The sequence below is a fragment of the Aotus nancymaae genome, unplaced genomic scaffold, assembly GCF_030222135.1.
Source record: "Aotus nancymaae isolate 86718 unplaced genomic scaffold, 86718_ANA_hifiasm-v0.15.2.pri h1tg000011l, whole genome shotgun sequence".
NCBI classification, from domain to species: domain Eukaryota; kingdom Metazoa; phylum Chordata; class Mammalia; order Primates; family Aotidae; genus Aotus; species Aotus nancymaae.
The window spans coordinates 35,633,026-35,882,626 of NW_026988422.1; the positions used below are offsets into that span (position 1 = coordinate 35,633,026).

The 249,601-nt window shown below is 38.9% G+C and overlaps 5 protein-coding genes and 1 pseudogene across 6 annotated transcripts; all 6 read right to left on the bottom strand.

Moving 5' to 3' along the window:
• Window positions 1–1,489: 1,489 nt before the first annotated feature.
• GJD2 (gap junction protein delta 2) lies at window positions 1,490–5,409 on the bottom strand. Its single transcript, XM_012470452.2, has 2 exons — window positions 4,836–5,409; window positions 1,490–3,805 (listed from the first exon to the last, which is right to left on the bottom strand). Exons 1-2 carry the CDS (start codon window positions 4,904–4,906, stop codon window positions 2,911–2,913), a joined length of 966 nt encoding a protein of 321 aa, XP_012325875.1. The 5' UTR covers window positions 4,907–5,409; the 3' UTR covers window positions 1,490–2,910.
• Window positions 5,410–38,772: 33,363 nt separating this feature from the next.
• On the bottom strand, window positions 38,773–44,417 carry ACTC1 (actin alpha cardiac muscle 1). Its single transcript, XM_012465303.3, has 7 exons — window positions 44,369–44,417; window positions 43,570–43,720; window positions 42,147–42,471; window positions 41,310–41,471; window positions 41,006–41,197; window positions 40,050–40,231; window positions 38,773–39,484 (listed from the first exon to the last, which is right to left on the bottom strand). Exons 2-7 carry the CDS (start codon window positions 43,696–43,698, stop codon window positions 39,341–39,343), a joined length of 1,134 nt encoding a protein of 377 aa, XP_012320726.1. The 5' UTR covers window positions 43,699–43,720; window positions 44,369–44,417; the 3' UTR covers window positions 38,773–39,340.
• A 53,208-nt stretch (window positions 44,418–97,625) lies between these two features.
• Window positions 97,626–98,864, bottom strand: LOC105726023 (tubulin alpha chain-like; annotated as a pseudogene).
• A 5,955-nt stretch (window positions 98,865–104,819) lies between these two features.
• On the bottom strand, window positions 104,820–225,465 carry AQR (aquarius intron-binding spliceosomal factor). The gene is made up of 35 exons (XM_012465267.3): window positions 225,231–225,465; window positions 219,783–219,839; window positions 215,707–215,747; window positions 208,244–208,279; window positions 204,622–204,742; window positions 202,045–202,185; window positions 199,848–199,916; window positions 198,739–198,839; window positions 194,160–194,236; window positions 189,887–189,951; window positions 187,638–187,754; window positions 185,297–185,410; window positions 182,148–182,251; window positions 177,204–177,306; window positions 175,397–175,517; window positions 171,860–172,001; window positions 166,566–166,744; window positions 161,354–161,521; window positions 156,610–156,779; window positions 152,940–153,181; window positions 150,440–150,586; window positions 149,785–149,854; window positions 144,063–144,173; window positions 141,074–141,183; window positions 137,523–137,658; window positions 135,533–135,742; window positions 133,433–133,570; window positions 127,153–127,224; window positions 125,394–125,581; window positions 124,546–124,717; window positions 121,017–121,187; window positions 117,769–117,854; window positions 112,827–113,001; window positions 109,950–110,063; window positions 104,820–105,444 (listed from the first exon to the last, which is right to left on the bottom strand). The coding sequence occupies exons 1-35, from the start codon at window positions 225,303–225,305 to the stop codon at window positions 105,109–105,111; spliced, it is 4,479 nt and encodes a 1,492-aa protein (XP_012320690.1). The 5' UTR covers window positions 225,306–225,465; the 3' UTR covers window positions 104,820–105,108.
• LOC105726017 (calponin-3-like) lies at window positions 157,947–159,905 on the bottom strand. The gene has a single exon (XM_064374466.1). The coding sequence runs from the start codon at window positions 159,842–159,844 to the stop codon at window positions 158,855–158,857; it is 990 nt and encodes a 329-aa protein (XP_064230536.1). The 5' UTR covers window positions 159,845–159,905; the 3' UTR covers window positions 157,947–158,854.
• Window positions 225,466–236,959: 11,494 nt separating the features above from the next.
• Window positions 236,960–245,622, bottom strand: ZNF770 (zinc finger protein 770). Of its 2 annotated transcripts, XM_064374826.1 has the most exons (4): window positions 245,549–245,622; window positions 244,982–245,101; window positions 242,868–242,965; window positions 236,960–240,525 (listed from the first exon to the last, which is right to left on the bottom strand). In XM_064374826.1, the coding sequence occupies exon 4, from the start codon at window positions 240,467–240,469 to the stop codon at window positions 238,373–238,375; it is 2,097 nt and encodes a 698-aa protein (XP_064230896.1). In that variant the 5' UTR covers window positions 240,470–240,525; window positions 242,868–242,965; window positions 244,982–245,101; window positions 245,549–245,622; the 3' UTR covers window positions 236,960–238,372. The 2 variants fall into 2 exon arrangements, with proteins under 2 accessions (XP_064230896.1, XP_064230895.1); XM_064374825.1 differs by lacking the exon at window positions 242,868–242,965.
• Between the last annotated feature and the right edge of the window lie 3,979 nt (window positions 245,623–249,601).

The window sequence follows — 249,601 nt, forward strand, 5'->3', positions numbered from 1 at the left end:
TGCATAGCTATGTGAATCGTAAAATCATCTGTGTAATTCCTTCAATACATAGAAAGGAAAAGACTGACGTTGATGGTCATTCTGAGGGAAGACTCTATACTCTGAAAGAAAGTGTTTTCTTCACCATTGCTGACAAGTGAATTAATAATTTTACCATTTGTGGGTGTTGGGAAACATCACAGAACTGAAATAGATCAATCCCATCAATATGGGATGCATTTCTACCAGAAAACACTACGATTCTTTTAATCCTACATCAAGGCATAAATACAACAGATCTTGTTTTCCACACAGATTCCTATTTCTTTCACACCCAAGCATATGCTAAGAGCTCTCAAGCAACACTCTTCCTCCATCTCTGGGAGACGTCTTAAAACATTTTTAGCTTACCAAACACAAAACGGAGGAGGATCTGTTTCTTTACTCAAGGATAATCATCTTCAACTGCTTATTTATACTGTAGATAGAAACCTATAGATTGAAACGAACATATTTTCATTCTAAAGTTGGCATCTGTGCTGCCATAGTTGAGATGCAACAATCGTGTTTGAAAAGCAATCATCTAGGAAACGCCACGTTGCTTCGCAATGTTCAAGCCAAGTGCTCATTAGAATTAGAAGGTGAGTAGCACTAAAGAACTGAGAAAGAACACTAGCCTGCTGAAATAATGGGATTACATGTAGGCAGAAAATACCAAAAATGAGAATAAAATGCTGTGGCTAAAAAGTAATGTCTTATGACATATAAACAAAAGATCGATCTCCTTTGAAGAACCTAATAAAAAAAGATCGCTTAAAAGTTTAGAACTGTGCTGTGTGATAGAGAAGCAATTAACCATACATGGCTATTTAATAAAGTTAAATAAAATTAGAAATTCTCTTCTTGATTTGCCCTAGCCATGTTTTAAGAGCTCAGTAGTCACATGTGGCTAGTTGTCGTCACACTGGACAGCAGGAATAGAAGAAATCCCCATCATTACAGAACGTTCTACCGGCAGCACTGGTCTAGGGAGTTCTCCCTGAATACTGGGTTAGCACTGTGTTAAGCATCAGGCCCTGAAGAGATCACGGAGAGAACAGCATGCCTGCCAAGTTTAATGATTAATCTATGTCAGGAAAAAAAATGTGGTGGAAAGAAAAAAATATTCCACTCCTGGAATGGGCTAATATGATATAGTATTGACATCTGTGTTATAAGAAATATACTTAGACAAGCAGAGAAAGTTTTGAGCTGAAATGGAAAGGAATTAATAAATAATACTATTTGAATATCTCACCACTCTCTTATAAACAGTCATAAAACATTCATTTGGAAGAAAATATTCATGAAAACCTCTCTTCATCTGTTAGTGGCTGGTTGAATTTTATTGGTCATTCCTCAAATATTATTTAGCCATCACTTACTTCCTGCCCCAATGTTTTGCTGTTATAACATTTTTGATCAGGTGTTTAAATAAATACACCCCCAAAAAAAGTGCAGACTCTTCCCATTTTACAAAAAAAGGCAAGAACTTTATTTTAAACAAATCCTTAGTTGTGTGTTACACCATATCCATATCTAAATTAAAAATGATCATGATAATTCAAAGGGAACAAAAAGCTTCATAAAAGCACATTATCCAAATATTTCTCTTGGCCAATATTTTAACTAAATACACAGTGGATATGAAAGGTACGGTATGGCACTTAAATAAATAAGAGCAAAAAGAATGAAACATATTCACAGTCCAAAGCAATAGAGGTTTTTGAACCTTTGGTATATGTCTCAAATAAGTAACCGTAAACACATGTTAGCCAATAATGTTTAGTTCCAGGTCTTTTAAGCCAGCGATTTTGTGTATGTGTGCGTGTGTGTTTCAAAAATAACTGAAAAAATAATAAATCAGGATTGACGTGGGATGATTAAGGTCTCTGGTGTAAGCACACAGGTAAATTCAAATCATGGCAAAATGACGGTGCAGCTGTGTTGCACAACAAAACTATGTAAGAAAATGAGTGAGATACACCAGTTAGAAATTCTGTGGCTCAGGTAGACACCTTGATATTAACAAACAAAATCTCTTTAATGCTAACCAAAGTCCTAAACAAGCTGGAAGGCAGAAATATCCTGAAGCTCATAACCACGTGCCTAACAGTGCAACAACAATCTCACAGAAGTGTTATAGTTGCATATTGCCGTTCCCTCCCTCCCACCCATCCCCCATCCCTAATAAACAGCACCAGTGCAGTTTGAGTTAGAAAACTGGAATATTGAGACATTCCTAAGGTTTTCATCATGACTAAGGGCCAATCAGATGGGACTCTAATGAAAACCTCTGCCATGGCCATTCTCCAACAAGCACCCCATGTAATTCCCTCTAGTTTACAAATAAACCATATTAGGTCTAATGTAAGGCCAGATTCTGAAAAAAAAAGCTGGCATGCTATCCTGGAGTGAGGGAAAGGGGCATGCTGGTGGGGAAGATACATGAAGGATGCCTCAAGGATGTTTGTCCCATGGATCAGGATAAAGGGATGTGTTGAGATAGGTCACAAATTTTATATCAATGAAGTACTCGACTCACACCATTCACCAGGATGAAGAGCTCAGCAGGACTAAGTCCTACTTGGTAGCTGTGCAAGTTTACTGTTATCAGGATCAGGCTGGGCCATAAACAGAAAGGGCCCAAAGAAGTCTAATTCATCCATTTCATCACTCTACCCAATTGTCTCTGTGGAACCAATTAGGTGATACATGAAAATGGTTCCACTTTTTCTTCTCTCCCATTGATGCAAGATTTTCTTTTATCCAGTCTTTTCCTACATCTTAATGGTGAGAGTGACATAAATGAAGGTGGATTCAGCCACTTCTGAGCAGTCATCTGCTTTAGGGCTCCTTGTCATCCCCCAGACTTTCATGAAACCTGCCTTCTCACACATAGGCAGAGTCACTGGACTGAGTCCTGCCAAAATTGGGAACACTAACCCTGGGCAGGTCCTTATTACGAATCTCGTAGATTGACTTTCTCTTGGCCTGGGCCCCTCGCACAGCCAGCTTGATCTTGCGCCATCCCAGGTGGTTGAGTTCAGCCAGGTTGAGCACAACACAGATGCCACTTACAGCAAACATGAACACTAGAAAGACAGTCTTCTCAGTTGGCCGGGACACATAACATTCCACCTCCTTGATGCAGGGATAGCGGTTACACTCATACAACCCTGGGACACTAAAGCCATAGAGAAAATATTGGCCCACCAGAAACCCAATTTCCAGGGCATTTCGGAACACCACTTGGATAATGTAGAAGCGGGAGATGCCTTCCTGCCTTCTGAGCTTGGATTTTGATGCAGTGCGTAGCCCTGATGGGTGTGGAGTCAGCTCCTTAACCTCTAAACAATCTGGCTCTGTCTCCTTACTGGTGTTCTCTGTGTTCTGCAGCACCCCATTGACAATAGCATTTTGCAACTTCTTATCTTCTCGTTTGCCCCCACCGCTGCCCCCACCCCCAGTTCCTCCAGGACCTCCTATAGACTCAGGGGGGTCTCTGTCCAGAGCTAGGAAGACAGTAGAGTAGCGGCGTTCTCGCTGCTTGGCGGACTGGTGCACAGAGTAGGTGATGAAGCAAAGACTTGGGGTACACACCATTATGATCTGGAAGACCCAGTAACGTATGTGGGAGATGGGGAAGGCGCGGTCATAGCAGGCCTGGTTACAGCCGGGCTGCAGGGTGTTGCACACAAACATGGTCTGCTCATCATCGTACACCGTCTCCCCCACAATGGCCACAATGAGGATCCGGAAGATCACCACCACAGTCAACAGGATCCTGAGCAGAGGAAGAGGGAGAGAGGTTCTCACGGGCTGCGTCACTGACAGGAAACCCCAGCTCCTCCCTTCCCTTTGCTGATGATGTTTACCAGTCGTTTGACTGGGGAGCTGTCCAGCCTGGGCTGGTACTGAACTGGGAATCTGGGAAACCTTTCGGTCTCTTCCTTTTCTGCTGAGTGCTGGTAGGCTGGGAACATTTCATATTATAGAGATCCCAGGTACATACATCTCCATGCATTGGACATAGTCTACTTGCAACAGATAGGTTTCATCTCTCTATATAGAATGTATAGAAACACAAAACACACCTTCACTCTGGATACGGCAAATGCACACAGAATACCTTTACAGACAGTGCATGCTTCAAGGTCTCCACACAGGGTGTGTATATAACTACTCCACGTGTATATTTAGTTTATTCTCAGTATGAATATTAAATTTAATGCTTTATATAAGTATATGGCTATGAATATTTATTCATATATACTAAAAAATATATATATAGCTAGGTAGATATAGATACAGATACAGACACAAAAATGCCAATTGGGTATGTAGGCTCGGTAAGTTTACAAGGCCAAATAAGTTTAGTAATTATTTGTTGAGAAAAGAGTCATCTGCTCTGAAAAGTAAATCCATCTCCCCATTTGCCCTTCTCTGTCCAAATGCAATCCTGTCTTCTTTGTAGATTCTATTTAGGGAACCGGCTGGAGATTGGCTCTGACTCTGGAGAGTGGAGGGACCAAGACTGAGCCAGCGGCTCCTTTTCTGATGTGGGAAGAGTGAAGCCTCGGTAGTGCTTGATGGGGAAGGGATGGGCACCTGGTCAGGAGTAGCTAGAGGAGGGGGACACCGCGGGGCGTCGGGTAATCCCTCATTGCCGGGAACTCCAGAGCCTCGACCTAGGACGCTGGGGAGGAGGCAGAGGACAGGCTGGAGGTTGGAGCGAGGTATTCAGTCGGGAGGTGAGAAAGGACTCCCGGGGGCCGCCCGACGGGGCCCGATGACGGCCGGCTTGGCGTCCTTACCTCCCGATCATAGTGGAGTGCTGCTGCACCGCGGCTTCCAGCAGCCTCTCCAAGATGGTCCATTCCCCCATCGCTGTGCATCCGGAGGCAGCAAACAAAGACTGGGCAGCACCGGGCACGTTCCCGCTCCTGGCCCCTCCCCGGGCTGCACCTCCAGAATGGGAGAGAATTGTCTCCCAATTAAAGAAGCAATTTTAAAAATCCTCGAATCCCCCTTTCCTTTTATTGTACTTAAAAGAGAAATGGGGAAAGAAATCCAAGCGCGTCCCGACCGATGGGGCAGTTGGCGCGGTCCGGAGAGCGGGCACGAACCTCGGGCGCCGTCCAGGGGTCGGGTCTGGATTCCGCGGACCCCGGGACGAGGGGTGGGGCGGGGAGGCAGCCTGCAGGTCCTCGAGCGCTCGCCCGCCTGGGAGAGGTCTCGGCGCCGCTCCCCGCCGCAGGTAGGGGGTCGGGGGAGGGTCCGGGCACCCGCTCCGTTCCTGCTACTTCGGCGGGTACCTGGCGCTCCCGCGCGGCAGCCTGCAAGGCCGGGCGGAGCGCGCGGAGCCGAATGCGGGGCTCGGGGATCCGCGGCCGCCGCCTCTAATCCGCCCTTAAGTAGTCTCCGCCTGCGTCACGCCAGGTCGGCGGAGGGGAGCCGAGCGCGCTGTGCGGCTGTCGCTGCGCGTCGGAGCCCGAGGGGCCGGGGACGCGCGCAGGGGGAGAGGGGCAAGAGTCCTGGGGGCCCGGCGGGGAGCGGGGCGATTTCGAAAAGGAGGACTGCAGCGCCCCTCGGGGATAATCGGGGCGCCCAGGTAACCTCACCTGACCGCCAGACCCCAGCAGGCGGAGAGGGAGCCGGGAGCGGACGCGTGGGTGAGTGGGGAGGAAAGTGAGTAGATCTCTTCTCTCGGTGCATCCCTCACCTTTTCGCTTTTTACCTTCTGGGAGACAACTAAAATTCCTTCCCTAGATGGAGATGCTGGCTGAGGGAGGGCGAGTGGGGGCGACCACTGGGCGCCTTTAAATCTCCCTTAGGGGACAGAGTGGCTGAGAGTGCCTCTGCAGAGTGGCTGCGGTTCGGTGCCTCTGTGGATCCGATACTGAAGTGAGAAAGGCTTGATGGGAGTCCATTTAGGCTGAAGGGTAAATGCAGGTGTGGAGCTGCCTCTCGGGATGGGGGTCAAGGTACAAAAGCGTATCTAACAGGTGCCTCGCAATACGTGAGTAGGGTGGCCTTGGTTAAAGGTCTCGCTTCCCCTTGCACTAACCTAGAAGCTCTGCTATTTTTAAATTATTGTTATTATTTTACTAACGGGAAGGGGGGTACTTGTCAGGTAAACTGTGATTTAATCTGAATTTAAGACTCAGTATTCTGCTAGCAAAAACAGAGCCACTCACAGCCTCGCCCTGCCCCCATTTTCCTTATTGGACTTTGGCTTTCTCCCCTCAACCAGCACATCCCGGTTTTTAAATTCACATTGTGTTGTCAGTTCTGTCTAGAGCAACTACTTAATTGGTTGCTGGAAAATTGAAACAATCACACTAAGCTGCTAATTAGCCCAGGGGTCAGTATTAGGAGACACTGTAGTTGGGAGAGTTTGATGTAAATGTACCAAAAGTACAATGGGAAAGTAGTTGTCATCCTTTTGAAAACACAACAGCGAAAGGGTTGCTAACTTGTCCTGGGCATATAAAGTAGCCTTAATTATCCACAGGGAACATAGCACATACGTGTATTACATAAGCCACACCATGGTGAGCCTTTACTTCTGGAACAACCAAGGTGGTTGGGTAGCTGGTGTCCCAGGGACTGGGAAGAAGGGTGCAGGGCATAAGTCTGAGTCCACTCACAGTGTACTTCTTCATAAAATGATGTTTAAACACACGGTCTAAGCTTCACTGCCAGAAAGATCACTGAGATTTTCCGCTAGGGCTGACACCTTTGCCCCAAGAAAGCGGCCTTTCACTGCAAAAGAGTAAAAGAGTCCACTAACAATGGAGAAAGGGATGAAGTGTAAATGAAACATTAGGGCTAGGGCAGGCATTTTTTATTTTCCTTCTGAACATGGAGGAGATTCAAGGATAAGGATGGATGGATAGCCTTGTATTCAGTTAGCTTCCAAGTAGAATGGTGATCCCCCAGCCCAAACTTGGTGTGTTTCCCAGGTTTCTCTTCTGCTCCCTTTGGCCCTAGGTCCCTGTATTCCCTTCTTGTCTGGCAGACTCTTTTATAGTAAATGATCTTAGCCAAGGAATGAATAAGTCCAAAGGGAAATCTGTTTAACATCTTTAAATGTCCCAAAAGAGGCTGCACAACTTAAAATTGTCATTTTATACTTCGGCTTTTCCAAGCCGTTAAAGATTGTGGTCCTAAGAACATAGATTGCAGGAAATGCAATTTTCAAGCACTATGCTATGACTGAATTGTTGATCATTTGTCCATTATTTTGAAACATATTTTAATATGCCACATAGATTCCCCATATAAACGTGTATATAATATAGGTGTATAAATGCACAAAGACGCATATACCTAGAACCCATATTTTAATACTCACCTATTAGACTGTGTAGACCACTTTTAAATAAAAATCTTATTTTCACCCCCACACTTTGGAAACAATTAATCATTTTTATTTTTAATAACCACTCATAAATTTTACACTGACTACTTTGTGCTTCCTCCTTCAAGTCCAGTAAACTCCATTTTCAATTAATACTCTGTTCTGATAAAACAAATGTGCATTAAATGTGAAATGGTTCTCTGTCGATCCGGGCATCTCTCAATTTCCTCAGGGCACTATCTCATCTTGATAGAGTCCAATTATCTCAACTCCCCTCTGATTGAAGATCCCCACTCGAGGCAACTGGGAAGTTATTTTCATTACCTCTTATTTAAAAGCCATTCTGTTTATTAAAGTAATAGTTTGCATGAAAAACAATGAAATTCATAGTATGCTCATAGAATAAACTTTGGTGCACATCAGACCATCTGGGGATCTTCATTAAAAATACAGATGCTGGAATTCCATCCCAAATCTGCTAAACTGAAATATATGGAAATAAGATTGAGGTAGCTGTATTATTAACAGGTTCTCATCCATGGCTCCAATAACAATAAAAATCTGAGAATTTTTAGATCCATGAGTATTACGGCAGGAATGAATCCTAAGGATGAAGAAAGCTGTCATCCACTTGTTTCACAGATGTTAAAACTGACCCAAAGTTTGATAGCTTGCCTAAACTCATGGGTGGCAAAGGAAAATCTATGAAGACTGTGGTATTCAGAATCCTAGAGAAGAAGATGAAAATTATTTAAGAGGATGAAAAATGTGATATTTGAAGAAAAGGGGAATTAAAGTGGGGCCATGGTTACCTGCAAACATTTAGAAGAAAAAGATACCTGAGTTCTTGGCCTTGCAAATCTGTGTCTTATCAAAGAGTATTTCCCATTAACAGTGCAGGGAAATATTCTCCAAATCTAGTGGGAAAAACTGCAAAGGCACAGAGCAAAGGGTGTGGTTGAATGTTATAAAACAGGAGAGGATGCACAGTTACTAACAATGATTCCATTTACTACATGGGGTGTCTGGATTTGCTTTTATCTTTATATGAGCTCAAAACTTCATTCTCTTCTCAACCACAGACTTCCAGGTGAACCTTTTAGTTTTGCAGCTTCAAATGTTCAGTAAATGAAACTTCATAGGAGCTTTGTATATGTTGTAAGAATGAACATTAATCTACTGACCTCCATTCTACTGGACAGTAAATTCCTAGAGAGCATGCTCATATGTAATGGTTCTTTCTATAGTGTCTTTAAACTCAAGCATTTGTTGAAAGAGAAGGTCAGCTATTCTGGCTCCCTATACCCCTCAACCTGGCAGAACTGCATTTTTCCTAAGAAGTGGGTCCTGGATCTCCTCTACAATCACAAGTAATATTTAAGTCAGAGAGGAGAAAGGGGCTCCCTTTGCAAAGTGAAAGATCCTACACACTTAGGGTAGCCTGGACCCCTCAGTAGAAAGCCTTCTTACTAACCACAGCCCCCTGCCCTCACTTCCATTCTTCTCTCACTACTGCAGTCCAGACACCCACTGAACTAACCAGGGGAAAGCTGCTGAGCTGGCAAGGTTTAAGCTGCAGCATCAGAGAGGCAGCCCCAGCGAGCTGATCTCAGTTCTGGATACATCTGCCCTAGGAAGCACCAGCATCTGTAGCCTCCTGAGATTTGTGTGGCTTGGGAGGGACTGTATTCGATTTGGAATTGATCTCTGTGTTGAACTCTCCTACATTTCATTCACAAACAGCTAGGATTAACTGAACTTTATCCCCCGCAGTGGCCTACATAAATCTGTTTCCTAATGAAACCATCAAATTGTCTTCTTAAGGGGCAACCCCAACCTGTCATGGGAGACTCAAAACAACAGAAGTGGCATATGGAATCTATTTTTCTTTGCTGCAAAGTGGTTTTTCTCTTTTTTTTTTCTTTTGTGTGTCCTTTCCTATGTATAAGCCTCAGTTCAAATGTTTAGGGAAACACTTTTGTTTTTGCTGTTCAGACAAAATTTATAAAGTAATATTTCCAAAGAGAGTAAAGCTGTCCAACCAACCAAACTTAAGTAGCCCTAAATATAGTGGCTTACTTTGTGGTCTAAGATTCTCCGGAATCTGCTTCCTTCAAAATTATTTTGCCATCTCATGAACCCAAATGCCAAATAATGTCTTAGTCCCAAGAGATTATGTATGCAAATGGTACAGAAATCTAAAGTTTTCTGCCTGCTAGTTCTTTGAATAAAGGGGTATATAACATTTTTTTAAAAAAGTACATATAAAAATTCCGCCATTTCCTGCCTACCTTGTATATAGAGAATATACCTATGTGTAATAATATCTCAGGGATTAATGTAATATGGTATTGGGGCCAAAGCAGATGTGTGAAATCACAGCAAATAAATTAACACTGCATTAAGAATCAAATCATCCCTGCTGACACATAATCTTTCACTTTTATATCAAGTCGTGTTTCCCATTCACATCAGGAACTTCCCAGGGGGGCTCATTAAAGCTGCACAAAGAGATTTCTTTGAAGTCAGTGCTATTCAAGGGTCATTCAGCTATAGTGCAGAAGAGCCTGCCTCTCTGGGATCTAGGCACTCTTCTCTTCACTCTCATTGTTGCTGTTCGGCCAGAGGCCCAGCAAGGCAGGTTATAGCAGGGCTTCCTGATGAGTGCCTTTCTAGTCTGTATGAAAGAGATGAGGAAATTGCAGAGGAAATGCACATGGGTAGGATCTGCCCTTGACAGAATTGTTGAGCTGGGAGAATATATTTCTTTTCCCACATGTTCCCTTCCTGCTCTTCTTCTGCATCAGAGTATGCTGCTACAAGAGCTAAAAGTTGGATCCATCCTGGTGCCAAGATTACTATGAGGAATTGGCATTTATCCCAAAGGAATCTTCTCTAAGATCAGAAGCTTACACTCAAGGTTTCTTTTTGTGCTCATAATTGTACGTGGATTCCCCTGGTTGCCTGATACCTTGATTTCCTGAATTTCAGCTAATTTCTATTTTTGCTGGGACTCTGGGGGCTCAGGCATTACTCAGCACAGAAGGTTTTGTATTTTTTCAGTTCTTGTCAACTACCTAACTTCTGATCAACTCTCAGGCACCAACATTCGAATCTGTTATGGAGAGCTTCTTGTTTCTGCAGCTTAGGTGAAGCTGGAAAGGAGTTACCACTCACTCATCACTCACCTCATGCTCAGCCAAGGTTTTGTCAAGAACATGGACTCCAACTTGCCCATTTGATTGGTTCAGTCACCTCTGACCTTCAGATACTCACACTAATTCTCTCTTTTTGGTATATACTCATCAGTCCACCTTGACTATTGACTGCCTTGGTCAAGTCTCTCCTGGAACTCACCTTGATTTTGTATCCTATTGACCTCAGAGCCTCCCACCATCGTGCTTCACCCAGTCCCTGCATGTCACTCCACCACCATAAAGGAAAGTAATCCGATAAACAAGCGCCAGAGTGTTAATAACTGGTAACCACTTAATGTATTATCCTTCTCAGAAGAATTATCCTCATTTAAGTTTCAAAGCCTACATCCAAAGAAATGAAATTTCCTAGGTAGTTTTCCAAACACTATGCATAAAAAGAGAATAGCTATTTGGGGGCAAGGATGTAGTGTTGTGAGCCCTCCCAAATGACACCACACATGCACTTGATTCTTTTATTGATCAATAAAGTGCTCCTACTTGTGGAAATAAAGGAATTACACAAATGCAATGATTCTTCAGCTTTACTATACTATAGAATCACATGGGAGCTTTGAAAATTCCCAGTGCCTAAGCTGTCCCCCAGACCAATTAACTCAGCATTTCTGGAGGTGAGATCTATGCTTTAATATTTTTTAAAAAAAAACTCTCCAGGTGATTTCAATATGCAGTCAAGTTTGAGCACTAACACAATAATATATGCTACCCACTACTTAGGCATAACAGCCCTGCAGGGCTTTTTCCTCATACTGGGAATGGTGCTTCTGGACATAAAGTCAGAATTTCATTCTGAAAATGTGTTCATGTGGTTCTGTAAGTGCTTAATATAATCCATACAGGCTAAGTAGTTAGTTGCTATACTGCAAACACCCATCTCATTTCATCTCAGTCTACTCATGGCCATCTGGACCTCTGTATTCCCATTACAGGACCATGTGTGTATTAATGAAATGATTGCATCCGATTACATCTTTTATTCAGAGCACAAGAAGAACGGTCCATGGATTTTGTGCTCCAGCATCACTGTTTCTGTCATGATGGCAATAATTACATTTTTCTATTTTATGCAGAGGTGGGATGGTCTTCCATTAAGGTGAGAGTATAAATCAAATGTTTTATCGCTTACAGTAAAATTTCAGTATTGCTGTCTGGGGTCTATAAAATAGATATTTCAATCAAAAGCATAGAATTTCCTGAGCCAGATACTTGTTAGTGGCCTCCGTTTTAAAGTGTCTGTTGTATAGTTCATATTAATGACCAAGTTGTGACAACTGATATACAGGAGGAATCCACTAAGAGCTGAACTAGTCACTTTTTTCTCTAATTTCACTAAACTTTGTCTCTACAACAGGCCAGATGATCAGAAAGCTACATGTCTAGACTGGTATTAATCTGTCATTGCTTGGTGGTATAGCGGATGGTGTGGGGGGAGGGCACTCACTTCTTAACCCAAATACTTTCCACAGCCTTTTGTGTTACTGTTGTAACCAAGACAATTCTCTTCCTAGGGAAAATTATAGTGCCAAATAAAAACAAATTTTCCTTCTTGTGACCCTTGAATGAACAACTATGAATAAAAGATGGATGAATGAGTTAATAGCATGGTATTCACTCTTTATCAGCTAGTCACATTCTCTCTTACCCCGCTACCTTTCTGGAGTACACATTTAAAAAACTGATAGATGTGCATGGATATCTACTGTATGTACACATGCACTGCTACAACCAAATTCTTCCAGCCCATTAATATTTAATCTTTACACATATAGATTCTTAGCCCCCTCATTCATTCATTTGTTGAATGAAGATGTATTTATTGCTTACTATGGGCCAGGGAGATACAGCAGTGAACGAAACAACATGGTTCCTGACCTCATGGAGTTTAATGTCTAGCAAGAGAGGTGTAGACTGTTTAATCAAACATTAATTAACCAAGTAATCTAAAATACGAAAGTATAATTTTAAAAGTGTAGTAAGTAACTGCTAATAGATAGCTCTGAGATGTGCAGTCCTGAGTACGTAATGGGGCAGGGAGGGGCTGACCTACTTTGTGGGGAAGGGTTAGAGACTGAAAGGCAATCTTTAGCTGAGATCAAAAGGAAGAGGAAGCCAGATGAAGGAGGTGGAAAAGGAGGTTTCCGAGTGGGAGGAACAGCAGCAAACAGGCCCTGTGATAGGAAAGAGTCGCACGTTCAAAGAACTGCAAGGTCTCTATGGCTGGTTCACAGCAAAGGAGAAAGAAGTTTGAGACAAAGCTAGAAAGACAGGCAGGGCCACGTAGGTTAAGATAAAGATTTTCACATTTTTCCTAAGAGTAATGTGCAGCATTTGAAGGCATGTAAGAGGAAAGTGACATGATATTTGTTTCTTAAAGTTCAATCTATTTGCATTACAGTTAGAATAGATTGGAGGACGTTGGCAAGAGTGAATGCAAGAAAACTAGTGACAATACCAACACTGCTGATTGGTTCTAGTCAAGTTCAAGCATACCCCAGAGATAGTGTGTATCCAGGGCACAGCAATAAAGCAAATAATGCAATAAAGTGAGTCACACAAATTTCTGGTTTTCCTGTGCATATAAACGTTATATTTAGGCTGGGCACAGTGGCTCACTTCTGTAAATCCAAGTGCTTTAGGGAGCTGAAACAGGAGAATTGCTGAGCTCAGGAATTTGAGACCAGCTTGGGCAACACCAAGAGACCCTGTCTCTACAGAAAATTTAAAAATTAGCTGGGCATGGTGATGCGTGCCTATAGTCCCAGATACTCAGGAGGCTGAGGCAGGAGCATCGCTTGAGCCCCTGAGTTTGAGGCTGCAGTGTGCCATGATTGTACCACAGCACTCCATCCTGGACAACAGAGTGAGACCCTCTCTCAAAAAAAAAAAGTTATGTTTACACTATACTGTAATCTATTAAGCATGCAATAACATTATGTCTCAAAAACAATGATATCTCTTAATTTAAAAATTCTTTATTGCTAATAATGATAATAATCATCCAAGCCTTTGGCAAGTTGTAATTTTTCTGCTGGTAAAGAGTCTTGCTTCGATTTTGATGGCTACTTACTGATCAAGGTAGTAGCTGCCAAAGATTGGGATGGCTGTGGCAATTTTAAAAAATAAGACAAAAGGCCTAGGTGTGGTGGCTCATGCCTATAATCCCAGCACTTTGGGAGGCGGAGGTGGGAGAATCATCTGAGGTAAAGAGTTTGAAACCAGCCTGGTCAACATGATGAAACCCTGTCTCTACTAAAAATACACAAATTAGCCTGGCATGGTGGCTCATGCCTGTAATCCCAGCTACTCTGGAGGCTGAAGCAGGAGAATCACTTGAACTTGGGAGGTGGAGTTTGCAATGAGCCAAGATCACACCACTGCACTCCAGCCTGGGCAACAGAGCAAGATTCTGTCTAAAAAAAAAAAAAGCAACGTTTGCTGCATCTATTAACTTTCCATTTCACAGAAGATTTATCTATGACGTGCGATATTAATAGCATTTTACCCACAGTAGAATTCCTTCAAAATTGAAGTCAACCCTCTCAAGTTCTGCCACTACTTTACCAACTAGGCTTATGTCATAGTCTAAATTCTTTGTTGTCATTTCAACAGTGTTCACAGCATCTTCACCAGGAGTGGATTCCATCTCAAGAAATTATTTTCTTTGTTCATTCATAAGAAGAAACTCCACATCTTTTCAAGTTTTATCATGTAATTGCTTCAATTCAGTTGCATCTTCAGGCTCCACTTCTAATTCTAGTTCTCTTCTATTTCTACCACGTCTGCAGTTACTTTCTCCACTGAAGTCTTGAACTCCTTGAAGTCATTTCTGAGGGTTGAGGTCAACTTTTCCTAAACTCCTCTTCACGTTAAAATTTTGACCACCTCCCATGAATCACGAATGTTCTTAATGGCATCTAGAATGATGAATCCTTTGCAGAAAGGTTTTCAATTTACCTCACCCAGATCCATCAAAGGAATCACTGTCTATGACAGCTATTGTTTCATGGAATTTATTTTTTACATAATATGACTTGAAGGTCAAAATTATTCCTTGATTCGTGGAGTACAGAATGGATGTTATGTTAGCAGACATGAAAACAGTCTCCTTTTACATCTCTATTGGAGGTCTTGGGTGATACACACATGTCAATGAGCAGTAATATTTTGAAAGGAATCAGTTTTACTTGTTTTCTGTTTGTTTGTTTGTTTTTAGATCTACTGATCTCAACAGTGGGCTTGAAATTTTCAGTGCACCATGCTATAAACCAATGTTCGGTCATTCAGGCTTTGTTGTTCCATTTACAGAGCATAGGCAAAGTGAATTTATCTTAATTCTTAATGGGCCTATGATTGTCAGAATGATAAATAAGCATTGGTTTCAACTTAATGTCACCAGCTGCATTAGCCCTTAACAAGATAGCCTGTCCTTTGAAGTTTTGAAGCTAGGCATTGACTTCTCTCTAGCTATAAAAGTCCTACATGGCAACTTCTTGCAATAGAAGGCTGTTTTGTCTACATTTAAAATCTGTTGGCAGGGTGCCGTGGCTCATGCCTGTAATCCCAGCACTTTGGGAGGCCGAGGTGGGCAGATCACAAGGTCAGGAGTTCAAGACCGTCCTCGCCAATATGGTGAAACCCCATCTCTACTAAAAATGCAAAAATTAGCCGGGAGTGGTGGCAGACACCTGTAATCCCTGCTACTTGGGAGGCAGAGGCAGAAGCATTGCTTGAACCCGGGAGGCAGAGGTTGCAGTGAGCCAAGATCGCACCACTGCACTCCAGTCTAGGCGACAGAGTGAGACTCCATCTTAAAAAAAAAAAAAAAAAAAAAAAAAAAAAAAAAAAAAATCTGTTGTTTAGTGTAGGTACCTTCATGGATAATGTGCTGCAGCTTCTACATCAATACCAGCTGCTTCACCTCGCACTTTTATGTTATGGAAATAGTTTATTTTCTTAAATCTAACGAATCAACCTCTGCTGGTTTCCAACTTTTCTTCTGCAGCTTTCTCACCTCTCTTAGCCTTCATAGAATTGAAGAGTTACGGCCTTGCTCTATATTAGGTTTTGGCTTAAAAGAATGTTGTGGCTTGATCTTCTATCCGGACCACTAAAAGTTGTTTCATATTAGCAATAAGGCTGTTTTACATTCTTATCATTCTTGTCCTCACTGGACTAGCACTTATAATTTCCTTCAAGAATGTTTCCTTTGCATTGACAACATGGCTGTTTGGAGCAAGAGGACTAACCTTTGGCCTGTCTCAGCTTTCGACATGCCTTCCTCACTAAGCTTAATTATTTCTAGCTTTTGATTTAAAGTGAGAGATGTATGACTCTTCCTTTCACTTGAACACTTAAAGGCCATTGTAGGACTATTAACTGACCCAATTTTGATACTCATATTTCAGGGAATAGAAGGCCCAAAGAGAAGGAGAGAGATTAGGGAATGTTTGATTAGTGGAGCCATCAGAACACACACGTTTATAGATTATGTTCACATATAGGCACGTGTGGGCGTAGTTCATGGTGCCCCAAAACAATTGTAATAGTAACATTGAAGATGATTGATCACAGATCACCATAACATATGCTAATAATGAAAACATTTGAAATAATTATGCAAATTTCCAAAATGTGATATAGAGACGTGAAGTGAGCACATGCTGTTGGAAATATGACACCACTAGGCTTGCTTGATGCAGGGTTGCCACAAACCTTCAATTTATATTAAGCACAATGTCTGCAAAGTTTAATAAAATATGATATGCCTGTAAAACCCGTATGCACTTAGCTTTCTTCACTTGAGGATTAGAAACACCTCTACGATTTAGCCTTATTTGCTGCCAGGTAAATAAGAGAGATGACTCCTCAGAGCCATCATCAACCATTGTAATTATGTAGGAAATAAATAGGCCCTGATTATAATAGTCAACATAAATACCTTCATGATTAGTTGACACTTGAGTGCAATTACTAATTGCGATGCCTTTTTCAAACATGTTTTTCTCTGGGTACAGTAAACACATTATAGAAGGCAGTCCCATGGTGCCCAGCAATTTTAAAGAAGCGGTAAAGGTGGGTTCCCCAATTAGGGAGACCAGGCCTCTGTGCACCTTTTTTTTTTTTTTTGCCTTAGATACGCAGGTTTTGCCTGAGCTCTACAGTTCAGTCAAGGCCAGTGCCAAGTTTAGGCAGAAGGTGGGGTTTGTTGGAGGAGAAAGATCATGTTGAGACATTAATGTCTGGGAATTTCCTGAGATTTTGGTCATTCTTTTTGAATAAAATTATTCATAGATGATCATCAAATAGGACTAAGGAGATCAATACTGCTATTGATAAACAAATCGTGAACAGAACCAAATAAAACTGAATAAAAGCTGTCTCCTTAAGAATATATAGATTTTCTCCAAACTTGGCGCAATAACTCAATTTCTGAGACTCTTGTTTTGAAACTGTCTTCATAGCCCCTTGTTAGTATGTAAGAAAATCCTCATTACTTGGAAAATCACACCTAATTTTTTTACTGTAAATTGTATGTGCCAGCTTCATTATCCAGTTACTTTTATTATTGGATTCTGAAAATACATATTTTAATGAGTCTGTTTAAAAGAAAGAGACAAAATGATGTGCACCTGTATCATGAAGAGTTTCTTGCCAACTCTGACCTGGGACTCAGGTTCTCCAACTTACAAGTTGGGATGTTTCCTTGTGTTGACTACTAAATAGCCAGTGACTTTTGGTTATTTACAAAATCAAGTTTCCCTTCAAAGAATGAGTTTGCCTTTACGGAGGATATTTATAAACATGTTTGCCAGCTCTAGAACAAATCAGAACAAACAGCGGATGAGTTCCTAAAATGTTCTATGCAGAGGTAGCATGCTGTAATATGCACATGACCCTCCAAATGGTACCCAAGAGGGACCGCTATGAAGTATGTGGTTATGCACACCATCAAGCTTTATGTGTGTTGATGAGAAGGGGCGGGAATCCACACAGGTTTTTTCATGAATGGACAGGTCATACTGGATAGGTTTACCTCTCATTCAAAGTGTATTTCCTAAGAATATTATAACAATAGCAATATCACCACCTTATGTTTGCTTCATATTTTAGTATCTTAGCATTTCTGGAGCACTTTTTTCCCCTGGAAAAACTTATTTAATTGTTGATATGTTATTTCTTTAAGCATATATTATTTTATTAGGAAGATCTTGGAACTATGTTCTAAACTATTATACATAATTGATATTTATCATTTAGTACAGTCTTTAAAACTTTAAGAAACATGTATGAGAAAAATAAATTACCTAAAACAAAAAGTTTACATGTCTATGTGCTAAATATGACAGAGATATTTAATAGGTTTAATCTACGTGAAGAAGACAGGTTTTGTTTGTCCCTCTCTTCCATATAATTTTATACATCTTGCCAACTGCTGAAGAAATAAATACTCAAGCTACTACTAGTTAAATGTATAAACTGCAAGAACTACTGCAATCTCTCCAAGGGTCACTCAATGCCTATTAATCCAGAGCACTTTTTAAAGCACTAATATCATGTCTAATTCCCCTAACAATCCTTGAGTAGGAAGCATACATCATCATCAAACTGGACAATGATGCCCAAAGATCTACCTGCAGCCCAGAACTCTGCTTAGCTCCACGTGACTGCCCCACAGACACCTAGAAGCCAAAATATTGATAATAGGACTCAATATTTTCTTACACAATTCTCCCCTATTCTGTCATCCCCAGATCCATTATCTGCCATTCTCAGCCCTTTTGACTGCAACTTTGGGTTTGCATTTGAGTTTGGCCAAGCAGAAGCCCTAGCAGAAGATTGGCAGGTGGAAGAGGTACAAGGTCAGGCATTTACTCCTCCCTGTTTCGTGAAGATCTTGCCTCATCTCTTTGTGACTACCATTTCAGTTTCTTCCATAGGCCCCTGGTCTCACAGCATTCAGGTAATTCTGTTTCTTTCCCTTGTCCCTTTGAGTCTTTGGGTAACAAAAGCTTCCTACTGTTGCTGGACCTTGGGTATCTCAGTATTCTTTGTTGGTTCCCTTAAACCTGCCCACACATCTATAGAAAGTTCCTTGATTGAAAAGTTTCTTCAAAAATCACAGCTGAGTGAGTCATGTGTTCCCTGCTGGAACTCTGACTGATATACACCCATCCTTACTTAGTTTATTTTTATACCAGCCTGATTGCACAAAATATAACCTAATTGCTCAAGCTAGAAATCTGGAGGTCCACTCCTACTTCCTCACCCATATATGAAGTCTTTATGACCTGTTTATCCCCCAAATATCTCTAAAAGCATTCTCATTGCTCTCTTCTCTTCATAACTTATTTGGCCCAAGCCTTTCAAAATAGCCTCCCCATTTATCTTCTAAATATCTTTCATAGGGCTAATGGAATGGTCTTTCTATAATAAAATCTAGCCAACTTATTTGCATTTCTTCAGTGGTTCCTATAGTCCTCTGGAAAGGTCAGAGTCATTAGCAAGCCAATAAAGAAAACTGCTGAAGATGTGGCCTGTACCTATCTTTCTAGCCTAATTACCTGTTCTCTTCCCACACACTCCCTACATTCTAGCCTTAGGGATCTTTGTGCAAAACACATGCTATTCCTTCTGCAGTGAATGCCCCTTCCTCACCTTTCCCGCAGGCTTGCTCCAGCTCTTTGACCTCAAGCCTCCTTTCCTGCTGTCACCTCAGAGGGGACCTATGGCATGAATGAGGGCAACTGTGGACAAAACGGTGCCGCAGATAGGTTCTCCCTGCACTTACAAGTTCCAGACCAGTTCTTGTCAGAATTTGGGCAGAAATCTTAGCAGGAACTAAGCACCTCTGTGGGGCTCTCAAATCCATCTGCCTTTCTTCATCTCTATCACCGTATGTCCATGGGTAGGGGACATTTGTTTTTGAAGAGATAATTTTGTGGGATCATAAAATATCTCAGCCTAAATTCTGCTCTGCAGCTTGTTTCTAGCTGTACAACTGAAGTTAACTTACTTAACTTTTCTGAGCATCGACATCCTCCACCAAAAGGCCAATAGTATCACTGGGTTTCTGGGAACATTGCATGACCTATTTCCTGGCACGTTGTAAGTGCTAAATAATTGCTGGTCCCCGTTCCTCCTTCATGCTCCTTCAGCACCCTGTACTTATCCCATCAGCTCCCTGGTCTACCTCCCTCCTTGGACTTGAAATCAAGAATTGTATCTTCTAGCTGTCTATCCACAGGACCCATGGGAAATGCTCAATAACTGTTTGTGGACTGAATAAAATTTCTCTTTACTGGTTATGAACCTGAGACTTAGAGAGATTAAATGACCTGCTCAAATCATGCAGCAAGAAAATGGTTAAGAGAAGGACCATGACACAAGTCTAATGCTTAAGCCAATACTTGTTTCATACAGTGCTAAACCATGAGATGAATGTCTAGTGTAAACATATATCCATGCAATAGGATCTGTGCACATGTACACAGGCATGACCCCACAGGAGCTATCAAGTACTAGACATAGTCTCATTTGCCCAGATGGAAGAAGCAGATTCAGTGTTTATTTCTATCAGCACTAACCTGCCCCACCACATACCTCACCTTTCTGGTTCTACCACCTTCCTAAAATAACTACAGCATAACATAATATAATTTTATTGAACAGATAGAGTTTATGTTGTGGTAGCTATATAAACAGTATTCACAACTTAGTAGGGTTATATTCCATAATTTTTTTCTTTCCTGTGCAAAATTCCATTCTCCCTGGTATGAAAATTTCTGTTTGTGTGTATGCTTGGTTTTCTAAGGACTTATCACCACTTCAAACCCCAAATTTTCCTCTGTTGCCTCAATCACCTCTCAAAATATTTGAATACGTCATGTTCTATAAGTTACATGTTCATGGAAAAATATCTTTTGCAGCATTCTGACTTCTTCAATCTGGCCTGATTAAATTTCTATGTAATTTCTTTTTTCTTGATAATCTGTCTTGTTTTGGTGAAGCACTTCCTCTAGTAGCTTTTTGAGAAAGAGTTCATGAGAGGAACATTTTAAAGACCTCTCACATCTGCAAGTGACTTCAATCTACTGTTACATAATCATTTCCTTCACAATTTTAAGGCATTCCTCCATCGTCTTCCAATGTTACATCTGAAAACAGAGTCAACCTGATTTTTGAAATAGTGTGTGCAACTTTTTCTTTTAAAGCTTTTGAGATCTTTTCTTTGACCCCAGTATTCTAAAATGTCATGATAGTATGCCTGGTGTGAATCTTTGCTTCATCTACTGTGCTAGATACAAAGGGGTCCCTTTAATTAAAATAAATAAATAAATAAAACAAAACAAAACAAAAACCTCATGCCCTTCAGTTCCAGGAAAAGTTGTTGAATTATTTGTTGCTGATTTACTTCTAATCAACACCTTCATTTGCTCTGTTCTTTCCTTCTGGAAAGTATCACTTGAATCTTGGTCCTCCTGGTCTCATCCTCTAATATTGATCTTTCTTTAATCCTCCATCTCTTTGCTCTGCTTTCTGAGAGATTTCCTCAACTTTTCCGTGTGTTCTGTTTGTTGCATTTTTAAAATATCTATGGTCACGTTTTTAATTTCTAAGAGTTCTTTTGCATTATCTTCTCTTACTCTCAGGATAATAATTATAATATTTGAAGTTATCTTCTCCTTTTATAGTCTGTTTTTCCTCTAAACTTTTTAAAATGTTTATTTTGATCTCCATATTTCACATTAGAGGCTCTTCTCCTCAGAGATCTGCTGACTTTTGGTTGTCATCTCATGTTTAGGAATGAATGAAGCACTAAGAAACTGATGGGAAATCTGAGAGCACAAGACAGACCTACCAACTGTGGGCAATATAGGGCTATGGTTCTCAACAGCAGGCAAGACACTGGTGATTGTCACAACTCTGGAAGATAGTACTGGCATCTGGTGGGTGGAGGACACGGATGCTGCTAAATATGTTACAACGCACAGGTCAGCCTCCACAACAGAGTGATGCTGCCCAAAAGGTCACTAGATTTTGTTGAGAAACCCAAGTGTAGAATATTACAATGGGCCATTGAGTTAAGTAACCCCTGATGTTAATATCTTTTATTTTTCCCTTGGGCTGGTCAGTTTTGCAGGCAAGTACCTACCAGTCTCCTGCCTAGAGGATATAACCTTGGCTCCCACCATTCTAGAAGTCCGTAGGGAGAAATGGGCTGGTGGTTTCAATAGTCAGTATATAAAGTTTATTTAATCACTCTGTTAACAATACTGTCTTCCCACCATCAACTTTGGCCAGTGTTTTCCCAGTCCAGAAGCCCTCTCCAGAGGCTAAACATCTAGTTTTCTGACGTGGTAGAGGAAAGGCAGTTACTTGTCTACGTGGTGTGCTTAAGGGGACATAGAGCTTGAATTTCTCCCTCAACAGGCTTTCAAACAATCCTCCTGTTTGTAGTTACATCCTTAGGTTTTCTTCAGCCTCAGTTCCTGAGCCTTTAGGACTGGCAGATTTCTGTTGTATAAAACAGACTGTACCTCAGCTTTTCTACAGCTGCCTGCTAAGTCATTATCACTCATCTATCTGCCTTCCAGCTTTCTATTCTCTTTGCTCTTATAGATTTATGTCTTCCTAAAAAAATGTATTTGCTACCATAATAGTGAGGTTTTTGAAAGGAATGAGAACAAACACATGTGCTCTCTTCTCCATCTGTTATATGGAGGTCCCACAATTTTATTTTTCATGTTGAGCATTTACCGGTATTTTTCAAAAAGGAAATCCTAAATGCAATAAGCCCATCATCCAAAGAAAACTGCATTTCTACTGAACACCTGCCATATACAGGGTAAAATGTCTGCATCCTGTTGAATCTCTCATGGCCAGTTTGGAGGTGCATGTTGCCAAATGGATTTTGATGTCAGGAGTGATTTGGATGTCTTTTTCTCTTAAAGAAATCTACTGATTACAACTATCAGAGGTTAATTTGGAGCTCCTATCAGCTGCAGGATTCAGTGTAATAGGAGCAGAGAAAAAAATGTTTTAACCAAAACCCAAGAGAAAATAAGAATCCAAATACAATCTGCTAAAAATAAAATCGCAGTGTGGACTAATTGACTCATTGAAGTTCTGTGTGAAGAGAATTCAGATTTCTCCAGCTGACCAGCTCCCCGAGCAGCTGGAAAAATGACTTTAGCTCAATGTCACTGGCTGTGATCACTCCTTAGAAATTTTATTTTCACTATGGTCCTCTGAAAGCCGGGTGATTCTGGAGGAGACCTGGATTACACTCTGGATTTCCATCCCATGAACAGATGCTGCTTGCAATGCCAACTGAAGCATCACTCATGTAAAAACAAAAACAAAAACTGCTTTAAAAGCAGAGAGGGGATGTAGCCATACTTTTCAGATACAGTGGGTGCCAGCTATGATTCTTTCACACTCCAGCTTCAAGTCTTACATGAAGGCAGATACTACATTCCACCACTGGGAAGGAGAGGATTAAAAGCAGGATTAAAGGCACATTTGCATTGAAGTAGTGCAGATAAATGCAGCTCAGAACAGCTGAAACCTGAGCCCAGAACGATGTGACTCCTCCATTTTAACATCTAACGGGACTACTTTTATGGTGCCATGGCAACAGCATCACCTTCAATGGTTTTCTTGAAGAAAATTTTGCAGAAACATGATCAGAATACATGAGGATTTGGCACTGATTTGATAAGCCCATGATCAAGTATTTCATTTCTTATCACATCTTGTTGTGCAGTTTATTATCCGTATATTACGACCAAAGTTAAAAACTTTGAAGAAATTATCCAAATAATATTCAGCATAGAAACATTAGAATATGCACGCAAATAAGGAAAACTACCAGTAGTCTCTCTACTCAGATAGAAGCATTGCCTTGCAGTTATTTTCCTATGCCTATATATCCAACGATATGCAAGAGGGAGGGCAAAATAAAGATTCTTTTTTGAGACAAAGAATGAAAGAGTTTTCTACTCATAGACTCTCACTGAAATAATTACACAGAACTGTCAGTCAAGAAAAAAATTAAAGCCAGAGTGGGATGTGAGAAAAAAATTATGAGGAAAAAAAGTAACTTTCTTTCAAAAAGAATCTATTGTAAGTATCTAATGTGAGTGAAGTGAGAATAAATACGAGACTATCATAACAGAAAGAGCATAGAAGTTAACTTCAGATTGTGTTGAGTTAAACATATATTAAGTGCTTAAGAGAAAGCATTAGAAGAATTGAAATAGAATGTACAACTTCCATGCTAGTCGAGAACAAAAATGGGGGATGAGAAGAATGAAGAAAATAATTCCGTAGAAGTGAGTACATTAGTCTTCTGGAGCTGCCATCACAAGATACCAGGACTGATGGCTTACACACAGACATTTATTTCTCACAATTCTGGAGGCAGAGAAAAGAAGATCAGGGTGCCAGCCAATTCAATCCTTGATGGGGACACTCTTTCTGGCTTGCAGATGCCACCTTTTTGCTGTGTCCTCACATGGTTGGGAGAGAGAGCAAGATCTCTGGTGTCACTTATTAGAAGGATGCTAGTGCCATCATGAGGAACCCACCCTCATGACCTCATCTAACCCTAATTACTTCCCGGAGTTTACATTTCCAAATGTCATCACTCTGGGGTTTAGGGCTTCAACATATGAGCTGGGGTGCAGGACACATTAACATTCAGTTCATAATGGTCAGTAAAGGAGGAAAGGAAACAAAACAAAAAGCATAGTCAATAAGAAGCACAAAATTTAATGATAGAAGTATCTGTATATTATGATGCATTCATGTGATGGCATACTAGTTAGTAGTCAAAATGAATTGAAATTGATCTGTGCATCAATAACAGATTTCTGAAACTAAATGTTGAATGAAAAAAGCAAGATGCTAAATAATAAGTAGCACAAGACTCTATTTGTATACATGTTAAACACAAGAATAATAGACTATGTTTTGATTTGTTTTGTTCTTTTTGAGACAGAATCTTGCTCTGTCATCCAGGCTGGAGTGCAGCGGCATGATCTTGGCTCACTGTAACCTGTGCTTCCTGGATTCAAGGAATTCCAATGTGTCAGCCTCCCAAGAAGCTGGGACTACAGGCACCCACCACCATGCCTGGCTAATTTTTGTGTCTTTACTAGAAACTGGGTTTCACCATGTTGGCCAGACTGGTCTTGAACTCCTGATGTCAAGCAATCCACCAGCCTCGTCCTCCCAAACTGCTGGGATTACAGGTGTGAGCCACCACACCTGACCGTATATATTTTATATATGAATATTTAGTAGTAAATGAATTGATATTCACTAAGCATATTAAAAATACAGACTTATCTGAAGATGTGAAGAACAGACACCTATTTCTGGATAGTGGAAGAAAGGAGAAGGGGGTTGAAGAGGAGTACAAGGAAGCTTCTATTGTATCTGAATGTTTGCTTCACACCTATGGATTGGTAGGCACAGTGTTAGTGTTGAAGATGCCACAATGAGTAGGAACAGATAATGTTCCTGTCATGGAACTTATAGTTTAAAAGGAGTCAGATATTCTTCAAATAATCATTCCCCAAAAGTAAATTATAACTGATCTGTTCAAGAAGAGTGATGGGGGGAGTGCAGGAGTGGGGAGAATGGCAACACTCCAGATGGAGGGACCACCATGTGCAAACGCTGGCAGTGGGCATGGGCATAGAGAAGAAGGCAAGAGTGCTAAGACTGGGGGAAGAATGAGAAGGATGGGGCTGGAGCAGGAGACGGGACCAGACCATGTAAGTATTTTAGGTCACATGAAAGGGCTCAGACTTTATCTTTAAAGCAGAAAGTCATTGAAGAGTTTCAGTGGTAGAGGGAAATTAATCAGAGTTGCAATTTTAAAAGATCATTCTTAACACAGTGAAGAGAGAGAGGACTGGAGGGCTGGAGGGGCAAGAGGAGATACGTGAAAACTTTGTGAGAATCTGAGTGAGACCAGGACAGAGGAAATGAGGGAGAAAAAACAAGAGGAGAGGAAATTCATGTGCCGGAATCAAGAGATTTTTAGAATTACATTGCAAAGGACTTGGTGATAGATTGGCCAGGAGGAAGCGAGGGGGAAAAAGGGGGTAAAGATGAGTTCCTTGCATAATTGTATGGGCAGTTACTGTTTCAGAGACATGAGGAACGCTGGAAGAAGACTGGGTTTGGGGATAAGATCATGAATTTAGTTTTGGACAGTTTGAATTTAAAGTGCATTTGAGACATGCACGTGGAGATTCAAGGAGACAACTGAATATAAGTTTAAAGTATAAAGTGAGATTTAAAAACAGGGGCATTGGTAAATGAACATAGGGAGAAACTATGGTGTGGGAACACGGCCTATGTCGTAGGCTGGGAGGTGGAAGATGGAAATAAAGGATATAGAAAAGCTAGAGGTTGAAGAAACATCAGGAGAAAGTATCCAGAAGAGAGCTATGTTGATGGAGTAAAGCGGCAAAGCAGAGTGGGCTGAGAAGCAAGTGGGCAGTCCAAGAAAGGAAGCAGGCCTTTTGAGGGGTTGACTATGGAAAAGAGAGAGAGAGCAGTAGCTAGAACAAAATGTGGGGTTTAGGCCAGTGGTTTCTAACAGGAAGACTTGAACCTGTATAGTTGGGGTGAGAAACTGAAGGTGGTAGCTTCAACTTTCTTTTTAGAGTTGGAAGGGGCAAGTCATGAAGGACAAAAAGGAAGGGAGATGAGTGACAGGAATTGTTTAAAGGCTTAAGAGTGGTTTGAAATAACTATCAGCTGTTGACGGTTCCCTCTGTGTTTATAGACTACATTAATCTTTAGGCTCACATGCATTATCTCCTTACATAGGGGGACAAATGACTTCTCTAATGCCAAGAAGTTGTTATTTAATTCAATTTAGCTTTTTCTCTGTAGGAGTCCACTCTCTAGTTCAAATTCCACACTGCACATGAAAATGGCATTTGTGAAATGATGACCAACTCCTGTAACTTCTGAAACCACCTAGAGCCATTCTTGGGAATATGCTGGGCAGTGCTATGTAGCGGAGCAAGAAAAGAACTGAGCATACAGAAGTGGATGGGGCAATATCGATAAAGCTGCTGGGCCACTGCTGGTTGAAGTGGCCTTGGAGAAACAGGCAGGACCACAGGGAAACTGGTGACTCCCCACTCTGTTCCATCTCCCCCGACAACACACACACACTCTATCCAAATGATGACTCACTTGGTCCAACCCTAAAAAGCAAAGTACTGAGAGGGAATGAGGAGCCATCATGTTTATTCCTGATTCACTAATGATATCGTCAGAGGCTCTGGGTGATGTGCTTGGCTTCCTTGTATACTGGTTTTCTGTCTGTGAAAGAGTGATCCCCATGACACATATGGGAGCTGTTATAGACAACTTTAAATGAGAAGCTCCCTTTGAAAACTCAGTTTCCACCCCTAGAGTTCAGTTTCTTCATTTGTAAAACAGAAGGGTTAGGCTAGATGTTCTCAGGTTCCACCCAGCTGTACCTTTCCCTGTTGTCCAATTCCATCATTTCCAAATGGGATGAGGCAAAGGGGAATGGGAGGGGGAAATTTTGAACTAAACCACATAATCTCTCTCTTTCACAAAAGGCACAGAGCCTGTGGAAGCACCTTGTTTTTCTCAGTGGCTTCCTGAGGCCTTTAAGGAAGACTCCCAGTTAATCTTAAGTATTCACAACTCCATCAGGAAGGATTACATTGATTCTGCCGGAAATCTCCCTGCTCTTGGTAGGATGGAGCAAAGAAATAATAAAAATAAATTGCTGAAGGAAATGAATGGGATTATTAGAATCTACAAAAGACAATTTGGAAACTGGATGAGGATGCAACTGGGTCCATTTTTCTATTTCTACTACTTTGATGTGTGTTTGAACATTTTCCTAATAAAAAGTTTCTTAAAGAATATCTGGATTGGGCATGGTAGCTCACACCTGTAATTTCATCACTTTGGGAGGCCAAGATGGAAGGATTGCTTGAGGACAGAAGTTCAAGATCAGCCTGGTTCTAGCAAGACTCTGTCTCTACAGAAAAATTTAAAAATTAGCCAGACACGGTGATGTGCACCTGTAGTCCCAGTTACCTGGGAGGCTGATGCAGGAGGATCACTTGAGCCTAGGAGTTGGAGGCTGTAGTGAGTTACTGTACCACTGCAGTCCTGCTTGGGAGACAGAGAGAGTCTCTGTCTCAAAAAAGAAAAACAAAAAGGAATATCTCAAAAATGATTGTTGTAAACTCATGACTTTCAAACATTTTTTCACCATGATCCACAAACAGACATTTTATGTTGTGACTTCATATTATTCACATAAATAAAACAGAGTCCTACAAAATCTTTACCCTCACTAATTATAATGTACACTGATGTCTTCTACTCTCTTCCCTGCTTGGTTACTTTTTTTAAATGCTATTGGACCCTACTCAACTGATTTCCAGACTTATGTGACCTAAAGCTTTAAAAACATGGATCTTAATAGCATCAAATCATTCTAGTGGCCAATTGAATTGAATATTTCAATAAGTGCCTGTTGGCCTGGGTCAAAATAAGAGAACTGGCTGTTTGGGGAGAAATGAAAGAGAATGAACAGTCATGGGCCAGGCACGGTGGCTCATGCCTATAATCCCAGCACTTAGGAAGGCCAAGGCAGGTAGATCACTTGAGGTCAGACGTTCAAGACCAGCCTAGCCAATATGGTGAAACCCCATCTCTACCAAAAATACACAATCTAGCCAGGATAGTGGTACAGGCCTGTAGTCCCAGCTACTTGGGAGGCTGAAGCAGAATTGCTTGAACTTGGGAGGGAGGCAAAGGTTGCAATGAGCTGAGATCATGCCACTGCACTCCAGCCTGGGCACCATAGCAAGACTCTGTCTCAAAAATTTAAAAAAAAAAAAAAAAAAAAAAAAACAGAGAGAGAGACAGCGAGAGAATGAAGAGTCATGGAAATTTCACCAGCCTTCTTGGGAGGATCTGCTCCTTATCTTGGGGGGCAAGTGTCATTAGGGCTTAACAAAATGAGAGTGCTTCATAGGCTACCACTTATGTGTACAAGGCCCAGTTGCCCAACCTTTCTTACACAGACTCATTGCTTTCAGATACTATCCTGCAGCTTGAGTTTGTGGCCTGGCCTGCTTCTGAGCTTTTATTTTCCCTCCCTGCCCCTCCTCACTCCCAGTCACCCTTCCTGGTTTTGCCATCTCTGAGATTATTTCCTCCAACATGCCCAGGTTAAATTTATATCCTGTCCTCTCTTTTCCTTCCCCATCCCCCCATATGGTGGCTCTCCCCCTAAACCCAATGTCATTGACAAAAGCAACACCTACTAAACAGGAGGGATAAGGATGTGGCTGAGATTCACTCAGCACTTAAATCCCATTAAAGCAAAGATCAGACTAGAAAAGCAGGGCACAGACAGAGAGCCTGATCTCTGGAAAAGAAGAGGTCTAGAGTTCATTTGACTTCAGTGTTTAAGAATGAAAGGTCAGTTATTCAGTCCTACAACAAATAGCAATCCAGTACCAGCTAGGGAGGAAGATGAGAATTTCAGGACCAAATCATTAATTCAAAAGACATAAGGCAAATGCAGAATAGACAGCACTTTAATCTACTATAAAAGAACCTCAGGGATGTCATTTTTAAATGCTTTAAAAAGGGATCACACATATAAAGTCATTATATATGTGAAATTTTCACTGACTGGAAACAAAAGTTTGTGTTGGATGAACTGCTCCCTAAAAAGCCCGTCTCTTCAGCTCATGGGAATGTTGCTATTTGTACGGAGTGGAAGGGCATATCACTTCTCAGAAGCTGTATTTCTTTCAATATTAAGGTTAATGAGGGCTGGGCCCTGTAATCTGCATGAGTAGGTTAATTCTCATGTGTCCTAGATAGTGGAGAGAAAAAGAGATTTAGAACTTCAGCTGAAGGGGAATGCACACACCACCATGCCGGAAATGAAGATGTGCAAAGAAAGCGAGGAAAATCATTCTATACAGGGGTCCCTCCACCTCAGCGTCTCCACCTGTAGAGGAGGCATGCCCAACGGAGCCCTCCCTCCCCAAGGCGTGAATGGGACATGCCAGTTCACAGGCTTCGAACACTTCTGGAGAAAAACGGTTATAGATAACATCCAAGGTTTGATGATATAATCGTGAAAGAAATATTTTATCAAGAATTAACAGAGCTGCCATGACCCTGCTGGTAGAACACTCGCATCTTAAATGTGTTTTCAGAAGTGAGGATGTGGCTTGAGTGATCTCCTGTCCCGTTATCAAGGGTATGATATGCAAGATGCCTTTAGAAATGGCTGTATCCTAAGTCGAAAGGTCAAAGTTTTAAAACATTACAATTAAATGAGACTGTTTTAACGTGTTTGTTTAAAATAATAACACATTGTACCCAAAGGTAAAAGAGTATGACCCCTGTCACGACATTCTTCCTCATTCAAGGCCGTTTTTGACACCGTGATGATGACAAAGATGAAGGCAAAGAAGGCAGACATATGAGCTTCCTGTTTGTTAACCCTCACAATGAAGTCCTCACTGCTACCTTCAAATATGTAGATGCCTTTGTTTTTAAAATCAGAGCTGATAAACAGAATGATTTGGGATTCGTTCACTCTGGCACTGTCTGGCTCTGTGCTAGACACTCTGTGCTAGAAAACCATGGTGTGGATAAAAAAGGCCAGTAGTAGAGACAAAAACAAAATAGAGAAGCAAACAAATAGCTTAAATTATGGTTAATAGGAACTGCCAGAGCAGACGACTAATCTACAGTGACAGAGGATTGCCTGGGGTTAACGTACAGAAGACTGAATTTTGGAGGATCAGGAGGAAATATGGGGGTGACTTAGAATGTACTATATTTTGATGGGGATGGAAGTTATATATATTTGTCAAAACTCTTTGAATTGCATACCATAATGGACACATTTTATATAAGTTATGCCTCAATAAAGTTGAGTTACAACAGAAAATTGTGTGACACTTCCTATGACGGAGACAAACCTGGATAACATAGTGGGGTGGAGTTGAGGTATGAGTCCAATTTAGATAAGGTATCTCGAGAAGTCTTTTCTGTGCAAGTAAGATTCTCTGTTGTAAGAAGTATTAAATAAAATTTATGGGAAGCGTTGTTTGGGGCTGAATTTGTGCACTAGGCCCCAAGACACCAGTGCAAAACAGAATGGAGTGAGACACTTGTGCTGGGTGCTGCATAATCACTGAACTTATGAACAGGCAGGATTTTGGCATTAAAATGAGGTGAAATTTGGCTATTTACACCAAAAAGTGAACTATAGGACACAAAGACAGTTTGCACATAACCTTTATATGCTGGCTGAAGCTGGCTTATGGTCTGCAGTTGAAGAGAATGTTAATAAGGCTGGGCCTCTGCCCAATCAGAGTCATAGTAATCTGGGTTGTAAATCAGAGTTAGGAGGGGTCTGATAGCTCTTATTGTTAGGGAGTTTAGCAAGCTGTAGGAATTTAGGGAGTTGTTAGGCCAGCTGAGCCCTGAACCCTCCACCATAAGTAACTTTTGTTTCCTTGACCTTAGGGTTTGTCTTAGTGGATAAGAGGACATCTCAGATCACAGGGTGTAGACAGGATTTCTAAAATCTTATTCTACTTCTCAGTAAGTCTAACTTAATATTTTAACTCTATCATTTAGATATTTTCTTCATTTTTTATCCCAAGATTTGCTTCTGCATCTCTGAAATGTAGACCCCAAATTTCCCATATGCTCATGTATTCACTTTTGGAAACATCCTCAGTCATAGAGAAAGCATGGATGTTGGTCTGTCTTCTCATAGCACATATGCTGAGCACTCACCACTGCCCCAAAGTGAACATGGGATGTATGTTACATATATGTTTACCCATTGTGCATATCTTGGCTCCCTCACGAATATAGATAGCCTCCCCCTACACCTGCTAAATATGCATGACATGGTTGAGTAATATGGACTGTGTGAGTCATAAAACCCAAACTGCCCTTTACTTTCTCAAAGAAAAAGTATCTTTTATCCACACTGGAGACTATTTCTCCTGGTTTGCTAACTGATATCAACAGTAAAGCTCTCCTTTCTACTATGTAGCCATCCTGGTGGTCTTTTAGATGACAGCCCTTACCCACTGTACCCTAATCCTTCCCACTTGTTTAAAGACGTCTAAAATCCTACTGTAGTCATTTCATTCATTTGATGTGTAATGCAGACCCTCCAGTAGGTGTGATCACATAGGCTGTTCTCAATTCAAACTTTAGTTTGAATATGTTTCTAATACTTCCTAGAGTTAAAGGAAAACAAAGATATAATATATATGTGAGTGGTGTTCCACCAAAATGCCTGCATAACACAGGAACTACCTCATACACACACACACACACACACACACACACACACACACACGCAATCCTTACCTAAGAGGTGTGTTCAGGCACTCATGTTTTTTGCCCTGAACTGTAGCAGCTCCATGTTCTTATTTCTCTTGGCAACTATTGGCCTTCTCTGCTTTCTCAACCCATCTTGGCCACCATCTGCTATGTGTCAGTTCCAGAGACCACAAACAACTAACAGCACCACCTGTGCTTCTTCTTAGTTCCAGCTAAAGAGAGGAAAAAAAAATGTCTGATTGGTTGCTGGTCCTTAAATATACAAGTCCTTATGTCAGACATATTCCCCTCTGGTTCCATTAGTCCTGGGGCAATGCATGAAACAAACTTGTCTGCCTAGGGCCATGCCTTCAGAAGGGGTTAGATAAGTATATCTGTGTGGGAGAGATAGGTACAGTTCATTTATAAGGGGGAACTGAAGGGATGGAGAATGCAGAATGCCTGCTGTTCCTGATGGTTTTGCAGTTCTAAATTCCCATTTCCTATGAGGTCCAAGTCTACTCTACATCCTCAGATTTTAGGAGTTCCTCTATATCTCTTTAATAAACTCCCTTCCTGACTTAACTTCCTAGTTTGAGGAGAATTCTGTTCCTTGAGACTAAGAGCATTCACCAGAATCTAAAGCCAAAGAACATGAAACCCAAATTCCTAAAAACACAAAAGAAATCCCATGAGGCAGAAGCATGGCACAAAGCCAGGGAGTTGAGTGGGAGTGGAGTGGGGACAGTGTTTCCCACTAAGTGCTTGCTCCTGTACAGATCCAGCTGGCAGGAAAAGGAGTTAGTTGGAAGTCTCAGCTTGTGGAAGCAAATTCTCTCCTGTCAACTTGCTTAGACAGTAGTAAATCTACTTGTCCATCTATGCTGATTCCATAGATACAAAGGGAAGCGAAGAAAGGCCAGGCTCTTGAATGTGGATGAGAAGGGGATGGGGAGAATAGTGGGAGCTGAAGAGCACAGAAGAACAGAGGGCAACTCCTCTTCACAGGGCTATCAGCCCAACCCTCTGTTGATTGTTCTCACCTGTATTATGTGTGGGAACACACACTCACATGCACACACATAGCTGCTGCTCCTCCTGCCCACACCACAACTCTCTGTAATTTGTCTTCCAGGTCTCCAAGAAAGAGACTTTATATTTCTCTTTGCTTTCCTTCACATCCTGTTATAAATGCCCTTTAATGGTTTTCTCCCTGCTGAGATTTCTAGTCCTTCATTTTTCCTATTCTCAAGAGAAACTCAATATAGAGAAACTATAACAATGTGATTTGAAGGGACTTCTATAGCCCACCACTGCCCCTCTCCATCATCTCCCACCCCAGCCTCCAAAGTTCATGTCAAAAAGAAGAAAATGAGGAAGAAAGGAAGATAAACTTAGTTGAATAATTCAGCTCATACTGGTAATGGTGCTTAGTGTATTAAGCATATTTTGTTTCAGTCTCATGACAACTCTGAGAACACGATTTTAGTTAGGCCCTGCAATAGATTTTTAAACTCTTTGTATCATGCTTAATTCTCTTACAATTTGGATATATATTTTTTATTTTTTATATCTTTTCTATTAATATGTATATTTAGAGCAAATACTCATCAAGTTCCTTCTGATGAATACTCCATCCCTACGAACCTACTGTTTCCTTTTCAAAAACTAGGATCCTTATACTATATTTCAATGATAGAGCTCTCTTTTATATATTAAAATCAAAACAATTATAACACAATGGAATTGTGCTGTTAGTTGTTTGTGGTCTCTGGAACTGACACATAGCAGATGGTGGCCAAGATGGGTTGAGAAAGCAAAGAAGGCCAAAAGTTGCCAAGAGAAATAAGAACATGGAGCTGCTACAATTCAGATAAAAAAACATGAGTGCCTGAACACACCTCTTAGGAAAGAGCTTCTTCTTTCCTGAAGAAGTAATTTACTTAAAGACCACTCAACTCATCAGTGGCAGAACTAGGATTTAAGCTCAACTCTTTCTGACCCAAAGCCCATGCAACATCAAGCCTTTCGGTTAATCTAATAAGAAACTATATGCAGAAAACTTTTGCTAAATTATGCTAGTGTTTTCTGGCAGGGAGATCTGTTTGAACATTCTCTTGGGAACATAGTTTAGGTAACAGATTGCTTCATTGGCACAGTATGCTCTTTGAAGGATGCAGGTAAAAGACAGATGACATGGTTTGGATCTGTGTCCCCACCAAATCTTATGTTGAATTGTAACCCCTAATGTTGGAGGGCCTGGTGAGAGTGATTTGATCATGGAGGTGGATTTCTCATAAATAGTTTCACACCATCCCCTTGGTGCTGTCCTCATATTAGTGAGTGAGTTCTCATGAGATCTGGCCATTTAAAAGTGTGTGGCACCTCCCTGCCCCTTACTCCCACTCCCACCATGTGAGAGGCCTCACTCCCTCTTTGCCTTCTGCCATGACTGGAAGCTTCCTGAGGCCTCCTTAGCAGCAGAAGCTACTATGCTTCTTGTTCAACCTGCAGAACCATGAGCCAATCAAGCATCTTTTCTTTATAAACTACCCAGTCTCAGGTATTTCTTTATAGCAATACGAGAATGGACTAATACAACAGGGAAGTTTCCATTTATATGACTGGAGTGGTAGGGAGAATGTCCCAGATGGCCGGCATTTGGTGGAAGACACTGGAAAAAAGGTCCAAAGTGTACATCCTAGAGTTCAAGAGGTCTTGGAAAATTTTCACTATTTTGCCTAAGGCAGGTTTACTCTTAAATTGCTTACATGATGTTTGCTTTATCAGACCCTGACCTTCATGATGCCTCCAGGCCACTTGCAGTAATATTTCCAAAGTTCCCCAAGTCATCTTCCTGTGTTAACACTTACCCTGTTGACCCAATTCCTTGCTTGCAGTTGACTCTGGAGTTTATGTCTCATCTACTATTTAAACCCTTTTTATTTCCATTTTACTTCAGCTTTCCCTTGGGACCATTTTCTTTCTGTCTCCCCTCGATAGTCCTGACTTCCATGGAAGTTACAATGAAACAATGCAGGAAATAAGCAGACAATGATGCTGCAGGACACGCAGGCCATCCCTACTTAACTCTCGGCTGATACAGCACCCCTTCACCTCTAGCCTCAACCAGGGAGGGAAGGGGGCCCAGAACCACAAGAACTCAGAGAAATATAGTTGAACTGAAGCTCTTTATCCTCCTAGTCAGTCTTTCTTGCATCTATTGCAACCAGGGCGAATGAATGAACTTCACAGAACATCTTCTGGCATCAAGTTCATCAGTGACCAGAGGTGTACTTTTGCAACCTCCCCAGGAGCTTAGTTTTAGATGTCTTCCTACCATGAGTTTGGTTACCATAGCAACAGCCAGAGAAGCTCTGCCTGGAAGAGATATTTCTTATTTAATGAGACTGGAAGATCTTAAGGTGAACATAGACAACTTTTGCTGTTTTAGGCCTAAAAGACCTAACCTTTTTTCTCTCCCTGTTAGTTACTGGGATATATTTATAGCATTTATATCATGTTAACCATAAAATGAATATGACTTTATTTCCTTTTAAAAAGCAAGATAGTCGGATCAAATAGCTATCACTGGGTTCCTGGGTCCTTAGGCCACACTGGAATATATTATCCAAAGGTTCTCAGTCTTGCCTCCTAGTTTTATCTGCATGAAGTCATTGCTCTTCTCAAGTCCTTCTCAGGACCTGTCAAATCAAAAACTCGTAAGCTGGAAGTTTGGAGCCATTCAATATTCAGTCTCTCCCCTACAATCCTCCTCCTCTAGCTCATTGGGTGTAATGTTTGCACCATTTTGTCCTCTTCCTTTAGAGGAAGAGATATCATCCCTCCCTGCTAAAGAGTATTTTTGGTCAGTCCCTATGGTAAGAATGGTATGACTTGGTTCCTAAGCCTGACTAGGCTCAGACACTTTCCTGGGACTTCTGCCAGTACTATACGGGAAGGCATTGTTTGTCTCGGAGGCTGCTAAGTTGGTAGGTCAGGAGTCTTGGACCATCATGTCCAACATGTGGAGAAATCCTATATTAGTCTGCCAAGGCTGCCATAACAATACCATAGACTGTGTGGCTGTATTAGTCTGTTTTCATGCTGCTAATAAAGACATACCTGAGACTGGGCAATTTATAAAGGAAAGAGGTTTAATTGACTCACAGTTCAGCATAGCTGGGGAGGCCTCAGGTAACTTGCAATCATGGTGGAAGTGGAAGCAAGCACATCCTTCTCCACACGGTGGCAGGAAGGAGAAGCGCAGAGCAAAAGTGGAGAAATCTCCTTAAAAAAACCATCAGATCTCGTGAGAACTCACTTATCATGAGAACAGCATAAGGGTAACTGCCTCCATGATCCAATTACCTCCCACTGGGTCCCTCCACGACATGTGGGGATTATAGGAACTACAATTCAAGATGAGATTTGGGTGAGGACACAGCCAAACCATGTCAGTGGCTAAAACAACAGACATTTACTTCTCACAGTTCTGGAGGCTGGATGTCTTAAGATCAAGGTGTCAGCAGTCTTCTTTCCTCAGCTTACAAATGTGTCACCTTCTGGCTCTGCCCTCACATGGCTTTTCCTCTGCGCTTGCACTCCTGCTGTCTCTTCTCCCTCTTATAAGAACACTAGTCCTATTGGATTAGGGCCCCACCCTTATGACTTCATTTAACCTTAATTACTTACTGAAAGGTCTTGTCTGCAAATACAGCCACATTGGGAGTTAGGGCTTCATGTGAGTTTTGATGAAACACAATTCAGACTGTAATAAATTATATGGGAGAACTGGAAAAAAAGGTGAAGACCCAGTCACATTGTTCTAGGCTCTGGATACAGTGAGTCAGCCTTACCCCTCTAAAGATTTCATTTTCCTTTAGTAATTTTTCCTTTCTCTCCACTGTACTCTTAAATATTTAAACGCATCTACATAATGGCCATTGTTTAGTCAAAATAAAGGAAGAAATAGTGTTTGGGGGTATTAGAATCTACAAACAATACTTTATTATAAAGTAAGAAGAAATATACTCTATATAGTTCTTTGTACATTGCACTTTAACCAAAGACATAGGCACTATCAACACCTCAATTATTTTATACATATAAAGATTGCCTTAAGCAAACACTTTTGCCCCAATACCTTCCTTAAGCACAATTTTTAAGATTCAGTTGTTCTAATATTGTATACCCTATCATCAAGCAGAGATGAGAAGACCTCAGAATTCAACAAGAATATGCGTGCTTACCTCTTCTGATATAAATATCAGAAGCTGATTCTTAAAGCTTCTACTTTTACATAGAAATAAAAATATCCACTCCATTTCTAATCACAAATGGAAAGAACCCGAGGTGATACCCCAGCCAATCATCTACAAGTAAAGAATACTGTGCTCGGAGGATAAAATTCATAATATTTATGCACTCAATTGTACAGCTGAGAAGAAAGAGACACAAAAACTAGTGAAATCATACCTTACAATGCATGACTTTTAAACCAATTCATCTGTACTATAGGCTACAATGGGGTGGCAGGGGGAGGGGAGGATCTACAGTAATTTTTATACCTCTTTATCTGAAGAAAATGCCACCAAATTGATGTATTATTTAGCCTTTATTGCAAAGAAGGCCTTCCATTTGAATACGCTAGATACAGAACTCTAAACTCTGAGCTTTTTAATCACAGAAAATGTGCCCTCATCCATCTTTGTGTCCCCTGCCCTCAATACTATGCCCGACCCAGAGTCAGGGATCAAAAGATATTTTTGGTATGAATGGGCAGGAAGACACACATATGACCTTGAATGATAGTGGCAATTTATTACAACTTATTAAAGTTGTCTGATGTGTCCAGAGTATTCCAAATATTGAACCCAAATTCTCAAAAGGCATGTGATAGAATGGGGTTATCCTTAATAGACTATAACTAAAGTTAGAAAGATTATTTTAGAGATACCATCAGAGTAGATGTCAGAAAATCTGGGTTCCCATCTTGCATATTCCACAAATAAAGTTTATAGCATTGTACCAGTTGCTTAATCTCTGTGTCTTGAATCCTCATCAATAAAGTTCAATTAAGTGCATTCAAACACTTGTGTGAATACTAACAGTTCACTGGCAATTAATGTGAAAATAAAAATCTGTAAGGCTTCTGCAATCTAGTTGAAATCTACCTTTCCCATTGGATTTTCTAAAATTCATCAGCACCTCCCAGCCTGCCCCATGTTTTGTATCCTGGCTTCTGCCACACTTCCTTCTGCTGAGATGTTCTCTCTGCTCTCTTCACCTCCCTAATTCCCAACTATTCTTCAAGACCCAGACCCACATACATCTCCTTAAAGCCTCCAGGTGCACACGCACTGGGGGATTATGTGTAGGTGCGTGAACTCCTCGAGGATGGAACACATTCAATTCTTTTTGGTGCTGCCCCTAGCAGCCTTCCCACCATACTTTGCAAGAGTTCTGCATAGAGCAAAGCAAATACTGTGGTTCTGGCCTCCCATTCTTCCCTCAGGACCTCTTAGGTTCACTCAACTCAAGAACTCAAGATTTCAAAGAAATGAAGAGATTGGAGGCCTCTGTCTCACAAGTTAGTCACTGATCAGGCAGAGCGTTTGGCTCCTGCTTCCTCACATTTGTTTTGCACACACATGATGGTCTTGATATGTTTAGACGAGAGGGTATTTGCATTGGGGCATGGCTGGCCCAACTGTCAGCCAAAGTTCATGTTTCGTTCATAGCCCTGAGGAAGACAACTGAGAGTTCAAGGAATTGAGAAGTTAAGCCCATTTATTTAAAATCGTCTTTGACTTTCTCATTACCAACATGTGTATTTTCTGCAAGGTTACAAAAGCAACTGGAACATATGTTAAAACAACAAGTGTCATCTGCAGCAACTAATTCTAGAGAATTGTCTTATCCAATTTCACTTCTTACTTATATGGAACTAAACCTTAATCCACTTTTCAGGTATGAAATATATTCCTGATTCTGTCCCAAAATACAAAATCAAAAGTTAGCGTTATAACTCCCAGCTAACTGTCACATTAATTCATCTGGATGAACTTTGTGGTTCTGAACTCTGACAATGCTCAGGATGTCAAAGCTAACACCTGCCCCACCCCATGCCTACCCCAAAAACAGATGAGAGGCTTTTATAGGTTGCAAGTCCTGGTCTGGTTTATTTATAAAGCAATAAATATTAGAAGCACAAACAAATTGCACGTGTGTAAACAAACTGTACAATGATTGATGAGAGATGAGGGAAGGTGGTTTGGAAGACTTCAAGAAGCATAATACCATCATCCTGACTGGAAGGTAGATGAGGAAAGAAGGCACCTTAGAAGCATTTGCGGTGGACGATGGACGGGCCTGCCTCATCGTACTCTTGCTTGCTAATCCACATCTGCTGGAAGGTGGACAGAGAGGCCAGGATGGAGCCCCCGATCCAGACAGAGTATTTACGCTCAGGGGGAGCAATAATCTGCAGAAAGCAAACAAAAACTTCCTGTGAACTCTGAAGTTCCAAGCAAGGGAGAAATAACACGTTGGGAGGATTCACAGGAAAAAAATATTAGGTATTAATTAGCTATAATGTGGGATATGTCATACCACAAAATAATGTATCCAATCAAGTTATATGAACTCACCTCTATTTCATCATTTCTGTTATTAAAGATATATTTTATTATTAAATGGAATTTCTCCACTTATCTAGAGTATAATTTAGCAACAAGCTAAATGTATAGTGAAGGCTAGCCCAAAAGCTGGGGGCTTTTAAAATGTATTAGAAGATTTTGTTGCGTGTGTGTCTTTTTTTTTTTTTTTTTTTTGTAAAAGATTTATTTTTATTCACTGCCTAAAAGTATTTTGAAAGTTACCTATCTTGGGAAAAGTGCTAAGAAAATCAGACAAAGTGCTAGAAAAGCTAACAGGTAAAGTTGGTAGGAGACAGAAAACTGAATATGAAAGGAAAAGGAATTAGGAATGTAGTTCTGCTTAGAATAGCAAGATTTGCCTTGGATTTCCCACTCACGAAAGTTATTTACCTTAATCTTCATGGTGCTAGGAGCCAGGGCAGTGATTTCCTTCTGCATACGATCAGCAATGCCAGGGTACATAGTGGTGCCTCCAGATAAGACATTGTTGGCATACAGATCCTTGCGGATATCAATGTCACACTTCATAATGCTATTGTAAGTTGTTTCATGGATGCCAGCAGATTCCATACCTAGGAACAAGTCACGCACACACACACACGCAAAAAAAAAATCACGGTGTATTCAAGTCAAGGTAGAGGGGAAAGAACAGGATTTCTTAGTGTGAGTGAGCTGTCACCATTTGTCTCTGAAACATATGTTCCCCTATAGGACACACCGCAGGGTGGAAGGGGTGCCTGACAGTTGATCCACAATAGAATGCCAAGAAAGGAGCAACTGTGCTTAGCACCTGTTTCGAGTAAACACCTCCTGTAACTATCAGATGAACAAAGATGTACTGGAAAAGGACAAGATACACGTTTAAACTAAAATGAATGCAGTTTTTGTTTATGGACTAAAATCAGATGCTGACAAAGTTCCTCGTGGAAAGCATTGCTTAGGAAGGATATGTGTTGACATATAAGTGTCCAGTTATTAATATGAGTAGGAATGTTATTGCATTCAATGATGAGTAACTTGGAAAAGCCAGCTACTTGGTAACGAAACTTACTGGAAGCAGTCAGCACCTGTGAAATAGCTCTTTTTCTACAGATACGTGATACTCACTTACTACTCTGTGTCATCCTTTATTTTGAGATGAACTCAGTGTGTCATCCTTTATTATATCACTAGAGCAGAACATAGACTTTCCCTCTAATGAGCCATCAGGACTTGAGGTTGAGCTGTGTGGCAGTCCAAACTGACTTCTTTTAACTCAAGGGCTTCTTGAGCCTTCTAGATTTTACTCTGGGAAGCCTAAGATTTCCAGGGAAAATCGTGCCTCTGCACCAGACCCTACAACTCACCAATGAAGGAGGGCTGGAAGAGCGTCTCAGGACAGCGGAAGCGCTCGTTGCCAATAGTGATGACTTGGCCGTCAGGCAGTTCATAGCTCTTCTCCAGGGAGGAGGAAGAGGCAGCTGTGGCCATCTCATTCTCAAAATCCAGGGCAACGTAGCACAGCTTCTCTTTAATGTCACGGACAATTTCACGTTCAGCTGCAGAAATAAAGGGTATCACAGTCAAGCTCTGAAGCAAGAAGTCAATTATAGGGAGGTAGGCAGATTCAGCAGACCCACGCTGTGGCAGATGAGACACACACACACCCACCAGTGGTGACAAAGGAGTAGCCACGCTCAGTGAGGATCTTCATGAGGTAGTCAGTGAGGTCCCGACCAGCCAGATCCAGACGCATGATAGCATGGGGCAAAGCGTAGCCTTCATAGATGGGGACATTGTGAGTTACACCATCCCCAGAGTCCAGAACAATGCCTGTCAGGGGAAGTAGACAAGAACAAGGTAAAGTCCTGAGGACACCACTGCTTTAGCCATGGCAAAGCCTGCTTCCAATCTTGGTTGAGAGATGCTAGTAATGGGCATTGATCCGGATAAAATTAGATCCCTTACACACCAAGAATAAAAATGAGCATCATGCACACTAAATCTGAAGCAAACTGCAGTGCATCCTTTCAACTATTATAGTAGAAAAAAAATTTCCCGAGGACACTTTCATATGACCATCCTTCTTATCAGCCCTGAGTACATTATGTAAACACCCAAGTGTGTTTTTCTCTGCTTTTACTGGACTCACACGTTTCCCTCTCTTTGACTCAGACCCTGTAGGGAATGTACTCTCCTTGAGGATGCTTACCCAGGTGATATGATGGTTTAAACACATTCCAATGACTGCTGCACTCCAAGTTGCTACATTGTGCTGAGCTTTAAATAAGGGAAGGACCTAATTCCACAGTTTCTCAGCTCCAACAATAAGTGTGCTCGAAATTAACCTCAGGGCACTATTGTCACCCACTTTTAGCACGGAGACCTTGCTAGGGAATGGGAGGAAAGGGATTATCCTTGTTTCAATCTGGGGGATCTGATTTCACAGCAAGGTCGGTGACTTAGGAATATGATTCATCAGTAACTGTCCCCAGAGCCCAAGCATACCTGTGGTGCGGCCAGAAGCATACAGGGATAGCACTGCCTGGATGGCCACGTACATGGCAGGGACATTGAAGGTCTCAAACATGATCTGGGTCATCTTCTCCCGGTTGGCCTTGGGGTTCAGTGGGGCCTCTGTGAGCAGGGTGGGGTGCTCCTCAGGAGCCACACGGAGCTCGTTGTAGAAGGTGTGGTGCCAAATCTTCTCCATGTCATCCCAGTTGGTGATGATACCATGCTCGATGGGGTACTTCAGGGTCAGGATGCCTCGTTTGCTCTGGGCTTCATCACCTACATAGGAGTCCTTCTGACCCATACCAACCATAACTCCCTATGAGAAGAAAAAAAAATGAGAAAATCATACTCCCACCATGTCAGGAATATAATCAGTGCCTTGTCCATTTATACCTAACTGCCCAATTCAAGGAACATATTTAAATACCAGAAATAATAAGCAATAGGATTTTATCCCAATTTAGAAGAATTATTTAAAAATCAATCTTCGACCTTCCCACCACTCCCCCAAAGATGTATAATTCTATTGTTGAGAATATAACTCAGGAGAGAATGAAGCTATTTCACTGAAGAAGCAGAGCCTTAAAAATATCATATGCCTTCATTAAATTATTAAGCTCATCACCCATGTCAACTGGAATATAGATGACTGCATTTTGGAATGACTGAATTAATGACACATTGTATTTCTCCTAAGAAAAGATTTTGACATTCAAGTGAACACATAATGATGGGCTGATACGCCATCTTCACTCCAACAGTGAAATTGAACCTGTCCAGAGCTGTCCTGGAGTCATTCACCAGCTCTGAGGACTAAGGTCTCCTCCTTGGCAGCCTGCCTGGCCAGGCATGTGACAAATCCAGAGAGCATGGCATTTCTTTTAATAAACGAGGTGGCATGTCACTATCACCATGGCACTTGCTGCCTCTGTCACGCCTGGCTTCTAAAAATGCCACAGCCAGGAAGGAGATAGATTTCACCTTTGGGGAGCCCTGTAAACTGACTGTGAACACGAGAGAGGAATGTGATTGGTTGGGAGAGGTTATATTGTTAGAAATTTACACAGGACTGAAAAGGGAAAACAAGGAAGAAAGTGAAGTGTATAAGGCAGAAAAGACCCTAAGGACTAAAAGTCCAAAAGGCCATGAATGGAAAGAAGCTGGTGGCGTTCACACCAGCGAGTGGGACCCTTTGAGAGGCCTGCCACTCAGGTGTACATTTCTCAGTATGTTGGGGTTTGGTGGGGTATTGCTTGCCTTGGCTTGGATTTGAAGTGAATCAGCCTTTTCTTAATTTGACCTAAAGCGTTCACACCACAAGTGGGTCAAACGAGAGCCATTTCCTAGATGGCTGGACACAGGAGGTGGCAGGAAGGGGTGTCGAGTAGGACTAGGGGCTTGGCAGGAAGTTTACCTGGTGCCGCGGGCGGCCCACGATGGATGGGAAGACCGCGCGGGGAGCGTCATCGCCCGCAAAGCCGGCCTTCACCAGCCCTGAGCCGTTGTCGCACACCAGGGCGGTGGTCTCCTCGTCGTCACACATCTTGGCACAGCTTCAGGGGGTTCTGCAGGTTGAGGAGGGGAGGGCGGGCCACGCTCAGCTGCCTGTGCAGCTGACCTTCTCCGCACCCAGAGAAGGGGACAGAGCAGAGCGGGGATGCGGGGACTGGACAGGGGCATGGGTAGGGGAGATTCCTGCCACCTCCCTTCCCCTCAAGTCATAAAAGGGAGAGAAGCCACGGAGGAGACGGGAGCGGGGAATCCACCCAGGCTCTCTGGCCAGGAGTCTCACCTAGGGCACCGGGTGCAAGGAGGACCCAGCCCCTTAGTCCTCCCCAGCTCTTTTTCTTCCTTTTCACAAACTGGGAACTCGATCTCCAGCCCTGTCCATACTGCCCTGCCTGTGCCCCAGATGGAGGGGAAAGCACACGAGAGTAGGGACCTAAACGCCCCTTGGGGAGCCACAAAATTCCCCATCTTAGAGCCCCTGCTACGTCCTGCGAGGACCGACGCCCAGGAGAAACAAGTTAGAACCAAATCAAAAAGTGTAGGGGGAAAAAAAGCAGTTGCAGAGCGGCAGGAGCCGGGGCCTCGGCCGAGGGCGGGCCGGGCGGGCCAGGCAGGCCAGGTGGCGGCGCGGGGTTGGGGCTGATGTCTGGCAACGCCTGCGGACCGAGAGGGGAGGGAGCGCGCAGGGCCGGGCTCTGACTCACCGTCCGCGGGGCGGGTCGGCTCGGCTCTGCTCGGGCGGCGGCGGGCGCTGGGTGGCGGGCTCCCAGAGGGCCGCTTTATAGCACGCTGATGGACAGGGTCAGTTGGAGAAGCCGGGGGCAGGGGTGGGGGGCCCGGTCTGCCACCTTGCCTTATTTGGTCGCCTTCGCACCCGCTAGGACTACCGAGGCCATTCTTGGAGCCAAGGGCAGGGGAGAGGATCAGCCAGTGGGGCCCCCAGACCATGTAAGGAAGGGGAGGGGGCAGCCAGGGGGATGGCCAAATAGGGAGCTGGGGAGGGGCAGGCGGTGAAGGGTAGGGGGCAGGGGAAGACTAAGTGACGCCAGCCCACCCCTCCCCGTTTCTGGGGTGGGTGTGCTCCCTGGATGGGCTGTGAATTCGGTCCTCACAGCCCCGCCAACCTTGGGGACAATAAGCCACATGCAAGTGGGGAGGCTTGGCGCCCTGCCCTCAGCTGAGGGGTCCTGACAGCTGGGCCAGGGCAGCAGGGGAGCGACAGCGGCTTCTCGTCTTCCACGAGCACAAAGGACACCACAACAGCACATCTGAGTGGCTGGAAAAGGGGCAACCGGGACAGGGCACCCTTCTGGTCTAGTCCCCACCAGCCTGGATAGCTTTACTCAGAGAGCTGGGGCTGGGCTCATCTAGGTCAGAAAACAGATTAACCAAGGCCACCGAATTCCAAATCACACATGGATCAGGTCTGGCTGGGGAAGAGACAGAAAAGGGTTGCTGTGAGAGCTTGGCCAAGTCTTGCTGGAGAAAGGACCAGGTTTACTCCAGCCTAATTATTGGGTAGTCCTCATCCATGCTGCGGGGGTTTTGCTCAAACTCAGACTCTGGTCTTCAAGCCAGAAAAGAATCCCCTGCTGCTAAAGTGAATAAAGGAACAAAAGTGGAAAGCAGCTTGCCCACCTAATGGTGGGGAGATGAGCATCTTTAAACTGGGGGCAGACAACTTCATTCCAGATGGCGACAGGACTGAAAAGGCAAATACTTTGATGGAGAACATAGCAGCAACTTAAACTATAAGAATACACCAATCCTTGCAACTCAAAGTGCAGTCTGCGGACAAGCAGTATTGTCATAACCTGGGAATGAACTAGAATGCAAAGGCTCAAGCGCCATCCCAATCTGCTTTTCAGCAAGATCCTCATTTGCTTGGTATGTATGTTAAAGTGTGAGAAGCATCGATGTAAATGACAGATATCTCTTTTGTGGAAAACAGATTTTTTGCAAGATCTTGAACTTCTGAGAAGGAAAAAGAAAAATGACATGAAATGAAGAGTTGGGAAGGAAGAGGGAGACAGAAGGACACAGACCACTAGTTTGCCCTGGGGTGCCCTGCATTCTCAGTTCTTTACTGGCGCTTTGATTTTTAATGCTCGTGTTTTTCCTCCAGTTCACACCAGTTAAAAATAGAAAACTGGGCACTGACATCTCTCTCTAGAGTGGTCTTGGATTGATATGCTGAGGAGGCCTGCTGATTAGATACTTGTCCCGACTCTGGAATGCTGGGCCCTCCCCTCTGAACTCCCCAACCATGTTTGGGTTGGTCTGCAGAAGAAACGCGGGGGCAGCTGTGTGGTGGGGCCAGGGGAGAGGCCTGGCTGAAATCACTCCGTGCAGCACAGCAGGCATTTTACAGTGAAAATGTCTACTGACAGGATGCCAAGAGCAGAACTGGCTTGTCTTATGAAAGTATAGAAAAAACAAGGAAAAGGAGAAATAGGACTGGTGTCAGAGCCAGACAGACCTGAGCTCAAATGCTACCTCTATCACTTACTACTTACTGTTTGGTCTTGAGCAAGACACTTAACCTTCCCAGGCCCCAAGTTTTCCCTCTCAAAAGCGATTACCATAATACTTCTTACATAAGTTACAGTGTATTGTAATAATTAGAGACAAATGCTATAAGTAATGTGGAAGCTACAAAGCGAATTGTATGTGTAATAATGATACTTTTGGAGGCAGTGATAGCTCTGCCTTTTGAAGAATCAGGTTGATTTCATTCTTCATTGATTCAGCAAATCTTTGCAGGACAAGAACTGTGCTAGTTAAGGATTCTGTAATAAATAAAACAGAGCAGGACTCATTCTCTGTGGCAAATACAGAAAGTCAGACAGCTATGGCACAAGCTGGGAAAGAAAAAGAGGTAGCAGCAGGATAGTCACAAAAAGGGAAGGGCAGTCTGAAAGAGCTTCCGAGAAAACCTTCCCAAGGAAGTTGTTCGTTTTTAAAAGTAGAACAGAACTGAAGTTCATGGACATTTGTGTGAGAGGGACAGTTTCTATATGGGAGTGGCTGATGAGATGCCCACTTTCACTGCTATAGGTGCAAAGACTCTCAGGAACGGAAAGCCATGATTACTGACCTCAGTCCTTCACACAGGCTCCCAGGGCCTAGGAGGCCACTTCCAGCCCACTCATTGCAGGATCATTGGTTCTAGTGGGGGGTGGGTGAAACAGTGGAAGACTCACACCAATTTTGTGAAACAATATTCACCCTAAAAATGTTTTTAAAATGTGTTTCCTATTCTACTCAATTTCATTGCTCAAAACAATGTATTTTCATATGTGTGTATTTATACTCAAAACAGTGTATTTTCATATGTGTTATGTGTATAGCAAGAAAGAATGCTTATCTCTTAAAGATTTATGATTGTTTGATATTTACTATTATATTACTGCTTGATATCCACATTTTATTTTATATTTTATTTTTATTTATTTGTTTACTTCAGACAGGGTCTCCCTCTGTTACCCAGGTTAGAGTGCAATGGTATAATCAGGGCTCACTGCAGCCTGGACCTTCCAGCTAGGGTGATCTTCCCACCTCAGCCAATCCTCCCACCTCATCCTCCCAAGCTGTTGGGACTACAGGCACACACCACCACACCCAACTAATTTTTGTACTTTTTGTAGAGACGGGGTTTCACTATGTTGCCTGGGCTGGTCTGAAACTCCTGGGCTCAAGTGGTCTGCCAGCCTCAGCTTCCCATTGTGCTGGAATTACAGGCATGAGCCACCAAACCTGGCCTTGATGTCTACATTTTAAAAACTTTGAACTCTATTTTATATGTTTTAAAATGTAAACCAACGGGAAAGTAAGATTTCATGACTGAGTTTAAACAACTTCTTAGGGATCCACTTAATATGAAAATTGAGATTGGCTTTTAAGCATATAAAAATGACATCTCAAAACAAAAAAAAATTACAGAAGAAAGAAAAAAATGGCATCTCCTTATTGGTACCTTATAGATTTTTTTATTATGGTAAAATAGGCATATCAAATTTACTATCTTAACCCTCTAGAAATACACGGTTCAAAAGTGTTCAGTGCATTCACGTTATTGTGCAGTCTTCCAATGTTATTCTTTTAATGCTAATTGTGACTAAATTGTGCCTCCTGCAGTTTGAGAAAGACTGGTTTACAGCCTATGAGGTACGGAACCACTGAGCATTTTTGTCCGAGGTCACACAGCTGAGCAATGGTAGAGTGACAATTCAAACTCAAGCATCTGACTTTAAGCCTTGTTCCCAACCACCAAAAATGCCTTCAAGTCTGCTTGGTCTGCTGTTTCTCAGAATGTGATGCTAGAACCACCTCCAGCCAAATTACCTAGACTGCCTGATAGAAATTCAGATTCCTAGGTTCTACCCTGGAAGATTGAATCTGCATTTCAAATGAGCCCTCATCCTTTTCCCCTAGGTATGTTTCTCTGCAGAGTGAAAAACTTAGCCACACTGCTTGGCTGTTCTTTCTGAAGCCCACAGAGCTTTGCTGGATGCTGCCAGTGCTGGCTGGAGTCCAGGTTGGCTGACCTTGTAGATCCCAGTGGGATGGCAGAGCTGGAGCTGGTCCCCAGGGCTCTTGAGGGCCAGCGAGGCCCTTCTCAGTGTGGATGGGCCATGAGGGAGACGTGCAGGGCAAACTGAAGGAACAGAAGGTGGGACAGTTCCCACTGCCCTTGCCTCGGGGGAAGTCTGTTTCATCCACCATCTGCTAGGATCTGGAAGGGAGCGGCCCAGCCTCCTCCCCGGCACTGAGGGATTAGCAGTCACTTATCTCAGCTGTTCCTCCATTTGGAGGTGTCACAGTATTTACAGAGAAGCCAGAAACAGACAGAGCCACACTTAATTCCTCCCCATGAGCCCTCCCCATCCCCTCCTGTCCCTCCTGCATTCCATGTGCCAGGGGGAGGGAGAGCCTCATTTTAGATCAGACCAGGAGCAGAGGATCTAGCCTTCCTAAACATTCCTATTTTCTTTGCCTACACATTTGTTCACCCCCACTGCCCTCTGGCTGGAGCAGGGTTTCAGTTTTCATTAAAAGAAGAAGGTGACGTGATGGTGAGGGCTGCAGGCCCCCACACATCCTGGTGTTCAGAATCCAATATATGAGGCATGGCTAATCTTCACAGCATACTTCCCTGTGTTTTTTATGCAACCACCAAGGGATTAACACAGGCAGAGGGTATTTGGCCCCAGATGGATTCTGTTCTTGGCAGGTCCCAGCCGTCACTGTCTTCTAACATGATAGGACCAACTGTAATGAACCATTTAATAAGATTCAGAAAAGGAGGACAAGGAAAGAAGGAAGGGGATTGGGGGAGGGAGAATACAGAAGGGAGATGCTTTTCTGGATCCTAGTAGTGACCATATTCTTTTTTTTTTTTTGAGACAGTGTTGCTCTGTCACCCAGGCTGGAGGGCAGTGGTGTAATCTCAGCTCAATGCAAGGTTCAAGTGATTCTCCGGCCTCAGCCTCCCGAGTAGCTGGGAATACAGACGCACATCACCATGCCTGGCTGATTTTTGTATTTTTAGTAGAGACAGGGTTTCACCCTGTTGGCCAGGCTGGTCTCAAGCTCCTGGCCTCAAGTGATCTGCCTGCCCTGGCCTCCCAGGTGCTGGGGTTACAGGCATGAGTCACCACACTTGGCCTAAAGACCACATTTTTACCCTCCTCTATCCTGGTGAAGTCAGGGCGAAAGAATCAGAAAAGACTTCTAGATCGCCTTTTAAATTCCTTAAAAGGAATTTGTCCATTAAGAATGAAATGCTCACCCCCACGGGTTTCTGTTTGGAAGGTACTCCTGTTAGCTCAGATTTGACTTGCTCTGCACACTGGCAGTGACTTTATTTATGGAGTTTCAGTTTTTCAAGTATTACCTCCAGCAAACCCATCTTTCCAACCATGACAATGTCCAACCTAAGCCTAAACTGCAACCAGAAGGGCTCAGGGACCTGCATCAGAAGTGAGAGCTATGAGCTCAGAAAACCTCCTGAGGGTCACTTTCACTCACCTGCCTCATGTAGAGCTCAACTCTTCCCCAGCAAAGATTAGGCGCTCATCTGACACACAATAATGGTAATGGTGACACTAATTGTTGACATTTCCTGAGAATCTCCTAGAGGCTGGCACTATCCCGAGACTTTTCTATGTGTATATGGTCAACGTGGTCAGTTTCTATGTGAAGCTGGGCAGACTTCCAGCTATAGAATCCATTTTTACCCAACTGTTCTGTTTTTGTTTGGTTTGGTGTTTAAGTTCTTTGTACTTAGAGACAGTGTTTCCCCATGTTGCCCAGGCTGGTCTCAAATCCCTAAGCTCAGGTGATCTAGTTGCCTTGGCCTCCCAAAGTGCTGAGATTATAGGTATGAGCCACTGCACGTGGCCCCAACTGTTCTTTGGTATGACGTCACCAGCCTATGTTGAGGGGCTGTGTAAGAACAGGTCACCATATCTATTGTAAGGACATTGTAAGGATGTTTTCATGGATGATGGTCATGGACACAATCTTCTTTATGAGCCTCCTTTGAAGAATTTCCTGTCTGACCCCAATACCAAGGGCAGAAGCACATCTACCAACCAACTAGTTTGTTCTGATTTGTGGTCCCTGAATCTAGTGACCAGTTAAGGTTTCACTTTTGGTGTTGGCTAAGAAAAATTTTTAAAAACCATGTATGTGGCCCAATTGTTACAGCGATTACAGGTCATTTCGATCTGTTTTACACACCCATCTCTATTTTTTATTTTTATTTTTCTTCTACTTTTAATTTTCACTTTTATCTCTATCTCTGTAAGCTGGCACAAATCTTGTGTGGGACAAAAAAAGAATGAATGAATAGATAGATAAGAATGAATTTATGGGAACAATGGAGAGAATATTTGAAATTAGAATTGGGATGGCCATTTTACAAGTAGCTAAGAGTCCACCATAACTTACATATATATCTGTAGTTGTTTTTATTTTTTATCCCAGTGAAAGCAGAAGCCAGGTGTGGTGACTCACACCTGTAATCCTAGTACTTTGGGAGGCTGAGACAGGTGGATTGCTTGAATCCAGGAGTTCAAGCCCAGTCCAGGCAACCTGATGAAACCCTGTCTCTGCAAAAATATAATAATTAGCTGGGCATGGTGGCACATACCTGTGATTCTAGCTACTCCAGAGGCTAAGGGGAAAGGATTGCTTGCGCTTGGGATGTCAAGGCTGCAGTGAGCTGTGATCACACCACTACACTGCAGCCTGGGTGACAAAGCAAGACCCTAACTCAAAAATAAATAAATAAATAGCATATATTGCTTAATGAAAAAACCCATTGCCTGTAAACTATAATGTCATTTTGATTTTCCTCTTAAAATGGTAAGCATAACTGGCAATCTAAAGTAATATTTCCCTTGGTATAAAAATAATATGTGCTTATTGTGAAAAACTAGGAAAAACAGTGAACAGAAAAGTACAAAGAAAATGACTTGTGTGGGGGAGTTCGTAAAGCTCTACATTGTAACCTCCCTAAAATAAAACTAAATGTGACATAAAATTCATAAGGCCTTGACTTCCATATTTACTTATAGCTGCCAGGCTGAGAAAAGACAAACAGCCTCCTATTCTGGTAGTGTGTAAGAATGTCCACTTGTTCTTCAAAAAGAGACATGCAATGCAAGGAATTTACATTAAAAGCATTTATTCGTCCTACTATTATAATGTAAATTATTTCTAGTCAACAGCTGGAACTAAAGAATGTCAAACTTAAGAGCAGGCTCTGCCCTTGGGCTTATACCATCTGTATATATCCCATTTATATATTTCAGAGGGTGGGTTCTGGTTTCCAAGTCAGCTGTTGAACTGTTTTAAACTTGTAATTTAAAAACTGGTCTATTACAAACATAAAACTAAACCATATGAATATACTTCTGAAGGCTTTGCCTTCATATGTGGAGAGTGTGAAAGCACTTATTTTAGGAAAACATCTTTACAGCTATTTTATGATCAAAACTCTCCTTAAGACTACAAATAACCAATTCATCTTAACCACCTCTAATTTAATTTCATAAATAAAAAAAGCAAAGGCTTTATCTAAAGCTAGCACTGTGTACCTACAGAGCTTGTACCTATAAAATAAAAACAACTGAAAAGCCTTCTTCAGCTGTCACTTGTGTGTGATTGCGGGCACTCACCCACATAAGTAGGCCTAAGACTTATGATATTCCAGAGTTAAGAGCCAGCCTTTGAGGACTGAGAAGAGAAAATTATCAGCCATTAAACTATGATGTGGGCCTTGAAAAATGATCAGAACAACCTTGATCATGACCCGAAGGACAGAGCAGAGTAAAATACCACATCATCAAAGAAATACCTGCAATGGTTGGGTAACCCTAAAGTGAGAACATTCTTCAAGGATGAACGGGCAGAGTACTCTCTATTCATTTAACGCGTTGGCAAACTCTCTTTAAACATACAATTTTCCAGTGAGAGATTCTAGTGAATTTAACATTATAGCACACTATAGTTTTCACAAAAGATTCACAGTGGGCTCATTCCTTCACCAATGTACGTAGCCAGCTTCTTTCTGTGCTCCCTGTTCAATGATGATAAAGAGTCCAGAGCCCCCTCTTGAAGTTTCAGAGGGAAAACCCTGAAGCTTTAAATTAAGCCGATCTCTTAGATTGGCATAATTAGCCATTTCTGGTGTCCACCCAAGGATCGCATCACTAAGCTGCTGACTCAAGGTAGTGGGTGGGGCGGAGGAGAGAGGGATGAGGGTAGGGAGGTGGTGCTGGGGGAGTGACCTACAACTCCTCTTCCCTCTCATTTCTGTCTGAATAGAAAACTGAAAATGCTAAATCAGAAGCACAGACAAATGCGGGTCTAAGGGGCTCAAGGCTTTTCTTTCCTATCTGGCAGGGCAAAACATTACACCGAGTTTACTTTGTCCAACTCAGGGTTATGGGTCCCAAAAATGATAAAGGAAAAGGCAAAAGTGATCCCATGAGGCAGAAAGTCATATGTATTAGAACAGCTTCAGTGTTCTGGGTTCTTCTAGAAGGGTGAACATCTCAGGCCTAATTATTAAACCTTAAAATATTATTCCATAATTTATATCTCTATGTAGTCAGATCTTTCCTTGATCTATCTGGAAACTCACTCTTATTTTGACTAAATGTGAAAGGTTAAATGTTACATTTGCCTACTTTCTCACCTGGAATATGTTTGTGTGATTCTGAGAGAATCAGAGAAAATCAGTTATGAATGAAAGAATTATTTTTTCTGTTTCCTATGTTTATTTCATTGCGATGTCACAAGGATAGATTGAGTACATCTTTCCAAAGCATCTGATTCAGTCACAATCACATAAACAGGGTTTAAAAACCTTGAGGCTGGTATTAGGCAGCAGCTAAGAATGAACAGATGTTCTTTGTTTTCTCAGATACTTGTGAATGTAGAAGGTCCAGATAACATTTCACAATCACCACACTGAAAGTGTGAAATAAATATACCTTTACAAAGAAATGTGGCAAGATAGGAGAATATAATGCTCTATTCTTAGAGCATGTGTCGTTTCCAATGAAATTTCTTTCACCCTCCTGGTCTCCCTGAACACTATGTAAATTCTCAGCATTAACCAAGATCTCAGTAACTGATTTTGAACAAAGGGCTTCAAATAATTTCTATGAGAGATTCAAGGCTTGCTTTCGCCTATGTAGAAACTCAAATGTGTCCCAAGGCTCTCATTTTTCAAACAACTTAGCAAAATATTACAGATGAATAAACGCTTTGATTTGAAAAATCATACTTTCTAACTAAATATAATCAAAATAGTGATGCTTATCATACAAATGTAGATATCAACAAAAGGAAAAAGCCAATGTTGTGGCTAAATTAGTGTTTCCTTGCAGTCAAGATGTGGTTTATTCAATTTCTTCATTCAATCAATATTTATTGAATGCCTTCTCTGTGCAAGCCATTGTGCCAGGAACAGTGGGAAATACTAGAGTGCATGAGATGGTGTATACACACCAAGAGAATGTTTTCACTCTGATAGTACACAGACCCAACAATCCACCACAAAGATCTGTGCTAAGCAGCGTGAAAAGGTATTGAACAAAGGCTGAGGGGCTGGAAAGAGGGAGTGAGCCCTTCTCATGGAGTCTTTGGGTAAGACATCAAGTTTGTGGATTTTGAGCTGAGTCTATGAGGGCTAGTTTATTAATAGATTCTGTTTGGAAGCCTTAGCATTATTTTCTACCTGAATTATGTTTTCTTATGAGGAAGACAAGAACAAATATGTTGTTCCCTCTTAAAATAATTACAGTTTGTTCAACAGATACTCACTGAATGCCCACTGGGTACCACATGCTGTACTTCCAAGAAGACAACTTCCAGGTTCCAAGTAAAGTCAGAAATAAGCACACTGCTGAAGGTGCACTCAACTGGTCCTTTCAGATGAAAAGTATGTGAAATGTGTGTGTTTGTGTGTATATTTTAAAGGGTAACCTCATCTTATTCTTCATGAATTGAAAGCTGGAAAAGACCCAAGAAAAAGCTCTTCCCTACTTTCCCTAAGTCATTTGTCATGATTGGTTTTGAAAGTCTTTAGGGAGTGAATGATTTCAAGTTCATCTGTTTACATAAGTCTTTGACTACTGAAGGCTATTTCTAAAAATCTAATCAAACAAGACAAAACTCTTAACAGTGCGAAGAGTACTGAAGATTACAGGAGGAAGGAATCATCACATTTTCCATTTTTTACTTAGGTATTATTTGAACATTTTTTCAGAAGCATATATTAAAGAAAGAAAGGAGACAGTCTAATGTAACATCCTCTTGCTGAAAGTCAAGCATATTTTTGTCTCATTTGCCCAGGGGAGATGTCTACATAATAACATCCACATCTTTTAGGAAAGACATTGCATCTGAGTGTTTAGGCTTTTTTTTTCACCAGCCCTGCTATTTTTAATACTGTCTTCATATTTGGTCTATAATCTAACTCTGCTCCAAATTTTTTTAGATGCAATAAAATTTCTTTTAGCCAAAAGAAATGTGTTTCTAGTTAAGTTCAAAACTACCATTGTTCAGAGAATTAAGTTCATCTTGATATGCCCACACAAAACTACAGAGAAGATCATTTAATTTTCTTTGAGACTGTGAAGTTATTTCCAGAATATTCTCCTTTGGAAAACTAATTTTTGTCACATACTATAGCATATGTGACAGATGTAGACTATTAGGCCAGACAAAATTACAATATCCTGGAAGGCTGCTTAAATGATTTCATTGTTAGTATTGACATACCTGTATCTATTCCTCTTAAAAATCACGTATAGATCATACTTCTGGTTCCAATGAAGATGGAGCACCTCCATTTCTTGCAGATGCTCCCTTATACAACTGTGGCCATAATACAATGAACAGATCTAGGGAAACTCAAAGGAAAGAAGGTTGACTACCTAGGGATTTGGGGACTTAAACAACCTGCTGGTGAGTTCTGTAAGTTTCATCATTGCCTCATATATCCCAGACAGGGTGTTGCAGACGCCTCCAACCTAGAGCTGCCAACAGGCACAGACAAAATAAGCTCTAAGAAAAGTCTGTTCCTCCTAGTCAAAGGACCAAGAAACCAGTGCCCTTGGAATGGGAAGCCTTTTTGGTAATACCCACCCTACTCTTGCCAAATACTAATAGGAAAATTATACTCCCTCTCCACAGTTTCAGTGAGACAGACTGAGGAGCTGATCTTCCTCCCCATCCCCTGTCTCAATGGCATCAGATGGTGGTGCTCCGACTCCCTTGCCCCGTGGTATTGGTAGGACTGATCAGGGAGCTAGTCTTCCGTTTCCTGCAGGCAGAAGCAGGCAGGAAATGGAAGACTAGCTCCCTGATCAGTCTACCCTTCCATCACGGTAGAGTCAGTAGCTAGGTGCACCAGCAAACTGAACCTCCAACCCCCACCCAGCAGCAATGAAACTAAACAATGATGTGCAAAACAGAGCTCACAGGCACTCTGGTCCCTGCTTCCACCCTCACCCAGAATCGGCCAGGCAAAATGAGGGGGTAGGATGCGGATTCTCATTGCCCACCTACTTCCCTCCATGCCCTCCGCTGGTTTCAGCAGCACCAGGGAGAAGCTGACCTTCTGTGCCTACCCTGAAGCCACAAAACTGTGTGTGTTAGTCCCTTCCTTCCTCACTCTCTGAAAACAATGGAGTCCAGCAGAAAGCGTTTTCATTCCCATTTGGAGGCCAGGAGATGGTAGGAGTCAGTGCCTCACTTTCCCTGAGAAGGTGTCAGTGAGGCCAAATGGGAGCTGAGCTTCCTCCCACTCACCCCACTGCAGTGAGGCAGTGTGAGCCAGCCCTCCATTTTTGCCAGGATGGTGTCAGGAAGCTAAACATACACACCAACCTAGTCTTCAATATCTCAACAGGGGGGCTGCCTGCCAATAAAAGAAGATTAAATATGATCCAGAGTGTCATAATATAACATAAAAACTGTCAGAATACAATTGAAAATCACAACATGAATGAGAAAAGACAATTGACAGATACCAACATCAAGATGAATCAGATGCTGGAATTATCTGATAAGAATTTCAAAGCAGCCATCATAAAACTACTTCAACAAGCAATCACAAATTCTCTGGAAACAAATGCAAAAAATACTGAGAAAATCTCAGCAAAGAAATAGAAGTTATAAAAAAGAATCAAATGGAAATTATAGAAATGAAAAATACAATAAGCTAAATAAAATCTTAATGGATGGGCTCAATAGTAGAATGGAGAGGACAGAGGACAGACTCAGTGAACTTGAGGACATATCAACAGATTTTACTTAAGCTGAACAGAGAAAAGTGTAGACGGAAAAAAATAAAAACAGTCTCAGAGGCCAGGTGTGGTGACTCAAGCCTGCAGTTCCAGCACTTTGGGAGGTAGAGATGGATGGATTGTGTGAGCTCAGGAGTTCAAGACTAGCCTGGAAAACATGTGGAAATCCCATCTCTACAAAAAATACAATAAATTAGCCAGGCATGGCCATACATGCCTGTAGTTCCAGCTACTTGGGAGACTGAGGTTGGGAAGATTGCTTGAGCCTGGGAGGCAGAGGTTGCAGTAAGCCAAGATCATACCATTGCACTACAGCCTTGGTTACAGACCAAGACCCTGTCTCAGAAAACAAAAACAAACACACAAAAACCATAAACAGAGTCTCAGGGACCTGTGAGGCAATAACAAAAGAGCTAACATTTATACCACTGGATTCTCAGGAGAGAGAAAGTGAGACTGAAAAAAGTATTCAAAAAAATAATGGCTGAAAAATTCCTGCATTTGGTGAAAGAGAAATATAGAGACTTAAGAAGCTTAAAGAATCTCAAATAGATTAATTCCAAAGAAATCTACATTAAGACTTATTATGATTAAAAGTCTGAAAACGAAAGGCAAAGAAAAATCTTGAAAGCAGTCAGAAAGAAATGATACATTACTTATAGGAGAACACCAATGCAAATGAGAACAGATTTCTCATCTGAAACCATGGAGGCCAGAATAAACTAGCACATTTTTCAAGCATTGAAAGAACAGAACTGTAAACCTCAAATTCTGTTTCTGGCAAAAATGTCTGTCAGGAATTAGGGGAAAAATAAAGACATTCTTAGATGAACAAAAGCTAAGAAAACTTGTTGCTAGCAAACCTATTATATAGAAAAAATGGCTAAAGGAAATAGCAGGCTTAGAACTTCAAAAAGGAAAGAATATTGGAATTGGCAAAAATAAAGGTAAATATAATAAACTGTCTTTCTCATGAGTTTCTTAAATCACATTTGATGGTTGAGGCAAAAATTATAACATGCATCTGACGTGGTCCTAATCTTGGTAGAGTCAATACTTACAATGGTCTTTAAGAAACTGGGAAGGTAAATAGACGTAAATGGAAGACTGTTTCTGTTCTCTACTAGATGTGGCAAAATGTTGTTACCTGAAGACTGTAATAATAACTTTGTATATTATAAAACCTGGAACAAACACTAAGAAAACTGTACAAAGCAACATACATTTGTATCATATGCTCAAGTTGACAAAATTACAGATTAATGGTAGCCAGGGCTTCAGGAAATGGAAAGAAGGGAAGTAATTGTGGCTATAAACAGGTGGCGCAAAGACCCTTGTGTCAGAACCATACTGAATTGTAGTGACCATTTGCATCTATGCATGTGATGAAATTGCTCATTACTAGTCACACAAATACACACACAAATGAGTGCATGTAAAACTGGTGCTATCTGAATATACTTGATGCATTGTATCAATGTCAATTTCCTAGTTGTAATATGGTACTCAAGTTAGACCAGATGTTACCACTGGAGAAAACAAGATGAAGGGTATATGGGCTCTCTGGATTGTCTTATTATAACTGCATGTGAATCTACAATGATATCAACATATACAAGTTTTGAAGATTAAATATAAAGTATGTGAAAAATCTAGTAATTTCAGTTTTTCAATCAAGTCTATTCTGAATGAATTTATTCTTATGCTTAGATGATCATAGTTTATAAAATTTAAATAGTAGTGCTAAATGTATCCTATTCTCTATATTTAGAGAAAGCACATTGACTGGTCCAGTAATACGTCTGGCATCTGGTGTCAGGTGCCATTGAGGCTGAGGAGGTTCCAGTGTACATAAACATGTTATATGAATCAGCGGCTGATGACAATCGGAAAACTGTGGCATAATGCAAGAGCCCCAGAAGGAGAATTTACACCTACTTCAAGTGGAATCTGGCACAATGAACAGACTGGCCACAGGACCTGAAGACTGGAAGAGAGTGACACTTCGAATTAATAGCATCTAAAACATCCCAAATGAGCTACTCCAAGAGTGTTCGTGAACATCTTGAAACAAAGGCCTATCTTGTAAACAGAGCTGTCCCACTAAACTCTCCTGGCCTGGGGCCTCTTCTGGGAGCATTCAGAGAAAGCAGGACTTACAGGATAGGGAGTTAAGCTTCCTGCCCTGGTTCAGATCTGCAGCTGAGCAGCGAATGATTCAGCAACCTGGAGAAGGCATCTGTGGGCCTGGATGTTGGCAGCCAGGAACAAGTGCAAAGGCTGTGCCAGTCATGGCCAGAGTGAAGACAGCATGGCAGTGGAGGCTGGAGTAGTAGTCCACACTTTACCCTGAGCATCTGAGAGATGCCCCTTGGGACTCCTGGAGCTACAGAACAAGGTGAGAATATGTGAGAGATGGGAAAGGGACCAATGCCACTCAGGCTCATGGAAAGGGGTTATCAGGCAAAAAAATATACAGGGCAGTTCTTCTGAATCTTGCACACATTGGAATCACTTGGGAACCGATTCCTGGAACTGACTCCTGGATCCTCTATCAATTCTGATTTAATTGGTCTGGGTGCATCTAAGCATTTTGGGGACGTTTTTAGTTTCCCAGGAAATTCTAATGTTCAGTCCTTTGATCTAAGCTTAAGATCTCCAACTTAACCTTACATCAGAGTCACAAGGAGGGCTTGGTAAGCAGTAAATTGCTGAGTTCATCCCTAGAGTTTCTGATTCTGTACATCTGGAGTGAGACAGGAGAATCTGTATTTCTGTGACGCTCCCAGATGATGCTGATGCTGAAGGTCTGTGGAACACGTTCTGAATGGTACTGACCTAGGATAAGTATTTATTGAGGTGACATTATCATCCACCATGTGGGGTGGGTGCTGGGGACATCTGGATCATGGGAACAGTGCAGAGTAGAACCCAACACATAGGCTTATTAGCTTGAGCCTCATGCTGCTCTGCTGCATTCCAGTTACATGAACTTGAATAATTTACTCAAACTTTCTAGACCTCATTTCCCCAGGAGTAAAACAAGAAAATTATGGCAGCTACTCACCAGGTGGTTGCTTTTTTTTTTTTTTTTTTTTTTTGAGGCTGGAGTGCAGTGATGCCATATCCGCTCACTGCAACCTCCGCCTCCTGGGTTCAAGTGATACTCGTGCCTCAGACTCCCGAGTAGCTGGGATTACAGGCGTGCACCATCATGCCTTGCTAATTTTTATACTTTTAGTAGAGACAGGGTTTCACCATATTGGCCAGGCTGGTCTCGAACTCCTGGCCTCAAATGATCTGCTCACCTCAGCCTCCCAAAGTGCTGGGATTATAGGCGTGAGCCACCATGCCCAGCAAATACTTAAATTTTAAAAGTGCTTTTATCACTGATAAACACACTATATACATTATAATGATTTAATCCCCAACTAACCCTGGAAAGTATTATTTCTCCTGTTTCATAGATGAGGAAGCTGGGAAGTTGGGTTAAGTTACTTGCCCAGGTCACACAGGCAGTTAGGATGGGCTTAGAATCTGAACCGAGGCAACCTGAATCCAAAGCTCATCTACATCACTATTATACTATTCTAGTGCAGCAAATACGAGCTACTTTGGATAGTGATTATATTAAGAATTAAATGTAATAAAATTCATAAAACTTCAGTTTCTTGTTTTCATGAAACGTAAATAGAACACAGTAGATATCGGGAATTGCTATAATTAAATTTAACCTCAGTTCTCTAAACTAGTGTTTCTCCAAGCGCATCCTGTGTCTTGAGATTACCTACAAAGAGATCATTTGGAAACTCCCTACCTCAAATCTTCGGAACCACAATCTCTTGGGGGCAGGGCTACAGAATCTGACATTTTAAATAAGCTCCCAAGGAGAGCTGGCTTCCCAGCTGTAGTCTGAGTCACATGCCTATAAATTAAACATATTTAGTAATCATTCTTTTTCTATTTCTCAGACTGATCTAGTGTTGTTCTCAATGTTATTTTTTATGAATTTAGAATACACTATTTTGAGTAGTTCAAGTAAAATTGTCTATACTTTGAGAAAATAAAACCTACCATTCAAGCTTTCATAAGTAGGAAAATAAAATAATAATCTGGCTTGAAATCAAAATTATTATTATATGTGGTGGCTCAAGAATCCAACTTGACAAATAAAAAAGCAAATCATTTCATTTTAGAGAAAAACATTAAATTATAGCTGTATCTCTGACCTTCCTGTTATACTTCCTCAATTTAAACAGCTGAGTAATTAAGATTCTTTTAATGTAAAATTTACTGACACAGTAAAGTCAATTATATATATATTTATTTATTCTCAGACTCAACAGAAAGATAGGACACTGAAGTTTTACAGGAAACCATTCCTATTTGAGAAATTCCTCTGATTCAGTGTTGTCAATGAGCACCTAAATGTGAATGACAAAAGTTTCCACTCTGGGTATGATGGCCTGGCATGTTACCACCCAGCACAACTGGAAAAGTTGGGTAAAATATTTTTAAATAAGTTATTTGAAAACATAGACACATTATCAAAGCAGGGAGAACTTTAGGGGCTAACATGGCAGAGAGAGGGGAAGCAAAGAGTTGACCAATATTTGTTGCTGCTTTTTCCCTTGAGACATTTGCCAATTTGTAGAAAGAGAGAGAGAGAGAGAGGGAGAGAGAGAGAGACCCCCAGCTAGAGCAGGAGCAGAGAAAAAAGTGGCAGCCAAAAGCTCAGGAACTAAGCAGCAACGTAAGCAGTCTCACGGGGCTGCGGTGGGGAGAGAAAGGATTCAAGTCTAGGGCCTACCGAGGAAGAGTGTCCCTGGTAAAAGGCCAGGCCTTCAGCTGTGATTCACAAAGGGTTACATCTTAAGAGTAAAGACAGACTGACAACAAACAGACTTTGAGTCAGCTCAATCCCAGGCTACTTGTAAGTGATTGGCCATACTGTCTGTCAAAATCAAAAGTAAACATCCTCTGGAGGACGATAACATTGTACAGAGCCTCAAATCATTGCTAGAGTTTTTCATACATAGTATCTGGCAAGAAACAAAAAAAAAGTACTCAGCCAGATCAAATCATTGAAAAATCACAATAAAAGAAACAGACAATGGAAAGAGACAAGAAGGAGATCCGGATATGCAAGTTATAGCTTTTTAAAAAATGATTACTATGTTCAAGATAATAAATGGCAAATAGATAATTTCATCAAAGAATTAGAATCCATTAAGGAGACTCACATGAAATTCTAGAACTAAAAATATTATGCAAATTAACAACAGCAAGTGAATTTAAAAGCATGTTGACACAGTTGGAAAGAGGATTATTGAGCTTTAAGGTACTAGACTATAGCCAGACTAAAGCATAGAAAGCAAAAGAAAGAAACACAGTAAAGAGCTAAAAGGCAAATGAATACTGTGAAAAGGTTAGTACACATGCATTTGGAGCGCAAAAAGGAAAGTGGGATGAGAATATGGCAAAAGCAATATTTGAATAGATAATGGTCAAGAATTCTACTAAAGTGGCTAGGTGTGGTGGCTCATTCCTGTAATCCCAGCACTTTGGGAAGCCAAGACAGGTGGATCACTGGAGGTCAGGAGTTTGAGACCAGCCTGGCCAACATAATAAAACCTCATCTCTACTAAAAATGCAAAAATTAGCCAGGTGTGGTGGCATGCACCTGTAGTCCCAGCTACCCGGTAGGCCGAGGCAAAAGAGTCACTTGAACCTGGGAGATGGAGGTTGCAGCGAGCTGAGATCATGCCATTGCACTCCAGCCTGGGCAACACAGAAAGACTCCATCTCAAAAAAAAAAAAAAAAAAAAAAAAAAAGGATTCTACTAAAGTGAAGAAAGACATCAATTCACAGGTACGAAATTCTACAAACCTTAAACTGAGTAAATACAAAGAAAATCAGACTAGGCACATCATATGAAGGTGCTGAAAAGGAGAGAAAAAAATAAAATCTTGTAAGCAGCTAAAGAAAAAAATATATTTTTAACAAATAAGTAGTAATAACAATGAGAATGGCTTCTCAACAGGATGGAAGCCAAGGGCAACATAGTAAAATCTTCTGGCACAAAAGTCAGGCACAGTGATAAGAGGAGCTAAAGCTGCTGGCATTGTCTGGGAAGTAGTAAAAGGACCAATTGATATTAGACTATAATAAAGCAAGAATACAAATTGTGTTATCTAAGATAATATCAAAAGCTTAGCAAAATAATGTGTATCTAACAACTAACATAAGGGAAAGTGAAGTAGTAAAACTACTGAATCCCAAAGAAATGAAAGAATAATTCACAATAAGATAGTAGATATAAACCTAATATAGCAACTACATAAATATGAATGAACTAATATTCTGATGAAAAGAGACTGTTAGACTGGAGTTAAAAGCTCAATTATATAATGCACACCTAAAATATAAAGGTACAAAAAAGTTGAAACAACGAGAGATAGAAAGAGGCATATTACACAAATGTGAACCAAAGAAAGCTGGTGTGATTGTAACAATATCAGACAAAGTAAACTTTAAGACAGGAAGCATTACTGGAAACTAAGAGGAACATTTTGTAATGATAAAAGTGCCAATCTAACAGGAAGATATACAAGTATTAAATTTGTATGTATCTAATAAAATGCATCAAAAGTGTAAGGAAAATCTGACAGAAATTAAAGCAGCAATCTAAAATCTACAAACAAAACAAGCAGATTTTTTTAAACTGAGAATAGAGAAGAATTAAATCACAAGACAAGAAATATTCACAAGATTCCATCTAAATGACACACAGAATACGATGTATCCAACAAAATAAGGCTGCATTTCAAATGTCCAGAGAATACTACCAAAGCGTAACGATACAGTGGACAATAAAGCAAGTATCAACAAATGTCAAAAAAAACTGAAATTATATGGAGTATTTTTTCTAACAATAATGAACAGATAATTAGAACACTCCCAGATGTTTGGAATATAATCCATGGCATATGGGTGACATTACAGTAGAAATAAGAAAATGTTTCAAACCAAATGGTGAAAATATAACATCTCAAAACTTATGGTATGTCGCTAAGCCTTAAACTCATATATTACAAAAAAAAAAAAAAAAGATTGCAAATGAATAACCTAAAGCATCTTCCTCAGTAAATGAGGCAAAAAAACAAAAACAAAAAAACACACATCAAACTAAGGGCTAAGATAGCCAAATAAAAGAAACAATAGATGAGGGCAGAAATTAGTAAAATAGAAAAAAAATAAAAGCAACAAAGCCAAAAGATTGTTCTTTCAACAAAAGCTAATAACATTCTCTGTTGGAACAGAGGTTGTTGAAAAACAAAAAAAAGCTAATGAAGTTAATAAACTTAAAGTAAAACTGATTTTAAAAGATAAAGCATAAAATTTCAATAGCAGATATGAAAAAGGAGCATCATTTCCTTCAGATATTTAACAAATAAGATATTATAAATAATTTTGTAACTATCAGTAAAGAGGCAGATGAAAGGGAAAAATTCTACAAAAACGCCATTTACGGAAACCAACACAATAACAGAAGCTGAGTAATTTCCTATCTATTATATAAACTGAATATATAATCAAATATTTCCCACAAAAAGAAGTCTCCAGATCCATTAGCTTCCTTAGTAAATCTAATCAAACATTTAAGACATAAATAACACCAATATTACACAAACTCTTCTGGAGAAAAGAAAAAAGGGGGGAAATTTTGCAACTCTTTTCATGAGGACAACATAACATTTATATTAAAACCTAACAAGACTATTAAGACAGAAAAATGTAAGCAAATCTCCCTCGAACACAGATGCGTTCATCCTAAATATTGGTGACTGGAATATAGCAATATTTGGAGGATAATATAATGTGATGAGTTGATTTCATAAGTGGAGAAATACGTTATTTCTCTCCATTTTATGAACATATCTCTTGACTCTATTGAGATAAAAGATTCAACAATATAAAGATGTCAATGCAACTTAAATTTTTAAATGCAGTGCTATCAAATTGCCAGCTGTGTATGTGTTTGTTAATGGAAATGATTTTACAAAATTATATAGAAATATAAAGGTCCAAGAACAACTACAGTAACCTTAATGAGCAACAAAGCTGAAAAACTTAAACTACTGAATTTCAAAATTTATTAGAAAGCTGTAGTAATTAAGACAGTGTTGTACTGGTGCAAGGTAAGGCAAATAGAGAGTCCAGAAAATGACCTGCATATATATGTATACTTGAATTTGGTCAAATGTCACCCCAAATAATATTGAATTAGACGTGGCCTTTTCAATAAATTGTGCTGAATCAATTGGATAACCATATAAGAAAAATAAATAGACTCCATCTCGCACTATCTACAAAAATCAATTCTAAGTGAATCATAGATCTAAATGGGCAAGTTTAAAAAATCAAGTTCCTAGAATATAACATTGAATAATACATTGATTACTTTGAGATGAGCAAAGATTTCTTAAACAGAAAACACTAAGCCACAAGATGATGATAAATTGGACAACAACAACTTTGCTTCAACAAAGACTCTATTAAGAGGTTGAAAAGATAAGCAAACTTATGGAACAAAATTTTTGCAACACATTTATCCAATAAAGGGCTTAGATCCAGTTTAAATAGGGAATTTCTATAAATCAATGAGAAAAAGGCAGACAAGCCAATATAAAAATGGACAATAGACACAAATAGGCACTACACGAAAGAGGCTATCCATACAGCCAATAAATGTATGAAGAGACATTCAATCTCAACAGTAAGAGAGAAATGCAAACAAAATTACAATGAGACCTAGTAAAATGGCTAAAATTGTTATAGTTTTCTCTTTTTCCCCTCCCCAGTCATACAGTTTAGAACTCTTTCAAGAATATAATTTCTAATCTTTCTTGCCAAGTCATGTTTCTCTTTTTCTTCTAATCTCTTTAGGCATTCCCTTTAGAAACAAACAAACAAAAAAAACACCTTTCCAGCACACCACCACTTGACTCCCAGCACAAGAATAAATTCCTTCCTGGGCCAACACCCACTAGCCAGTCACTGCTTTCCCCAGTTCCCATCTTCTAAGCCTATGCAAGTTGCCCATTCTGTATATGCTGGAGCTCAGAAACACACGAGCTTCAGCCAGGTGTCTTTAATATCTTCTTCATGCTTATCTTCTCTCTCCTTTTGAAATTCAGACTTCCAAAGGCCAAGAATCACGACGTTTATCCACAGGCTACAAGTGAGTTACAATTTTGATGGATTGATGCTAAGAAAAATAAAATGGTTTTAAAGGATTTTCTTTTTATTTGTTCCAAAGGAAGGTTTATTCTCTATTTTGATTACTGAGAGTGTTTGGATGAGGGGGGAGAAAAAAAGAGTTTATTCATTTTTGCTATTGCTTATTTTCAACTTACTGCTTTCATGGCCTTAAGAAAACCACCAAAGAATTGTATAATGCATCTTCTGAGCAATAAACTGAGAAAAAATTCTTGTCATGTGACAAATCATTTCCAGATTTTGCCAAGTTACACTGAAAAAAAAAAATTAGGATATATGTGAGTAGCAGAAGAGGGAGGATATGCAGCTTCTACTATGGGCTTGAGGGGACTGACTACTTATCACATTGTGCCAACACAATGGAAAACAACTTAACTTTGGCCAAAAAAAGAAGGGAACAATCATGAGAGTATAAGACCTATGCTGAACTTGTCACTCTGCTCTGCCTGCATAGTCAGGGCCAGATTCCTATCCTGTGCTAATTTATGGATTTTCTCTGGTAGAAAGTAGGATGTGAATCTCACCTCCAACATGAGTTTGAGATGTTTGATTTAGGGAATTCACGGAAACAGAAATAAAAAGCAACCAACTCACAACCAAAGCTCTTTTCATTAAAGTGTCAGCAAGTCTTCAAAGCTGATGTCTCCTGTTTCATATAAATGAAAAGAAAATCTGACGACACAAGGCCAGGAAAATAAACACTATGTTTATAATTAGAAGTTCTTCCAGCGATCTGTTCACATCCCTGTGTGATAAGTCTGAGCACTGCCTGATGCACCTGGTGACAAAAAGCCCCCCGACATAAGAAAAATGTCCACATTACCTGGCCACCCTTCCACCCAATGGTGCTGCCGTGGGTAGCACAGAATTGCAGGAAGTGTCTCTGGGAATATTTGTTCTGCTGCCTTCTCTCCAGTTCTTGAAACTATCTCTTTCTGTTCAACTAATTAGAGACTTATTAAAAGTTATCAGGACACTAACTTTTTCCCTTACCCCAGTAAGGGTAAGCCTGTTCCTACTGTATTGTATATACAGATTACCATTGGTTACTTCAATTAGGTTTTGTGCAATTTGATTACCTAAAAGCAAAGATTCTGATTGGAACCAAAGAAGTTGCTGACTTGAGCTAGCTGCCACAATGACAGGAGGGCCACAGGTGCCACTGTAAATGTCACAATGTCTAGTTTTGGGACAACAAAGAGCAGAATGTTAACTGGTACAGAGGAGGCACACTTAGAAGACTGCCAGGGAACCTGAGAGTGGAGAGAAGATTTGTGAAGAAGTGTGTATTATTTTTATCAAGTGCCCTCCTTCAGGCAATTGTTAGCTGTTGTCATTCTTCATAGCTCGAATTCTGCAATGGATAGTCTACTCCTTAGTATTCATTTGAAAAAAGTATAGGGCACAATCCCCCAAAAACTTCGTCCAAAGTTTTGAGCGGAGAAAGAGGTTACCACAAGGCTAGAGAAATCAGGAAAGGCTTCTTAAAATAGGTAGTATTTGACCTTGAGGTCTGGGTAGAGTTGTCCAGTAGGACAGAAAAGGGTATGGCATCCCAAATAAGAGGTACAGAAAAAGCAAAGCCACAGAGATGGAAAAGTTCAACAGTTTTTCAGTGAAAACTAAGAAAAGTCCTAGCTCAAGAGGAGAACTTCAGGAATATAGTTTATTAAATGCATTTAACAGTAATTGAGACAAAGATGTTTTCCGATGACTTACTTCTTAATCCAAAACTTGCTTTTTAACTGGAAGTAATAATATCAGAAGCACAAGAGCAAACCTAAGACACCAGAAAAGCCTGGTTTGAGTGCAAACATAATAATAAACACAACACCCATGTGACTGACAACGAGTTCCAACCCTAGCTGAACCCACCATCCACCTTCTCCAGGCTGTCTGAGCAGATGAGGACTGATGAGGACATTTTATCCCATAGAACAACAGCTGCCCAGTCATCTTTCTATGTTTCTCTTGTCAGTCCATGATTAAATTTCCATATTAGCTCACATCTTTTCTATTCTCTTAAAATCTTCAATGAACTTCCACTCCCGAGACAGGCCTGCAAAAAGGAGTTTTAAAAATGAGGTTAGTGGATGACACCAAGTCACTCCTGGAAGTTTGGAACATACTATCTCTGGTAGCATTTTTCTTTTTTTTTTCCTGTAGACAAGGTGTCACCCAGTGTCACACAGGAGTGCAGTGGCATGATCTTGGCTTACTGCAGCCTCTGTCTCCCAGGCTCAAGCAATCCTCTCACCCCAACCTCCCAAGTGGCTGGGACCACAGGTGTGTGTTATCACGCTTGGCAAATTTATTTTTGATTTTTTTTGTGTGGCGACAAGGTTTCACTGTATTGCCCAAGCTGTCTAATAGCATCTTTTCTAAGACTTCCCTTGTCTCTTCCTTCCTTTCCTGAATTTCTCCTTCCACACTTTATATACACTAACTCCAAGACTTTCCTCCGTGTTGTCTAGTTTTCCACAGTTGCGTGCTGGTAAACTGGCTTTCTGAAAAAAATAAAGCCTTCATGTGTATTGTTGGCTGATTTCTGTGGTGTACATACTTCCACCATGGCCAATTTCAAGGCACTACGAGCTTGAAATTCGAAACAACCAATCCACGGGAGCAGGCTCTCTGGGTTACCTGTGCTGTATCATGCAATCTTCTCATTTCTCAGACAACTCTTTCTACAGACCTCCATTCCCTGGCCTTAGAAGGGATTCTGAGCTTGAAAACAGGGTCAGGACAACTAGGATCAGCTGGCTGAAGTATCCTTAAATCACTCACATTAGACCTGTAGGATGCTAACTACATGTTCTATGGTTCCACGTGTTAGGGCTCACCTTTTATTGCTTATGAAGTTCAATATTCTAGCAGGACCAGGTAATATTAGGGAAGTACACAAAGAAGCACTAAAGATCCTCTTCCCTCCTCAGCAAATGTTTGGTTCCTTAGCATTCTGGGATATTTCTTTTGCATGCTTGTCAAAAGGCAAGAACTCATCTCATTTGCATTCTCCATCAGTGCTTGATAAACTTCAATGTGTATACAATTACCTGGGGCCTTGATAAAATATAGATCTTAATTTAGGAGGGAATCAGGATGCTGAGAGTTAGCTTTTTTTTTTTTTTTTTTTTTTTTTTGAGATGGAGTCTTACTCTGTAACTCATGCTGAAATGCAATGGCATGGTCTCGGCTCATTGCAACCTCTGCCTCCCAGGTTCAAGCTATTCTGCCTCAGCCTCCCAAGTAGCTGGGGTCACAGGTGTGTGCCACCATGCCTGGCTAATTTTTGTATTTTTAGTAGAGACAGGGTTTCTCCTTGTTGGCCAGGATGGTCTTGAACTCCCGAACTCATGATCCACCCACCTCGACCTCCCAAAGTGCTGGGATTACAGGGGTGAGCCACTGCACCTGGCCAAGAGTTAGCATTTTTAACAAGCTCTGAGCTGATGTGTGTGCTGCTGGTCCAAGGTCTACATTAACAATATCTTTCAAACAGTCCTCCCACCTGCACCTTCTTTCCCAATAACCAATCTCAATTGCAAGCTCATACTCGCTTCCCTGGCTAACCCCCCGGCTCCAGGTTCTCAATCCAGTTTTAGCAATGCCCTTAGCACTGTGCATATTTAACTTGATCTATTTATATAGTGTCACTTTTCCATTTGTGTTCTCATGTACATGATAGCTATTTACATCCTCTCTTGAATCTTCAAGAACAGAGGCTATGACTTGTTTTCCCTTCTCCCCTCTACTGTGAGCCAGGTATGGAGCTCTACGTAGGTCACCTCAGGGAGACAAAATTCATAAGTGTCCATCAGGGACATCTGGTGTCTCACTGCCCCTGTTGCTTCCTAAGTCCTTCTCTGATTGACCCTCTTTTCTCTATCTTATATACTTCTCTTTCTCTCCAGTGTGAGTCATTAAAAAAGTCAGCAACTTTGGGTAGATCCAATCCATCCCGCTTCCGAATGTGAGGCAGAAGAGTGTTAAAAGCCCAGAATTTGGGTCCTTTGAGAAGATCCTGCGTGAGTTCAAATCCCACTCCCACCTCTTCTGTTTGGGTTACTTTGCCTCTCTAAGGCTCTTTTCTCATCAAAAGGGAATAATGTTGTCAAACTCAAGCAGTTATAGAGTTTGATAAATAGCTCATGGAAAGCACTTAATATAATGCCTAGCACGAGGAAAACTGCGTAAAGAAACTGTATGTAGGGCGGGATGCAATGGCTCATGCCTGTAATCCCAGCAGTTTGGGAGGCTGAGGCAGACAGATCACCTGAGGTTAGGAGGTTGAAACCAGCCTGGCCAACATGGCAAAACCCCATCTCTACTAAAAATACAAAAAATAAATTAGTGAGAGCCTGTAATCCCAACTACTTAGGAGGCTGAGGCAGACGTTGCAGTGAGCCAAGATGGTGCCACTGCACTCCAGCCTGGGCAAGAGAACCAGACTGTCTCCAAAAAAAAAAAAGAAAAAAAAAAACACTATGTAAACTCTCCGAGTCTTGATTCCCTCATGAGCAAAAGAGGAATAATGGTACACATCTTAGGATGAAATTAAACACTGCATGTTGGGGGCCTCAAGACTCAATCCACACCGTCTCTCCTTGATTCTCCCCGTCTGCCATGTGAGTCAAATTCCTAAGGTTATTGGCAAGTTTCTTGCTCTGAATACATTTTCTCTCCTCCACGGCCCACTGCTCCCATTCTCTTAGGCTTCCTTCCTTTTCTCCCTTCCCCTTATGATTTAAATAGATTGGTAAAGAAACCGGAGAGTCCAGCTTTATCCGAGGCCAAGTTCTCACTCTTTTTCTGTCCTCCAGCCAAGGTCTTCTTTCTATTCCCAAAACGCATCAAACCCTCCCACCCTTCACAAAGATCCTCTGCCTGGAAAGATATTCTTCCCTCTTCTTTTTATTCCATCCTATTCTAGACCATTTCTAAGACTGAGCTCAAAGAAAGCCTTTGCTAACCTAAATGGCTGTACCCCATGCTTCTCTGCATCTATTGTAAATAATGCAATTTCTATTATATGTAATGAGTTATGTTTCTTTTGTTTTTTTGAGATGGAATCTCGCTCTGTCACCCAGGCTGGAGTGCAGTGGCACTATCTTGGCTCACTGCAACTTCCACCTCCCAGGTTCAAGCAATTCTCCTGCCTCAGCCTCCTGAGCAGCAGGATTACAGGTGCCCGCCACCATGCCCTGCTTATTTTTTTGTTTTTAGTAGAGATGGGGTTTCACCATGTTGGTCAGGCTGGTCTCGAGCTCCTGACTTCGTAATCCACCAGCCTCGGCCTCTGAAAAGTGCTGGGATTACAGGCATAAGCCACCGCACCTGGCATGAGTTACGTTTTAGTTGGGTACCCTGCTAGAGCAAGAGTTCTCAAAGTATAGAACCTGGACCAACCGCATCAGCATTACTTGAGAAACAGGAATGTAACTTCTTCAGACCTACTGGATCCTGCACTCTGGATAGGAGGCCCAGCATTTTAAGCAGCCCTCATATCATTCTGATGCACCCTGTAGTTCGGGCACCACTTGGAGAGTCAACTTTTTGACGAGCAAGGAACACATCTGCTTGGCTTATTGCCACATCCTCATTTTCTACCTCAGCATCCTATGTACCCAGAACAGCTTGGCCGTAGAGACCCCCACCCAGGCAGCACTGAAGGAATTAAGAAGCAGACACCCAGATAGAACAGCAAAGTGAGACAGCCTCGAGAGACCGACAGCCTTCTGGGCTGAGGGCCTCGAGCAGACGCTGACCTACGTATTTATTCTCTCTGAACAGGTGATTATTATTAACAGCAGGTGTCCTGTGTTTTCTCATAGAACCAAGATAAACTAGGTAGGCAGCTGGTGCCTGCTCACCACTGATCAAGAACAAACCAGAAAGTATTCACGATGGAGCCACGAGGTCAGAATCACATATCCCGCGCTTAAATAATTGTTTTAACCTGTATGTGATATACATCTACTGTCTGCTACTTTAGAATGCCCCAAGCAGCTTTCCACCTGGGGGAGAGGGGAGCTAGGTTTTCCTTGCTATCTTTTTTCTTAGCAAACAATATAATTTTACCATACACTATGTATTTCTCAGCAATCATACACTCAGCATTTCTCAACACTATGAGAGTTATGCACCTGATAAATGTTTGTTGGCTAAATAAGTGTATGACTAAAGAACCTGAGGCAGAGCTCTCTGGACCCCAGAGGTAGGGAGCACATTCATTTAGGTTAAAAATAAATGCTCTGGCCAGGTGCAGTGGCTCATGCCTGTAATCCCAGAACTTTGGGAGGCCGAGGTGGGCAGATCATGAGGTCAAGAGATTGAGACCATCCTAGCCAACATGGTGAAACCCCATCTCTACTAAAAATACAAAAATTAGCTGGGCATGGTGGCATGCGCCTGAGTCCCAGCTACTAGGGAGGCTGAAGCAGGAGAATTGCTTGAACCTGGGAGGCGGAGGTTGCAGTGAGCCGAGATTGTGCCACTGCACTCCAGCCTGGCGCCTGGTGACAGAACAAGACTGTCTCTAAAATAAAATAAATGCTCTGTGATATAAAGCCATATGAATCCTGCCAATTTATCCTGAGTCAGTGCTGTTAGCCAGGGCCAACTCACTTAGGGCCTTACAAGACCTCGTTAAGAATGTTAGTCTTCATCTTTTTTCTTTTTTTTTTGAAACAGAGTCTCGCTCTGTCACCCAGGCTGGAGTGCAGTGGCACGATGCTGGCTCACTGCGACCTCCCCCTCCCGGGTTCAAGCAATTCTTTTGTCTTGGCCTTCCGAGTAGCTGGGACTACAGGTGCGTGCCACCACGCCCTGTTAGTTTTTGTATTGTTAGTAGAGACAGGGTTTCACCATATTCTTCAGGCTGGTCTCAAATTTCTGACCTGGTGATCCCCCTGCCTCTGCCTCCCAAAGTGTTGGGATTACAAGCATGAGCCACTGAGCCCAGCCATTAGTCTTTATCTTAAGAGAAATTGAAGATATCAAAAGATTTAAACATTGGAAGGCAGGTTTAAAGGCAGCACAAAAGGTGCTATAGCTAACAGACCTAAGCTTCAAAGGAGGAGCTTTGTTCCAAAAGGAAGGGGCAGCGATGGTGACAAGTGGAGAAAAAGGACTCTGGAGAGTGTGAGAGAAGGAACATGTGCCCCTCAGAAGGGCTGGTGAGAAAAGACCTTGGGGAGAGACCCGACCGAGCTAAGGCCCAGGGGAAGAGGAGGGAGAAGACATTGAAGAGGACGAGGGCAGAGGAAACTGGGGAGCTGGGGGATGCCCCTGGAAGTGCAGGAACACTCTGGAAAGAGGCAAGGGTGTATCTGCAGGGGTAAAGATGGAGTTCCAGGAGAAAGAAAAGCATGAACAATGCAATTCCAACAGGAAGGTGGGCACCAGGTCTAATGGCAGAGGTCAAATCTTGTGATATCTGCCAGGCAGCACAATCTCAGATAAAGTGGCTTACCACCTGTTAAATTTCTAATCACGAGGAGTTTAGAGTGGCTCAGCATCAAGTAGGTCCTTGTTCTATTAATAGTACTTAGATTCTGCCTTGATTCTTAGAACCTTATACCCAAGATCCAATACTGGTTCTTATCCTCAGAAGTTACTGGATTAGGTTGTGTTTTCTTCTGTGCACTCCTCCCATTCATTTATTTATCTACTATGTGCCTGCTAGTATTCTGAAAACTGGGGTTTAAATCCTCTTCCTGAATCATATTCTCATTGCCTGGGTCCCCTCTTTCTGAAGCCAGATTTCTTTGATGGCAACTGTCAAGCAAATGACACCCGTTATCATCTCCAGACCTCTAGGGGAGGAGTGCACTCCACCAGCAGCAATGGTCTCAGGATGTCAGCCCATTCCATGGTTTAAGGTCATCCAGAAACACCAGCCTCATCCAGGCACTAGATAGAACAATGCTTTACTCACACAAAGAGGCAGAGTAAGATCAGCTTCAACATCGGCGTTACTTTCCCATGGCCAGGAGCTGACACAGGGTGAGTATCTGCACACACTCCTCTCATGCTGCAAGCAAAGGGCTCAGTTCTGTCCATGTTGAAATTAGATATTGTAGTGTGGTCGGCCAGGTACCAAATGATACACAGGCTTAGGCAAACACAGGAGTCCATACTGAGTGAAAAAGGAGGTATTCCCACACAAGGTGATAAGCCCAGCAAAGCTGTGAGGGATCTTTAAACTCTCCATAAGGAAGAGTGCTAGGCCCAAAACTCATTCTTGAGTGGCCAGAGAGATGGCTCAGGACTGCAAGCACATGACAGCCTTTCCCAACAATTATCTCACAGAATCTTGCAGGGCTAACAGTTGAAGGAAGTCTTTAGGGTCATTCCATCTACTTCCCTATCCACGTCATTTTGTCCATTGTCTACTATGTAGATTTGGCTGCCAGACATCAGGATGCTTAATTAGCTGGCCCAACTCTTATGCTATGTGCCAATGAATTTACCCAGTTACCAGCCATCCCTGGGTCTGATCCAAACAGCTACTACATCAAATTTTGACATTTGAGAGATTGAATATACACATAAACAATGGTCAGGCCATATGTGACAATAGAGCTCTGATACTCAAGCTCTGCAGCAAACTCTAGGAAGCAAAACCTCAACCTCTAGCAATTATCCCAGAAAGGTCAGGACTTGGTCAATGACTGTCAAATTCCCTCCTTTTTTTTTTCTTATCTTTGCTTCTAACTCAGCACCAGCCAGAGAAAGCCAAATAATGCTTTTCAAACCAATTGCATAAGATGCCCTATTGCTAGTTAGCCTGCCTTCAGCTTCCTCATGCCAACAACCTCCAAGCACAGCACACCTGAAATGCCTTTTTTCACTATAAAACTTTCCTACTCCCCTGCCTGCCTGAGTCTCTGCCAAATGCCAATGATTGTGGCTGACTCCCTTGTTAGAGCCAGCTCTGAATAAATAGCCTCTGTTTGTTCTCAAGTGGTCTTCATTTACATCCAAACTCATGGACAATAAATTAAATGAATTTGGAATGATCTCCTGGACCTCATGGATATGGTGGGATGAAACTCATACCTAGAACATGTTGAAAGTAGTCTGAGGTGAACAGAAGTGCATTTTAAAAAGACATTCAAGTTGATATGGAAATCTGTGGTCAGGTGGATAGCCATACGACAGAGAACATTTGCTTAGGGATAAAAGGAAACAGAAAGACACATGCTGTTTTTGGAGAATATGCTATAAACCACCAAGCCAGGTTAACAATAAAGAAAATATATTCATAATATAGATGATAATGCTAGCAAAAAGACAAATTTTGATAAAACATGTGACTGTGAACTATCTGTTAGAAATCTATTTTTTTCCAAAATATTCAGATGTATTTCTGACTCTTTTTTAATAAGGTATAAAACCACAAAACCAAAATGATTATGGGGAAGTAGGGAAGAAATCAAAGCTAGTAGTTGCCTCCTATCAGAAAGTTTGAATACGTGGGAGGAACTGAGTGAACTGAATTGAACTGAATTTGAACTTGAGAATTCACATCTTTGCAAGCCACAGACTAGGAAAAGTGGCGGGATCTAGTCAGTTAGCTCACTTTTGGAATTTTAACATCCCATTTTTTCTTCTATTTGTCATTACAGTAAAAAAGCTCCCACATTTATGTATAAAGCAGTGAGGTCTCAAGTTATGTCATTTTAACATATGGTCTTATTTCTGATATGCTAATTTTGGTAGATATTTTGGGCAGTTGGTGCTAAAAATTGAAACAAGAAAAGCCACCACCTACATTCTACTAGTTATATTTTCAATTAGGAGTTAATGTTTTCAAATTGCCTATACTTTGTTTTAATCAATTTTTTTTTCTATCGTCCTATTGTCACTTAACTGAATCAACTTATGAAGTTGATATTTAAAAACGAGGTGTGATCACTTCTCGGCCTTTTGGCTAAAATCAAGTGTATAAACAATGTGTGGCCAGTTGTGGTGGCTCATGTCTATAATCCCAGTGCTCTGGGAGGTCGAGGCAGGACAATGACTTGAGCTCAGAAGTTCAGGGCTGCAGTGAGCTAGGATCGCACCACTACTCTAATCTGTGCTGTAGGATGAGATCCTGTCTCTAAAACAAAAACAATGTGTGGCATGGTACATGATTTCAGCAGCTTAGTTATTCGCCTCTTCTGACTAGAGAGAAATGAATCTTGAAATCATGGATCAAGTCAGGTTTCTCAAATATATCTGTCCACATGCATACATTTCCAAATTTTCAGCTATCTCCACTTTAGTGTAATGGCCAATAGCATGAAGGAAAATTTTTAGAAAGCACACCTCATCATATCTGCATCAGACAATCACGCTGATTTTTTTTTTAATGGAAAGACTGAAATTATTCTTTTCTATTGACAGGTAAATACACTTCACTAAATATTTGCAGGGGAGTAGGGGAAATGGGAGGGAGAGAATTAGGACAAATACCTAGTGCATGTGGAGCTTAAAACCTAGATGACAGGTTGATAGGTGCAGCAAACCACCACGGCACATGTATACCTATGTAACAAACCTGCACGTTCAGCACATGTATCCCAGAACTTAAAGTAATATTTTAAAAAATAATAAATATTTGCAACCATTAAGTATTTGGATATCAGCTTTGTGCAAGACACTGTATATATACTATAACAGGCTGAATAAAAGATGGAAGATTTATTCTTCAAGTTTCCAAAGTTTTAAAATCTATTTTCTTGTTTCTACCTTTCAATGTTTCTCTTAGAGACATTCAATTTAGGTATCTTGGAATGCCATAAAAATGGTTACATTTTTGTTTATTTAGCACATCTTTTTTTGACACTTTGCCCAAAGCAATTCAGCTGTATTTATGGTATTTTTTAATTAAATATTTCTCATATTTTTTTTCTGGTGTTGGATTATCTGACAAGCATGTTTAAAGTTGTCCCCAGAAAATACAACCTGACAAACAGAAAATGTTGATTTTGTGAATAATTCTCCACTTATTTACTAGGTAAAAACATATGGATCACTGATGACATGCACACCAGTATGCCACCCTTCCTCCAAAAGTCCCAATTCTCTATGTGACAACACAGCACTTTCATGATTTGGAGGTTATCATCTGTGAAGCATACTGTTGATTCAATAACAGGTATTTGGAGAAAAATAATCCATTCTATAAAGCATATATATAGTTGTAAATGTTAAAATAGAAAGGTACATCTTAAAATGTAGGAAATAAAATTTTCTTATAAAATACATGTACATATACACCATTTTTTCTCATAAGTATACCTATATATATTTCAATGTATGTCCCTCCCTCCCTCCCTTCCTTTCTCTTTTTCTCTGTCTCTCTCTCTCTCACTCTCTTCCTCCAACCAACACATATCATCATCATCATCATCTATGTGGGAAAACACAGTAAATATATTTCAATCTCACATCCTGATTAGCGCATGCCATTAGCAGAAGCACACTTCTCACATAAGTGATATAATTTTTATGGTTTGGGTGCCATTTTCCCTTCTTTAAATATTTCAGTGCAAATGAGAATTTCAGTGTGACGATATCATGAGAAGTTTAAATTTACTTTAGGAAATACCCAAAGTAGATAAAGAACTTCTAAACATCACATTCGCACAAGATAGCTACATTTAAATAGCAGTGGCAGTCCTAACTTTGATTTTCATCGTGCTTAGAGGCTTTGGAATCATATTACAAATGAAACTGGGTTCTTCTTCTGTCGATTCATCTAATTTTAATTATTTAGGACCAATCACTTTTAAAACTCAATAAAGTAAACAGGTTAGATGTGACATTTTGAGGAAAGTTAAACAGGGCTCCTAACCACAGGAGAAAAATATAAGGCCGAAGATAAAAGATAAACAAGAATAGAAGATGACATAGCCATCTGTCAGCCTCCCAAAGGATATGTTGTTTTTCATGACAGTGTTTTCTGCTTTCTTTTTCAATGTTATACTGGGCAGCCTGTTAGCAACATTCAGGTACAGGACTGAGAGAGACACAACTGATAATAGTTAACTATCTGTAGGTATCCCTGATATATAGCCTGGCTTGTCCACTAACAGATTTTGGATGACGGTTTTAAAGCACAGGTTTTAATCCACGACAGAAATCTTAAGCTACTGAAAAAAAGACAGACTTTTTACGTGTATGTGCGTAGTATAAGGCAAGAGATACCATGGACAAAATCATTAGAGAAGGTAAAGACTTCTGGTTCCAATGACAGTTTACTAGGATACTCTGCAACTACCCCATGATAAACAACTAAAAATGCCAGATCAAATAAAGCAGTACACATTTTTTATAAGTTTATGGAAGTCCCTGTAAGAAAAGGAAATTTGCAGACACTATGAACAAAGAGGGAACTGAAAACCTGAGAGGGAAGAATGTGTTCTGATGGAACACATTCTAGAGCTATTCTAGAGAATACTTATACAATAACCTAAGGGATTGAGTAATTTCTTTCCCTTTGTGTTGGCTTAAAATCCTGTAAATTTTACTGTAGAATTACAAATCTGATATGCACAATGTGAAATATATAATATCAATTATATATTTCAGTATTATGTATTATATATCAGTGAAATATATATCAATTTATATACTTAAATTGTCATGGAAAGACATATCAGATACACGTTAAAATTCTGTAAATTTTACCTTAGAATTACAAATCTGTATCAGATGATGATTTTTGAAAAATGTACACACCCATGTAACTAATATCCCCAATCATGACATGAAACATCTCCATCATCCCAGAAAGTTCTCTCAGATCCCCTTCCAGTCCATTCCTACACCCACAGGCAATTATTGTTCTGATTCCTACCACTACGTATTCTTATCATTGTCTTCCCAAATTTTATATAAATAGAATCACAATGTATGTATATTCTGTCAGGCACCGTAGTTTACACCTATAATCCCAGCTACTTGGTGAGGTTGAGGTGAGAGGAATGTTTGAGGCCAGGAGTTCAAGACCTGCATGGGCAACATACCTAGATTCTCATTTCTAAAAAAATTTTTAAATGTATTTTTGTATTCTTTAGTGTATGACTTCTTTCACTCACCATAATGTTTTTTGGAAATTCAAGCACAGTGTTGTGCTTCGGTAATTCATTCTTATTTACTGCTGAGTAATGGTGCCTTGTATATAAATGGAATATTTGGGCCAATGGATAGACATTTGGGTTATTTCTAATTTTTACTATTATGAATAAAAATGCTATAAGCATTCTTGCACAAGTCTTTTTTGCTTTCATTTCTCTTGGGTAAACACCTAAAAGTAGAATTGTTGGGTAACAGAGTAGTTATATGTTTAGCTTTTTAAAAAAATTATATTCTATGACTTTTTAAATGTTTAACTTTTTAAGAAACTATCAAAATCTTTTTCAAAGTTATTGAAGCAATCTACAATCTCATCAGCAATGCACGAGAGTTCTAGTTGATCCAGAAATTCACCAATATTTGATGTTATCTTAAATATGTAATTTTAGCTGTTCTATGGGTATAAAATTTTCTCATTTTTAATTGTATTTCCTTAATAACTAATAATTCTGAGTACCTTTTTATGTTCTCAGAATATGCTCAACTGACTATTGTATGTTTTCCTTTGTGATGTGTCTATTCAAGTCTTTTATCCACTTAAAAAATTGGATTGTCTTTTTGTTATTGATTTGTAAGAAATTTTTTTTAAGAGACAGGGTCTCACTCTGTTGCCCAGGCTGGAGTGCAGTGGCACAGTCAAAGTTCACTGCTGCCTCCAACTCCTGGGCTCACATGATCCTCCTGCCTCAGCCTCCTGAGTAACTGAGACTACAAGCACAAGCCACCATGCCTGGTTAATTTTTTGGTTAAGAGATGGGGTCTCACTATGTTGCCCAGGCTTGTCTTGAACTCCTGGCCTCAAGCTGTCCTCTTGTCATGGCCTCCCAAAATGCTGAGATTACAGGTGTGAGCCACCTTGCCCAGCCTGATTTGTAAGAATTCTTTGTATATTTCAGTTGTAAGTTCTTTGGCAAATATCAATATTTCAAATGTTTTCTCCTATTCTTGGTTTGGCTTTTTATTTTCTTAATGGTGTCTTTTAGTAAGTTTTTAATTTGATGTAAGATAATGTATCTTTTTTTCTACTTCTGCTTTTTGTGTCTTATCTAAGAAATCTGTAATTACCTCATGGGCATGAAAATATTCTTTCATTTTCTGCTAAAAGCGTCATACCTTTAGATTTTATGTTTAGATCTATGATCAATCTCAAATTAATTTTTGTGTTAGGTATAAGGTGAAGAATCAAGGTTTATAGATGCATCCAGTTATTCTGTTTGCTAAAAAGACTTATTCTTTTAATTGAATTGAATTGCCTTGAATTGCCTTAGTCCTATTGCCAAAAATCACTTTGCTATATATATCTGGGTCTATTCTGGACTCTAGTCTGTTATATTAACATATCTTGCTGTAATTTTGCCAATACTATAGTCTTGATTAGCATAGCTTTGCATAAAGTATTGAAATGGGTAATATGTTATCCAACTTTGTTTATTTCAAAATTATTTTGGCTATTTTAGGTTCTTTGGATCTCAAATAGCTTTTGGACCAGTTTTCCAATTTCTCACAAATAGATAAAAGACTCAAATAAATAAAATCAGAGATGAAAAAGGAGACATCACAACCAATATCACAGAAACTCAAAGGATGATTAGTGGCTACTATGAGCAATTACATGCCAATAAATTAGCAAATCTAGAAAAATGGATAAATTTCTAGACACACACAACCTACCAAGATTGAACCATAAAAAAAAAAAATCCAAAAGCTGAACAGACCAATAAAAAGCAATGAGATTAAAGCTGTAACAAAAAAACCTTCCAGTAAAGAAAAGCCTGGGACCCAATGACTTCACTGCTAAATCCTACCAAACATTTAAAGAACTAATACCAATATTCAAATTTTTCCAAAACATGGAGGAAGAGGGGATACTTCCAAACTCACTCTAGGAGACTAGTATTGTTCTGATGCCAAAACCAGACAAAGATACATCAAAAAAGAAAAAAACTACAGGCCAATCTCTCTGATGAACAGTAATGTAAAAATTCTCAACAAAATACTAGCAAACCAAATTCAACAATACATTAAAAAGATAATTCATCATCACCAAGTGAGATTTATCCCAGGGATGCAAGAATAGTTCAACAAATGCCAATCAATCAATGTGATATATCATTATCAACAGAATGAAGGGTGAAAACCATATGATAATTTCAATTAATGCCAAAAAAGCATTTGCTAAAGTTCAACATCCCTTCATGATAAAAATCCTCAAAAAAGGTATAAAAAGAACATACCTAAACATAATTAAGGCCATATATGACAGACCCACAGTATCATACCAAACAGAGAAAAATGGAAAGCCTCTCCTCTTAGATCTGGAACATGGTAAGGATGCCCACTTTCACCATTATTATTCAACATACTACTGAAGTCTTAGCTAGAGCAATCAGACAAGAGAATAAATAAAGGACATCCAAATTGGAAATAAAGAACTCAAATTATTCTTGTTTGCAGATGATATGATCTTATATTTGGAAAAACCTAAAAATCAACATACAAAAATCAGTAGCATTTATATATACCAACATAAAACAATCTGAAAAAAGAAATTTAAAAAGCAATCCCATTTACAATCACTACAAATAAAATTAAATACCCAGGAATTAACCAAAAAAGTGAAAGATCTCTACAATTAAAACTATAAAACACTGATGAAAGAAATTGAAGAGAGCACAAAGAAATGGAAAGATATTCCATGTTCATGGATTGGAAGGATCACTATTATTTAAATATCCATACTACCTAAAGCAATATACAGATTCAATGTAATCTCTATCAAAATACCAATGACATTCTGCATAGAAATAGAAAAAAAAAAATCCTAAAACTTATATGGAATCAAAAAAGACCCAGAATAGCCAAAGCTATCCTGAATAAAAGGAAGAAAACTGGAGGAATCATGTTACCTGACTTCAAAATATACTGCAGATTCTGGTAACCAAAACAGCATGGTACTGACGTAAAAACAGACACATAGATCAATGGAACAGAATAGAAAACCCAGAAACAAATCCACATACCTACAGTGAACTCATTTTTGACAAAGTTGCCAAGAATGTACACTGGGGAAAAGACAGTCTCTTCAATAACCAATGCTGGGAAAACTGGATATCCATATTAAGAAGAATAAAACTGGATCCCTATCTCTCACCTTACACAAAAATCAAATAAATTTGGATTAAAGACTTAAATCTAAGACCTGAAACTACGAAGCTACTACAAGAAAACAAACATTGGGGAAACTTTCCAGGATATCAGTCTGGGCAAAAATATCTTGAGTAATACCCAACAAGCACAGGCAACTCCTAGATAGGTTTCCTCTTACCTTTTCTGGAGATCATGGTGTTGAGTCTACCAACATTTTTGCATTTCTTTGGCTCTCCAGATACGGTAATGAATGAATGAATAATTTTAAATGTTCAGGGGAAGCAAAGATACCCAAGCATACATTTCCTATCTTTAAGATTTGGGGCTGGTGCAGTGGCTCATGCCTATAATCCCAGCACTATCGGAGGCCGAGGCGGGCAGATCACCTGAGGTCAGGAGTTCAAGACCAGCTTTGCTAATATGATGAAACCCCATCTCTACTAAAAATACAAATATTAGCTGGGCATTGTGGTACATGCCTGTAGTCCCAGCTACTCGGGAAGCTAAGGAAGGAGAATTGCTTGAACCTGGGAGGTAGAGGTTGCAGTAAGCGGAGATCGCTCTACTGCACTCCAGTCTGGGTGACAGAGTGAGACTCAGTTTCAAAAAAACTAAATAAAATGATCTGGCTGTGCACATTGCCACATTCAGGTGAGTGAGAGTTTGGAGCTCACTAGGTAATGATTCATGCGAACCCCAAGCAACATATACAGCTGCAGGACAGCCAGCATCCTTCAGATGCTCCACACAAATGTATATATGATTGGTAAACTTCCCCTGCTGAGTTGTTAAGTGGGGCTATGCTAGCTTCCCAGCCTTGAAAATAAATGAAAAGGACAATGTCCTAGGGCACTTAGGCCACCACACCAAGCAGGTGACCTTATCTCATAAGCTTTCTAGTGGCTTCCCTCCACATGTAAACATCTCTGTCAATATCTGCACCTCTTTCCTCCAAGTAGTCAGATTTTAGATGTCTTAATGAGCTCATGATGGCAAAGTTTTTCTTTGTTCAAAGCTCCAGGCAAGAATTAATCACAGCAGTTTGGGGCAGGTATGGCCCTTATAAATCTGGTCAAATCATGGCTGCTGGGATTCGGACTTTGTGCATTGTGGCTTCTATGTCTAAAATGCTATTGAATACCTTCTCTCTATAACAGCAGATGAAGAAAGAGGAAAACAGCTCATTTGGACTTCGGTGAACATGAAAAGGAAAAGAGAGGGGAGAACTGACTCCCTGCTCCATTGAGTAATGGTATGTGGAGGAGAAAACAGGCCAGTGAAGACAAGAGGTCTGGAATGGATTTGGGGAGGGGAGTGAGAAGCTTAAAACCTATGACTAGGGAAGGTTGCAGTGAACGTTGATAAGAAGCAGACAGGAACCCATGGAAGCGTCCAGGCAATGAGTCAGAAGCAGGAGTGGCTTTTGGGCAGTCACAATCCAGCAAGCACCACCTTAACGGTAGGCAGCTACTGTGCAGATGCCTCCCCAAGCCTCCCTCTTGGCCAGAGGCAGTCACAGTTGAGTGGTGAGTCATCCTTTTTTGAAGCCAAGTCTCCAGTCATTTCTGAAAAAATAATAAATACAAAAGGATCAAGGAGAAACTGTTTTCATTTTTCCTTCATAATAAATGTAAGTGGACCCATTATATGTTTTACTAATAAAAGTAGCCACGTCTTAAGAGCCCCATGGGTTTGGGGGATAAATGCCACATTGATAAATTTTGTCCATCATTGATGCTGCCAGTGGTGCCAAAGGATGGATGTCATTTGCCCAGCAGTGACATATGAGGATCTGTCAATGCACCACTGTCCACCAGAAAAACATTTCCAAAAGCCAAGTGAGGGCTTTCACTCATTTAAGAGGCCGTAGTGAGCCAGCTCACTATCATATGTATTTCAGTAACAGACAAAAATAACTTCTGTGCAACCAATTGTCTCAGCAGGTCCTTCTCCACATCCCCAGAGCCTCTATCTTATTTTCTGGTGGCAAATACCAGCCTCTCCCATTTCAATAAACCCAGAGTTCATCCTTCTGGGCAGCATTTCCATGCATAAGCCAGTCACAGTATAGGCCCTTTACTCAAATATCCCAGTTCAAATCCTGCTTCCACCACTTACCGGCTACGTAAAACTTGGGCATGTTTCTTAATTTCCTGAAGAAATTTAAGTTTCCATTTTCTCATTTGCATAACAGAAAATATTATAGTACCATGGAGTTTTGCATCAAATGTATAAAACACAACTCACAGTATCTGATGCATAACTGCTCAATAAATATCACCATCACTATCATCACCATCACCACCATCACCATCACCATCATCATCATTACAGCACTGTCACCACCATCATCACCACCATGATTACATCATAATCACAACTACCAACACCCTCACCATCATCACCACCCTCACCCTCATCACCACCAACCTCATCCTCATTATTATCACCACCCTCACCATCCCCTTCACCATCATCATCACCATTACCTTCAGCATCACTGTCAGCAGCAATAGCAACAGCAGCATCCCAGGTCTTTTTCCCACTCAGGTTATGCCTGTTCTGTATCTTCCTCCCTCAGCATGCTATTCTCCAGCACTGGTGTGCTAAACCAATGTGTGCCAAAAGCAGAGGACTGAGAAGGAACAATCCCAGGACTGAGAAGGAACATTTTTGACCAGATCTTTTAGAACATTTCAAACCACACAAAGCAGGTAAAAGGCTGGTCCCTATTTATTATACTGTTGTTCTATCAAATGGAAGGCTGTGATGCATAGAAAGGGCATCCTAAAAATATTTGGCCAAATAAATAATGTCTGAAACTTTTTGGACCAGCAAACCAAGCCATATGCCTCTTCTTCATATCAGGTGGTTTCTAACCTGCTGCAGACGGAAAGCTACTCTCAAATCTAGTCTTGTATGGGAGATAAGAACATCCACAAGCAACTAACTGTACCATCATGGGGTAATGCTACTGGCCAGATGATAATAGTAATAATAATCGTAGTGACAGTTACTATTTATTGAGTCCAACTATGTCTGGCATTATGCTGGTCAATTCCCATATCTCAACATATTTAGTCTTTATAACAACCCTTCACAGATGGTATCATTACCCCAATCATGCAGATGAGGGAACTACAGCAATGTGGTTAAAGATCACCCAGTTAGCAAGTGGCAGAGCTACTTTAGTTATTTTTGAGTTAGGTCTGTCTGACTCCGAAACTACTAATCCACACTTGATGGCTGGAAGGCTGAGAGAGGTGGGTGTGGGAGAGCACAGCTGAGGAGTGACTGATTTCATAAGAATGGGAGGTGGGAACATCTTTAGAGGAGATGAATTTGACCTTGTAGAAGGAGATTGCTAGGCCAGCAAGAAAGAGCTTTTGAGCAAAAGAAGCCATGTGAACAGCCATATGGAAACATGCCGTATTTGGGGACCAGGGAGGGATGTGCACAGTGTGATGGCAGCACAGAGCACATGAAATGGGGCCACCATCTTCCAGCCTGATCCCTCTGGGTTGACTATTGTGTCCCAGCACCGGCACAAATGCCTCGCTTCTTTCGCAGCCTGTGAGGCATATGATGTTGCCTTGCCCCACCTGGTACTACATTTTCCAATCTCTTCTTGCTCTCCTTGACTCCAGATGCTGTGCCACCTGACATGTAATTCTGCCCTGCTGAGACTGGCTCCTGGCTTCCTTTCCTGATCATCAATAATTCCCCCAAATAGTCTGCTTCCCATCACTCTGGATAATCAATCAGCTCATAGAATCTAGCTTAAGACAGAGGCCATTTTCCATGTACTGTCTTGAGTTACCTAGCCCCCAAAATGGGCTTAGACTTTACCTTCTAGGCCAGAGGTTCTTAATTGCAGATACATAGATGGGCTTCATAGAATCACAAACCATTAGAATACTAGCAAAATACTGTAGCTGAAGTTTTAAGGGAAAATAAAACTCGCATTAAATTCTCAAAAGGAAAGGAAACCTGGCTTTTCCAAAAGATTAAAAACAACAGCAGTGTTAGGCTATTTAATAGGGTATGTAGCCACTAGCTATGTGCAACCATTTAAATTATCTAAAATTAAATAAAATTTAAAATTCAATGTTTCACTCTCACTAGCCACATTTCAAATACACATGTGGACACTGGACAGCACAGATTCCAGAACATTTCTGTTTTTGCAGAAAGGTCAATTGGAAAGTGCTAGCAAGATTAATGGGGAGTCGTTGAGGATGCTGAAGAGGGGAATAACATGATCAGCTCCAGGACTGGAGAGGCTAACTGTAGCAGCAAAATGGAGGACAGCTTTGGGAGGGAAAAGCCATAGTCAGGGAAACCAGCTAGGAGGAACTGATGGTCTGTGGTAGCAGTGGAAATGGAAAGGAGGTCACAATTTTGAGGAATGGTTCAGAGCACTGGGGGAAAGACTGAGCCAGGGGATAGAGGCAGAGAAAGAAGTCAGACAACTCTTAGCTTTCTCATTTGAACAGTAGAAAACGCTGTTTTCTAGAGAGCTCCTGTCTCACCTCCACTCTTTCCACTGCTCCCTTCATTCTCCTTGGACACCCTGGGCCAGGTCCTGGGTCAGGGCCCTCATGCTCCCGTTCTCTCTGCCTGGAATACTCTTCCTCTAGGTCTCCAACAGTCTCCCTCCCTCACCTCCTACAAGTGTTTGTTCATTGGGGTCTTTCCTCTTAAGTGTGAGTATAAGGAGCTGAGGTGACACTGAGCATCACGAAGTAGGTGTGAGGGTGAGGAAGCTGATAAGTCATTCTGCATGTGCTGAGTTTGAGGGGGTCCAATAAAATGCTGCTTATAGGTCAGCTGATCAATATCAGTGACACATGTTCATCAAAGAAAGGCAAAATGTGTGCTGACAGGCCAGGCCCAGAGCAGCCTTGGGAAACAGGCAACGCAGCTCTCTTACCCCAGGTACCCAAGGCCCTCTAGTACCTTCTATCTTTTCAAATCTCTCAGGAAATGTCCTGATACTCTTATTAATACTAAGTCCTAAAAACTAATATGTGCAATGTTAGCCAACCCAAGTAATTTTCATTTTAATTTGGAACAGGGTCCTAAGCTGTAAGACTGAATCTCTCATGGTGAGTTTTCATGTATCAATGACAAGTCTGTTGAGAACACCCTTCCCTACTTCTCCCATCTGAAATACCTCATAGCTGGCTTTCTGATCTCCTTTGAGCTGACTAAAGCAATTTTTGAAAGGCATTCACTAGTGAGTGGACAGAAAAATTCTTTGTGACTAACTCCTCATTACTCAGAAAATTTAAGTGGATCAAACATCCCATCCCCTCACCCTTTGAGTATGTTGGTAATCACAATGTTACTGTATAATGTGAAATTTTCCAAATAGAACTAAACTCAGGTCTATAAATACACATGATTAAGGCTTCAAATATAGCACTGCTTTATTTTCATGGGGGCTATTTCTGTGTGGTGATTGCCTGGCTGATTTGCAATTTCAGAATACAAATGGCTTTTCTCCATAACTAATAGGAAACTTGGCAGGGTGCTGCACACCCAGGGCCTCTATGAAAAAGTCTGTTAAACAGTGGCAAGTGCTCTTCTTCTGAATTACATAAGCAGGGCTGACAAGAGGCAATGGTACAACTCCACATCCTGCTAAGACAAAATAGTGTCTGCTTGGTTTTTCTTCTGGTATGAAAGGAGTACTGACTCTTCTTGCAATAAATAATAACATGATCATGAGTGTATATCCTTATTATATTCTAAATTAAATACACTATAGTGCACATTAGGAATAAATGAAAATGAAGATTTCTCTGACCTTGGATTCACAGGGAACTAAAAAAATTTTAAATAAGAACAATATAAATAAATTCATAACCATGGTGACTAAACCAAAGAGGAACTGGATAAAACCACTTATGGCTTTACCAGCAAAACACTGACTAAAGAGTTTATCATCTCCATTTAATAGAGAGGAAAGTAGCTTTATGATCTTACTGTACTCTCAATATCATAAAGCAACTTTTCTAATATCATCATAGACAGTAAAACCCAACTCTGAGCCCTTCTAGGTAAACACAACAAAATGTCTATATTTTGAAGTAGTTTAGATAATGACAGACTTTGGAGTCAAAGTTCAAATCCCAGTTCTCTTACTTATTGATTTGTGACTTTGGATAAATGTGGCTTAGGGAAGTTTTCTCCTAAGTACAATGGTGATTTCAAAGTAATTCCTGGCTGTGTGCAATGGCTCACGCCTGTAATCTCAGCTCTTTGAGAGGCCGAGGCAGGCAGATCACTTGAGTCAGGAGTTCAAGACCATCTGCCCAACATTGTGAAACCCCATCTCTATTAAAAATATAAAAATTAGCCAGGCATAGTGGCAGGCACCTATAATCCCAGCTACTTGGGAGACTGAGGCAGGAGAATCACTTGAACCCAGGAGGCAGAGGTTGCAGTGAGCTGGGTTGTGCCCCTGCACTTCAGCCTGGGTGACAAGAGCAAAACTTTGTCTCAAAAGGAAGGAGGAGGAGGAGGAGAAAGAAGAGGAGGAGGAGGAGAAGGAGAAGAAAGAGGAGGAGGAGAAGGAGGAAGAGGAGGAAGAGGAGGAGGAGGAGGAGGAGAAGGAGGAGAGGGAGAAGGAGAAGAAAAATTTATATGCAAGAATAATTGCACAAACCAGGGACCAAGGTATTTATGTTATAAGATCTTGGCATCATCTGGGAAGTGAAATAAGTATATATTCTCAGTAGACTGTAATAAGACAAGAATGCCTGGTGTAATCTTTAGGCTCACTGGTGAAAGAATGAATTACTAACAAACTAATAGAATGGAGAAAATGGAATAATAAAAAATCCGTTGTATATCCAAAAGAAGGCAAGAAAGATGAGAAAACGGAACATAAAACATGGAGAAACAAAACAGTTAAAGTAAGTCCAAATATACCAGTAATTATATAAGAATTAAAAGACAAAGATAACTTGACTAATTATATATGTTGTTTACCCAAAAAAAAAAAAAATCCTTAAATATAAAGAAACAGAAAGACCAAGCAAGAGGATGAGAATACCTATGCCATGAAAAATATAACCAAAAGACAAATGGGGTAGTTACATTGTCATATAAGACAAAGTACACTTAAAGTCAAAAAGCATTACTAGAGTTAAGGACATCTGCTATTGATTAAAAGGCCCATCTATCAGGAATATAATTCTAAATTTGTGTATATACAATAACATAATCTTGAAACACATGAAGCATAGTATGACAGAATGTCAAAGTGAAGTAAATGAGCTCATAATCATAGAGTACCCCCCATACTCCTGCCAGGTGTGCCAATACAAGGCTGCTCTTTTCTCAGGCCATTTCTCTATAGGGTTGAGTTTGTAGCAAGTAACCTTGAGGGATGAGGTTATGTCTCCCTCTGGGGCAAAGAGTAGGCTTGTTTGATGCTTGCTACAAAAGTGGCTCATTGCCCATTATTCTTCTTCTATAACACAACCCACTGAGCACTCAGGCATTCAGCTGGACCTTCCACTTTACTTCTGAAGGGCTTGGGGAGAAAGAGGAACTGACACAGCAAACATGCTGACACTCATGCTACTTACTGTGCTGAGCGAGTCTTCTGCTTATCACCCAAGAGTCTTATGCCTTCTGCCAGCAACGCATAACTTATTAGTTTGTAAGTAAGTACAATCAAATCCCAAGCCTAACAATATGTTGCTTACAACAGAATAATCCTAAATACAAAGACACAGAAAGGTTATGTAAGAGTGGAAAAAATATGCCATTCAAAAAGCAACCAAAAGAAGGCTGGTGAAGCAATACTAATATAAGACAAAGTAGATTTTAAAATGAGAAGCATATTGAGAGTTAAAGACAGACAGTGGTAAATAATAATAATAATAAAGTCTGTCTAGCAGGAAGGTATAATTCTGTTTGTATGTTTTAATAACACAGACTCAAAATACACAAGACAAATTTGATGGAACTAAAAATAGAAATAAACCTGTAATTACACTGAGATTTTTTTTTTTAACACAAATCTCTCAGTAACTGGTAGAACAAGCAGACAAAAAAATAAAACCCCACAAAACATGAGGGGATAGAAAGGATTTGAACAAAATGATTAACAAACTTGACCTAATTTTTATATGTACCTAAGTACTATAGAATATACGGCACAATCTTTTCAAGTGTTCATGAAACATGTAGTGTAAAAGTCATGATAAATTTAAAAGGATTATCATAATACAGACTAGGTTCTCTGACCTCAGTAGAGAAGCTAGAATTGTTTTTTGTTGTTGTTGTTTGTTTATCTGTTTTGAGACAGTGTCTTCCTCTGTTGCCCAGGCTAGAGTGCAGTGGCACCATCAGGGCTCACGGCAGCCTCAACCTCCCTAGACTCAGGTGATCCTCCTACCTCAGCCTCCCAAGTAGCTGGGACTATAGGTGTGTGCCACCATGCCTGGCTAATTTTTTATATTTTTTGCAGAGACAAAGTTTTGCTATGTTGCCCAGGCTGGTTTCACACTCCTCGGCTCAAGCAGTCTGGCCACCTCAGCCTCCCAAAGTGCTAGGATATAAGCATGAGCCACGGCACCCAGCCAAAGCTAGAAATTAATAACAAAAAGAAGAAAAACACAAAAATGCTTAGAAATTAAATAATCTACTTCTTAAAAAGTATTTTTGTTGAGGTGAAACTCTTAACTAAAATTAACCAATTAAAAGTGAATAATAACATGAAATTTAAAATTTTTTATTTTAAGTGAACAATTTAGTGGCATTTAGTGCATTCCCGGTGTTATGCAACCATCAGCTCCATTATGTTCTAAAATATTTTCAGTGAAAATGAAAAAACATGTTAAAAACGAAATCACAATGGAAATTAGGAAACATTTTGAACAGAATGTTAATGAAAATGTGATACAGGATGTGTGGGATATAACTAACACTGTGCTATGAACATATTATACATTACTTTTGCCAATATACATCTGAAAATTCAGTTTTATAATGGAAAAGTTCCTAGGATAACCCAACTTACCAAAACCAACACAAGAAGAAATAATGTAGTCTTACATTATTAAATACATTGAATCTGAAATTGAAAATCTTCCCACAAAGAAATCTAGCCTTAGATTGCTTTAATGTTGAATTTTTCCAAGTGTTTAAAGAAGAAATATTATCAATTTTATAAAAAACACTTCCAGTGAATAAAAATAGAGTACTCAAAACAAACAAACAAACAAACAAACAAACAAACAAAAAACTTCCTGCCTATAATCCTAGCACTTTGGACTTTGGAAGGCCGAGGCAGGCAGACTGCTTGAGCCCAGGAGTTCGAGACCAGCCTGGGCAACATGGTGAGACCCTGTCTCTACAAAAGATACAAAAATAAACCAGGCATGTTGGTGTGCACCTGTAGTCCCAGCTACTTGGGAAGCTGATGTAGGAGGATCACCTGAGCCCATGAGGTAGAGGTTGCAGTAAGCCAAAATTGCACCACTGTTCTACAGCTTGGGCCATAGAATGAGACCCTGTCTCCAAAAAAAAAAGTACTTTCCAATTCAATTTGTGAAGTCACTCTAATGTTAATATCTAACCTGACAAGTATGGTAAAATAGACCAATCTTTCTCATAAACATAAATGCAAGAATTCTAAACAAAACACTAACAAATGTAATATAGTATTTATAAAAAAGATTAGGATTATAAGGTTAATTTAATATTTGCAAAAAACAGTGTCAACTTCTGCTTCTGTTCATCCCACTATAATCAATTAAAACTGGACAAAATATATGAAGCCACTATTTTCAGACATTGAACAAAAGAGAGCATAGTTCTGTGATCCTGGAGAGATAGAAAAGGAAAAAGGTTAGCCCTGTGATTGCCCTGGCTTTCGCCTAGAGGCAATTTTTGAAGAGCAGCACTGTTTGCCTTTACTTAGGGAGAACCTAAGTAGAAGTCCAGCAGTCTCACTGAATTTAAGAGACAGAAGCTTGGGAAGGCTGTGCTGGATAGAATTTGTAAGACAGAGTAACTAAAAGGAGGAAGTTACACAAATAAAGAGCTCCAGAAATCTAAAGAGGGGTCCCCTCAAGTCTTGGCTGAATACTAATCTGTACATGCATGGGGTGAAACCATGAGATCAAGGGACAACTGCCTGGAAGCTCTACTAAACAATTCCTAGAGCTCATACAATAGAAAATGTTTTCATTTCTATCAACCCAAGCAGAAACACTTCATTGAAAACTTGGGGCATCCAAGAGGGGCCAGAGAAGGTCATAGCTTGGTGACAGAGCTAAGTTAGCCCTAGAGTAAAGGTCCTCTACACCTGTGTAACAAAGCTTAAAAACAAACATCAAAAAGGTAGATCCAATCCACATGTAACTGCCTGCCAAAGCAAATCTCAACACTCTTTAAAGGAAGACAACAAAATCCAAACATCCAACAACTCAGTATTTGTAATGTCCAGCACCCAGTGAAAAATTATCAGGCATGTGAAGAGTAGCAACTTACAGCCCTAATTAGAAAAACTTAAATCGGCCGGGCGCGGTGGCTCACGCCTGTAATCCCAGCACTTTGGGAGGCTGAGGCGGGTGGATCACGAGGTCAAGAGATCGAGGCTATCCCGGTCAACATGGTGAAACCCCGTCTCTACTAAATAATACAAAAAATTAGCTGGGCACGGTGGCGCGTGCCTGTAATCCCAGCTACTCAGGAGGCTGAGGCAGGAGAATCGCCTGAACCCAGGAGGCGGAGGTTGCGGTGAGCCGAGATCGCGCCATCGCACTCCAGCTTGGGCAACAAGAGCGAAACTCCGTCTCAAAAAAAAAAAAAAAGAAAAAGAAAAAAAAGAAAAACTTAAATCAACAGAAAAATAAGTCAATGTAATCCACCACATTAACAAAATAAAGAAAAGCATATGACTGGGGAGAGAGAGCATTAAGACAAATAGCTAATACATGTGAAGCTTAAAACCTAGATGATGGGTTGATGGGTGCAGCAAACCACCATGGCACATGTATACCTAGGTAACAAACCTGCATTCTGCACATGTATACCAGAACTTAAAGTAAAATTAGAAAAAAAAGAAAAGCATATGATCATTTTGATAGATATAGAAAAAGCATTTGTTAGAATTCAGTATGCATTAATGATTAGCAATGAAACACCTAGCTAACTAGAAATAGAAAGAAATTCTTAAAATCTGATACAGAGTGTATGCAAAAATCTATAGCAAACACTGTACTTAGTGGTGAAATATTGAAAGTTTTGCCCCTAAAATTGAGAAGAAACAAAGATACTTGTTCTGATCATCTCTATTCAACATTATAATGGAGAACTTCAAAGGCCAAGAAGGGCAAAAAAGAAAACGAAAGGCATATAGGTAGAAAAGGAAATTAAAAATATAAAGACTGAAGAAAAAAAAACTTTTGTTATTCACAGATGACATAATTATGTATGCAGAGAACCCAAAATAAATTATAAATTATAAGAAATAGGTGAATTCATTGAGATTGTTACATACCAGTGCAACATACAAAGATGTATTTATATAATTAGTAACAATTAAATGTAATTTTAAAAAGTATTGCTTACACTTGTATAAATAAATACCTAGGAATAAATTCAACAAAAAAATGACCACAACCTTTATATAGAAAACTATATAACATTATTGAGTTTAAGAAGGCCTAAGTGAAAGGAAAGAGTTACCATATTCCTAGGTTGTAAAGATGCCAATTTTCCCCATATTGATCTATAGATTTAATGTGATCCCAATAAAAGCCCAGTAAGTTTTCTGTGGAATTGACAAGATAATTCTAAAATTGATACGAGGACTAAAAATGGTCAATAATCTTGAAGAAAATAGCTAAAGGATATACACAAGATAATCAAAATTTATTATAAAGTTACAGTAATTGTAACAGTGAAATGTTGGCACAAGAGGAGAAATATATGCCAATGAAACAAAAGGAATTACAGAAATAGACCCACACGTATATGATCACTTGATTTATGACAAAGATGTTACTACATTGTAGTGTAGTGCACTGTAGGATGGTCTTTTCTCTTTCCTTCTTCTATTTTTTTTGGTTTTGAGACGGAGTTTCTCTCTCATTGCCCAGGCTGGAGTGAAGTGGTGTGATCTCAGCTCACCGCAACCCCTGCCTCCTGGGTTCAACTGATTCTCCTGCCTCAGCCTCCCGAGTAACTGGGATTACAGGTGTGTGCCACCACACCCGGCTAATTTTATATTTTTAGTAGAGACAGGGTTTCTCCATGTTGGTCAGGCTGGTCTCAAACTCCGAACCTCAGGTGATCCACCCACCTCGGCCTCCCAAAATGCTGGGATTACAGGCATGAGCTACCGTGCCAGGCCAGATGGCCTTTTGAATAAATAGTACTTGGTTGATCAGCTGAACCCTACTTCACATCATTCAGAGAAATATATTGAAGAAGGCAAACACAGAAAGTACATTGTGTATGATTCAATTTATATAAAGATCAAAAACAGTCAAAACTAATTGTGATAGAAGACAGGACCTTAGAGATCAGCTAGGCTGACTTCTGGTTTCAAAGTGGCAGTGTAGCAGCAAGCTGTTTTTATTCCCTTTTGTAGAAAACCAAAAACAAATATACACTAAGATTATCACAGGAAATATTTTAGAACTCAAATATGAAGAGAGATAGTTTTTGGGGCCACAGAGGAGTGGAAAAACACTGAGAAGATTTTAAGAGAATAAGACTCCCCTTTCTGTTGGGCACCAAGTCCACAGAAAATTCCCCCCCACCCAACTCACTTGTTTCTATGGTGGAGAAAGTGAGATCGATGTGGACAACCAGTTTTCTCATGATGTTGGGTTTCCTGGCAAGGGACCTGTCCCTCTCTTAACTTGCAGGGAGCATCTTGAGTGCCTGAAGAGAGAAATATCCCTGAGAACAGGCAGAGACAAAGGGGGAAGATGGGATTACCATCCCCAGCCCTGGAAACTCTGCTCCCTAACTCTGCCAAATGAGATGCCAAATCAGAGTGGCTGCTCAGCAGCACTATGCTGTAGGAGATCCATCCCACAGATTCCCTGAGCAAAACCCCTAGCCAGCCTTCCTACACGGCCAGGACATTCCCTTTGGAATCTCCCCCATTCAGGAAGAGCTGTGCTCCAAGTGTTACTAGAGCCAAGGTGAAATCTGGGCTTAAGTCACTACCTAGAGCTGAAAAGTGGGCAGCGACCTGGCAGTAAAGAATCTCTACCCAAATACATCCAATAAAAACCAAAACAAGTTAGGCAGAGAAGGCTGGAATAGATAACTCATCTTTCAATGCAAAGACGTAGATGTACATGCACAAGAAACAGCAGCAAACAGGGAACTATGATCTTCCCAAACAAACAAAGCAAGGAATCAGTGACTGACCCTAACAAAAAGGCAATAAAATCAATGAACTTTTTGACCAAGAACTCAAAATAGTGGTTTAAGGAAATTCAGTGATTTCTAAGCTAACACAGAAAAGCAATTCAGAAATTTATCAGAAAAATTCAGTAAAGAGATTGAAGTAACACAAAAAATCAAATAGAAATTTTTCAAACTGAGAAATATTGCTAAACTGGACAGTTTGTTAGACGTTCTCAACAGCAAAATGGATCAAGTGGAGGAAAGAATCAGATGGAAGACAGGCTATTTGAAAACACACAGTCAGAGGAGACAAATGAAAAATGAATGAAATGTAATAAAGATCACCTATAAACTATGGAAAATTACCTCAAAAGGTCAAATCTAAGAATTTTGGTGTTCAAGAGGGAATTGAGCAAGAGAAAAGGGTAGAAAGCTTATTCAAATAAATAACAAAACTTGCAAAAACTTGAGAAAGATATAAATATCCAAGTACAGGAAGGCAGGAGAACATCAAACATATTTGAACAAATAAGAGTACCCCAAGGCATATAATAATCAAACTCTCAAAGGTCAAGGACAAAGAATCATAAAAGTAGCAAGAGAAGGGAAGCAAGTAACATATCAAGGAGCTCCAATGCATCTGGCAACAAACTTCTCAATGGAAAGCATACAGGCCAGAAGTTACAAAACAGTCAGAAAATAGACAACAGTAGTAAGTCCTTATATATCAATAATGATAACAAATGTTAATGGACAAAATTCTTCAATTAAAAGCTAAGGAGTATCTGAATGGACAAAGAAGCCCCAACCATATGCTGTTTACCAAGAAAACCACTTCACCTACAAAGACACGTTTAGATTGAAAGTGAAAGAGTGGAAAAAGATATTTCATGCAACTAGAAACAATAAAAAAGGGAGTAGCTATATTTATATCAGACAAAATAGACTACAAATCAAAGACTGTAAAAAAAGACACAGAAGGTCACTAATGATTAAGGGGTTAATTCAGCAACAGGATATAACAATTATAAATATCTATGTATCAAACACCAAAGCTCCCAAGCATATAAAGCAAACATTAATAGATCTGAAGGGAGAATGAAGGGAGAAACAGACTGCAATACAATAATGAAAGGGGACTTTAACATTCCACTCTCAGTAATGGACAGATTATGTAGACAGAAAATCAATAAAGCAACAACAGAGTAGAGTTAAACTATATATTATACCTAATCGGCCTAACTGACATTTACAGAACATTTCACCCAATTGCTGCAGGATATACATTCTTTTCATGGAACATTATTTAGAATAGACTACATCTTATGGCACAAAACAACTTTGAGCAAATTTTTAAAAAACAGAAATCATATTAAGTATCTTTCCTGACCACAATGGAATAAAACTAAACATCAATAACAAGAGGAACTTCAGAAACTTCACAAACACATGGAAACTAAACAACATGCCCTTGAATGACCCATGGGTCAATAAAGACTTGAAGAAGGAAATTTAAAATGTCTTGAAACAAATGGAAATGGAAATAAAACACACCAAAATCTATGGGATATAGCCGAAGTAGTACTAAGAGGGAAGCTTATAGCAATCAACACCTGTAACAAAAAAGTATAAAGACTTCAAATAAACAACCCAATTATGCACCTCAAGGAATTAGAAAAGCAAGAACAAGCCAAACCGAAAATTAGTAGAAGAAATAATAAAGGTTAGAGCAGAAATAAATGAAATTAAGACTAAAAAACAATATAGGCCAACAAAATGAAAAGTTGGTCTTTTTAGAAAGATAGATAAAATTGACAAACCTTTGGCTGGACTAGAAAAAAGACGCTCTCCTATTGTCATTGTTTTTTAAAAAAATAAATGTATATGTGTCACAAAATGTATCAAATGTATCCTTCAGAATCCTAAAATGCCTACTGATACATAGCACGTCCTGCTTCATGCCAGATCGTGCTAATTAAGGAACTCTTCATAGCTGATACCTTTAATCTGCTATAAAGGAACTGAGACATGATGGAAAAATCTTACAGGTATATATAGAACATTGATCTCCACTGAGTGAAAACAATCTAACCAGAAAGCTTTAATGCCTGTCAACTAATGTTGAAGCTTAAATTCTGGGAGTGAGACATGTTGCAGGGCTGAAGGAATGGATAATTAATATTTCTCTCCTTCCTCACCCTCTCCTTTAACAGAATATATACCAACCTCCTCATAAACCTCCTCAAGGGCAGCCATGTCCTCATGGGCCTCAGAAAACTCTTCTACTCCCTCACTAATGTACTGGTGAACAAAGGCATGGTTGGCATACACCAGGTCAAAACGTATGGTCCAAGTGAGCCCAGGCCTCAGCAAGGACTGTGGTATTGCTCAGCATGCACACAGCTCTCTGTACCTTGGCCAGGTCTCCACCAGGTACCACCATGGGAAGCTGGTAATTAACGCCAACCTTGAAACCACTGGGACACCAATCCAGGGTCTTCATGGTGGTAATGGCAGCATTGACATCTTTGAGGTGACACCACCGTGCAACAGGCAGGAAGCCATCATTTGCTATGTTGAGGGTCACATTTCATCACCTGGTTTGCTGGCTCAAATCAAGCATTGGTGATCTCTGTTACAGAAAGCTGTTCATGGTAGGCTTTCTTAGCAAAGATAACAGGGACATATATGTAGCCAGAAAAAAGTGGATGTGGGGCTAGGCACCAAGTTGGTCTGGAGTTCTGTCAGATGACCATTCAGGGAGCCATCAACTCTGAGGGAAGCAGTGATAGAGGGCATAATCTGAATAAGGCAGTTAAAGTTAGTGTAGGTTGGGCACTCAATATTGAGGTTTCACTGGCAGATGTCTACCACAAAGGCACACTCAGAGCACTCCAAGGTGGTGTGGGTAGTGAGGATGGAGTTATACAGCTCAACTATAGCTGTGGAAACCTGAATAAATGAACTCCAGCTTGGACTTCTTGCCATAATGAACAGAGAGACATTCTATCAGCAGGGAGGTGAACCCAGAACAAGTCCCCTTTACAAAGCTGTGGAAAACCAAGAAGCCCTAAAGACTTGTGCACTGATTGGCCAGTTTGAGAATTTGGTCCAAAATGAAACCAATGATATCCTTGCCAATGGCATAGTGCCCTTGGACATACTTATTGGCAGCATCTTCCTTGTCTGTGATGAGCTGCTCAAGGTGGAAGAGCTGGTGGTAGATGGCAATGTGAACTCTGTCAATGAATGTGGGCTCCAGGTCTTCAAACACTGCCCTGGGCATATACTTGCCAGCACCTGTCTCACTGAAGATGTCAAAGAAGTCATCTCCCCGCAGTGGTCTTTTCACTTGGTATCTGGCCATCAGGCTGGATGCCTTCTTCCAGGCAGCAGAGGTCCGAGCAGGGATTATCAATCTGGACATCAGCCTGGGGAACGTGGATGGAGATGTGCTCATGCACTGTGGCTAGGGATTAAAAGGCAAAGGCAACAGAAGCAGACAGGTCCCAGTTACTTTTCCTGAGAAGCTAAGAGTCGAGGTAACACACTCAGAAGTCACACTTGTTTTTTTTCTTCTTTTTTTGAGACAGTCTCGCTCTGTCACCCAGGCTGGAGTGCAGTGGCGTGATCTTAGCTCACTGAAACTTCTGCCTCCCGCGTTCAAGCGATTCTCCTGCCTCAGCCTCCTGAGTAGCTGGGACTACAGGCACGTGCCACTACGCCCAGGTGACGTTTTATATTTTTAATAGAGACAGGGTTTCACAGTGTTAGCCAGGATGGTCTCAATTTCCTGACCTTGTGATCCACCCTCCTTGGCCTCCCAAAGTGCTGAGATTACAGGCATGAGCCACCGTGCCCGGCCAATCACACTTTTAAAACTATTATAACTTAACATGTTTTCCTTCTGCTTAAATGTAAAATGGCTTTAGGATAATTAGCATTTTGAGGCATACAGTATCACTTACTAGAGTCCCTTCCTATTACGTGTTTCTCATTCCAAAACAAATACTAATTTGTCTTTCACTGGTAATAATAAATATTGTAAACACTGGGACATTCTTTTTAGAGACCTTGTATTTCCTATCCTGATTTTAGCAATCTAGTCTCTCTGGTATATTGACCATAGAGAAATTCTTTAGTAGGCTTGTCTTACTCATGCACAATTGGTGGTGTTTCCTTCTTTAATTTGTCTCAAGCAAAGTTTAAAGAGCAGCATGGTAAGGAATTTGCCTAAAAGTCATATAATGGATCTAGTCTCAGTTCAATTAACTGTGGTGTCCTAGGCAAATCACCCAATGCCTTGGTGTTTTCATCTATAAAGTACTAGAGTTGCTTTTGGCATTGCTGCCTGGCACAGAGTTGGCATCTGATAGTCTATTAATATATAAATATTAGTTTCATAAACATCTTCAACATTTTTATTATACTCAATTCACTTCTGTGAAAAGTAGTCAACCAACAAAATGGCAATACAAATTAACGAGGTCTGCCCTTATTCCCCTCCTATTCTCGTGGCAGTCTGAAATTAGAACTAGGCACTGGAAGCAAAAATGAAATGAAAATACAGTAACACAGTAATCACTTTTAGTTCACTTCGTGGACAACTGAACTACAAACCAGAAGGAAAAACTAACCAACCAACCAATCAAAAATGGCCCAAATGAACCAGTGAACTAAAGTAGAAAAGGTCCACTTCCCATCCAGAACTGTTTTTTGAAAAATGTCAATAAATTCAGCTTCTCGAAAGAGCTTTTTATGTTAAAACAGGCATCTTTCAAAGAGAAGCAGATACCTTCGAGGTTCCCGAACTTAGATTACAACACAGAGATAAGTATAATAAAGAGAGTGCACAATGTTAAAGGTGGAGGGGAAGAGGATTGTGGGGACAGTCATTTCTGGAGATTTAGAAAGAATTCAGTATGTTTCATGCAAGGTAATTTCTGGGGTCCTTGTGTGTTAAACATTCTTAAGAGAAGAAACTGTCTTTATGTTTTATGTTTGCCTTAATTTTCTTTTATTATTTCCAGACCACCTCTACTGGTTATGCTAAGTAATTCTTTTCTCTTTTTGGAATTTAAACTTTTTAAGGAAACAAAAATTAAAGAACAGAAAGCAAGACACATTGGAAATATGAACTCTTCTTTTACTGCATAAGAAATGAGAAGAAAAACTTAGTGTGAAATTCTGGAGTCTAAAATTAAAATGTACACAGAGAATGCTCAGTGACCTTTTCCTAGGAGGCTCACATGAAGGAATGTCATGGTACATTGACCAAACTTTTATTCATTTGCATTTTCGGGATGTTGCTATTAATACCACATGACACTCAATAAATTACACTACAACATTTTGTACAAATCACTTCACTTCTGGTTTCCTCTTCAGCTGTGTTACTTCAGCCTCTGGTTACCTGCTAGGAAAATAAATGTATTTGGGTTTATTTTTAAAGGGAGAGTCATAGTTCTGGCCGATGTAAAGATACTGTGTTCTAAGGAAATAGCTACCTAAGGTATCTTATTTTTAAAAAGTTTTCTACTGTAGCAAGTTTGGGAAGTGCTAGGTTAAACAAAGCTAAACATGATTCTTTCCAGTGGGACATCTGAGAGCCTTTAATTAGCTAACAGTACATTGCGATTCTGCAAAGGGAAAACAATAATTCATTGTGTTTCCCAAACTTATCTGACCATACAACATATTTCTCAGAGTATTTTTCAAAAGTAGTATTTTCTGTAATATATGTTGAAAAATAATGGTATAGGCCAACTTTGTACGTAAGCTCAAAATGTCAGCCAGCCCCTGAAATAAATGTTAGCCAAAAGGTAGAGAGATAAGTAAATAAAGCTGGCACACTGTTAGTCAGGAGTACCATGCTGCGTTCTGAGTCAAGTTCCAGGAAACGGAGCTGGGGTTTGTCTCTAAGAAGAAAAACTAGAGCATCCAAAGCTTCTGGATCCCATTTAATTAAAACCCTTTTAAATTAAATCCTTGTAACTGAAGAGTATCAGTAGATGAAGAAAAAATAGTCTCACATGTCTTCATTTCCATCCTTGGCTCAGTACAGCTCCAGTTCCATTATTCTTAAACATCTATTAACATGATTGCTAAATAATTACACAGGCTAACTGCCAAGCATTTCTCACAGGAAGCAAGGCACTGCTCTTCTGGTTTATGCAAAAGGGTCACTATTTTTTTTTAATTTTTATCTTGTTTTGATTGAAGAAACATCTCTAAAAATACCATCTGAGTGCAACATAAAAAGGAAATAGCAATTCAAGGCACAAAGCTAAGTACATGCAACAATATAGATGATTTGGGGGTGGGACAGTACAGAATTCAGAATTGATAGAAGTTATCAGCTCTATATTTCAGAAAGACCTAGTATCTTCCTTCTGCTTATACTGTTCTGCCAGAATTTTAATTTTGGCAGAGATCATCCTTGATGTTATGATGTACTGATTCAGAGGTTCCAAATCAGTAGACCTGATCCTAGACAGATCCTCAAAGGTCAACTGCCACTAGGTGTCCTCTTCTTGATCATCCTTCATGCTCCCTGAATTGGGGTATGGCTAAGGACTCAAGTTAAAGGATTAGTTGGCAATATCCTACATTGCCAACAAAGCTTTGAAGAAAACAGAGAGAGAAACTGGTATTTTCTAAGTACCTAGAACAACTCCCCTGCCCCAAATCCAAACAGATCCTTTCCCTGCTATTTATAGATAAAATGGGCTTAGAGAGGTTGTAAAATTTGTCTAAGGTCAAACCAAATGCTGATAAGCAAATTAGGTAAAATTCTGAGCCAGGTCTGGATGAGTCCAAAGTCTGTTTTACAATATCATGCTGTCTACTGATCATTACAAAATTTCATTTGTTTATAGGAGCACAAATGGCCCATTTATGCCTTTTCTCTCAGCATCTAGCAAAACATCTCAATTTTTATTACACCAACTTCAGGAGTCTTGATAATGTTTAGAGCTTCTCATTCATTTGCCTAATCAACAGAGCTATTTATTCTCAACTGTTGGCAATAAACTATCTTAACTCAGCATTTTGGGGAAAAAAAAAAAAAGAAGAAAGAAATTCTAAATACTTGAATTGCTTCATTTCATGATAATTCTTTTTGGCATGCATCTTTTTGGTTTTCTTTAAAAAGAGATTCTAAAATCATGACATATTTAGATATGAAAAATAGGATGAAGAGCAATGGGAACACTAATGTAAAATAGTCAAATGGCTAGAATACCTGTGTCTGTAGTAATCTCAAATTATATAGAAAACTCTTGAATTTATTAAGTAATCCCTCATGTGTGCTTGATTGAAAAAAATAAAGCACTGCCGGTAGGACTGTAGACTTGGATTCTACCCCACTCTTCCACAGTTGCCACCATGCTTAAGTCTCTCTGGTTGTTTCCTCATTGTTTAAAGTAAGTAGAGCTCTTAAATTCCTTCAAAATTTCCAAGATTCTATAGTCAACTGCAACTCACTTGCCTTCCCAATGAATAAACAGTTTAAAAGAATACAACTCCCACCGCCTTACCCCTTTTTAATTCTTTCGACAAGGGCAAAGGACTTACCCATCTTCCACCTAAATTTGCTTTTCAGTGTGACAGAAAAATCAAGCAGCAAAGGAAAAAGTATGATCACTCAGCTAGGCAAGAGTGATGTACAGAGCTTAGAAAATAGTTAAGAAGAGAGCAGCTTAACAGTCCACTTATTTTGGTTGCAGGTATCATATCTCATATCCCCTAACGGTAGAGAGAAAAATCTATCTTTTCCAGGAAAGACAGTAACACAGTTAAAGCTTCTTTCCCTTGCTTGGCCTGATACCATATATTTACAAATGAAAATAATTCTGTGAGTGCTATTATGCCCACAGCACCTGCTTTCAAAATCTTTTATCAGAGAAATTACATAACAGGCTATCTGGCTTGATCCTTACTCTGATAACAAATAGACCTGGGTTTCCTAGTATCACATCCTTGTATTTCACTCCTCTCATCATCTCATCACTTTCATCTCCCCCTCCTCAACTGACATTGACACAAGTGGCCTGATACAGTAGGACACATCGTAAAATGAGAGTCTGGACCATATTCACCACAACCTGGTACAGTTGAGCAAATACTAGTTACTCAAAAATATAACTGACTTGACTTTCTGGGTTTAATTTCCTTATGAAGCAATTATTCCTTCAAAATGTCAGGACCAGAAGGATTTCAATGGTAGTATGCAATTCTTGCTTGTTTCTTCAAAGATTTCTTGGACATGGCCAGGCCCATGGGTAGATGCACTAGAGGGGATATTTTGGGGAAACGCTCCCTTTAGATACTCTAGCAGATGATCAAAATGGGAAAGAGAGAACTAGTGGGCGATTTTCCCCTCTACACAGACACATAACCATTTCTTTTTTTTTTTCTCAGTTCTGGGCACCATGCCCAGGGACCTTATAAGCAGAGGTCTCTTGTCAGAAAACATTAGTCACATTCACTGGTATTTCTACCATTATAGCCTCATTCATGTGAAGACTACACAGTAATCTTAGTACAGTGCTTCTCAAACAACAAAGTGCATAGGAATTACCTGGGGACTTTGTTGCAATGCAGATTTAGATTTAATAGGTTTGGGGCAGAGCCCAAACTTCTGCTTTTCTATAAATAACAAACTTCAGTACGATGTTGATGCTGTTGGTTCACAAATCACAGTTGAGCAGCGATGTCCTAGGTACCTCTGCCTTCCCATATTAGAACCACATTTTACCTAAAGGTCTCCTTGTGGCTGGTTACCCTAAGAAAAATAAAGCAGAAAAACTCAGAATCTCTGCCATGGGAGAATTCTACCCTGCACACAGGAGTTAAGTTCTCTGACTCTCATTGCCCAGATTCAGGATCCTGCTTCTTGCTCAGATTGATTTGGCAGACTCTTCCTATTTAGCTGATGACAAATCTTGGCTCAGCCTCACCACCCTTGGCTGATGCCATTCTGCCAGCAACCCAAACAATTAGTGGTGTGGAGAACCTCCTAAAATATAGATTCTTGGGCTCTAATCCTGAGATTCTGACTCTTTTGGTCTGAGGTGTGCCTCAAGAATAAACAGACATCTTAGGTAACTCTAAGGCATCCTAAGATTTGAGAGAAGAAAATGCATGTAACCACTCTGATAGAGTGGAGAAACCTATACCTTACTGCTATTAATATCTTTAAATAAAGACAACAAAGGTAAGAAAAAAGAAAACAGAATTTAAGCATTTGATAATATAACAGAAGAAACAAGTTCCTTCCCAATTTGGACACTTAAGGGTATTCATGGTTAAGTTCAGTGTATTCTGTCCTCTTCTTTAGAGAATTTCACTAAAAATGGGAAGCATATATATTCTATAGAAAATTATTTTAATGTAGATATGATTACAAATATATTCATTTAGTGATCAAAACATCAAAGGAATGGTTATTTGCTCTTCTGATTGAACAAATGAAACTAGAATTGTTAGTACACATATAATTTTTAAAAATATATTAAATACACCAAAATCAGTTAAATATAAGAACTGAACATTAATTAGTGACAGTAAAATGGCAGAAGCAAATGTAAAATACAAAAAATAACTTTACTCAGACTTTTTGAATGACATGTCCTTCTTTAGAAGGGCTATAGTTTGGCTACTCGGTCTCTGCCGAGGCAGATGTGGCATCCTGAGGCATGTTAGCCTCTGCCGGTGCAGGTACAGCTCCTGCCACAGTAGTGGTAGTCTCAGATAAAGCAGAGATGGCTTCTGGATTGGAACTGACTCCTGTCTCACTGGGGGTGATCTCAGTCTGATCAGAAGTGGTGTCAGTTTGAAAGGCTGGAGTTTCTTGACTGCAGCTGGTGTCTGTCGGACTGGGTATGATGCCAGCTTGAACAGTCATGGCCTCTTCTTCTGTTTCCAATTCTGTTTCCTGACTTTGAACTTCCTCACCTTCTTCTACCATAGCAGGTGGTAGTTGCAATAAAGTCTAATTAAAAAAAAAAACACGACAACACCAATATGAAAAACAGTTTATAAAGCTAAGCTCTCACATTATTATTCTAGAGTTCTCCAAAACAATGCTGGCCATTTTATATCACAGATGTAACATCTCTGATGACAATGGTCTAGGAATATGCCTACAGAGATGTCATATATTGATGATCAAAATACATATAAAATCTTCAGAGAGGAAAACAACCATGAAAAGCTATTATATTTTTAAGCAACAGACTTTGCTGTAAACATTTCTGCAAAAAACAGTGACTGATTAGGACTGATTACAAAACCAACTCAAGAGTCAACTTTGATTAAAGAGCCCTGTGAGCCGGGTGCAGTGGCTCATGCTAGTAATCCCAGCACTTTGGGAGGCTGATGCAGGTGGACCAGAAGTTTGAGACCAGCCTGGCCAACAGGATGAAACTCTGTCTCTACTAAAAATACAAAATTTAGCTGAATGTGGTGGCGGGCACCTGTAATCCCAGCTACTCAGGAGGCTGAGGCAGGATAATCGCTTGAACCTGACAGGTGAAGGTTACACTGAGCAGAGATTGAGCCACTGTCCTCCAGCCCGGGCAACAGAGCAAGATTCCATCTCCAAAAAAAAAAAAAAAAAGAAGAGCCCTACGGGGAGTAAAGAGGAGCCCAGCCTTGAGACAAAGCCACGGGAGGAGGGAGCAGCAAGGAACAAGGTTTCTGTCCCATTCAACTCGAAAACTAAAGCAACTCTATGTGCTTAGTCTGCCCTTTGCCCCATGGTAGTCTAGTGATTTTCTCATCAGGGACTCTGCTTACAATGATGGAAACTGAATGGACTGACTGACTGATTGATTGACTGACAAAGTCTTGCTGTGTCGCCCAGGTTGGAGTACAGTGATGCGATCTTGGCTCACTGCAACCTCTGTCTCCTGGGTTCATGCAATTTTCCTGCCTCAGCCTCCCAAGTAGCTGGGATTATAGACATATACTACCAGCAGGTGATCCACCTGCCTTGGTCTCGTGAAGTGCTGAGATTACAGGTGTAAGCCACCACGCCTGGCCTTGAAAAATTTTAAAAAGTACCATGCACTGGTACTGGTACCAAAACAGAGACATAGACCAATGGAACAGAACAGAGGCCTTGGAAGCAATGCCACACATCTACAACCATCTGATCTTTGACAAACCTGAAAAAAACAAGCAATGGGGAAAGGATTCCCTGTTTAATAAATGGTGTTCGGAAAACTGGCTAGCAATGTGCAGAAAGAAGAAACTGGACCCCTTCCTGACACCTTACACTAAAATTAACTCCAGATGGATTAAAGACTTAAACATAAGACCTAACACCATAAAAAGCCTGGAAGAAAACCTAGGCAAAACCATTCAGGACATAGGCATAGGCAAGGACTTCATGACCAAAACACCAAAAGCAATGGCAACAAAAGTCAAAAGAGACAAATGGGATCTAATTAAACTTCAGAGCTTCTGCACAGCAAAAGAAACAATCATTAGAGTGAACCGGCAACCGACAGAATGGGAAAAAATTTTTGCAAGCTACCCACCTGACAAAGGATATCCAGAATCTACAAAGAACTAAAACAGATTTACAAGAAACAGACAAACAAACAAACCCATTCAAAAGTGGGCGAAGGATATGAACAGACACTTTTCAAAAGAAAACATATATGAGGCCAAGAAACATACGAAAAAATGCTCATCATCACTGGTTGTTAGAGAAATGCAAATCAAAACCACATTGAGATATCATCTCATGCCAGTTAGAATGGCAATCATTAAAAAATCTGGAGACAACAGATGCTGGAGAGGATGTGGAGAAACAGGAACACTTTTACACTGTTGGTGGGAGAGTAAATTAGTTCAACCATTATGGAAGACAGTGTGGCGATTCCTCAAGGATCTAGAAATAGAAATTCTATTGGACCCAGCAATCCCATTACTGGGTATATGCCCAAATGATTATAAATCATTCTGTTATAAAGACACATGCACATGTATGTTCATCACAGCACTGTTTACAATAGCAAAGACCTGGAACCAACCCAAATGCCCATCAATGATAGACTGGACAAAGAAAATGTGGCACATATATACCATGGAATACTACGCAGCCATAAAAAAATGATGGGTTCATGTCCTTTGTTGGGACATGGATGAAGCTGGAAACCATCATTCTTAGCAAACTGACACAAGTATAGAAAATCAAATACCACATACTCTCACTTATAGGGAGGTGTTGAACAATGAAAACATATGGACACAGGGAGGGGAGCATCCCACACTGGGGTCAGTTGGTGGTGGGGGGGTAAGGTAGGAACATCATGGAGTGGGGAAGGATAACGTAGGGAGAAATGCCAGATATAGATGATGGGGAGATGGAGGCAGCAAATCACCCTGCCATGTATGTACCTGTGCAACAACCCTGCATGATCTGCACGTGTTCCCCAGAACCTAGAGTACAACAACAACAAAAAAAACTACTATGCACAATAGCAGCCAAAAACAACAAAAAAAAAACTACTGAGCAAAATGTTAACAAAATATGTGTAAAGTTTGTATGCTGAGAACTACAAAACCATGATGAGACTTCAATGATGATCTAAATAAATGAGAGATCTTATTCATGGAAAGGAAGACTCAATATTGTGAAGATGTTAATTGTCCCAAATGGATCCTAAACAATCCTACCCTTCAAAATATACTTTTAAAAACCATAGCATGCTATTTGGGGGTAGAAACTGACCTGCTGATTCTAAAATGTATATAGAAAAGCGAAGGAACTAGGATAGCTAAAACAATTTCGAAAAAGAAGAACGAAGCTAAAGGACTTATGTTATCTAATTTCCAGATTGACTGCAAAGATACTGTAATCAAGGTAGTGCGGTCATGGCAAAGGGACAGATACACAAAACAAGGGAATAGAATAGAAAGCTCAGAATTAGACTCTCACATATATGGTCAGTTGATATTCTGACTAAGATAACAAGCAATTCAACAAAGAAAACAATAACTGATTAGGGAAATGGTGCTGAAACAACTGGATATCCACAGGCAAATGAATAAATTCTACTTGTATCACATAAAAAATTAACTCAAAATGTATCATACCTAAGTATCCAACCTAAAACTATACAACTTCTAGAAAAAACCTTTTAACTCTGAGTTAGGCTGAGTATTTTTAGGACATAAAAAGCATGAACCATCAAAGAACAATTTGATATACTGAACTTCATCAAAATTTAAAACTTTTACTAAGACATTTACAAAATAAATAAGCCAGAGTGGGAGAAAATATTTGTAAAATACATATCTGATAAAGGACTTGTTACCAGAATAAATAAAAACCTCTTGAGGCGAGGCATAGTGCCTCACGCCTGTAATCCCAGCACTTTGGGAGGCTGAGGTGGGCGGATCACGAGGTCAGGAGATCGAGACCATCCTCGCCCATGTGGTGAAACCCCACCTCTACTAAAAATATAAAAATTAGCTGGGTGTGGTGGCGTGCTCCTGTAATTCCAGCTACTTAGAGGCTGAGGCAGGAGAATTGCTTGAATTTGGGAGGTAAAGATCGCAGTGAGCTGAGATTGCGCCATTGCACTCCAGCCTGGCGACAAAGCAAGACACCATGTCAATTAAAAAAAAAACAAAAACCTCTTGAAATCATACAACCAAATAAAAAAAAAGAAAAATGAGCAGGAAACCAGAAGAGACATATCCCTAAAGATATACAGATGGCAAATGTCCACATGAAAAGTTACTCAACATCGTTAGTCCTTAGGGAAATGAAAATTAAAACCACATTGAGACCACTGTATATATATTAGAACTGCCAAAATTTAAAACAGACCTACCATATCAAGTAAGGATGAGATGTATAGCAACTAAAACTCTCAAACTGCTGGTGGGAATGTAAAGTGGTACACCACTTTGAAAAACTGGTTGGCAGTTTCTTAGAAAGTTAAACATATCTTTAACATATAATCCAGACATTGCACTCTTAGGTATCTACCCAAGATAAAGTGCAAAGGCTTGTATAAGCAATAGCAGACAAATTTAAAAAAAAATACTGTATGATTCCATTTATATAAATATCTAGAAAATGGAAAGAAACCTATCATGACAGAAAGCAGATCCTTGGCTGCCTGGGAAGGTAAAAAGGGGACTAGTGAAAGACAAAAAGGAGGGATTACAAACAAGCACAAAGCAAAACTCTTGGGGATAATGGATATGTTCTTTATCTTGACTGTGCTGATGGCTCCACAAGTAAATACCGATGCCAGAACATATAAAATTGTACACTTTAAGTTTGTGAACTTTATCATATGTATGAATTCTACCTATATAAAGATGCTTTAAAAAATACGAATGTCATATAAATAATAACAGCCTACTTTAGTTCATTTCCCACAAGGAATTAGGTACTTTAAAAATTTATTCTGAAAAAAAGGAAATCATTTCTACAGCAAGAAAAATAAAAGTCAGTTTTGAGAAACTCACCTGATGATAATGATGTGTAGTCTGTATCAAATGCATGTACATGTTGTATACAAAGTTTGCCATCTGGGGCATATTTTTTATTATTTGTACTTCATGAGATGGTCTCTCTCCATTCTATAAGAAGGAAAAAAGAATGTTAAATTTCTGGTCAAACAACCCAAGAAGGTAACACTTCAACATAAGCCCATTTTTTAATCTTATGAAAAAGCACTATTAGGGTCTGGAAGACCTAACAGTAAGAGGACATAAAACGCAAGTGTGAAGAGTCTAATAAAGACTTCATAAATGTTTTAAAAAATAGATTTTTAAATAGAATTAACAAAAAAGGAGCCCAGGTCAGTGCGCTCTGCCCGCCGGCCATGCGACTCCCATTAAAAAAAGATAATTAAAAAAAAAAAGTAAACTTCTTAAAAGTAAACTTCATGAAGAATAGTGATTCCATTGAAATTTAGAAAAGTCACTAGAAAAGCTAAGAGTCAGTAGCTTTTAATACAATCTTGGGCTGGTAAATGAAGTATGGGTTTTAGTCTACAATCAATATAAAAGAATCAGTAAGAGAAAAGTAATTATTTGAATAGAGAGGAAAATCAACATGGTGTAAAGCAGCAGTTTCTAATACTGTGTATGCTCCAAAGACAGTTCACAAGGTAATTCAGAAAAAAAAATTAACACTCTTCATCCTACTTATATTTTTCTAAAAAATAAGAAGTTAATATTTGCTTTTAGTGAATATACAGACTATGAGTCATGAGGGTGAATATTCAAACATTCTTTTTAAAATTTTGGTGTCTATTAGAACCGTCTGGGGTAGACTGTTTAATTGCAGGTACCTAGGCTCTAGACCCTATAGATTCAGAAGGTCTGGGTGGAATGAGCTGATTCTTTTGTAGCTTCTGACAACAATCTGAGAAACACTTCTCTATTAGTGTAGGTAAGGTTGTAAAGCCAATCAAGAAAATACAAAATTTGCATTTCTTTTTAAACCACCCTAAAACAGAGATTAACAACTGTCCTATTTATAGTTATTAATAAAATGTTTATGAAGTCTTATCCTTTCTTATGGCAGGAACAATTTTGAAAACCATTAAGGTAAAAAACATACCCCCCAAAAGAGGGTTCAATTTTAAAGTCACAAATTATTTAAGGAGCATGAAGCTAGAAATAATTTAGTAAATTAAACAGCATTTCTCAGAAGTAAGCAGGATGGTACACTCCATCTAAGCAGGTATTCTTTTGATTAATGATCACTTTCCGCAGTGGTCCAAACTCATATGTACAAATACTGCCATGCTATTTTGACTAGGAAATACTCTCTTCAAAACATGGAAAACTTTTTGTTTGCTTGCTTTATTTTCTGGAGTCTTGCCAAGAGCTGCGTTTCCTTGAGATGCAGCACTCCCTGCCCCTCATTATCTCTTGAGCAGAAGATGGGGGGATGTTCTCAGCCCTAACCTCCCCAGGGCCTTGAACTTACGAGTGTTACCTAAAAAATGGGTTTTCAAGCCTTCTGTTTAGTGATATTGTCTAACCTGCACTCCAGATTTCTTCAGGTGTGACATGTAGCCCTTACACAGAAATCACCTAGAGAGCTTGTTACACATGATGACACCTAGGCTCTGTCCCAGACCTCTTGTCAGGAATTTGCCTGTTTAATAGCGCGCAAAAGATTGAGAAACTCAGACATAATAGGATTGTGTCTAGACTTGAGCCTGACACTGGAGGCTTTATGTGACCCTACCACCCATGATCTCTCTCCACCATTTTCCTGCTACTTCTCCACAGCAGCATTTCTTTAAAAATAAGTAGGTAAATAAAAATGCAGGTTTTAAAAAAGTACTCATTATTAATAAACACACAGATTTAATTTTTTTTTTAGAGAGGTGGTGGGAAGACGCATACCATGAACATCTAAAATAATTTTATTTAAAATCCAATGGATCCCCTAGGACAATTCATTAAATAAAAAAGCAAAGCCCAAAAGTCTATAGTATAATAACCTTTGTGCAAGAAAGACAATAATATAAAAATAAATATATATCTTCTCCTTTATAGAAAAGGAATATAAGTATAAAAGAGAAACTAAAGAGACTAGTTACCTATGGAGGAAAGGTGCTAGAAAAAGGGGAGAAAGAAGAGGGGATAAGAGAGAGTAGTACTTCTCTATCTTTTCATTAAATATATGTGCTCTCTCCTCCCTCATTTCCCCAGAATGTAAGCTTCTTAAGAACTCAACCATTTATTGCTCTATTTTCAATAAGTAGTTAAGTTCTCCTTACAAAGCTGAAGACAAACAGTATAGTATAATGATAAATAACATGAACTCTGGGAGATGTTATTCAAAAGGACCTCCTGGCTTTTCAGATCTTGGATCCTCTATGCTAGATGCATGGTCAAACTATTTAACTTCTCTCACCCTAAGTTTCTGCATTTGTAAAATGGGGTTAATAAAATAATCTAATAATGTAACAGGCTGTTGTTACTGAGATGAAAATGAGGCAATGTATGTAAAGAACTAACTGCCTAATACAGGTAGATAAATAAATGTTGGCTGAATTATTATTTTTAATATTTATTTATTTATTTTTTTTATAGAGACGAGGTCTCACTATGTTGTCCAGGCTCGTCTCAAACTCCTGGGCTCACGCGATCCTCTTACTTCGAACTCCCAAAGTGCTGGGATTACAGGCATAAGCCACTGAGCCCTACTGATACTATTTTTATACAGAAAATCTAACTCAGTTCCTCAGTGCAACATACTCTAAACCAGTAAGTGAATTATGTATAATAATGCTCCAAGCTAATGTGGTCAACTATAAGAAAATCCCAATTTCCCACTCCAAGGAATGCTGTTCTATAAAATGAAGAAAGAAGTCCTACCTTTCTAGTGGTTGGGAAAGGTTCTGTTGGAATTATATGCAAATGAAGGGGGCGAGCCGTGAGCTGACTGAAAGCTGGAGTCAGTTCAAAACAGTTTTGGAAGAGGGATACTCTGGCAAAGATATAAAGTCCAAGTCTGGCTCTAGACATGGCCACTACCAAGCGACGGACATCCCTTTGGGAAATAAACAAAATAATTAGCACACTTCAAGATTATTAACATTTATGCAGCTTTTTTTTTTTTTTCACATATTTCACTAGATAGTCTTGTTAAGCCATGGCAATAAAAAGTTAAGCTTATTAAAAACTTAACAGAAGTTAATCAATATTACGTGACTAATAAACCAAGTAAAAGTTAAGGTTTCATTACTAACCTCTTATTGGTTTTTTGCGGGGGAGGATCACAAAATAACCAATGCACTTACTTAAAAGGTCTAAGTAATATATTAGTATTACAGTATAGTTCAATTGTCAGTTACCAGTTTACTATATCACTGTCACTGAGTCAATCTTAACTAGTTCTTCTTCCACTTCACCTACCAAAATCCCAGGCTCCACCAAGGTAAAATTTTACTTCCTAGATAACTCTTATCACACTGTTTTATTCTTATTTACAATAATGAGTACATATGGAAATACAGTATACAAGTTGAGCATCCCTAATGTGAAGATTCAAAATCTGAAACTTCAGATAAAGGACAGTTAGCCTATAACATGTCTTATTTATGTATTTATTCTAGTATTTAGATGCAATGCCTGGCCTATAATAGGTACTCAATGTTCATATAAACAGTGAAAACAGTTAAACTGAATGATCAAACTATACATGTAAGATGGCTATCTGACGAACAATGTCATTTTTCTTTAATCTCTCTTTTTTTTAAAAGAACCTAAGTTTCTTTACAATAGGTTTGAATCAAATAAATGTATAAAAGAGGGCTAATGTAATTTCACCTCTATATTAAGATAAACTTAGTGAGAAAAGATAATTTTGGTTTCAAATGCAGAGGATAGTTTTTTTACTTGAGATGTTTTCAGATGGCTATTTAAATTTTTGAGTACTCAGCAAAAGAGAAGACTTTCATAAATAATAATAAAGCCTGGGAGAATCACCTCCAATCTCTGAAATAAAGTATGAAAGAGTGAAATAGAGTATTCTCTGTAATATTCAGAAAGACAGAGAGAACCAGGAATTGGAATATTTATCTAATAACTTTTCTTTGCATAATCCAAGATATTTGGGGAGTATCTGTAATTCAGCCTCATTTTCTTTTTTTCTTTTATTTTGAGACAGAGTCCCACTCTTGTCACCCAGGCTGGAGTGCAGGGGCATAATCTTAGCTCACTGCAACCTCCGACTCACAGGTTCAAGTAATTCTCTTGCCTCAGCCTCTCAAGCCACTGAAATTACAGACACCTGCCACCACACCCAACTAATTTTTTTTTATTTTTAGTAGAGACAGGATTTTATCATGTTGACCAGGCTGGTCTTGAATGCAAGACCTCAGGTGATCAGCCCACCTCGGCCTCCCAAAGTGCTAGGATTACAGGCGTGAGCCACTGTGCCCAGCCTAATTCAGCCTCACTTTCTATGGTGTTTTACGAACTAATCTATGGTCTTAAAATAATCTAGTTTCCTTTATTAGGAGGTACAGTGTGACATCAGCATATACTATTACTTATATTCTTGTTTTAGATGTATGTGTGTGAGGGGACAGAGTGGGGATAGGTACCCTTCCCCCAGCAACAAACAAAATTAATACACGTTCATTTAGGTAGAAGGAAAAGAAATACTCCTTTACGGGAACTTTGAGGAATCTCTACATTTGTGACACACTGGATTCATAAAGGAAATATTATTTTCTAGGTTACTGTAAGCCAAATTATTATTTTTGCCACGTTTCCTTAGAACCCCAAGGGCTCATACTACAGTTGGGTGGTTCCAACACTGGTAACTGAAGGGATACTGCTAGAAATACTTAGCATAAGTTCTCAAAGAAATATTATAAAGAAAATTATGATGAAATTTAATGTTGTTGGGGGAAAAAGGGTTAGTGATGGAAGCAGGTTAGTGATTTTCATAGTAACCACTATAAACCCCCTCACATCAGAAGCCCCTATCTCCAGAGAGAGCACAGATACAGCACTATTGCAATGACCACTGTATGGTTACTCTGAGAAAACAACTCCCCAGCCTTCAGTGCTATAGTGCAATAAAGTGGCTTTTGTAAGTGTGATCTCTGTTGTACATGAAGAGATTTGAACTAAAAATTTTCTGCAGATTCAAATGTAGGTATCTTTCAAAGGTATATTAATGAATCTGCCACTAGACCCTAAATGCCACAAGGGCAGAGATCATGAATGTTACATCTATTACCATATATTAAGAACGTAGCCCACTGACAGACAGTAGACGGATACGAAAATGTTTGTTAAATGAATGACCAAACACTATGAACATAACAAATGACCAGGCAAAAAAACAAAGGATGGTAATGTGAGTAGGCAGAGTTCCTTGGAGTTATGTCTTGAAAACAGGGCAAGATTGACTACTAATTTCTTTCTTAGTCCCCAGAAAATGGCTGGAGAGAAAAAGCACTGTTAAACAACAATGCCAACACTCTGATAGAACCCCTATGAGGAAAAAACAGAGGAAAGCTGCAGCCTCATTCTTGGCTCAGAACAGGTTACACACATCTCTATTGGTAGCTAGGCTGTCCAAATCAGTTTAGTACAAGAACAATGAATGCTGGAAAAGGGACCAGAACTGTCCCACTACTCTGGCTTCTAAATAGCTCCACATTGTCCTAAAACAGGCCTGTGGAACTGCAATTGGCTCCAACCCAATCACCCAATTAGTCCATCCTGGCTGAAAAAAGGTGTGAGCAAAAGAAATAAAGCAGGCACTTGAAAAACAGTCTAACAGTTCCCTAAAATGCTAAATACAGTTACCATATGACCCAGAAATCCTACTCTTAAGTCTATACCCAAGTGAAAGAAAAAGAAGTGTTCACATTAAAATTGCATATGCATATTCATAGCAGCATTATTCATTCCAGTAGCCACAAAGTGGAAACCATGGAATGTCCAATTGATGAATGGATAAATAAAATGTGACATAGCCAGACAATGGAATACTATTCAGCAATGAAAAGGAAAGAAGTACTGATACATCCTACAACAATGAACCTTGAACGTATGTTAAGTGAAAGAAGTCAGTAACAAAAGACCAAATATTATATGATTCCATTTATATTAAGTGTCCAAAATGGGCAAATCTACAGAGATAGAAAGTAAATTAGTGGTTGCCAAGGTTTTAGGGGAGAGGGGAGGGAAATTATTGCTAAGTACAGGGTTTCTTGCTAAAGTGATGAAAATGTTCTAAAATTGATCGTGGAGATAACTGCAAAACTTAATATACAAAAAAATCATTGAATTGCACACTTTAAATAGATAAATTGTATGGTATGCGAATTACATCTCAATAAGGTTATTAAAAAATAAAACATGGCAGGAAGTAGGTTTCCTTATTATCCTGAAACAGAAACAGTTTCTTACCTATATATAAAAGGAAGGATATGAAAGATTAGCTTTCTACAAATCAAAAACTTTTATTAAAAGTTTGATAAAATTCTAGCTAAGATACCTAGGCTAAGCTACCTGGGTAACTGGAATCATAAATAATAGTTAAATTGACATATCCCCTCTATGCATAACCACCACCAATACTATCCCTGATTAAGAAGTTGGAGTTTAAAAGGAAAATTTTGGCAAAAACAAATAAATGTAACTTATTGGAATATAGGTATTTTTGCTAGAAAATTTTGATATGCAAGACAATACCGAAATCAGGTTTTATTTTAACCCTTCATTTATAAGCATTTTATTATCAAAACCTTTATTTTTTCCTAAGTTTACAGAAAAATTAGGCAAAGAACAGCATAGGACTAAAGTCACTGGAATTTGAAGACCAAGTACCAGAGTTAAGAAAAAACGTAGGGAGGAGAATTCATATATTCATATTGTAAGTTTTTGAGATGTTAATTACGTAAACCATAGTGATAGCCCGTTCAGATGGCAGTTATAAATCTCAAGGAGAAGAAGGAATTGCTTTTTAGAATAATTAAGTCTCTAAATATTTGCTTGACACTTAATACACAAAAGCAAATTATTTTAGAATGTGAAACAATTTCTTAAAATATTACATCTTTAATTACTCTTTTATAAAAGTTATCAACCTCATGAACCTGGTCACTGGGTTAAGCTCCAAATAGATCTCAATGACAACATTATAAGAGCATTGAGAATTTTCTTTTTATGTCTATCCAATAAAATAATAAAATAAAGTCTCCTTAGTTGTGTTAGTAAGTCATATGAGATGAAGCTTTATATAAAACTAAACGGAGGCTTTGTAATAAGAAGATATTATTTCCATAAATCTCTAGCACATAAATATATCACAATAAATGATAAAAATAGATTATTGTTTGTTTTGACAATTCCTAATCCAGGGAGAACAAACGGCTCCTTTGTCCTCTAACACTGAAGCTGAAAGACTGTGTATGAGAAAAAATGAGAAACCGTATTATACAATGAAAATTTATTCTTAAGACTTTTTACTTCTTTATCTCCTTTAATTTCTGATATTAAGTTTCTAACAGATACAGGACAGATTAAGATTTTATGATAAAATGCTATCTCTGAGTGTTACTAAAGAGTAAAATTTAAAATCACTAAAACATTGAAGAGTACAAAAATTCAGCAGCAATGACAACGGTTACTACAAGGAATCTGATGTTACATTCCAACAAAAAGCAGCAAAAGTTGTCATAGTAACTATAGTTTAAACTATAAAAATATTTAGAACACTTAGCCACAGAATTTCAAAATTAAAGTAGATAGAAAAGTTTGCTAACTATTATGAAAGTTTTTTCCTACATACCTCAGATGACCCACTGCCCTGGTTCGTACCAGAGAAAGAAGAATATAATCATTCTGTTGACCTTGAAATCTATCAACAGTTGTCACCTAGAAATAAAAAATGGAAAATATGGTGCATTTTCAAAAGTCAAAAGACTCTAGAGGTCATTTAAATAATGTGCTAGAGACAAACATCTTACCCTTAAAATAATAAATCCCAAAAGAAACATAATCATAGGCTTGGAATTTCAAGAACAAGTTAAGGAACATTATTAAATAAACCATACTAACCAGATTAAACTACATCCTTATGTTACTCACACTTACAGCATTTGTCTTTACTTTTGCTGATAACTAAGTAACTATTTTTGGAATTAACAGTCTTCCCCATTACACTGCAAACTTCATGAGAGCAGGGACTGTCTAGCTTATTAACTGGTATCCCAGTTTGATGCTCAGCAATATAACTTAGCATGCTTATTATTTAACATAACACCAGTACATGTCTACAGCATTCCTCTATCAAAGAAAAAAACCAAATAATCCTCATAGTACTTTCTGTTCATTTTGAAAATATATGTACATAGGAAGCCAAGGTGGGCAGATCACCGGAGCCCAGGAGTTAAACACCAGTCTGGGCAACATGGTGAAACGCATGGTGGTGTGACTGTAGTTCCAGCTACTCAGAAGGCTGAGTTGGGAGGATTGCTTGAGCCCAGGAGATGGAAGTTGCAGTGAGCTGAGATCGTGACACTACATTCCAGTCTGCGTAACAGAATGAGACCCTGTTTCTTTTTTTTAAAAAGAAAGAAAGAAAGAAAGAAAAAACAAAAGAAAAAGTGTATGTACAAATAGGGAAGTTCAGAAAGGTTTTAGTCACTAATACTGGCAACTCAGGCGTTTATCTTTTCATCAATTCAACAAAAATTTTATTGCTTACACTGCAGAAACTGCAATTTATGGTCTCTCTATCTTTAGGAAGTTTACAAAACATTTTTTAAGTCAACTACATGGAGGCATAGTTTATACACAATAAAATGTGTTCAAGTGTACAATTTGATGAATTTTGACAATACATTTTCCCATGTGACCACCACCACAATAAAAATGTCCATCACCTCAGGCCCCATTTTGTTCAAATCTGCATCCCCCAGCCCCAGGCAATCACTGATCTACTTTGTCACTATAGATTATTTTTTGCCAGTTCTAGAATTACATAAAAATAGCATCAAAAGGATATACTCTTTTGTGTCTTGTTTCTTTCAATCAGCATAATGTTTCTGAGATATATTAATGCATGTTTTTGAGATAATTCTTGTGTGTGCACAAGAAATTCATACCTTTTTATTTTGAGTATTCCTCCACCGAATGAATATACAACAGTTTGTTTATTCATTCACCTGTTCATGAAAATTTGGCCTGTTTCTAGTTTGAAGCTATTTTGCATAAAGTTGCAATAAATATTCATGTACAAATATTTTTGTGGACATGTTTTCATCGCTCTTGAATAAAGATGCAGGAGGGAAATTGCTGAGATGTACAGTAAAAGCGCACACTTTATAAGAAACGATCAAACTTTTCCAAAATTGCTATCCCACTTTATACATTCACCAGCAATGTTCCAGTTCTAGAGTTTGAGTTGTTCTTCATCCTTGCCAACACTTGCCATAATGTCAATCTTTATCATTTTACTCATTCTTTTGGGTAGGTAGTGGTATATCATTGTAGTTTTAATTTCTGCTTCTTTGACAACTAATGATGGTAAGCACTTTTTCACATTGTATTGGTTACCTGTAGGTCTTCCTGCGTGAAATGTCTGTTCAAGTCATTTGCCCATTTTGTATTGGGCTGCCTTATTTCATAATAACTTTCACAGGAGTTCATATATTCTGGATATAAGTTCCTCATTATTATGTGTGGATATTACCTGCAAATTCTGTTGCCACCCTGATCATGTGGAGAACTGGGCTCACATACTGACATTGGCAGGGCAGAATAACATCACTGAGCTACTCTGTAACCCAACCTTGGAACCAACCCTATTTCCATCTTGTTATGAGAGACAGTAACTTTCCTTATTATTTAAGTAAGGTTTTCCATAAAATGTCTCCAATGTTGAGGTCCTTCTATTTCTAAACTTGCAAAATTATTAGTTTCTCCGTTTCACTCTATTCCTTATCAAGTATTCTGCAGTGTCTATTCTTCTCTGTATTCCTTTTGATTTTGTTTTCATTCCTCTGATTTTACTTTCTTCCAGCTTACATTTCATCTCTTTCTGAGTTCTTACATTTCTCTGCTTTATAGCTTTTCCTCAAAGAAATGGTTACTTCATTAGGTATTTTCCAATTTACAGTAAAATGTGTATTTGAAAATTTCATCTTTTCCAGGCCAACATGTTTTCTGGAGCATGTATCCTATCCATGTTTTGTTGCTCTTCACTTTTTTTCCTATAAATTGAGCTTGTGCTAGTTCTCTTCATACTATCCGTCACTGAATAAATAAGTTTCTTAGATTAGCTACGTGTGAGATGTTAAGATGGGGTGAGCAAAGCTGTTTTCTGAAGGCTGGATGGTTTTCTTAACAAAAGGCCTTCTTTTATTCTGCTACTGTCCAGATAGTCTATAAAAATAAGAGTTTGTCCCCTTTCTCTCATTTTCCGTTACTTTTGCATAATTTCCAAAAAAGGTGAGCTTTACATAGCCATGTTCACAACCAAAGTCCTAACTTTATCATTAGTATAATCTTTATGTTATTTTCTAATTTATTCAACCCATCATTAATAAAATGAACATCATTTTATTTGATATTATGCATCACTTTTCATTATATAAAAACATAAAAAATGTTTTTTAACATTCCAAGGTCTGAATACATTTTACCATCTTCCCTTATTCCCAAGAAAACCTCTCCTACATACAATAAAAAGCAGTCTAAATTATACCTCTACAAAGCAAAACAAACATACTCCTAGTAACAGTACACAAATTATAATGTAATTTTGTTATATATCATTTTATGAACAAAAAGTTTCAGAAACATTTATTTCTGTTACCATCAGTAAACATCTTGTGTGCTGTAACTGAGATAGATGGTCACGGCAAACCAGCAAGACTGACAGATAGGACTGTCAGAGAATTATTTATAGTTCCCATTATTTCATTTTCTCAAATATCTTAAAAAGAGATAGCAAAGAGACAAAGTAGAACAATATAAACCTTTCTATCTTGCCAAAATGATGAATAAGAGAACACATTATAATTATAAAAGTACCTTGTTTGGTCTTCCAATCAATGGATTGTTTCCACATCGTCTATTGATGATGTCTCGAATAAGATGCTTTTGGCCATTGTATGTTGTTAGAATACTGATTCTGTCAGCAGGGTAACCAAGTAAACACATGTACATAAAAAGTGCTACTACATATTCTGCCTCTCCAAGATTCTGTAATGCAAACATAATCAGATTGTGCATTTATTTGCTTTTGTTTCAATTTTATAGAGAAAATATCTCATCTAGATAAGCACAATTTGTTCACTTTGCACACCACAAGAAGTGAAGACTCAGTAACTTGGATAAGTGAATATCTTTCACAAAACTGAGGGATAATCTTATGCTACATTAACACTGATACATGAAAACTTTTACATTTGCAATATATTTGCAATACATGGAACAATCATAAAATAAAACTTGCCAACTTAAAGGCTTAATATTCCTAAGACCACAACAATCACAATATAGATCAATAATATTCTGGCCAGGCATGGTAGCTCACATTTGTAATCCCAGCACTTTGGGAAGCCAAGGAAGACAGATCACTTGAGGCCAGGAGTTCGAGACCAGTCTAGACAACATGTACTAAAAATACAACAATGAGCTGGGCGTGGTAGTCCATGCCTGTAGTCTCAGCTACTCAGGAGGCTGAGGTGGGGGGATCGCTTGAGTCCAGGAGGTGGAGGTTGCAGCCAGCTGCAATTACACCTCTGCAATCTAGCCTGGTGACAAAGTGAGATCTCATCTCAAAAAAAAAAAAAAAATTCTATACAATGTATTGCAACTATAGTTACATACAGACACAAAACTATAAAGGAATAAAGTAACTAAGAAGCCAGTACGATATCCAGTTTAATAGCATATACACCTAGCAGTATTATAGTTGACTCAATTTTTGCACAATGCTTTTCTTTTTGCACAACCGTCACTCAGAGAACAGAAACAAAGCATACAAAAAACAATTTTGCACAATGTTTTTTGTGTGCTTTGTTTCTGTTCTCTGAATGACGGTTGTCACTTCTACTAGATCACTTTAGGTGGGATGAGGATGTGACCTCAAATTGGTCAGTCTGGTTTACTATTAAATTAGAGACTAGGAAGGCACTTAAAACTAAGGCTTATTCAACTTAAAGGTGAAGAATAATACATAAAGCTGTTTGGTCCAGTTCAGTAGAGACTAAATCCAAAGTACTAAATGAAAGAAGAAAGTAAAATAAGAATATAAGCACAATATTTTTTAAAAAAGGAAGCTGCATTTTATGCAAAGGCAACAGAAAAATTACTGGAAGACTTCTCGAAATATCATTTATATTATGGTTCTTTCTGACACAGCCTGCATTACTTACATCTTTCATTTAAGTTTTCTAGTTATTTAACATTGCCCAATTTGGTACTTTGCCCAAAGGTTAGACATGAAGCATTAACAATAAAACAACATGAACTGTATTGTGACCAAATATTTTAGAACTCACTCCAAATATGTCGAGTTCCCTTCAAATTAGTGACTTTTATTCATTTATCCACCTAGTCTTTCCCTCTCAGACACGAATTCTTCAAAAGTTATCACTTAAATGCACAATATTCTTATTTTAGGGGATAATGTTTTTAACACTTCAGAAATATATTTAATAGTGGCAAATCCAAAAATTAGCTGGGCGTGGTGGTGTGTGCCTGTAGTCCCAGCTACTAGGGAGGCTGAGGCAGGAGAATTGCTTGAACCTGGGAGGCGGAGGTTGCAGTGAGCCGAGATTGTGCCACTGCACTCCAGCCTGCCACCTGGCGACAGAGTGAGACTCTGTCTCCAAAAAAAAAAGTGGTAAATCATCATCTGAAAATATATTTCTTGAAACGCTAAAAACTCACCCAGAGTAAGGCTTAATGAATAAGAAAAATAGGTAACCAATCTGGATAAAAATGTTTCAATCAATACTACAGTATGACTCAGGCAATGAAACTAACTCAGAGGAGAAATTCCAAAAACCACCATGTAATGAAAACATCAGTTGATTACTGATGTTTTCTAATATTTTTAAAGTTATCATTTAAAGGTCACATCTGTTCTCAGGCAAAAAGTACACAAATATAGTAACTTGATTTAATATAATCAAATATTTGGAGGGAAAATAAGATCTGCATGAGTTATATGTACACATATACATTTAAGCTGATGATATATGATGCTTTTTCATGAATAACTCATAATCTCTAATTTAGGTCACAACCTATATTGGATATTTTGCTGTAAAGAGAGAGAAAAAAGAAAAACTTAACCCCAAATGCTATCAACCAAACACTATATTTTGATGTATATACTGCCAGATTATTTTGTATGGATTATCTGCACATATTTCTATTTTAAAATAAAATGAGATACTGCCAGGTGTGGTGGCTCACGCCTGTAATCCCAGTACTTTGGGAGGCTAAAGTGGGTGGATCACGAGGTCAAGAGATCAAGACCATCCTGGCCAACATGGTGAAACCCTGTCTCTACTAAAAATAGAAAAATTAGCAGAGCATGGTGGCTCGAGCCTGTAGTCCCAGCTACCTGGGAGGCTGAGGCAGGAGAAGAATCACTCGAACCCAGCAGGCAGAGGCTGCAGTGAGCCAAGATCGTGCCACTGCAATCCAGCCTGGTGACAGAGCAAGACTCCATCTCAAAAAAAAAAAAAGTAAAATGAAATAAAAAATAAAACAAAATAAAATGAGATACTATAGATATACTTTGCAATTTTTTCCCACATAATATAGCATGAACATTCTTTCTGTTAGTAAACACTTACAATGTTATCATTCTTAGTGGCTATCTAGTTTTTCTTTTATATGGAATAGATAATAATGCAATTAATCCCTACTGACAGATATTTAGGTTGTTTCTCATTTCTAAAATAATATGCAGTAATGAAAATTAAACATACAAGTCTGCAAACTGGCCCAGTTATTTTTTAAGGATAAATTCCTAGAAGTAAGAACATTGCTTTTAATACACAGTGACAATTTATCCACCAAATTATTTTCCTACTAGCATTGTATGAGAATAAAATTTCCCCAAACCTACCTTAACACTGAGCATTATTAAAGAGGTTAAAAATGTGATTTTTATTTGTTATAAAATATGAATTGCATATTCACAGTTTTCTATTAGTCTTGATTTTAAAAAAAAAGTAATTGAGTTCTATATGTATATTCAGAATTCAACTTATTAAACGTTGAAATAAATTTTAAACATTGAAAATAAATTTTTTCTCCCATCAGCATTTTTATGATTTCTGCTTTTGTAACAAGCTTAGGAAGACCTTTCTCACTCCAACACTATATATTTATCAATATTTTCTAGTAGTTTCCAGTTTGTTTATAGTTTGTTTATAGTCCATGAATTTTTTAATCAATCTGAAATTGATTTTTCGTATGCTGTGTGTAAGGTGGAGTTCTAACTTTACTTTTCTCAATGGCCAAATGGTTAAGTATCACTGATTTATGCATATGTCAGCCAGCAAATGCAAAATAAATGTAAAAGCTTTTTTCTTACCTGATAGAAGTAAGGATTAGGTTCAGATTCTCCCACTCCTTGAAAATCTTCAACATTAATGAGCTGGAAGTCATACAGTAAGCCAGCATTTGCTGTACTAAACTCTGGCAAGAGCTGCACATGGGGTAAATTCCCCAGATTCTTGTATCGCCAGTTGTAGAGGTTGCACAAGCTTTCCAAAGACAAATCCCCCCACAAACAGAAAACATTAGCAGTATAAAATCCCATTTCATATACATAAAGTTTCTCTGTTTCTGCACTTCTTTTAAATTTTCATGTTAGCCATTTTTGTTCATCTTTTAAACAATAATGCTTTTCCACCCTTAGCTTCCCTATTTTAGGTAACCAAGGGTCAGAAGATTGAAGGTACTACAAAAACGATAGTTTTATTACACTCTCTGAGGTAAATGCTATCTTTATTCCTTAAATTAAAAAATCAAGGGAGACTAAAAATTGAGGACAACTGGGGGTAACTCTGAGATGGGGCATGTATCTTTTATAAAGTAAGAATTGGTGTGTTCTCCTCTTGTTCATTTTTTCTTTAGATTTCAAAATTATATTAACTGTATTATCTTTTGGGGACATGAACAAAGGGGAAGGGACAATGAAAAGAAGCCTTTAGATTATAAGTTACTTAAGTTAATCTTAATGAATGAAATGAAGAAAATAAATTATTTGGTCTATTCATATCTCCTGCAGAAGTCAACAAAAGTCCTTTGGGATTTGTGGATAGTCAAGTTCCTGGATAGCCGGGAATGCTAACAGTCTATACAAAAGCTATTCACAAATACTTGGATCATGGAACAAATGTCCTTAAGTAGAAATGATTTTTTTTCCGTTTCCTTTACCTTGCTCTGGCTCTCCCTTGAGCATCAAGGTCCACAGTCGGAACTCCAACGCGGACAAAGCGAGTGAAGAGAGACTGCTCCATGTTTGAGTACTTTTGAAAGGCCATGTTCTTAATAACTGGAGGTAACTGGTGATGATCACCAATCATAATCCATCGTTTCAGTCGGCTAAATCCATCCTGAGGATTCTAGAAATAAAAAATAAAGAAATAGCAAAATATTATCCTATAGTCCCCAATATATTACCCAAGAGACTCACTCTTCATCAAAAGGCTTCCTTATCTTACAAACTACCAATCTTTACCAGCTCCACAAAGAGGAGTCTGGCAAATTTATAGAACAATTTGTAAACCAATTATGGATATCATTGCTTTTGGGTGACAGTGGGTGAGGGAGAATGGAGGGATTTAGAAGGCAAGCATGGAATTACCCTATTTTAATAGTTCTCTTGGGATAGTCAGTCATGGAGCTTTACCTGGGCACTGGCACCTCAGATGGGAATCTGATCAAGGACTGGACAACCTGAGTATTTCATGCCCTGGTAACATGACTGGGTCATGACAAACTAAGTTAATCTGACAGAGGTACTGATAAAAGGTATGTTCTCTTCGTCAAGAATCAAAAGTATGTAGAACTAAGGCTGTCAGTTGCACTCTTACTGATTGCCTTATGGAAAAACCTCTCTGAAATCAAAGCCAAACAGAAGCAAGGAGAGATGAGAAAGTTCTAACGACAATGACTAGATCTCTGAATCCAGCTATGACCATTTGCAAAGGTCAATAAATTCTTTGATTTGGTTTAATTTAGTTTGAATTGGATTTGTGTCATTTGCAACAAAAAGTGACTAGAAAAATAGCATTTCATTCTGAAAGCAGCAATTCGTCTGATCCCTGGCAAACCCACACAGATGTCTCATAAGCACAACATCTTAAAAAATAAACTTGTTTCCCTCCTCCATATTCCATGTCACCGAAAAAAAAAAAAAAAAAAAAAAAAAGAGTATACAGAAAGAAAGAGAAGCCCAAGAAGAGAAATGGAAAGATGAGAAATAAACATGTTTCACAAGCAGCTGAGGACCAATTCTGAACCCACCAAAGCAGTTAAACATTACCTTCTTTAATTTTCTACACTACTACTTTGATTTTGTACTCTATGTGTCGCCTTGTTCCTTGAAACACATCCCGATAGAATACATTCCAAGTTCCAAGTAGTTTGACTTATAAAAACAACTTTTGGAACTCAATTTATCTGCATATTAGAGTGGTCTCTATCCTTAAGTTGGGAATTCCACATTTCTTTTTAATGCTTCAATAGTAAAGAATATTGTACAGTAAAAAACATTCTTAAATAGCACCATTTAGCTCAAAAACTTAGGCATAAAGAACAGCAATTCAGTCAGTGAATATCAAAAAATAACTCTACAAACAAATATAACAAAAGAAATTAAGAAACAGCTCCTCTCCCCACCAAATTGAACAATGTAATTTTGATTAAAATTAGTGAATCTTTTCAAAACTACAGAAATAAACTGAATTTTAAAATAGAACTTCTGGAAGCAAAATAACTATGAAATAGCCAGTGAATGGATCAAAAAAAGTTTACAGGCTTAAAATAGAAAATCAAACACAATAAAGTTAAGGAAAATATTTAACTATGGCAATGAGCACACCCAAACTGTACAGCTTTCTGATGTTGTCCTCAGCATTCTTAGAACTCGATTTTCTTTGCCTCAGATCTTATATTTCTTAATATTTCTTACCTGTAGAAGAAGAGGGATAAAAGTTTCTATCTCCAGTATCTGAGCAGCTTCTTCCATTAAAATGTTGTCATACTGAGAAAGAAAGAGGAAAGCTTGTCATAAAGACAGCTTAAAAGCCAAACAACTACCATGACAAACATAATCATCCAAAAGAACCCAAATAATTTCAGATAAAAACAACAACATACAAATTATTCAGACAGATAAAAATAACAACATACAAATTATTCAAACAGAAACTTCATGGTACTATTTATCATTATGCCTCTGCATTTCCAATTCAAGTATTTGATTTCAAGAAAGCCTCCTAAGTATGCAACTTTACATTGAAGAGATCGTGTATATCATTTCTTGAATTGCAATGTCAATTTGGTTCTTTTCGATTTAGCTTTTCATTTCTACATCAGAAAGAATCAATTTATAATTATATTTGAGGTCATTCCCTGTGGTAACTCTTACTCTAGGTAGCATTTGGGGATAATTTTGTTTCCTTTATGAATCCTACTCATCACAACAATCCACTTCAGTCTCACTCCTGGGCATGCAATCCATCACCAGAGCATGTCAATTTCACTTTCAAAACTCTTGAGTCTATTGATTTTTCTTTACTTCTACCAGCATTACCACTCTAAAAATCCAAGCCATCACTATGACTACTGCTAGCAAACACCTTACTAGTTCCTCCCCTTCCTATCTTGACTCCTCTAAGGCATTTATACAACTCCTGGTTTCAAATCCTTCATACCACTGTTTTAGGGAAAAAAAAACCGTAACATTGCCAGCAAGGAAGTATTACCAAGAACCTATATTCAATCTAGCCCCTGACTTCCTCTTGAACTTTATCTTTCTCCTTACTACTACGCTTCAACCACAATGACCTATTTCAGTTTCTCTGAAATGGCAAAACCTTTCCTGCTGCAGCCCCTTTGCACATCCTCTTCTCTTCACTTTTAGTCTACTTGGTTGTTTCTCATCCTTAAAATATCAGCTTAAAACACATTTTATCTAGGCCTTCTCTGACCTACCAATCTAAAACTAATCTCAAAGTACCGTTCTTTTGTCTTCCAGACCTTCACAATTTGTAATTCTCTCTGTATATTTATTTGTCTAATGTCTGTATCTTTTCCCTAGCCCAGTTCCCAGTCTTAGGTATTACACATCTGTTTAAAAAAAATGAAAAATCAAGTCTTTCTCAAACATGACAAAATTTCATTCTTTGACAATTACTGCTCTTCTATCTGTCCAATTCTCATCTAGATATATTCTCAACATGTTTTGTCTTTCCTCCTCACTTCTAATTCTGATCACTACTTAGTATGATTTCTTACTTCTTGTTTTGGTACAATATCTGCTTCTTGAATCTAAGTACACATTAGAGCTCTGTTGCTTTCTGTTTTTAAAGTTTTCTACCATTGTTTTATTTTCTAGGGAGGTGATAGATGGGGAGAGCATATTTACTCTGAATGTTTGATTAACTCTCTATTTTAAAGTTACGGTTCAATTCTGGACTGTTACTGAAACTACCTGAAGACGTAGGCATATGGATGGTCTCTTCTTTAGCTCTATAATAATACCAAATTTCCCTCTTATAATGATTAGGTCATTTTTAGGGAAGCTGAAGAGAAGGAGGAATTCAAACGGTCACATTTTTTAACAAGTCCCTGTGTGGACTCTCAGGATAACAGATCCAATATGCAAAACAGAGTAGGGGCAACTCAAAAAGAGATAGCTTAAAAGGATAGCTTCCTGAAAACCAATTCTGAAAATATAATACAATTTCACTTACAAAAATATATTTATAGATTTTGCTTTTTAGAAAGGGAGATTTTAATTCCAAAGCAAAATTACCAGCACTTTAGCTAGTTGTTCCATTTATTTATTAGCCAGATCATTCATTCATTCAACACTTACTAATCTCTACTAACATATTACATGCTGGGTTGGCATTTGATGCTGCAGGTCAGCCAGGCTAGAAGCCAGTCTTTGTGACCTTTCAAAGGATTCCTAAATTCTACAGCCACCATTCCTACAGTTCTATGGTTCTTTAGTTGATTACAGCTGCTAGAATAGGGTCAGGGTGGTTTAAAAGTAAGGGCACAAGAGACTTTAAATTCTTGGAAAATCACGTTTTAATACTAGCTCTAGTAACTGATTACCTGTGACTCTAAGGTAGTATCTCCCTTGAGTCACCCTTTCTCAACTATAAAATGGAGATATCTCAGCTAGGTGCAATGGCTCACAGCTGTAATCCCAGCACTCTGGGAGGCCAAGGGAGGTGGAGCCCTTGAGCTCAGGAGTTTGAGACCAGCCTCGCCAACATGATGAAAACCCTTCTCTACTTAAAAAACAATTAAGTTGTTTGGGTGTTATGGCATGCGCCTGTAATCCCAGCTACTCAGGAGGCTGAGGCTCTAGACTAGACTTGCTTGAACCCAGAAGGCAGAGGTTGCAGTGAGCCAAGATCATGCCACTGCACTCTAGCCTGAACAAAAAAATGAGACTCTGTCTCAAAAAAAAAAAAAAAAAAGCTCATATAAAAATCTAGTTGTAAAGAAGAGAAATAAATCATTGCAAATATAGAACTTTGTACACTATAAACACAGAACTTGGTACATAGCTAACATTCAACAAATGATGGTTATTATCAGTTTATGTTTTTATTATCATTCTGATACATTTCCTTCTACAATTTCTACAGTGCAAAATGGGTTTAAGATGATCAACATCGAATTTCCAATCCCTGAAAACAGGCAAATTAGAACTAATATTTATTTAACTTTGTGCTAGTAAAAAATTGGGCTTCAACAAAATACATATTGAAACAAGTGACAGACTTCTGTTAAAAGGTGATGAACTGACCACATAATGATGATCACTATCTCTAGAAACCCCCTAAAATAACACTTGACATTATATACTGAAATTTTACCCAAAAGAGTCAAAGAAACCAGCAACTAACAGAAATTCTTGAGTTTACAGGATAGCAGATAAGAAAAGAAACACCTTGCTGAAAAGCTGAAACTTCCTTTGCTTCTAAGATAATAAAACTGGCTAAAACTGGTTGGAATCAATACAGCCAACTAGAGTTAGCGCAGAATGAGTGTGCTTACATCACAACCCAAATTTCTACCATGTTTCATATTAACTCCTCTCAAACCTATACATGCGATCCAAGAGGTAGCATGAAAAGTGCACATGCTTGAAGACTTTTCAGACCCCTTTCCTTCCACCAATCACTTACTAATCCCAGAATCCACCTCCTAAACCTTTTCTAATAAAATTACTGCCTTAAAGCCAACATGGGGACACAGATTTGAGCTTGACTATGTTCTTCTCATGAGTCAACTTGCAATAAGCAGCTTTTTTTCCTCAAAAACCTGGTGTTAGAATATTGGCTTCCAGTGCACCAGGCTGTGAGCCCCTTTTGCTCAGTAATAATAGGACTGGTTTAAAGAGGCAATTAGACTTCCCCACTTCAAGGAACCAAATGAATGTACCTCCTCTCTCAACCCCAATAGACAACAGAAGGTTTAGTGTCTGCAGAGGATCTTGGAACTTGGAAATAGCAGGCAGTTAAGAGGGTGGGATCAGAAATGAGCGCCATACAGAAATTGGGAATTATGTCAAAGTCTATGTATGTAACAGAACGTGGAGAAGTCTGGCTCTCTTTCTCCATTCATCTCCCACAACCCTAGGATCTAGAAGAGTCCTCCTTCTCCCTTTGTTATCCCTAAGACATACCACTGAAATTTCAGAACTCTAGGGACAAAGTAAAGATTGTAGGGCTTCCTGACAGAACAAAAATGTGAAACAAAATACATTTAAAATTACAGCTTTGAGGTTCTGAACAGCTACACTGGAAGACAGAGAAAATGGAACAATTCTTCAAAATTCTAAAGGAAAGTTATTTCCAATCTAGAAATCTATACCTAGCCATAATCATTAAATGTGAGAGTAGACTAAAAACAGTTTTTGGACATGGAAAGTCTTAAAAACATTACCTCCTATGCATCCTTTCACACGAAAGATACTGGAGGATGTATTCTACTAAAAGACAAAAGAAGAGAAAGACACAGAATGCCCAAAACACAGAATCTGACATATAAGAAAGGCAAAGACTGGCCGGGCACGGTGGCTCAAGCCTGTAATCCCAGCACTTTGGGAGGCCGAGGCGGGTGGATCACTAGGTCAAGAGATCGAGACCATCCTGGTCAACATGGTGAAACCCCGTCTCTACTAAAAATACAAAAAATTAGCTGGGCATGGTAGCGTGTGCCTGTAATCCCAGCTACTCAGGAGGCTGAGGCAGGAGAATTGCCTGAACCCGGGAGGCGGAGGTTGCGGTGAGCCGAGATCGCGCCATTGCACTCCAGCCTGGGTAACGAGAGCGAAACTCCGTCTCAAAAAAAAAGAAAGGCAAAGACTTAGAATGGATGCAATGTGAACTGAAATAGGTTAAGAGTATCTAGGAGAGACGTCCCACAAAACATGTGTGTGATGTGTCTAAATGTACTAAGAAAATATTTTAAAACTAAGCAGAGTTTTGGGTTGAGCTGGTAGTAAAACAGAAAACTAAACAAAGAAAAAAGACAAAAATCATTAATTCCAGAAAGAAAAAAAAAATTGTCAATGAATGGAAAACAAATCATGGTATATTCCCCTGCTTGGATGTGAAAGTGTTCATGTAAATAATGATGTAAACACCCAAAAGTGAGCAAACCAAAGTTATGACGTGACTATATTGGGAGAATTAAGGGAGGAAAGGTGTATGCACACATGCATGAATATGTGTCTATTTGTCCTTCAGGACAGCACAGAATCAAAAGATAATGCCTGAAATGGAAATTTAACATTCTTGACTGATATAGATGAAAAGGACAAAACAAATCTTAAAGAGCTGAAGGACTGGATAAATGGAAAGGATGAGCAGAGTGGGCATTTGCCTTTTTTTGTTAAGTGGACCTACAAGGTTTTTAAAACTCTTAAGTGTGATAAAAATAAAACTTCAAAATCAAAAATATAGAAAACCTATTAGCACTCATGCTAACTACCCTTAGATGTATAGCATAATTTAAATACAGAAAATGACTACTGAAAATTTGATAAGTATTTTTAGAACACATGTAAAAGCTGCATGAAAGCACAAAATGTTAATTATGATTACATTATTTCTCTTATTAAGCTATGATTTAATATCAAATTCAAAGTATATTTTATACATCAGCCCCAAGAACAAAATATTTAGGTGAAAAATTCTCACTAATAATTTGCAAAAGGGTAAGTTCACACCACTAGGGTATGTTAACATTACCTTTTAATAAATTGTCGTATTTGTCCTACCTTGCAGCTGAGGAACCTTGCATTCAAGATAACAACAATTTTATCACCTTGAATTTATTTAGCACTATCTTGCAGTGAGCTCATAACATTTTAAAATTGTCAGTTAATTTAATCAACAGATGAATTATGAATTTTTAATTCAAACCCATATACAGAACTATGTTTTAAACAACAGATAAACCAATTGAAGGAAGGTTAAATGACTGTATTAAAATCTAAGTTCAGATCAGTATCACTAGCAAAGTTACAAAAAATTTGCCAATTCAAATTTACTGCTCAATCATTACATTCCATTTCAAATGAGTTACAGGCTAACAGGCTATCACATCCTCTCCTGTCTTTATCATATGATGAAACCATTTTAGTATCAGCTAATTTTTGTATTTTTAGTAGAGATGGGGTTTCACCATGCTGGCCAGGCTGGTCTCGAATTCCTGACCTCAAATGATCCGCTCACCTTGGCCTCCTAAAGTGCTGGGATTACAGAGTGAGCCACCATGCCCAGCTGAAACCCATTCTGAAATGTTCTTTTTAGAGCTTTTACTTCTGATTGGAGATTTTTTTTATTATGACTGTTTTTTAATTAGGTGAATTTTAGGTGTTTTTCATAACTTTTATTTAGAGATTTTTAAATAAGTGATACTCAGTAAAAATAAATCCTTATCAAGTATGAGAATTTGGTCAGACAACCATATGGTTATAATGTTACCTAATGGACATATTACTGATAACTAGACTTTAAAAAAGTAGATTCAGAGTTCACTAATCACGTAAACATGGGATATTATCACCCACTTTTAAAAGAGATATTTTAAGGTAATTATAAATGCAAACTTCAATAAGAAGTGAGTCAACCTCCAAGGGAAACAAATGGCCTAGGTAATATTCAAAACAAAACAAAACAAAAACAAAAAACAAAAGTACCAAAATAAGTCTTTACCTTGAAACCTAACTTGACCAAGTCATGTCGTTTTAAGGCAGCATGAGTACAGGTCATAGCAATAATTTTGGCTTCTTTCACTAAAAGGTATTTAGACCTGTCCAGTCCACTTCGAAGCAATTCAGAGGCTCTGAATTCCTATGGAAATGAGGAGCAATGAAAGATAATTTTAGGAAAACAGAGTTTATGCACATAACCATACAATCGATCAGACTTAGTTCCTGAAAAATTAACGTAAATATATTATAAACTAAGCCTAATGAATTATAATTCTGTTCATTATTATTTGGGTACCAATTGAGTTCATATAATGGCTGACACAAAAGTTATAATTCAAACTTTTTTGTACATAAGGTAAAATATTTACAATATAAACAAGAATACTGAATAAAATTCAGTTATCACTGTACCTGTATTATTCAATATCCCTCCAGGAAAATAGAAACAATTTCAAGTATTCATACAAAGGAAATTTAAGCAAGTAACTGGTTATAAAAGTGAGAGAGGAATTACTAAGGTAATGTAACACAGAGATTAGAGACAGCAGCAGTCACCATCATCCCCAGGCTAGAAAGAATAAAGGTAGGAAGTGATATTATCAGAGCCTAGGGACTGTAGTCACACAAAAAAGCTGGAACCACAAGTTTTTCCAGCAGAAACTGGAGTCATGGAAGAGATGAAGCCCAAGGCAGAGGGAAGTGATGAAAAAATACCTTGGCACTCTCTCATTGGCTATACTAAACAAGTCAGCTGACGTAGGAAGCTGGGAAATTAAACCTGCAAGGATAAGCCAGTACATCAACCATGGCAAAGGATCCCCAACAGAGCAGAAAAGGGCATGGACAATAGCGGTATTTGAGGGGCAAACAAGGCAAAGCAGCATACACAATGTCAAGTTTTATAAAATCTGAACCTTACCAATACTTATTTTAAAACTTAACATTTCTGTTTTCTAATAATTAAAATATTACAAACATAGGTGAGGTACGCTGTATAACCTTCTGCCTACTCCCTCCCAAGGCAGTATTATGATGAATTGAGTATGTTTTTATCCTTTTACTTTGTGTTTATGTAACCATAAACATAATACTTTACATTTATTATTCTGTACCTACCATCCTTCCACCTAACCATATACTTTTCAGTATTTACTGAAAGTATACTACATGTCTGACACTGTTCTAGGAAGTGGGTACATAATCACATCTAAAGGATACAAAAACAAAAGACAACGTCCCTGACATTTTTACCTGCAGTAATCCTATTCTTGCTGAGGAATCTGAGCCTGAATGTGATCCCTTTATAGACCACTGTAGTTTTACAATGATGTTTGCTATATATTTTTGCAATGATGATTCTGCAATGATGTGGCAGAAACTAGGAGACATCTCCAGGGGAAGCTGGGTTCCAGACATAGTCTCTATTCCCACTGTATAGCTATGACTCTTATTTCACTTTAATAATCAGAATCAATCATCCTGGCTACCACAGCAACCCCACTATTTTACTGATCAAGAGGCATAAAGGACTTAGAATGGCCACATGGCAGTCTCAAATTCCAATTCAAAGTATCATTATTGAATTTCTGATGGAAGCATTCCTTTCTTAAAAATACTAAGACCTTTACATCAGGACAGTCAGAATAAAGATCCAATTTATATCTTACTTAAAATTAACAATCTAATTTCTCAGATTTGAATACTTCGAGCCAGGTGCGATGGCTCACACTTGTAATCCCAGCACTTTGGGAGGCCGAGGTGGGCAGACCACTTAAAATCAGGAGCTCGAGACCAGCCTGGCCAACATGGTGAAACCCTGTCTCTACTAAAAATACAAAAATTAGCTGGGTGTGGTTGTGTGTGCCTGTAATCCCAGCTGCTCAGGAGGCTAAGGCAGGATAATTGCCTGAACCTGGAAGGCAGAGGTTGCAGTGAGCTAAGATCGTGCCACTGCACTCCAGTCTGGGCAACAGGGTGAGACTTGGTCTCAAAAAAAAAAAAAAAAAAAAAGATTTGAATATTTCACATTTACTTCATTACAAAAAAAAAAACTAAATTAAAAACCATTAAAGGCAACTTCAAAGAACTTGAGAATCCTTACCTCAAGCTGAGTAAAGATTTTCTTAATATGCCTAAAACATCCTTCAGCAATTTCCATGTCTTCTTCATAAGATCTTCCTTTAAAAATGGGTTGAGGAGCATTTGCAAAGTATTCATGGAAAGGGAAGAAAGTGGAGACTTCCGTAACATCTGGCAAGGTACTACCTTTATTTTTCACTTTGCTGATATACTCTTCCCAACGAGACATTACCTGTATAAATAAGAACTTGAGGTTAACTGCCACCTAATTATGATGTTTTAAAGGATTAAAAAAAATTATAAAAACAAGATCTATTAGGTGAAAAAGAAAAGAAAGAAATTTAATCTTTGATCCAATATAACTATTCCTCATTTTCTGTAACTAACAGATTGCTCTTCTGTTATAAAAAGTAAGCTTGTCTTTGGAGAAAAAAGGCTCTTTAATAACAAATTTCTACAAACTAGAAAGAACCTTAATGTCATCTTATGGAACTCTATCTCGGATATTTCAGATTCTCCACATAACTCAAGATAGTTTATTACTAATGCTTAAAAAGAATGTAAAGGCAAGAAAGCTCTCTGGACAAAGACATTTCTCATTTTTTCACCTCTGTTTCTCTCCATATATGGTAAATTCAGCTTTAGCAGCTTTTTAATCAATTTGGCACTTGTCAAACCTTCTCCCAGATTTTTAGAACGTTTATAAAGAATGTCTGCTGAAGGTGAGTATATATTTGAAAGCTCATGTTATGACTTTTGTGATTATAGTTCAATTGCTTTGTATAATGTTAGCTATGCCTCTACCAGGCAGTTACTATGTAACCTCAATTTCTGTAATTCTCTCAGGTCTTTTTCTGTTAAAATCTCAGTGTTTCTCAAAAGTACAGTCCTTAGGCAAAATATTTGAAGAGCTAAATAAAAATGTGGATTCCTGAATTCCACCTCTATTGAATGAGAAGCTATAGGAACAAGGGCTAGGGAATTTAACTTGTGAAAAACTTTCCCAATATGATTCTTACATGTTGAAAAATGTCAATTTACACTGTGAAGCCTCAAGTTCATTTTTTCCAAATTTATTACATAAACCTCCATAATTTATAGATTATGTTTCCCCATTTTAAACATTGTTTTCACTGAAAGCCAAGTAATTTGCCATGTCAAGAAAGCATTTAAGCATGATCTTTACTCCTTTATTCAAGTCCTAAACAGTCTTGAATCTAATGTAGGCTATATTGTGTATTTTCTCTGCTTCACAAGAAGCCATGAAAGCTGCTCATTTTGAATGGACTAAACTGGTTTGTGATATCCACTTACAATGAGCTTACAATATTATAATTTATATCTAAAATATATAATTGTCATTAGAACAAAGAACAAATAAAGTTATACAAAAATCTTCATTATCTGATTATATCCTAGTCCATTTAAAATTATTAGTAAACCAACTGACTATTAAAGTTTAGTTTTATTTACTTTATTTGGCTATTGCTCATGGGTTTTCATATTCCCAAAATTAACAATAACAAAAGCAAAAGTACACCTTTATACTGAAGTCAGAAGACTTGAAGACCCACTGTACAATTAGTTATAATTTAATTTAATTCTAACAATTTACTTCTGGAAATTTAAGAATGCTTTCCTTCATTAGTTGATTAATGTATACAATATAAGTTAACTGTACTTTGTTGCCACTCGGTAGCTAGAATATTTAGTTATATTTCTACAGTAAAAAAAGAAAAAAGAGTGACTAGAACTTTGTCAATGAAGAAAAAAATGTAAAAAGTAGCAAGATTGGCCTTGCACAGAATGAGTCATCAGGCAAAGTTATTTAGCAAAGAAAATTGAAGATAACACAAAATACACTTAACATTCATAAATATAGCTTTTGTAATACCATATATTTTAATCTACTCAAAAAATAAGCTTTCAAGAAGGATCATAAGAACTCATTCAGCTTCCACCTGGGGTTCATATTATGATGAAGTATGATTCAAAAACCCTTAATATCTTACCTGGTATAAGAAGAAATAGCCTGCAGTTTCACAGGTATATGAAGCATCTCCTGGAACCCCTAGACTCTTTTGCAATCGTTTGACTTCTTCTAAAAGTTCTATTCTTCGAGCCAGGACATAATTAACTCTTCCATACCTAGACATTTCAATTAGGCAGAATGGCAAAACTATAATAAAGAAACTTTGAAGGAAACAATCAGCAAAATTCAAGAAAATCATAATAGCAATTGCCAAAGAAAGGGGAAAAAAACTAGAAGATATGGCTTCTATTTAACTATTGGTGATAGTTCCTGGGTTACTTTACACAAAAGCTACTTAGGGAATACTCTATGGACCAGCGTTGATCCACAAGGGTGTTACTGGTTTATGAGGAAGGAAAACCAACTACATGACTAAATACATCGTTTATTCAGATCTCAATCTTTTTTCTCACAATAACACACTTTCACAAAGAAGAAAACAGGACAGTGACTTCTGGTACTAGTTGATTTCATCACAGACCAAGAACATGTAAGTTCACAGACTGGCTGCTTCAAACAAAGTGTTTTACACTATTATAAAAGTAGATTCCATCTAAAGGCTTTGAAAAGTAATTTTTAAATATATTTGATTATCTCTGTCATCTATAAATCCCAATACATAGCTTGGCACCCTAACCTAGCAGGTTTATAATGTTTGCTGAATGAGTAAGAAAACTGAAGTTTGGAGAGTACCTTGTCCAAAAACACACAGTTAAGGAAGAAAGTAGTAGAACCATAATTAGATCCCAAATTCTATGCACGTTCTTTCCACAACAACGAAGGGTCTCCTACAACCCTTTGATGCTTAAAATAAGACTAAAATAATTTAATCAGTCACTGTTGTTCACATGTTTAAAGACTCAACAAAAGTCACGTTTCTAGCTGTTCTGTAGTTCAGAGATTCATATTTGAGGTATCAAGGGATGATTAAGAATAAAAAAGAGATATAAAACATGATATATGTTTTGAAGAATTTGTCAACTTGGAAAGATATAAACATTATCGCAGATACCTTTTTTTCTGCTTGTTTATTTATAGTTTAAATTTTTATCTATAACGAACACTTTGTTAATGAGAAAAAAATTAGAAATGCTTATAAAGACTCTGTTAATAAAATGCCAAAATTCTTGTGATATAATGTTAAACTTAAAAAGCAATATACCTGCCAGGCATGGTGGCTTACACCTGTAATCCCAGTTTGGGAGGCTGAGGCAGGCAGAACACTTGAGGTCCGGAATTTGAGACCAGTCTGGCCAACATGGCAAAACCCCATCTCTACTAAAAATACAAAAATTAGACAGGTGTGGTGGCAGGTGCCTGTAATCCCAGCTACTTGGGAGGCTGAGGCACGAGAATCACTTGAACCCAGGAGGCAGAGGTTGCAGTGAGCCGAGATCACACCACCGCACTCCAGCCTGGGTGACAGAGTGAGACTCCATCTCAAAACAAAAGAAAACAAAACAAAAAAGCAATATGCAGTACAATTAAACTCTATGTACTATCTGCTCAATTAGTACATTATTACACTTAAAAGATAAAGACTATTAATTATATTTAAAAAGCAACTTAAAAATTACAAATAACAGCATTACAGAAAAAGAATAGCAAAAGTTGTTTTAGGATAGTGTAATTATGGATAACCATTTCTTCTCTACAACTTCACCAGATTTTACAATTTTTTCTTCAGGGGAAGTGATATTACTTTTATTGTGAAACAATAGTCATGATTTTTGTTTTTAATTGTTAAGAGAGAAAGAATATGTCCCAATCAAATATGTAAACTAACAAGATCTAGGTTATGTGTCAGAAGAAAAAAGTATATTTTTCCTAAGAAATTTGGTGGTACCTGAAATCACCATAAAAATTCTACCTCTGTTCTAATATTCTTTAAAAACTACAAATTCTACTTCAGTATAATTGTAATTATAGTCAGACATTCTATTATCACCTTTCATGTTCACTGAATTCTGAATTATTAGATTTTAGAATCTAACCTACCTTTGTAAGTTGGCTTTAAAATGAGGAAGTACTTATGGGATGAATTCAGAAGTATCACTGGCTGATCCGAAATTAAGAATACAGAGCCCTGCCGGGCACGGTGGCTCATGCCTGTAATGTCAGCACTTTGGAAGGCTAAGGCGGGCAGATTATGAGGTCAAGAGATTGAGACCATCCTGGCCTCTATTAAAAATACAAAAATTAGCTGGGCGTGGTGGCATGTGCCTGTAATCCCAGCTACTTGGGAGGCTGAGGCAGGAGAATCGCTTGAACCTGGAGGTAGAGGCTGCAGTGAGCAGAGATCGCGCCATTGCACTCAAGCCTGAGCAACAAGAGCGAAACTCCATCTCAAAAAAAAAAAAGAATTAGGGGTGAAGGATGAGTTTTATTAATACATGTAATCTGCATATCAGTGATTTGTATGTACACAGTACTCCTTCAAAGTATTTAAAGATTAAAAAAATATATATAGAATCCTAAGTAACTTATGGCATGTTGTTCTTTGCTCTTTGCAACATAGTGACTTTGTAGAAGCTAAAAAGTCACTGTGTAATACGAGGACTCAAAATAGATGCACATAATCATGTGATACAATTATATTACAAGCTGTGTAATACGAGAACTCAAAATAGACGGACGTAATAATTTAAAACTCTTTTAATGTCTATAGTCAATTAGTCAAAGATCATGTTTAATAGACAAAGGCTGCATTAAATACGTCCAGCTGTTAATTGTGCTTATTATCTAAAACTGGACTTTGAAAATGGATTTAAATACAAATAAAATAAAACATTATAAAGCAACTTTTAAGGAAAAGAATTAAAATACTAATGGCAGAAGAAATCCGACTTACAAAGTTTTAGTCAATTTACAGTATGTAATATCAAACATAAAGTCAGCCAAACTGGCAATAAGTATCAGACGTTATAACCCCAAAGCTTATATTATCATTAATCATTAATTTGTATTTCTTTTCTTCTCTTTTTTTTCTTTTTGAGAAGGAGTCTTGCTCTGTCACCAGGCTGGAGTACAGTGGTGTGATCTCAGCTCACTGCAACCTCTGCCTCCCAGGTTCAAGTGATTCTCCTGCCTCAGCCTCCCATAATTTGTATTTCAATAAATAAATTAACCTCTTGACTGATACCTAAAATATATGCAAATTAAATGTCTGAATAAGATGTGAAAAGGAATCATTTAAAGTTGTACAGTTTTGAATTGGCAACATTAAAAATTACCTCAAGAAATAGAAAGCAAAAAGCAATCTGCAGTTTTAAAAAGATTAAGAAGATCATTCTTTTCATTAAAATAATTGCATATTTGAAGACAAAATGGCATAACTATACACAACATAAACTGAGGGACATCATGACTAGATTTCTAGGTCAACATATAGTCTTAGTAAGTTATATTAAAAATTTTCAGAATTAAGTCTGAGTATTCATTGCTCTCTTCTTCTGGTATTTCCTTAGTAAAAGAAATGAAGAGGAAATAAAAAATCATTTTTAACACTGTTACTCACTCCCATTTGCTCACCTGCTGAAATCTTTCTCTGTCTCCAGCTCTTCTTCTCCATGACCAAGACGCAGTAGGTGGCGCTCATCAATGTCTAATGCCATGATTTTCTCAAACAACTGGTTTAGGGCCTAGAGAATAAAGCAAGAAGGGTGATGGTGTGTTTTAAAGAATCAGCAGGCACCTTTAAACACAGCAAAAACTAACATTTAAAAGAATCAAAGTTGAAACAGAGAAGGAAATTGGCCTTATACTAGGCCACTTATAATACAATCAAATAGTATTTGTATCGATTTCTGATATTGCCTTCTATGTATATTTGGCTGTATGAATAACTAGAAACCATAAAACTACCCACCCATTAAACGTTAGCTTTTAATTTATGAAAGGAGAAAGGCATTGGCTCAGATGTTATTTCTTCCAAGTTGTAACAATTCCTAAAATAAACAACCATACTGAGTTTCATTTCATTGAACAACATTTCCTTGGTTGCAGAGAACTGGAAAAGTTTTTGCAGTTGGAGAAAGACAACAAGAAGGCAGTGAGTGTGTAGGTAGAATACACTAAGAAGACCAGAGGGTGGAAACATAAATTGCATCTTTCAAATCTTAGTCTGGAAGTCTAATGTTGTCTATATAATAAAGAAAAGAGCACTCATTTATTGCAAACTATTCTGATGAAGGTCATTTAAAAGTCACTATTTTCTATCTATGAAATGTTCATAATTAGGGTTCCCTCGAACCCTAGTATTCATTATCTGAACCTCTGCAGTTTTAATGTTTTGCAGAAAGGCAAAAGTTTCATAGTATGGAGAGACTCACTAATAAAGTTATTATTTTAAAATGAGGCCCCATTCAAACACCTCTCCTCATTTATCACTAGTCCAACCCTGCCTGCGAAGTCAACATCCAGTCTTATAAACACCTAGGCTATATAACGTAGGTACAGAGATCCTTTGCCATCGAAATTCTAGCAATTTGAGCTCTGAAACTGAAGAGATTTAACACAAATTTTCAGAAAAATCCCCTACTATCCACACTTTTGATACTCGTCATCCAAAACTCAGGACCCAACAAAGCAGATTACATGGTGTTACTCACGATCCAAATCTTCACTATTTAAACTCAAGAAGCACATAGATTTAGAGTAAAACTAAAAACAAAAAACAAAAACCCCACAAACTTGCACACTATAATCTCGGAAAAAATTACATTATTCCATTGTGAATTAAAGTGATTTTGGAGAACTACTTGAATTACACATGCAAATCAAGATCTGGCAAACAAAATAGTTAACTGAAGGAAAACAATCAATTTGATGGGCATCAAGGGAAATGATTTGAATTTCAAAAAAACAAGGGAGGTGTTTAGCAAGCCTTGAATTAAGTGTCTATTTTTGCAAATTAATCTTTTCAATGATTGTGCTATACAAATCAATCATAAAGTAGAGGATAACTGTAGAAAGTCATATCAAGGTATGACAACACAGTAAAAAAATATGTTAAAACAACACATGAATTATTCTCTGTTCATTCTAAGAATTTACAATAGGCATAATACAGAATAAGTTTTACTAAACAGAAGAAAAAATTCTTCTCATAATTTGTTTCTTTTATCAAGACAAAGTGCAAATTGATCCCCTTCCAACTCCCACAAATTCAGTATATTGGATGTATCACATCCAATATATTATTATATAATTATACATATTACATATATCTAGTATACTGGATAAGTTTATTACTTATAAACTTCAAAATATATAAAAATATGACAGGTAAATGAACTAAATAGTATTATTTTTAAAACCTTACAAATTAAAAGTTAATGATCACTTGAATAAATGATATTTGGGATTCCAAAAACCCAATGCTTCTTTGTATACCAACTAAAGACTGGTCAACTAAAGTCACCACTCTGAGAAAAAACTTTCAGAGGTTTCAACTACCATGCAAATTTCATAATGTGCTTCAGGGTGTTCTCAGAGTTGCTTGTCTCATTTTATACCAGATCTAATAAATGTTACTTGTTCTTCCCTCATTTCTTACAGCTTCAGAATGACTAACGTAGAATACAGTCCGCTCATGTAATATTAGGTATACATTTCACATGGATTTGAAATTTAATCCAGTATCAGTACACTTTAGACCTCAGTCTTTTAGTAATATACATTCTACTAAAAGAAGAAAAATGCTTCTAGTAAGGGTTAATGTTTATAATCTCAAAGTAAAAGTTCTAGTTCACCATAGAAGAAAGGAAAAAAAATGGCAATTTAATTTAATCCAAATATCTAACAATATATCCAAATATACTTAGCTTTTCCACATTATGAACCTCTCCAGTAGAAATAAAAGATTGGTTTTATGTATCCCTCAATGTAGTTTCATTATAAGCAGTGATAATCCAAGAACAGCTCAACAGCAAATACTATTCAGATACTCCTCAACTTACAACGGGGTTACATTCCAATAAACCTATCATAAGTTGAAAATATCCTAAGTTGAAAATACATTTAACACACCTAACTTACCAAACACCATAGCCTAACCTAGCCTTCGCAAAACATGCTCAGAACACATATATTAGCCTATACCTGGGCAAAATCATCTAACACAATGTGCCTATTTTATAGTGAAATGTTGACCATCTCATATAATTTATTGAATACCAAAATAAGAGTGAAAAACAGAATGGTTGTATGGGTACTTGAAGTACAATTTCTGCTGAATTCATATTGCTTTCACACATCATAAAGTCAAATATTATAGGTGAGAATAAGTCGAACTGAAAATCAGGGACCATCTGTACCAATTAGCCTTTCCTGGTATTCTGTGGTACCTATGATCAGACTTCAATACAAGCAGAAATCATCTATCAATACATTCATTTCATGAATCCCCTGCTCCTTCCTTATCTCCCCCTCAACCCCTAAGCTACACAACTGCAAATGTGCACATACACACATGCATGCGTGTGCACACGCATGCACACACACACACACACTCATTTACCTGATTGGAATGAGTAACAATTAGAGTCCTCTGTTCTGGGAAATTGTGGTAGATGTTGGATATGATCTGAACGGCCACATCTGTTTTTCCTGTACCAGGTGGCCCCACAACCTAAAAAGAAAATGAATACATAGCAAACTACTAATTTATCACATACTGTTAGAAAATGTGAAGTACAGAACTGAAAGATAAAATTAACAACTTCCATAGAGGGGCCCAATAACAGAATGAACAGGATAGAGCAAGAGTTGGTGAACTTGGAGATAGATCAGTAAGCTACACAACCTGAATAACAGAAAAAGACTGAAAAAAAAAAAAGAGACTCGTGAAACTACAGAACAACATTAAAACATTTAACACTCATGTCAACAAATTCTAAGAAGAAGAGGAAAAAGAGTGTGGCATAGAAAAAATTTTTGAAAAATTATGGCTGAAAATTTCCTAAATATGGCAAAATATATAAATCTACAGATTCAAGCAACTCAGTGAACCCCAAAAGAATAAGACACAGAGATCCCAGCGCCTATTCAACAGGCGACCAGGACACCTGGGAGAGAGCTGACCGTTCAACTAAAAAACAAAAGGCTCTGAGGCAGGGAGCCAGGTGATCAGGCCCGGCTGGTCCCAACCCCACAAAAACAAAAAAACAGCAATTGGAAATGCTCAAGGTTAAGAGTTTCGCAGCAAGCACAGCTGAACCCAGGATGGTCCAGCTCTGTGCGGGAGGGGCGTCCGCCATTACCAAGGCACTCCACCACTATGGAGGCAGTCCGCCATAGCTGAGGCAACCCGCCATCACAGAGAGAGTGTCATTACAGAGGCGGGCCACCATTGCCGAGGCAGTTCTAACTACACCCATATAAACAGGACTGTAGGAAAGTTCACACGGCAGCTGGGCGGAGCTCACAGCAGCTCAGTGGAGCCTCTGCAGGCTGAAAGTGACTAAGCTGCCTCCTTGTGGGCAGGGCAGCCCTAAAGAAAACAAAAAAGAAAAAAAAGGCAGCAGCACAGCGGAAGCTCATAAAGCCCTAACTCCCTGAGACAGAACACCTGGGGAAAAAAAAGAGGTTTATGTGTTCTGCTGCTGCAGACTTAAACTTACCTGCCCAGCAGCTCTGAATGAACAGAGCTTACAGCTCAGCACTTGAGCTACTATAAATGACAGAGTGTTTCCTCAAGCAGCTCCCTGACCCCCGTATATCCAAAGAGTCACCTCATAAAGGAGAGCTGAGACTGACATTTGGCAGGTATCCTTCTGGGATAAAGCACAAGAAGAAACTGGTAGCAACCTTTACTGTTTGGCAGCTGCTGCAAGTGATCCCCAGGCAAGCAGCGCCTGGAGTGGACCTCAGCAGTCCTACAGCAGAGAGGCCAGACAGTTAAAAGGAAAACTAAGAAACAGAAATAACTTCATCATCAACAAACAGACGTCCACTGAGAGACTCAATCAGAAAGTCAACAACTACAAAGTCGACAGGTGGATCAATCCACAAAGATGGGAAGAAACCAGCACAAAAAGGATGAAAACACCCGAAACCAGAACACCTCTCCTCCTACAAGGGATCACAACTCCTCACCAGCAAGGGAACAAGACTGGATGGAGAATGAGTGTGATGAAATGACAGAATCAGCCTTCAGAAAGTGGGTAATAAGAAACTTCCGTGAGCTAAAAGAACATGTTCTAACCCAATGCAAAGAAACTAAGAACCTTGAAAAAAGATTTGATGAAATGCTAACGAGAATGGACAACTTAGAGAGGAATATAAGTGAACTGATGGAGCTGAAAAACACAACACAAGAACTTCGCAAAGCATGCACAAGTTTCAACAGCCGAATTGACCAAGCAGAAGAAAGGATATCAGAGGTCGAAGATCAACTCAATAAAATAAAACGAGAAGGCGAGATTAGAGAAAAAAGGGTAAAAAGGAATGAACAAAGTCAACAAGAAATATGGGACTATGTGAAAAGACCTAATCTACGTTTGATAGGTGTACCTGAATGTGACGAAGAGAATGAATCCAAGCTGGAAAATACTCTTCAGGATATTATCCAGGAAAACTTCCCCAACCTAGTAAGGCAGGCCAATATTCAAGTCCAGGAAATACAGAGAACACCACAAAGATATTCCTCAAGTAGAGCAACCCCCAGGCACATAATTGTCAGGTTCACCAGGGTTGAAATGAAGGAGAAAATGCTAAGGGCAGCCAGAGAGAAATGTTGGGTTACCCACAAAGGGAAGCCCATCAGACTCACAGCAGATCTCTCAGCAGAAACCCTACAAGCCAGAAGAGAGTGGGGGCCAATAGTCAACATTCTTAAAGAAAAGACACAGATGGAGAAACATTCCATGTTCATGGTTAGGAAGAATCAATATCGTGAAAATGGCCATACTGCCCAAAGTAATTTACAGATTCAATGCTATCCCCATCAAGCTACCAATGACCTTCTTCACAGAACTGGAAAAAAACCACCTTAAACTTCATATGGAACCAAAAGAGAGCCCACATAGCCAAGTCAATTCTAAGCAAAAGAACAAAGCGGGAGGCATCACACTACCAGACCTCAAACTCTACTACAAGGCTACAGTAATCAAAACAGCATGGTACTGGTACCAAAACAGAGATATAGACCAATGGAACAGAACAGAGGCCTCGGAGGCAACACGTCATATCTACAACAATCCGATCTTTGACAAACCTGACAAAAACAAGCAATGGGGAAAGGATTCCCTGTTTAATAGGTGGTGTTGGGAAAACTGGCTAGCCATATGCAGAAAGCAGAAACTGGACCCCTTCCTGACACCTTACACTAAAATTAACTCCAGATGGATTAAAGACTTAAATATAAGACCTAACACCATAAAAACCCTAGAAGAAAACCTAGGCAATACCATTCAGGACATAGGCGTAGGCAAGGACTTCATGACCAAAACACCAAAAGCATTGGCAACAAAAGCCAAAACACACAAATGGGACCTAATCAAACTCCACAGCTTCTGCACGGCAAAAGAAACAGTCATTAGAGTGAATCGGCAACCAACAGAATGGGAAAAAATTTTTGCAGCTTACCCATCTGACAAAGGGCTGATATCCAGAATTTACAACGAACTAAAACAGATTTACAAGAAAAAAATAAACAAGCCCATTCAAAAGTGGGCGAAGGATATGAACAGATACTTTACAAAAGAAGACATACACGAGGCCAACAAACATATGAAAAAATGCTCATTATCACTGGTCATTAGAGAAATGCAAATCAAAACTACATTGAGATACCATCTCATGCCAGTTAGAATGGCGATCATTAAAAAATCTGGAAGCAAGAGATGCTGGAGAGGATGTAGAGAAATAGGAACACTTTTACACTGTTGGTGGGAGTGTAAATTAGTTCAACCATTGTGGAAGACAGTGTGGCGATTCCTCAAGGACCTAGAAATAGAAATTCCATTTGACCCAGCAATCCCATTACTGGGTATATATCCAAGGGATTATAAATCGTTCTACTATAAGGACACATGCACACGAATGTTCATTGACAGTTTACAATAGCAAAGACCTGGAATCAACCCAAATGCCCATCGATGATAGACTGGACAGGGAAAATGTGGCACATATACACCATGGAATATTACGCAGCTATCAAAAATGATGAGTTCGTGTCCTTTGTAGGAACATGGATGAACCTGGAAACCATCATTCTCAGCAAACTGACACAAGAACACAAAATCAAACACCGCATGTTTCACTCATAGGTGGGTGTTGAAAAATGAGAACACATGGACACAGGGAGGGGAGCACTATACACTGGGGTCTGTTGGGGGGAAATGGGGGAGGGACAGCAAGGGATGGGGAGTTGGGGAGAGATAGCATGGGGAGAAATGCCAGATATAGGTGAAGGGGAGGAAGGCAGCAAATCACACTGCCACGTATGCACCTATGCAACAATCTTGCATGTTCTTCACATGTACCCCAAAACCTAAAATGCAATTAAAAAAAAAAAGATAGGACTAAATCCAAACGTCAATGAATTTGCATTAAATGTGAATAGTCTAAACACACAAGCTGAAAGACAGAGACTCTCAGAATGGATAAAGCAACTTCAGAGCACAGAAAACTTCCAGCAATAAAGACAGATATTATATAACACTTAATGGGGCCAATTTACCAAGACAACATAACAACTCTAAAGGTATAAAAGCACTCATCCATGAAGCTTCAAAATACATTAAGCAAAAAATGACAGAACTAAAGGAGAAACAGAAAAATTCATAATTATAATGGGAGACTTCAACAGTCTGCTTTCAGTAATCAACAAAACAACAGACAGAAAATCAGCAATGATAGAGAAAAATTAAATAATATCAATGAAATAAATCGAATTGACATTTATAGAACAATTCATTCCCAAACAACAGAATACACATTCTTTTCAAGTTCACATGAAATAGTCACCAAGGAATAGTATATGCTGGGCCATAAAACAAATTTTAACAAATTTAAAAAGCAAAAACCAAAAAATTAAAATCATACAACATGTTCTCTGACCATAATGTACTATGACCAGAAATCAGTAATTGGAAGGTAACAAGGAAACCTCCAAATACTTAGAAATTAAACACACTTCGAAATCAGTTGTCAGCAGACATTTTCTGCAAAGAGCCAAAGAGGAAGCATTTTCGGCTTTGCAGGCTAAGAAATCCCTGTTGCAAGTACTTACCTCTGCCACTGTAGCACAAAAGTAGCCACAGGCAATACAGAAACAAGTGGATGATAGATTTGCTAATTACCCTGATTTGATCATTACACAATGTATACTGTCATCAAAACATCACATCATACTCCATAAATAGGTACAATCATGTCAATTAAAATTGAAACAAAACTTTAAGCCAGGCACGGTGGCTCACACCTGTATTCTCAGCACTTTGGGAAGCTGAGGCAGGCAAATCACTTGAGACCAAGAGTTCAAGACCAGCCTGGCCAACATGGTGAAACACCATTCTCTACTAAAAATACAAAAAAATCAGCTGGCCGTGGAGGCGCACACCTGTAATCCCAGCTACTCGGGTGGCTGAGGCAGGAGAATCACTCAAACTCAGGAGGCAGAGGCTGCAGTGAGCCGAGATCACGCCATTGCACTCCAGCCTGGGCAACGAGCGAAACTCCATCTCAAATAAATAAAAATAAATAAAACTTTTTTTAATAAAAATAGAAAAAATGGGCACAGTCACGTTCTAATAAAACTTTATAAACACTGAAATGAGCAGCAAGATCTCTAAATACTTAAGAACCTACACTTACTTATAAATACTTAAATTCAGCTGGGTTGCTGTACTTCAAATAGAACACATTCTAAATTCTGTTACTTCTAAATCTATGTTAAAAACAAGTGTGGCTGGGTTTGGTGGATCACACCTGTAATCCCAGCACTTTGGGAGGCTGAGGAGGGTGTATCACCTGAGGCTAGGAGTTCAAGACCAGACTGGCCAACATGGTGAAACCCTGTCTCTACTAAAAATACAAAAAGTTAGCCAGGCACAAGGGGTAGGTGCCTGTGATCTCAGCTACTCAGGAAGTTGAGGCAAGAGAATCACTTGAACCTGGGAGGTGGAGGTTGCAGTGAGTTGAGATTACACCACTACACTCCAGCCTGGGCAACAAGAGCAAAACTGTCTCAGGGGGTAGGGTGGGTGGACAAAAAACAGGTGTAACAATTCTCTTACCATAGTCAGCCCAGGCTGCATTCCAGCACGGATGGCTTCTATCTGTGTATGAGTGAACTGAATCGTATTACTGCAAAAAGAGTAAATAAAAAGTTGGTACGGATAAATGACACATAGTATAATACAAATTTAGACAACAATGACCAGTGGTCTAAATATCTGCTCTGTATTTACTCCAGTTCTCTTCAATCTATTCTGAATGACTCCCTTTACCTCTACCTCCCAACACAGACAATTAAAATGGAATTGTAGTTATTTTTCAATATTTAACCCATCCCAGACCTCATATGGAGTGGCAAAGTTCTAGTTCCCATTCTAATACTAAATATAATGCCAATTTACTAGTTATGGCTGCTACTACATTAGGACTATTGCTATATGTAACATAGAGTCAAGAAGTAAGAACCCTTTGCTCAAATTAAGGTAGCCCTCTAAAACTTACTTCTCATAGTGCCTGAAAATGTTTCTTTTTGAAATATATGACTACAGGATGGCCTAAAATTCAGTTATTCAGCTGAATGACAGAACAGAGAGAGGGTTCCGAAACAGAAGTTTTATGGGGTTTTAAAAGAAACAGAAAATTTAAAAACATTCCGAATTCAGCTGAAATAGCAAACTAATTAATTATTACAATTAGAATAGGTAGTAAAATTACCGTTTGGGTTGATTGTAAGGATAAGGACCCCTATTAGGAATAACATGAGGCTCAACAATTAAGGTTTTTGCCTCCTCAGTGTCTTCATCTTCCACATCCGCATCTTTCCTTTTCTTCCCTTTTCCACTTCTTACTGGAAAAGTTATCCTACAAGACCAAAACTTTTGTTCATTTTTACAATTAACAAGGATTTCCTACGTGCCTATCTGGTGCATGACATTGTATGCAGGATAATCCGAGGAATAAGAAACATTTCTGGCTTAAAGGAACTCACTGTCTCTATGTAAACTGAAAACGGTAGAGTTACAAGCACTAACATGGGTGTTAAGAGTTTTCAGATTTAAAAAAGTCACCCAGTTAACAGAGAATTAAGGGAAAATTTAAAAAAACATTAAATACTATGTCATGTGCACTGGAAAGTGTTTTATTCATTGTCCTTCATTTAATCAGAAACAATTTCATGGGACAGATGGCATCTAAGATGAGTCTCAAAGAATTTAGACATTCAAAGATGGGATGAGAAGACATTCCTAGAAAGAAGCAACAGTAGAGGCCAACTATAAGCAGCCTATTTTGCCTGAGCATAGGGTAGAGAAAAATAGGCTGAAGAGACAGGAGTCTTGTTATGACCGGAGCCTTGTTATGATATTTCTAGAACATGAAGCATTTAAGGCAGTGGGTCATAACCTGGGGTTAGGAGGTAACTCCCCACAGATACCTCAGGGAAGTCAATAAACTCCCTAAAATTGAACTACAAAATTAATTTTCTATGTGCACTTTTTCCAGTCTTCTTTCACATTCTACAAAAATAGATAACACCAAAAAATGCTAAGAGCCAAAGAGGCTAAGAGGTCAGCACTTATTTTGGTAAGAAATAGGAGCAATCAGCTTTTTAGCTAGGCAGTGAATACTCTAGCAGTAAAACATGTAATGGATTCAAGTGAGGTGAGACAGGGAGGAAAGAATTTGCTACCATAAAGACTGCTGAGGGTCTAAAGAGGAAGTGGCACATGAAAAAACTATCCTCAAGGCAAAATCTCTGAGATACAGCAGGAGTTTTACGGGAGTAAAAAGATTCAAAAAAAATGCTGAGATTTCAAGATGGAGGAGTAGAAAAATGTCTTTGCCATAAATCGGATTAGGAAAGTATGGAGGAAGACTAGGTTTGGGTGTATAAAGGATATGTTTATTTAACATGTAGAATTAGTTATTTTGAGATAGAGCCTCACTGTCCCCCAGGCTAGAGTGCAGTGCTGTGATCATCACTCCTGGGCTCACGTGATCCTCCCACCTCAGCTTCCTGAGTAGCTGGGCCTGTAGGCACACACCAAATATTGCTAATTTTTTTTTTAAATAGATATGAGGTGTCAGTTGCCCAGGCTGGTCTACAATTCCTGGCCTCAAGCAATCCTCCCAACTTTGCCTCCCAAAGTATTGAGATTACAGGCATCAGCCACCACACCTGGCCTAGAATTATTACACACACACACACACATTCAACAATCAATTGGAAGCTATATGTTTTCTAATTTCTAGCTAAGAAAGTAATCTGTAGGCTACTACCCATATGTATACCCAGTGCCTTACCACTAATCCATATGAAGGAATTCAGGGAATAACAACCAATTATTTCAGGTACTTTGTTCTATGTTCACTTAATTTTTAGGACCAGAACTAATTTAACATTAAATATGACTATATTGTAAGTATTTATTTTATTTATTTAGAGATGGGGTCTTCCTCTGTCACCCAGATTGGAGTGCAGTGGCACAATCATAGCTTACTGCAGCCTTAAACTCCTGGATTCAAGCAATCCTCCTGCCACAGCCTCCTAAGTTGCTGAAATTACAGGTGTGTGCCATCACGCCCAGCTACTTTTTGAATTTGTTTAGGGATGGCATCTCACTATGTTGCTCAGGCTGGTTTCAAATTCCTGGCCTCAAACAGTCCTGCCTTAGCCTCCTGAGTCACTGGGATTACATGCATGAGCCATTGTGCCTAGCTATACACAAATTTGAACATTCCAAATTTGTGAAAGCAAGCAAAGTTAAAAGAAAAAAAAATTTTTTTTTCCCTAAAAACAAAGTTCAACATCACGCGGCTGTATTAGTTGGGAGACATAGCAGACTATGCATAAATGCAATGACATATTTTAGTCAAATGCTATAAATATATTTATACATTTCTCTTCAGACAATAAGCATTTATTGATCCCTTATTAGGCATTAGGCTACTTTTACTGTGGTCTTAAAACAGCTTCTGCACTAAGAAATAGATTCAAGTATAATAAAGTTATCCCAGCGATTATTTGGTGAACATAGGAACTGCTAAAACAAAATCCATGGTACGACTTGAAAGTTCACTGAAGGAAAAAAACAAACAAACAAAAAAACAAAATCCAAATATAGTACTCAAAACTCACTTTAGCTAACAATCCTGATGCCATAATGCACACTGACTACAGAATGCTGGAAAGGAGCATACCCAGTTCTGACTTTACCTGAAAGGGGGTATTTGTAGAGCAGGGTCTTCCACAGTTACTTTAACATTATGACCAGGGAAGCTGGCTTTTAAATGCTCAATGGAGAGAAATGTATCATTGAAATCAAGGGTGGCAATCTGATTGGGCATTTTTGAGTAATGTGCGCTACTTGGGTCCCCATAACCTAAAATGATATCATGCAGCCAGTCAGGTACCACACAATCAGTATTCATCAGGTTCCGAATAGTTTCCAGCACAGCCTGTCAGTAAAAGGACAGAAAAAGATGGTGTCAATAAGAGATCTCAAACATTTGCACTTACTGGAATGCAAAGCCGGCTGCACTAATCCAGAATTCCCAAGTGTTTCAGAGCAAGAAGCTATTTTCCGCTGGCTGACAGGTGCTTGGCTAGACTGAATCAACAGCTATATTTTCAGCTGATACCATACACTGGGTTAAACAAAAGAACAAACTTAGCAAGAACAGTTTATCCGTTAAGAGTTCAGTTAGACAGAATGACACAAATTAATTTACCATTTGACTCCTATTGAGTAGGATGAAAACCAGACTCAGGTCGACACAGCAGTAAGAAAACAATCTAGAACAAAGCTTTAAAGAAAATACTTCCTCTCAGAAACTCCTCGAGTTTTTCCCTCTTTATATTCCATAGTTCTTTAATGCTAAAATCACGCACAACCAGAAGTACATTAATGTATGCTTCAACTGTGATGAAACGTCACAATTTAAAAATGTTAAAATTAGCACTGTGAGAAGAAACAAAAAAGTGAACACAATGATAAAAATAAAGGAAATATCAAATATATTTCAGAAGGAAAGAATCAGAACTACAATAAAAGGTCATTGTAGTAGATAGCATATATGCTGTCGAAGGTAATTACAAAAAGTCAAGGCAAATCTTAGACTTTCCAAAAATCATTTCAACAAAGTGATCTATCTCACATAAAGAAATCTAGAGGCTAGGCTATTAATTTCAATGAATAAAATAACCAAACTGACAATTTTTAAATCATAAGTGCTATACAACTTTTGAAAATGATAAAATAGTATATGTTAATCACACCCTTAATCACATTGCCCTGCTTTTAAACTTGTCACTACCTGAAATTCTCTTGTTCAGGTACTTGGTTATTTGTTTTATCCCTACTATCCCTAATACCATTTGTTTAAATCCTACCAAAATATAATTCCCACAAAAGTAGGGATCTAGGAACAGTTTAAATATGGAACAGGTGAATGAATGAATACCCAAATGAGTATATTCACATAACAATGATGAATAAGTTCAGGGCTCTGCCTTCTAATGAAATTGCAGTTTTAGTAGCAAGATAAAATACGTCCTAACTGTAACACAAACCAGCAGAATGTGGTAAATAGTAAAGAATGTTACAAAATATAATGGGAACACAGTTCACAGTAAATGAGAGAGATGGATGCAGGGGACACTTAACATTAGGAAAGGTTTCATGAAGGAAAATGTCATTTTTATTGAACTCAAGTAAAAGATTTGTGATGGAGCTTTGATTTATTTCATCATGAATAGAAAGTCAAAGAAATGTTCTGAGAAGGAGAGTAAAGTGATCAGTGTCACACAGTAGGAGGAAACACATGGAAAACAGGTGACTGGCTATGAGGAGACTCAAGGGTAGACAAAGAGGAGACTTCTATAACTATCTAGACAAAAAATAAAGTATCCAGATGAGGACAGCTTGTACAAACTGGAAAAGAGAAAAGGCAACAAATGAGAGATGCTACACAGGCACATAATGAAACACCAAAAACACATAAAAAGCAGTTTTTTCCTAAACATAGGCAAGTTAATCATTCTCCTTCTTTCTTGGATCAGAAACTAAATGTCTCCTTTGAACTTTCAGGATGCTTTTATCTAGAGCCTTTTTATGGCATTTGGCACCTTCTAACTGTTCATGGTAGGTATTTGTCTATATTTCTAACTTCTCTAAAGGTATCAGCTGTGTCAGATTCATCTTCCTAAGATTCATCTCAGCACAGTATCAGACTTACAGTAGGTACTAAATAAAATAGTCAAACAAATGAATATAAGAAAGGATTTTTTGACTTTTCAGTAAAGTAACTGAGATTTATTTACTGAAAACTGACTGTGACAGTCATAGGAAACTTGGAAATTCTTCAATTTCTCCAACCTTCATTCCCTCAATAAATGTTTATTAAGAACATACTATATAACAGGTACAGTTCTATGTGCTAAGGATACGCTGGCAAACAAAACAAAGACCCTGTCCTCATAAACTGGCTTCTTCATTGCTTTCTAATGAAGAATTCAGATATGTAACAAATGTATAATCATCAGTTATGATAAGGGCTCTGGGGAAAAATAAAGGGAATATGGTAGAGAATCATGAGATGCTACTTTAGTTAAGGTTGCCAGGGAAGGCTTCTCTTAGGAGGTGACATTGAAACAGAGTTGCCCATGTCAGGTGAGGAAATGAACCATGTAAATACCTGGAGATAATTGTCTAGGTAGAAGGAACACCATGTGAAAAGTCTTGGATTATTTTAAAAAACAGCAAAAAGGGCAGTGTGATTGACATGGAGTGAATAAGGAAAAAGTGTTAGAAAGTGATGTTGGAGAGGTAGCCAAAAGACAGATAATGATAGGGCCTTTTGGATTATGGTAAGAACTTTCTAATGTGATAGGAAGCCATTAAATAATATTAAATGGGGTATCAAGGTAAATTTCACATTTTAAAAGGATTATTTGGCCATTATGTGGATATGTGTAAGGGGAGGAACAGACAAGAAAGGAGGCAGGGATATAAGAGATAAAGGTGTCTTGGACATGGCATCAGCAGAGGTAATGAGCTAATTAGACTCACTGATGAATTAGAGGTAGAGTATGAGACAAAAAGAAATCAGGGGTATCTCCATTTGTGTACAACAACAGGGGGAGATGAAGAACAAGTTCTGCTGTTTGAAAGGTCTTCTTTTTTCAATCACAACAGGGTTACATAAAAGTAATAAAATGATAGGAATGTCTAAGAAGTACTGCACTTTGGGAGAAAGAGAAAAGAAAGGCACTCTTTCTGCAAAAGCTACATATTATCAAATGCTAGAACTGTTCAATGTCTAAATTTTATAATATAGTTTCAAATAATGGTTTTAAAAAACTATCCTTTACTAAAAGTCTTCTCCCCACAATTATTCTAAAAGTAAAACTTTGAGCCACCAAACCTCCCTTTCCCACTAATTAGTAAAGTAAAAACATAACATATAGTACTTCAGAGCCTTAAGGTTCCATATCTTTATTTTTAAAGTGACTTGAAAATATATCTACTTTTGATTTAAAAAAGAAGCCCCAGTAAACAAGTAAGCAAGTTTTCTTCACCTCATAATAGGGCACTGAGTACCTAATATACAAAGAGCAAAAAAGGAAGTGGACCTTTAGAATAACACCTGGATTCACCTATATTTTAAGTTTTTAACTCCTCAAAAGACAAAATAGATTTAACAAATGAATTTCTTTAAATTTTTATATTTCACCAATGTTAAAAGTTTAAGAGGATTGCTTATAATAAAAATACAAGCAGTAATTATTTTCTCAACAAATCTTCCTCTAACCAAATATCTACTTATGTCATAAAAGTCACTTAAATTATTACATAGTACTTTTAGTTACATAGCACCCAAATTACCTTAAAGTTATTTTCCTTTGGTTTTCTTCTCATTATTATATTAAAAGTTTCATATACATCCTCTGCTCCATTTTGTATAGTATTGGTCATATCTTGTTGATACTGGTTTGGATCCAAAAACACTCTAAATGTCCTTGACTCTCCTCTAAGATTGGGTCTGGGTTCAGGTCCTGGGGAATTTGAAAAAGTTTGTTAAATAAAATATATATTTTTCAAATATCTAAGTAAGTTAACAGTATTTCTTGTTTAGAAATGATGAGTAAACGATTCTGGCTTAACTCCAATCATTCTTCCCAAATTAGAATGCCCTCCACTCACCCACTTCAAATTCTAAGAAGCTGAAAGTATTTTCTTCTTTCTCTAAATTCTTACTATTTCCTTCCAGAGCAGACATGTAACGTCTACGGTGCAACACCATAACTTGCAATAATTTGTACACACATTCAACTAAAATAGGAGCACTTGGAAGTCAAACAACTTATCTTTGTCACTCTTAGCTCCTACTACTGCCTTACATATAGTAAGTACTCCATAAACATTTTCTAATTAAATATATGTATTTTAGAATTTAAGGCATAGTTTTCTATTCCTTAATTTGACAGAGGTTCATCACTTTTCTCATCCTTCCACATTCCATACCTAGTATAACCAGCATGAAAGGAAATTTCACATACACAGAAATGTGGGATACTAATGGTTGCAAGACCAGAGCCTTTCTTTCCTCTCTGACATATCTCCTCTTTTGGCAGGGGTAGGGGGTGGGGGGGTCTTAGACCTCCAACTTTGGTTCCATTATGTGGCCTTATGCTTATTCTATCCATATTCCATTCCCTTCTCTTATTTTCTTTTATTGTAGAGACAAATAACCTAATCATCAGCAGTTTAGCAATGATATAATCTCTAAACCACAGATGATAGAAACTGATTCAAGTTTCAAAAGAAGTTTAACAACCAAATTGTAAAATAAGCACTAGCCATGTTTACAGTTATAATTTAATAATAAGTATTATAAAGGAAGTCAGGACAATGGAAGAATTTTTTTTTTTTTTTTTTTTTTTGAGACAGAGTCTTACTGTTGCCCAGGCTGGAGTGCAGTGGTGCGAACTCGGCTCACTACAACCTTTGCCTTCCAGTTTCAAGCAAGTCTCCTGCCTCAGCCTCCAGAGCAGCTGGAACTACAGGTGCTTGCCACCACACCCAGCTAATTTTTTTGTATTTTTAGTGGAGACGGTTTCACCATGTTAGCCAGGATGGTCTCGATCTCCTGACCTCATGATCCGCCCGCCTCAGCCTCCCAAAGTGCTGGGATTACAGGTATGAGCCACCACATCTGGCCATAGAAGAAAGAATTTCAAAGGGATAAGTGATATGCTTAAGAAATCAAATAACTGACTAATTTTGTAAAGCAGTGTTTTTATGGGGTAAAACTAGCATCTTACGTGGGATAATTCCTTTTTTTCCCCCATATAAATGTTCAAAAATATATATTTATTTATAAAAAATACAATGGGACAAGTTTTGCTGAGAAATTCAGCAATAAATACAGTTGAAGAAAACAGAGCAACTCTACATTGATACATTGGCACAAACAGGAAGGGCAAATGCACCACCCAGACCTAAGTGTCTACAGGCCATTCTTGTACATGCTCCTTTAGAAACACCACTCTGTAAAGATCTTGTCCGCTAGGTAAGAGAATGAGTACACATATAATTACAAATGCACACTGATCATGACTTTATTTAAAAATTAGCAAACAATACTGTAGAAACATTGATATGTAATTTTCTAAAATGCTGCATCTTAGATTTAGTTGGCAAAGACCACATTTAGCAATAAGCATGAGTTTAGTCTTCCATGTAGAAACCAGACACACTAAACTGTAAAAAAAAAAATAATAATTTCCTATTGTGTGAAAATACCAGTTTAATGTAAGATTGTAAAAATGCATAGATTTTTGCATAAAAGAACTGGCTGTACAAGAGTATTCCCCTTTCACAGTATTCCTTTTCACTTCATACACAAGTTATTGGTTACGCTGTAGGATTTATCTATTACAGAACTAAAAGGCAACTATTGAGGGAAAAGGCAGAAAAAGGAAAAAGGAATGTATGTAAGGCAATTTTTCTTAAAAGTACAACAAGTTTGATAGTGTTTTAGGAAGACAAGATAAAAATTACTAAAGGCTGGCTTGGTTCTCACTGAATAAAAACAATGGACTAAATACTGAGCTCCTTCTGTGTGGATCTAATAATCAATGCCTTGGTCGCTATATTGGTAATCTCTGGGGTAGTCATCCTGGTACTCGCCATGATACTCATCAGGGTATTCTGCCTGATAATCACTATCACTGATTTCCGAACCATTTGTTCCTGTTCCTTGGCTTCCGTTGTGAATGACAGGTTCTGTCAAAGCAGCACAGTATTTGGGATCATATACTTGCCACCCAAGCCCATACACACTCATTCCTTTCTGGGAAGCAACTTTGTTGGTACCCATCTGTAGAGAAATTGTCAAGTTGTCCACTGGCTGTAATGTTAGCTTCTGATTGTAGATGTCTCTTCTGGTTCCTGGTGCTAACATCCCTGCCTGGCTGGCTCCTTTGTTAGTGCCCATCTGCAGACTAATTGTGGTCTGGTCAAAAGGTTTGTCAGTTTGCATTTGGGGATCATAAAGATGCCTCCTAGTCCCATAAGCTGTCATACCTGCCTGGCTGGCACATTTGTTGGTTCCCATCTGCAGACCAATTACATTTTGGCCAGCTTTTAATTTTCCTTCATCAAAACGTCTTGTCTGTTTTTCTGCATACTTAACTCCAATGTCAATGGTTGTATGGAATCCTTTTGTTTTAGCTAGACCTGCTAGAGCCACCAGAGTCGTCTGAACCTGGGTCATGTTTCCATTCTCAAAAAGATCATTTGCTTCAAATATGTCATGTGGCTTCACTCCATAAGCCTGAATAGCTTTAATAAAGTTGCCAATATTCTCCAACTGAGGCCAGTTCAACGAGGACTCATTGACCTTCTTCACTGAGCCTGGCTGTAGCTTGTTTATGAGTTCACAGAGGATGATGCCATCCTTTAAGCCCAGCTGGAAGTTGGTGCCACTGCTCATGCCTGTCACCTCTTCTATCCAATTACGAAGATCTTCTTCTGCCTGATGATCATACTTGGAAGCAATCTTGTTCTTGACCTCGGCCGAGAGCCCGTAGGAAGGGCCCTTGTTGAAGTGGGTCATGGTGGTTCGGGGGGCGAGAAGAGACTGCGCTGGGGTCCCGGGTCTCTCGCACTTTGCTTCCCCGCTCCTAGCCCCGAGAAGTGGCCGCCGCGGGGGATGCTCCGAGCTAGCTCCTCTGGGCGGCGCAGGAGACAGTCGCGGCAGCGGGGGTGCGGGCGGTGCCTGGGCGAATAGGTTCGACTGAGTGCCACAGAGCTTCGGGGTCCGCTCCGAAGCGCCTGGCTCCATGCTCGCCGCCCGCCTCGCTCACCACCCGCACCACGGGTCCCCTCTCGATAATTCCTTCTTTTAGTTCTGTTCAGTTGTTTAGCATCCATCCCTGGCTCATAGTTACCTGATGCCAATAGGCTCCCATTCCTCACCCCATCCCAGGCATTTGATATCATTATGCATTTCCAAATGCAGGATTGTATTGTTCCCAATTAAGAACTACCACTATGATGAACTACAACAGTCAACTTTAAGAAGAAAAAATATATCATTGAACACAAAAAAGCTTGGACAACTGTAGGAAGTACTTAAGAGTTTTTCTAAAAAAAAAGAATTATAAAGTATTATATATTTTTAAAAGCTTTGAATAAAGATGATTTCACAAGATCCTGTCCCAGCATTCGAGACCAGCCTGGCCAACATGGTGAAACCCTGTCTCTACTAAAAATACAAAAATTAGCAGGGCATGGTGGCAATCACCTGTAATCCCCACTACTCTGGAGGCTGAGGCAAAAGAATTGCTTGAACCTGGGAGGTGGAGGTTGCACTTCAGCCTGGGTAACGGAGCAAGACTCCTTCTTGGCGGTGAAAAAAAAGTCTGTCCTTTCCGATATTTAACAATATTTAACATAGAAGTTTTGAAACTGGCCAGGTGCAGTGGTGGCTCACGTCTGTAATCCCAGCACTTTGGGAGGCTGAGGCAGATGGATTGCTTGATCTCGGGAGTTTGACACCAGCCTGGGCAACATGGCAAAATCCATCTCTACTAAAAACTACAAAAATTAACTGGGCATGGTGGCACGTGCCTATGGTCCCAGATACTAGTGGGGCTGGAGAATCACATGAACCCAGGAGGCAGAGGTTGCAGTGAGCCGAGATCATGCCACTGCACTCCAGCCTGCATGACAGAGTGAGATTCTGTCTCAAAAAAAAAGAATTAGTTTTGAAACCATGTTACATATATCTAAAACTGCATGGTAGGTACCCTGCACATGCAGATAGAGATAATAACCTACTCATCAGCAGTTTAGCAATGATGTAATCTTTAAACCACAGATAACAGAAACTGATTCAAGTTTCAAAAGAAGTTTAACAACCAAATTGTAAAATAAGCAATAGACACGTATGCAGTTGTAATTTAATAATAGTAAGTATTATAAAGGAAGTCAGGACAACGAAAGCAAATCCTTTGTGTCAATTTAGTAGATAACACAACAAAAAAATATTACTTAAGAAGCAAAATAGGAAAAGACATTTATCATTCAATACATATACTCTATCAAAAATATGTCACCATACCATCTTCAATGACACGTCCTTTATCATCCAGCATGCCCTGAATTTCACAGCCTCTGACATAAACCAGGCCAACCTGCTCAATAAAAGGTCTCCTTCGGTCAAACTTAGTGCCATAAGGTTTTGTGGGACGTACGGTAATTAAAAAGCATACATCATGCTTACGAAGACCTGGTAAGATATAAAGACATTTTCATTTATTAGAATTTCATTGTTTTCAGTCTTTGGTAGGCAAATTCTAATTTGTCTCTCTACCTTTTATCTTTGGTAGAGAGATATCACGAGTGACCAGTGATTATTATTGCACTGTAACACAATTATGGGCTTTTCTATAATCTTTAATACTCAATATTTCATAGCATTAATTGAAATGAAAACCTCTTTATATTAAAATTAGAAACGTTCATGCCAGGAATACATTACTGAATAAGCCCTCCAAGTCATGCTACAGCTCCAAAATTGGATGCTCGTCATCATTCTTATTTTTAACATTCTTAATAAGTAACCAAAAATACAGTTGGCATACAATCCATCTATATCATATTTAGCAGGTTTTTAATATCAGTTTAAACTATCTATCAGTATTCTTCCAAAGACAGCCTAATTGTATTTCACTAAAACAGGTCAACTCTAGAATAATTCATCAGGGCAAAAAAAGTTGTTTACAGATACGATCTTCAGAAAGCTGGTTGAATATATACAGTTTCAGTTGGCAAATAATGAACATTTTTATAAGTGAATGTCAAGAAACAGGAGTCTTGTGCCAAAGTCCATAGCTTCTCAGCCACTAGACTCAATAATGGACTCAAATGGCTTCCCAGCTCCATTAAAAGTAGAGAAACTGGAAGACAAGGATTATAAAATTAGACCATACAACATGTAATGCTACACCACTTAATCTTCATTCCATTTCTGATGTTTTTGTTAGCCATTATATGACATAAACATAAATGTAAACAGTCTGCTTGCTCATAATCTTATTAACAACAAACACAATGAAATCAAATCAGCAATGTGGGTGTATGGCTAATAGTACTGAAAAGATTTTGGTTTGTTGTAATTGGGGGACTGGTTAGAGTGTGGATAAAGTTAGAAATAATTACTCTATTCATAATACTGACTTAATTATTTCCCAATAAATTCTATGCAAAGCAGCAAGAGAAGTAATGAGAATGAACCAGGAATCGTTCTACTATCTGAGTTGTACTACTTGCATGACATCTGATCTGCACAACTCATTAAAACTTCTAAGTCTAGGCCAGCCGCAGTGGCTCATGCCTGTAATTCCGGCACTTTGGGAGGCTGAAGTGGGTGGATCACCTGAGGTCAGGAGTTCAAGACCAGCTTGGTCAACACGGTGAAATCCTGTCTCTACTAAATATACAAAAATTAGCTGGGCGTGGTGGCAGGCATCTGTAATCCCAGCTCCTCGGAAGGCTGAGGCAGGAGAATCGCTTGAACCCAGGAGGGGGAGGTTGCAGTGAGCCAAGATCATGCCATTGCCCTCCAGCCTGGGTGACAGAGCAAAACTCTGTCTCAAAAAAACAACAACAAAAAAATTCTAAGTCTAAAAGTCAAAAAAGGGGTCCCGAGAAGTCACTGATCCTCTACCAAGATAGGAGTTACTTTTTGGCATCACTGAGGAATGACCTCTTGTTCCTTCCTAAAGCAAACCACTTTACTCTGTGACGTCTTATATCTACATTTTTAAAAATCCTATATTACAATGAGCTCAACTCTCTCTCTCCTTACAACCATTTGTATCCACGTAATCCTAGCTGTGCCTTCTGCAGCATTTCCATTTCATTAATTCTGTTTCCTTAACTTTAAATGAGAATACTGAAGACAAGGGCTTGAGGTTCACACCTTTTCAAAGGGACAAGCGGAATGTTTTATGGTATTTAAAAATCTTTAAAACTTACTTTTATAAAACAATATTCATTATTGTTTACAGAATCTCTCCTTTTTGCTCCCATTTTCTATTTGGCTATCCCATCTGTGATCAATATAGGGGCTGTTTTTTGGCCCAGGCCTCCCAGAGAATACTTTTCTCTCCATCATACCCCAGATTATCACTCATCCCACAATACCCTACTATGCCCTTTCTTGCCATCAAAATGTACCCATTCCAGTTCTCATTCTACCAGAGGTCGATGTGTAAAAGAAAAAAACACTGTCTCATGCCCTTCTGAAAGCAGTCAGTAATGGGGGAAGTGGCCTGTCTGGGTAAAACATCCTTTTGTTTTCCTTAACATCAAAATGCAGTCTGTCATCTATAAATTCCTATAAAAAGTCATTTAAAATAAAAAAAATTCCAACCACTTACTACTTCTGGGGTACCCAGTAAGTTATCTCAGTTTACTACCCACTGTGTAAAACAGTATTTAATATCTCCTTAAGCTTCAAGGAATAATAAATATGAAACCTTCTCCAGCAACTTAATGGCTTTCTAAAGGTCCAGCAATAATAAAGGTGTACCATTATTCTAGATGAATAATATATTAGAATGAAACTCTTTTGAAGGACAGAGGGGTCATAAAAACAATCTGTCACAAATCATATGCACTATAGTAGGCATTTGTTAAACATTTGGCTAGTTTTGGTGCTGGATTCCTTCAAAATTCTTTGATAATGATACAGTTCCCATGATTATAAACAGCTATGTTGGTAGTACTAATTTCTGAAAACAAATCCATTAAGGGACTTTCCCTTTCCTTCTGGGATGCCAGGAAGGTAAAACCTACTGACTACTGTTTCTCAAAACAGGGCATCAAATAAGACCTCTCACAGGACAGATGGGAGAAAAATATAAAAGTACTAATTAGAAATCAGTTCATATGTCACTTCTAGCACAGGTCTTATTGATGTTTTAACTCTATTGGACTTAGTAACTTTGAACGTATCTGCCTCCAAAACAAATTAGTTTTGACACAGAATGTTCATCCTTAAAATCTTGCCTAGCAAAAAATAGGAAAAATAACTCCTTTAATTTCTTGGCAATTATTATATATGCTCAAGTACATTTGTTTTCACAGATTCTTTATCCTTTCTGTTTTAGGTGCAAATAAACTATTATTTATTTCTGAGTTGTTTCGATTTTTTATTTTTATTTTCCACAAAAGTGTATGCATTTCTATTCTTTTCACCTTGGCTACTTTTATCTTTTGAAAAATACCAATTTTCCTTACTTACTGCTCTGCATGTTTATACATTGTATGTGGGTTTTTTCCCTGCTCTTTGGCGAACACTAATATTTTTATTCTTTTATATTGATCCCACAAATCCATAAATATTATCTTGCTAAATTTAAGACTTAAAGTGCTCTCCTCTAAGCTTTGCAAACTTCAGTTTTCAAAGCTTTGATAAGCATGCAATTTTATGCTTTTTATTAAAATATTAAGATACCTACATATTCTTGTATGATCCCTGGTATTTTTATTTATTTTTTATTTTTACCCTATAAAATAAAGCTTTACACACAAATGGAAACTTGCTACAACCCAAATTATAGAATCAAATGCCACCTATGTAAAACAAAATGGCAATAAAAAAGCAAATTAAACGTAGGCCTAGATTATTTGAAACTATACGTGACATAATTTGTTAGTATAGAACAGTGTAGACAGTGGTTAGGGCACTGTCTTAGCCCAATAATCTTAGGACAGCCTGATTGCTCCTAAATAGCATGAGAATTTAGACTAATTACTTAACTTTTTTTTTTTTAAGTTCTGGGGTACATGTGCAGATTGTGCAGAATTGTTACACAGGCACACACGCCATGGTGGTTTGCTGCCTCCATCCCCTAGGTATTTCTCCTAATGTTTTGTAACGCCACACCTACAACCGTCTGATCTTTGACAAACCTGACAAAAACAGGCAATGGGGAAAGGATTCCCTGTTTAATAAATGGTGTTGGGAAAACTGGCTAGCAATGTGCAGAAAGCAGAAACTGGACCCCTTCCTTACACCTTATACAAAAATTAACTCCAGGTGTTTAAAGACTTAAACATAAGACCTAACACCATAAAAACCCTAAAAGAAAACCTAGGCAATACCATACAGGACATAGGCATGGGCAAAGACTTTATGACTAAAACACCAAAAGCAATGGCAACAAGAGCCAAAATAGACAAATGGGATCTAATTAAACTTACGAGCTTCTGCACAGCAAAAGAAACTATCATTAGAGTGAACCAGTAACCAACAAAATGGGAAAAAATTTTTGCAAGCTACTCATCTGACAAAGGGCTAATATTCAGAAGCTACAAAGAAATAAAACAAATATACAAGAAAAAACAAACAACCCCAACAAAAAGTGGGCAAAGGATATGAACAGACACTTTTCAAAAAGAAGACATTTATTCGGCCAACAAACATACGAAAAAATGCTCATCATCACTGGTCATTAGAGAAACACAAATCAAAACCACATTGAGATATCATTTCATGCCATCAGTTAGAAGGGCAATCATTAAAAAATCTGGAGAAAACAGATGCTGGAGAGGATGTGGAGAAATAGGAACACTTTTACACTGCTGGTGTAAATTAGTTCAACCATTAAGGAAGATGGTGTGGCAATTCCTCAAAGATCAAGAAACAGAGGTGCCATATGACCCAGCAATCCCATTACTGGGCATAAACCCAAAGGAATGTAAATTGTTCTATTATAAAGACACATGCACACATATGTTCACATGGCATTGTTTACAATAGCAAAGACCTAGAACCAACCCAAATGCCCATCAATGATAGACTGGATAAAGAAAACGTAGCACATATACACTATGGAATATTATGCAGCCATAAAAAAGGATGAGTTCATGTCCTTTGCAGGGGCATAGATGAATCTGGAAACCATCATTCTCAGCACACTGATAAAAGAACAGAAAACCAAACACCACATGTTCTCACTTATAAGTGGATGTTGAACAATGAGAACACATGGACACAGGAGGGGAACATCACACACTGGAGTCTGTTGGGAGATGGGGGGCTAGGGGAGGGGTAACAGGGGTGGGGAGATTGGGGAGGGATCCCTGGTATTTTTAAAACTAATAATTAGAAAGAAAATTGCTATTCTTTAAATCAAATTTCAAGAATAAAGTTTAATAAAAGCTTAAAAGGATAACATTTAGTAAAAGTACTTTGTTATTGCTCTAAGTGAAAGTTTGTAACAAGGCAAAAGGTAACGTCACTTTTTGAAACATAAAATTACCTTCCCATTCATCTTTGATGTGATCTCTGACATTCAGATTTATGGTAACATCTGCACGAACTCGGGTTGGCCAGTTTTCACCTATGTTGGGTTTGGCAACTTCAACTACAGTGAAAGCCACAATGGGCTGGGCCATTCTCGCCCAACCACCAAATACTACACCGCCATATTCAGACTGCCTGAAACCAAAGAAATGGATGATTACTCAAACAAAAAATAATATATCCCCAACTTTTAGACAGGTAAAACTAGTAAGCAGGAATACTGTTTAGCTAGTAGTTAAGCCCTAAATTAGTAACCCTTATTTCTAAACTTAAAAAAAAATAATTAAAAACACCTTTAACTCTCAATGTATAGAAAGTATATATGATAGTATGAAACAGATAATATGGTCCAGAAAAGAAACAAAAGTAGAGGAATATCTCCTCCCCAACCTAAGGAAAAAGCTAACCCTATGTGCATAAGAACTTTCTGGGGCTGAGCTGCTATATCAAAGAAATAAAGAATCTAGCACACTTAGTTTTATTTCAGTTTTACTGACGTATACTTGACAAATAAAAATTGTATATAGTTAATAAATACAATGTGATGTTTTAAACTATGTATACACTGTGATATTATTGCCAACACAGTTATCATTTTTTGTGTATGTGGTAAGAATACTTAAGGTCTATCCTGGCAAGTTTTAAGTACATAAAACATTAATTATAGTCACTATGCTTTACATTAGATCTCCAAACTTACGTATCCTATAACTGTAAGTTTAGACCCTTTGACCAACATGTCCCCATTTCCCCAACCAAACAACCTGATAACTGCCCTTCTACTGCTTCTATGAGTTTGCCTTTTATAGATTCCATATGGAAAGTGAGATCATCAGTTTGTGTCGATCTGTATCTGGCTTAATACATTTAGTATAATGTACTCCAGGTTTATCCATGTTGTCAAAAAAAGGATTTCCTTCTTTTTAAAAGCCAAATCATATTCCATTATATGTTTTTATATATGTACACATATACCACCACATTTTCTTTATCCAATCATCCCTTATTTCCACATTTTGGTTATTGTGAATAATGCTGCAATAACCACAATAGTGCAGATACCTCTTCGGGATAGTGATTTTATTTCCTTTAGATAAACATTCAGAAGTGGGTTTGCTGGATCATATGATAGCTCCGGTTTTTAATTTTTTGAGGGACCTCCATACTGCTTTCCATAATGGCGTACCAACTGACATTCCCACCAACAGTGTATAAGTGTTACCTTTTCTTCACCTCCTTGCAAACACTTGTTATCTTTTGACTTTTGATAATAGCCATTGCAACAGTTGTGATATTTGAATACCTCATTGTGGTTTTGATATGCATTCACCTGATGATTAGTGATGTCAAACACCTTTTCATCTATCTGTTTGTCATTTGTATGTCTTCTTACAAATGACATGTTATTCAGGTCCTTCATTCATTTTTTATTGGGTTATATGGTCTTAGGCTATTGAGTAATATGAGTTCCTTACACATTTTGGATATTAACTTCTAATCAGATACATGGTTTGAAAATATTTTCTCCCAGCGGAGGTTGCAGTGAGCAGAGATAGCGCCATTGCACTCCAGCCCAAGCAACAGTGCAAGATTCTGTCTCAAAAAAAAAAAAAGAAAGAAAGAAAATATTTTCTCCCATCCTATAAGGCTGCCTTTTCATTTTGTTGATTTGTTTCCTTTGCTATGCAGAAACTTTTAAGTTTGATGTGGTCCCCACTTACTTATTTTTGCTTTTGTTCCCTGTGCTTTTGGTGTCACCAAAAAATCATTGCCAAGACCAATGTTAAGGAGATTTTCCCCTATGTTTTCTTCGAGGAGTTTCATGGGCTCAGGTCTTATCTTTAAATCTTCAGTCTATCTTCAGTTAACTTCTGTGTATCATGTAAGATAGGGATCCCCTTTCACTGTTTTACAAGTAGATATACAGTTTTCCCAAGACCATTCTCTTTTTCCCATTGTACATTCTTGGTACATGCATCAAAGATTAGATGATCGTACAAGTGCAAGTTTCCTTCTGAGCTTTCTGTTCTCTTTTGTTGGTCTATGTGTTTTTATGCCAGTACCATAATGTTTTGACTAATGTAGCTTTGCAATATAATTTGAAATCAGAAAGTATGATGTCTCCAGCTTTGTTCTTCTTGATTAAGATTGCTTTAGCTGTTCAGGTCTCTTCATGTTACTAATTGGCATCTTTTCATTTCAGCTTGGAGAACTTCCCTTGGTATTTACTGTAAGACAGGTCTAGTGGTGATAAACTCTCTCGGCGTTTGTTCTGTTCTGTTTTTTGGTCTTTATTTCTCTTTCATTTCTGAAGAACCTCTTTACTAAGTTGTATTTTATATTGTTACCCTTTTATCCTCTTCATAAAGACTGGTTCAATTGTTAATATTTTATTTTCTATATTTTAAGTATTTCTATAAGCTGTTTCAAATACATTTTAGGACAAGCTATAATTTCAAAAAAAATTTAAAACAAGCAAACAAATAATATCAATGTAAAAACTTCCTTTAGAGCATATTTAAATCATTTAAAAGATGTTGCTATGGATTAGAGAAAAAAATAATCAAGCTAGTTGTAATAACCAGAATCACTAACATCCCAATGCCCATTCTTTCTTCTTATGTTAGTCTAACTAGTGCTTTAGTTTTTCTATTAAATAGTTGTATTTGGGAAATCTGTAACATAAAAGTTGAAGCAGCACTCCAAAATTAGGAAGTACTGCAGAATATGACATACCTACAAAGATAAACTGCCTCCTAGTAGACTTTATGTCACAACAAAAAATTGTGGAACTTCATAACATCAAAAAGAGAAACTAATTAAAAATAAAGTTCTGCAAATCAATTGGCTTGGTTAGTACTGGGACAATTTCTAAAAGAAATTACATAGTGTCTAAACCCTTGTGAAACAACTTCCTTTCACCTCCTCCATTTTTTGCAGCTTTAATGCAGTATAGTTTACATACCATAACATTTATCCACTGTAAATGTACAAGCCCATAGTTCTCAGTAAATTTACAGAATTGTGCATTGCCACAAAATCCGGTTGTGGAACATTTCCATCATCTTTAAAAAGATCCCTCTGGCCAGACGCGGTGGCTCACACCTGTAATCCAAGCACTTTGGGAGGTCGAGGCAGGTGGATCACAAGGTCAGGAGTTCAAGATCAGACTAGGCAACATGGTAAAACCCGGTCTCTACTTAAAAATAGAAAAATTAGCTGGGCATGATGGCTCGTGCCTGTAATCCCAGCTACTTGGGAGGCTGAGATAGGAGAATTGCTTGAACCGGGACCCGGGAGACAGAGGTTGCAGTGAGCCAAAATCATGCCACTGCACTCCAGCCTGGGCTACTACAGAGCAAGACTCCATCTCAAAAAAAAAAAAAAAAAAGATCCCTCTTGTCCAGTTGCAGTCAATCCTTGTGACCAAACCCAAGCAACCACTAATCTACTCCCCTGACACCTTTTTCTTCTTATAAAATCTATTTAAAGCATTAAAAAGTATAGATTTCTGGCCTTTAAGCACATCCTCTCTTACTGCTGGTTAGTGGCCTTCAGCACCCTGAAAACATGATCACTGGAACCACATAATGAGTCAAAATGCCTCTGTTAGTTTTCCATCTTCAAGATACATGAAACAGAAAGAAGCCTAGCTCTGTTTTAGGTTTCAACATTTTTAATAATTTTCAATGATGGGCATTAAAAACGTAAATATTGAAAAATCTATTATTACAAATGTGAATGAATTAACTCCAAAAAGTGACATTTTCTTCCCCTGCCAGAAAATGGTATAATTTAAAAAAAAAGTTTTTTTTATTAATATACCAAAAGAACTCAAAAGTATTTTTATTGCACTTGGCATTTAAGTAAAATATAAATGAATTCTATTTGTTGAACTGCCAGTTAATAAATCCCTAGAGTTTGCAAAATGGCCAAAATTAGGCCCAAAATCTGAGCATATAAACTCAAGGTAACGGTAAATTGTAAAGAAGTTTTCTGATCAAGCACTCCCCCAGGGTCCAAACAACGGGCAACAATTTCAGCAAAGCTGTGGGCAGAAATGATCAGCCAGTGGATATACAAATTTCATAGTGCTCGCCTGCCTACTGACTCAACTGATTATTAAGTAAAAAATGCTTTGTGTTGTATTTTATAGTCTCACCCAGAATAACTTCTCACACAATAATTAATTAAAAAATAGAACTCTGTATGAAATAAAACATGGAAGTGAAAAAATAGCTCATAATCACAGTGTCTGTGGTAGCTCTCTATAATTAGTAAGGAGAAGCCCAGAAGATACCTGAATCAGTTCATATTCCAAAGCTGTTCAGCTTTTCACATAAAATGCAGTATAATCATGTATGTATACATGGTATGCTATAATGTAATAAAAATCCATCTCACAGTATTTTACTCATTTATAATCACATGTGATATATAACTTATATCTATCAGTTTCATACTTCAAATGAAATAGTGAATAAAGAGCATTTGCCTAAAGTCAGCCATATCTACAAAACCAAATTAACCTTTACAAATTCTTGTAATGCAGAGCTGCTACCATAACCAGAATGAAAGACTTTTCTTAGCTAAAGGAATTCCAGACATCAGCTAGCAGGTGTGGAGTGGAGTTTATGCAGAAGAATTCCTCAAATAACAAGACCAACTCAACTGGCCCTAAAAGTAAATCCTGGTGATTTACTCTCCTCCACAGAATCTATGGGTGGAGAGACAGAGAATACTTTCTAACATATCACCCCATACAATGTTCAGCAACAGCCCTAATCCTCTATCCATTCCCCTAGAGAGGCGGACTGAGAATACCGTGGCAACAGTGACAAGAGTAGCTCGATGAATGGAACATCCCTTTATCATAAGCTTCTTCCATGACTTAAACTGTCCTGCCCTAGCACAGGCCTGCTGGCTAACCCCTAGCCTTCAATGAGCCTTTAAGTAAGGTCCAACCTACTACCCTCTACAGTTCCCCCTTCCCTTCCTGAGCGTGATGACTTCTTCTCCCGTATCCCCAGTCTCCCATCCCCATTCCCAAGTACCCAGATATGTAGTTTATATTTTAGCACTTGTTACATGTTAATTCACATTTTAAAATGTCTCAAAGAGTAAATATCTCCTATTTTAGAGGGCACCTTTGTGCCAGGTATATTATTTCTAAATATACTAAGGTTTCTGACAGAAGTTTATCAGTTACTGTCTGCATCATTTCATTACAGGTGGAACCAATTTACTAACCATGGCTTCATTCTGCTGACACTATCTTCGATGTCCTGCCGAATTTCATAAGTTGACTCTAAGCGGAAGAGGTTAAAGTTCCTTAGCAGGTAGTCATGAAGAGTCAAAAACTGCAAATTCAATTTGGGAAGAGCTAGACAACCTGAAAAGGAAAACATCATCCATATTTGAATTATTCTTCTAATCAGACATTTGCTCTCTGGGTTAAAAAAACTGGCACCACAAAACTAAGAATATAATGAATGCCTGAAATGCAGCATATTTGATAACATCTTATTTTTGTTTCCACATAGATGTTAAAACCAGATTAATAAATGTTGGTTATTAAGAATTAGGGGTGAAGCTGGGCATGGTGGCTCATGCCTATAATCCCAGCACTTTGGGAGGTCGAGGCAGGTGGATCGCCTGAGGTCAGGAGTTGGAGATGAGCCTGGCCAACATAGTGAAACCCCATCTCTACTAAAAATACAAAAAATTAGCTGGGCATGGTGGTAGGCACCTATAATCCCAGATACTCGGGAGTCTGAGGCAGGAGAATCGCTTGAACCCAGGAGGCAGAGGTTACAGTGAGCAGAGATCATGCCATTGCACTCCAGCCTGGGCAACAAGAGTGAAACTCAGTCTCAAAAAAAAAAAAAAATTATTAGGGGTGAAGGATGAGTTTTATTAATACATGTAATCTGCATATCAGTGATTCATATGTAAACAGTACTCCTTCAAAGTATTTAAAGATACTTGTACTAATAGTCTCAAGTAGTTTAAAACTTCTTCCCTTATCACCTAATTTATTTTTAGCAAATATTGAAGTGAATCATGTTATCATAAATTTAGCCTATCACAAAATTTAACATAAACACTGAATTATTACATTACATTGCATAAATCAATCTCCAATGATCATTATTGTGCTCTGAACTTGCCTTGTGGCTAAACTTTAAGGATACAACATTGCTTGTATGTTATTCCAGACTCCCCCTTCTCTGACTATATGAATAAACAATATTCTTTTCATTATTCTCACTTAACACTATTTCTCCTGGACAAGAAGTGACCAACCACTTAAAATGTGTTTTGGGATTTTAAAAATGTGTTTTAAAAAATCCCAAAACACATTTTACTGATAAGTCACAGTCTCATCATTGTTGTCCATATTACCAAAAAATAAATAAACTTAAAGGCAACAACACTGATGTACAAAAATTTAACATTATTTATATTAGTAAACTCTGACTTGTAATCTAACTCAATTTCTTTCAATAGCACATTTTTATTTTAAAAAACTCCGACAACCAAAATGTCACCACTTTGCAACACTCAATGAATTAACAAATCTAGGTGTTAAGTATCAATAGCTACTAACATCACAAAAAGAGAGACAAACAGACAGTATGTGCCTCCTGATAAAAGAACATATCACTACCAGGAATCTTGCCAAGGAGAACCTTAACCTGAGACTCTGCCTAAAGTGGTATCAATTTGCAAGAAAAATAAAAAACAGAGGAACATATGCTGCAATATACCATGAGTATTTAGTCAGAAAAATCTAGACTGTGGGAAACTCTAAGATCAAACAACTCTGGTTTTTCTGCAAGAAGAAAAAAGGAAAGAAAAAAAAGGAAACAAAGGGATGTACAGAGGGTACCAGTAAAGTAAAAGACTTTTTTTTTTAATGAAACCTTGTCAGCTATCCCAGCATCCTCCCATATGCCCTTTTCCGGTTACAGCTTCTTCCCTTCACCTGAAAGTAACCATTTCCTGACTTTCATAGCAATCACTGTCTTAATTTCTTTATAGTTTTATCACCTAGGCGTGCATCCCTAGACATAAGAAATCAACATATTAACCACTGTAAGGAATGTTCTGAAACCTAGCACAATATTAGCACACTGGATTTACTGGGGTTGTGGCTCTAAGATATGTCATAGAGTAACCATTTTAAGTAAATATACCAACACTTACACTTATGATGTCTTTAAAACAGTCACATTTCTTCTAATAATAATACCATTGTTCAAAAAATGTCCTGAAATTTCTTTTGCAATATGCCTTCAAGGCCAGGTGCAGTGGCTCACATCTGTAATCCCAGCACTTTGGGAGGCCAAGGAGGGCGGATCACAAGGTCAGGAGTTCGAGACCAGCCTGCCGAACATAGCAAAACCCGATCTCTACTAAAGATACAAAAAATTAGCCAGGTGCAGTGGCACATGTCTGTAGTCCCAGCCACTTGGGAGGCTGAGGCAGGAGAATCACTTGAACCCGGGAGGTGGAGGTTGCCATGAGCCGAGATCAACAACTGCCTTTCAGCCTGGGCTACAAGAGTGAAACTCAGTCTTTTTTTTTTTTTTTTTTTTTTGAGACAGAGTCTCACTACATCACCAGGCGCCAAGCTGGAGTGCAGTGGCGCGACCTCGGCTCACTGCAACTTCCGCCTCCCGGGTTCAAGCAATTCTCCTGCCTCAGCCTCCCAAGTAGCTGGGACTACAGGCGCGTGCCACCACGCCCAGCTAATTTTTTTGTAGTTTTAGTAGAGACGGGGTTTCACCATGTTGGCCAGGATGGTCTCGATCTCTTGATCTCGTGATCCTCCCGCCTCTGCCTCCCAAAATGCTGGGATTATAGGCGTGAGCCACCACTCCCGGCCGAAACTCAGTCTTAAAAAAAAAACAAGAAGAAGAAGAAATATGCCATCAAAATATATCTGAATACACTTTTGCATATACTCAGTTGTGACAAATTCTCATCCTCAGAGGATCAGTGGAAAGTGAACAAACTAGGCAATACCATTTTGGATCAACACTAAGGGTTTACTATCAATTAATGATAATGTCTTTTTTTTTGGTGTTTATTACCCAGCTTTACATAAAATTCAAAAGAGCTCCTAAAAAAGGCTTTGAAAAACAAAAGCTCTATCAAACACTGCCTATCATAGTGACACAATTAAAGCTACACCTCATGCATTATTAAGTCTCCTTGAAAACAGTCTTATGGTCGGGTGCAATGGTTCACACCTGTAATTCCAGCACTTTGGGAGGCTAAGGTGGACAGATCGCTTGAGCTTAGGAGTTCTAGACCAGCCTGGGAAACATAAGGAGAACTTGTCTCTACTAAAAATACAAAAAGAAAAAAAAAAGTGGGCATGGTGCACGCCTGTGGTCTCAGGTACTCGGGAGGCTAAGGTGGGAGGATCACTTGAGCCCAGGGGCAGAAGTTGGAGTGAGCTGAGATTGCGCCACTGCACTCCAGCCTGGGTGACAGAGCAAGACCATGTCTCATACAAACAGAAAATTAAAACAGTCCTAGGGCTTTATGGTTATATTTTTTACACGGTGAAATGTGTAAGCTAAATTTAATAAAAATCCTTAGTGCTAAAGCATTCAAAATACGAAGTCTTTTCTAGCTTCTAAGGTTAACTTCTGGGTACCAGGAAATTATCCTAATGTACAGAATAGACTGAAGTACACTGTCTACAACTGCCAATCATACATGAGAAATCTGACTGTTTCATTGTACAGCTGAAGCCATATTTCTTTACCATACCTTCTCCAGAATAGTACTCAGTTGGGACAATATTTTCGTCCCATATAATTTTCTCAGTTGGATACAAAGGCATCTGGTTCAACTGCTGAATCTGAGAAATTCGACGTTCATGACGAGATACCTAAGAAAGGAAACAAGTTCATGCGGAAGGTTAGAAGCATCTTTTTTCAATTAAAATAATTTATGGAAGACGTTTCAGGCCTATCAGTTATTTCATGCATATATCAGTTATTGTAGCAGTTCAAGAAGAGATTTTTTTTTCTTTTCCTACCTTTTCCATAGATCAACGATGACAAATGAACTGACAGTGATAGTCTTTGGAAACAGAGAGACCTGAGTTCAAATCCCAGCTCTTCTATTTATGAATACTGTAAAAACTGGCACGTTACTTTAATCTTCCTGACTTTAGTTTCCTTTTCAGTGAAATAGATAAAGTACCACACATCTCAAGTTTCTTAAGAAAACGAAATATTATAAAACAGTGTCAAAGTCCCTGGCACGTCAAGAGTTTAAAAACCATGACACTTAGCATTAATCAACGTAAGAAAAAAAAGGAGCTCTAAGCTTTGGACTATAGTTTTCATTCTTATACTAACCAGTTATATCATCTGGGCAAGTTTATTAATCTATCACCCTAGTCTTCTCCCTCTATGTTCCCTTCCATGACGACTTCTATGTACCCTTAATATTAATATTATAGTAATCTATCTCAAATGTGAAATTAAGTGTTTAATAACACTAAAATGATACATTCTTACAATATATCACATTCTGTTCAGTGAAGACAATATAATTATAGAAAAAAATCATGATATCTGAACTATATGCATATTTCAAATTTTTAATCATAAATTGAATATTTGAAGAATCCAAATTCAAATCCTCCCTTTCCTAAAGGGAAAGAGAGGAAACATAATTGCAGTTCTTGCCATTAAGAAAAAAAAGAAAAAAAAAAGGAAAGGGAGGAAACAAAACATAATGTTGTAGCACTATACATTTTAAAAATTATTGTCTTTTGGTGAAACTATTTAAATTTTAGGAAAAAAATTCCAGCCACAAGACTTTAATAGGCACAGGATCAACGTTATACTCAAATTTGTTGTCCATTAGAAGAATTCCTGAAAAAAGGCTGGGCATAGTGATTCATGCCTGTAACCCAACACTTTGGGAGGCCAAGGCAGGGGAATCACTTAAGGCCAGGAGTTTGAGACCAGCCTGGCCAATGTGGTGAAACCCCATCTTCTACTAAAAAATACAAAACTTAGTCGGGAGTGGTGGCAGACACCTGTAATACCAGCTACTCAGGAAGCTGAGGCACAAGAATCACCTGAACCCGGGAGGCAGAGGTTACAGAGCTGAGATTACACCACTGCACTCCAGCCTGGGTGATGGAGTGAGACTTTGTCTCAAAAAGGATTCTTGAAAAAAATCCTCATTTCTTTCTATTGTAAAGATTTATTATTAATTCCCAAAACCTGACTCATGAGAGAATTTATAGGGTCATAAAATAGCACAGGAATTTTTAGGAATTGAAACAGAGACAATGAAAAGTGATTTGCACATAAATACTTGCTAATAGAATGATTCATCCAGAAAGTAGTTTAAAGAGATAAAATTCTTGAGGAAAGAAATTCAAAAGATGAGAAAGCAAATCTCATAAAATCAAATAATACAATTCCAAAAACAAAATGGGAATTATCCACCTAATCTTTGGCCCACAAAATATCTATATGAACCTACATCTTTAAGAATGATTTAAAAAGGCAGGGAAAACCAAATGCAAAATTCAGAGAACATTAGTATTTACCAGCAATTCTAGAAGAAATTCTTTATCAAAAGTTGTGTCTTCATTTTTAGGAAGAGTTGGCAACAAGCAGAGGTATGATGCCACCTGGTGGAGTGTGTTTGAACTGCAGAATAGAGAACAATAATTTATTCATAGTAACTTACTTCACTTCACTTTTGAAACATGTATTTTTACAAATAGCTTTAAAAAAACAAATATAATACTATGACATGGGCAGCAAATATCAAAAACCAGCAATGAAAATTAAGGCTTCAGTGCAGGGTTCTCAAAATGTTTTCTGCAAACCTCTCATTGTACTCATGATCCTTCTAGGCAGTCCCCAAGAACACTTCTAAATATTAATACTAAGACATCGTTTGTTTCACAGTTTTATTTAAGAATGTCCTTGATGAAGCAGCAAAAAAAAAATTAATGCTATTAAATTTGGACTCGAGTATCGTTGTTCTTTTTTTTTTTTTTTAATTCTGTGACAAAATGGGAAGTACATATTTTGCACACAACTTTTACTTCAAAAAATGACAAACTATACAGCCTTGGACAAATGGCAATTTTCTTTCAAATTTCAATTTTTTAATGAAATAAGTCTATAATTTCAAGGAAAACAACTATCAGTATTTGCTGTCAATGATAAAATTTGAACTTCCACATGAATGTGAAAAATTAGAATTTTGGAAAACCAGTATTCACCGTGAGCTTCACAGCGTTCCACTATTTAATTGGTTTCATCACCTCCCAAAAATCCCTTGTGCTAATTTATAGCTAACCCCCTTCTCCATCCCAATACAGCAACCATAATCATTTTCTATTCATAATTTTGTCTTTTCGGGTCAAATAAATGAAATCATACATTAGGTAGTCTTTTTTTCTTCTTGTTTCTTGAGACAAGTCTCACTCTGTCACTCAGGCTGGAGTGCAGTGGCACGTTCTCAGCTCACTGCAACCTCCACATCTGGGGCTTAAGCAATCCTCCCACCTCAGCCTCCCCAGTAGGTGGAACCACCAGTGTGCACCACCACATCCGGCTAAATTTTTGTATTGTTGGTAGAGATGAGGTTTCACCATGTTGCCTAGGCTGGTCTCAAACTCCTAAGCTCAAGTGATCCTGCCTCAGCCTCCCAAAGTGCTGGGATTACAGGTGTGAACCACCATGGCTGGTCTTAGGTAGCCTTTTGAATGGCTGCTTTTACTTAGCATAATGCATTTGAGATTCACCCACACTGCACTATTTATCTGTAGTTGGTTCCTTTATGTTGCTGAATAGTATTTCATGATACGGCTGTATCACAGTATGTTTATTTATTCAACAGCTGAGGGATATTTGTGTATTCCAGTTTTTGACGATTTTGAATAAGGCAACTATATTCCTTTTTCTATATATTTTTGTGTGAACATAAGTTTTTACTTCTCTTGAATACATCTGTAAGCGGGAAACACTGGATCATGATGTAAGTTCATGTTTATTTTTACAAGAAAGTGTCAAATTTTTCCAAAATGGCTATCCCACTTTGAATTCCCACCAGCAATGTATGAGAATTCCAACTGCTACCCATCCTTGCCAAGAGTCAATGTTATCCATTTTGGGTTTTTTGTTTGTTTTGTTAAGACAGGGTCTGCTCTGTCGTCCAGGATGAAGTGTAGTGGCGTGATCATAGCTCAGTGCAGCCTTGATCTCCTGGGCTCAAGCAATCTTCTTTTCTCAGCCTCCTGAGTAGCTGGGATTACAAGCATGTGCCACCATGCTTGGCAAACTGTTTTGATTTTTAGTAGACAAGTGATCTTCCCGCTTCAGCCTCCCAAAGTACTGGAATCACAGACATGAACCACTGTGTCTGGCCTTATCCATTTAAACAAACAAACAAAATTATAATAGGTATGTAGTATCTTGTTATGGTTTAAATTTGAATTTCCCCAACGACTAAACAAGTTAAGCATCTTTCCATGGACTGAGTGACATCTATATATCTACTTTGGTGAAATGTCTGTTCATATCTTTCGTCATCTGTAAATTGTTTTATTATTATAGGAGTCCCTCTTTATCTGTGGTTTCACTTTCCATAATTTCAGTTACTCATGGTTGATCACAGTCTGGAAATAGGTAAGTATAGTAGAATAAGATATCTTGAGAGAGATACCACATTCACGTAACTTTTATTATAGTATACTGTTCTAACTGTTCTCTTGTTACTACTGTTGTTAATCTCTTACTGTCCCTAATTCATAGCTTTATCATAGGTTTTTACATGTACATATAAAAACACAGTGTATATAGGGTTCAGTACAATATGCAGTTTCAGGCATCCACTGGGGGTTCTTGGAACACATGCCCTGCGGAGAGGGAGGGGACTACTGTATTGAGTTCTGAGATATTCCTTCATCAAATACCTATTTAGCCAATATTTTCTCCTAGTTTGTAGCTTTTTTTTCCCATTCTCTTATCAATGTCTTTCAAACAGCAAATGTCTTTTAGTTTTGAGTCCAATTCATCATTTTTTTCCCATTATGGATTGTGCTTTGGTGTCTATAGACAAACCACAATCATAAACATTTTCTCCAATATTTCCCAGAAGTTTTGGTTTTGACATTTAGGTCTATAATCCATTTTGAGTTAATTTATGTATATGATGCAAGGTATAGGTCAAGGTTCATACTTCGCATATGAATATCTAATTGTTTCAGCACCACTGTTGAAATCCTTTTTTTATTGAGTTGCCTTGACACATTAGTCAAAACTCAACTAACCATATAGGTGTGGTATATTTCTAGACTCTATTCTATTCCACTGGTATATATATATATATCTGTTTATCAATACCATAATGTCTTGATTACAGTAGCCTTTACAGCAAGACTTGAAATTAGTAGAAATCTTCCAACTTTGTTCTGTTACAAAATGGTTTGGGTTATTATAGTTCCTTTGCCTTTCCATGTTATTTTTCAAGTCTGTCAATTTCTATAAAATATCCTACTAGATTATGACTGGAATTAAATTATATCTGTAGATTAATTTGGGAAGGATTCATACCTTGAGTCCTCTTATCCATAAGCAAGACCTAGCTTCTAATTTTTCAAATTAATTCATTTTAATTGCACAGACTTCCTTGACATGGTTTCAGATTCTACTGTGAAACTAATTTTTAAAGAAACCACCACTTGTCAAGTTCTCGTACAGTATCAAAGAATATTCTGAATTATTTGATAAAGCTTATCAAAATACACTTCCCTCTGTATAAGGCCAAATGTTCTCAATTTACTTCAAAACAATATCTTATAGCAAACTGAATCCAGAAACAGATCTGCAAATCTGTCTTCAATTAAATCAGACATTAAAGAGATTCACAAAAATGTAAAACAAAGACATTCTTTTCACTGTGCATTTTGTTTTCATTTTGGAGAATATATTTTTCATTAGCAATGCATATGCTAACATATAATAGATTTCAATCTTTTTTTTTCTTTTTTGAGATGGAGCCTTACTCTGTTGCCCAGGCTGGACTGCAGTGGTACCTGAGGTCAGGAGTTTGAGACCAACCTGGCCAACATGGTGAAACCCTCAAAATGCAAAACTTAGCCAGGAGTGGTGGCGCATGCCTGTAATTCCAGCTATTCGGGAGGCTGAGGCAGGAGAATCACTTTAACCTAGGAGGAGGCAGAGGTTGCAGTAAGCTAAGATCATACCACTGCACTCCAGCCTGGCACTCTAGTCTGGCCAACAGAGGGAGACCATCTCAAAAAAAAAAAAAAAAAAAAAAGATTCACCAACAGATTGACTTTAAAAAAAAAATAGTATGGTGGGTCTGGCTGCAGTAGTTCACACCTGTAATCACAGCACTTTGAGAGGCTGAGGTGGGCGGATCGCAAGGTCAGGAGATTGAGACCATCTCTAACTAACATGGTGAAACCCCATCTCTACTAAATATACAAAAACTTAGCTGGGTATGGTGGCACACACCTCTAGTCCCAGCTACTCGGGAGGCTGAGGCAGAAGACATGCTTGAACCTGGGAGGCAGAGGTTGCAGTGAGCCGAGATGGCACCACTGCACTCCAGCCTAGGTGAAAGAGCGACACTCCATATCAAAAAAAAAAAAAAAAAAGGTGGTCCTGTTTAATGGAACTCTACATAGTTATTTAAAAGAATGAAATGAATCTATGTGTTATCAATTATATTAAATCTTCATATAAGAATGAACAACCAAACTAAACTCAGTTTTTTACATTTTAAATAGTCAAGGAACTACACATAATTTCTACCAAGAGCTGGGAGATGATACAGCATAGTAGTTAAAAGTAATTTAGGGCTTGGAAATCACACTATCCAGTTTTAAACTGTATCTCTGCCACTTACTTGCTGTGTAACCTAGGCAAATTACTTAACTATTCTATGCCTCAGATACCTTATATGTAAAATGGTACCTACTTCTAGCATGAGTATTTTGAGAATTGTTTACATACTTAACAGAATTCTATCACGTAGTAAATAAATGTATGCTATTATTATTACTATTTTTAAAAGGGTATATTAGCAGATAGCTAAATGCCAGAGGAAATTACTAATTTTATAAATTTTAAACATGCAAAAATTTCCCTAAGTCACACCTCCCTAATATCACACATATGAATATTTATTGGTTTTTGTTGTATGTTGTTTACGACTGATGAGATTGACCAGCTTTAGGTTGTACTTTAAGAAAAATTTAAGATCTAGGAAAATTGTATACATCATAAAAAACAGAAACTTTACCAAAATATATGGATAATTATAGTTAAGTGGCTCAAAGACACAAAACTGCTAGAGAGAAGCACTAGTTGTACACGTCAGTAAAGAGTGAAATAATAAGTAATATTACCTAAAGTAGTGTAAAATGATTAAAAGCAATAAAGACAAGTAAAATTGAGGGAGCATGATACAAAAAAAGTATATATATAGTTTTTTCATGTTGTTTTACCTAAGAGGTCCAAAAAACTTGACCAAGGATTCCCGAGTATCTACTTCTGCCACATTTGAGAGGGCAAAATCATAGAGTTCAGTGAAATGTGCAAAAGCAGCTCTCTGGAAAATAACAGCAAAAAATATCAATCATTAATGTCTACATATTAATATACACATCTTCTATTTAATAATAAAAATAATATTTTCTAAAAATATTAACACATTTCTCTTTCTTACATGCTTCTTTTATGCTACCTCTATCTTAATCAGACAGCGGCATGAATAAAAAGAGAAAAAACTACAACTATCATAGCAGAAATGTAAAAAACATAAAGTCGGTGTTCAGGTTTTGACATCTAAAAGGATTGTCAGTATATACGAATATAGCCACAAAGGCTAGCTTCATTGATAGAAGAAGAGAAAAAACCAAATACACACTTGATTATCAAGAACAGGTCTAATAAAACTGAAAGAAAGTCCCAAGGGAAACTCCAGTTGCAGAGAGAACTTGAAGGAGAGACCAAAAACATCATGCGTATGCCTTGCTTTTGTTTGGAACTCTGGGAAAAGAAGACCTCACAGGGTAACACTCTAAACCAACACAGGGTAAGCTGCAAGAAAACAGAAATAGTAGCATTACAAGAGAGTGACTGAGGTAATGTCCCTAGTCTTCCTTGATGCCCATGTAGCACAGATAAAATCCAGAAGTTTTCAGGTGTTCCAGGTGGATGACACAGAAGGTTGCCAAGGCTGCCATAAGTGAGCTTACCATGGGATTATGGGATTACTACACACAATGGCAAATGACTCTGCAACCCAAGCATAAGAATAACTACATAAGCAAGGAAATAAACAAGAGTCAGCCCTCAGGAGAATGCTAGCACCATCAAGCAAAGTTGGGGCCTCCTCAACAGGGGAAATAGCCAAGTTCCTTGAGAATAATCATGATGCCTTGCCTGTGTCAATACAATAGACCACATGCCACACCAGCTGTGGTCATTCCAAGGACAGCGATGGGACAAAAAACACTAATGCTCTAAAAAAATAGCAAGAAAAGACATCTGAATTAACTCCTCTTCCAAAACAATAAGGGTATTTTAGTGTCTCTACATACCTAGTAGGAAAGAAGGAGAACAGAGATTTTTTCTTTTTACACCATTATTATTTTTTTAAATTTCTTCTTAAAAAAAAAAAAAAGATACATGTGCAGAACGTGCAGGTTCTGTTACATAGGTATACATGTGCCATGGTAGTCTGCTGCACCTATTGACCAGTCTTCTAAGTTCCCTCCCCTCAGCCCCCACCCCCAACAGGTCCTGGTGTGTGTCATTTCCCTCTCTGTGTCCATGTGTTCTCAATGTTCAACTCCTATTTAGGAGTGACAACATGCGGTGTTTGGTTTTTTGTTCCTGTGTTCGTTTGCTGAAAATGAGCTTCATCCATGTTCCTGCAAAGGACATGATCACATTCCTTTCTATGGCTGCATAGTATTCCATGGTGTATATGTACATTTTCTTTATCCAGTCTACCATTAAAGGACATTTGGGTTGGGTTCATGTCTTTCCTATTGCAAATAGTGCTGCAATAAACATACGTGTGCATGTGTCTTTATAGCAGAATGATTTATATTCCTTTGGGTATATAGCCAGTAATGGGATTGCTGCATTAAATGATATTTTTGGTTCTAGATCCTTAAGAAATCACTAGACCGTCTTCTACAATGGTTGAACTAATTTACATTCCTACCAACAGTGTAAAAGCATTCCTATTTCTCCACAGCCTTGCCAGCATCTATTGTTTCCAGACTTTTTAATAATTGCCATTCTGACTGGCATGAGATGATATGGTATCTTATTGTGGTTTTGATTTGCATTTCTCTGATGACCAGTGATGTTGAGCTTCTTTTCATGTTCGTTGGCCGCATAAATGTCTTCCTTTGAGAAGTGTCTGTTCATGTCCTTTGTCGCCTTTTTGATGGGGTTTTTTCTTATAAATATGTTTAAACTCCTTATAAATTCTGGATATTAGACCTTTGTCAAGATAGGTAGATTGCAAAAATTTTCTCCCATTCTGTAGGATGCCTGTTCACTCTGATGATAGTTTCTTCTGCTGTACAAAAGCTCTTAAGTTTAATTAGATCCCATTTGTCAATTTTGACTTTTGCTGCAATTGTTTTTGGTCTTTTTGTCATAAAGCCTTTGCCCAAGCCTATGTCATGAATGGTACTGCCTAGGTTTTCTTCTAGGGTTTTTATGGTTTTGGACTTTACATTTAAGTCTTTAATCCATCTTGAGTTAATTTTTGTATAAAGTGTAAGGAAGGGGTCCAGTTTCACTTTTCTGCATGTGGCTAGCCAGTTTTCCCAGCACCATTTACTGAATAGGAGATCCTTTCCCCACTGCTTGCTTTTGTCAGGTTTGTCGAAGATCAGATTGTTGTAGATGTGTGGTATTATTTCTGAGGTCTCCATTCTGTTCCACTAGTCTATATGTCTGTTCTGGTATCAGCACCGTGCTATTTTGGTGGCTGTAGCCTTGTAATATAGTTTGAAGTCAGGTAGCATGATGCCTCCAGCTTCGCAGAACAGATGTCTTAAGAGATAGCCAACTTGATTACAAAAGGGTTTGAAGTGAATCTTTACCCCCCTCAAAAGACTCTTTAAAACAGAAATAGCTGCATTACTTTAAAATGTCAAAACTTCTTTCTTCCACCAGATAAATTGGAGCTCAAGAATAAGATAAGATCAGCAATAAAAAACAAATGAAGGTACTTTTTTGGGCATATCTGAATTACATTGGTAAATTTTAGCCCCATCATATGTGTTCATCTTAAAAATGTGCAAAATCCTTACACACATCCTGCCATATGTTGAAATATTCTTTAATAAATCTGACAGCAGAGTTAATATTTAAATACACCAAACTGGCCCAGTAACTAGTATTTCCGAGTAGCAAATATCAGTATATTGATTCACAGGATTTAGAAAGCCTGTAAAAGAAAGTTCTATTTTTCAAGAATTCATTGGAAAAAGAAACATTAAAAATGTTGAAGACAAAAACACTATTAAATTAACATCATTTTCAATCTGTACCTACACAAAATCTAAACTGTAGGATTATACAATTTTATGAAACATACACAAAGGCTATAATGTATTTTAATTACCTGTAGAGAAGTAATTCTATCATAGTGAATTGTGGTCATCTCATTCTCCGTCAGAGCATTTCCAGTTTGGTCATTAATTTCAAAACCAGTATAGAATTTAAGCATGTCCAAAAGCTAAAAAAAAAAAAAACACACATTTAAATGAATAAATCATAAGAACATAAGGGCAAGAAGCACAACACTATTCAAAATATAATAAACAAGTTCAAAAAGCAGCTTAGAGGTGCTGAAAAACTCAGGAATGTAAACATTACAAAAAATATTTTAGAACATATCCAAGTAAAAATGTTTCTGTTATGTGAAAATAAAGTATGTGAATAAATTGTTCAGTCTATTTCATATACATGGTCTACTTCTGCAAAGAAAACCTTATACTGCAATCCCAATACTTAAGTGACATTAAGGAGGTAATCTAAAGAAGCCCAGCATTTTAATAAAACAAAACCTATCTTACCTACATCACTGAAAATTTATAAAACTATAGCACTAGAGGGAACTCCTGGGGTTTCTTATTTAAAATCCTAAATACGGGTTTTGGAATTCATTATGTGCTTAGGGAAAAACAGTAAGATGGGGAAAGCTAAATTATTCTTTTTTCTCCATGGCCATCAAAGTCCTTTGGCTTAATTTCTCTTGCTAACAAGGCTCTGATGTCCTGCCCTGTAGCAGCAGCATCAACAGAGCCTATTGGCTGCACTCACCCCAAATCTTTATTATTTTTAGATCTAATCTATGGCAGATCAGATAATATGATTTTAAGGTATTCTAATATATGTGACAAATCACTAGACAGAAATTTAAAGAGACTAAGAGGAATGCTCACAGATATAGAAGAACAAAGGGGATATGTAAACACATACCAAAAATGTATCCCCAACTATGATTTCACTGAAAGATAGCATTAAAAGTTTGTTAGAAATGCTTTCTTCTGCTAGGTGCGGTGGCTCATGCCTGCAATCCTAGCATTTTGGGAGGCCGAGGTGGGCAGATTGCCTGAGCTTAGGAGTTTGAGACCACCTGGGCAACCTGGTGAGACCCTGTCTTTACTAAAAATACAAAACATTAGCCGGGCATGGTGGGGCATGCCTGTTATCCTGGCTACTGGAGAGGCTGAGACAGGAGAATCACTTGAACACAGAAGGCAGAGGCTACAGTGAGCTGAGATCACGCCACTGCCACTGCACTCCAGCCCGGATGACCACTGCACTCCAGCCTGGGTGGCAGAGCAAGACTGTCTCCATAAACAAAATGAAACAACATAAAACAAAATGAAATGCTTTCAGGCTGGGCGCAGTGGCTCACGCCTATAATCCCAGCACTTTGGGAGGCCAAGGCGGGTGAATCATGAGGTCAGGAGTTCAAGACCAGCCTGGCCAACATTGTAAAACCCTGTCTCTACTAAATATACAAAAAATTAGCTGGGTGTAGTGGCGGGTGCCTGTAATCCCAGTTACTCAAGAGGCTGTGGCAGGAGAATCGCTTGAACCCAGGAGTCAGAGGATGCAGTGAGCCGAGATCGTGCCACTGCACTTGACAGAGCAAGACTCCATCTCAAAAAAAAAAAAAAAAGAAATGCTTTCTTCTGCATGACATAACAGAAAATGTGAAATACTGTGTCTTCCTACCCAAGACAACAAAGTTAAGTGCATTTGCGCTTCCTTATTCAAAGAAGCACACACACTTCTATGCTATCAACGATCTGTCACCATCATCTTATAGAAAGACAGAGTCGGCCGGGTATGGTGGCTCATGCCTATAATCGCAGCACTTTGGGAGGCTGAGGCAGGTGGATCATGAGGTCAGGAGTTCCAGACCAGCCTGGCCAAGATGGTGAAACCATGTCTCTACTAAAAATACAAAAATTAGCCAGGCACGGTGGCGGGTGCCTATAATCTCAGCTACTTGGGAGGCTGAGGCAGGAGAATTGCTTGAACCTGGGAGGTGAAGGATGCAGTGAACCAAGATGGCACCACTGCACTCTAGCCTGGGTGACAGAGCAACACTCAGTCTCAAAAAAAAAAAAAAAGGAAAAACAGAGCCATAGGATTCATAGTTCATTTAAAATTAATACACATCAGCTACTATATTTCACATAAAATCAAAACTTGTAAACATCTGTGACTGTATTCCCCAAATCATAATTTAGTTCAATAAAAATCACATATAATTAACAAAAAGTTATATAATTACTAGAGGAAACCTATATGAGAATACATTCATTTTGCGTGTTAAGACATGACTTTAAAATAACTAGTAGTTTGTGTTATCCCAGTTGTGTGGCAAAGAAAAGATAAATTTAGAAAGTAAAACAATAAATACATTCAGATACATCAATACTCACCTGGGAAAAAAGATGGCCATCTTCTTCTCTACGAACAAGATTGGAAAGGTAACAGTGAACCAGAAGGTGGGAGTCATCCAGGATAGTATTAAACCAGCGCCTTGTGGGCAGTAGGGCCTGGGAAAAACAAACATCATAACAGTAAGTTTACATGTAGAGAATTCCACAGCTATAAGTACAATCTACTGATATTTAACTCATGAGTATTAATCACATACAAAGTACCCTCCAACCTTCCAATAGACACACTGTACACAATGCAAGAGGTCCCTTCATGCTGTAAATAAACCCAGTGGCAATGTTTTTGGTTTTAAAAACAATAATAATGCCGGGGGAAGTGGCTCATGCCTATAATCCCAGCACTTTGGGAGGCCAAGTGGGGCAGATCACTTGAGGTCAGGAGTTTAAGACCAGCCTGGCCAATGTGGTGAAACTCCGTCTCTAATATAAATATAAAAATTAGCCATGTGTGGTGATAGGTGCCTGTAATCCCAGCTACTTGGGAGGCTGAGGCAGGAGAATCGCTTAAACCCAGGAGGCAGAAGTTGCAGTCAGCCAAGATCGCCACTGCACTCCAGCCTGGGTAACAAGAGCGAAACTCCATCTCAAAAAAAATAAATAAATAATAATAATAATAATAAAAGAACTTTTAAGATAAAACTGAAAATAAGGGGAGGGCACAGTGGCTCATGCCTATAATCCCAGTACCTTGGGAGGCCATGGCGGGTAGATTACCTGAGGTCAGGAGTTTGAGACTAGCCTGGCCAATGTGGCAAAACCCTGTCTCTACTAAGAATACAAAAATTAGCTGGGTTTGGGGATGGGCAACTGTAATCCCAGCTACTCAGGAGGATGAGGAAGGAAGAATTGCTTGAATCCAGGAGGCACAGGTTGCCGCAAGCTGAGTTAGTGCCACTACACTCCAGCCTGGGCCAAAGAGCAAGACTCTGTCTCAAAAAAAAGAAAAGAAAAGAAAAAAAATCTAGCACTAAAAGGAATCTCACAGATCATCAGATCATCTCGGCCAGTAGTTTTCCAACAAAATCCTACGTAAAATCCCAATAGGTACTGTGTGTAAGTTTAAAAGTGAAGCTGCTCTGAGAAAAAAGTAAGTACAAGTTTCTATGTGGAGAATCCTGTCTTTGTTTCCTCTCCTTTGTTCCCCTATACCACAGCTTGAAAATGACTAATCTAATCAAACATCATCATTTTATAGATGAGGTTACTGAGATCCTCAGAAGTTATAAATTAGTTATGGCAGAGCTAGAATTTGAAAGGTCTCATGAATGACTGCTAGTCTAATATGCTAATACACATATCAAGAAACCACCTTACTTCTCCAGATAAGGAACAAATTTTCTTTCAATATCCCACATTAATCAGAGAAAGGAAAGGAAATCAATCCAATCTGAACTATACCAATTCTGTAACTGAAATTGCCACAAATCCTATACCTGAGTATGAAATCTTGTTTTTTGTTTTTTTTAAGAATCTCCATTTTAAAAAACTGCACATAGCAGCTATATTTTTCTTCACGAACATTGGGCACATTTAGAAAAGTAAGATTATTTAAGAGATAGTTAGAAACCTGTGACTTCAGACATTATAGAAAACTCTATATGAGGGGCATATTTTGTGTCATATAGAGTATGACACAAAATAAATTGTCACTGCTGGACTCATGTTTAATAACTATACTATGTCATGCTTTTTCTACAACTAACAGCCCACAGTAGATGAGTCAGTCATTTGAAAACCTCAAGGGCCAACGACTTGTGACTTCCTTCTCTAAGTGACACCTTGAAACAGGTACAAAGTAAAACCAGTTTGAGGTAATGAAGAAATACTTCATATAGACCAGGCATGGTAGCTCACACCTATAATCCCAAGCGATCCTCCTACTTAGGCCAAGGTGAAATAATCACTTGAGCCCAAGATTTCTACAACAGCATGGGCAATATGTAGAAACCCTGTTTCTACAAAAAATACAAAAATTAGCCGGGCATAGTAGTGTACACCCGTAGTCTCAGCTACTCAGGGCACTGAGGCAGAAGGATCAGTTGAGGCCTGGGAGGCAGAGGTTGCAGTAAGCCAAGAAGATGGCACCACTGCACTCTAGCCTTCATGACAGAGCAAGACCCTGTCTCCAAAAAAGAAAAAAAAATACTTCCTATATAGTCATATGCTTAATCTTAGACCCCCTAACGATTATATAACAAAAAAGTCACTGTAGATTGTAGATTTCTTACCTCTAGATCAATCATAAGTTCAATGAATCTTTCACAGTAATGAACTTTGTCCATAGTGACAGGTTCTAGACATAAAAGAGAAAGAATGTTAGAATGTTCTTACTAGGCCATTTTGCATGCTATTTCTGAAAACTGGCAGTTATTTAATAAAGTCATTTGTCTTTTATTCATCAGAACTGGACTATGATTTAGAATGAAGATCTCACACACATTTCTTTTTAAGCCAGGCCTTACCCTGATACTTAGCTCTATAAATATGAGAAAATAAAACACGTAGCTTGGGTCAGAAGCACATTTTAAAAATCAGGTTTAGGGCCAGGCGCGGTGGCTCACGCCTGTAATCCCAACACTTTGGGAGGCCGAGGCAGGTGGATCACGAGGTCAAGAGATCGAGACCATCCTGGTCAACATGATGAAACCCTGTCTCTACTAAAAATACAAAAAATTAGCTGGGCATGGTGGCGCGTGCCTGTAATCCCAGCTACTCAGGAGGCTGAGGCAGGAGAATTGCCTGAACCCAGGAGGCGGAGGTTGCGATGAGCCGAGATCACGCCATTGCACTCCAGCCTGGCTAACAAGAGCGAAATTCCATCTCAAAAAATAAAAAATAAAAAATAAAATAAAATAAGATCAGGTTTGCAAAGATATTTTAAAAGTATTAACTTAAAAAAAATCTGTATTTAATTAGATTTGAAAAAACTTAGAGATATAAAAACTAGAAGGCAGTTTTATATCAGTTTTTGCTCTACTTTCCTGTCTTTACATTCTAAACTTCTGAGTTTTCTCATATGTATAAACACACACACATATGTATATCTACACACACACACATACACAGCCCTTTAAAATGCACTGAAACTAATTTGAGGCAATTTTTATGACTTCTTTCCACTGTACATGTATTACTTTAATATTAGAATGCCAATGACACAAAGAACAATAAAAATACCTTTTAAATAACTAGCTTATTATATACTATTTATGAGCACAATATACTATTTTTACAAACATTTATTTTTGTTTTAAAATAATTACAACCTTGGGGCATGAAATTCTTTCAAAGTACAAGCTTTTTTTCCTAATGTCAGGAAATGGTCTACCATTTTACCAACTAAAACCATCCTGTCAAGTTGGTTTCAATTAAAACAAAGATAATTTTAGGTTCCCTGTTGCTACTTAGTTTAAGGACTTCCAGCAGTGACTAACACCCAGTGCCAGACATATAGAAGGCATCCTACAATTGCTTAAATAAAAATCCATTTATTTATTTGTAGTGTATAGGAAAACAGAAAGCTCAATGCAAAGCAAGAAATGTGAATACTTTGGTGATTAATATATATAGAAATGTTAACTGGAACTTTTTCAGCTGGCCTATCCCCATAATCCAAACCCTGAAATAATAGAACTATAGAATTTATTAGCTGGAAAAGACCTTTGAAATCATCTGTTCTAGATCTTCACTTCCCAGGTAAGAAAAACATGATCAGAGAAAATGACCTGATAAAGGTGTAAAACTATAAAGGCTGGTTAGAACTGGAACCAAGGTTTTCTGAGACATACATATACAATTGTTTAAAATAAAAATTAAAAGGAGCAATTTTTAAATTAAGTCCATTCAAACTAACCTTTTGTTGCTATCTTTTGTTCTTGTAACTGCCAAAGAAAACATTTTTCCCAAACTAAAAGAGTGAGCAAATTCTGAATTCTGTATCTTTATTTATGTCTTGAGAAATTACTGGCAATGGCCTATTTAAAATCAGAAAATAATGCATGGTGCTCAAGTTCTGTGCTCTGGTGAATAGAGTTGCATGTTTTTATGTTAGCTGGTCATACTGGGCATGTTGCCTAATGTAGAAACCTTGTTATCCCAATTTCAAACACAAATATATCCTTATTTTTCTCAGGTATACTGTAATTTTTTTCCCTTCTGAAAGCAATCTTAACATCTAGACAGATGTTATCCTACACAGATTTCCAACAACTCATCTGGGCATGCCGTTTTTAATGACCCTATTTTATTTTATGTATGTATGTGTGTATGTATGTATGAGATGGAGTCTTGCTCTGTCATCAGGCTGGAGTGCAGTGGCATGATATCTATCAGCTCACTTCAACCTCCGCCTCCCAGGTTCAAGCAATTCTCCTGCCTCAGGTTCCCGAGCAGCTGGGACTACAGGTGAGCCCACCACACCCAGCTAATTTTTTGTATTTTAGTAGACACGGGTTTCACTATGTTGGCAAGGATGGTCTTGATTTCCTGACCTCGTGATCTGCCCATCTGCACTTCCCAAAGTGCTGGGATTATAGGTGTGAGCCACTGTGTCCACCCTAATGACCCTATTTTAAAAGGAAACTACAATCCTTCTTAAAATCTTTGAAAAATTTGCCTTCTCTTTCCTAACTATATAATCCATCTATCCTCATACCCATTCTAAACTGGCACATTATTGTCATTATCCTGTTAGTTCCTTTGCCAGCAAGCTGAAAAATTTTGATAAAAACTCGATTAAGAATGATGTTTACTGGCCAGGTGTGGTGGCTCAGGCATATAATCCCAGCACTTTGGGAGGCCAAAGTGAGCAGATCACTTGAGGTCAGGAGTTCGAGACCAGCCTGGCCAACATGGCAAAACCCAATCTCTACTGAGAATACAAAACTTAGCCGGGCATGGTGGTGTGCACCTGTAAGTAGTCCCAGCTACTCAGGAGGCTGAGGCAGGAGAATCACATGGACACAGGAGGCAGACGTTGCAGTGAGCTGAGATTGCGCCACTACACAGCCTGGGAGACAGAATGAGACTCAGTCTTAAAAAAAAAAATCTTATTTTCTGACAGTATATAAACAATAGTGGCAATAGCAAGTGTATTGTAGGCTATTAAATTGCTACAGGCCCTATGTTCTTGTTTTTGAAACCTAAATGACCCTAGATAAACATTCCACAGTTAGAGATATCAATTTTTATTACAGATATTAGTTCCATAGATATTAGTAGCTCAAAGCACTTATTGTTACTCTTTGCGCCAAGAAAACCCAATCTGAGTCCTCTTTCCAGATATGAAGGCACTCAGTGGAAAGATTTAGATATACTAATACTAAGTGTCTTAAGATTATAAGCATAAGATGTTTTCTTTATACTAATGCTAGCAGTAGTATTGTGCCCCAAATCAGATACAACTGATTTACTGCATTGGTAGCAACTCCTCACTGAATTGTAGCTATGATTTTCTGTTGCAAAATATTATTTGGAAGGTCAGCATTTATAACTCATTCCATTGTATTTTTTTAAAAGCTACACTCTCTGATGCAAAAACATAAATATGGTACACCTATAGAGCTGTCCTTAGATTATAATCCACTTTAAAATATTAAACAATTATATTTTAATTATATTTTATACATTTTAATATAGTATATACTCTACATAGTATATATTTACTTTTTAAATCAATAAATGGGGCAACGATGGAGGAAAATCCTTATATTTAGTCTTTTAGCTCATATATCAGTATTTCTCCTTTTTTCCTCCAAACAGTATCAAAAGGACTTAAAAATACTATTCAGCATCCAATTATAAATAACATGCAAATATGGTCTGTAATTTTCCTGTTCACAACTGTATCCCAGCACCTTGGACACGACCTAAATCTAGTGATTAGGTGATAAAAATATTTGCTACATAAATGAATATTTCAATAACTGGTACCTTTAAAATAACCCTTAGGCCAGGGATGGTGGCTCACACTTACAATCCCAGCACTCTGGGAGGCAGAGGTGGGCAGATCACTTGAGGTCAGGAGTTCGGGACCAGCTGGCCAACATGGTGAAACCCCGTCTCTACCAAAAATACAAAAACTAGCTGGGCATGGTGGCACATGCCTATAATCCTAGCTACTCCGGAGGCTGAGGCCGGAGAGTCCCTTGAACCCAGGAGGCAGAGGTTGCAGAGAACCAAGATCGTGCCACACTGTACTCTAGCCTGGGTGACAGAGCAAGATTCCGTCTCAACTAAATAACATAGCATAGCATAGCATAGCATAGCATAGCATAGCATAGCATAGCATAGCATAGCATAGCATAGCATAACATAACTAACATAACCCTTAAAGGCAGTCCCAATATTCAGACTGGTAATACATTTAAAAAGGAGAGGACATACACTTTGCCAATATAAATTAAAATCATTCCAAGAGCAGTTTTTAGAGATGAGTAAATACCAAAGAAGAAGCTATACGATAATTTCACAAAAGCACTGAGCGAAAAAGAAGATAGTTACCAGAAAGTGGGACTGATTTCAGCACAGAAATAAACTTCTGGATGAGTTGTGAAAGAAATCTCCTCTCTTGATAGGCCCTAAAAATTAGAAAGATCATTGACCAATTATTTTTGAAAAATAGTCATTTCAAAAGTAAATTTTAAATGTTGACCACAGCTTTCCTATACTGTTCAACTGTTCATTTGTCTGCGAAGCTGGAACTATAACCTGAATGCCCAGTTTCTTCTATGTAAATACAGTGCTATATAAAGAAAAGGAGAGTCACATTACTGACTTAATAAGCCACCTAAGCAAGCACCTCCTTTTCTCACTGTGAACGCTTTCTTTTGTTTTTGTTTTTTTTGAGATGGAGTCTCACGCTGTTGCCTAGGCTGAAGTGCAGTGGTGCGATCTCAGCTTACTGCAACCTCTGCCTCTCAGGTTCAAGTGATTCTCCTGCCTCAGCCTCTCAAGTAGCTGGGACTACAGGTGCCTACCACCATGCCCAGCTAATTTTAGTATTTTTAGTAGAGATGGGGTTTCACCATCTTGGTCAGGCTGGTCTTGAACTCCTGACCTTGTGATTCATCCGCCTTGGCCTCCCAAAGTGCTGGGGATCACAGGTGTGAGCCACCACACCAGGCCAAACGTTTTCACTTGTGATTTTCGAGTCAGACCGAGAAAGAAGTTTCAAAATTCCATTTATAGTCTGCCCTTACCATTAAAAATCTCACATTTAGTGTAATTGAAATAGATGAACAATATTATATTTTAATATTTAAATATAAAGTATATATAATACAGTATTGCAATAGCTAAAAATCAAATGTTTAAAAAATAATTTTCTATTCATTACTACTTTAAGATACATCAATTAATAGACAAACTTGTATCAAGTATTATATAGCTGTAAGTGCTTATTAACAGTCCTGCTGGAAATACAAAGAAGGAGAATGGCTAAAATCTACTTGCAATAACAAGTCATATACTATAAACATAATCAGTAATACATGCCACTATGCAATTAATAAAACTGCCTGACATTAATTAAGCATCCATTGTGCCAGGATCTGAGCTATGCTAAACACTTCACATCTCATTTAATATTGGTAACAGTCCTCGGAAATGGGTACTATTGTCCAGATTTCACAATGAGGCTTAGAGGTGAAGTCACTTGCACAAAGTCATACAGCAAGTGAGTCTGGAATCTAGGTAAGTCTGACTGTAGAACCTACATCCTAAACAACTATACATATCCCAATCATTACATAAACAGCTGGTGTTGCAAAAAAAAAAAAAAATCATAGAGCACGTGTTCTAGGAGTTTAGATGAAAGCACTATGTCTAAAGTAGTTGGTCTGGAAGTGTGTTTATATGGTTAATACTCAATTAAGTGGAGTGAAGAGGAAAGGGACTTAGGAAAGGAATGTTTAAGAAACAATGACTAGAGTAGTCCAATGATTTGCAGGAGTCATGAGAAACAGCTGGAAGCTTCTGAAAGCCTTGTAAGAAGTTTAGAGTTTATTCAGTGGGAAGTAAGAAATGATTGAAAGCTTTTAAGTAGGAATATTCTATGAAAAAGGCTAGGGAGGCTACATTGGTGTAGGAAAGCTGGAGAAAGACCAAGTGGGAAATTACTATGGTAGTTTAGTCAAGATGCTAAAGGGCCTGAATTCTGATGACAGCAGTGTGACTAGACAAGAAAAGAGAGGAAGGATAAAAGGTGAATCCAACAGGGCTGACTGGATATAATTAGCCAAAAAATTGGAGCGTTCCAAGTCTAACTGGCTGGGAGAATTAAGAGAAACTGAACAAAAGGGTGAATTTGGGGAGAAAAAACAGTGAGTATTATTTAGTTACACCAAATATGAGTTCGTAACAATGAGTCCAAGTAGAAGTATACAGGAAGCAGTTACATAGTGGAAAGACACAAAAGAAGTCAGGACCAGAGAGATCGAGGATGAAACCACACTGAGGTAACGAGAGGAAGATTCCACCCACCTCCTCCCCTAAAATGCAGTCAAATATTGCAAAAATAACATTTGATTTGCCCAGTCAAGAGGCTGCTGGTTAGAAAGATACTATGAAAGAGATGGATTGAAACTGAAAATTAAAGAAGGGATACTGCTACTCTGATTATAATATTCTCTTCCTGAAACTGTCATTCCCTTACTCCCAAACTCATCTCTGACATGCAGTTTTTTAGTTCTTCCCTATTTTCACGAACTACCAGAGTAACTCCAGGTTTCATTTCCTTTTATCCTCATCCCACTTTTCATGGCTTATTTACCTCACTCATAAATAATCTCACCCATACTCATAGCTTCAATTATTAGCTACACATGTACCTATACAAATGTGGCATTTAATACATATCTCATAATCTCAATCCTGGTAGCTATCTCAACTTGGCAAGGCAAAACAAAAATCAATCTCTTTACTGCCAAATACACCCTCCCTCTTACATTCCCCATTTTGGTGAATATCTCACTATCATCCAGTCATCTAGCCAGGATGACAGTGAGATATTTAATGGATATCGGTAAACTGTTGACTATGAGATAGTGTCAATCTCATAGTCAACAGTTTACCGATATCCATTAAATAACTCTCCATTGTGTCACTATCTCTTTGCCTTCAATTCTGCTGTGTTAGTTCAAGCTCTCACTATCTCTTACCTGAGTATTACAACTACCTTCCATCCCTACAATCTACTGCTTGCTTCCAGAGAAATAATTCCAAAATTTAAGTCTGATTATATCACTTTATTGATAAAATCCCTTGGCAGCTCTCCATCAAACAGGAAATAAAATTCTAACTTCTTACTTGCAAAGTGGTCAAGGGAAAAATGCTTGTAGACAGAAGGAATTAGGTCTAAATTCTATTCTGCCATATCCTAGATTTTTATCTTTTAAGTCAAGCTACTTTATTTCTCTGAATGTGAGTTTTCTCATAAACCTCTGGAGGGAAGGGAAAGTAGAACTAAAAGACAATAAAAGATAAAGCTTTGTGATGTGTCAATACCCTAGAAGTAGGTGCCAGGAAAGACACACAAAAATATCCGAAAGGAGAAAAAGCTAGAGACGTTATGGAAGTGAAAGGAGGAGGGACATATAAGAAATGGAGTATCATCAACAGGATCAAATGAGGGTCCAAAAGAAATGACACAAAAAACAAACAATCTTCAAAATGACAGATGGTAGAGTTGACTGGTGAGATCAGAAAGAGCAACTTCAGGTGAGAGTAGGATAATGAGAACCAAAATTCAAGTGGGAGTTACAAGGCTTGAAGAAAAGTTAAGTATAGACTAACTTATACTCTTCTAAGTGGAAGAAAAAATAAGACAGTGCCAAAAGAAGTTATCATAGGCCCAGAGGAAGTATGTCCTCAGCATATACGTGTACATGTGTGTCTGTGTGGGTCTATATATGCAGAGAAAAAAATTAGTGGAAATGAAGAATTAAAGATAAAGGGGAAAAAATATTATTGCTAGAATAGTCAGGGAGTAAATGAGGTAAGAAAATAGTTAGACAAGTTAGTCTCAAAGAGATAAAGGGAAACAAACCTCTGAGAGCATGCCAGTCTTTCCCCTGTGTCCTACTAGCTCTTTGTTCCATGAAATAAATACTAGTTATCACAGACTTTTATTTAATTAATAAGCATTACTATTAGAAATAACCCATTGGCCAGGCGCAGTGGCTCACGCCTGTAATTCCAACATTTTGGGAGGCCGAGGCAGACAGATCACAATGAGGTTAGGAATTCAAGACCAGCCTGGACAATATGGTGAAACTCTGTCTCTACTAAAAAATATAAAAATTAGCCAAGTGTGGTGGTGCACACCTGTAGTCCCAGCTACTCAGGAGGCTGAGGAAGGAGAATCGCTTAAACCCAGAGGCGAAGGCTGCAGTGAGCCGAGATCATGCCACTGCACTGCAGCCTGGGCAACAGAGCAAAACTCCGTCTCAAAAAAAAAAAAAAAAAAAAAAGCCATCCTCATCTGCTCCTTTAATTCCTATACTTGATTTATTCTTTTCTTTAGCATGTATCACATCTAACATACTGTACAATTTATGTGTTCAGTGCTGTCTTCCTCAACTGGAATGTAAGCTCCACAAAAGCAGCAATTACTCTCCATTGTGTTCTCTGCTGTATCCCTAAAGCCTAGAGCAGTACCTGGTAAAATAATAAACACTCAATATTTGTTAAATAAATGAATGGTGGTTGGAGTGTGTAAAAGTCATTATTAAGAGTGAAGGAGTAACAAAAAGAAAGAAAAGTTATATTAATAGCCTGAAGATTATGGAGAAAATTGAGAACCATCCACGAGGGACACGGACAACAGGCAGGGACAAAAACAACTGGGCAACTATACATACTTAGCAGCACAGAAAGAAGGAAAAGAAGAAAAGCATGATGTTCTAGTTTCTGCTTTAGACCTTTATGAAAAATATTCTGATGACAGTCTAAGTAAAAGCACTTATTAACAATTTAATTGGGCTCAGCACTATATAAAGGGAAACAACAAACTAGTCAACATCATCTAAGTCCCACAGTCCAGCATAATAAGCCAACGTGAAATGAAGCTTTGCCAACATACTGTTCTCTTGCTTCTGGATCCATCTTTTCATCATTCTTTTTAATCAAGTTCCAAAATTTTCTTAGCTTAGGTGTCTTTTTTAATTCTAATTCCAATCGTGCCTGAAGAAGAGATGTGTTATTAAATCACTAGTAACCTCAAAGTTTACAAGGATAAGGATTAGATCAACTATTTGCTAGTTTTCTAATCTACAAATACAAAATAGAGCAATGTCATAAAACCTGAAAACAACATAACAACCCTAAAAATTAAGAAATCAATAATGATATTTTAAAAAATTATTCAACTCTAGCTCTTATTAATAAAAATACAAATCAAGATTGTAAATTCAATAATCAATTAATTTTTATTTCAAAATTCAAAAAGCTCAGTCTGAAAAATACATGGATCAACACAGCACAATCACTGAGGTTTAAAAAACATGAGTCTAAATGCACAAAAAACAGCTATCACAAGTAAATAAGGAAATGTCCTTATTAGCATATTCTCTCCTACAGCACTTGCCACTTTTTAACTTAGGATTAATTATTTATATGTGTCTTATTTTTTCATTCCCATAAACTGGTGCTTATGAATGAGTCTGCATATCTGGGTATATGCAGAAACACACATGTACAGGAAATGAAATTCTGAATAAAGTATTACACTGAAATTTGATAGTTTTAACTAAACTACCTAAGATGTATTAATTTGGCTTTGGTACCTGCACATATTACTCATTAAAGACTTTATGGAAAATGGAAGTCATTAATATTAAGTACAATCCAGATCTTCTCCTACAGCTCTCTATATATTCTAATCAAGGAAAAAAAAATTCAAGTCTACATTTAGTCTCATCCATACTTTACTAAATTAACTCCCTTTCTCTACAAGCTCAACAAATACCACCTTATTTCATTTTACAATACCGATAGTAAGTTAAACATCAAATGCACAGAAAAACTTTACAACTGTAAATACTGTATCTACGATGTTAATGCATAGTGGCTTTTCTAAGAAAAGGGGTATTTAGCTACCACTTGTATATCCAGATTAAAGCTATAGACTCTAAAACCACATGTTCTACTTATAGCACATACATTCATAAGATTCTGAAATTAGAGACTTACAGCCTGTAAGCCCATCCACATTGGGAGGGAGATAAGCTGCTGTACTTGACTCCGTATCAAGTCTACTTCCTGTTTAAGGCATGAAGAAAACAAGTTAATAAACATACCAGCATTTCTACCTAAGTCTTTACATAAGAAGTACACTGCCTTTTTAAGACATGGAGGGAAAACATGCCACCAATATTTTCAAATTAATATTTTGATATTAAGAAGTTCAATGCTTTAAAAAAGACTCTATCTTCATTATTTACAGATTTTGTATTTGCAAATTCATATACTAACAAAAATGTACTTGTAACCCCAAAACAATACTTCATGTGCTTTCACAGTCATTCAGATGGCACAAACAAAATTCTGGGTTGCCTGATGTGTACATTCTCAGGTGAGACTGAACTGATGCTCTGCTTAACTCTCAGCTCTCATATTGTAAGAAACAAGTCCAGCCTGGCCAACATGGTGAAACTCCGTCTCTGCTAAAAATACAAAAATTAGCCGGGCATGGTGGGCACCTGTAATCTCAGCTACTGGGGAGGCAGAGGAAGAGGAAACGTCTGAAGCCAGGAGGTGGAGGATGCAGTTTTCCAGGAAGGGGAAACACTTGAAGCCGGGAGGTGGAGTTGCCGAGATCACGCCACTGCACTCCAGCCTGGGCAACAAAGCGAGACTCCGTTTCAAAAAAAAAAAAAGAGAGGCCGGGAGTGGTGGCTCACACCTGTAATCTCAGCACTTTGGGAGGCCAAGGCGGGAGGATCATGAGGTCAGGAGATCGAGACCATCCTGGCCAACGTGGTGAAACACACATAAAATAAGGCTATGTATTAACAGGTTGTAAAAATGTCATGACCAAAGCTTGCAGGAACCTAACCCTGTATTTCCCCAAGGACTAATGGTTCAGTTTTAGCTCATTCAGTGTTCATAGCTACTTTATAAAATGAACATAACTACTTCAAATAAGAATTGACTGTGTATTTTAAAAGATAAAGCATTTCAATAATAAACTAGTTTGGTAAGTTGGTTAAAACTATCATCAAATTACTAACACTAATAAAATCTTGTTTCTGTTTAGTTTCTGACAAAAAAATCACATCTACATTTCTACTTGTTCTGTTTAGTTTAATAAATGTTAAAGAGATAATAGTGGACATCATAAATCTTTTTTTATGCCTTTAAAAGATCCATGTGAGGTAGTACATGGAAACAGGTAATAACCATCCGTCTATTAACACTCAGTCTTCAGGATAAGAAAGAACTCCATGCATTCTCCTGCATGGGTGTAAGTAAATTATCAATGCAGAGCCACTACATAAACATGTATGTACCATCAGATAACCACAGTAGGAAAGTTCAAATGAAATATTAGTTACTGAAAAGATTTAATTTTTTTAGAAGATAATCTTATGGGGCCAGGCGCAGTGGCTCACGCCTGTAATCCCAGCACTTTGGGAGGCCAAGGCAGGCAGATCATGAAGTCAGGAGTTCAAGACCAGCCTCATCAACATGGTGAAACCCTGTCCCTACTGAAAATACAAAAATTAGCTGGGTGTGGTAGTGCACGCCTGTAATTCCAGAAACTCAGGAGGCTGAGGCAGGAGAATCACTTGAACCCAGGATGCGGAGGTTGTGGTGAGCCAAAAATCGAGCCACTGCACTCCAGCCTGGGCAACAGAGTAAGACTCCATCTCAAAAAAAAAAAAAGAAGATAATCTTATGAAGGATGAAAATGTACCACACGAGACATTTTCAAAGATCATCTACAATTGGCCTTTATTAGTCAACTCAAAATACAACTTTTCTGCTGACTACCCAGCCTATGCATGAAGCATGATGAAAAGTAATGAAACTACATTTCTGTATGTATACACCAGCTTATAGCACAGATCTCATTACTCAAATTCCGTATTAACCAGTCTCTTGCTGCTTCTCATTTGTGTGTTCTCCCTTTGGAGTTTCAGTTCTTATAATCATTTTTATTAAGAGTCTAGATAGAAAAAAGTAAGTATCAAGTTCAAATCTATTAAAAAGTGAACATATCTTATAAAATGGTTTTACTCATAAGTGGCTGAAATCAAGCTTTTAGCATTATCCTTATTCCCCACTATTATTGATGAAGAATTGGCTACAGAGGTAATCTCATGTAAACTCAACCTAAAAGAACAAGAAAACTTGAAAATTTAATGAAAATTTAAAGTGTAAGTACCAAACTATTGAAGCAGTGATCAAGAAAAAGTAGTAGGACTGTCTGTTCATGAAGTGAAAATTCACCATCAGTTTCAGCTAATGCCGCCTTCAAGATGTGTTTGAAAAAGAATGGGAAATGGTCCGGTTTCTTCTTAAAAATCTGAGAAGAAAAAATAAAAATTCATTTTGAATTGGCTTGCTCACTTAAGCTTTAAAGAAATCCTAGTAGGCTTTTTAGCAGTCTATTAAAAAACCAAATAATTACAAGATTATTTGTATCTGTATTTAAAAAAGCAGCATCACGTGCTTACTTCTAATTAATGGCAAGTCAACTACAGGTTTCTAACAGGACCAGGAGTTACAAAAATCTTTAGCTAATAAAATAATGGCTTTAATTCCTTTAGTTTTTCCTCTGTGGATTATGCCAGTATTTAGCTTAGGCTTTGTTTCCTTATTAAGGATCTGAAGTGTTTTAATTTATCTGATTCAAAAAAATAAAAGTACATCTTTAGCAAAAATCTACTTTACACCCCGTAATTAAACTGAAGGATAGCCTCTCCTGCTTTATATTAACTCTTTCCTCTTAACTTGTAAATAATGTAAATACATTCAAGTCTCTTTGACCTACCCCCATTTCTAGTTACTGCCATAGACAAGTGCTCCAAACGTGTGGTCTTCACTAGTTGTTTTCACTCTCTTGAAGCTGTATGGCTGTCAAGTCCTATGGACCCTTATTAACCCTCAACTCCTTTTTGCCATGTTGAAAGCTCTTCTTCTTTTGTCTGTTTTCCAAACAGCGATATTCCTAGGGTTCTAGTTTCATTCTTCTCCCCTATTACTTCAACTACCAAATACCAATGATCTCAAATATACATCTGCAGTCCAGATTTCTCTTCTGAGCTCTCAAACCTTAGATTCCTCCATTTTCTTAATCTAGATATTCCAAAGGCAATTTAAACTGAATATGTCCAAATTGAATTCAACAGGTTTCCATCCTCCAAATTATTCCTCACTAAATGGCAACATCATCTATTATATTAATTTGCCCAAGCCTGAAAGGTTATTGAAAATAACACCCTTTCCTAATGCTACTTCAACTGATCATCAAATGCAGTCAATTCTACTTTCTAAATATGTGTTTATCATCTAAATCTGTATTATCATTTCTCTATTTCAAGGCCTAATCATCAAAGTGATCTTTGTAATAGGCAAATTGACCAGATTATTCTCTGGCTCAAAAAATTTCCTTTCTTCTTTTCTATAGTAGCTGAAGCAATTTCAAGAAATCCCTAAGCTCTCTTGATATCAACATAAAACCCATAGTTTATTTTGAGCTCTAATGTGCCCTGAGATGGTAGTCATTTAATGAATATTTGAGAGAAGTGTTCATGGTTTTATCTTGACACTATCACCTTCTCACTTCAGAGACCATTTACTCCAAACAGATGACAGGCATTTGCTTCTTTTTTTCATTTAAAAAAGTCTGATTAGAAGAGAAGAAACTCTTGATGAGGTGACCATTTTACGGTGAGCAAAGGAAACCTAGGTTTTGGATCTCTACTGATTAAGTCTCTGTTGCACCAACACAAAAAGGAAAAGTCAGTTCATTAGAAATTTCTAAAAGGAAAAATACATCCCAGGGCGCAGTGACTCATGCCTGTAATCCAAGCACTTTAGGAGGCCAACGCAGGTGGATCACCAGAAGTCAGGAGTTCAAGATCAGACTGGCCAACATGGTGAAGCCTGGTCTCTACTATATTAGCTGGGTGTGGTGGCAGGTGCCTGTAATCCTAGCTATTCGGGAAGCTGAGGCAGGAGAATCACTTTAACCCAGGAGGCAGAGGTTGCAGTGAGCCGAAATCGCACCATTGCACTCCAGCCTGGGCTTTGGTAACATTTTTTTATTCATATATACCTCTTCTTGTGAAAAAAGATGCTGAAAAATATCTCATTTGAACATTATATACTTGCGCTTTTTTATTACTCTTAGAGACAGTCTCGCTCCATTACCCAGGCTAGAGAACTATGGCGCAATCATAGTTCATTGTAACCTCAAATTCCTGGGCTCAAGCAGTCCTCTTGCCTCAGTCTCTCAAGTAGCTGGGACTACAGACACACACCACCATGCCTGACAAACTTTTCTTTTTTTTTTTAAGAGACAGGTTTTTGCTTTGTTGCCCAGGCTGTTCTTGAACTCCTGGCTTCAAGCAATCCTTCCATCTCAGCATCCCAAAGTGCAGGATTACGGGCATGAGTGACAGCACTCAGCCTATTTGTACTTATGAATATAACTTCCATTTTGCCAGCTCCTGATATAAGTCATTATAACATATACCATTCTTTGTATCAAGCACAAAGCAGAAAAATAACTCAACATTCACAATTTTTCAATTCATAGTAAATTATTATTGTTGGAAAAAAGTGTTGAAACCAAAAGAAAACATATCTTTCACATATCCATTCTTTTTCTCAGTATTTGTTTTAATACTGGGTAAAGTGCTGCCCTAAAAGCATCACTATCAATAAAAGTTCTGCCACTTCGTAATGGCTTAAGTGGGCACAGTATGAAAGCTATGAAGTAATTTAAAACAGTTACCTCCCATGCAGGCACGTTTTCTCTGAACTTCTCATTCACCATACAGCAGATTGACATTAAATAAGCCTTGCTGGATACCTCAGGAGAATAATTCATCCAGAGATAATTTTCAAGATACTGGCTATAAAGTGCAAAAAGCACAAGAGTATTTCATTAGTTACCAACATTCACTGTAATGTATAAGTCACGCAGAAAAGCATAATTATTTAAAATTTTCTGAAAATATTTTGGAAATCTCTATTTATAACTTGGAATCGTTGACCAGGTGTGGTGGCTCACGCCTGTAATCCCAGTACTTTGGGAGGCCAAAGTGGGTGGATCACTTGAGGTCAGGAGCTGTGCCCAATTTGGTGAAACCCCATCTCTACTAAAAATATAATAATTAGCTGGTTGTGGTGGCATATGCCTGCAATCCCAGCTACTCAGGAAGCTAAGGCAGGAGAATTGCTTGAACCTGGGAGGCAGAGGAGGCAGTGAGACGAGACTGTGCCACTGCACTCCAAACTGGCCGACAGAGCTAGACTCCGCCTCAAAAAAAAAAAAAAAAAAAAAAATTGGAATCCTTCAAAAATTTACCTGTAATCTCGGTCACTGCTACCAGTTACAAATTTATATATAGAAAATATAGCTTTGGGGAATGACAGTTTTATACTTTCAAGTAAAAAGATACCAAAGGTTGCCAACATACATAATTATCACCACCAAACCACTGGATGTTCCCTTACCTAAGGCTCTTCTTAAAGTAAAAGCCAAAAATACCTGACAAATATCAGTTCCAAAACAAAATGATGCCAGGTGTGGTGGCTCACACCTGTAATCCTAACATTTTGGGAGGCCAAAGTTGGTGGACTGCTTCAGCCCAGGAGTCTGAGACCAGCCTGGGCAACATAGTGAGACCTTATCTCTACAAAAAATGTAAAATAAACTAGCCAGGTATGATGGTGCACACCTGTGGTCCCAACTACTCAGGAGGCTGAGGTAGGAGGATCACTTGAGTCTAGTGGGTTGAGGATGCAGTAAGCCATGATTGTGCCACTGTACTCCAACCTGGGCAACAGAGCAAGACCCCATCTCCAAAACTTAAAAAAAAAAATCTTCTGAAACTCCTATTAGGCTTTCCCATTCTAGCCTCCACATATTTTATTTTCCTTTCATCTTTTTCATTTTTCACTTCTCTTTGCTATGTTCTAGTTAATTCCCTCAGATCTATTTTTGAGTTCACTAATTCCTTCTTTAGCTGCGTCTAACATGTTATTTTGCTAATTGATTTTTTAAATTTCAATGATTTTTATCTCCATTTCCCTCCCCCAAGTCTATCCATTTTTTAGTGTCTTATTTCTTTCTCACATATTATATTTCTTCTCTTATGCCAATAATAATTTTAAACATAATGACTTGACAGTGTGTATCAATTATTTAATTATCTCAAGTTCTTGGTGGTGGAGGCAGGGGGGATCTTTGTTCTCTGTTGTTCACTCTTGCTTATAGAATATTACACTAATGTGCTCTGTAATTTGGGAGTGTAAACTCACCTTTACCAAGGTTTTATTTATAGAGATTTTTTTGCAGCATAGTTGGAATACATATGCTTCCAGAGTATCTTTATAACTGTTTCGGCCACAGTTTTTAAGAGTAAAATCTTACCTTGGGTGTTATCTGACTACACAGCAAATTCCAAACCTATCTATCTTTAAATCTCTTAGATGAGAAAACTGAGGCAATGAGAGTCAATGATTTGTCTGATTACACAGGTGTGGTCCTGACTCCAAACTACATCTCTTTCCTTCAAATTTAAAGACTTGTTCAATAACTTCCTGATCCTATTTCAGCAACTGCAGCAAATTCTATACAATATTGATATAAAATAATGCCTTCCTCTAATGATTTCCAACCACAGAAACCCTTTTCTTTCCCAGTTCACTTTCCCCTATCCAGCTATCTTCTCCATGCCATCTTATTTTCCACTCTAGCAAGAGACCATCAGTTACTCTCTACAACAAACTTTTGACTGGTTATGTTTGGAAGTTGGCCCAGGGAAAATGGCATTGTCACATAAAATTAAATAAAAGTTCCTGAAAGGTAGGCCGGGCGCGGTGGCTCACGTCTATAATCCCAGCACTTTGGGAGGCCGAGGCAGGTGGATTACGAGGTCAAGAGATCGAGACTATCCTAGTCAACACAGTGAAACCATCTCTACTAAAAAAAATACAAAAAATTAGCTGGGCATGGTGGCGCGTGCCTGTAATCCCAGCTACTCAGGAGGCTGAAGCAGGAGAATTGCCTGAACCCAGGAGGCGGAGGTTGCGGTGAGCCAAGATCGAGCCATTGCGCTCCAGCCTGGGTAACAAGAGCGAAACTCCGTCTCAAAGAAAAAAAAAAAAGTTCCTGAAAGGTAACAACCGACTTCTTCAGTTATTAAAAAGTTTTCACTGTCATTGATGTTTTCAATCTGTTTTGTTGCTTTCTCCCTCATCTCTTTCAATTCTCTTGGTTTCTGGACTCTAGAATTCTGGTTAATCCTAATTGCATATTTGTAGCCTCTTGATTTTACTCTGTCTTCTTGAGAGGAGGCACAATATGGTGGAAAAAGCATTATTATTTCAGGGACAGATGGGTCAAGTTTCTAGTCTCAGTTTTCTCGCCTATAAAATAAGGAAGATCTTACTGGTGTTGTTATGAGGATTAAATAAGATCATTTAATAAGAAAATACAGTTCTGAGGATACAGGAGGCACTCAACTTACAATTCATAATAAATTTCAATTTCCCTCTATGAAAACAATAAGACCATCTACTTCATGTCATTTTTTTGTAAGGATCAAATCTGCATATGTAGGAGTAAAATTATTAACACAGAGGCCCTGACCTCTGATGTAAACCAGATGTCAAGGAAGTGTAGAGAAATGGAAAACCATGAGCTTTGGCATCAGACATTGTTATCCCAGCTCTGCCAATTACTTAACTTCATTATCTTGAGCAAATTATTCAACCTCTCTGATCGCAGCTTCTGTTTCCAGTAAATGCAAAGGATAGTACTTACTTCACAGGATTGTTCCGAGTACTCCATATATAAAATGCATAACACTGTGGTAAGTACAAGACAGGTGTTCTTGTATAAATGGTAAATGTAACTATCATCGGCAACAATGCTGGCTTTTATTTTCAGCATACTGGCTAGATTTGGTTGTAACATAATCTAATGTATCTTTACAATCTGAAAATTGTACATTATCTTTTGTCTGAAATATTTATAGTACTAGGAGCTAGACTGAAGCAATGCTCCCTTGATAACATTTTAGCCTGGCAAGGGAAAAAAAATGGCTATAGAACACACTCTAATTTACTTCCACTGATCACTAGAAAAACCAAGTTTGAGTTCAGAAATTATTCAGCACATGCTAGCTTAACAAGTAAGAAACAAAAATACAAGTTATTCTGACAATGGGCCATCATCTTTGAAAATAAAGGCCATGATACACATATTTCAAAATAAGCCAATCACAGAAATATAAATCTTCACAAATTTAGATTTTCTTAGTCACTCACAGAAATACACAGAAAATGTAGCTAAAACTTAAGTCACATGGTCATCTTTTTCATCAATGCAATGCCTTATAACTTACCTAAATTCCAACAGCATTATCTTTCTAATAGCAAATCTGAAACATACAAATAAAATGTTTAAAATAGAGAATACAAACATTTCAGTTTTTAACACAAATGCATTTGAGGATGTTTTGCTTTCATATTAACCCACTTATCAAAATTCATAATAGCAGATCACAACTTCCAATGTCAGTTCAACTTCTTAATCACTGACCAACATGTTTTCATTTAATACTCAAATGAAAACATTTTGCTGGAGTCATGCCTTCCTAAAAGCACATAGGACACATGTCTATATTGCAAATGTGAAAATCAGATGTTTCACTTGCTTCTTAGTGTTGACAGTGAGCCTAAAATACTAAAATATTGTGGAAGAAATATAAGATATTTGTCTTTAATATACTATCTTTATTGTAATAGAATTGCTTTGTTTTATATGAATAAAAAATGATATAGTCATGTTTGTCCAAAATATAGTCATGTTGTCCCAAAGCAGGTACAAATGGCCACTAATTTGGTTTTATCATTTTTTATCATCTTATAATATTAGAAATAAAATAGATCAGAACACTGCCACTAGATAATAGTTCCCAGCTCTGAAAATTAAATGTATATGTATTATGAATTTATAATGCCCCAGGAAACCATTATCCTATCAAAATCCTATTCCACTGATTTCTGACCTCTTAAATAGTTTCACTGAGCATGCAATGTCACGTAACTTTAGTAAGAATGAAATGAAGGTTTTTACCATGCAAAAGCACAAAGACAGAATACTGCCAAAGTACTGGCTTCTACAGTTAGCCAAGATGCTGACTGGATATGTCATCTTGGGTGACACACTCTCGATCTCCAACTGCAGACATTTCACTTGAATTAACTGCATGTTAGACAAGAGAATTCACTCACTGCCCACTATACACAAAACTTCAGTCACAAACAGGACCTCACAATAAAAGAGAAAATTCTGACTCATGAGATAGAATACCAGTGTTCTAGTCATGACTCAGTGTTACTTTGACAATGCCTTTTAAACATTCTTTTTTTTTTCTTTCTTATTGAGACAGTCTTGCTCTGTCGCCCATGCTGGCGTGCAGTGGCGCGATCTCGACACTGCAACCTCCACCTCCCAGGCTCAAGTGATTTTTGTGCCACAGCTTCCCAAGTAGCTGGGATTATAGTCACACGCCATCATGCCTTGCAAATTTTTTTGTTTTTTGGGTTTTTGTTTGTTTGCTTGTTTGAGACAGAGTCTCACTCTGTCACCCAGGCTGAAGTGCAATGGCGCGGTCTCGGCTCACTGCAACCTCTGCCTCCTGGCTTCAAGTGATTCTCCTGCCTCAGCCTTCCGAGCAGCTGGGAGCAGCCTCCCAAGCAGTCCATCACCATGCCTGGCTAATTTTTGTATTTGTAGTAGAGACAAAGTTTCACCATGTTGGCCAGGCTGGTCTCAAACTCCTGACCTTGTGATCTGCCTGTCTCAGCCTCCCAAAGTGCTGGGATTACAGGTGTGCGCCACCGAGCCCAGCAAATTTTTGTATTTTTAATAGAGACAGGGGTTTCCCCATGTAGTCCAGGCTGGTCTCGAACTCCTGAGCTCAGGTGATCCACCCACCTTAGCCTCCCAAAGTGCTAGGATTACAGGCATGAGCTACCACACCTGGCCTCTTTTAAACATTCTGCAATTCAGTTTCCTCCTGTATAAAAATGGTAGAGCAGCTAACTTTCCTTTGAGATAAACAGTGAAAAATAAGTGTTCTTTTATTTTTCTGAGGTAGGTTTGCTCTGTTGCCCAGTCTAGAGTACAGTGGCACAAACACAGCTTACTGTAGTCTCGACCTCCCAGGCTTAAGCAATCCTCCCACCTCAGCCTCTCAAGTAGCTAGCTGGGACTACAGGCATGTGTTACCACACTCAGCTAATGATTTTTAGAAGAGATGAGGTCTCACTATGTTGCCCAGGCTGGTTTCAAACTCCTGGGCTCAAGTAATCCTCCCACCTGGGCCTCTCAAAGTGCCGGGATAAAGGGTATGAGCCACCATGTCTGGCCTTGAAAAATAAGTCTTAATATGACAAGATAAAACAAAAGTAGTCTGAAAAACATTCAATTCTTCTTCTAGCAATCTCAGTGGTATTCAATAAATTTAGTTTTATATTTTTGCCAATAAACTCTCTGAGACAGATAAAGTGAACACCTTAACTGAAAGTGTACTTATAAGGGCCAGGCGTGGTGGCTCATGCCTATAATCCCAGCACTTTGGGAAGCCGAGGCGGGCAGGTAACCTGAGGTCGGGAGTGCGAGACCAGCCTAATCAACATGGAGAAACTCCCATCTCAACCAAAAATTCAAAATTTGCCGGGTGTGGTGGCACATGCCTGTAATCCCAGCTACTTGGGAGGCTGAGGCAGGAGAATCGCTTGAACCTGGGAAGAGGAGGTTGTAGTGAGCTGAGATCATGCCACTGCGCTCCAGCCTGGGTGTGAGTGAGAATCCGTCTAAACAAAACATAAAAGAAAAAAGATAGAAAAACAGGTCTATGAACTAGATAACACGTCAGAAGAATTTTAAAGTACGGAAGGCCAGGCACGGTGGCCCACGCCTGTAATCCTAGCACTTTGGGAGGCCGAGGCAGGCAGACTGCCTGAGCTCAGGAGCTTGAGACAAGTCTGGGCAACACAGTGAAACCCTGTCTCTACTAAACAAAAAATTAGCTGGGCGTGGTGGCATGCACCTGTAGTCCCAGCTACTCAGGAGGCTGAGGCAGGAGAATCGCTTGAATCCAGGAGGCAGAGGCTGCAGTGTACTGAGATTGTGCCACTGCACTCCAGCCCAAGTGACAGAGTGAGACTCCATCTCAAAAAAAAAAAGATAATTATGAAAAGTTACAAACAATAATCACAAATATAAATAATTTGAGCCGGGCGCTGTGGCTCATGCCTGTAATCTCAGCTCTTAGGGAGGCAGAGGCGGGAGGATAGCTTGAGCCCAGGAGTTCAAGACCTGCCTGGGCAATATAGCGAGACCCCGTTCTCCACAAAAAGGGGGAAAAAAAAACAAAAAGACAATAAATAAATAAATAATAAATAAATAAATAAATAAATAATTTGAATGATTTTTAGACAGTTTTTTTTTTTGAGACAGAGTTTCGCTCTTGTTACCCAGGCTGGAGTGCAATGGCGTGATCTCGGCTCACCGCAACCTCTGCCTCCTCAGTTCAGGCAATTATCCTGCCTCAGCCTCCTGAGTAGCTGGGATTACAGGCACGTGCTACCGTGCCCAGCTAATTTTTTTGTATTTTTAGTAGAGATGGGGTTTCACCATGTTGACCAGGATGGTCTCGATCTCTTGACCTCATGATCCACCTGCCTTGGCCTCCCAAAGTGCTGGGATTACAGGCGTGAGCCACCGCGCCCGGCCCAAGAGTCCATACATTTCAAATAAAAATAAACACTTTGGCAAAAGTAAATTACTCTGTAAATCACCCTTTTTGAAAGCATAAAAACCACATCGTTGGATTCATAACAGGATTAAACATCATATCAGAGTGTACTAGTTAAGAGGTTTCTAAAAGGCAAAGGATTCTTATTTAAGAACAGAGTACTTAAGGACAGGCGCAGTGGCTCACGCCTGTAATCCCACCACCTTGGAAGGCCAAGGTGGGTGGATCACCTGAGGTCAGGAGTTCGAGACCAGCCTGGCCAACATAGTGAAACTGTCTGTACTAAAAATTTAAAAAATTAGCTGGGCATGGTGACACATGCCTGTCATCCCAGCTACCCAGGAGGCAGAGATTGCAGTGAGCCAAGATCATGCCACCGCATTCCACCCTGGAGCAAAACTCGTCTCAAAAAAAAAAAAAACAGAGCAGAATATTCAAAAGGAACCAGGGAACCAGGAATCAAAACCTGGTGTGCCTCTAAATACTGGGAAACATCTTTGGCAAGAGTTATTTAACCTTTCTACTTCAGTTTCCTCATCCATAAAATGAGGATAATAATAGTGTTACAGGGTTGTTGTGGGAATAAATGAGCTAGGTGCTTATAGCAGAATTCAAGGTGCTTAGAGCAGAACCTGGCACACAGTAACCACTTAACTATTATTTTAAAAATATTTTGAAATCAAACTTGGATTAAGATTAAGATAAACCTGCCAAATCTGATAATGGCAAGAAGAGCAAAAATGAATCAATTGTGTAATATACCATAGACTAACACAGCTGTTACATCAAGCCATTTCCCCAACACTGAAAATGCCTTGAGCATGTAGCTCAGAAAAATAATTTCCTCAGGAACTAGCCTAAAACTGGTCATCAAAAAAAATTTTTTTGAGACAGTCTTGCTCTGTCACCCAGGCTGGAGTGCAGTGGCGCAATCTCAGCTCACTGCAACCTCTGCCTCCCCAGCTCAAGACGATTCTCCTGCCTCTCCCTCCAGAGTAGCTGAGATTACAGGTGCATGCCACCACACCCTGATGATTTTTGTATTTTTAGTAGAGACAGGGTTTCACCGTGTTAAATTTTAAAATACATACTGTAGTTTACATGTTACAGAAGTATACTTAGAAATAAAAAATGTGTTCAAGATAAGAAAATGACTGTTAAAAGTGCCATGATAAATCTTAGCCATGCCAAAGATAGCTACTTCTTTTGAAACTAAAAATAACACAGGGCTGGGAGTGGTGGCTAATGCCTATAATCTCAGCACTTTGGGAGGTCAAGGCAGGCAGACTGCTTGAGCTCAGGAGTGAGATCACCCTGGTAACATGGTGAAACCCTGTTTCTACCAAAAATACAAAGAGAATTAGCAGAGCATGGTGGTTTGCACCTGTGGTCCCAGTTACTCTTGAGGCTAAGGTTGGAGGATCGCTTGAGCCCAGGAGGCAGAGGTTGCAATGAGCTGACACACCACTGCACTCAAACCTGGGTAAAAGACAGCAACCCTGTCACTTATACATACACAAAAAGTAGCAAGTCTATATGGCTTAAAAATCATTAGCAGTTTGTGGCTGTTATTAAAAATCACCTCTGAAGAAGAAATATTAATAGCAAGGGTTTAAATGAAAAAATAAACAATTACTTTCCACAGGAGGGAAAGCCTGTTCTAAAGATTCAAAATCATTTTCAATTTAGTATAACCTTAATACAGAGGGGGAAAAATGATACTAGAATTAATCCACCTACTCGTCTTTAGTTTTCTCAGGAAATTTCATTCACACCCACCTTTAGACCAACAAGCAGTATGTTACAAATCTGTTCAAATGTCCTACCTTCAGAGAGGATTTTCTTAATTATTCTAAAATACCAGCCCTTGTCACTATCCTCTAACCACACTTTAATTCATAGCACTTACTATCTCCTGACATTACATATATATATATACATATACATATATATATACACACACACATATCTGTCTGTCTGACCCACTAGAATGCAAGCTCCAGGAGAACAGGGACTCTATCTACCCTCTTTTCTGTTATACTGTTAGCATTGAAATGGTGGCTAATAAAAAGGAGGCTCAATTCAGTCTCTTTTTATTGTTTGGTTTTTTTTGAGATAGGGTCTCACTCTGTCACCCAGGCTGGAGTGCAGTGGCATGATTATGGCTCACTGCACCCTTAACCTCCTGGGCTCAGGTGATCCTCCCACCTCATCCTCTTGAGTAGCTGGGACTACAGACATACGCCACCATGCCCACCTAATTTTCTGTGTTTTTTCTAGACACATGGTTTTGCCATGTTGCTCAGGCTAATCCTGAAGAACTTACTGGGCTCAAGCGATCCACCCGCCTCAGCCTCCCAAGGTGCTGGGATTACAGGCGTGAGCCACCATGCCCAGCCAACCCAATCTCTTTTGAGCTATACACCTGGATACCCAACTGCTTATTTCACATCTCCATCTTCATGGTTCTTATGTAGCTAGAACGCAAGACATCCAAAAGTGAAATAATGATCTATACCCAATCCTACCCTCAACAATATGTTAAAAGTCAGTCATAGCATCATTAATCACTCAGCAACTTAAGCAAAAAATTTTAGGGTCACCTTTGATCCCTCCTTTTCCTACATCTGCTGTACCCAAACATCAAATCTCTCCACTTCTATCTTTCTCAAATGGACAATTCCTCTCCCAACCTTCCACACAAGTCAAATCATCACATCCTGAAACTGACTACTACAATATTCACCTACTTCCCTGCCTCTTGCTGCCTCCAAATCCAAATTCCTGCTGGGTGCAGTGGCTAATGCCTGTAATCCCAGCACTTTGGGAGGCTGAGGTGGGTGGACCACTTGAGGCCAGGAGTTTAAGTCCAGCCTGGCCAACATGGTGAAACCCTGTCTAAAAAAAAGAAAAAAAAAATCCAAATTACCTTTTTCAAATAACTCTGTGCTTACAACTCTTCTCACTTCCTACTGTTTTTCAAATAAAAAAACAAAATCCCATTTAGTCCAATATCCTTCTAAAATACTCACTGGAAGGCCGGGCGTGGTGGCTCAAGCCTGTAATCCCAGCACTTTGGGAGGTTGAAGCGGGCGGATCACCAGGTCAAGAGATTGAGACCATCCTGGCCAACATGGTGAAACCCGTCTCTACTAAAAAAAAATACAAAAATTAGCTGGGTGTGGTGGCGTGCGCCTGTAGTCCCAGCTACTCGGGAGGCTGAGGCAGGAGAATTGCTTGAACCCAGGAGGCAGAAGTTGCAGTGAGCCAAGATTGTGCCACTGCACTCCAGCCTGGCGCCTGGCGACAAAGCAAGACTCTGTCTAAAAAAAAAAAAAAAAAAAAAATACTCACTGGGCATACATGTCTGCAGGTACATATATGAAAAGGTGCCCAAGACACATGGTTAAATTTTTTAAAAGAAGCATGATGAAAAATGGCATGTAGAGTACAAACCCTTTTATGTTTGAAAAACCATGTGAAAAAAAAAAAAGAAAAACCATGTGAGGGGGTGGGGAATAGAACAGATGTATACACAGATAAATGAACCAGGGATTAAGGGACAGAAAAGATGATTTATTGAAACTCACCCCTTATAGCATATTGGTCAAAAATAATTCTTATCACTTCTCTGTTTATTATTATACATTTTATACATTACATATGTATACTATATTATTGTAAATTTAATAGTGTCTTACTTTCATAACTTTTAAGAATATTTTCAAAAGGTGAATCAGAAATAAGAAAATTAGTACTGGTTGAACTAAAATTAAATCTTTATATTTACTTTTTCTCAAATTCCATCTAAATCCAAATAAACCCTATGGGATTTGATACCTCTAATCTGAGCCAAAAGTTAGAAGGCAAAAAACAATTTATGACTCTTCAAGACCCAAAGTTTTTCTAGTCACCATTTCCCTGATGACCAATTTGAAACAGAAAAAAAGGTTCGAAGTTATGATCATATTTAGAAGTTCAGCCAAGATCCAACTTGGTCCATCCCAATCAAATTGTATAAAGTTTAAACTCATTCCTACCTTGATTTGACAATCTCTTTTTCATATATCTCTTCAATAACCTGTTATCAAAAATATAAACATGTTTAATATCTCAACAACTTTTTTCAACCCCAAATTGACAGTTTTCAATGAGTAAGATAATACAAAATAAGTTGGTTTAGGAAAGCTATCAAATATTAATGCTACTGAAATAACAGGACATGTTTTAAATAATCCCATTATATTTCTCAAAATGTGAAATTAACAGAAAGCAAACTAGAAAAAATAAATAATAAAACAGAGCCCTAGATTCATTAAAATGATGTGCTTATAAACATTTTTAGGGAAAATAAAAATTCACAAGATCAGGATTTTTTTAAAACTTAAAGTGTATAAATGTTATCAGACTCCATTTAAGAGTCTGATAACTGTGTGCCTTCAAAAGCCAGAGAGAAAATAAGTTAAAAGTATAAAGACATAATAGAAACAAATTCTAACTGTTATATCCTATTATCCAAATGAATATGATAAAGCCTCAGAATTTCCATTCATTTGAGTGAGGGTGGACAGAATAGTATACTACTTAAGAATTCAGACTCTGCAATTGGAAGCCTGGTTCAAAACATCTGCCTTCACTACTGATGGCTGGAACTCTTGCGCAAGTGCCTGACCTCTCTAAACCTCAGTTTCCTTACCCACAAAACAGATCAAATAATACAAACTATCAAACAGGGTTCCTGCAAATAAAATACGACAGAGCATATAAACAATTAGTACAAATACTGGCACATGGTGAGCCTTCAGCAGTTATCAATAGCAATAGTAGGCCAGGTGCAGTGGCTCACGCCTATAATCCCAGCACTTTGAGAGAATGAGGTGGGTGGATCAACTGAGGTCGGGAGTTTGCGACTGGCCTGACCAAAATGGAGAAACCCAGTCTCTACTAAAAATAATAAAAATTAGCTGGATGTGGTGGCACATGGCTGTAATCCCAGCTACTTGGGAGGCTGAGGCAGAATCGCTTGAACCCAAAAGGCAGAGGTCGCGGTGAGCTGAGGTTGTGCCATTGCACTCTAGCCCGGGCAACAAGAACGAAACTCCATCAGAAAAGAAAAAAAAAAAAAAAAAGGGCCGGGCGCGGTGGCCCACGCCTGTAATCCCAGCACTTTGGGAAGCCGAGGCAGGCGGATCACAAGGTCAAGAGACTGAGGCCATCCTGGCCAACATGGTGAAACCCAGTCTCTACTAAAAAAAATACAAAAATTAGGTCGTGGTGGCGTGTGCCTGTAGTCCCAGCTAATCGGGAGGCTGAGGCAGGAGAACTGCTTGAACCCAGGAGGCGGAGGTTGCAGTGGGCCAAGATAGCGCCACTGCACCCCAGCCTGGCACCTGGCGACAGAGCAAGACTCTCTCGCAAAAAAAAAAAAAAAAAAAAAAAAAAACGGGCTGGGCGTGGTGGCTCACACCTGTAATCCCAGCACTTTGGGAGGCCGAAGTGGGTGGATCACGAGGTAAAGAGATCGAGATTATTCTGGCCAACATGGTGAAACTCCATCTCTACTAAAAATACAAAAATTAGCTTGGTTTGGTGGCATGTGCCTGTAGTCCCAGCTACTCGGGAGGCTGAGGCAGGACAATCTGCCTCGGGATTCTCCTGCCTCAGCCATCAGCTACTCGGGAGGCTGAGCAGGAGAATCCGGGAGGCAGAGGTTGCAGTGAGCCGAGATCATGCCACTGCACTCTAGCCTGGCAAGAGAGTCAGACTCTGTCTCAAAAAAAAAAAAAAAAAAAAAAAAAAAATGGTAGTTGTAGTAGTGCTAGCATTAATAATAGTTTTAAAAAGAATCCTACTGTAGGCCGGGCGCGGTGGCTCAAGCCTGTAATCCCAGCACTTTGGGAGGCCGAGGCGGGTGGATCACGAGGTCAAGAGATCGAGACCATCCTGGTCAACATGGTGAAACCCCGTCTCTACTAATACAAAAAAAAAAACTAGCTGGGCATGGTGGCGCGTGCCTGTAATCCCAGCTACTCAGGAGGCTAAGGCAGGAGAATTGCCTGAACCCAGGAGGCGGAGGTTGCGGTGAGCCGAGATCGCGCCATTGCACTCCAGCCTGGGTAACGAGCGAAACTCCGTCTCAAAAAAAAAAAAAAAAAAAAAAAAAAAAGAATCCTACTGTAAAATTATGAAGTGCTTTAACATGGTATAATATAATATTACTGTATGGTAACTATAATGTCTTTTTTTTTTTTTTTTTTTTTTGAGATGGGGTCTTACTCTGTCACCCAAGCTGGAGTGCAGCAGTGCAATCACAGCTCACTACAACTTCTGCCTTCCAGGCTCAAATATCCTCCCACCACAGCCTCCCAAGTAGCTGGGATTACAGGCATACAACGCCAAACCCAGCTAATTTTTTTGTATTTTGGTAGAGATGGAGTTTCACTAAGTTGCTCAGGTTGGTCTTGAACTCCTGAGGTCAAGTGATCTGCTGCCTCAGCTTCCCAAAATGCTGGGATTACAGGTGTGATCCACGGTGCTTGGCCTGTATCTTTTAACTGCTCCAAGTATATTTGTGAAATAAGTATTTGTGGGTGGTAAAGAGAAGGAAGTGATGAAGAAAGCAAGTCTTGTTCAACCTAGATGAAATTCTGTTACTGCTTTCATCAAATTTCAAATTAAACAATAATGATTACTGGCAAAACAAAAATATATTTGTAAAGATTTAAGCTCAAATAAAGTAAAAAAATTTGGGGTAAAAAAGTTCAGTTTTACCAACAGTGCCTAAAGCATCACCATTAAATTTATAATGGCAGAGCTTAAAAGTCTTCATTACCTGTTGAATGAAATGCAATATGTCAATATCTATTTCATTTAAAGACTTCACTTTCTTTAAGAGACAAGATCTCATTCTGTTGCCCAGGCTGGAGTGCAGTAGCCTGATTATAGCTCACTGCAGCCTCAAACTCCTGGGCTCAGTCATCCTCCCACCTCAGTCTCCCTAGCAACTGAGACTTCATGTGTGAGTCACCACACCAAGCCAATTTTAAAAAACTTTTTGTAGAGGCGAGATCTCACTACTGTCCAGTCTAGTCTCAAACTCCTGGCTTCAGATTATCTTCCCTCCTTGACATCCCAAAGCACTAGGATTACAGGTATGAGCCACCTCACCTGGCCTTAGACCTCTCTTTAAGAACCTATTCCAGTGAGAATTAACCCTATATTTGGGAAATTGTCATATTATTTGTTCTACATTGCTTCAATTGGACTTATTCAATTGAATAAGTTCATTTCCCTTATTGAATATTACTGGACTTTAGTTATTACACTATACAACTCCCACTCCTTCCATCTTTATTATACACCTTTCCTTCATTTACCACTCTGAAAAAAGGATAACACAATAGATTCAATTCTAAATGAACGGTCAGAAATTTATACAGTCACGCACGGTGGCTCATGCCTATAATCCCAGCACTTTGGGAGGCTAAGGCGGGCAGATCACCTGAGGTCGGGAATTGGAGACCAGCCTGAGCAACATGGAGAAACCTCGTCTCTACTAAAAATACAAAATTAGCCTGGCATGGTGGCACATGCCTGTAATCCCAGCCACTTGGGAGGCTAAGGCAGGAGAATCGCTTGAATCCGGGAGGCTGAGGTTGCGGTGAGCCAAGATTGCACCACTGAACTCCAGCCTGGGCAACAAGAGCAAAACTCTGTCTCAAAAAAAAAAACAAATTTGTGCAAAACTTTCTGTATATTTACAAAGATATTTATTACATGATCATTTATAATAATGATAAATTAAAAACAACCTAAGAATCTATAAACAGAAAAACAAGTAAATTATATATAAACATGTTTTTTAAAAGCTTAAAGAAAATACAACAAAATGATAAGAGAGGTTATCTCTGGATAGTGATTATTTTCTTATGTGTAGTTTCCAAATCTTCCAAATTCCCTAACATGAGTAATTAAGTTTGATAAGCAAAAAATTGTATATTTTGTAGATTCTTAGGCTGTTTTTAATTTTTTAAAAATTATGAAAAGCTTTTGTTGAAATAACCCTTTAAAAGGAGTGTAACTTCTCAAGAATTATGTTGCAAACAAAAATACTTACTTTTATATCAAAAGGTGATTTCTTCTTAATGTGAGGAGCCCAGTATTTACATGCTAACTGCAAAAGTAAACAGTATAAACAGTAAGTCACAGACTCATGCCATTGTAGAGCTAGAAGACAGATCATTTAGTGATAAGCTGTTTCTTAACGAGGCAGTACTGAGCACTGGGGGACAGAGTAAATCTGAAGGGACTATACAGACATACAGGCCAGTTGGCATCCTCAACCGCCAAACCACTAAATGCCAGTAGTGCTTTGCACAACATGCCACTGCAATTTAAACAAACAAAAAGTCCTCTCCAACCACCGCTAGGGAAACAACACAGCCCAGTTAATAACCACAAAGCCAAACATCTTCAGCAAAGCGATAAGGAAACCCTAATCTAGAAAAAATAAATGATCTGCCTGTGATTACGGTTAGTTAATAGTTGAACAAGTATTACAAGTGATATTCAAAATCTTCATGAATACTTTCTAAAATAATGCGCCTCTAAATGATTAGTTCACACCCATACCAAAACCTAAAAAAAACTAACTGTAGTCTATCAGCTGGTTATTACAGAGAATATAAGAGTTGGTATATTTCAGCAGACTAGGCTTTACCTGTAAATTGTGAAATTGAAACAAATATATGTATTTTCTCTACATATTTAAAGAAATAGCATAGTCTTATTCATAGAGTTTTGTTTAAAGACCCAATTTCTTTAAAAATAGATCGTGATACTGCACTCCAGCCTGGGAGACAGAGGGAGACTCCGTCTCAAAAAAAATAAATAAATAAAAAATAAAATAAATAGAAAACTGACAAGCACAACTCAATATATTTGTAAAAAGGTAGGGCAGATGAGGTGGTTCACACCTATAATCCCAGCACTTTGGGAAGCCGAGGCAGGCGGATCACCTGAGGTCGGGAGTTTGAGAGGAGACTGACCAACACGGAAAAACCCCATCTCTACTCAAAATATAAAATTAGCCAGGTGTGGTGCCACATGCCTGTAATCCCAGCTACTCAGGAGGCTGAGGCAGGAGAATCACTTGAACCTGGGAGGCAGAGGTTCAGTGAGCCACGATCGTGCCATTGCACTCCAGCCTGGACAACAAGAGAGAAAAATCTCAAAAAAAGAAAAAAAAAAGGTGACTACTCTGCAGTGGCTGGCATATCAGAGGCACTCATAAAGTCTGATGGATAAATGGATGGATAAATGAAGTAAAATCTGAAATGTTACTTCTGTGAAGCTATCCTCAACACTACCTGATGGTGACAACTGCTTTCTCCTTCTCTTCATTTTGTATGTGACTCTTAATAATCTTACCTTTCTATATTATAAATATTTGATTGCTTATCCATCTTTCCTTCTCACTTAATTGGAACAATTAAGAGATGGGACCTGTTTTCTTTGCTTTTATAGCTCAACGATGAACAGAGACAACACACTTAAAAAGTCTCCCAAGCAGTTAAGACACTGGCCCTGAGGAACAGCCTCTAAAAACATTACAGTAACTTCCTACTTAAACGACACCTTCCGGCTGGGCATGGTGGCTCACACCTGTAATCCTAGCACTTTGGGAGACCAAGGCAGGCAGATTACCTGAGGTCAAGAATTCGAGACCAGCCTGGCCAACATGGTGAAACTCCATCTCTACTAAAAACACAAAAATTAGTCAGGCATGGTTGCAGGTGCCTGTAGTCCCAGCTACTCAGGAGGCTGAGGCAGGAAAATTGCTTGAACCCAGAGGTAGAGGTTGCAATGAGCCAAGATTGCATCACTGCACTGCAGCCTGGGAGACAGAGCGAGACTCTGTCTCAAAAAAAAAAAAAAAGATTAGCAAACATTTATTAAGCATCTATCATGTCTCTTCTCTGAGTTTCTCCTTTCCCTTGGGGTCTAATGTGTAATGTCTCAAATATCAGGATCTCACAGTATATATATACTGCCCTCCCTCAAACTCTCTAGTCTCATGTAAAATAAAAACTTTCCATTTCCTGCTTACTACAACTATGACAGTATAAACTGTTCAAAGTAAACCTTGCTAAAAGACAAAAAGGAAATAAAAATGTAATGGTATAAAAAAGTGACATCACGAAGTTTAGATCTCTAATCTTCTTAAAACTAAATTTTAACCTCTTGATCTCATTCATTTGATAAATAATTTTAAAAGTACCTTTTCTGGCTAGGTATGCCAGATGCTCAGAAATTAAAAAGAAAAAATGAGAAAAAGAAAATACCTAGTCCCAAGATGTCCCCTCTACCTAGAAAACCAATTCCCCGGCCGGGCGCGGTGGCTCAAGCCTGTAATCCCAGCACTTTGGGAGGCCGAGGCAGGTGGATCATGAGGTCAAGAGATCGAGACCATCCTGGTCAATATGGTGAAACCCCGTCTCTACTAAAAATACAAAAAATTAGCTGGGCATAGTGGCGCGTGCCTGTAATCCCAGCTACTCAGGAGGCTGAGGCAGGAGAATTGCCTGAACCCAGGAGGCGGAGGTTGCGGTGAGCCGAGATCGCGCCATTGCACTCCAGCCTGAGTAACAAGAGCGAAACTCCGTCTCAAAAAAAAAAAAAGAAAAAGAAAACCAATTCCCCCATTTTCCTCTCTAAATTTCAAAGTCCATCTCAAATGATACTTTCTCAATGAGAAAATTATTCTTGGAAATTCTTTCCTTTAACAAAGTAATCATTTTATGCTCTTTTCTCAAAGCACTTCCCTCATATTCCAACCTGGCATTTCTCACATTCGACTATGGTGAGTTCTTTTAAGTCTCTTAAAGTCTCCTTCACAGACTGTGAACTCCTTGAAGGCAAAGATTACCTTTCTTTGCAGCCCAGAAGAGCCTAAACAGTTTCTGGCAAATATTAGACATTAATGTTGGTATCCATGGACCAAGATTGCTGAGAACCTTCCTTTCTCCCATTATATCTTAATGATCTGGCACATTTGTTCATTAATTCACTTATGTGTTCATTTGACAAATACTCATCACACAACGTGTGCCTAGTACAATACCAGGTGCTGGGAGTACATGGGGAATAAAACAGACATGTTCTCACAATCTAACCCAGGATACAATAAATGTCATATGTTTACAAACAATGTGCTCTAGGATATCTCATTCAGTCCTATGGTGTTAAATATCATCTAGGGTCAGTAACTCCCAAATTTATATTCAAGCCCAGAACTCACCCATGTGCTCTAGACTCACACATTCAACTGCCTTCTTAACGTTTCCAACTACTAGGTATCTTACACTTTACATGGTCAAAACAGAAATCTTGATATTACCCAAAGAACAATTTCTCCTTCTAGTCTTCCCAATCTTAGTAATGTCCAAACCATTCACCCAGTTGTTCAAACTATTCTCAATTTGTCTTTTTCCTCCACCCCTACACAAGCAATCATCAAATTCTATTGCCTCTAGCTTCAGAACATATCCAGTATACATCATTCTCTAATAGTACAGGACACTACTCTTACCTGAACTAACTGGTAACCCTGTTACAACTTTTGTTCCCTCATTCCCATCCACTTTCCACACTTTAGCTACAGTGATCTTTCTAAAATATTATTCACCAGATTGCAAAAAATCCAAACTTCTTCAGATTCCAAAACTAATAATCTAGTCCCCATATAGTCCCCACATGCTCTGTCCTCCTTTCATATCTTTCTTAGATTCTAGCTACCCTGGCCTTCGTGTGTGTGTGTGTGTGTGTGTGTGTGTGTTTGACAGAGTTTTGCTCTTGTTGCCCAGGCTGGAATGCAATGGCGCGAACTCGGCTCACTGCAACCTCTGCCTCCCGGGTTCAAGCGATTCTCCTGCCTCAGCCTCCCGAGTAGCTAGGATTATAGGCATGCACCACCATACCTGGCTAATTTTGAATTTTTAGTAGAGACTGGGTTTCTCCATGTTGGTCAGGCTGGTCTTGAACTCCTGACCTCACGTGACCCACAGGCCTTGGCCTCCCAAAGTGCTGGGATTACAGGCGTGAGCCACCACGTCCAGCTAAAGATTTTAAGGACAGCCAGCCGTAGTGTAGTCCCTGTAGTCCCAGTGCACACCTGCAGTCCCAGCTACAAGGGAGGCTGAGATGGAAGGCTCACTCGAGCCCGAAAGTGGGAGACCAGCCTGGGCAACATAGTGAGGCCCTATCCTGAAAGAAAAAAAGGAAGGAAAGAAAGGAAGGAAGAGATTTTAAGAAGGCAAGGGACATGATGAGATTTGCACTTGTATGAAATTACTCGGAAAGCAACATGAATGAGCTAGAGAGGAGCAAGAGGAAAGACAATATGGCAAATTAGGATACCTTGGTCCAGGCGGAAAATAATGGCAACAAGGCTTAGGGTGACAAAGATGCAGAACAACCGACAGATTCAGAAGATATTCACAGGCCGGGCGCGGTGGCTCAAGCCTGTAATCCCAGCACTTTGGGAGGCCGAGGCGGGTGGATCACGAGATCAAGAGATCGAGACCATCCTGGTCAACATGGTGAAACCCCGTCTCTACTAATACAAAAAATTAGCTGGGCACGGTGGCGCGTGCCTGTAATCCCAGCTACTCAGGAGGCTGAGGCAGGAGAATTGCCTGAACCCAGGAGGCGGAGGTTGCGGTGAGCCGAGATCGCGCCATTGCACACTCCAGCCTGGGTAACGAGCGAAACTCCGTCTCAAAAAAAAAAAGATATTCACAATGTAGAAATGTACGGGTTAAAGGAAAGGGAGGATTCAAAATTGCTCCTAGGGTTCTGCCTTAGCAAATCTGCTGAGACAAGGAATAAAGAATAAAGAAGCAGGTGGGCATGATAATTTCTATGTTGAACTACTTACACGCTTACACAACTCTCAAATAAATAAGAAGAATGAGGAATGTTGCTGACAACCACAGGACTGTGTTCCCCTATCCAAAGCCAACTGTGGCTCACAATACAACATAGTAAACAGATTCTAAAGGAACACTCTCAAACTACAGAATCACTATCTACTTAGATGGATCTATTTGGAGGTGTCTTGTCAGTTTCTCATCACTGCTCAAAAACCCAGGACACTCTACGGACCAGGAAAAAACCTATTCCTACTTGAAGAGTGAGTCCAGCATCACTCTGCTGCGAAGCCTACTTGCCAGTCTCAGATGAAATGGGCTGCTCCCCCCTCTCTGAATCAACTGCTCCTGAGACAAACTCCAATACAGCCAACCTCATATAGTTTTCTTTTTATATGTCTGTCCTCCTTGATCCAAGGAGCTCAGGGCAGGGCAGCCTCTTTCACCACGGTATGCCCAGCACTTAACATTAGTGGTCGGCACAGAGCTAATAGTCAGTAAAAAGACTTGTGTGAATGAATTAACAAACGAATGCCTCCTCGGAGGTCCTAGTCCCGGAAAAAAATACCCACCACCAGGCCTCGGGGCCACGACGTCCTTACCCACTCACACACACCACACTCGCCCCAGCTCACCTGGGTCACGAACTCCGCGTTGATCTGGGACACCGTAGGGGCCACGATCTTCTTGGGCTGCGCAGGGGCTGCCATGGCAGCACCCTCCCCTCCACTCCAGTGGAAACGAAAGGACCGCCCCAAGCAGCAGCAAGTCTGGTTCACCTTCCCCAAGCAACTGCCCGGGCGCCTAACTCCGCGTTGCACGGACGCTCCGGGCCGGATATCCTCAGTCTTCAGAGTCCCCTACGGAACCCGTACAGCAGCCCAAGCGTTCCCCGGGAAGCGGAATGTCTTGTAGCCGGAAGTTCATGCAGCCGTTGGAGCTGAGCTAGAGAGCCAAAGGCTTTGACCTCCTCTGTACGCGCTCTCTAGCGGGCGGCAGACAGAAGACACCCTGCTGGCGGGATTAGAATGGCAGGGAGGGGCCCGGTGGATGGTATTGGGTGGGGTTTCCCGTGGTTAGTGAGGAGTGGAGTGTGGGGCGAATGGGAATTTGTGTTTTTTTCAACCCTACGGAAAAAAAAAAGGGCCGGGTGCGGTGGCTCACGGCTATAAGCCCAAGAGTTTGGGAGGCCGAGGCGGGTGGATCACGAAGTCAGGAGAGCGATACCATCCTGGCCAACCTACTGAAACCCTGTCTTTACTAAAAATGCAAAAATTAGCTGTGTGTCGTGACGCGCGCCTGTAGTCCTAGCTACTAGAGAGGCTGAGGCAGAAGAATCGCCTGAACCCGGGAGGCGAAGGTTGCAGTGAGCCGAGATCATGCCATTGCACGCCAGCGTAGGCAAAAAAATCGAAACTCCGTCCCCGCCCCTAAAAACAAAAACAAAACCAGCCTGGAAATACGGGCTGGGTTTTAACTGCCTTTAACAGTAATGGAGATAAAAATTGACATACGATAACCCAGCCCGGCGCGGGCGCTCACACCTGTAATCCCAGCATTTTGGGAGGACGACTCAGTCGTTTGAGACCAGCGTGGCTAACACGATGAAACCCCTTCTCTACTAAAAACACAAAAGAATTAACAGGAGGCCGGGCGCGGTGGCTCACGCCTATAATCCCAGCACTTTGGGAGGCCGAGGCGGGTGGATCATGAGGTCAAGAGATCGAGACCATCCTGGTCAACATGGTGAAACCCCGTCTCCACTAAAAATGCAAAAATTAGCTGGGCATGGTGGCGCGCGCCTGTAGTCCCAGCTACTCAGGAGGCTGAGGCAGGAGAATTGCTTGAACTCAGGAGGAGGAGGTTGCGGTGAGCCGAGATCGCGCCATTGCACTCCAGCCTGGGTAACAAGAGCGAAACTCCGTCTCAAAAAAAAAAAAAAAAAAAAGAATTAGCAGGGCATGGTGGCGGGCGCCTGTAGTCCCAGCTACTGGAGAGGCTGAGGCAGGAGAATCGCTTGAAGCCGGGCGGCAGAGGTTGCAGTGAGGCGAATTCGCGCTACTGCACTCCAGTCTCTGCGACAGAACGAGACTGCATCTCAAAAAATAAAAACAAATTGACATACAATAACCCACACATATTTAGGTTGTAAAATTTGATGCGTTTTGATATGATCATACATTTGTGAAACTATCACCAAAATCATAATAAGTATATCAAAGCCCCTAAAATGTTCCTCGTGCACTTTTGCAATCTGTGCCTTTCACTATTCCCACCCACTTTCAGGCAACCACTGATTCGCTGTCAGTATCGTTTGCTTTTCATGGAATTTTATATAAATGAAATAATACAGTGCCGGCCTTCTTTCACTCAACAAAATGATTTTGAGATGCATTCATGTTGTTTCAAGTATCAGTAGTTCATTTTTTATTGCTTAATATTCGTTCCATTTTCTGATACACCAGCTTGATAAACTATTCATCTGCTGATAGACATTTGAGTTGTTCCAGGTTCTTGGTTATTACAAATAAAGCTGCTATGAGAATTTGTGTAAGTGTTATGTGAACATATACTTCCTTTTCTCTTAAGCAAATACCTAGGAGTGAAATGTTTGGGTTACATGATAGGCGTATAAGTTTTTAGAAACTGCCATCTTTCTAAAGTAGTTGTACTATTTTACATTCACATCAGGAGCATAGAATTCTAGTTTCTTCTCCACCTCACCAACACTTATATGGACAATCTTTTTTTTTTTTAACTTTTAAGTTCAGGGGTACATGTGCAGGATGTGCAGTTTTGTTACATAGGTAAAGGTGTATCATAGGCGTTCATTGTACAGATTATTTCATCACTCAAGTATGAAGCCTAGTATACATTAGTTATTTTTTCTTTTTCTTTTCTTTTTTTTTTTTTTGAGACGGAGTTTCGCTCTTGTTACCCAGGCTGGAGTGCAATGGCGCGATCTCGGCTCACCGCAACCTCCGCCTCCTGGGTTCAGGCAATTCTCCTGCCTCAGCCTCCTGAGTAGCTGGGATTACAGGCACGCGCCACCATGCCCAGCTAATTTTTGCATTTTTAGTAGAGACGGGGTTTCACCATGTTGACCGGGGGTCTCGATCTCTTGACCTCGTGATCCACCCGCCTCGGCCTCCCAAAGTGCTGGAACTACAGGCGTGAACCACTGCGCCCGGCTAGTTAATTTTTCTTATCCTCTCCCTCCACCCATCCTCTACCCTCTGGTAGGCACCAGTGTGCATTGTTCTCCTCTGTGTGAATATGGACAATCTTTTTAATTGTAGTCATCATTTATTTGTTTTGAGACAGAGTCTCACTCTGTTGCCCAGGCTGGAGTGCAGTAATAACGATCCTGGCTCACAACCTCTGCCTACCAAGTTGAAGTGATTCTCCTGCCTCAGCCTCCCAAGTAGCTGGGATTATAGGTGCATGCCACCACATCTGGCTAATTTGTGTGTGTGTGTGTGTGTCTGTGTGTGTGTGTGTGTACCGAAGATTTATTTCTTGCATTTGAAGTACTCTTTGATGACATCTTTGGCCTGACTCCTTGCCATAGTCCTTAACTAACACACAACTGCAACCAACCACTTTATGGGGTTTCCCATGTCAATTTTACAGAGGCCATTCCCCCAGTTTCTTGTTGTCATCAACCTTAATTAGGTTGATTTGGCGTTCAGCACAAAGGGCCTCCATCAACTTGACATACATAGGCTCATCATAGTTGGATGGGCTTGGCGCTTGTCTCCGATTTTGGCAGCTTCACGAATTCCACATGCTAGGCCGTCGTGGATGAGGGCGGTCTTCAGCACCTCTTGTAAAGCAGTATTAATGTCCATTACACCTCCAGCAGCAACGCCTTCCTCGGCCATAGCAGTGAGTTAAGGGTGAAGCTGAATCTTGAATGTAACCAAGCCTCCACCTCCGCACAACTCGGCGGTGACAGGGAAAGCGCAATTTTTGTATTTTTAGTAAAGACAGGGTTTCATCATGTTGGCCAGGCTGGTCTGGAGCTCCTGACCTCAAATGATCTGCCCACCTTGGCCTCTCAAAGTGCTGGGATTATAGGCGTGAGCCACCGGGGGCACCCGACCCCTAATTTTAGTCATTTTAATATGTGTATGATATATTTCATTGTGGCTTTCATTTGGATTTCCCTATGATTAATGATGTTGAGCATCTCTTCATGTGCTTATTTGCTAGTAATATATCTTCTTTGGGGAAGCCTCTTCAGATTTTTTGCCCTTTCCTTAATCGAGTAACTTGTTTTCTTTTTACTGAGTTTGAATGCACACCTCTACCATTCCCAAATTCATACATAAATGAAACATGTGTCTCTCATTAAACTCTCCCTGGATGAACACATGCAAGAAACTGATAACACTATTGTTTCCAAGAAGGAAGAACTGTGGGGAGGGGACAACAGAAAGGGGAGAAACTTATTTTACACTTAATATCCTTTTGTAACTTTAGAATTTTGTAATACATATGACATGTTCAAAAATAAACAGTGTGAGCCGGGCCTGGTGGTGCATGCCTGTAATCCCAGTACGTTGGGAGGCCAAGGCAGGTGGATCATCTGAGGTCAGGAGTTTGAGACCAGCCTGTCCAACAAGGTGAAACACCATCTCTGCTAAAAATACAAAAATTTGCTGGGCATCGTGGCATGCACCTGTAATCCCAGCTACTCAGGAGGCTGAGGCAGGAGAATCACTTTAACCCAGGAGGCAGAGGTTTCAGTGAGCCAAGATTGCACCACTGCACTCCAGCCTGGGCAACAAGAGTGAAACTCTGTCTCAAAACAAAAAAACAAGAAACAAAAACAAAAACAGTGTGAAGGTAAAAGCAAAAGCTTGTAGGAATGGAGATTAAATGTGAAGTCCCTTCCCCCCATATGTTATTGTATAAAGTTTGTTTAGAGTGCTAGTGATGAAAATTTGCATAATCACAATTTTAAATTTAACAGATTTTGAACGTATAATATCTATTGACATTTTATTTCCAAATGCAGTGTCTATAAAACAGGAAAAATAAGATCTTCAGATGGCTTTTATGATGAATCTTGACATATAACATTTTGACTAGCAAAAACCACAGGTACTGTATTTCTATGCTATGCTATAGTTACAGCACATATAAAGCCACGGAGGCAGGGGGCTATGTCAGGAGTGAGCAATAAGGCTTGATGTGTTGAAAGCCTTGAAAGCTAGGAAGAGGAAGCCCTCCTCCACAATAAAGACTGTGGAAGACAATGGGAAACCACTGATTGTAAATGTATTTTTGGAAGATGACTTCTGAGTGGTATATCAAATGGGTTGGTGCAGGTACTATGGGGATGGGAATATCAGCTAGGAGACTACTGCAAATCTAAAACTAAAATAAAAAGGACTAAATGTGGGTTCTGGCAGTCAAAATGAAAAGGAAGGAATAAATGTGGAAGACACTGGAGAGAAAGAAAAAGAGAAATTACCTTTAGTAATTGAAAGAATAGTGGAACCAAAAAGCACAATAGAGAAGACAGGGTAGAGTAGGTTTTAAAAGGAAAAATGATTATTTTATATAGAGAGACAGTCTGAAGTAGCAAAGAGAGAGCCAGGTGATGATAAAGTTTATTTTCCAATTTATATATTTATTAAATTCATAACTTATCTCATGATTTTGTGGCCAAGAGAATATTAGGGGTCAGGTGTGGTGGCTTATGCCTGTAATCCCAGCACTTTGGGTGATCAAGAAGGAAGGAACACCTGAGGTCAGAAGTTTGAGACCAGCCTAGCCAACAGGGTGAAACCCTGTCTCTACTAAAAATACAAAAATGAGCTGGCATGGTGGCATTAACCTGTAATCCCAGCTATTCAGGGGACTGAGGCACAAGAATTGCTTGAACCTGGGAGGCAGAGGTTACTGTGAGCCAAGATAGTGCCACCGCACCCCAGCCTGGGTGACAGAGCAACACTCCATCTCAACAACAACAAAAAGTTAAACCAATAAGCTCCAGATCACATGTAGCTTTCTACTGATCTAACATGTAAATGGTTCTATTTTATAATACCTAGAAGATTTATGACAAAATGTTGTATCACATCTTCCCTCCCCCTTGCTCTATCTACTTTTCTTATCAACTTCTCTTAGCTAAGTTTCTGACTGAGGGTTTGGACATTCTAAAATTATGTATATTTTATGATTTTCTCTTTATTTTACAAGCTTTCTACAATATGTTGTGCAGAGAGAAAGCAAAGGAACCAGGGAATCAAGAAAGAAGGGTTTCAAATGACAAGATTGTCAATAGTGTCAAATACTTCAAAGAAATCTGAAAGGACACGAATTTCAAAAAGTCCATGAGTTTGGCAATTAGGAGACCATTAGTGACCATTATTAATTGGGATATGTTGTAAGAAAATCTACTTCTAAATTGGCTTAACAATAAATAAAATCTAGAGAGGTAATAAAAATCTCGTGATAAGTTAGGTTTCAGGCAGTTGAATCAGGTTTCCAGCTCCATTTCTCTGTGATTCTTTTCTTTGCCCCCACTACCTCTTCTCCTTTGTGTTCTGACTTCATCACCAGAGAAGTGTCCCTCATGGTACCAAAATGGAGGGAGCTGCTTCTATACACCCACTATTCCTTCCTGAATCACTAAAATAAGTACATGGTTTTGCTCTGATAGAATCAATTTAGGTTGGTGCTCACCCCCAAGCTGCTTAGACCTGAGTTACCTATTCCTGAACAGTCATCATGGCAAGGGAGATGTGAGCATTCTGACAGGCTTAGACTGATCTAACCCATGGCTGAGCTCCAACTAGGTCAGTCTAACCCTGACTATTTGGTAGATATACAGTGAAGGGAGGAGATGTCGTTACAACCAACAACGACCACTACAATAGCCACTGAGAGAGCAACTTCCAAAGGATGGTGAAGACAACATGTATTAAATAATAAAGGGCTAAGAAGTTAGTGAGTGAAAAGGCCATGAAAGATGTAAGTGGAAGATAAATTTGCAATAGTTCTTACCATAAAAAGAAAAACGTAAATTGTGACAGTAGCCAGAATGACAAATAAAACAAAAGTTGTTAGTCTCCACCAAACACAACTTTTTTTTTTTGAGGCAGAGTCTCACTCTGTTGCCCAGGCTGGAGTGCAGTGGTGCAGTCTCAGCTCACTGCAACTTCTGCCTCCTGGGTTCAAGCGATTCTCCTGACTCAGTCTCCCAAGTAGCTGGGATTACAGGTGAGCGCCACCACACCCAGCTAATTTTTGTATTTTTAGTAGAGATGGGGTTTCACCATGTTGGTCAGGCTGGTCTCAAACTTCTGACTGTGATCAGCCTGCCTTGGCCTCCCAAAGTGCTGGGATTACAGGCGTGAGCGACCACACCCAGCCACAAACATAAGCTAGGTACAGGGGACAACATTGATTGCTTATTCATTCATTTCTCTTCCTAAACACAATTTCGAATTTGACCAGCATCCATATTACTCCCAGGAAACCGTATGTTTAAAAGGAAGGTGAATTCTAGCCTCCTCAGTTCCAGGTTATTGTTGTCAGTAATTGGTTCAGAAATGCGGGCCGGGCGTGGTGGCTCACATCCGTAATTCCAGCTACTCAGGGACGAGGCTGAGGCAGGAGAATGGCTTGAACCCAGGAGGCAGAGGTTGCAGTGAGCTGAGATAGTGCCACCGCACTCCAGCCTGGGCAACAGAGTGAGTCTCCATCTCAAAAAAAAAAAAAAAAGAAAGAAAGAAAGAAAAAATGTGATTTGTGAAGCAATTCTGGCAGATGAGAGAGGAGAGGTTTGCTGTAGGCTTTTGGGAAAGTTGTCCTTTGGTCTTGTGAGAGTTTCCACCTCACTCACTCTCTGCTATGCCCTATCCCCTATGAAGTGAGCATGAGGTGTTGATTATAAAACATCCAAAAACCACAGGAAAATAGCTTTGCCATTGTGAAAAGCAGAGCAGACAAAAGGAAGCACAATCAATTCAACGATGTGATTCAACAACTCTGAAGCTTATTTACTCACTAGAGTTTCAAGTCATGTAAGCCAATTAAGGTCCTTATTGCTAAAGCAGTTTGAGTCAGGTATTCTGTCACTTGCGGCCAAAAGCACTATTACTGAATAGGGAACACATGAAAAAATTGTCTTGTTTTAGGCAGATGGGAAAAAACAACTGGAAAAACTAGATACCAGAAAAAGGGATTATTAAGTTCCCAGAAGGGGGCAAGAAAAAAAGCTAGCTTTAGAAAGGTGAAGGAACATTATCCTGAGACAGACAAAGAAGCAGAGAGAAGATAGAGTTTTGAGTGAAGACAAGTTTGTGGCTTTGATCACAACACAGCAGGAGGTAAACTCATCCTCTGAGTGAAAGGAGCTAGGTGAAATTGTGGATTTAAGGAAAACATAAAAGGTTAGTAATAATTGCTCCATTCATTAATTTCTTCCTTCATACATTCAACATATATTTGAAGACATAGTGTTTGCCACAGTATTAAGCCTTCTGTATAGATTCATTCTGTTGCTTCCCAGAAACATGTAATTTAGTGGGTCTCAGAGTATAGTCTCACAACTATCCTTAGTCACTAAACTCAAATTTTTGGGTTCTAAAAGACACTGAATCAGGAACTCTGAGGATGCAGACCAGCAATCTATGCTTTTAACAAGCCCAATTCACACACTCAAGTTTGAAAACACTAGTTTCTACTGGAAGATTAACATAGTTATGAACAAAAAGTAAGGGGAACACAGGGGATGGAGAACTTGGGTAAATCAGAGAGGCTCCCAGAGGTAGTATTTAAGCTCAAACTTCAGCCAGGCACAGTGACTCACGCCTGTAATCTCAACACTCTGGGAGGCGGAGGTGGGTGGATCATCTGAGGTTGGGAGTTTGAGACCAGCCTGATCAACACAGTGAAACCCCGTCTCTACTAAAACTACAAAATGAGCTGGGCATAGTGGCACATGCCTATAATCCCAGCTACTCAGGAGGCTGAGGCAGGAGAATCACTTGAATCCAGGAGGCGGAGGTTGCAGTAAGCCGAGATTGCACCATTGCACTCCGACCTGGGCAAGAAGAGCAAAAACTCCGCCTCTAAAAAAAAAAAAAGTCAAACTTCAAAGAATGAAAAGATTGCCAATGTAGATGCAAAATATTACATGTTCTATATTTCATGTAATACCGTTATACTACTTTTCAGTTACATTTGCTTTTTTCTCTTACTGCTAATAGAATTACCTTAATAGAATTAGCCCTTAAATTCTAAGCCCTTCTAACCGGCAATAAGGAGAAACCTCAACAAGATAGGCATTAAATGTTCCTTCCCTGGAGCTTCAAAAAAGCAGACACCCGGTGGCTCAAGCCTGTAATCCCAGCACTTTGGGAGGCCGAGGCGGGTGGATCACGAGGTCAAGAGATCTAGACCATCCTGGTCAACATGGTGAAACCCCGTCTCTACTAAAAATACAAAAAATTAGCTGGGCACGGTGGCACATGCCTGTAATCCCAGCTACTCAGGAGGCTGAGGCAGGAGAATTGCCTGAACCCGGGAGGCGGAGGTTGCGGTGAGCCGAGATCATTCCAGTGCACTCCAGCCTGGGTAACAAGAGCAAAACTCCGTCTCAAAAAAAAAAAAAAAAAAAATGTAAAAATGTAAAAAAAAGCAGACACCATTCTGCATCATAAAACAGTACTTGCAAATTTTTTTTTTTTTTTTTTTTTGAGATGGAGTCTTGATCTGTCACCACACTGGGAAGTACAGGGGCTCGATTTAGGCTCACACCAACCTCCGCCTCCCGGGTTCAAGCAATTCTCCTGCCTTGGTCTCCCAAGTAGCTGGGATTACAGGCATATGCCACCACACCCAGCTTTTTTTTTTTGTATTTAGTAGAGACCGGGTTTTACCATGTTGGCCAGGCTGGTTTTGAACTCCTGACCTCAAGTGATAAGCCCAGCTCGGCCTCCCAGTGTTGGGATTACAGGCATGAGCCATCACACCCAGCCGCAAATGTTATTTCTAACAATGATTCTTATAAAAGATTTCAAAGACTGTTGCTGTGTCCTAAAAATATAATTCTAATTGGTTCTTATATAACATGTGCATTGAAATCTGTTCTCTGCAGTCAGTTTTAAACACTTTTGTTTTCCCCCATCATCATGAAAAAAAGGGAAAAGGAATGAAACCTGACTCAGCTAAATTTCTTCTTTGAACAGATTGTAAGTCTGTTTCTAATTTAAATTGATACAAGATAGACACCAGGGAAAGCAAAGAGTAACAATACTGGTATATATTGGAGAAACCAATTGTATATATATATTTTTAAGAGACAATCTCTGAATCAAGGACCAGAGGAAAAAAAAAAAAAAAGACAATCTCGCTCTGTCGCCCAGGCTTGGAAGGCTGGAGTACAGGGACATGATCATAGCTCAATGAACTTCCAGTACTTGGGCTCAAGTGATCCTCCTGCCTGTGTGTCCTGAGAGCAGCTGAGATCACATATGTGCGCCACCACTTCACCTGACTTTAAAAAGATTTTTTTTTTTTTTTTTGTAGAGACAGGGATCTTGCTTTGCTGATTGTCTAAAACTCCTGGCTTCAAGCAATCCTCCCACCTCACCCTCCCAAAGTGCTGAGTACAGGCTTGAGAAACTGTGCCCAGCCCCTAATTCTGTATTTATTTAGTACAAATCTGAAGAGAAAGGTCAAAAAGGAGGATAAACAAGATAAATAGGTAGATCATACAACATACAATGGAGTTAACATATCCTTTGTAGGTGATAAAGAAGCTGTCAAAGAGATTTTTTATTTTTTGGCACAGAAGGGAACAGCATGGAAATGTAATGTAAACAAGAGGGTAAATGATTAAATATCCAAGTAAATTTGGTATAGAAGGTAGACTGGAGCGGACCCAACTAAAAAGTAGCTAACAATCAATCAGTACCTTGGCTCCAATATTATGTGCTTTTTTTTCCCTTAACAAAAAATAAAAAAGGCCAAACTGTGTAATTTGAAACTTTATTTTTAAAGTATTCTGAAATTTTTTCAAGAGTTTTAACCACCACCTACTTCCCTTAAACACACACATTTTTATGTTACAATTATAAGCCCTATTGCAATACCAAACAAGAAACAATATTTCTAAGTTAGCCAGCCAATCAGACCACTTCAGTAAATAATCATGCTACAGCCTGGAATCAAACAAAAAATTCTTCTAGTTCTCTTTAAAGATATTTATCACTTATTTTTTTGTAAAACCAAAGTAATTAACAATACTAACAGTTGTAGCATGCAACAAACCATCTAATATCTAATATTTAATCTTCTTAACATGTATATTTTCATTCCTATAAAGTTTCCATAAGAAGCTTGCAATGATAATAAAGGTAAATAAGTACAGTTGTCCCTTGGTATCCACAGGGCATTGGTTCCAGGACTCACCCCCACCACACACACACCCCCAGATACCAAAAATCCAAGTATACTCAAATACTCAAGTCCCTTACATAAAATGGCATATTTGCATATAACCAACGCACATCCTCCTGTATACTTTATCTCTAGACTAATACCTAATGCAATGTAAATGCTATTTAAATAACTGTTATACTGTATTTTTTATTTGTACTATTTTCATATTTTTTTCTCCTAATAGTTTTGATCTGCAATTGGTTTAATCCACAGATGCAGAGTCCATGGACATGGAGGGCCAACTGTGTTTTGTTACAGGTACTTCAAATAGCACTACAGTACATCTTTGACAAAATTTTTACAATATCCTAACTTTCAATATGAAACAGCTTAAGAAGGCATGGGTCAAAAATAAAGTATAGTAGTATCACTTAGGCAAATAAAGTCTCATAATCATACAAGCACAACACTGTTAGGACTCTCCCTCTTTAGGTTGGGAAAAAGAGTATGTAAAACATTTCCTTCAAATAAAATTACATAAATTGCTTATAAAAATACCAAAATCAGTAATTTCAGACATACTAAGGAAAAAACCTTGAACATTACTGGAAAATATAAACTAGTTATTCCTTGCTTTTGTGTAACAGATGATGATGATGAGTTCTTGAAAAGTTTTGTGTAAAGCAAATTCTGTAAACCATTATCTTGCTTGCACTGGAGGAACATATCTCAAGGAAACCTAAGAGAGTATTCTTTAAAGCATGTGATTCTCCTCCGCTTTTGTTGGAGGTCTACTATCTATGTAATAAACAGGAACAATTCTACATCATTGGGTATTTTACTCAGACTGTCATGTTTTATCTCCGTAAATTAAACCCAAGTTACTTGAAAATCACCTCTGGCAAAAGCAAGCAGATCACTCCCACCTACTACCCTTCCCGCCTCCCCCCAACCCCCCCCAAAAGAAAGTTCTCAGATTATGATGCAAAACTTAACAACTGTTCATTTATCTACATTCTCGATAGAAGATTTTCCACTGTATTTAAGTGTGGTAGGATAACTACCCACATGTTCCTCTTTTCAGCTTAGAACCATAATGGTTAATTCCTTTTATTGCTAGAAAATGTCATTCCTGAAGATTTTATAAACAAAGGCAAATGTGAAGGACAATTTGTCATTATGAAATAAGTCATTTGTAGTTTAGAATATTTCCCAAAACTTAACAGTTCTATTTGGAATGATACCCACAACTCTACAAGCATCTTATCCCTCTACAGGAATGACTACCTTACTAATTAAAATAAAAATCTAACAAGGATCAAAATAAAATTCTTCAGCATTAGACTCTTGCAAAAGTAAAAACTAAAACTAGACCTAGTCATTGCCATTTGATCAAACTTAGAACAGGCTTAAATAATAGGACCACTCCATTAAAGAGGCATAAAAAGTTTACTAAGATAAACGTAAAAGTCTTAAGGAGATGAAAATCTCTAGAATAGAGTCTTAGGTCTATGACTACTATCACTAATGAGCAAATAAATGATTTGAAATTATTCCTCTGAAAAGATAAAACTGCATACATATTATGAAAAAAAAAAAAAGACTACGGCACTTGGAAAATATTCCTGGTAAGTAAACATGGTAAAGGTACATGGATATATCCTAGCCTCTTGTCTACTTTTAAATTATTTTGAGAAAGATGGCACTAACGGGACAAAAAAAAAAAAAAAAAAAATCCTTATCACCTGAAGAAGGTGAAATTATCACATAGTCCTAAATATAAACAGCTTAGAAAAGACCAATAAAAATACTATAATTTTCTCATCCATTTTCACCGTTAGTGCCTCTGCAGTTTTTTAAATTTACAAAGAAAAAACAAAAACAAAGAAAACCCCAACTTTCCAATGCAATTTGAGCAACGTGGTCAAAAACTTTCACATGAAATGTAAAATAAATGAAATATAGCAGGGCTATGTGCTGCAGCTAAAAGGCAATTTTTGCCTCTCAGTCTTTTGAGTATATCTAAAAAGAGATGGCATGTCTTAAGGAATAATTCCTTTAAAAAATGAATGAGGCTAAACTATTTGTACAGCATCATGGATTTATATTTTTCAATACAGCCAAAGCTTGTTTACAATATTAAAATGCCTACTTTATAGCATCAAATCATGTTCTTGCCTCTAAAAATTCATTCGGCTGTTTCTAAACATCGTATTAATTTTCTATGTATTTTACCTCCTTACTATGCAGGACAAGCAAATGCCTGTGAAACCATTCAATTTAATGCAGGCCTTTGGATACAAATGCATTTTAAATACAGGCTTTAAAAATGAGATAACCAGAGACCACAATTGTTAGTGGTTGCAACAGTTTACATAACCGAATCTAAGGCAACCACTTTCTCCCGTGGTCGTGGTCGTTCTTTAAAGTGAGTAAGTTGATGTCTCTTCCAGTGAGGAGCCTGTCTGAATGTTTTGCCACAAACTGAGCATTCAAATGGTTTCTGCCCTGCATGAATTAGGTAGTGCCTTTCCAGTTTAGATGGAGATCGGAAACTTTTAGCACAAACACTGCATCGGTACAGGAAGACTTCATTTTTCTCCTGATTCTCTGAATAATTGCCAAAAGGATGGCTTTGCTCTGATTCCAAAAGTACATTAGGAAGACAGGGCTGCCCGGTGCTACCAGGAATAAAATCCTGCGAGTTTGCCTTAACTCCTGACATTTGATCTGACTCTGAGACCTCGTATTTTTGAACACCAAGAGCCTGACATTGTTGGGAAGCATTATAGTTAACATCATTACCTGGATGATTAGAAAGATTGTTCAAGTTTCCAAATTCTAGCTGGCAAAGAGATGCATAAGGACTCTTTTCATTATGAGTCTGTTCATGTCTTTTTAAGTGAGCTGACTGTCTAAAAGATTTCCCACAAATATTACAGCCAAAAGGCCTCTGTCCAGTATGAATTAAATAGTGTCTTTTCAGTTTCGATATAGAAGGAAACACCTTCTCACATTTGTCACAAGGACATATCTTATGTCTAGTACGTATGTTTTCCCTTGGAACTGAAAAACCGCACTGAAGCACCTCACAGTTATTAAAGAATTCCTCACCTGATGAACCACAGATTGACAAGTCCTTCTTACTCACTGAATTATCAATACTTAATATGTTTTCTGTCATAAGGATACCTTTCAAGTTTTTTCCCACATTTTGGCTCTGAAACTTTTGCCAAGAAAATGGCAAGGCCAATGTTTTCTTCTTTCTATTGCCAATTGTTTTACATGTTCCATGTTTGCCAAGAGAACCCACAAAGGTTCTCTGGGTTTGTTCAGAGCTCTGCTCACCAGAAATAAGATCACAATTTTTCAAGAAATTCTTTTTAAATACTTTTTTCTCAGATCGAAAGTAATCTAATCTTCTACTCCTAGCACGTTTAAGCTTGGCCAAGATTTTTTTAACAATGGTTTTATAGTTGTAGCTTCTTTTGAACCTGCTTGAAATTTTGCCACCTCTAGCAGGAAAACACTTGTGTTCATTGAGAATCTGCTCCGATTCAAAACACTTTTCACACTTTGGACATTGAAAAGGGACAATATAAATTGAGTGGACATCAAGTGGATTATTCTCCTCAGATTCACCAATCTCACCATTTTCCAAACCACCCTGATTTGCATTTAACTTATTAGGCAGGGGGCGAGATTCTGTACGCCTCTTCTTTAATAAAAGAGCCCGAAAAACCTTATTCCTAGTATGGATTTGTTTATGCTTCAGAAGTTTGCTTCGAATCTTAAATCCTTTTTGACAAAAACAACATTGAAAAGGTCTTTCTTCTGAATGTGTAAGTTGGTGGATTTTTAAGTGAGTTGACTGTCGAAAAGATTTAGTACACAAGACACATTTAAAAGGCCTCTGACCAGTATGAGTAAGTACATGCCTATCAAGTTTTGACTGTGATGGAAACATCTTGCCACAGATCGTACATGCATGAATATTCTTTCTTCTCTTCATGCTATATGTGGGATCGGACTTAGAGCACGGGTGTAATGCCCATCTTTCCTGTGTGGTAAAAGTATTATACACTCCATACATTGACTTTTCTTGCTTGGCCTCCAGCAATCTTCTGACCTGTTTAACATTATTCTGATAGGTTTCATTGTGAAGTTGTTGGTGCTTCACAAATGTCTTCAGATTTTTAAAGTGGCGCTGACAAATACTACATTTAAAAGGCAGATTATGAGTTAGCTGATGCCTCTCCAGATGAACTAGTTGTCTAAAGGTTTTATGACACACATCACATTCAAATGGCTTTTGGCCAGTATGAATGAGATAGTGCCTAGCTAATTTTGATGGTGTTTCAAAGTGCTTGAAGCAAATATTGCAAATATATGGCCTGTTTCTAGGTAGTTTGTTGGTTACCACACACTGTTGAATCTTTAGCATTTTTAAATTGTTTTCAGCCATCATATTCTTCAGTGATATACTCTGATGAGCTCCATAATGTTCTTAAATTCCATAGATGTCTAAAAATTAAAAATAAAAATGTATTAATTTTAAAATTATTCATATAAAAATGAGCTCCATAATGTTCTTAAATTCCATAGATGTCTAAAAATTAAAAATAAAAATGTATTAATTTTAAAATTATTCATATAAAAAGAAGTAATTTAAGTTGTCCTTTGGCTGAAGATATTAAAGGCAAAGGAGAATCTGGACTTAGTGTTTACAAGTTAATAATCATTTTAAATACTTTAGAATAATAAAACTAATTTTATACATACAGAGATATGATAGGCCTTTAAAAGAAACATCTAAAAAGCAATACAATTTAAAGCTACTTTTCTAATTGAGATGCTGTATTACATGAGGACTAGGTTAAATTTCTTAACATTAAGTAGATATTTTAATTCCAATTTTCCTATTATTAGATAGATTTGCCAGTATTTAGTTGTCATCATTTTAAAAAATGGGCTAGAAAGATAACAAATTAAAACACAATACTGAAAATAAGATACACTTGCACTTGCATTCAATTATAGCACATTATAAATATGATCTGAGACTAGAACATTCACTTATCATAGTTGGATTTCTTAGCCACAAATTTAACATGACTTATTCTCATTACTTCTTTAGACCAACAACAACAGTGTGGACTAGGAGAAAATTCCCAGAAGATCTGGGCTCTAGTTCTGGATTTGCCACTATATGATCTTAGTGGTAGGAAGAAGGAAATAGAGTTCTCATCTGTAAAACAGGGAAAAAGTCTCCTAGACTGTCTACCACAACAAACTGTTGTCAAAAAAAAAAAAATCAATGGAGATAATGTATATGAATGTGCTGAAAAACTGTGAAGCAACACATAAATCTAACTCAACATTGATCAAATTTTAAAATGTTATCCTTATCTTTTCAGTAACATTTTTAAGGGTTTCTCACTAAGAGATAAACCCACTGACTAAATTTACAGGTTTTAAAAATTTCTTGCCAGGCGCGGTGGCTCACGCCTGTAATGAGCACTTTGGGAGGCTGAGGCAAGTGGATCACCTGAGGTCAGGAGTTTGAGACCAACCTGGCCAACATGGTGAAACACCCCATCCCACGTCTCTACTAATAATACAAAAATTAGCCAGGCATGGTAGTGCACACCTGTAATCCCAGCTACTCAGGAGACTGAGGCAGGAGAATCGCTTGAACCTAGGAGGCGGAGGTTACAGTGAGCTGAGATTGCGCCACTGCACTCCAGCCGGGTGAGACTCCATCTCAAAGGAAAAAAAAATTATTTCTCCTTTTCATTATTTTGTGAAATTCCCAAAAAGATAAGTACAGATAAGTAATAAGATCGACAAATTGGTTACTTATATAGCTATCTATGAGTAAGTAACTGAAAGTTCAGTATGCTTTGCCCACCAGGCAATATAATAAAATTGTAATTTTGACTTAAAAGTTAATATAAAGATTAAAAAAACTGGCCCAGTGCGGCGGCTCACACCTGTAATCCCAGCACTTCGTGAGGCCAAGGCAAGGAGACCACATGAGGCCAGAAGTTTAAGACCAGCCTGAACAACATGGCGAAACCCGGTCTCTACTAAAAATACAAAAATTAGCCAGGCATGGTGGTGTACATCTGTAATTCCAGCTACTTGGGAGGCTATGGCATGAGAATCACTTGAACCTGGGGGGCGGAGGTTGCTGTGAGCCAAGATTGCACCACTGCACTCCAGCTTGGGCAACAGAGCAAGACTCTGTCTTTTAAAAAAAAAAAAAAAAAAAAAAAAGTTTAGCAAGCACACTTTCATAACTATCTTATACTCTGTCTTCTCTTTTATCAGAAAAGCCAATTTTCTACTCATTAAATAAAGGAGTCAGATTTTTTTTAAAAAAAATTAAAAAGCTGTGCTGGCTCTTTCAATATAATGTGTCTTCTAGATCAGAGAGTGGTTAAGTCTGGAGTTCTTTCGTCAGCTAATCTGGCAAACATCCAACAAATATGGTGTCACTATCTTCTCCCAGAAGATGCCTTCAACCCCAAATCACAAATATACCCACTGCGGTTCTTTAGCAATATGAATCAGAAACAAAAAAAAAATTACTAAACAAGTATCTTTAGTTATTTTATTGCAGTGTTTTTTAAACTGCAGGACAAATGGATTGTGAATTCAACTTAGCAGATCATGATCAGCACTTTGTTAGTTAAAATGAGAGTTGAGGTTGGCATGGTGGCTTATGCTGGTAATCCCAGCACTTTGGGAGGCCGAGGCAGGTGGATCACCTGAGGTCAGGAGTTCGGGGCCAGCCTGGCCAACATGGCAAAACCCTGTCTCTATTAGAAATACAATAATTAGCAAAGTATGGTGGTAAATACCTGTAATCCCAGATACTTGGGAGGCTGAGACAGGAGAACTGCTTGAACCCGGGAGACAGAAGCTGCAGTGAGCCAAGATCACACCACTACACTCCAGCCTGGGCAACAGAGCAAGACTCCATCACAAAAAAAATAAAAATAAAAATAAAAAAGTAAAAATAGGGAATAAAAAATAAGAGTGAAAGTATCAGACTGCTACTATGTCGCAAGGATAAATATTGTTTTGTGAAACTTCTGTAGGAATAAGTAAAAAAGTCTATAAAAGCTGTTACTAACATGCCTCTTCACAGTAGACAGAGGAACCTACAACAAATCAATCACTTTATTCAAAGTGGCCAAGTAAGCTATTAAGGTCAGAAAGATCGGGGACCCAAAGGCTGAGACAAGATTACTAAAGAAAGCAAGTGTCGGCCGGGTGCGGTGGCTCACGCCTATAATCCCAGCACTTTGGGAGGCCAAGGCGGGTGGATCATGAGGTCAAGAGATCGAGACCATCCTGGTCAACATGGTGAAACCCCGTCTCCACTAAAAATACAAAAATTAGCTGGGCATGGTGGCGCGTGCCTATAGTCCCAGCTACTCGGGAGGCTGAGGCAGGAGAATTGCTTGAACCCAGGAGGCGGAGGCTGCGGTGAGCCAAGATCACGCCATTGCACTCCAGCCTGGGTAACAAGAGTGAAACTCCGTCTCAAAAAAAAAAAAAAAAAAAAGAAAAAGAAAGAAAGCGAGTGTCTGATTTTCTTCGCTTGATTCATATTATTTCAAAATACTTATTTTAAATAAAAATCATCTAATTACAAGCCAAATGGAAAATGCCACACAAATTCACACAAAATAAAATAATCTGACTGTAAGCCAGTATAGTAGTAAAATATACCATATAACCCAGATATCCATCTTACCAGCAATCAACTGTTGGTGCTATGAATATACACTTTCACTACCTTGAATTAGAGAAATTACAGGTGAACAAGCTCCAAAATCTCTAAACATGCCTATACAGAGCAACAGTCATGATAATTAAAATTAAGTCATGAATCCAGTGAACTGCAAAGAACTTGGCAGCAATTAGGTGCCAAGGTATTCAATCAGGACAATGAGCCAAAGCAAAAGTAATCAAGCCTTTATTCACCTACTGTGACAGTGCAAGCAAGTGGCAAAAAGAGGCACTGGCTCCCCAATGGTCTATTAAACACAAGGACACTGGATGAGGGTCAGTTGATGCTGTGCATATGAGGTAATGCTCTCACTGAAGAGGAGCCCCAAACAAAAATCTCCTGCCTCTTATGAACTTTAAAATTGGAAAGGGAGGAGAAGGTCTAGAATGAAAGGAGCTGGGTCAAAAATGGAGAAAAGTGTCTTAGGCAGGGTCCTTCTTAGGATGGCCTCCAAATGCAGGTACCTAGGCTAGGAAAGAAGTTACAGGATTTGCCTATCTAGCAGGAAGGACAGGGTAAGTCCTTGACTGCAACCCCCTCCAGAAAACTGCAATGCACTGGCCCATATCGAGTCTCGTATGGGAGGGCAGCTTCGCCCTTGAGTCAGTCAAGCAAAGCCTGGTAATTGTCCAATGTCAGGACTGAATGATCACACAGAGGATTTTGGTCTGGAGCCAGATTCAATTCCTTTAGTATGCTTCTTCTTCCCTTTAATAAATGCTTTCGTGGAACATGTCTAAAAGAAAACAAAATCACACACCACAACCACCTCCGATTAAACAGGGACTGGCTACCCACAGCTCCTGTACCAAAAAGGATCTATGGTTAATCATCCATTGTAAGCACTTAGATTGGATAACTATTGCCACTTGCCTACCACCACGTGGAAAAGCACTTACTGGGAGCCCTGTATTGTTAGAACCATTAGTGGCAAAGTTGTGATCTTATCTTCTATTTATGAGTCAGGTTAGGGATTCTCACCTCACGCACTCATGGAACTCCAAATTCCATTTCAACTGATTTTTTTGTTGATAACACACACACAAAAAAAAAACACTGTGCAATTTTTTCTTATGTTAAACTGAAATAAAAGAATAATAGATCTGTTTAGTGGTTCAATCCAGAATTTATCCTGATAAGAACAAAATATTCTATGTGAAGATTGTAAAAACTGACCTCAATAAAATCCAATGTTGCCTCAAGGCTGAAAGCCTGTTGATTTTCTTGTCTTGACTGGTAGTACCATTAAAACGATGTGACGATTTCAGGAAAGCAAGCGAACAAGAAATGAAAGACCTAAGAGAAACACACACAACTTTCAGTTGGGGAATAATCTCCAGCGGCTGCTTCTCCCTCACTCGCCCCGGGCCCATTCTCTTGGCCTTGAACCTTCACCTCTCCCTCCCGGTGGACTACACTGGACAAAGGACACTGACACACAGTCCTCGTCCTAATCGCCCACAACCAATAATAAGCACTACTTAATGGTCGAGCCAAGTCGAGAAACCACAAAATTCCACGCCAGTAAAGGAAGGGCAAGGGTAAAAGCTGCTTTGGCTGCAGCCAGGATAAAAATGCCACACGTGATACAACCCACAGCAGGAAAAAAATCCCCAAATCCCTCTGCGCCTTCCTCTCAGATTTCTGCTCCGCGTGAGACGCACTCAAGAGGTGGGGAAGTGAGAAAGCAAAAGGGACTCAAGAACTGAGGTTGTGGAGCCCTCGTTCTGGGTCCCCAGGCACCTTGGCGAAATTGAGGCACGTCCAACCCTCCCTGGGGGTAGCTCCGCTTCTCAGACGGGTTTCCGAAGTCCTCCTTACGCACCTGGAGCTGGCGAGGGCCCAGGAGCCACGCACCTTAGGCCCAGGTGCCGCGAAGGCAGCGCGCGCACGTCCGCAGGGCCGGCGCGGCAACGGGCGGAGCGCGCATGTGCGGCGCTCCGGAGTGCTTAAGGACGCGGTCCGGCTGGAAACAAGTTCCCCAAATTTCAGGGCCGTTGTCGTCTCCGCGCGGCCTGCCGGTCCCGAGGGTACTGGGACTCCGGAGACGCGTCCCCAACCCCAGCGCCACTCACCCCGTCGTTATGGGGGAGAAAGAATAGAAGAATGAAGACGGGTACATTTTCTATCTCACCCCTAAACCTCGGTTAGGAAAACGCTGTATCCCGGACTAGGGGGCGCAAGGGCCGACTGGAAAAGGGCGAGTCAGCGTTCACAGCCAAGTCGAGGCAGCCCTCTCTAACGCAGAGAGCCGAGGTTAAGAAGACGACAGTGTATTAGGGGCCGTCTGGGCTAGACTGTCCTCAGCACTTTGTACATTGCCAAAGTAAATATAACATAGAGGTCAAGCGCAGGCGCTTTCGGGGCAGACATGACTGAGCTCCACTCGTGACTTCTCTAATGGCGTGCCAGCTGCGGACCTCACTGGCCCCGCCTCAAATCATTCAGTGTGTTTTGGTTGTCTACAATGTAAGAAGCCCTGTTCTCTCAGATAAAATGAATGTGAACGCTCAACATAATTCCTAGTGTAGCAGGTTTTCAAATAACTATTATTAATTACTCATATTAAATACAACTTTATGAAATGATAGGATCCCATTTTAAGATGAGGAAAACAAGGCTGTCAGAGACGTTAAGGAACTTAATGCCACACAGTTAACAAACGATAGCCATGCGATTTGAACTCGGGTAGTCTAATACCAGACCTGCACTTATAACTCTCTACTGCTTCCCAAGTTACAAATATTTCAGCACTTTATGTAGTCACAATTGAAGACCAAATGTACAGTTATAGACTAAGGTGGCACGTTATTACTGAATAATATACTAAGGTATCTACTAAAGATTTTAAGTGCAAAAGGCATCAAAGAAGAATTTATTGTGGATTTTTGCAAATTCTGATTGTAATTGTCTCACCTTGAGAAGTGAAAGCGGATATCAGGCATACTTTTTTTTAACTCTAAGCAACTTTTTGCATTACTTTCTGAGGATCATCGGTATCAAAAATCAATAGTTTCTAATGTTGGTATATTTTCCTCTACCAAAAAAATAAATAAAAGCAGTTGGGCCAAAAAAAAGTCTCTATTTTGGATGTATTAACTTGAGGAAATGGCGAATAGGAAATGAGCTTTTGCTTCTCTTGAAGGAACCCTGAAGGAGTCAGATTTGGGAGGGGTTGAAGTCTGCTTCCAACAGAAGCAGGGGTGGAGACAGGAAGGGAAAGACTTCTGGTGTCCCAAATGCTAATCCCAAAGTGGAGATGTTGTTTGTCCAGATAACCCTTGTAAATCTGCTCCATTCTGCAGCTGCTCCTGGGGAACTTAGCTCAGCCAAATAATACAAACAATTGCATCCATCATCAGCCACGTCAGCCTTAGGAGGTATATCCATATTATGAAGGCATATCTATATCATGAGAGAACACTACCTGAAATTGGCGACCACTGGAGGATGAGATTTGTTCTTTATCCATTACCTGCAAAACAAATTGGCCTTTGCACTGAGAGTCTGAATATGGAGTGTGAATGCATTTAGGACATTAATGGGCTATTCTCCAACACATGCCCTGTGTCATTTACCCTGAGAGCTCCCATTTACCTCCCCCATTTACCCTGAGAGGAACCTTCTGGAAAAAAAAGAAATTAATATGAGTAAGAGTAATCAAGGAAGATTTCACTGAATACATGAAATTTGAACTAGTACTTAGTAGTGGGCAGACTATGGATAAATAAAAAATGTGGGGTAAGACAGAACATGGTAGGGCAGAGGTGGCAGGAGGAAAAAAGATAGTATGACGAGGAAAAATAAAGGGGGTGTATGAAATATGTTTGGGTAAGCATCTTAACCTCTGTAGCTTACTGATTGTGTCCTTGAAAGTTATTTAAACTTTCTGAACCTCTGTTCTCTCATCTGTAAAATGAGATCTTGATCATTCATTTATTTGATGGCATGTACCAGCTGGACACTGTGGCTCATGCCTGTAATCCCAGAACTTTGAGAGATCGAGTCAGAAGAATCACTTGAGCCCAGGAGTTCAAGACCAACTTGGGCAACATAGTGAGAGCCCATACCTACAAAAAAGTACAAAAATTAGCCAGGCATGCTGGCATGTGCCTGTAGTCCCAGCTATTCAGGAGGCTGAGGTGGGAGGATTGCTCTAGCCCAGGAGGTCAAGGCTACAGTGAGCCGTGTTCATACCACTGCACTCTAGCCTGGATGACAGAGCAAGACTTTGTCTTAAAATAAGTAAATAAATAATAATAAAAATAGAAAAGACATATTACGTACCAAGCACTAAAGATTCACTTCTAATTATATAACGATGAAGAGCAGTTAGGCCCTGAACCTTAAATTAGTTTTTAGCTCAGAGGAGAAAATAACCTACAAACAAGTATTAATACAATACGATAAGAGCAGATATATACAGGGGGAGGAACTTCTAAATCTGCCTAGGGGGTGCAGATGGTCCCTGAGCTGCGGCTTCAATCAGCCATCCATCCATCCATCCATTCTGCATATATTAAGCACTTATTCTGTGTCAAGTCCTGTTCTAGGCAGGAGTTTGAGCAGACAAAAAGTAAAAAATCCATGTCTTCATAGATTTTATATTCTGAAGGAGGGAGACAACAAATCAAGTCAGTTAAAATATGTAATATGTTAAATATTAGTAAGAACTGAGAAGAAAAAGCACAGGAGAGGGCTGTGAAGATTTGGGAGTGGGAGTGAGGATGCTGGCATTTTTAGCAGATGGCCAAAGATGGCCTTAATGAGAAGTTCTGTGGTGTGTTTTTGGTTTTTGTTTTTGATACAGAGTCTCACTCTGTTACCCAGGCTGGAGTGCAATGGTGCGATCTCGGCTCACTGCAACCTCTGCCTCCCAGGTTCAAGCGATTCTCCTACCTCAGCCTCCCAAGTAGCTGGGACTACAGGCATCTGCTACCACGCCTGACTAATTTTTGTATTTTTAGTAGAGACAAAGTTTCATCATGTTGGCCAGGCTGGTCTCAAACTCCTGGCCTCAGGTGATCCACCCGCCTCAGCCTCCCAAAGTGCTGGGATTACAGGCATGAGACACTGTGCCCCGCCTAGTTCTGTGATTTTTTAGTTCAAACCTGGTGGAAATGAGAAACTGCCTTGCCCATGGGAGATGGTAGGAGGCAGGGAGAAAAATGAGTAGCAACTTGTTTAGTGGACAAGAGAGTGTGCTTTTGGAGGAGGGTGGAGAAGGGAAAGATAGGCAGAGAATATTCCAAACACAAAAGACACACAGTGAGAGAAGGCATGGCAAACAGGAAATACAAGTAGTTACTGGAGTGTGAAGTACAGGTTGGGAAAGTGGGGAGTGGTAGGAGAGTCACTCATGCAGCAAATAATTTGGAACACCTACTGCTCACTAGTCTCTTAGCAAGAAACTCAGAAAGTCCTTATATGCAAATGTTTTCTTTTTTTTTTTTGAGATGGTGTCTTGCTCTTGTTGCCTAGGCTGGAGTGCAATGGCACAATCCTGACTCACCACAACCTCCACCTTCTGGGTTCTAGTGATTCTTCTGCCTCAGCCTCCCCAGTAGCTGGGATTACAGGCGCCCACCACCATGCCCAGCTAATTTTTTTTGTATTTTTAGTAGAGATGGGGTTTCACTATGTTGGTCAGGTTAATCTCAAACTCCTGACCTCAGGTGATCCACCCGCCTTGGCCTCCCAAAGTGCTGGGATTACAGGCATGAGCCACAGCACCCAGCCAATGTTTTCTTTTTAAATTTTTTCTTCTTCTTTTTCTATCTTTTATCCAAAATAATT

Excerpts from the sequence above, each read along its gene's own strand:
- LOC105726017 (XM_064374466.1), bottom strand. The coding sequence starts at position 159,844 with ATGACCCACTTCAACAAGGGCCCTTCCTACGGGCTCTCGGCCGAGGTC.
- ACTC1 (XM_012465303.3), bottom strand. The coding sequence starts at position 43,698 with ATGTGTGACGACGAGGAGACCACCGCCCTGGTGTGCGACAACGGCTCA. Across the intron at positions 41,472-42,146 it reads TGCTTCTGGCCGCACCACAG|GCATTGTTCTGGACTCTGGG; the intron begins GTATGCTTGGGC and ends TTCCCCTGACAG. Across the intron at positions 39,485-40,049 it reads CTAGCACCATGAAGATTAAG|ATTATTGCTCCCCCTGAGCG; the intron begins GTAAATAACTTT and ends TGCTTTCTGCAG.
- GJD2 (XM_012470452.2), bottom strand. The coding sequence starts at position 4,906 with ATGGGGGAATGGACCATCTTGGAGAGGCTGCTGGAAGCCGCGGTGCAG. Across the intron at positions 3,806-4,835 it reads CACTCCACTATGATCGGGAG|GATCCTGTTGACTGTGGTGG; the intron begins GTAAGGACGCCA and ends TCCTCTGCTCAG.
- AQR (XM_012465267.3), bottom strand. The coding sequence starts at position 225,305 with ATGGCAGCCCCTGCGCAGCCCAAGAAGATCGTGGCCCCTACGGTGTCC. Across the intron at positions 185,411-187,637 it reads ATGGCCATCTTTTTTCCCAG|CTTTTGGACATGCTTAAATT; the intron begins GTGAGTATTGAT and ends TTTTTTTTTTAG. Across the intron at positions 133,571-135,532 it reads AAATCTTTACTCAGCTTGAG|GAATTCAGAGCCTCTGAATT; the intron begins GTAAGGATTCTC and ends TCATTTCCATAG.
- ZNF770 (XM_064374825.1), bottom strand. The coding sequence starts at position 240,469 with ATGATGGCTGAAAACAATTTAAAAATGCTAAAGATTCAACAGTGTGTG.